The 286,556-nt window shown below is 45.3% G+C and overlaps 9 protein-coding genes across 11 annotated transcripts; 4 read left to right on the plus strand and 5 right to left on the minus strand.

Moving 5' to 3' along the window:
• Nucleotides 1-1,647: 1,647 nt before the first annotated feature.
• On the minus strand, nt 1,648-10,529 carry SELPLG (selectin P ligand). The gene is made up of 2 exons (XM_065417825.1): nt 10,349-10,529; nt 1,648-3,406 (listed from the first exon to the last, which is right to left on the minus strand). Exons 1-2 carry the CDS (start codon nt 10,389-10,391, stop codon nt 2,283-2,285), a joined length of 1,167 nt encoding a protein of 388 aa, XP_065273897.1. The 5' UTR covers nt 10,392-10,529; the 3' UTR covers nt 1,648-2,282.
• An 11,887-nt stretch (nt 10,530-22,416) lies between these two features.
• CORO1C (coronin 1C) lies at nt 22,417-88,696 on the minus strand. Its single transcript, XM_065417534.1, has 11 exons — nt 88,672-88,696; nt 65,475-65,674; nt 45,649-45,771; nt 34,899-35,028; nt 27,543-27,724; nt 26,841-26,960; nt 26,005-26,109; nt 25,157-25,302; nt 23,869-23,926; nt 23,542-23,787; nt 22,417-22,577 (listed from the first exon to the last, which is right to left on the minus strand). Exons 2-11 carry the CDS (start codon nt 65,667-65,669, stop codon nt 22,458-22,460), a joined length of 1,425 nt encoding a protein of 474 aa, XP_065273606.1. The 5' UTR covers nt 65,670-65,674; nt 88,672-88,696; the 3' UTR covers nt 22,417-22,457.
• Nucleotides 31,185-31,838, plus strand: LOC135890208 (zinc finger BED domain-containing protein 2-like). Its single transcript, XM_065417535.1, has one exon. It carries the CDS (start codon nt 31,185-31,187, stop codon nt 31,836-31,838), a length of 654 nt encoding a protein of 217 aa, XP_065273607.1.
• A 27,682-nt stretch (nt 88,697-116,378) lies between the features above and the next one.
• SSH1 (slingshot protein phosphatase 1) lies at nt 116,379-170,588 on the minus strand. The gene is made up of 15 exons (XM_065417874.1): nt 170,523-170,588; nt 163,018-163,058; nt 138,659-138,762; nt 135,078-135,142; nt 134,279-134,400; nt 131,668-131,736; nt 131,034-131,099; nt 129,446-129,640; nt 129,090-129,183; nt 128,001-128,129; nt 123,421-123,467; nt 121,905-122,051; nt 119,808-120,008; nt 118,170-118,791; nt 116,379-117,656 (listed from the first exon to the last, which is right to left on the minus strand). Exons 1-15 carry the CDS (start codon nt 170,586-170,588, stop codon nt 116,379-116,381), a joined length of 3,246 nt encoding a protein of 1,081 aa, XP_065273946.1.
• A 9,684-nt stretch (nt 170,589-180,272) lies between these two features.
• DAO (D-amino acid oxidase) lies at nt 180,273-194,142 on the plus strand. Its single transcript, XM_065417889.1, has 10 exons — nt 180,273-180,466; nt 181,926-182,040; nt 182,772-182,848; nt 183,538-183,603; nt 186,713-186,767; nt 187,488-187,592; nt 188,219-188,301; nt 190,384-190,501; nt 191,821-191,919; nt 194,011-194,142. Exons 1-10 carry the CDS (start codon nt 180,273-180,275, stop codon nt 194,140-194,142), a joined length of 1,044 nt encoding a protein of 347 aa, XP_065273961.1.
• Nucleotides 194,143-200,789: 6,647 nt separating this feature from the next.
• SVOP (SV2 related protein) lies at nt 200,790-230,462 on the minus strand. The gene is made up of 16 exons (XM_065417888.1): nt 230,428-230,462; nt 223,040-223,200; nt 220,193-220,278; nt 218,672-218,770; nt 216,472-216,543; nt 215,761-215,885; nt 212,769-212,832; nt 210,963-211,088; nt 209,712-209,840; nt 208,492-208,565; nt 208,103-208,179; nt 206,874-206,981; nt 205,719-205,830; nt 204,198-204,279; nt 203,869-203,958; nt 200,790-200,996 (listed from the first exon to the last, which is right to left on the minus strand). Exons 1-16 carry the CDS (start codon nt 230,460-230,462, stop codon nt 200,790-200,792), a joined length of 1,647 nt encoding a protein of 548 aa, XP_065273960.1.
• Nucleotides 230,463-237,387: 6,925 nt separating this feature from the next.
• On the plus strand, nt 237,388-252,158 carry USP30 (ubiquitin specific peptidase 30). The gene is made up of 12 exons (XM_065417906.1): nt 237,388-237,497; nt 238,716-238,898; nt 239,928-240,031; nt 242,262-242,360; nt 243,142-243,184; nt 243,504-243,598; nt 244,430-244,489; nt 246,372-246,458; nt 247,282-247,362; nt 248,850-249,069; nt 250,173-250,281; nt 251,894-252,158. Exons 1-12 carry the CDS (start codon nt 237,398-237,400, stop codon nt 252,156-252,158), a joined length of 1,446 nt encoding a protein of 481 aa, XP_065273978.1. The 5' UTR covers nt 237,388-237,397.
• Nucleotides 252,159-258,527: 6,369 nt separating this feature from the next.
• On the minus strand, nt 258,528-260,921 carry ALKBH2 (alkB homolog 2, alpha-ketoglutarate dependent dioxygenase). Its single transcript, XM_065418036.1, has 3 exons — nt 260,651-260,921; nt 259,672-259,870; nt 258,528-258,837 (listed from the first exon to the last, which is right to left on the minus strand). Exons 1-3 carry the CDS (start codon nt 260,919-260,921, stop codon nt 258,528-258,530), a joined length of 780 nt encoding a protein of 259 aa, XP_065274108.1.
• A 3,055-nt stretch (nt 260,922-263,976) lies between these two features.
• UNG (uracil DNA glycosylase) lies at nt 263,977-271,414 on the plus strand. 3 transcript variants are annotated; one of them, XM_065417776.1, is made up of 7 exons: nt 263,977-264,085; nt 264,780-265,003; nt 265,128-265,223; nt 265,701-265,798; nt 266,889-266,977; nt 268,720-268,898; nt 269,457-271,414. In XM_065417776.1, exons 1-7 carry the CDS (start codon nt 263,977-263,979, stop codon nt 269,595-269,597), a joined length of 936 nt encoding a protein of 311 aa, XP_065273848.1. In that variant the 3' UTR covers nt 269,598-271,414. The 3 variants fall into 3 exon arrangements, with proteins under 3 accessions (XP_065273848.1, XP_065273849.1, XP_065273850.1); XM_065417777.1 differs by having other exon boundaries at nt 263,977-264,084; nt 264,791-265,003; XM_065417778.1 differs by having other exon boundaries at nt 263,977-264,069; nt 264,791-265,003.
• The last annotated feature ends 15,142 nt before the right edge of the window (nt 271,415-286,556 follow it).

Genomic DNA, 286,556 nt, shown 5'->3' on the forward strand with positions numbered 1-286,556 from the left:
AAAGCCATTTGCAGTTGCACAACCACCATGAGTTGTATTTGTCCTGCAAAACCCCAACCTATTCTTGAGCACCAGCTCCCAGCACCTTCTCTATTAGCTATTTACCCGTGCAGTACAAAGCACTCCTGTAACAGGAAGTGCCGTTATCTCAGTTTTACAGATGGAGGAAACTGAGGCAGAGAGAGATGACCTGCCTTGCTCAGTGTCACACACAGCCAGGAATTGAACCCAGATTGTCTGATTCCTAGTCCAGCATCTTAACCACCAGCCCATCTTTTGTCTGGAATCAAGGCCTACAGCAGGCGGACCAGCTTGGTCGGAAGAGGCAGCAGCCCAGCTCTTAAGCCAAGCAGCAGCAGCAGTTTGGCGGCTGCCCAAAGCATTCGCCCACAGCTGAGTTAGCACATGCTTGTTCCCAGCCTTGCTCCTGCCTTGTCTCACTCCAGGTAACCTGGCCTCTGACTCCATCTCTGACCCCGGGCTCCAATCCCACTCTACCGACTCCTGCTCCACCCAAGAGGCCGCCCGCCCGGACCATTTGCGAGTTGCCGCAGAGAGGCCAGATGGAGTTCACCGCTCGGCACAGACATCTGCTGCTCTGTTGGAGAATCCACCCTCCCTCCCATTTTCTCCCTAGCCGCTGCAAGTGCCGGTGAGCTAGTGATGAAGGCAGAAATGTAATGGGTAGGCTTACAAGCTTCCTGAAGCTAAAGCAGGCCTGCTCCTGCTGATGGTGAAACAGAGAGGATGCCACACCGAGTGGGTCAAAAAAGAGCCACATGCAGCTCAGCACAGATGAGGCAGGGAGGGGCTCAGCAGTTTGCCGAGTTGGGCCCTAACAAACCACAAACTCCTGGGACTTTCCTGTGCAAAGAACCATTTCCTTCCCTGGGTCTGATCAGATAGGGCTCAGTGAGTCACTGCTCGACGGAGCTAGGAGGCCCCCCGGAATATTTATTTCAACAGCGGCGAACTCGGTACATGGGGCATAAAAATAATCGCAGTGCATTTACCACAAGCCTGCAATTTCATTGTGAATAGCACAGTACAGCCCCCAGGGCAAAGGGCTCATCACAAGAGAAGATGCAGCAAACAGTAACTGTCCTCTGGCCTGTGCCTTCCTGTAAGAAACGCACACCCAGTGTCACCATGAAGCTAGCTGTTTGGAGACCACGCGGCTGAGACACATTACAAAGACTGGAACCAAAAGCCCCATGACTTGGACAGTCAAGAGAGGAATGGGGTCAGAGAACCACCACCCAACATTTCCCTCCCAGTGCGGGGTGCTGGGAACAGTACGTGCCTGTGTTTGAGACCTACACTTACCGCCAGCGGTAGTTCAGCGGTGGGGTGCCCACAGCCCGTCACGCAGCACTGGGGAGGGAACGGGCTCTGAAGAGTGGGCCGGGGGGGTGACATCACCCAGGGCTGTCTCTAAGCAGCCTGCCCTGCCAGTCCCCTCCGGGTGGTGGCATGTGAGCCCAGGGCCATGACCCCTGAAGAGGTGTCAGGGGTGTGACCACCCAGACTTTCCCAGATTGCTGAATGGGAGGTGGGTCCCTGTACAGAAGGGTTGAGAGCCACTGTCTTAAAGGGCTCAGGCCATGCCAGAAGGTGTTCACAGAAGAGACTTGACCACAGACAGGTACACAGAGATTTTTATGTTATTCATTTGAACAAGGAACATTAAATTGAGATTCCTTCACCCATTTAAGTGCAAAATAGTAACATGCCCCTTGTACATTAGTATAAATTAAAGCAGAGTTCCCAGTTGTAACACTGTCTGGACCAGTTCCTCAGCTGGGGTAACTCCATCGGCTTCCCAGGAGCTGTCTGATTCACGCCAGGTAAGGATCTGGCCCTTGCGTATAGCATCAAAAGCAGCAGGCAGGTGAAGGTCAAGAGGGCAGAACAGCAGTTTCAAAATCCCCAAGCCAGGTGGAAAAACCAACCAGGGTCACCCGGACCCCCATTCCATATGCTCAGCAGTGTCTGCTCCTGGCAAATGCTCTTCGCTGAAGGCTCTCTCTTGCCAGATGCCAAGTGCCTTTTGGGGTTGAGGTTGCTCAGCGGCTCTCAGGGCTGGGCCCTGTCGTGGCTAAATACAGTACGTCCCATACTCACGCAACACAGACGGAGGCAACCTTAAGCCTAGTTAGATGGCCACCTAGGACACTGCACCCAAGAGATGTCGGGATGGATAGGGTCACTCCAGTGCCAGGAGGGGGCTGGATGGCCCAGGAAATGAGAATCGGAGAACCCCTGGGCAGGTGGCAAGGTGTCTAATGGTCCGGCAGGAAGCTGCTCACAGTCAGGTTGTCTCCTTCGGTCTCCGAGCTGTTGTCCGTGGGCATCTTCATCCTCTTTACCTTGCTGGGCTTCTCCCCATTGGCCACCGGCTCGCTGTCGGGCAGCAGGGCTGAGATACACACCATCTCAGTGTTGTTGTGCCGGCGCACCCGGCAGACACGCTTCTGGCGCCACAGTAAGGTGGCGAGGACGGCGGTGCAGATGATGAAGGTGGCAGCCACAAGAGCTAGGATGAAGATGGCCAGCAAACACTTCCCCACCAGGGTATTTGTGTGAATGGGCAGCTCCTGCAAGGGGACTTTCGCTGCGACAGAGCCACCCGCTGTGGGCCTCGTGTGAGGAGAATGGGTCTTTCCCACCTTGGAGAGGCCAGGCCTCCAACTGGCCAACTCCTTCACAAGCAGGACTCCGTCAGGGGACTCCGTCTGAGATTCAGGTGGCGAAGTAGCTGAGCTCTCCCCCAGCCCCTTCACTCCCATTGGCCTGACAGAGGAGACATGTTCCATACTCTCTGTGCTGCTCACGAGGATTTCTTCTATCCTAGCGACTGCCGCTTCTGAGGAGACATTGCTGCTGCCCTGAGTTGGGGCTGCCTTGGCTGAGGTATCAAGATGGTTGCCCGCTGTAACTTTGGCCACTTCTGTGGAGACGTTGTCAGAGCTGTTAGCAGACAATGGCTCTGCTGTAGCGGTAGGATCATCATGTTGGTTTTCTTGGGACGTACTGTCGTCTAGCAGTCCAGGAGTTGGAAAGGACTCGGCTTCTTCCATGGGATACTCCGAAGAAGTCATGGAGGATGCGTTGTGGTGGCTGGTGGTGGTAGTGGTCTCTTCAGCAGAATGATTGGAAGACTTCACCTCAGCTTCCCTCTTCTCACGGATAGACATGGGGAAGTCAGCGCTCCCAGCCCCTGCTGTGTCCCACACCCACTGGCCCCGCTGAGAGCCCTCAGCCGCAGGAAGCCCGCCTGCTGCCGAGCTTTCTCGAACTGTATCATCTTGGCCACTGAGCTGGATGGCTGGCAGCTTGTAAGCAGAGGCCTGGAGCAGGCTCGAAAACAGCAGCAGCAGAGAGGCCCGGATTGGAGCCATTTGACCTAGGAGGAGAAAACAAAGAGATTAAATTAATGGTAAAAAAGAAAAAGCTGAGGAAGTAACTGCAGGCGTCAGAGAAGTTGATAAAACATCCGAGTAGAGATGAGCTCAAAATGCAAAATTAGGTCCCAACATTGGTGAGGATTCAGCTGTGCATTTCCATTCTCTGTCTCACCAACGCTAACTGGGTGTGTCCAGTGGCAACACTGCAGGCTGAAAGTGTCACTACATCAGAAGGCACTCGCTGCCTCTTCTCCCCACCTCACGCCTTCGCAGCCCAATAACCCCTTTGTTGCTTCCAGCATGTGCAAGTTGTTAGGAGGAGGAGGAGAATTACAGTGGCACTTAGGAACCACAACCCTGGACGAAGACCCCCCTGCGCTAGGTGCTGTCCAGAAAGACACCCGTCTCCGCCCCAGGGAGCATACACTCTCAGGGCGGGGGAGACAACAAACAGTGTTTGGCTGCAGAATGGAGTCTCAGCCCATGGGCTCCAGAAAGCCGTCCGTGTCACTCCTGGGGTACCAGGTGGCACGGAGAACTGCTCCAGGCAGCTCCGCAGCAGGCGTGTTTGCTACCAATGACTATTTCACATGACAGAGCGGGATTGAGACCTCTCCCTAAGCTAGAGCTACCAGAGAGCGGTTAGCAAACAGTTAAGTCTGCCTGACTGCCGCCCCAGCATGCCACCTGGAGACCGCCGCCTTCAGCCTCCTAACAAGCGTGGGCCTTCAGTTTGCAGGTATATGCAGAAGGTAGCCAGGGTATGTTAACCATGTGCCAGTCTCTGTAGAGCTCCTCCCTCCCTCCAACTATACTATGGAGCAGTGGTTCTCAAACTTATTTGATTGTGCCCCCTTTCTTTGTGTCTGTGGTAGTTTAGGCCTCCGCCTCGAGTGCCCGGCCAGCAGCCACCACTCTCCAGCCACAGAGCGGAGAAGCAGCCCCTGCCAGCTGGGCACCCAGCTCTGAAGGCATCGCCGCCGCCAGCAGTAGTAAGGGTGGCATGGTATGGCATTGCCATCCTTACTTCTGCGCTGCTGCTGGCGGCGGCACTGCCTTCAGAGCTGGGCGCCCGGCCAGCAGCTGCCGCTCTTCAGCCACCCAGCTTTCATGGGTGTAAGAGCATGAATGTGCGCAGTCAGTCTTTTCCCCCCCAAGGCTTCTCATGCCCTGCCAGAATACATTCTGCGCCCCCCAGTTGGAGTACCTCTGCTATAGAGAATGGGCTTCTCCATCGGGGAGCCATGCCAGAGAGAACACTGCCTAGTTGTCTGATTGGTAGCAAATGAAACTGACCAAAACCCCAAAGACTCTGGCTACTGATGGAAACACGTTACACTTGCATTTTAAATGAATGGATTGTATCATCCGCCACTCCATGAGGGGCCCCCTCCTTGGTGAGGTTTTGCCTCATTAGCAGCTGGGAAATAAAAACCTTAATGCTCCCCCCTACCCCGCCGATGGCTTTCAAAAATCTGGGATATTTTACCCTCAGGGAAAACCGATGAGCCTTAAGCAGGACTCGTACACCAGCGACCTGTGCCCAGTCATGGGTCACTTGCATGACTTCTGCTGCTGCTCAGAGCCGGAGGCGGGGAGGCAAAGCTTCTCCATTTGATAGGCCCTAGGAGCCCAGTCAAGGATCGGGGCCCCCATGGTACTAGGTGTTCTATGCATTACGAAGAGATGGGTCTTGCCTCACAGAGCTTCCTGGCTGCCACGTGACCCACAAAAACCAGGGGAGAGGAGTGGGGCGCCCAAGGGCACAGTGCTGCAGCCACAATCAGCTTCCCTTCACCCTTCTGCACAGCCATTGCCAAGTGCCCTGGGGATTTGGTGGAGGACAGTGGAATGACCCCATGGGGTCCTATGGGGAGCTCGTGTCCTGCCAACTTCTTCAGAACTCCTCCCGATTTCAATTCCATGCCCCCCCACTGGTGCGTTGTCCCCTCCCCGCAGCACTGACCCATGGCGTTGCCTCTTTGCTCTTACACCCATGCAAGAGTCTCTTGGATTCGTGCAATGTATAGTGTTGTGGAGGGCGGCTCTCAGGCATGGAGGGATTTGCTCCCATGTCAGCTACCCGTGCACCTGCACTGCTCCAAGCCGCTAGCAGAGGAAACCACTACACTATCAGCTACAATTGGCTCCAGTGCCACAAACCCTGTTTCAAAACAGGAATCAGCTCCACCCGTGGAAACTGCAGATAAAAGCAATGCACTGGCCTGGGTTTGCATGCGTCCTGTTTGGCAGCATCCCTCTTCCTCTCCCCTCCGCCCCATAGGAGTTTTATGACATGTGGAGGGGTGCACAGATTTCATTGCAGACATTCTATGGAGTGGATCTTCCCCACACACACACCCCTCCTCTCGCTGCTGCAGGGTTGCTTTCAGGACCCAATTATGAGCGTTCTGGTACCAGTGCAACTAACTGGGGAGCAGTCATTAGGCCAAACCCCCTGTACAGACAAAGCTTAATTCAAGTGCTGTGGAAAGAGAGTTAATGGAAAACCGGGGGAGGGGGAGGGGGAAGGGTTCTCTAGCATGGCTAGTGAGATCACTGCCTTTGGAGGCTAAATAATTGGATTATTTTGAGTCCAAATGGCTGTTATTCCTGAGTGGTTTTAAATGTCCCTTTCAGATGTCATTTAATTTAATTTACAGGCTAATTACCTTACAAGGATTTCCTTCCCAGAGAGAGAAGGTAGCTATGACGGAGAGCAGATAACATCTCTGCTGGGGAGCCGGAGAAAGTTTGCAAGTAAGAAAATGCACTTTAAGGAAGTAGAATCTCAAACCAGCTCAAAAAATAACTATGTAAAAGCTCTGGAGTCCTGTTAACTCACGAGTAGCAGTGTTAAAAGGGCTAGATGTAACACAATAGCCTGCACTGCTGTAGCACTGGCATTCCAGGTAGCTCCCGAAGCACTCAAACTGCATTATATATATATGAAGCAGTTTTTTATATATATATATATATATAAACCTCACGTCACCTCTGAAATGCAGCCTCCTCTGGGGCAGAACACAGTGATTTTGTAAAAGATGCACTGCAGCATTTTGCGGGAAATGACGACGCTCGCATCCAAGTGAAGTTATAGGGGGATTGAGGTTAACAGGCTGTAATTACCCAAGGAGGAATTTGGTCTGGACAGCAGGTTACTACTGTAGTCTTATGAAAAGTGCCCTTTTGAAGCACCCCAATTGTCAGGTCACTTTACACCTCAACAGAAAGATGGCTCTTTCAGCAGCCCCTGCCACCATGCACAGTTCACTGTCATCTCAGGGAGAAAACCCTCTCCCACCTACTGATCCTCCAGCCAGGGCCGGCGCAACCCATTAGGCGACCTAGGCGGTCACCTAGGGCACTGCGATTTGGGGGGCGACGACCGCGGCAGTATTTCCACGGCGGGACCTTCCGCCGCCTCTGTGGGGGGGGTGGCAGAAAAGCTGGTGTCGGAAGCTCCTGCCTCCAGCACCCTAAATCCTCCTGCAGATGACACCCGTCTCGTGTTCCTCGTTTAGGTGCAGTTTGTTTGCTCCTGATCCTCAGCAGCAAGTTGACTTGCAATATTCAAGCAAAGCCCCAACTGCAGAGTTCACACACTGTCCATCGCCCTGGAAGGCTGTGGGCAGAGAGGGAAGCCATGCGCCACTGCCTTCCAAATGACTGCGCGATTTGGGGGACATTTCTAGAGGGACTGAGCAAGACAGCGGCCCAGCAAGGAGCCTGGGTGTGTGTTTGGGTCTCTAGAGCAGTTCCACTCAGAGGTAGAGAGAAAATGTTTTCAGGATGGGCAGGAAGATGAGCAAACCACAAGACGATGTTTATACAACAGCAAACACACCCAGAGCCAGGTTTCAGATGTAAACAGCAGCTAGGCTAGGGTGAAGGAGGAAACCATCAGCTCTGCCTTGGAACCAAGGGTCAGCACTCCACCCGCTTTGGGTCGGGGCGTCCCCGCTTGACACAAACCTGACCCCGGTTTTGAGCGCTCCACCGTGGGTTTGGTGCTCCGGAGCAGATCTCAGCAGCAAGGAGCCCACCAGAGCCTGGTCTGTTTGTGCTGCTGGGAGCTACCACTGGGAACTTCTGCTGGAGATTCTCTAGGGCAAACAAGAGTCCAGGACCAAGACGGGGTGCATTGCACTATGGTTCCACATATTGTGACAGGACAGAGGTCTTGAGGCTGATCTCTCTCTCCTTCACACCAGGGGCAATCAGGAGTAACTCCTGGGGTTACCCAGCATGACCCAGGCCTGTTGTCAGAGAGGTTATTCTCACACCAGGACAGGCAGCCAAATGCCGGGAGGTGAAAGGTTTGCAACACGATGGATAAAATCCATGCTTTTTAAAATAAAATAATCAGAGAAGCTTTTTATTCATTTAAAATGTCCTTTTATTAAATATTTTTTTCCTTTTTAAAACTAAACCCATGTAAATTAAATTTGAAATTATGAAAACCTGTATTAGGGCCGAAATGGACTATAATCTATTAAAATAATGTAAATTAAATAATTAATAATCAAGCAGTACATGTTTGCTGCCAAAGTTTTAAAGAAAGTCAAACTCCTGAACTGGTGGATGTCACCAACTAAGCACCTGGAACCAGAGTTCGTTGAAGTGCTAAAGCAGCTTTTGACAGCAGTAATCTCTTCTGCAGGTTCAGAGAGAAACTTCCTTCATTTCAGTTTACTCAGTTCAATGACCAGTTCATTTGAAGTTGAGAAACTGATTGGGAGTTGAAAGAGCAGAAAAGCTTGTTTTCTGCTTCCAATCTATGAATAAAAATGAAGCATGAGAGGATAAGATCTACTAGTTCTAAAATCTTGAAGGGAGTGGTGACCAGAAATAATTAGTTCAATTTATTAACTACAGATAATCATTCCTTTGTTTAATAAATCATTTAGTTTTAAGTGCAAAAGATGTTTGAGAAATGTACTTTTCTTCTTATGTATCAAGCACATTTAATGTAGTTTTATTTAAAAACAATTTTTAAAATGCTGGTTTTGTGCATTTTTAATTTAATTACAACTTCTCTACAAATGCAGCTTGACACAAACCACAAGTAAAAAAATTAATCACCTCGTAAATAAGAAATGCATCATTCACCATTTTCTTATCAAAAATGTAAAAATTAAGAATCTGAATAAATGTACAGTAAGCTACCTAATTGCTTAAGTGATATAGAGATAGTGTCTCCTCCTGCTTAGCAAAAAGTAGTAACAAATTATACCAATCAGTGAGAATCAGAAAAAGGTTACTACAGCACAAATTCAAAACCAGACTAAGGCCGTGGCTACACTCTAAACTTCAAAGCGCTGCCGCGGGAGCGCTCCCGCAGCAGCGCTTTGAAGTGCGAGTGTGGTCGCGCGCCAGCGCTGGGAGAGAGCTCTCCCAGCGCTGCAGGTACTCCACCGCCACGAGGGGATTAGCTTACAGCACTGGGAGCTGTTGGGGCACTGTCTACACTGGCACTTTACAGCGCTGTAACTTGCTGCGCTCAGGGGGGTGTTTTTTCACACCCCTGAGCGAAAAAGTTGCAGCGCTGTAAAGCGCCAGTGTAGCCGTGGCCTAAAATTGATCACTTAAATCAAGCTTTCCTACTTGCTGCTTTAAACTGTGATTAGCACAGGTGAGTTAAATCACTAATTTAATTCCCCCCTCGTTTGCAAGCTGTTTTGGGGGCACAGTGAAGAGCTGAGGAACAATTACTTCCCTATAATTTAAGGCCAGGGGGTTTCTTTGGCAGAGGCGGTTCAACTAAAAATGAAAGGCCTTGACTTCCCAGCTAATGGGAAGTGTGGGCCCTGGATTAGCAAGGGAAGGACTCACATGTCCTCCCGTCTTGGGGGGGGGGGGGGAGGGGGAGGGGGACAGTGTGAATGCAGCATGAGCAGCTAAGAGATTGACTTCTCTGGGCGTGGCCTCCCCTCTCTGTTCCTTGTTCAGTCTCCCTTACCGGAACGCTGCACAGCAACCTTCCAGAGAACTTCCACATTCACAGTGGGTCTGAATTTAGGCCAAACATATCCACAGACCCTTACAGAGCTGTACCTTCCGGGGGTCTTCCAACAGCGCTCTTACAAAGGGCGAAGACGCTCTTACAAAGCCAGCAAGAATTCAATCCCCAGGATGTCCCCCACGGCTCAGGCCAAAAGATAATAAATCTCTGCCTGTGACGCTGCCTTTCTGGTCCCTTGTCACAGCAGAATGGCTCCACCACCACAGCTGGACTCAGGCAGCCACGGAGCCCTGGTAACATGGGCACTGCTTTGAAATCCATTACCGGTCACGTCTGCACAGAGGCTAACGTACAAGGGAAACAGCTCCAGAGCCTTCCAGGTAGCATTCTATTAAGCATCAAGATCCCTGTCTAGAAAGGCAGTGCTCTCCAATGGTCAAGGTGCCCGACTGGGGTCTAAGAGACCAGGGTCCTACCTCAGCTCTGCCCCGATTTGCTTTGTGACCTTATCCAGGTTAATCCATATACTTAACACCGGGAAGCCTTTGCACCCCATGTCCCTCAGTTTCCCCATCTCTAAAGGCGGGGAGAACCGCACTTACCTAGCTCAGGAAAGCACACACAGATCCACAGCTGAGCCCTACCCAGATGCTAGCTACTCAATGGCATCAGGTCAGAAAGAGGTTTTTGCCTTCCTCTACAGCCATGAAACCCCATTGCATGGAAATCAGCCTAGGTCTAGGGTAAGTCTTAGGTTTGGCATTTGAAATAAACCTGAGCCCATCGTCATACTAGAGCCACAGATCTGCCTTGTGCCTCGCTGAATGCATCTCCCTCAAGGAGCTGCTGGCTGAGTGGCTCCAGGCGCCGCAGCTGTTAAGGAAGATCACTCGGTGGGCTCTTAACATGCCCCCGGCTGACTGAGCTCCAAGCCCACCCACCCAGCGCCACCTTCCCCACCCCGATAGCTGCTTACCCTGGCTTGAAGAGGGCTGCCAGCGAAGGATGGGCGCAGGCATCACTCGCAGAGACCCAGTGCAGCATGTGCCGGGGGGAAATGCTTAACGCTGCCTCATCTCTGCAAAAAACACAGAAAGAAGAAGTGGCCCTTTCCAAGCCCGACTGGTTCTCTGCGCTACCTGCGATAATTCAGGAAGCCTCCCTGCCAGCGTACGAGCAAGAGACGAAGGCGGAAGAGAAGTTGTGGTTTGGAGAGAACGCGTGACGCTGCTCCCAGAAAGAGCGCGTCATAGCCGAAAAGGAGAATCGCCACCAGGCCCGCAGACCGGCTTTTAAGGGACGCGTCACTAGCTGGGGAGCCAGCAAGTCAGAGGGCATTTCCGACGAACGCTGGGCTTAGCAGCCTGATAAACCTTACCAAGAGCAATGGCAGAGGCAGGAGAAGATGGAAACCCCGCAGCTGAGCCCTGATTCAATGGCCCAGGAGAGTCAGAATTCAAGGGGGTAAACGTGTTACAAAGTCAGCTGCGAGGCCGCTCCAACTGGGCAACACCTTGGCCTCTCCTTGCCCATGGCAGACGGAGGCAGCGTCTCACTCCTCCTAGTCTGCACAGTACGTACGTTGCTGGCACCAGACCATCCCTACACGCTACGTACAGCCCGGCCTGCGGGTGCTCTTAGTTTCTTGCCATTTACTGGTACTTGCAGCATTCCCTGGGCTTCGAATGGGGAATGGGGGCCAGTTTCCAGTGGCCGTTGAAATGCGGCAGGTAAATCTTTGCTGTTAAGGGATCTCTGAGTCGGCGTGGTTGGATTCATGGCAGCGAAGGGAACCCGGCTTTGAAAAGCAGAAGGGGAAAACAATGAACCCAATTCTGTGTTTTCCAACTCCCGCTCAGGGCCCGCAGCAGAGTCAGTCTCCGGGCTCCCAACAAGAACAGCTGGCCAGCAGCAGGCTACCTGATTGACTGCACCACCTGACTGGTCAGGCAGGCTGGCTCTTAGCCCAGCAGCTCCTCTCTGGCTGCTCGGTATGCCTGCAGCAGCACTTGGCTTCTGGCTGCTCCGGTCCCTGCTCCTCGGTGCTGATCCTCGGCTCCACCTGGGACCTATGACTGCGGTCACCCTCTAGCTGTAGCATTTGGCTTCTGTCCCTCTGGCACTGACCCTCGTTCCTGGACTCCGCTCACCCAGAGGCCGAACTCCCGCTTTAACCACTAGGCCAGACCACCCATGGCCCAGTCGGTAACACTCCCAAACGGAGATTGTGTGTAACACCCGACAGACACAGCATGTGTGGTGCTGTGGGGCTGGGGAGGGCTCGTCAACCCTCCTGTGGGATGGTCGACAGGTGTGGAGTGCAATCACTGCGCAGCTTATGCTGACAAAGCCTTTATATCCCCACCTCCCCTCCATGTCGTACCTGCACTCACCTGCACAAGGTCCGTGAGACTAGAGAATAATTTGAAGGGCTAGAGCTTGAGCCAACGCATGTGTGCTGGCCGCAGAGAGAGGGCTGTGAAATGCGGACATGTCCGTGCTCAGAGTTAGGGGGTCAGTTGACGCCTTCCTCGAACGTGAAGCCAGCGTCTCTCTGCAGCACTCCACTGGGGGCAGGGAATTTGCCCATTGTCAAGAGGAGGAAAATGACTTGTTTTGGTCTCCCCGTTGCTGTAGCGGGATCTCGGCAGCTGTCTGGAACAGCAGGAGCTGGTAAGGACACAGGAGGTGCCATCCCTTCCCCACTCCACACCCACCTTCCTCATTTGGCCCTGACTTCACACGTCTGAGGCTGGACCAGCAGCGCCATCCCCAAGCTGAATGAGGAACTGAAACCAGGGCGTGTTTGGAAAGTGCTTCAGCATCAGTGAATACAACAATGCAGCACCAGGCTCCCTCTGTACACGCCCCGCTCAGTTACTGCAGCACAAAGCCGAGGATTTCCCAGGGCTTGGGGGAAGGCTGAGGCCAGGGACGAGCTAGCGTTAAAGCCTGTTGCTGAGATCGGACAAGAGTGCGGCTGAGGCTGGAACTGGGAGGGGATCTGCCACAGACACAGTGTGTGACCTTTGGCAAGTCCCTTTCCCTCTTTCTTCACCATCTGTAACCTGAGACTATTATTGTATTTCCCGACACAGGGACCGTGTGTACGCTGCACCTAGCACAATGGGGCCCTTCAGGTGTTACTCAGTAGAAAAAAGGGAAAAGGAGACAGTCCTGGAGAGCAGCTAGAAAAACGCTGCATTTACCTGGTGGGTGGAACCTAGACTGCGCAATTGGTAACATTCACCCTCAGCAGCTGGAACTTGCAGGAAACGAGGAAGCTGGGGAATTGGGAATCTTAATAGGTTTGAAAGTGAGGCCAAAAATGGTGTCAGTAGCTGGGTGCATGGAATTCCCTCCATGGGGCAGGGCAGCAGATAGCACTGCATTTAGAAGGATGGGCCTGTTTGGAGGGGGTGTCTCTTTTTAGAATATCTAAAAAAATGGTTTCCATACTGATCACACATCCGGCATGTACCACCCCACTGCCGTTGGAAGGGGCAGATCTATACACATCAGAAAAAGGAGATCTTCTGAAGCTCACTTCCTGTACTGAGCATCCCACATTACCCTTAGGTGACCAGATGTCCCGATTTTATAGGGACAGTCCTGATTTTCAGGGCTGTCTTTTACAGAGGCGCCTATTACCCCCTACCCCAATTTTTCACACTTGCTGTCTAATCACCCTAGTTACCCTCTTGGGAAAACTGGAGGGTTGGATTGGTGTTATTGGTATTTTGAGGTTGTTGGGGTTTTATTTTATTTTTGGGGGGGAGGGGGAGAATATGCACCATAAAAAACTGACATGGCTAACGCAGCTACTTTAATGAGGGGGAAGATCAGATCTGCTTGGGTGTTGCCTTTCTCACATCCGAGGCAAACCTAGTGGAGAGATAAGCAGCAGTTTATTAGTTGGGAGAGGCTCTCTAGTTTTGACTGTTCTAAACAGTCTATTTAACCACATCACAACAGCAGAAGCAAACAGCAAGTTGGCAAGAAAAAGATGAGGGAAGGTCACAGCTGGTTGCCATGCCAATCCAGAAACAAATCCATCTTTGGGTACATTTCCAATACAATACACTAAGCAGGCAAGGAGAATTTAGCTCCTGCTGGAACTTTAAGAAGTGCCCATACATCACTTCCCAAAATTATGTTTGGGTCAAATCAAGAAGTTTCACATTTAATCAAAGCTTTGCATGTCGGACAAAACCCGAAAGGCTAAGGCACAAAATGAGTTACAGCTAGCAGGGAACATAAAAGGCAATTAGTAGAGGTTCTTTAAATACATTAGGAGCAAGAGAAAGACCATGGAGAAGGTAGGTCTTCTACTTCCAAGGGAAGGAGAGCTAATAACTGATGACATCAAGAAGGCTGAGGTACTTAATGCATATTTTGCTTCAGTCTTCTCTCTAAAGGTTAATGGTGACCAGATACTCAACAGTGGGATCGCACAGGGTCTGAGTCTGGCACTATTCAATAGTTTCATTAATGACTTGGCTAATGGAATGAAGCACATGCTCATAAAATTTGCAGATGACACCAAGCTGGGAAGGGTTGCAAGCACTTTGAAGGGCAGAATTAGAATTCAAAAATGACCTTGACAAATCAGAGAATTGGTCTGAAATCAATAAGATGAAATTTAATGAAGACAAGTGCAAAGTACTTTACTTAGGAAAGAAAAATCAAATGCACAACTACAAAATAGGGACTACCTGGGTAGGTGGTGGTACTGCTGAAAAGGATCTGGGGGTTATAGCAGATCACAAACCAAATGAGAGGCAGCACTGTGATGCAGTTGTGAAAAAGGCTAACGTCATTCTGGGGTGCATTAACAGGAGTGTTGTATGTAAGACATGCAACTGTCCTGCTCTGCCCTCACCTCACCTGGAGCACCGTGTCCAATTCTGGGCACCACACTTTGGGAAAGATGTGGACAAACTGGAGAGAGTCCAGAGGAGAGCAACAACAATGATCAAAGGTTTAGAAAACCTGCCCTATGAGGAAAGGTTAAAAAACTGGGCATGTTTAAGTCTTAAGAAAAGTAGACTGAGGGGGGACCTGAGAATAATCTTCAATTAGGTGATGGGCTCGGACGATAGGACAAGAAGTGATGGACTTAATCTGCAACAAGGGAGATTTAGGTTAGATATTAGGAAACACTTTCTAACTATAAGGCTAGCTAAGCTCTGGAACAGGCATCTAGGGGAGGTTGTGGAATCGCCGTCACTGGAGGTGTTTAAGAACAGGCTGGACAAACACCTGTCAGGACTGGTCTAGGTTTCCGTGGTCTTGCCTCAGCACGAGGTCTGGACATGACTTCTCGAGGTCACGTCCAGCCCGACATTTCAATGGCAGCAGTTCTTCCCGAGTGGCCTTTGCATGCACCGACTTCCTTACGACGACACTTGCCCCCCCCCCTCCCCCGACTAGCTCAACACCCTTTGCCGGCATTCTCACTCAGCGCTTCAGCGATGGAGGCATCACCCCCATCTTACAAAGGCTGGCACTAACACACAGACACCAAGTGCCCCATGGCTGTAGCACAGCCTGAAACAGAACCCAGGAGTCCAGCCCCCTAGCTTCACCCAGCAGACCACAGCAGGACACAGCTGTGAACGGATTTCCCATTAGTTTCTGAATTCCTTCTACCCACCCAGGATTTACTTAGCGTGAAACATAAGCCCTCCAGATACGGCGCAGCTGTGCAGAGACCAAGCTCCTGGGGAACAGCTGCCACAGTGAAAGAGGACATGCATCTGCTTTAGAGAATTTGGGGTTCGGCACAAACGAGGAGGAAGTGTCCAGAGTTAACAAGGCTCCATACTGTCCCTGGTGCATCGTTCTCCAACCCGGGAGGGACACAGGCCTTTACGAGTCAGCAGCGCTGACAGTTGCAACACAAGGCTGGCTCAGGGTATCCGAGGGGAGGAAGTGTGCAGTTGTGAAATGCTTTGCTGCAACTTACTGTAAATTCTAGTCCTTGGAGAACAAAGCCAGCAGTGAGTGCCAGTGTGTTTGCTAAATGGCAGCTCCTATCCTGAAAATGTACAATTGGCTCCCTGTTGTAGACTTTTCCTTTGAGATTTTCATAGCCGACACTGGGACCTAGCCCCACAACTTCCAACCCCAGCCTTGAACTTTGACAGTGCCAGGTTTCTCTTCTCCCTGTGGTAAATTTCAAACAGATTTAAATTGGGAAATAGGTAGTAGACAGCACATCACGTCCTAGCTCTAAGCAACAAAAACCAGCGTGGGCTGATTCTGTTCTCCTTTCCCCTCACACTCACTGTTCTGCCGACCTTGGGGCCTCCACCTTTGGAAGGCCTCACCAACCCAGCTCAGCCAGCAGTAGGACAGTGGAAATGGAAAAACACCGTGCAGCTCACTTCAATTAAAGGGACGTTGTTGGGCCATTCACATCCAAAATGAGCTTGGCTTTCCCTCCCAGCCTCTTCTCTCAGGAGACTCCTGGACAAGAAGGGGAGGAAACGGGGGGGGGGGGGGTCAAATCCCACTGGGCTGGATCCTCCCACTCTCATCCCTGGAATGTTTTATGTTTACAACTGTATCGATAGGAGTAATACTGATCATGTAATTTACCAGGCCAGTCGCACCTGTGAGGTTCAGGGTCCATCTTCCCATCACAGCAGCCATCTATCTAGGTCCCTGTACCGTGCCCATCACCACCGAATTTGAGCAGCTCCCTTGTGGTAAGTGCTCCACCATGACATGCAAACCCACACATGAAACATAAGACAGATCCACAGGAATGCTTCTGGTATCTATGGAAACAGTTTCCCAGAGATACATACTTCCAAAATAGGTTTTTGCCACAAGTGGATTTTGCTCAGTGGCGATGAATATTCGGAGGGGAACAACTGAGGCATGGCACCTTGGCAGGGCCAATGGGTGGGAAGAGCTACGCCCATTGGCATAGATTCTGGTCCTGTTAAAGGGGAGCAGTTTCCTCCATCTCTTGGCACAGTAAGTCTAAGAATTAGGGCTGTCAAGCGATTAAAAAAATTAATTGTGATTAACAGTGCGATTAATCGCGTGATTAATCGTGATTTTTTTAAATCACATGATTAAACAATAATATAGAATACCATTTATTTAAATATTTTTGGGTGTTTTCTACATTTTCAAATATATTGATTTTAATTACAACACAGAATATGAAGTGCACAGTGCTCACTTTATATTTGATTACAAGTATTTGCACTGTAAAAAAAGAAATAGTATTTTTCAATACACTTAATACAAGTACTGTAGTGAAATCTCTATCATGAAAGTTGAACTTACAAATGTAGAATTATGTACAAAAAATAACTGCATTCAAAAATAAAACAATGTAAAATTTTAGAACCTGCATGTCCACTCAGTCTTACTTTCTGTTCAGCCAATCACTCAAACAAGTTGGTTTACGTTTGCAGGAGATAATGCTGCCCACTTCTTGTTTACAATGTCACCTGAAAGTGAGAACAGGTGTTGCAAGATAGTTATGTGCCAGATGCGCTAAAGATTCACATGTCCCTTCATGCTTCAACCACCATTCCAGGGGACATGTGTCCATGCTCATGACGGGTTCTGTTCGATAACAATCCAAAGCAGTGCGGACCGACGCACGTTCATTTTCATCATCTGAGTCAGATGCCACCAGCAGAAGGTTGATTTTCTTTTTTGGTGGCTTGGGTTCTGTAGTTTCCGCATCGGAGTGTTGCTCTTTTAAGACTTCTGAAAGCATGCTCCACATCTCGCATCTCTGATTTTGGAAGGCATTTCAGATTCTTAAACTTTAGGTTGAGTGTTGTAGCTACCTTTAGAAATCTCACATTGGTACCTTCTTTGTGTTTTGTCAAATCTGCAGTGAAAGTGTTCTTAAAATGAACATGTGCTGGGTCATCATCCAAGACTGCTATAACATGAAAGATGTGGCAGAATGCAGGTAAAACAGAGGAGGGGACATACAATTTTCCCCCAAGGAGTTCAGTCACAAATTTAATTAACACATTTTTTTTTAACAAGCGTCATTAGCATGGAAGTATGTCCTCTGGAATGGTGGCTGAAGCATGGGCATACAAATGTTTAGCATATCTGGCATATAAATACCTTGCAATGCTAGCTACAAAAGTCCCATGCGAACTTCTTTTCTCACTTTCTGGTGACATTGTAAATAAGAAGAGGGTAGCATTATCTCCCATAAATATAAACTAACTTGTTTGTCTTAGCGATTGGCTGAACAAGAAGTAGGACTGAATGGATGTGTAGGCTCTGAAGTTTTACATTGTTTTGTTCTTGAGTGCAGTTCTGTAACAAAAAAAATCTACATTTGTAAGTTGCACTTTCAAAACAAAGATTGCACTACAGTACTTGTATGAGGTGAATTTAAAAACTTTCTTTTATCATTTTTAAGTGCAGATATTTGTAATAAAAAATATACACTGATTTCAATTACAACACAGAATACAATATATATGAAAATGAAGAAAAACATCCAAAACATTTAATAAATTTCAGTTGATAATGGTGCAATTAAAACTGATTAATCCCAATTAATGTTTTTAATCACGATTACTTTTTTTGAGTTAATCGTGTGAGTTAACGGTGATTAATTGACAGCCCTACTAAGAATCACGCTCTCAGGCATCTGTTGAGCTCTGCAGAGTGGTGTGGAGAAAGACATGACAGCAGCGTGCAGAGTCAGGTTGGATTCCACCCCCTTGCTCAACCCGGCTTCTCAGCTCAGTAAGGAAACTGCCACACGGGAAAGTTGAAATTTGCAGCTGAACTTTGGGGAAGCCACCAGCTTGGCTGGAATGAAATTGGCTGGTGAGCGTGGGGAGAAGCTGGGCCCACTGGCACACATGGAGAAACTTTGCCTTGGATCAAACTTAGACTAGACACCAAAGTCTCAGCTGGCACAGGCAAACCCTGGAGCAAAGAGGCTGGCTGAATGCTTCTCACACCCAGCTGCAGCAGCCTGTGTGGGACGTTGTGGTACCTCACTGGGGGAGGGCAAAAGGAGCTGAGGGTCACCTGACAATATATGACTCTGCCATGTGGCTGGATAACCCAAATCCATATATTTGTAAAGCTTGTAAAACCCAGTCTTAACCTGTAGAATTACAGAATCTACCACCTTTGATTTGTCTCCATCCGGTCCAGGTTTGTAAGGGACTATTAAGACGTTAGAACACTGTTTGTTCTAAACAGCCTCTTGCCCCAAATCCTCCAGGCCGGGCAGCTTCTCAACAGCCTCAGATTGTAAAGATGGCCCCTCCAGCAAATCACACACCGGAGTGGCCAGGCTCTGCAAATGGTCTGCCCTAGCCATCACACTGCAGTCTCCAGGCAGACAGGTGTGAAGCCAAGTCAGGCACAAAGAAATTGAAGGAAGACAGACTCCATGGGGAAGACATTACATGTCTCTTCTCATCCCCCGAGTAACTACCAGCAAGGAGCGCCACATCTATTTTAAACTTTCCTTTGATAAAATATCTGAAAGGTGCTGGGGTAGTGGCAGCCCTAGAGAACATGACGCTCTGCCTACACAACGTGCACAGTATAAGAATCCCTATGTGGCTCTACCATTGTGTGTACTCTGCATTCCGGAGAGCCACCATTACAAGGGCTGTATGCCATCATGGGGTGGCAGGATGTGTGGTGTACACACTTATTTTCTGCTAGGAACTGGATTGAGAAACAAGCCATTTCACAAAAGCCTCTAAGCAGCTGTGGGACGGATACAATGTTCAGTCACTGCTGATGTGGCTTGGATTCAAATTAGCAAGCTGGAGGTGAACAGCTCCAGGCTCCATTACCCACTCTTCAGCCACCTACCCACAGAAAGATACTGGAGGGCAAAGCTCCTTTCGAGAAGTGTCAATTCTGCAAAGCTGGAAGTTGACTAGAAATGAAAGGCCTTAGCGGCCTACTTGAAGAAAGGGAATGTTTGAAATAAGTGAAAATACAAAAAAAGTTTGAGTTCTGGGCTTGTTTCCAAGAATGTCAAACTAAAGAAAGGACATGATTCTCTGATAAATGGCTGCAGGTAATATTTTCAAATGTGCTAAGCCTCATTGCAAGTCAATAGGACTTAGATTAAGTGCTTATGTCACTTTTGAAGATGAGACTCAGGCACATTTTTGAAAGTTTCGCCCTGTCTATTTTGTGTCTAGACGGTTGTATCCTATGCTAATCTACAAAAATCTTAACCCCCGGCAAGAAATTAAACATTGGCTGCTACCTACCTGCTCAGGCCGCGGACACTCGGTCTAATGTAATTGAGCAGCACAGAACGCCACAGGAACAAGGTGTCAAAGAAAAACAACAGACAATGGAACTTTGTAATCAATGATTTTATCTTTGAAAATGGAAGCAAATATTTGGACAGGATACTATGGCCGCTCTATAAGAGCGCATCTCTCAAATACTTTGCTGGTTCTCTTCTGGGATATCACGGCTAAAAAAAGCTTCAGGCACTGACTCCGTTTGAGCCTGGCTAGGCATCATCAGTTCATTTAAATAAAATACAAGCTATAAACTAAAAAACCAAGGAGGACTTTCCCCCACCCCCTTCTCTTTAAACCATCACTCTACCTTACAACAGTGTTGGTTGGGCAGTTAAATCTGGCATTTCAGAAACTTCATTCCCTCTGATTAGAAAAACAAAGACCCCCAGCACACAGACTTGACGCCACACATACAAATTAACAAGGAGATCACTACCCAGGGGAGAACTGGGTTTTGTTTGCCAAAATCCACCCCACCCCATCAGCCATTGATCGCAGTACAAACAACACCAAACGTTCAATGAATTGTCTAGGCTGCAAACTCAATTTTCAACGCACAACGCCAAGAACATTGGCTCACTGCCTTAAATAACCCAGAGCTGGTTTTATGAAGCTTTCATCCTGTGACACTGTACACGTTTTCTGTCCTCTCTCATCAACTCTTACGCTTCACCTGCTAAAAGTTCATTTAACTGTCCCAATGGTACGACTTCACCTTAGGTCAGAAACACTCACACCTTCCAGAACAAGAGACTCCTTCATCATAAGTTTTGAACATGCAAATACAAGAAAATGGAGAACTTGAGAAATTCTAGCTAACCTACTGGAAGAGAAATTCAGCGCTCACTCCTTTGCCCAGATGAAGGAATGTGAACCTGCCCCATGCAAAGGCAGCCTCTCATCTGGCACTTCCTCAGTTAATTGGGAAAGCAGTCCCCGTGTGTGTGTCTGACAGGCATATGCACATGCACATATATATTAAGCTGTAGTGAGGCCATTCAAGGATCAAACCTCAGGTGGAAAAGGGTATTTTAGGCTTATCAGCTGGTTCACTGCTCTGGCCCACAGACAGGTTTTAACTGCACTTGTGGTTGATCAGCCTCTTCCCCGGTGCCAAGGCAAGTTGTCCTGGCCTGGGTGGGGCTCAACACGTATCACAGCAAACTGTGCCGACTACCAGAGGTCTAGCACCCTCTGCCCCAACAGGTGCTGAAGCGCTCACCCCTGCAGGTAAATCCTTTGCAAGCCCGATCAGGGCCCACCAAACGCCACTCCCTCTCATGACGCAGACCCTCACGGTAAGCAGACATTCACTGGGCTGAAGCAGTCACTGGACACTCGGAGCCCCACACCCAAGTCAGGATGTTGGCTTTGATTAACATGCACTTACACCGAGTCTTTCACCTGAGGATCTCAAAGGTTTCTGAGACCAGGGCAGAAAAGCTAGGACTGCAATGGGACTGGAGATAAAGGTCACTTATATTTCAGGAAATCTTGTGTTCCCTGGGATGGGATTTTACTATAGCCGGTGGGGTTACCAGGAGAGAGTGACAGAGGGAGAACGGGTATTGGAAGGGTTTTGTTTTTGGAGACCTGTCATTGTAATGTTACCCAACTACTTCTAATGCTGCTCTGAAAGCCATATTGGGGCTGGAACTTCTCATCATCAAAAACGGGGGCAGAAATAGTTTAAGCTCACAAATTTAAGAGCTTCTTTATGAGCAAAGGTGCCTGGTCTTGCAGCATTTAATGCAGACACACAAATTTACAGCTTGGCAAAGGATTGGAATAGACATAATGGAAAACTTGGCTACGTGCTCACGTCCCGCTGGCTTGCAAATCAGAATTCTGGGCATTCGTCTTAGCTATTTCGCTGCGCACCCTTACACCTTATGTTAGCTGATAAACAGAATGAATGTCTGCAGTGTAAAAAATATTTGGCCTTTAAAAATCAAAATGCCCATTCTGACAACGTTAGGATAATCCAAGCACAGAGTGTTGGAAGAGGACAGCATGGCTCCAGGACAAGGGTTCAGTCTCTCGAATGTAGAAAGGGAAAAAAGAGTTATGGGTGACATGAGTCACTTCACTCACAACCAAGTTTTTTAAGCTAGGTGCTGATGGTGAGTGGGACACTGTTAAAAAGGCAGTAAAGTCAACTCACATGGGTTTATGGGAGGGGCTCTAGAACTGCCTTGTCCACACTGCAAATGGAACTGATCAGATTGTTCAAAGATGAAGATTTATACAAAACAGCTTCATTTTGTTCTCTACACAGTATAAACACACACATGCACAGCCACACCCCAATCTCTACACACTCACACACACAGTGGTGTCCCTTTAGATTTAAAAAACAAATACTGCAAAGTGCCAAATAGGAAAAATAAAAGGCTACTTTTTTTGTGTGGCAACTTTAAAAAAAATGGTTAAGAACAATGTGGCGTTGGTCCCTAATTCTATAAAAGGATAATTGGGCACAACACTGAAAGTCAGAATAGTTTGTTTTCAAAAATTCATAACATCTGGAAACAAATTGTAAAAGTAGCACTTATTCTTTTGACTTAATTTTGACCAAGTCACGTAACACATTAAAACATCAGAAAAATTGTTCACTAAAAAGCTTGGCTTTTAATCATCGGCTTTCGCTGAAGTTAATTTAGGAGAATAATAAAGTTCTTATTGGAATGCTGCACGCTGCTGCTTGACGAACTTCTGAAATGGAATGTCTTCTTGAACGGCAGTGCCTCCCCAGCCCTGCTCCAGCTTAAAGTTCTGCTCCCTTTGCTCTCAAACCGTCATCTTCGCCATCTGCTGTTCTAACTTGGAAATGCGCTCATCTTGATTGGAGATTGTGTCTTTTATAGATTTAAGCTCTTTCAAAATCTCATCCAATTTGGCTTCGTTTTGCTGGAACCAAGCAAAAAACAAAACCAGAATTCATTAAAAATTGGCCGGAAGGAGCAATTCTGCATATTGACATTTGAGGTTTCCAAAGCAAACATGCTCCAGCCCAAAGGGATTTCAAAGGGAGATTGTTACCGATAAACCGGCTGGGAATCATGTGCTCTTGAGTGCTAACATGAAGCTTCTGACACAGGGTAACATGCTAATGGCACAGCAACCAGCAGCATTTCTAATGGAGTTAGTGCAAATGTAAAGGGTACACTGAGCCAGGGTTTGCTTTTTAATGGAGTTTATAATCCCCTTTATTCAATGGCCTGATACACTGAATCTGCTCTTATAACCAACACTATTGGGGCACCTGTCAGCCAGTATAGCCAGACCACAGGGCGTTTCACACCCGCCTTCTCAGCAGTCCACTCTGTCAGGGTTATTCTGTCTGATTTGCTGTGTTTGGTTTTAGACACATGATGGGCTCATGAATTAGGATCCAAAGTTCCTCCATTAACCAGCTGCTTTCTTTGAATTACAAACGAAAGTCAGATTCCTGTGGGAATGAGTTCCCAGGGTGGGAGCAGGACTTTCAGGGTCACAAGCCATTTCAAACTCTGCCACTGCCTAGCAGCACAAAACCATTCCTCCCAGTGCAGCTCTGTGGGGGAACTGGGCTGAGGGAATGTAAATCCCCCACGTACATGTGTGGCCAGATCACCAGGCCTAACACACATTTGTGCAAAAGGTTCACAGGGCACTTCAATAGCTACAAGTGATCTTAGACTTACCTCTTGTCCAGAAAACCACCTACCCTAGTAGCCCCTGGGCCCTAAGTCCATGCTAGCTAGCTAGGCGGTTACTGCAGGGATGGGCCCAGTGTAACGAGGGCATTTGGTTTTTTACTGATTCAGAGGGTAGAGCACCCCTGCCTGAGACTCCAGTGCCACTCCCTGATGGCCTGTGAGACGTTACTCACAATATTTGAGGTGTCTGCTGCTTTCTTTGGGGTGTTAATGAGATCGCTTTTCTTGTTTGCTGCAGGCTTGTTGTCCAATATGTTCTTTTTGACCACCTTGAGATCCCGGTTTTTGCCTGGAATGTACCCATGTTTCAAAGAAATGAGAATGGGATCAGCGTTCTTCCCCTCAAACCACTCTTCAGCTTCCAGAGCTGCTTCAGGACCAGCCGTATCAGGATACAGGTCATCTTGGAAAAGGTCAGACTAGAAGTCAGAAGGAATTAATTAGTAACATGCTTTGGGCTGGAAGGTGCTATATAACTTCCACTGCAGGCAGCACCTCACCTTTCGGGGGACAGTCATGATAATGGGCTCGCACTTCCGCTCGTGAAGTTTGAAGAATCTTTCAAAAAGAAAAAGCACAACTTAGTGGGAGCAAATGCCAGTCGGCACATGGAAGCTGGGCTTGATTCCTGTTCACCCAAATGGATACTAGTGGTCAAGGGGCGGGGGAAGAGATGGTAAATGAGAATGATTAAGAGGTTTCAGCTGGGTAATTTCCCCTCCCCCCCATCACACCCAGCAGTTGAAGGGGCTTTTCTAAGGGCAGGTGAAAACTACCCAGCTTTGTGCGCCAGTGCTTCTATACCTCTAATGACTGGGTGGACTGACGGCACCCTGTGCGAAGAGAACAGCGTATGGAAACAAGATTCTTTAGGCAGTCTCTTCAGTTTGGCCTGACGATGCTCTCAGTACGTCACAGGTTGCTGCTGAGACTCTGGTGATGAGCACTATACAAATATAGGCTACACGCACTGTATCTCTGGCCACCAGGCTGCTGCATTACACACGGCCTATCTCCACACCAGTCTTCCACCTCTACTCGTATTCTGAGCTAGAAGACAATCACCAATTAAACGGTTATGGTGGGTGCCTCTTCCTTGCCGTGGGATGTTTACCTGGCATGGCTTTCGCTGGCAGTTTTCAGCCACGTCAGCAATCTTTGGTTAAGCCAATGCTGCTGTACTGTTCTCCAAGAGTCCGAAATTGTTTCTAATCTAAGTTTATAAAGCAGCATTGGAAGGAGATTAATGCTAGACTATCAAAGAGATATCCCTTTAATATTAAACCCTGTAGTAAACCAGGCTTACGTCTGACCCAATATAGATCAGGACTGCCTCGATGGAACACACTGGGTTTTAGCAAGGCCGATTCCAGCAGCTTGCTGTGTTAGATACTGTCCATCAGTCTGTTACAGTCTCAGCCCAAACACTGACCCACTTTCAGTTCAGATCATATTATCCCTAGCAGAAATATTAGCACTTGTCACAGGGAGCAAAGGGTACTGCAGAAATCCTGACGGAACTCGAGAGCGAGCGAGAGGTCTCTAAATCAGTCGTTATTTGCGTCACTGTCTCAGACCACACATCTAATTGAGCTTTTAAGTGCTCCCACCTCCTTCAGTTCTTGTACCAAATGCATCTCTTGCTTGTGTGAGGTTGTTTTGCTTTGTACTACATGAACCTGGCCGGCGCGGCCCAGGACGTGTACCGAAAGCAGAAATATAAATGGGCTAGCCCGATTAGCCATGTTGCTCACATCCACGGGCCAGCCGCTCAGCACTCCTAGTTACCTGGCGATTTCACACTTGTTCACATCCAGGCCCCTCTTTGGCATGAACCCCATCCCCCTCTGCGGTTCTTTGCTGCTGAAGGTGTTGAGGTAGTGGACATATGGGGATTCATCGGTGATCTCAAAGTAGCGAATGCTGCTGTCACCCTGCAGGGAACAAAGAAGGAGGAGAATGAAAGGGGCGGTGACTCTTCCATGGCCCTGGGATACTGTGCTTAGAATGTGGGGGGGGCTCCCATCCCAGCGAGGCCCGTGTCCACAAAAAGCAGGCTGACGTCTGCTGTTGAGCCTCCTCCCTGAAGAGAGAAGGAATGCATCGTGCTAATGCACGAGCCCACTGGCTGCCTCTACGCAGCCGTCAAACACAATGGCAATGCTACAAACACGGTGTTGCACTGGAACGTCCGCAGGCCACAGCGGACGTGAATGAGGCAGTGCTGGAGATGCAGGCAGCCGCAATGTACCAGGTAGGTGAGGCAACAAAGGAGGGGTTAAATGCAGGGACCAGTGGCGTTTCCATTACATGGGAGGCGAAGGGAATCTCTCATAACAATCTGACCTTCAAAAAAGCATCACATAAAAGGAGAGAAGCATCAGAAACAATTGCCCCATGAGTAATGTACATTTTATAGTTCATTTCCTCCAGCTGAAATTTTCACTGCTCATCAGGCTAATGGCCTCATCTCAGCCTGCTTAGTCACTATCAGTCTACTGCTGCATTCAGACAGACCTATTAGCATGGCTATCATAAAACAGATGTCCAGTGTAATCAAGATTCATTATCTCAACAGGCTCTCACAAGCAAACTGCTGCACAGCCACTTCGCTCCTCTCGGAAGCTGCTCCTTACCTTGCCACACAAGTAAATGATATTGGTGTCCGGGTCGTAGAATGGAAGCAGCACCCCATTGCTAGTGTCCATTTCGTGCAGGGCTATTGGCTCTTCCATATTTTTCTGTAAATGAGATTTGTATCAGATCATCAGAGAATAGAAATCCCCAGTAAATTCATTAGCTAAATCCTTTGTGATTCCTACTGTTTAGGGGAATGACCAACAGCAATTTCACTTCTCTGAAGGGCCTTACGTTGTAGCACGCATGGTCATTGTTTGAGAGTAAGCTGTTTTTAACAGGTCCCCCCAAACACATGCCAAGTTAAGGAAGAGATTAGAGACACAACCATGGTACTAAGTCTATTGCACAGTCTAAGAAACAGACCACGTCACAGCTAGGTACCACACTGTGATGGCACATGAAAGATTTCAGATGGACGTGGCCCTCTCGGAAGGCCTACAGGATCTGCTTTTTGCTTTGGTCAGATTTACATTTGGCTCGGCTGGCTTGTTCTAGGACATCACTCCTTTGCATATATTTTCTAAATTGTTCAATGATAAATGCAGCGTTGAATATTTAGCTGCTGTTATGTCTTCACTGTTCTTGGGAAGACACAGAAGACTTCCTCCTAGGAGGTTATACAAGAGTCAATTTCCTTTACAGATACAAATTTGGGGCCTAAACAGGTTGGCGCTGTCCTCAGCTGTGACATGTAGGGGCAGGATTAGAGAGCTGAGGAAAAGGGGAATATAATCTCACTAATAAAATGTAAGCGTTGCGGTAACTAGCAGGCTGTCTTGACCAGTAACTTATGACAGCATTATAACTGAGGACCAGCTGGATGGGCACATACAGGATTCCACAGGGCGAGCTGCCGTTCACTCATGCGGCTGAAGCCGGTGGTAAAGACGTTGCCATCGGAGAGGAAGATGGCTCTCATGGGCCGCGCTCCCTCATGGGCCCTCTCCTTCTCCTGAAATGGATTTGCAGAGAAAAAACATGCAGCACTCAACAGAAATCCTGATTCATGATGAATTAACCCAAATTCTATTCGTCGAGTTGCACAGAACCACTGCCCCAAGGAGCTGACCAGATGGGATACAGCCCCCAGGTCCTTGCTCAAAGCTCCAGGTGAAAAAATAATTACTAACGTACAAGGAAAGCAGCATCCGTTCAGTTGGTTTCTTTCAGCGCTGCCTAGCACGCAGAATTACACATTCTAAAAGCAAGATTACAACGAACTGATGGCACATGCAAATGGACAGCTATGCCACTAACTCTCCCTCTGCATCTACCAGGTACCCAACTTTGCCTGAAAATTACACGTGAAATTACCCTTGTGCGGATTTAAAAATCGGGCCCAAAATGTTGATGATTCAAGCACAAATGCCAATAAAATTAGGTGGAGTGCCTCAGCACTGCTACCCTTCCTGTAACATTTCACCGGCTTTGCAAACGTCTCACCACATTAAACAAAACACAAACATTGAGTTTGTCTACATGCTTTTGCTAAGCATCTCCTGCACTGACACTCCACTGCTTTTAGCATACTCACAGCAACGATTGCTTGTTTCCTAGGGTCAATCACTCGGACTTTTTTGTCTTTAGAAGCTGTACAGATGAGGCTGCCGTTGCGATTCCAGCTCACATTGTAAATCATGTCCAGATGCATGTCATCCAGGTTTATAAGGGCTTCACCTGTTCCCACATTCCAGATGATGACTATATTATCACAACCTAAAGGAGAACAGTAACCAGACCTTAGAGCCAACCCACATCCAGAGCACACAGGCAGTTTTCAGAGGGGTTTAAAACAAAGGATAGTTCTAAGGAAAGCCAGTTCTATTCTCAGGAAGAGGAAAAAACTTGATCTATGTTCGGCTTCCATCATTAATTGTGTTACTGCAGGACGAGGAGCCCTGGTAACAGACCAAGACCCCACTGTGCTAGCAACAAAAGCAGATTCTCCAGAATAAAGAGACCTCCCCCACGCTTCATATGGTTTGCAGATGCACAGTCAGTATCAATCTGTGTAGCCATGCCATGGGTAGAACATGCGGAAGGCCTGCTTCCATTTTAAGAGGGTATTTAAGTCAGAAAGCTGTAAAGCAGGATAGAGCCACCTGTACCCTCCAGGATTCACCACCTGGGCACGTTTAAAGTTGCTCGTAAGCTGTGTGTTTGGGATGAAGAACATTTCTCAAGGTCAGTGGCATTAAGAATGTCCTGCAGAGGCCCAGAACAGAAGGTACAATGTCTAGGTGCCTGATAAGGAGCATTGTACAATCTGCTCCCAGCGCTTGCAATGCAAGAATAAAATAGGAAGGACTCACAGTTGTAAGCAGCTTCAGGAGAGTTCACACAGAACCCTTCCTGTAGATTATTAGTGGACTGGGGACGAACATTTGATACAAATTAATGAGCAGAATTTGAAGACCACCTGGGTAACCCGGTGGCAGAAGGCGGCTATTGAGAAGTTGGTGTCAGGCTGGAGGACACTTCCGTTTGCTGCAGCGACACTATCCAGGCCAACTGGGCGAAAGGCCGGCAGGGTTTGCTTTCTGCTGTGGTCAGATTTATGCTTAGCTCAGCTGGCTTATAATAATAAATAATAAATAATAATAATATTATTATTATTATTAATTATTATTATTATTATGGCTTGTTGCATGGTTCCAGCAGGGTCAAGGCTGCCTCTAGCAACCAGGAATAGAAACTTTCTCCTTCTTAGACGCAGGAAGTAAAAAGCCACTTCTTGGTATTTTAGCTGCCACTTAGATTAGACTACACTGTTCTTCCCTTCCTGTGCCAGACCTTCAGCCACCACACTCTGATAAAGAGAACAGCCCCAAAGGCTCTCCAAGATCCCTCCCCCGCCTCTGCTGGGCGCTCATCAGCCTGACAGCTCTTTATCTTGACCCCGCCCCAATCCCAGTTTCCATATGGCCCAGGTCAGCAGTAAGGGGCTAGCAAGAATGGAGACTTTTGCACAGCAGCGCCGTTCCACACAGGCAATAATACTCCGCACAAACACAGCACTTGTCATCTTCAAAGCACTTCATAAGCCTCCCACTAGGGGACAAATTTGTCTGCCATCCAGTGGCCAGATCCCAGGTTTAGTGGGGGTGGACATAGTGTTCTGAAACCTAGATTCCCTCCTGGTTCTAATTAATCTGTGCCCTACCAGCCTGTCTGCCCTGTGCTCATCCTGCTTTCCCCACCTCCTCCTGGCCTGGCATTCTGCCTCTTCCCCCAGCACCCTCCTCTACTATAAACACTGCACTGCTAGAACAGCGGAGCCCTTTCCAGGCCCAGCTGGCCACCCCCTTTTCAAGCACTACGGATCCCAGGAACTCCCAGTGGGGCAGTGCACGAAGAATCGGTACATGGGCAGCAAAATCGAGCCCAGAATGTCCTGAACACCCCTAATATGGCACCCGGGCAAAGCTCAGCAAAGGGCGACGTTAAGACAGGCACCTTCAGAAACCATCATCCACCCAGCTCCCACCCTCGTATGCTGGAGCCATCCAAAAGATGTCCCAGGTTTGTTTCGACACCAAATACATGGCCACACTAATATCCTCCCTGCTAGCTGGTCTCCCAGTGCAGCCGGAACAGCTGGAAGTGCCGGTTATACTGCTCCGCATGCCAGACTGAAAGGCGTAACACTGGGCCTAGAGCTGCCATCCAGTGAATTAAGAATCCGGTTCCCGGGACTCGCAGCTGCTTCCAGCAATGCCCCAGACCTCCTGGGATCCTGTCTCTTTAAAATTTCACTAGTGCAGAGAATGATTGACACAGGAGTCGGCCAGCACTTCCTGGTCTGATCACACACTAAGTAGTAACTGGGGTAGGAAGCAGCAGAGGAGAGGGAAAAGAGTGGCTGAAGCCAGCCTGGGGGCCAGCAAATCTTCAGGGATCTGGGCATCAAGGCTCCCCACGCCCCACCTGCAGAAAGCCGAGTTTCGCCAAGGCAGAGAGCGTGCCAGGAGAGGAACCCCCGGCTCCACCTCCTCTTCCCCCAGCCTGCAGAGAGGGCAGGCTCCGGCAGCTGTGCAGAGGGGGGGGCGTCTGTGCCTCCATGACTGCACAGCCTGCCTGGAGTTTGTGTCTCAGCTGATGAGAAGCTGGAGCAGCAGGAAGGGAAGCGAAGCAGCCTGGCCCAGCCCAGGCTTGGTAGGGCAGAGAAAGGCACCGTGGGAAGATAATGAGAGACCCCCACGGCTGGTACTGCCTACCAGGGAAAGTTACGGACTGACTCAGAGCACCCGTTGCTGACTGAGACCTCCTGGGGCTCCGGATTACAGCAACCCAAGGGACTAGGGAGGGGGCCCCCAGCTGGGCAGAGTCAGACACAGCCATGGCTATATCATGAACTGTTACACGTGGGCTTTGGTTGCTGTTATTAAAAGGAAAGAGGAATCACCCTGCCCACTTTGTGACTACACCGCTGCAGACTACGCCTTGCCAGAAGCCAGCGCACAAAGAGCCTGGGCTCCGGAATACGAGACTGGTGCAAGTAACCAACGTGCGGAGGATTTTGCACAGTGGTTTGGAATACGCTGTGTGGCCTGGCAAGCAAAGGACTGGGAGCCAGCAATTTCTAACCCGTAACCCCAGCTGTGTCACCAAAGCACTCCGAGGCCTTGCACACTGGCTACGTATGGACATGTGACCTACCTCACAGGGTTGTCATGAGGACTAGCTCACATTTGTGAAGGGTGCCGATGAAAAGCACTAGGTAAGTGCTGAGAATCTTTAGAGGAGGAAGAAAAGCTTTAAAAAGACTGCCATTCCAGCCTGCATAGGTTTGGTTATTGCAGCAACTTCAGTTCACACAGTTTTGGACCCTCCAAGTTTTGGTTTCATTCAAATCCAAAACTCGAGACACAACTAAGTGACTTTTGCTCAGCTTTGCTGCATCACCTATGGGCGAGAGGGGACAAGTGGATGGCACTGAACAGGGACTCGGCTACTAAGGAGACAACGGTCACATAAGAGAAAGACTGAATCGCTCCCTCTCTCTATTGGAGGAATAAGGGGAGAAGAGAAGGTCCCGGAGTGAACTGGATGAATTTGATGGATGTGTTTCTTTGAGGCATTCTGAGGATTAAGAGGTTTCACACTTGGGGTGCAGGGGTTTTAGAGCATTGGTCGCACTTTGCACTTCTTTGTGTACTGAACTTCTCGAGAGGGGATGAAGCAGGAAGAGGAGGAGGTGGTCGTGAGGATAGAGGAGGAAGAGGTTGGTAACACAGGAGCGCGGAGAGGTGCAGTGCCTGCCCACACACACCATGGCAGGGGAGTGAGATTTTCTGAGGTGTGGGAGTACTTCCACATTGCCCCGCCCCGGACTGGTCACCACCCCAGCCAATATGCTGCCTGCAGGCTCTGTGGCCGACAGGTCAGCCGTGGTCCAGGGCTGAACGTTGGGACCACCGCTCTGTGGAAACACCTGAGGAGCATGCACAGAGAGGAGCTGGAGAAGAGTGGGCACAGGCAGGTCAACCAATGCCCAGTGGCGCACTTGCCTGTGGTACAGCACCAGCCAGTCGCAGAGGGGGAATGGGCTCACCTCATGGAGCAGATGGGGGCGCTGGCTCTGCGTGCCAGCCAGCGGGAGAGGGAAGTGGAGAAGAGGGAGAAGGCCGTGGAACGCAGGGCAAGGGCCGTGGAGCGGCGCGAGAGGGCCGTGGAGCGGCGCGAGAGGGCCGTGGAAGAGGGGGAGAGGTCTCTGACAGAGAGGATGCTGAAGATGAAGGCTGAGGAGGTTCAGGTGCGGCTGAAAGGCACATGCGAGAGGGAAAGTGCCCTGGCCTCAGTTGCTGCTCTCCCCTTGCATTTTGTGTAGGAATACTTGGGCTTTAGGCCCATGTTGTGAGACTCAGAGCAACACCCAGGCAGGTGACCGAAGCAACATTTTAAGACCTGGTGTGAACTGTCTGGACTGTGTTCTAGGCCTCTGACCTGCGAAACAGAACCACCAATCTCCCTGCTTCCCTTCAGCCTCTGATGGCCTCCTTCTGAAACAAAAGGCACGGATCTTGCATATTCAAAGCTGGGACAAACGATTATATGGCTCCTGGTTTCTGACACTGGGGAATACAGAGCTCCACCAGGCACAAGCAGTCTCAACAAGACCCCCGCACAAGCAATGCTGTGGGTAGACTCAGCCAGTCATGGCCCTAGCAGGCCGACGATGTGGTCAGTCAAACCTTTGGTTAGGAGACCAGTTCGAAACCAAACCGAAGTCTCCAAAGACATCTGCCTATGCAGAGGGCACAGAGGATCTAATGACCCAGAAAAGATTCCAGTGAAACTCTGCTAGTTTCCATTACTAGGCTCAAAACTAACCTAGCCAAGTTTCGCACAGTTTCAGGCTACGCAATAAAGTCCTCAGGCCACTTTTACGGATACTGACTTGGACCACAAAAATATGTCTTCATCTTGTTTTCTTCGGCACGCCTATCAAAGGATGCAGTTGTAACAGAGGTTAAGGGAATCCCATTGGATGGACTGTGCAAATAAAGGGGACAGTAAGTACTGAAAATGAGAGTTTGTGAAAATACATGCAGGTACCATTCAGATGGACATGCAAGACTGTTTGGCTAGTCTCAAACAGGGACTTTGGCTTTGTCTACATGGGAAAGTTATAGCAATTCAGCTAAATTGATACGGCATCCTTACACCAAAATAAGCATCTTCCCAAGGGGCTGCACAGATTTCACTAAACCAGTACAGTTCTCGTGCAGACAAGGCCTTTGGCCAGGGGTAGTCAATAGGTGGACCGTGGGCCAAATCCCGACCACCAGACGCTTTTCAGCAGACTACACAGGCTGAACCTGAGCCGGTGCTGGAGCCATGTGGAGCCGCGTCCACTCCCCAGCGCAGGGTCCCCAAGCTGGTGGGCAGTGTGTTCCCCTGGGCGGTTGCTTGTGCAGCCTCAGCCCCACAGGCAGCAGTGTAGGGATGGGGCAGGGGGGTGAGTGGCAACATTTAGGAGGGGATGTCTGCACACACACACACACACCGCCCCCACAGGCAGTCCAATGTGTCTCCACTATGCCCTGCCGCTCCAATCAGGAAGCGATGGGAGTGCAACGTGCTCATTCTGCAGCCCAGAGGGCAGCACTGTCAATTCAAATTCAAATTCTTCTCTGCGTTTCCTGGAGACGGTGGGGTTGGCTGGGCCATGGAGTTGCAACTTGTGGGCCTCGGGCCCTACCTGGAAACCCAGCTGGTAAGTGCCTGAAGGGATCCTGCAGCATCCGCTTGTGCCAGGGCACCAAGCGCAACACCCACCCCCACCCCCAGGTGTTCCCCAGAGCCCCCCACCCTGGCTTTGTCTCCTCCCCACCCCATGCTTCAGGGCCAGTCGCCAGAGCCCTCGCCAGCCCTCCCCCCCCCCCCACCCCAACCAGCCCCTTTCCCTTCCCAGTCTGCCTCCAGTCACCCACTACTGCCACATCCTGGCCTCCCCAGGGCTGCTCTCTGGCGTCTCCTTGGTCCCTCCCACTATCTGGAACCTCCTTTCTCCCCCCCCCCCCGACCCCGTTATCCCAGCCTCCAAAGGGGCATTTCACCACTAGCTGGATCATAGTCCAATAGCTTCATCTCCTGGCTCCAAGCTCAAAAGTACTCACAAACATTCACACCTTGCTTCGCTACCCAGATACCCATTCCTCTTCCACCTGCCCCCATCTCTGCAACTTGGCTCAACTGGGGACACGGAGGAACATGGGGGGGGGGGGGGGGGAAGAGCAGCAACACCAGGTGGCTCAGGCCAGCCCCCTGAATCCTGTTTTCAGTTTAGGGAAATAAGGTCACTCTACTCTCCAGGCAGGGAGCTGGTGGGCAATCAGGGGTTAGGGGAGGGGACCTGGGTGGGGGTCTGGACCTTGACTATACCTTGACCAAGAAATTGGGACCTTGACAAAAAATAATTGGATTACCCCTGCCTTAGGTGCTGTCCACATGGGAACAAAACCATAGCAGCTACACATTTGAAGCAGGGTCCTCCCAGAACCTTACATGATCACACTGTAGCTAGCTACAGCTGATTTTCGATACTGTTCTCACCAGCATGCAGAGGTACTTGCTTTCCTGGGTATCCCTGCTAGCAGACACCCAAGTTGCAGACTCAGTCCCCTACCAGGTTTCCATCATAGGTTATTCACATAGTTACACACTGCACTGAGTGTGAAAACAAACCATGTCAAGACTAACAGTATTTGAAAATTGTTGCCAACACACTTGTAAACTTCTGCTAACGTGGACAGGACCAAAGATGGAACTGGACGGATGGAGGAGGCCTGCAATATGTATGCTTATAATCTTTGACACCTTTGCTTTGATACCTTGGATTATCAGTAAGAGAACACCACCCCCATTTGTTATTTTTTGTTAGTATATGAGAAACTGACCTGGAAAAGAGAAACATTTACACTTTTGTTAAAAGTGGGGGGGAGGGGGGGGGAAGAGAGAGAGAGAGGGTGAATTGTTGAATAGCTGAACCTGAAATGGTTGTTATACTTGCTTATCAATAAAGTCTGGAATGGTTTAAATACAACTGTTTCCTGCAGACAATTTCCTAGGTCTCATATCTGCAAATCAGAGAGGGCAAGCACTCAGCACAGGATGGGAGAAGATGGTAACTCTCTGCATTACCAGGGAAAAAAAAAAAAAAAAAAGCAGTATTGTTCTGTTGATACTGCATCTAGCATAATGGGGTCCGTGACTGGTAATACGGTAAAACAAGAACAGTCTCGTGATTGACCCAGCCCTACAGACCAAAGGAACTCAGGCAAATGGTAACAGGGAAAGGTCAGCAATTCCCCTCCAAATTATCTGGTGTACGAACGAAACGTAGGTGAGAGTCATTCATTCCCCCCGCAATGCTTACACATCATACCTGCACTGAGCAGCACATTGCGTGCAGTTGGATGCCAAGCAACGATGCCAACTCTTTTTGAATGGCCTTCTAAAACTACCACAGGCTCCGTCAAGGAGAGAGTGAGTCCGTTCTCTGGGATCTGCCATACCTGCAAAGGGGTAGGTAAAAATGATTACTGAAGGGCCATCAACTTTAAAGGACACACCAGTCATTCCACGTGTGCTGTACCATTAAAAGAAGTCCAAATTCACCCCTCTTGATCTGGGCTGGAAGGCAAGAAAGCGAGGGACTCATTCATGGTCCCAAATAAGTCTGTGCCATGACTGGGCTGCTTGGAACATACCTCTGTAGATCAGTGTCTTGAGGGCACACAATTTGGCCAGCGATATTTTTAAACCACATCTTCCCCATTTCTACGTCCAAAGAGACACCTCATTTAAGACACGCTTCTAAATAAACGGATTCAAATAAATTCTCTTGCATCTCAAACTGCATCTGAATAAACTGATCCGTTTCCTAACTGCATTTGTTCTTGTTGGGAAGAACAGGCAGCCATCTTAGGGCTGGGGTTCCCTAGTTTTAATAGAGGTGGCTGTACTTGGATTAAGAATGTTCACAGTGGCTTCTATGTTAAAATTCAAGGTCTGATTTCTGTTGTTGGTTATATGGGGAGTGCAGTTAGGTGCTGGTGGAGGTTAGAGAGGTGCAGGTCGGGACTGTGTAAGCTTCTACACAAAGAGCTGCCAATTCACTCCACTTCCAATCCGCAGCACCACATTTGTGTGCTAGAGGTGTAGCAAGATGTCTCCAGGCAGCTGGAGAACTCAGTCTGAAGGAGGAAACACCAGAGATCATGAAATCCCAAACACTAACGATGTCTCTTTGGAATTTTAAGTGAAGAGGCGGGACGGGACATTTAATAAAGGTGGTTTCTGTGATTCATGGTGTTTTTCATTTCTCAACAAAACAAACTATAACTGCCCACCAACAGATGGCAGCATAACCGCAAATTGCTTCAACCTTCTATTGTTTGCTTTTTTGGAAGGATTGACTAAGAATTGTCAGATTCTGCCCACAATCCTCAAGCAAGCTGTCAAAGTCAAGTCCACAGTCAGCCAGAATGAGATGGGATTCAAACGGATTTTGGAAATAAAATGGGGGTGGTAGATGCACACAGCGGGGCCAGTGTAGATTTTAGCACTAATCCCAATTTCTCCACTCCAACAGAGCATGGACACGAAAAAAAAAAAAAAAAAAAAAAAAACCAAACAAACCAACACCCACAACTTTGAGACACACAAATGCTCAAAGCAAATCAGCTTACCTCAAAATAACCCCAAATTGATTTTCACTGTTCACTGATGCAGCTTCCTGAATGCTGTATCTGCCCTGTAAAGATCACTGAACATCCTTGCTTTGCCATCAGTCACTGCTAGCTAGGTATAACTGTTTGCCAGGTTAAACATTCAAGCCTTGATAGTAACTTGAATTACTCATGGAGTGTTTAAATCTTGTTTTCTCCTTTATCTGGTTCATTCCAACACTGAAACTGTTCTAGCAGCAACAATGGTATTTAAACATGGCTTTTGTTAGTAACCACCGTGTTTGACCAGGTTACAAAACTGCATTCATACCCGTTCACTCTGCAAAGACTGGCTCCCATCCTATTCATTTTGAAGTCAACAGGAGTTTTGCCACTGATTTCAACAAGAGCAGCAGCTAGACCACTGTGTTAGAGGATCATGTTATCTATATAATAGGATTCCCAGAACATCACTGTGTGTCACTCTGAAGCCTAAAATGTCCGTTGTGTCCGTGTGACACAATGGAAACAGCTACAAGCATGGCAGAGAGCTCTTTTTGTTCAGAATATCATCGGGTTCAATCACAGGATTTCACAGTCTGTTACCATCCAATTTTTAAGTTCTTGGCCATTTCTACTTTACAAATTACACCCACGCACGTACAGCCGCAGCAAGGCGTGTACCTATGCCGTTCCAAGAGTCCCAGACCACTGTGATATCAGAATTAATTCAACCCTCACTAACCCTTCTCTGCAGCTAATTTGCATGCAACGCATCCATTGGTTGTATGAGGGAGAATGCACAGATGGTGGATTATTTGGCCCAATTGCACCCATCACCAAGTTCTTGCCTGGAGTTCCAGCAGCAACATGAGCATTAGAAACCCCACCACACCTCTAGTTTGGTTTGCATTTTTATGGGCGAACAAATTCCTTGGTGAATTTAAAAAAATCATTTGCTACTGGTCTGGAGAGCTCAAGTATCGGGTGTAAACAGGGGTTACCCCCAGAAAATACCAGTGAAACAAATTAAAAAGCTACAGAAAACAAATGCTGAAACTGGGAGAACTATTGGGGGGGGGGGGGGGGGGGCGGAAGCCACATGCATTTCACAGCAGTTGTAGAGCACTGTAATCCTTTGCGAATTGCAAAATCTACTGGTCTAATAATCCTGCTTGGTATTGCAAAACACAGGGAAAGCAAAAGGTCAGACAGAGTGAACTGGCCAACTCATTCCAGTGCAGGGCGGGGCGTCTCTTCTGTGTGGGATGAAATCAGATGTGGGGCAAGTTAAGACGCTTCCAGTTTGGTCACAGGATTTAGCCTGCTAAAGGGCCAGACATGATACACATTGAGACATGGGACAATCGCCCAGAATGAGGCGCACAAAGGAAAGCTTAAAATGTTGCGAGAGTCATTGCTTTGACATCAGTTGAATTTTCTATCAGCAGTTGCATTTCCTAAATTGGCATTTCTGCATCAGCTTTCAATACAGAAAGTGAAGCAGCACCAGGAAGTTGGCTTTTCAGAAGAACAGTAGGAGAGAGGTTTCTTGCACTAAAAGCACACGTGAGAATAAGGATAGTTCCACCATCTTTCAGTGGTTGCTTTCCTTTATACCCTTAAAGAGTATCAATAACTGGCTATTTTCTCATGTCCCCAACAGAAACTCAGTGAGTCAGTTTCTAGAAGTGACAGATTTATTACCACAAACATTTCAGGGGTGATAGATTGGGAGAAATTGTTATATATGGTGGTTGAAGTAAAGGAGCGAATCAGGAGGCCTGGGTTCTAAGCCCCAGCTCTGCCAATGATTGCATCACCTTGGGGAGATCACTATGTCTTTCTGTGCCTCAATTTCCCCGTGACATGAGGAGACTATTTCCCTACTTCATGGGGGGGGGGGGGGGGTTACTGTCCTATTTAGATTCTTGTGCTATGCCCATCACCACAGGATCTGAGTGATTAATTCATTGTTTGAGGTGCTTGGATACTATGGTAATTAATTAAAGGTCACAAAAACACTAACAGAACTATACTTGCGGGTCATTGGCATTATTTCTAGCGTGGTGCTTCCAGCTAAGCTACCTGGTGCCTCTAGTTACAGCAAGAGCTCTGGTTTAATTTTTAACACATTCAATGGTCAATAATTTAATAAAATTATTTACCAAATCAACTTCTATGGGCCAGTGCATGAAAACAAACTACCAGTTCACCTTATTTAAAAGGCTGCTCGCTTATGCCAGAATTAATTCCTCCCATCTGAGAAGAGCCATTTGATATCTTCTATAAGCCCTTCCATAATAAACATTTTCCAGCTGAATACAAAACCTGCAGTACATTACAGTCATTCACAAGGTTCCTAAGCATGAATATTTAAGTAGTTCCTCATTTGCTGGCACAAGAGAATCATTCTTCAAAGGAAACATCCAACATATCTGCATAGCACAGCACTTTAAAGGAAGTCTCTCTGAAAGCAATTCAGAGAGGAAAGGATGGGAACTGCTCATCTCATTCTTCTGTCAGAGAGCAGGAAAATGAAGGTAACTTACTAGAAAACAGTAGATCCGCATTGCAGGATAGCATTTCCTCAGATCTCAGTTCGATTGAGGTTCATTGTAATCAGCACTATACAAACACAGAATAAAGGATGGGCCCTGCTCTGCAGAGTTTACAGTCTCAGTATTAAAAAGGAGATATGTCATTCCATGTGATTATTCACATGCCAATATGATCTAGATGGGCTTCATTTGCCACATGGCTGACTTGCAGGGAGTCTTTTACAGGGCCGGCTCTAACTTTTTTTTACCGCCTCAGGCAAAAAAGAAGAGCGCCGCCCCGCAGTACCCCCCTCCCCCGTGAGCGATGCACAGCTGAACCCGCCCCCACCAGCGCCACCGAAATCCCCGCCCCCCCAGCACCACGCCGCCCGAAGCCCCGCAAGCCCCCACCCCCCCCAGCGCCGCACCACCCGAAGCCCTGCCCCCTCCAAACATCGCGCCGCACCCCCGCCCCCTCCGAGCGCTGCGCCAAGCCCCCGTCCCCCCTCCGAGCGCCGCGCCGCCCAAAGCCCCGCCCCCTCCAAGCATCGCGCCGCCCCCCCGCCCCCTCCGAGCGCCGCCCAAAGCCCCCGCCCCCCTCCGAGCGCCGCCCAAAGCCCCCGCCCCCCTCCGAGCGCCGCCAAAGCCCCCGCCCCCCTCCGAGCGCCCCGCCGCCGAACCAAAATAAATAAATAAATAAATAAATAAAATAAATAAAATAAAAATCCTAGCGCCGCCCCGCTCCACGGTGCCGCCCCAAGCACGTGCTTGGTCAGCTGGTGCCTGGAGCCGGCCCTGGTCTTTTAGCACCACATCCTAATAAATATCAGTGATCAGAGGAGGGACTTAGGCTGGTCTTTGCCACTGATGTTCTTTTTCCAACACAGAATCTTCGAAATGAAGGGCTGGAAGGGACCTCGAGAAGTCATCAAGTAAACCTAGACCATCCCTGACAGGGGTTTGTCCAACCTGTTCTTAAAAACCTCCAATGATGGAGATTCCACAACCTCCCTTGGAAGCTTTTTCCCAAGCTTAACTAGCCTGAATGTAAACCTCCTTGGCTGCAGATTAAGCCCATTACTTCTTTGTCCTGCTTCCACTGGACATGGAGAACAACTGATCACTATCCTCTAAATACCAGTTAACAGGTCCCTGCTCTGCCTTCTTTTCTCAAGACTAAACATGTCCAATTTTTTTATCCTTTCCTCACAGGTCTAGTTTTCTAAACCTTTTATCATTTTTGTTGCTCTCCTCTGGAATCTCTCCAATTTGTCCACATCTTTCCTAGAGTGTGGCACCCAGAATTGGACACAGAACTCCTGCTGAGGCCTCACCAGGGCCAAGTAGAGTGGGACAGTTACCTCCTGTGTTTTACATACAACACTCCCGTTAATACACCTCAGAATATTAGCCCTTTTTCACAACTGCATCACACTGTTGACTCATTCAATTTGTGATCCACTATAACCCCAGATCCTTTTCAGCAGTACCACCACTGAGCTAGTTATTCCCCATTTTGTAGTTGGGCCTTTGGTTTTTCCTTCCTAAGTGAAGTACTTTGCATCTCTATTTACTGAATTTCATCTTCTTGATTTCAAACCAGTTCTCCAATTTGTCACGGTCATTTTGAATTTTAATCCTGTCCTCCAAAGCGCTTGCAACCCCTCCCAGCATGGTGTCATCTACAAATTTTATAAGCATACTCCCCACTCCATTGGCCAAGTTATTAATGAAAATATTGACTAGACCCGGACCTAGGACTGACCCCTGCAGGACCCCACTAGATAAGCCCTCCTAGTCTGACCCCATTTCCTAGTTTACTAATGAGAATGTCATGTGGGACTGTGTCAAAACTCTTATTAAAATTAAGCTGTATCACGTCTATTGTTTCCCCCTATCCACTAGGCCAGTAACTATCAAAGAAGGAACTTAGGTTGGTTCGGCATGATTTGTTTTTGTGTCATGGGGCCACAAAGAAGAACGTTCTTCCAATATATTAAGGACCTATTTCTATAGATTAGAGACAGGCATGTGAATTTTTCCTGTTCTCATTTCTTTGCACCCAAAGCAAAGACACTAATGGTGTGTTTACACACAGGCTAGTGCATCCATGTTAATAAAGAAGGTCTTGCAGGGATGAGCTGGCCTAAAGCGTTATCATTTTCATACAAATTTTTGGTAGAAAATTTACACCTGGGGTAGTACTTCAAGTATTTCACTTCGATCAGATGTAGAGCACCTTTGAGCTGCAGCTCTCGAAGCACCCGGCAAACCATTATACCGCAGCATAGCTTGACTAAGGCTAAAAAGCAGATCAGTGGCAAAGATGGAAATAGAACGCAGGAGCTCCTAACTCCTAGTCCCCTGCTCTATCCACTTGGACTAGAGATTCTCAAATACCAGGCCTGCCTGAGGCATATATAGGGCCCACATGGAACCTTCAGGCTGCAGAATCAGCTTTCTGAAGTACCATCCCAAACTGATGTGTCGATAGAAGAGGTTTTATATTTAAATAAATAAATAAATAAAACAAGTATAAACTAAACAGTTATAAGTCACCGGGACCAAATGGTATTCACCCAAGAGTTCTGAAGGAACCCAAATATGAAATTGAATAACTGTAATGTGTAACCTATCCCTGAAATCAGCCTCTGTACCTGATGGACCGGAATGCCAAATTTTTTTAAAGGAGCTCCAGAGGAGATCTTGGCAACTGTAGGCCAGTGAGCCAGAATTAAGTACCGGACAAATTGGTAGAAACGATAGTAAAGATCGGAATGATCAGACACACAGATAAACACAATATGTTGGGGAAGAGTCAACATGGCTTTTGTAAAGGGAAGACGTGCCTCACCTATTTATTAGAATTATTTGAGGGGAATCAAGAAGCCTGTAGATAAGGGTGATCCAGTTGATACAGCATATGTGGATTTTCAGAAAGTCTTTGACAAGGTCCCTCACTAAAGGCTCTTAAAGAAATTAAGCAGCCATGGGATAAGAGAGATGGTCCTCTCATGAATCAGTTACTGGTTAAAAGGCAGGAAACAAAGGGTAGGAATAAATCATCATTTTTCACAATGAAGAGAGGTGAACAGAAGGGTCCCCCAAGGATCTGTACTGGGACCTCTGCTGTTCAACAGATTCATTAACGATCTGGAAAAGGGGGTGCGAACAGTGAAGTGGCAAAGTTTGCAGAAGAAACAAAATTATTCAAAACAGTTGAATCCAAAGCAGACTACAAGGCGTTAGAGGAATCTCACAAAACTGGGTGTCTGGGGAACAAAATGGCAGATGAAATTCAACATTGATAAATGCAAAGTAAAGCACATTGGAAAATATAATCCCAACTATACCTATACAATGGTGAGTTCTAAATTAGCTGTTACCACCCAAGAACAAGATCTTGGAGTGACTTTGGATAGTTCTCGGAAAACTTCCACTCAATGTGCAGCAGCGGTCGAAAAGGGCTAAGCATTTCACAGAAAGAATACAGTGGAACTGGAAACAGTTCAGAGAAATGCCATGAAGATGATCAAGGGTATGGAATCCTAGGAAAGAGGTGACTAATGGGGGATCTGATAGAGGTCTCTGATATCATGAATGGTATAGAAACAAGTTATGAGAGAAGTGTTATTTACCTTTTCCCCACAACACAAAAGCCAGGGATCACCCACTGAGGTAGCAGGGTTAATGCATACAAGAAGAAGTACTTTTTTAAAAGAACATACAACTAACCTGTGGAACTCATTGCCATAGCGTGTTGTGATGGCCAAAGTGTAACTGGGTTCAAAAAAGAACTGCATAAGTTCAAGGAGGATAGGTCCATCAATGACTATTAGTCAAGATACCCAGGGATGCAACCCCATACCTCTGACTACCAGAAGCCAGGAGTGGGTGGATCACTCCATAACTGCTCTGTTCTGTACACTCCTCCTGAAGATCTGGTACAGGTCACTGTTGAAGACAAGATACTGGGCAAGATGGACCATGGTCTGACCCAGTATGGCAGCTCTTACGTTCTTATTGCATCTTCAGTCTGCAGAATCTGAGCTTTCATGTCAATAAAAAAAGTTTCTAGCCCTCATGCGAAGTTAACCATTGCAATGGAACACAAGTGTCACTGACGCAGTGGTGTCTTCCTGAGTCTGTAGAGAGCCTGAAACAACGGCTCTGGGAGGCACAAACTCCCCTACCCCCTTTATCTTAACAGGATGTTAACTAAAGCCTACTGACACCTTACATGTCATTAACTATTTCATTGCTGATCATTTTATCAGACGGAACAGACATCAGACTGGGAGTGAAACCTATGGTTGAGAACTGCAGGAGGAAAGGAAATGCAGAGGCAAAAATGGAGGGGAGACAGAAAAAAATGAAAGGAGGATGGAGAAGAGAGGAACATTAGGCGTCCTGCCATTTCTGCCTTTAGGTAAGAATGTGTTTTCCACCAAAAGACAATGTGACTTTTTTCATTATTAGGTTATTTACTACCTTTAGGCCATGTTCTATTCTGCATCTCCCTGCAAACATCCCATTGATGTCAGTGGGAAACTTGTTGTGGACTGAAGGTAGGACAGATTCCTGAACTGTGTGCCCCAAATTCACAGTCAATAGTTAAAAATGGAATTTTCCAAAAGTGAACTGCACAAGCCTGTGTGGTTTTCACTATCAGGGCACCAGCATGTTTCTCTTGCTTCATTTTAGCCATTAATGAAGAGTTCAGAACCAACTGACAACTTACATTTTTTATTTTAAAATAGATACTTTGGCAGTTATTCAAACCAATAAGACAGACAGTTTAAGAAGCAGGAATTTGAAACCTATACCAAAGAAGTGGAGAAACCAGAATGCTAAATTACCAGTGCCAAGATATAATAGCAATTAGAGATGGAAAGAGACCCATTAGATGAGTGGTGGGCAACCTGCGGCCTGTCAGGGTAATCCGCTGGTGGGCTGCAAGACAGTTTGTTTACATTGACCGTCCGCAGGCACGGCCGGCCCCAGCTTCCAGTGGCCGCGGTTCGCCGTTCCCCCATCCTACCCAGGGATTTGTAGACAGTTTGTCCCTACATTAGCTGTCACTTAGACAAGCTATAATTGCACTTTGCTGATCTTTCCACAAGTCAATACCTCTGGATGTTCCAACGTGCTTCTCATTGCAACTTGGACTACGGGCTTATTTCTCCTGCTACAAAGAAGTTCTGGATTTAAGGTTTGCCAGTTCTGATGATGTTTATATTTCAGACAGTATTCGTTCCATTTCACATGCCTTCTGAATTGTGGTTTCTTACAGAACATTCTGACACCATTTCAAACAATTCTAGATCAGTCGTGAACTTTACAAATCACAAGTTTGATGTTTTTTTGTTTTTTGGTGTGTGAATACCTTTTATTTATTTAACATGCTTCAGTTTCTAAGACACAGATGATGGGCAATGTTGTCCTGAGATAAGACCCTATAGGAGGAATCTCACCCCCCACCCCAAACATCTGAACGTTGAACAGGAGCAAAGCACAGGAAATTATTAATATGACTAATATGAAAAAGTTTCAATGTAGTTTTCAGAGTAAAGAGTTTCTACATATGGCCAAACTAAGATCTTGATAAAACGAATTTTTCCTAGTAATTTAATCTTTTAAGGATTTTCTTTTATTTGTTATGGAGTCAATGCCTATCACTGATCGAGGCCATCTATTGTTCAATGCGCTCTGACCCAAGTTAAAAAGGAACACATGCTCAAGGTTGGCACGTGCAAAATTTAGAACCCTGTTAAAGTTTTGACATATCTACACATCCTGTCGATGTGGAGAAAAGTAAAGTGTTCACCCTTAATTCAAAGGCTGCAACAGTCCTAAGAGCAACTGTGTTTGTCCTCCTTTGCCCCATTCCCACCCTCCTTACTCTTCTTCAATCCCACCCCTCTCCAGTTGGGAGCTCTGGGGGTCGGAGCCATATCTGCCTTCTTCAAAGCACTATAAAACGATACATGTCAATGACTGGCTCCATCATGATCACTTCTTTCGTCCTCCTCCTCACCCCTAAAAGACCCCATCCGCGAGACCATGAAAGAGACCTGCATTTACTGATAGGTTTTGTTTTTGGAACAGTTAGGAAGGATGGAGAAAGGCCAAGCCAATTATGCCAAGGTTGACCCCATAGCTGGATACTCAGAAGAGAAGGTTCCTCTAGGATTTTTGTGCTTTGATTTTCTTGAACAATGCCATGTCAAATGGACAACTGTGGAAGTTCAAAATTCTGTAATCTGTGTTTTCACATTGGGATTAGATTTACAGGTTTCTTCCCAACTAATAATTGGGTGACCATCATATGTAAAAAAACATACAGTATTGTTATGAACGCTGATAAGTTACCTGACCTGCTGTCTCATACTTCCATTTATAACCTTCAGTGTCTCACTTAACTACAATAGAGCAGTGATATCCCCAAAGGGGGACTCAGTTCCTTGGTGACTTCATCCATCCTGTCGTGCAGTACCGACGGGGCTGTTAAACACCCTCCTATTCATTCCAATTTGTTTAATTGGCTCCTCCAGATACACTAGTGTCATTGCTTAGCCAGGGCCAGATCCCACAAGTACAGAGTGACCACTACTATCACCGAAGTCAATGGGAGAGGAGGCCTTCAGCAGATTGCAGGATGAGGCTTTCAGGGGTGCTGAGAGCGGAGTGCTGTTACAGGAGACACTTACCTGTCTTTGGAAGCAGAGTGTCACCTGCATGGTCAACTCTTAAGCTGGAATAGCCTCTCTAGTGGAATTATTTCTGAAGTCAATGAAGCATCAGTACCATAAAAGCTCACCCAATACTTTTCCAAACTAATTTTATTTGAAGATCAAACAGAAGTGAAAATTTCTAAATAGAAACCAGGTCTCAGGCTTTTAAATATACTTTTCATTAAACTTACCATGACAGTGCAGTCCTCAGAACCACTGGCAATGACCTGATCATTATGGGGACTCCAGTCTATGTCAAGCACCGGTCCTGTGTGACCACATACTGTTGGGTACGACTTGTCAATTCTGCCTGTCTAAAGGGAGAAAGAGGGAGAGCTGTAATGTGCAGACCAAACCAGGCAACACACATGGCATTTCACAGGGTAAAAGAACATTTCCCACACTCTACTCCACTATCTCCTCCAAACACAACCATTTCATAAGCCTTCATTGTGTGTGTGTGTCTATGACTCTCATGCAGCACTGCCCCAGACACATCAATATCCTGACAATTTCTGACGTTGAGACATGTACATACACAGACCTGCTGCAAACATGGAGGCTTTCTTCTCTCAGCAGCATGACTGCTTTGCCAGCTCAGCTCCAACGGGTGTTACTGGGAGATGCTTCTGGCAAAGTTCTCCTGAATGTGCGGGATTATGGAGTGGTGGCGCCTGCTTAGTTGGGTCCCCCACATAGCAAGGAGAGTATAAAGGTTCTTATTTTGCCACCCTAAATTTTTGTGTGGAGACTGGCAACAGTTACAGATACCCGAGAAAAGAGCGATATCAAAGGGGTGTTCTGGACATTGGAACTTCATCACAGCTTGACTGTTGTCACCTTTCGTGACTTTCGTTTTTGTGGAAAACACGTGACAGCTGTGCAGAGTGTACCCCTCTATTCCGAGAAAAGAAAAAAGTCAGCCATGCAGACTTCCCATAGATACACCAACCTACCCTCCAGGAGACACCTTTGCCTTCTACTGGAAGGAGTTTATCTACGGTGAGAGTTCTGTCTGCATAGCCCATTCAATCCTTGCCCAAACTGCTGACTGACAAGACCATCAGTTAGTGCCATTTGTGATGCGGATCCCTCTGCACTAGGAACTGGACTGGGACCAAGATTCACTATAAAAACGATTTCCACACTTATCTGCAACAAAAATTATTCACATTTCTATCAAGAGGTTAGCAAGTCTCTAGAGCACTTGCCTAAATCAAGCCAATTGTAAGGATAAATCTTACAAGAAAATTAGCTACTGCCTGGTGTTCATCTGAATTTGAGAAGACAGAATTCTAGTAATTTATGGTTCTTTCAATTACTCAAATTGTTCACTGGTACTACAACAAAAGGACCCTGGCAGCTTTGACATCGCTCTATTGTCTGATAATCTTATTACCTACTATTGGTGCAAACAACACTTGAGCTTGCTGTAAGTGAAAATTAAAAAAGGAACATTTTATATTAAGTCATTCTCACCATTTCTTCTGTTCTTTTGGGTCTTTCACACAAAAACAAAGTAAATCAATATTTTTTAAGATAGGGAAATGTGACTAAAAACTGTAAAGATTGGAAGGAGGCTTTGGACAGGTGCGGTACCTGAAACGGTCTTCAACTCACTCTTTAAAACTGACTAGATTTCAAGCAGACCATGTCCTTTCTTTTTGCAAGGTTACAACCTATTAGAAGGGGGTCAGCGAAGCGCCTGATCAGATTCTAGTTTCTTTACATATAAAAAGCTGCAATTTGAGTCTCAATTCTACTGTTTGGTGGTTTCCTGACCCTGGGGCGTGAGCGGCCTTCACATGACTGTTACTAATTCCCATGGAGCTGATTATTCAATTCAAAGTTCTCTACATATAAGGATTTACAAAGGGGCTGGACATTAGCTTTCGGGGACTACTGACATTAAGATGTATTTGTCAAGAATAAAACAAGATGTAGATCCTAAGGGCAGGGCTGGCTCTGACTTTGGCTTTTTTGCCGCCCCAAGCAAAAAATAAATAAATAAAAATAAAAAAACCTGCAGGGCAGCCGGAGCAGCGAAGCAAAAAACACCGTGCAGGGCGGCCGGAGCCAGGGTGCAGGGGGACTCCCTGCACTGCAGACGTACCCCGGCTAGCAGAGTGTGTGCCCCAGCTAGCGGGGGAGAGGCGGAGGGAGGAGGGGAGAGAGAGAAGGGGGGCGGCCAGGGCTTCCTTCAGCAGGGCGCTCGCCACGTGGCCCCTCCCGCCGCGCCTCAGGCAGGGAAGGATGTGGGCTGCCCTGCCAGGCTTGCTGCAGACCTGGCACCGGCTGGGGCAGATGGAGCGCGCAGCCCGCTCCCAGCAGGGCGCTCCCCTCCTCCGTGCCGCTGCCCCCTACAGGGCGGCTGGAGCAGCGAACCAAAAAGAAAAAAACCTGCGGGGCAGCCGGAGCGGCGAAGCAAAAAAAGGATTGGAGGGAAGCTGCCCCTTAGAATCTGCCGCCCCAAGCACAAGCTTGCTCGGCTGGTGCCTGGAGCCGGCCCTGCCTAAGGGAGTACAAGTCAAGGTAGTTATAAAAACAAGGCACAAGCATTTCCTAAAAAAGTTAAATTCAGGCTCAAACAATGGTGTCCGGTCTCAATGCCAGTTGCTTCTGAAGCCTTTTAAAATTAAAATGTTGTAGACTCAAACCAATACAAATAATAAACCAGAAACTCTAAAATTAAGAGCTAGAATCTATTTATGCCTTTTTGCATGCAACAAGGTAAAACGTATAAGTAGGTTAAAACAATGAACTGATGTATGAAGTCAACACATTTTAAAATAAATCAACTTTAAAAAAATCAGTCTAATATTTCAAAACTGAGAAGACACGCCACAAATTAAATCCAACTAAAGAGCTAAATCAAAAGGAATAGATGGTCATGTAAGGTACCGTCTGCAACATGTAAATGAATAAATGGCCATTCCTAGGAAAGGCTTATAATTAATTTTCTTAGCAAAAGAGAGCGCTACAATGATTAGTTACAGACTGAGAAAAGTGAGCACTTGCCAGTCTAGATTTGGGTTTTTAACAAACATCATCAAGATTCTTATTGGGAGAAAAATATCAGTTTGAACAAATTAATTCAACTATAAAACTTTTCCTGTCTGTATGATCAAGAAAGAGCCTGAACACCAAGTCTGCAAGCAAACAGGGGAGTGTGTTACAACCTTACCCTACTAAATGGCTGTACTGCATGCTTCTCATTATCTAAAATGCAGCTCATTTTTGAAACGAGCTATCTTGTAGTACCATTAGCTCAATAAGCTGTTGTCATTTCAGAGTACATTAAAAATGACATGATGGGTCTCCATATTTATCAATGACTTGTGAATTAAATGTGCTCCATTTACAAATACAGATTTTTTTTTATTCCCAGCCTTGCAAACAAACAGCCTGAGCTCTGAGAATCAAAATGGATTCTCTCTTTTTTGGCTACTCATAGCCACAACAGAACTGGAAGCCAAAATAGGCCACTGATTCCTGCCAAACTCCGCGGTCTTCAGATCATCATCTCAGCAACACCTGTGCAAACCCATGGTCTTCAGTGAGGATTAAGAGATGGAACTGACTGGTTCTGTAACTGGAACCCAGGAAACAAGGAGGAAAAAAAATCCATCTTAACCATGCTGCAGCTAAGAGAAAGTAACAAATAAATTGTAGCAAAACTCATTCTTATCACTTAAATGACTAGATATAACCCAGAATACAGGGGAGTAGCTGTTCTTGGTAAGTGTGACGCCACACATGGTGACAAAGTGATTAAGGAGCTACTGTGAGCCAGGCTGACTCCGCCCCTCCAGCCCTGTCAATCATGCAAGGGGCACAATAGGGGTTTAAAAGCAGGAAGATCAATTCAAGTCAGTTGGCTCTGGAAGAGCATGGACAGCAGCTCTACAGCTCCCAAGAGGAACCCCTGAAGAGCTTCAGGGAAACTGCCCTCAAGAAGGGCACTCACCAATGCCATGCCCCTACAAGGAGGCAGCAGACTCCAGTCTACCAGCCACACAGATTAGCCCCAGCAAGCCCCACTGCAAGCTGTTTTGCATTTTTATTTGGGCATAAGCTTTCGTGGGTAAAAAAACCCCACTTCTTCAGGCGCATCTGGATAGTCTGGATCCAGACTAACACGTGGATCCAGACTAACACGGCTACCCATTGATGTTTTGCATTTGGTACTCCAGCCCTCCCCAGTGAATCTGGGGCTCCTCTGAAAGGATATGGGGAGTGGGAGCCAGCAGTCCCTGCCCCCTTAAAATGCAGACAGACTCTCTGGTATAGTTTAGTATTGAGAAGAAAGACCACTGTTCATGCGCACTGTGGGACCCCATTGACTTTGCCAGCCAGAGGCACCCGTCAGCAACCCAAGGATCAGGACAGTAAGAAAGGGATATTTTTATAGTCACTTTTCAGAGTAGAGCTGCACTTTAAGTGTTCGAACTGAGAGGAGAAAATAACTGAGTTATACAGCAAAGAGTTCAGTCAAAAGTCTGCAGAAATGTTTACTTTGTTACAGTGAACAGTAATGTCTCTCTACGATTTATAATCCATACCCCTTTCCTTTATGGAAGCCGTCAGGGTGATTACTACTACAGCAGAAACACTTATCACTTCAAGCAGGAGAATAAAGATGGAAAAAGCGGAAACTAGGAAGTAACAAATAAGGGCCGTTCGCCACAAACTGGAGGGGAGAAATGATTACGTATTATTAACAAATGTGGAGGGAGATGCTGGGAGAGCTACATGGCAAGTGATGTGCAGTGTTTTTATTTGCAGAAGTGCAGGTGACCAGCATTCCCACAATACAAGCAAGTGACTGTGTACCATGCCACCCACGTATATAACACAGGGCCACAGGCTTCACACTACACAGTTACATTAGATGTTCTAGCAGACACAAAAGGAAACTTATCTCAGCAGCACAAATGGCCACAGATCACTGATTTTTACATTTAAGGAGAAGACCCTGCTGCTGCCATGAATAACTGAGCCATCACTAGACTGAAAGGATAATACAGTCACTGACTCCGGCCCACACAGAACGCTCTCCCAAAAGCACAAATAAAAATAACTAAGCAAGACAACGTAAATGGACATAATGGTTGACTGAACGAAATACTGCCCTGGTGTCCAACAGTACGGTTAAGATGAAAGAAGAGGTCTGATCACCGGTGGAGGAGTTATTGAATTGTGGTCAGGAACAAGAACAGCACCTAGGAAACCAGGAGATTCTCCTAAAACCCTAGTCAAAGAGGAAGAGCAGTGCTCACCAATGCTTACAGATACGTTCACTTTAGTGTGACATTTTAAAAATTATTTTAGATTTGAAAGGATTACCCTCCAGAATGGAATCAGCAGTGCTATCGAAAGGCCAAAATCCTTCAGAGCTAGATCCACAACATCTCCTTTATAGCTAGAACACACTGGACAGAGGCAGGCAGGTCACAAAAGCTAAGCAGGAACAAACACGGTTACTGCTCGACCGGAGCCGTCTAAAGAAAACTCAGGAACTGCCATATTAGTATTGGCAACACTTTCATTGGTACCTCTGACTCAGCACTGAGCCAGTGCCCCAGCATGGTTCAGGGTGGGTGGGAACGAGGCACCTTCAGATGAGAGCTTCACTGTTTGAGATTTGGGACCACTGGGCACTATTCACAAGGATAGGGGCTTTAGAACGAATCCAGGCTACCAAGGTTAACCTTGTTAGGAGTCAGTACTTTCCCTCTACTTTCAACTGGATATTGAGCCTTCGCTGCCTCTCTAAACCAGTTTTGTAAGGTTGCTGGTGCAAAATGCTCTTGGCTGCCTCTTCCCTTGGGGGCCCCATTCCAGCAATAGGAGAAGCCTAGCTTTGTATGAGTCTAAAGCACTCTGGGATCACTTGGGTGGAAAGGTGCATTGAAAGAGTTTGGGGGTTGGGTCCAGTTTAGTGATGCGGGAGTCACCGCTTTAAGAATCCCCTTTCTGCTGAACTGCTCTTCTGGAGTGTTCCAAAAATAAAAGGGGGAGACAGCAGGATATTGCATCTAGCGGAGTAAAGTGCAGCCTGGAAGTCAGGAGCTCCCTAGTTCTAATCCCAGCTCTGTTGCTGTATGGGCTTGGAAAATGTCAATTATTGTTCCTCGTCTCCCCAGCTAGACAACAGGATACTTCCTTTGTGGGGTGAGGGTGAATATTTGTACAAGCTTTGAAAACGTAAAGCACTATAGAAAAGCGTTACAAACAGGTGAATTAAATACAGGACACTACATTATGAAACATTCACAAAAATAAAAGACCCAAGACAAAGAAACTAGGGACAGTCATTTTGGACTTTGATACTAGAAATGCCATTACAGTTTAGGGATGCCACATTCAAAGTTTTTTAAAACGACTCTTCAAATAAATGCAAGACCACCACTATAGTTAAGTGTGGTACAGTAACTCCTCACTTAAAGGCATCTCAGTTAACGTTGTTTCGTTGCTGATCAATTAGAGAACATGCTCGTTTAAAGTCGCACAATGCTCCCTTATAACGTTGTTTGGCAGCCACCTGCTTTGTCCACTGCTTGCAGAAAGAGCAGCCCGTTGCAGCTAGCTGGTGGGGGCTGGGAACTAGGGTGGACTGGCAGCCCCCCTATCAGCTCCCCGCTCCCCTAAGTTCCCTGTGCAACAGCCGCCCAGCAGGCTATTAATTGCCAGCAGTTCAGCTGTCCCTCCTCCCACTGCCATGTGCTGCTCCTGCCCTCTGCCTTGGAGCTGCTCCTGGGAGCCTCCTGCCTGCTGGGGGGGGGGGAAGGGGAGAAAGAGGGGGGCTAATATCAGGGTGCTCCCCTCCCCTCTGCCCCCCGCTTACCCCCATCTCCATTGAGCGGGGGGGGGGGAAGAAGACACGACAGGGCTCAGGACAGAGGGAGCTTGCTAGCAGCAGCTGCAGTCTCAACTTGCTGATCTACTTAAAAAGGCAATGTACTTAGAGTGGGTTCAGCGTACTTAAAGGGGCAATGCGCATCTCCGTCTGCCATGCTGTCTCCTCTTCCTCCATTTGTGCTGCCTTGTAGAGTGTGAGGCTACTTTAAGAACAATGTATTAACCCTTGAGGGCTCAGCTGAGTGCTTGATCATCATTTAACAGTAAGGCATTCCCGGGGAAATATCCCACCCTCTGACTTCACCATCTCAACCAAGCTTCACAATCATCATTGCTGTGTACAGTATTAAATTGTTTGTTTAAAACTCTGTGTGGGGGGGGGGGCGGGGGGGGGGAGAAATTGGATTCGCTTAACATCGTTTCGCTTAAAGTCGCATTTTTCAGGAACATAACTACAACGTTAAGCGAGGAGTTACTGTACAAAGTTTGCATCTTCTATGCCAAACTGGTGGGTTTTCAACCTGCCATAATCCTAGCAGGTTTTTTTAAATGTAATCTTTTAATTAGTTAAGGATTTACAGTAAGTCTCAAGTGTTGATACACAGCTTAATATTAACTCAGTACAACTACGAGAAATTAAATCCTTTTCATAATCCATTACCATTTAGGATGAGCAATACATCACGGTAACAATTTATGATAGTTCAATAGATGTGGTTTTAAATTTAGTACATAATGAAGCCAATCCAGAAAGGCGAATTAAAAGATTAAGATTTTAGCAGGCTGGATGGTTTAGGCTAAGAGATGCATGCTCAATAGTCAAGTCCTTTAGCAGGCAGTAGGTTAACTTTACCAAATAAAGTCATCTAGCTGTTTCATGCCTTCCAAAACAAAGTTTCTGAAAGAGATGGGCAAGAAACTTCTGTGATTAAGTCCAGAAGAAATGGATAAGCAGCAAGGAAAAATAGTTGCTAAAAGTGACAGTGTTATTAAATCATTTGAATGTCTTTTACAACTGATTCTCTGCCAGGAAAGGGCAGTTGGTCAGAGGAAACAGTTCATGGATTACAGTAAAAATATGTGCAGAGAACAGCTGCTTCCTCTGATTTTGTGTTGTGCTTAGTAAGATCACAACTGAAAACAGGGAAGCAGCATCAGATTGCACAAGTGAAAGCGATTCCACTATCTGCATGCTGAGGAAGGGGTTTGGAGAAGGAAATCAGATCACAAAGGCTGGGTTTGAAATGCTAATTGACCACGAATTTTTTTACTTCAGAGATGCACTGCTCAGAGTGGGACAGGACTTTATTTCTACTCTCCCTACAATAAACTCAGTCTCACAAACCTAGAACTTATCGCTGAAACTTAATGTGAACTGCTGTGGCCACCGAACACCCATCCATAGCCATGCCAGATGGTCACATAAGAGGCTGTTAGAATGAAAAAAATATGGCAGGATGTAATGAAAGTGTATTGCTCATTCCTGACCATGACAAATGGCTATTAGTCATCCAGCCAACCAACCAAGGCATCCATGGCTAATCCTCATAATGAGGACTGTGACTCCCGAAAGGCCCACTGTGCTGTGTGTCACAGCGACAACCAAGCTAGTGAAACCTTTAAAGCATTCACAGCTAAACACGGCAGTTGGATTTTCCTTACATCTTCCAGAAATCACATACAATGCTCTGCTGCAGCTCGGCTGATCATTAGTTATTTCTACAGCTCCATAGGTGTGCATGGTACTTTAGAGATCTAGGTATGTGCTCTGAAGTGTCTAAATCTAAGTCGATATACAGACAAAGAGGAAGGGAAGAAGGGCTGCAGCAATGGACAGGAATGTTTCTCGCAAAACAAATCCACTCTGAACAATCAATCTGAATGAGATGCAGAGCTTTAAAGCCATGTTATTCTTGTGCCCCAGCAGATTTGGTATTAGTGCTCAAGGTACTCTGGAGAGTTTCAGGAGTGTCATCAGCCTAGTGTAGTTTGCAGCAGTAACAAGGTTTATTTCATGCCCGCAGGGAGACTAGAAATGAAGCAGTGGGATGACTTCATTGTTTGTGCCATGTGCTTATAGCTGACCAGAAAAGGAGAGAGAGATAAGGGCTGGTTACAATGGACTCTACAACTAAAATAGTTCCAAGGGACGCTTTGCACTGGAAAATCTATGCTAATCCCCAGAATCCTCCACAAAATTAGCGGTAGCAATCAGCTGCTCTCACACACGCTGACTTTTTAAACAAAACAAAGGGCTAACTCCCGTTGCAATGAACGGTGTTCAGCATGGCTGCTCCAGTTCAGGTACCGAACATCTGATTGCTACTCCTGCATTCTGGAGAAAAACCCTGCACAACTTTCCAGAATTAAACCTCTCAGCTGTTTAAATTTGCACCCTCCCCTATCCCACCAAAAGGGTTTCAATGGAGTTTAGAAACAAACTCACGCAAGAGGAAGAAGTGTTGTCCTGTGATGACAGCAGGGGTCAGGAGACTTGGGTTCTAGAGCCCATTCTGCTGCTACAAGGAGACCTCGAAAATACTTCAAAGTGATCACTGAATTTATCATCTAGAGTTTGGGCAGAAAAACATTCTCGGAGTCAACAGACCACTAGGCTTTGGGCAACATGGTATTGCCATGTGAGGGAATCAGTCTGAGCTCTTAACTTGGCTGGAAGCACTATAGGAGAAAGCCATTCGAGCAACCCCACGCAGGTGACCATTAAGTGGTGTTCACATGCTCCAGTGGGAGCCATATCCAACCCTACTTGTCTACTAGCCAGGTTGGACCAATATAGGGCTGTTAAAAAAGCAGACAAGGAAGGAGAGGGCTAGGGGGAGAGATAGCTTAGTGGTTTGAGCATTGGCCTGCTAAACCCAAGGTTGTGAGTTCAATCCTTGAGGGAGCCATTTAGGGATCTGGGTCAAAAAATCTGTCTGGGGATTGGTCCTGCTTTGAGCAGGGGTTGGACTAGATGACCTCCTGAGGTCCCTTCCAACCCTGATATTCTATGATTTCTATGAAAGAACAGGATACATTTGGACAGATCACAAAAAAGTATCAAATTCTAACCAGTTCTGTAAAACTAGTTTTGCATCTGGATTTGCAGTTTGCTTATACCAGAAATTTTAAATGGCTGAAGTGCTGGACCAGGATTTTCAAGATTTCACTGTCAATTTTCCCAGCATTGCTATAAATACATATGAGAGGGCAGGGCAGAGACTGAGGAATCTGATCTGCAGGTGATAATTCCACGTTGGGCAAGTATCCATGTACTGACTCTCAGCAGTGCCAGTTAACCATGCCAGTCCCCCTTCATGCCAGCGTGCCCATAAACTGCCAGGAGCAGCTCCTTCAGTGTATTTCCATTTGTTCCTCAGACTTTAAGACTCTGAAATAATCTAGCATCGGTAGTTGCTTTCAACCTGACTGGTGCCTGAATGCAAGTGAGACAGTCTTGCCAAGTATTTTAAAGTCCCCTGAGTTTCTCCAATAAGTGGATAAAAAAAACCATCTTTAATTCTGGTCTCTTCCCACTAAAACACAAAGGCACATAGCTAGACAGAGGTTTATCAAAAATGAGGGAAGAGCCCTCCTCCCGGGCTTCAATCTCGCATGCCAAATTTTAACCTAAAAAACCGAGACATTTTCATGGATAAGATTAAGTGTTGACAGCCCCTCAATGGCAGCATAACTTAAATAAGTCATAGCCCATTTTAATTCATGTCCTTCCATCACCACTTCATCTAAACAGCTGGAAGGGTTCACTGAATCTCGGCCAGAGCAGAAACACTTGATTCATTCTCACACTCACACTCTCTCTCTCTCTCTCTCACACACACACACCCCCCATGGCTGAATCATGAGACACAGTAACATGACAGATTATCAGCATTTCTTGGGTGTGCAAGCACCTTATACATGTTATTTGTAATAGTAGGTTCAGGATTTCGATGGAAATGCTGCCAGTTTAGAAACACAAACACACAAAGGACAAATCTAACAAAAGGTTTAGACAAATGGGACCGAGTAAGGCCTCAGTCACATGCACAAGTAACAGGCATCATCCCCCTCTCTCAAAGACCTTACTCTACATGATTTCAGCTGTAGGCAGCCGCCTTAGGAAAGATCAGTTTAAGTAAAGAAGAGGAACCTTTTGCCACAGCTTTTTTTTAAAAAGGCAAGCTGCAAAGATTTTGTAAAGAGAGAGAAAAAAATGTCTCAAATTACTCTGGGGATGTGTGGACTTAACCGTTAGAGTACACGGATGTGTTAAACCCAGATATTTTCAAGTCACTTCCCCCAGTCTATCAGGAAACATAGGAGTTTTCCCCCTTTTTCTAGAGCAGAGATCATCTGCCAAGATTAGGCGGGCATAGCCCACACAGCCCAGTGCCTTCAACCATGGATGCAGGTGGATCTCTGTGCTGTTCAGCTTCAATCCTCTGCCCAAAGCTAAATAAGTACATTGCGCTGTACAGAACAGGAGGCGGCATGGCCTCTGCCCTAATGTGGTTAAGAGACGAGACCAAGTCCTGTGTTCAAAGTGCAATGTTTCATCCACAGCAGCTGATCATCACACAACTGCTTAAAATATCCACTACAGATGGTGGTACCTATGAAAGACTGCCAAAAAAACCCACAGCAGCAAGGCTCAGAGCCCGGGTCAACTGATTTGGGCTCGCAGGGCTCAAAACAGCGGTGTAGATATTCCCACTCAGGCTGGAGCCCAGGCTCTGAGACCCATCCCCCAAGCCAGGTTTCAGAGTGCAGGCAGGAACATCTACACTGCTATTTTTAGCCCCGGAGCCTGAGTCATTGATCTGGGGTCTGAGACTCACTCCCGCAGGGTTGCATGTGTTTTTTGGTTTGGGGATTGTTTTTTTGCAGTATAGATGTACCCTTAATGAGTTAGGGTCTTTGGTACAGTAATGACTCTGTGGTCTTATGCAATGAGCTGTGAAAGCACTCCTAACGAACACCCAGCAAATGGAACAGCAAGTTAACGGGACAAAATCCCAGCACACCTCAGTTCCATTCCCATCAAAGATCTCAATCGGGTGTGAACAGGAGTGTTTCTTCCCCACTTTTCTGCCTTACTGGTTCTTAATTCCATGAATGAAGACAAACGGTCCTGCCTTGCTACGCTGGAGAAGTAGCTGTAAATCTGGCCCAACAGTTCATGCCTAGGAGCAAGCGGGAGCTGAAGTTACTGTGGCTGCAGCATGCTCAGTTCAGCACAAGGCTTGATGAAGCTCAATAGCGACCCCTGACAGTAGATTAAGGCTAAAATGTGGATTAGCTCAAAAAATCCGATCCCATGGTGCTCGGGCCACACACGGACTTTGGACAGAGATTTCTGGACAATGACGTCTGGCTAGATTTCATGGAAGAAAGATTAAAAATTAGAGATTAACTCATGGGGATCTTTAGTGATGTTTATCTGAGGTGTCCTCTCCTACACACCCCAAGTGATGGGTTGGGAAGAGAGGCAAAGGAAATGAAGGCCTAACTCTTAAAAGCAAGGAAGTTGCAAGGTTAAAGACATGGTAGCTACAACATGCTGTGCTTTGTTCATGCAGTCTGCCTGGTGGGTAAAACCTACAGCACCACATCTCACTGCTGTGCGTAGGCAACACAGCATCTATGCAACGCAGTGGGAAACGAAGGTGTTTGGTTCCATAATTTCCTGGCTATGGCCAGTATAAAATCGGAGTCTTAGTATTATAAGCATGTAGCTGTATGTGGTTAATTCCATTTGATGCTTCTCTTTTGAAAGACCAAACCATGGTCTAAAATGGGCTCTCTCGCTCTCTCTAGCACTGGAAAGGGTGAATTCTCTACATATGCATGCACAAAAAATTACAAGAAACTCAGACAAAGCATTTCAACGGCAAGCCAGAAAGGAAAGAATCAGCTGCACAAGTCCTACTACTAAACCAGCATCGGGATTTGTTTTGCTGGTAAAACAGCATGAATGAAGACAATCTGTAGACCTCCACCCACTCACCCAGTAGCTGCCAGAGGGGGCCTCATGACAATCTCCCCCTTCCCCCCAAAACTGGCTGCAAGCACAGGGCTGCGTGGCTCAGAGACTAAAGCACTAGCCACTTCACATCCAGCCAGCTGTTCTAAATAAAAATGGAAAGCATGGTTTAAAATCTCTTTGCATCGGTTAGACTGTCACTCCGAACTGTGCTGGTAAAGCAACCCAGGCGGGGCAGACGCCACAGAGGGGTTACACCACCAGCCCAGCTCCCACTCGAGCCAGCACCACCATTCACCCCAAAAAGGCATCTGAGGAACAAACGTGGGGTTTGAAAACAGCTCAGTGTAATTAGACTGCTAAGTGATGCAGTGCACACTATAAATCCAAGCAGAGCTTGCTGCAATTCCAGGCATCAGCCACATCCCTCCCTTCCTCAAAAGGGTAGGGAGAGCCAAGGATCCAGCAGGGATGTTTTAACAGTATTGATTTCCACTCCTTTTTTCCAATCCCTGTCCATATTACATTTCAAGAGGCGCTGCCAAGAGCTCGTCACATGTGAAGACTCGCCTACGAACAGCAGAAACTCACAAAAAAACAAAACGGGGCTGTCAGTAACCCCTTCGGCACGTGATCACATCCAGGAATCTAAGAGTTAACTAGCCCGTACACTTGTCTCAGAGAGGCTTTGCTCTGTACAGTACGGCCCCTATCCCACCATCCTCCAGTCCTAGCCCAAAGTGGCCAATCAAAGCAAAGGGTGGGAATTATTCGGGATGTCTGACAGCCCAAAGAGCTGTAATGACCATATATGGTAAAAACCACTGTCAGGAGCCCTGCAGTGCCTGCTGCTGTTAGACATATCAGTGAAATGCAGCAGCAGAGGCAGGGCCAAGGAGAAGCACAAAGAAGAATAAGCCGCTCATCACTGGGGTGGGGTGGGGGGAGGGAAGAGCCATTCATCTGCCAGGGCAGTGTCAAAATCACTCAGTATAATCAAATATCGCCCCCGGGGGACATTGTGTGGGGCTCTGTGCCTGGACTTCGGGCTCATTGTGACCATTTTTATTTAAAAATACGGCAAACATTCCTTGGGAGCAAATATAAAAGCCATTTGCTTGCACTTCATATGGTAATGAGACTATAGAGCGCTGGGACTGAGCCAGTCCGGGTCCTAATTATTCAGCACCTGGTGCCTCCTCCATCCCCTCGGCTCACCCCCACCACCATCCATTTCACATTTCCAGGTGCCACCCCGGAGCAGACAGATTTACAAGAGCCACGAGCCAGAATCAAAGGGCAGGCGGGCGCTGAACACGCTTCACTAACAGTAGCGTTTTATTTCACTGCAGCGCCTGCCTTTCATCCCGAAGTGCTTCGCGATCCACATGCACGCAGCCCCACTGAAAGGAAGCTGCCTCGGGAGCGGAGGACAGCACGCAAAGCCTGCTGCACAACTGTGCGGGAGAAGGAATTTTGGGGCAACCCCTTCTCTTGCAAGTTCCATGGTACCTTCATGCAGAGGGGCACTGCTTTTAAAGTCTGTGTGCGGTACTCAGTTGTTCCTCCTCGGAAGGATGAAGGGCTGACCCTGTTGGGATTTGAATAGGTGATTTCAGGAAGGCTAGAGGTATTTAAAATCATTAAGTCATCCCCCCGTGCTGCTAAAAACATGCATCCCCCTGAACTCTCTCCCACCTATGGCACAAGACATGCAATTGGATTGCCTGACCAGCTTGGACCTTAATACTAGTGGGAGAATACGATGTAGCCTCCACAGCCACACAAGGAAGGTTGGGAGGCAGCTCCAATCTCTGCCTGTGCATCCCCAGTGCGACGTTTTCACTTCGAACCCAAGAGGAACCATGAAACGGGTTTCGTTGGAAAGCTCCTAAGACTTCTTTAGAGATGTGTGCTGTATGAAGAGGATTCAAGTGCTGGGTGTGGACTGGCCACCAGTAGCATTAGGGCTCAGCTCCTGTGAGTGTCTCCACAGGAAGCTCCCACAGAAGGGGCCAAAAACAACTTCTGAGGTTCTACAGAAGCAGGTGGGGAATCCATCCTGGCCATCACAGAGGACCGTAGACAGGGGATGAGAGTGTGGGGGAGTCATGCAGGGATGGGGATGAATACTTGCTCAGGGAGCCCCTCATATGGCAGCATGTGGATGGTCTAGAGGGTCTGGTTCACTGATCCTCCCATTCCCCCCCAGTGAAGGGCACGTCACCATCCCATGTAGGCTACTTCAACCGCTGACTCCTCTTCATGCTCCCACTCGTGGTCTGGCTAGGTGCTGGGATCTGGTTTTGGCCCTGAATGCATTAAAATGTGCTCCACGCAAATAAAACTGCTGCAATTCAAGCATTTTATAGGATACTCTGCTTACAGAACATCAATGATAAGGTTTTAAACTCATAAGCAATTTAAGATTTGTTTACCAAAGTGCTTTAACCAGGGCTGCCCAGAGGATTCAGGGGGCCTGGGGCAAAGCAATTTTGGGGGCCCCTTCCATAAAAAAAAAGTTGCAGTACTATAGAATACTATATTCTCATGTGGGCCCCTGTGGGGCCCGGGACAAATTGCCCCACTTGCCCCCGCCCCTCCCCCCCGGCAGCCCTGGCTTTAACCAAAAATTTGAGTGTAGTGTATTTAGGTAATTAATCTGTATATATTCCACACATAGCTTTGCACATCCCTTTCACATGCAAAGAACTGCCGAAAAATCTGTGAAGAACTTGCCAAACTAGTGACACGATTCTAAAGAGCTGCAGGGCAGGTGTTTGGTTTAGCTGTGCTGGTGGAGATCTTCAATTAATAGTTCTGATGCTGGTAACGAAGCAAACAGACATACAAGCTACCCCAGAAAACCTTCTCCCATGGTGACAAAGTAACTCAGAGTATCAGAACTGAACTGGGAGTTTGAACATCTCGATTTCGGCAGTACAGACCCATTCTCAATCCCCGACTGGGCAAGGACACATCAAAGCCAGGTAGAAAGACCACCATACTGGCTGCAGCCATCACGGTCCAGGGTTTAGAGAGGCTGGTGTAAGCAGAAAGGTCTGTGCACCCCTTTGAATGTAAGCAGGCTGCAAATATGCTGGATCTGAGCCTCTGGGTGCTTTCCGCATTGTGTTGGCGTAGCTACGCTCTCCCAGCATGGCCTAGATGAGTCAGCTTGGCGTCAGCAATGTGGGCCTTCCATACACGAGAAGGTGGGGGAGGCATGTTTGCTCCAAGCTAGTAAGATGTTCCACGGGTGCTGGGACTCAAACCTGTTTGCTCCTGAACCAGTCAGACTTCTGCAGAATCAGAGAAAAATAATGCTCCATGGCAGAAGCCACAAATCAAAGATTTGTTATTTTACACAAGCTTTGCTTATCAACTGACAGCAACAAGTAGAGATGCTGTGGAGAAGAAATAAATGTTTCATTTCCTTTTAAAAAGGAGGGATATTCTAGGGCATGACAGATGCCTTGATAAATAAGGTCCCTGATAATGTTTATCCAATTGATAAGTCAGCCATCTCACCTCAACATTTAACATTCTTTAGCCTTTGCACTGTATATTATGTCAAATGTCCATGTAAGACTGTGGATAGCCACTTGAAAAGAACCAAAAACCTGTTACCACAAAATAAATAAATAAATAAAAAATAAAATTTATTGAAAATTTAGAAAACGTAAAGGAAAACACAAATTTGAGGGGGAAAAAGCTCTGTTTACTTTCAAGATTATACAGACTTTTTATAACATGGGTTTGGTCTAACCCTGCATAATAGGTCAAACCACATTACAAGTACTTTGCAGAGACCCACACACTAAGTGAGGAATTTAATAGTTACGTTGCAATTAAGCTGAGAAGGAGGTTCTCTCTCTACTGGCTCTGGCACCTCCCAGGTCTCTCAGGATTGCACAGAGTGTAGTTTTATGGAAATCATCAAAACACAAAAAATTTAAATCAGCCCTTTTGAAAGTGAACACAACGGCAAGGATGTTAGTTGAAGTCATTTGCGGACAGCTCAGTGAACGGCGGCAATCAAAAAATAAAATGTTCTGATGTTTAAGGAATGGAAGAGAATAGTGAAAATATTATAATGTGAATATGTAAATCAATGGTATGATACACACTTCACGTGAACGCTGTGCTTAATTCTGGTCACCCTATCTCAAAAGATATAGCTGAAGTAGGAGTGATCCAGAGATGGGCAAGACTTTGATAGGAAGAGACTGAAGACATTGGAAGTGTTTAGCTGAGACAGGAGAAGTGCAAGAGTGGTCATGATGAAAGGAATATAAAAGAATGAGTTACAAACAAGTAAAAAACGGCACCCCTAAAACAAGAACAAGGGAACATTCCATGAAACTGAAAGAAATTTTGAAGAGTAAGGAAATATGCAACACAATTAACTTATGGAACGCATTGCCTCAAGATATCACTGAGCCTAGTGCAGACGTCCTCAAACTGTGGGGCACGCCCGCCTAGGGGGACATGGAGGAACATTTGGAGGGGCGTGGCTGGGTCCAAGCCAGCTCCTATGGGGGGTAGGGAGGAAGTGCCACCCAGCTCTGTCCCACGCCCGGGGTCCTGCCCGCCAGCCCCACCCCCAACTATGGCCCCAGCCTAAGCCCGCTTACTCCTGTCCCTGTCCCCACCCCACCACCCAGCTGCAGCCCTGCTCACGGCCCCAGCTCCAGGAGGGAGGGGGACACAGATAGGAGTAAGGGGGGGGGCATGACCCTGAAAAGTTTGGGGACCACTGGCCTAGTGGGGAGATATATATATGAGAAAGGCTATAAACCCTCCTGCTTCATGGATTATGCCAACCGTTAACTGCTTGGGTTAGGAAGATACTTCTCGCCTGGTAGGTCATTCCCCAATCAAGCAGAGGAATACATCAGGTTCAGTTAAGTGTCAGATGTGATACTTGACTAGATGGACCACTGGTCTGAGCTGATAAGGCCATGCCTATGCTCCTAACTAATGTTTCCATGAAGCCAGAGTTACAGTTTTGGAGAGAGATCCCACATACGCACTTTTGCAGACTGGGCTATTCTTTTTTCTGTTTCCCCCCAATCATCCTGGACAAATATATGCTCTTGTTATGTCAGAATCTTAGCCCTCTTCCAAAATGAGGGTCCTCTTTTGAAGAGAAACTAGTGCTCTGAAACAAGAGTCAATGGCGCTGTATTCAGGGGTTTAGGTGGTGTTGTTTTTTTAAACAGAGAGCACATGAAGTGATCAAGCTGATAAGCTCATTTAAAGGATTTGTAACTGAAATTATGAAAGACTTACCAACTGACTGATAAAAGTCCATCATCAAAAGGGGAGCTTTGAATACTTCTTTCCAGCACAGAAAACCAAGGTATTTTGTGACCCACTGCAGAGATACCTTGGGGTGATGGTGTGTAAGGACTAAGGCTATGTCTACACTACAGCCTACGTCAGCAAAACTTGTCGCTCACGGATGTGAATATTCCACCCCCTGAGCGGCATAAGTGACATGAAGAAGTGCTCGTGTGCACAGTGCTATGTTGGCAGGAGAGCTGCTTCTGCCGCTCGCAGAGGTGCTTTTTATGCCAACAGGAGAGCTCTCTCCTGTCGGCATAGACTGTCTTCACCAGCAGCCACTGCAGCGCTTTACGTATAGACATACCCTTATTTTCATTTGCTATATCTATGAGACACCACCCTACTGCTTTATGTTTTATGCCATAGTTGCAAAGACTGTCATGAAGCCTTCCAGCACTGATCTCTTCCAACAGTCTCTCCCCATGTCCTTCCATCTAAGCAGTTATCCTGCATTCTGTATTTGCCTTTGGGACAATAGGTTTTGTACAGTGAGTGCGTATATTTATGAGGTTACAGAAATACCAGAGGTGGCCATCTAATACAGCTTCCCTGTAAGGTTATTTATCAGTTTTAGCTGCCTCTTGCTTGTACAGAATCTTAAAATATCTACCTGTCAGAGATTTGTGGCATGTCTCCCTGCTATCATACTCCAGCTGCTGACGATAACAGGGCTCTGGCTGAAGTGCAGTAGCAGTCTGCTCAGGGAATCATTCATGTGATCTCAGAGAATGGTTGAAGATGTGGCAGGAGCTGTTATCTCACTTGGGTTATTCTGGTATTATACCAGCATTGAACAGGTAGAGCCTAAAGTGAAAGACTATCCTAAAGAGCCAAACAGCAGATTGAACAGGAGGAGGTCATCTGATTCTTAGGGTACATCTATACATGGATTTAAAAACAGAAACAGTGACTGGCCTGGGTCAACTCGTTTGGGCTCGCAGTGCTCGGGCTCTGGACTGAACAAGTGTTGTGTAGACGTTCAGGCTCGGGCTGGAACCTGGGCTGTGGAACCCTACAAGGGTGAAAGGTCCCAGAGCTTGGGCTCCAGCCCAAATCTGATTGTCTACACAGCAATTTTTAGCCCCGCAGCCCAACTCACCTCACCCGGGCCAGCCGTGGCCATGCCACACACATGCTCAAAGACCTCTAGGCAACAGGGTCTTTAAGAATCAGCAACCTCTTTTTTCAGTTTTCATTCTTTATTTTGCCACCTAGCTGTTACTAGTCAAATGCAGAAAGTAATTAATGCACTGAGACCTATGAGATACCTGGGTATCAACTCCCACCTTTTCATGCTCTCTGTATGTGTATATATATCTCCTCAATATATGTTCCATTCTATGCATCCGAAGAAGTGGGCTGTAGCCCACGAAAGCTTATGCTCAAATAAATTTGTTAGTCTCTAAGGTGCCACAAGTACTCCTGTTCTTTTTGCGGATACAGACTAACATGGCTGCTACTCTGAAACCTGGGTATCTTGGAAAGCTAAAATCCTGATGGTAAAAGGATGAACCATCACTATAGCAAACAATTTCTTTGTGGTAGCACATCATTCTAATCATGCACTTTTTTCATACAGAGCTGGTCCAAATTAGTCAAGCAAACCATTTTTATTTACTGTGTTTCATTTAAAGGAAGCATTGGAATGATTACTGAGGCATGCAAGATTCCATCTAATGGCATCAGAAACTGGCATTTGTCATTCCAAAAAACAGCTCGGAAGTAAGACTTCCCAGGCTCAGTCTGGTTCATAAATAATGTTGAGATGATAGCTTCACTCTATGGAGGCAATAACGAGAAACTTTCAAAAGCACCTACCTTGTGCAAGGGCAGCACCAGGAACGCTCCACCACCACTAGCTTCTATGATTATTGCAACAAATTTGGGGTTTACTACACAAAAGGAACTATCCCAGGTAACACGGGAAACCCGGATGTCGTCATAACACTGGTCATTTTTCACTGCTTGCCCAAACACATGCCGAAATTTGCTCTGTCGTACCACTCGCCTCATTGTGTCTGCGGAGAAAGAGAACAGGAGTTTCAGAAAAACTTGGCCAGTTAAGTGCACGTTGTCTGGTCGGTTTTTCTAGAACCCACCTGCCTATGTATACTAGTGAACTCAAAGAGACAGCCAAGTACCCGGTATTGCAAGAGACACAGCAGCTTTCATTCATTACTCCTACTCATACAGATGCCCAGTTTCAGATCCTGGCCACTCTACAGTTCAAACAGTGCTAGTAACAACTGGTTTTAAAAGGGAAGTTCTATTTTTTAATAAGAAGTCAGAATTACATGGACTTGTACCAAGCATAACAGAATTGGATTTTTTTAACCAACATTGTATTTTACAACAAAAATGGTAAGACTAATTTTCCACAAAGAATGGCATTTTCCCTATTGTGTTTATATTCCTTTTATTCCAGTAAAAAAGCACCCAACTCAATGGGTTTTTCAGGTAAGTTTCTACAAATTTAAAAATTGTCTAGGGGCACGGGATAAGAAATGTATTTTGTTTTTGATTAATTTATTTACTTTCTAGGAAATGTAGATAAAACACAAACTCTCAGAAACAGAAATGGTTTCACAAGTTAGTATAAAGTAAGCTAGCTAACTCAAAAATTTTACTGAAAATAACTTTGTTTCCTAAGCAGGAAGAAGGGAAGCAAGCTAATGACTTGAATTAACTTTGTTAGCTTGTTTGCTTTGCTCCTCCTCTGCCTAAGGGTACGTCTACACTTACCTCTGGGTCCGACGGCAGGCAATCGATGTTCTGGGATCGATCCCGGAAGTGCTCGCCGTCAACGCCGGTACTCCAGCTCGGCGAGAGGAGTACGCGGCATTGACGGGGGAGCCTGCCTGCAGCGTCTGGACCCGCGGTAAGTTCGGACTAAGGTACTTCGAATTCAGCTACGTTATTAACGTAGCTGAATTTGCGTACCTTAGTCCGAAGTGGGGGGGTAGTGTGGACCAGGCCTAAGAAACTAATTGTCTTGAGTTAGAATAGAGGGAAGTTGACTGGCATGGAAAATTCCAGCCCCCTGCCTCTGCATAGACCACACCGGGGTAACACTTCATAGGAACACTGGGTCTCAAGGGGAGTGAGTGGCAGTATATTTTCCATTAGCATTTCCAACTTCCAGATTGATGTTTTTCGGTAAGTTTCAGAAGGGATCAAAGGAGTCCTCCCATTGTAGGAGAAATTGTGGAGGAGAAAATATCAGTTCACAGGTAAGTGAGGAACCTCCAGGTACCTTCTTGCCTTTAGAGATGTGAAAATGACTTCTGCAATGCCCAATCTCTGAGCAACAGAAATCAGAGTCCTGCTCTAAGTTTGCCTCTCCATAGGTCCATGGTTACACACCAGGACTGGGGAAATGCTGCTCCAGTTCACAAAGCTACTTGTTAAGAAAATATTGGTTCTGATTATTCCTGCAGTGAAGTGATAAACTGATTAAATGCTTTTGCACACCACAGTGGGTGTGCTTATGTGTGCATAGTCTGCCTGAAAGCAAAAATTATGAAAGGTTACTCAAAACACATATCCCATTTTAACTTCCAGAACTCTGCACGCAAGTACACTGCAAGACAGGCTTAAGAACTGCTTATTTGTAAAAAGTCTGGGAGCTAAAAAGTTAATGATCTGTACATCTGGAGTAAAGCTCTCACTAGAATTGGCCAAGTCATCGCACAATTAAAAGAAAATTTATATCACTCTTAATAGAAAAACTCAATTACTCAGTGAAGTACCTCAAGTTTCCACATAAATATGAGAAATTCTCTGCAATTTGTCTCTTTCCTGCAAAATCCCCATGCCTGTGGTGACAACGTCAAACACTGAGCACCAGGACTCTGGAGCAGGACATCTGCACAGCAGACTTGCCCCAAATCTAAAAATCTACAGATTATGCAGACCATCAATGTAAAGTGAAATGGCAGCACTGGTTAAATCTGCTGGACTGACAGCACTGGAGAAGGAAGCCACTAGTTCAGAGACACACCCCACACGGCAAAGCCAAAGCAGTGAGCAGAAGCTTCTACTAAAGTGCCACACATTGCCGGAATAAGGCAGGAGCTCAGCCTCCACGCCCAGGCACTCATGGGTTTCCTTTCAGAGACCAATAATACTTGTCCCAATTACTGTGGCGATTTCTGCAATGTGGATCTCTGTCTATCTAGGAATAGGACAGAGGCCACCAACTGCTTTCACACAGGCCAAACAGCTGTCGGATGGTAATGACTTGCAGCCACTGATGACCTTAACTGAGTTCAAACCAGCGACCTAGAGGCAAAAAGCTCTATATATTATTCCAAGTCTCTTGAGCTGTCCAGTCCAGACTTTTTTTTTTATTTTTAAAGTATTTCTCACTAGCATTATTTTTGTTGTACTAGCATCAAGCAGCTATTCAGTATATAGCAGTCTATCAAGAACATAATGAAATTGCCCAAATAGTTAGCCTTTCGCAGGCATATTTACAGCTCAGCTTCCTAGAGTCTCTTCTCCATCAGATAACATAACCCAAACCACTAGATCATGGATAGAGTCACCTATTTTCAAGTCTCTCCAATTCAGCCAGGAAACCTAAATGATTGTTTAAGACAGCACACACGGTCTCACCTACGCATGTACAGGAGGGGGTAAGGCTGTTTTCATCAGGGGTTCATTAAATTTCCCAAAATAAATTAGCTGGTTTTTAAACTACAGAAGTGCCACAGTTAGCACTTTATTACAAACGCCTGTAGCTTAAAAGAAAAGCAGCTGTCATTTTAAAAATAAAACTTCGTGGACAACTGGTGAATTTGAGATCTAGAGAAAAGAAGCACTACACAAAAAGTAAGGATTGATATTATTAGATGGGATTATGCCTCCTCAATATTTACAAATAAATAACCAAAAATTAATCAACGAATATCCAAACATTTGTTAAAATATGCAGTATGCGTAGCAAAAAAAAAAAAAGAAAGGCCTTATCTCACGCTCCACACACTTCTGACATAGAAGTTGAACAATCAGAATGAAAAATCCAAGTAACCCACAAACATGAATAACTTTTCACATACATAAGCCATAGCAGCACCATGACAGATAATGTTACGATCTGTGCAGCAGCTTCAATAGAACAGTTGAAGCCTAGCATATAGAATAGTTTTCATCCAGCAGGAGTCCAGAGCACATTAGAAACAAACGAATATACAAACTAGGCAGATATTCCATCACCTATCACTGAAATACACTCATCTGTGGGATGAAATACCACAGCTACTCTGCCAACAATGCTGCAGTTTTTTCAGAGAGGAAGGGAAGAGCAAGCTGTCCCAAGTTGAACCGGCAGGGGGGGATACTCTAAATAGACCTGTATGTAATAATTCAAGGTGGGATTCTGCCAAGACAACAGGAAGGCAAGCCTACTGCCTGAGAAGTGTCATGGGAATTTTAAATGGCCCCAAACAGGAAGGAGTGTACAGAGCAGGTGACTGAGTCAGGAGACCCTGGTTCCAGTCCCAGTTTTGCCACTGACTCACTGTGTGATCTCAAGCAAGTTACTTAGCCTGTCTGTGCCAGACAACGTGAGGACAAAACCACAAGCGTCATAAGCATTTACAGCTGCTGGAATGAATGCCCCCAAGAAGGACCAAGGATTGTATGAGTAAGTTGTCTGGGTCTCAGTTAAGATACTGAATTTTTTACATGAAGCATCTCACCCAACTAGTAATTCACATGATCAGATCTAAAAGATTTAATCAATAGCACTTCTAAAAAGACCCTTACCTGGTACTGTGGTAGAGCCTTAGTCATGGCCCAGAACTCCACTGTGCTAGGAGCTGTACAAACAAAGGGCGTTTCAGTACAAAAAGTTACCTTTAGGAGGCCATGTGGTCAACCAGATCAGCAGTTATTTGCACAATCCCAGCGACTTGGAGAGATACACAATTAAGACACCTGCTTTTACCCTGGCTTATTTATGTTGCACCTTAAAAATGGACAATAACTCACAATAGGTAAAATGTTCAACAAGAATATTCCTGCCCCCAAAAGCTTCTTCTCCAAACACGAGCGCTCAGGATCTTCATTTCTTTTTTCCCTTTGCTATTATTCAACACTTAAACTGACAATGACTTGCTGTAAAACATTCTGGTATACAATTTATATGAAAGATACGATATAAGTATTGCGAATTCTCACAATTTTATTGCAAGTCTCTCAATGTGTATTTTTAAGCCTCAGCTCCTGGAGTGCTGTGATTACCTGAGGATTTCAGCTTTCCAATTGCTCCCGCCCCCAGTCTTTCTAACCCTCATGATTGCACAGAAAAGCCTTAAAACATGAAGTCTAGGGACTCAGAAAGCAGAAGGTAACTATAAAACTCCCCTGATTTATTTTTATAAGTATCATTTTTAAGCCAATCTCATGATTTTGAAATGCTTGGGGTGAGCAATACTGCAGTGTGCAGCTGTGCTTCCCAGATTTTTACAACCGTCTGCTTTAATTTTGATGAACCTTCCTTCTCTCTACAGACAGTCACTTCACATCTTGCCAGGACATACAAGTATTGCACTTAGGAATTACCCAAACCCGTTGATGGGGAGAAGATAGAGGGTTACTCTCAAAAAACACTGTCTGTTGCAATAACTAGACACAACCGGAAGTGTGCACGCCCAGCTCAACTATTTCTCACCTGATAACACACCTCACAGGTACAATGCTCTGCAGCAACGTTCTACTTGCTCATTTACCTGGGGTGAGTAATTTTTTCTGACGAGCAAGTAAAACATTCGTCATCCAGGTAAGACAGGAGAGCAGGGCAGGCTTTGTATAAGTTTTCAGGAAGACTTTGCAACACTGTTCATTGTTTAGCATTCTTCCCACTCCATGGTGGGTCAACACATTAAAAATCTTATGTTTTAGAAAAGGTAAAGCCAATACTTAAATCTGTGTTCCTGCAAGTAACCCCAAATTACCCAATCTCAGCACACCATAGGCAGGAATTTTGCAATTTGTCATCTTTAATACTGAAAACAGGGACATGATAGTAAAATGTAAGGTTTACTGTGTACAGCTTGTACAAAAATTTCACCTGGTCCACAACGAGACCCCACCAAAAAAAGAGTCAAGTTCTCCAGCTCACAAATCTGATGCCTTTAATTCTACTATTCCTCCCCGACCAACTGCTGAAAAATTCCCTTCTCCCCAGTCCCCAGGGTGAATTTCCCTCATTTTAGTCATTTGAGGAAGGGTTTTAGGAGTTAGCCTAATTTTTAGCAATGCATAAAAGCACACTCCTCACTCGTTTAAGATCTTTTTGCTCAAGAAGCACACCTTTGCCACCCTTTCCCTCAACCCCAAATGCCCTGTTCTCAACGGGAACCTCTCTGATCAGGCTCACTAAGCCCTCATTTCCATAGCAAAGGGAGTGATTCTCAGCTTTGGATCACAGCCATTTTGATCTGGTTCTTTTCTGGGAGAAAGGGGGGGGGGAAGAGAGAAACGTGTAGGCTCTAGTTATAAAGAGCAGTGACTATGGATCCTTCAATGCACCAAGGAAAGCGATCAGGTAAAAAAATATAAGTAGGGTTAGCTTGGTCCTGGAAAGCCAACGAAGAGCTCTCTTTCCCTGCAGTTCCAGCCTGAAGAGGGTTTAGTATCCTAATTAATTTCCCAATAGTCAAGTGCAGCAAAGGATCCCCTCCCCCACCGTCTAAAAAATGACAGCTGAAGTCTGACTGCCACTGGTTCTCTTCACAGGGTTAGTTCAGAGTCAAACGAGGCAGACTGCAGGAACAGAAGGCAACCCTTAGGGAAAAAAGTTACTGTCTAGCAAAGTGGATAGGTTTTTCACCTCTGCGATTATTAGATAAACCCTGATGTGCACCTGAAGCCATTCGCCATTTTAAAAGATGGATTCAGCCCTTTATCAAATAAGCAAAATATAGTAGGACTTGGCTAATTCAGGCTAATGACCGGGGAGCCTGGGTGAATTACTTAGGCAGGGTAGCACATCATGAAATGTCCTTTGTTCACTCGCTTCGCTAATTGCAGTTTTACCTACCAATGCTATTTCTGTAAGGATACTGTAGCGTCTCCTAAGAGCAAGAACGTCAGAGACGACTCATTACAGTACTGTTCATTTTAAAACTTTGCTGAGGAGTGGGGAGAGGATATCAGGGCATGTGTGCTAAATATGGGATATTTGTCTCAGCAAAGTACAAATTAGGAGGGTTAAAGACACCACGCCTACTTGGAAGGGTTTTAATATTGCTAGAGTTACAACCCTCAGCAAAATTAAAATGGAAGCTTCATATACCCTTCCAAGAGGGTACCAATGGAAGTGCTCACAGACCTCTAGCTATACATGGAGCTCCCATGCAATGCTTTATAATGCAGAGGGTCTTACAACTCACGCTGTACGGGGTGCATCTGGATAAACACCCTTCAGCTTTCTAATGCTAAGAGACTTGTGGCCAAACTCTACCTTTGGTTACATCCATCCAAACCTGACTGATGGCAGAAGCCATTGTACAGGCCCAGAGTACTAGGCATAGAATCTGGCCCCTCGCAACAGTGTCCAAGTGGACCTTAGAAATCAACTGAATGTTTAAGACCAGGTTAGACGAACACCTGCCAGGGATGGTCTAGGAATACTTGGTCCTGCCTCAGCATGGCAGGGCTGAATTAAGGGATCTTTCAAGGTCCCTTCCAGCCTCAGACCTACATTTCTAAGATTCTAAGAGTTGACCCTGCACATGTCTGCACAGTACCATTCATTCAATTTCCTTCTGATCTTCCATCATGAAGAGTCACAAAAATTACCCTGGATTTGCCCATCTTCCTGTTTATCAAGGACTTATCTTCTAAAAAGTCCAACAGATATAGTTTGTGGCTTGGAGGGTTTTCAGCCTGCTTATGTGAGAGGAAACACATCCTGCTAGGGAAGAGCTTACAGGAAAACCCCCTGCGAATGGCAAGATCCTGTTCAACCCACGTGGATGTGATCCTTTGGGAGGGCCAGACACTCAAAAGGAATGGCTGATTTAAAACATTAATTCAGCCAGAGGCCATTTTCAGTAAAAACAATTTACACGCCAACCTTGCGGGAAGAGCTTCTTCGCAGAATCTCCTTATAAAAAGTTGGTACCTTTGATGTGAAAGGAGGGTGTTTTCCCTTCCAGGCAAGATTCCCAGCAAGATAAGGAAACTAACATTTTATGGTAGCCCCCCACAGAGGCTTAATTCAGGACTGGAACTCTGTTGTGCTGGAAACTGCACAGAGAGCTAGACACGGTCTTTGACCCAAACAGCTTACAATCTAGCAATGAGCAACATATGAACAGTGGAGGTGGTGAGACAATCAAATCTGGTAGCACTGTTTACTACTCAGGTTGCCTGATACTGCCCCTTATAAGGCCCTGTTTTCAGTTGTTTACAACTTTGCCAAATTTTAACCATTAGGCCTGAAGTTTTTCCAGCCTAGGTGTCTGCCTCAGGCTGAATTTGTTTGGACAACTTCAGCCCAAGAATGAGGCTAGGGAAAGATATGTCTTATCCATGTTAAACCCTCCCCACCCCCCATGCTTTAGAGCAGGGACATGAAACCTGGCAAGGGGGTGGGGCGGTCTTTGTGTCATGGATATGTCTTTTGTTATTCCCATGAAAATCCACCCAAATTTGGCCAAGTTATAAGTCTTTGGACAATTGTAGTTTGCACATGCTCAGTAGAGACTCACTAGACCGCAGATAAAAATCTCTGAAGATTCCATCTGTACTAAGCATGCTTCAGCCCGGGGCTACAATGGGCTGAGCCGGACTTCCCTGCAATGGCAGGCCCAGGCCCAGAGTGCCTCTTTCTCCTGGACTCTCAATGGAAGATGCTGCAGAATTGATATGCCGAGACAAAATATGGGTTGTTGTTGTTTTTTCGGGGGGGGAGGGGGCAGGCTGAGAGGTGATGTGGAGGGAAAATGGGACTGGGAACCAGTGGGATGAGGGAGAAGATCTGATGAGGAGCCAGAGTGCAAGGGGCAAGAGACTGGGACCAGGAGCCAGGGAAGGTGTGTGGAAGGCTGGGACTGGATGAAGAAGCCTGGGAAGGGAGACTGGGAGTCAGTGGAGATGGGGAACATGGGCGGTGGGCTGACCAGAGGCCATTTGGGGGGGAGGGGGGGAAAAAAAGCAGACAAGGAGCCGTGGGGGGGTTAGACGAGAACTGGAACAAGCTAGGAAAAGAGGCTGGGGCCAAGAGGGGGAGCTAGTAATGGCTGGGCAAGGAGATTGGGACTGGGAAGAGACACCCAAGGAGTGAAGACAGACTGGCTAGATACGAATGGAACTGGGATGAGGAGCCAGGGTGGGGAACAAACAGAACCGGGATGAGGACAGATTGGCGGGAAGAGAGCAGAAGGAGTAAAGTTAGGTGGAGAAGAGCGGGGACAGGCAAAAAAGGCTGTGCCCACTCGAGTACAGAGCCTGGAATGGAACCCAAGATTCCCGAGTCTTTTAACATTGTGTGCACATAAGTGTGCAATACCTTGTGTGTGTGCATGTTTGCATGCGTGCGCACACACACACCCCACTTTTTATATTTTGAATTACAAAGAATTATTGATTTTCTACAACTGCTTCCCAATCACCTGCCCCAACCACCTATCTGCCTAGCCATGTAGTCCTGGGTGATTTCTTGGGGATATTCCAGCAGAAGAGGGCTTTGAGAAGGCATTTGGAGATGGTAACAGCCTCACAAGATCAGTTCTGGGAGGGCATCTGATGCCTAACAGGCAGCATGGGAGAAAGTGCACAAATGTTCATGTGAGGGGTAGACAAGCAGGTCTATGGTTGACAAGCAGTCATGAGGTTGGCATAACTGATGGAACCCTAACGAAAAGAGGGGACACTGGAGAGAGTGAAATCCCTTGTTACTGAATGAACCCAGTAAAATAAATCCAGGGAGCTCACTGCCACAGGATATTAAAGCAAGCAGCTTACTCTAGAAAAAGTTAACTGCAACTGCAGTTAGACTAGGAATGCTAGAAGTTACAAGAGATTGCAATCCTCATGCTTCAAGGCCTGAGCTGAGCACCATCTAGGTCAGAAGACTTTCACCCACATGGTGTCATCGTGCACAATTAAGTTTATCAAAAAGGGGCTGATGGATTCGCCACTTTCCACGGCAACATCTCACAAAGGCCACTCAAGCAGTGGTGCCAAGTCTCAATTTTATCAAGCCTTGTGATTCCCTAAAGCCACAGCTCCTGCGGTCATGGGAATATGTGAGAAGCTCAGATTTCATTTTAAAAGGCAGAATGCTTTTAGCCCACGGGACTTGTGGAGGAAAGCTTGAAAACAAACACTGAAGCCAATAAGAAGAGCCCAAAATGTTTTTTTTAATTACACAATTTCTTGGGGCTTGACTCATGATTTTTGAATGCTGAGGGTTGGCAAAACGGCCACTATCAGAGACTGAGAATATAGACTATTGGAATGTTTTGATATAGGAACTCCTAGGCTGTCATTTTTTAACATCTGTACATCATGCAATACACTTGTATAGCACTATGCCAAGATTCATGCTTTGAGATCCTCTGATAGACTGGATTGACGTAGTACAAAGTGTCTTACAACATTAATGACTTACGGCTCACTTCACCCTATTAGTTTCTTTTTACAGATGAGGCAATGGAGGCTCAGGGAGGTTAAATGACTTGTCCAGGATCACACAGGATGGATGCCAATAGCAGAGGCAGGACTAAAAGCCAAATATCCCGAGTCCCAGGTCTTGTGCTTGTAAACACAAGGCCATTCTTCCTGTTGCATCTCATCATTTTGTGTTAAGAAGGCTTGTCCATATCAAGGGACTATTCACACCAACTGCAGCAGTGACAAAACCTTTATTTTCAGGCATTCAGAAAAATTTAACCCAGGCTTCACATTGTCACACATCACAGCCTTAGGATGTATCTTATTTGTGTACTGAAAAATAATCTGCCTGGTAAAGTGAAGTCTAGGCTGAACAAGATGATCCCACCCCTGACTTCAGTTCATTTTAAAGACAAAAAGCCGGACTATAAACTCAGTGAAATTTCCAGCTGTCCAAAAACCCACCACCCACTGGCAAGATTCGGTTATGTGAGGAGAACCTAAGCCGCATAAATTAGCAGGACATTTGATTTTATCCCAACTAGGAAGTGTAACAAATTCAGAAATGTAAAATTTTCCAGTTTGACAAAGAAATGAATAAAAAGACTGCTAATGATGAAAAATATAATAAATAGAAGATAAATGAAGAGGGGAGTGAGATGCATTATAAATAAAGCAATAAACCCCACAAAGATCCAGGCAACGAGGGCAAAACAACTCATGAAACCCCAAACACTTGCACGCACAATGAAATCTAACAGAGACATTCAGTTACACTGCATCTATGCTCACAAACATTGGGTTAGACAAATGTAAAAGCACCCAAGCCCAGTCTATGCTACCGCTTCCACTTCTGCTTCCACCAGTGGAGCTGCACCACTGATGATGAACTATGGCTATAAAGCTTGCTCATTTAGACAAAACCTAACAGGATAAGGAAACTATATCCCTCCATTGGGGTACTGTCTTCAACCACCTCTTTAGGACCTCCAGATTAATGACTCTGAACAAAAAAAGAACTACCTGAAAGAAAAAAGGAGTCCTGCAGCAAATGTCCAATACCCACAAAAGAACACGAAAGCCCTTACCCAGATTTCCCATCTGTTCCAACGTGGGAGACTTGTTAGCTCTACTACAGTCTTGTTTTTGTTTCTTTAAATGGTGTAGGAAAGAAACCTTGGGGGGGAATCCCTCCTCACATCCATATCTTCGTCCACCCACCAGAAACACACCAATATCCTTCCCAACCCAGCCAATGGTCTTCTGTGCTTCTGCCAGAGGCATTGTTCAAGAGTAAAGGAAGGTGCTACCTACACTCCGTGGGACTGAATGCATCACCTTTGCAGCAACAGAGCTCAGGACTAGAACTCTGAGCCCATTGTAAAACACTAGGCAGCCAGAGTGCACAATCCTCTCTGCAAAACTACCACTCAGCAATCCTACTAGAAGAATCAAGCCCAGGACTCCAGTCAAGAGAGGTATGTAGATAATAAAATGCCTTCCTCTATGTAGCTGACCTAGTTTTCTTATCAGGGTAACAAAGTTAACAAGGCAGTATCAATCTGCTTGATTCTGCTACTCTACTTGCTGGCTTTTCTCTTTTGAAGGTTACGCATATGGGTCTCTTCCAGATTTATTTTTAATGAGCATGTCAGAGAATTTTTCTACCTGGGAAGCAAATTGTTAGGCACATACTGCCAAATGTGGGCTTTGGTCTCCTCACAACATGCACTTACTAGGGTTGAAAAAACTCCTGCCCAGTGGCCCAAATGATGGAAGGTGGTTTCCTACCAGGGCACTGGCCTTGGACTTTATTTGGAGTCTCAAACCCTACCTTTTCCAGCTACCTCTGGCCAATCATCTAAGGCCTGAACACTTCGTTTGCAACATTACTGGGAGTCATGATAGGGAAAGAGGGTTTAAAATCCTTTTCTCCTATAGCTCCTCCCAGGAAACATACATGCCCACATCAATTTTGTGTATCATTTTATAAAAAGCCTGAATTGCTTATTAATCAAAAAGGTGCACTAGTCACCACATCTGAAACTGAAGCTGCTGATCAAAATCTAATCTAGCTGCCATTTCCATGGTAAATTAAGTCTGAAGCCAAATTACAACCGATACACTCAGGTGCTCAGACACCAGAGATGAGCCTAGTTATTCTCTTGAGGTATTTATACAAGCATAGGATTTCTCACTCTACAAACACTTAGTGAAGAAACAGATGTGAGTAGTTTGATTAAGCTTAACAAGAGTAATGGCCACATAGAGAGAAGAATATAAACCCTATTGGCTTTAAGGTATTGTTGAAAATGCTTCTTGAGTTATACAATCAACTAAATCATTCCAGCTACCAATTGAGAACTGACAGGAAAATGCATGAGAGGGAGAAAGCAGCTGAGGGCTTAAAAACAAACTGCTCTATCTCCCCACATTGCAACATGCCTTAACATCTACAAGAAGAATTTGCAACACTGCAGATTTCTAAAAAAAAGAACCTGCCTGATTGTGAAGGTGTTACAGGTGTCAATTCTCTCGATGCACTAAAATTTTACTATCCGAGAACCTCCACTACAAATATAAGTGGGACTTATGCTCAAATAAATTTGTTAGTCTCTAAGGTGCCACAAGTACTTCTCGTTCTTTTTGCTGATACAGACTAACACGGCTACCACTCTGAAACCGAAGCAATCTAGCACAGCTAGAGCATGCAAACGTACAAGACAACACTGAGTCAGACTCACCAAGTAAAGACACTTCCCCAGACAGCCCTGCCTGATAGCAAGCACTCCACTGGCTCTGCCTGATATAGATATGTATCAGGCAGAACAACAAGTGAGGCACCCAGTGCTACAGGTAGAGGAATAAAATAGGAGAGGAAGAATGAAGGTTATCTAACCCACCTGTAGGGGAGGTAGGGAGAAGAGGGCAGCCAGGGGCACAAGAATAGAGTGCTCCCCTTCCAGCACACTGCCTCTGAAATCCACTGAGATGTCTTTGCTACTAGCCTCAACTTGTTGGGCTAGTCCTACAGCTATGCAGAGTTGTCAGTTTGTTTGCAATCCAAAAATGTCCAACATAAGCCAATGTACCCAAAATGTGCTATTTGGCCAGACTGGAGTTACATTGGGCCAAATTAACCCCTGCTGTAACAGTGAACAGGGTAAATTAACAATAAGACATCTTCCCACTCTAAGAAATGGTAAGAGTCTTGAACTACTGCATTCTGAGTAATTTCTTAATCCAAATACTCAGTGTATTAGAACCTTGTTTAGGGAACTAAACTGATCAGATTCCCTCCCATCTAGGGTGACCAGATGTCCCGATTTTATAGGGACAGTCCCGATTTTTGGGTCTTTTTCTTATATAGGCTCCTATTACCCCCCAACCCCGTCCCGATTTTTCATATTTGCTGTCTGGTCACTCTACTCCCATCCTGACTGCTAAGGCCATCTATAGATGAAGCACCATCACTTGCAATTGTTCAGTATATTTTGAAGGCAGCGAAAGCAATCAATAATTGCCAGATACAAGATAGTAATTTCAGTATGAAAGACAGTAGGTGACCTAAAGAACTGCTCGAGTCTGACAATGCAAGTATTGCGTCAGTGAAGGAGTGTTTTCAAACTTTAATATGTACAAATAAGCTGCAAAATGAATTTCTCAGCTGTCCCATCTGGGATTGGCACACATTTCTCCAGATCCACTTGAGATCCTGCCAGCTCCTCCGGCCAAGTAGCCAATAAGCCAAAGAGTAAAACTGCCATTCTGTCCTGGTACCAAAACATGCAGTTTGCAGTAAAGGGGAGGTGGGGGGGGGAGAAGGGGAATAAAACTAACATCCAGATATTTCAATGCATTAACTTGATTTTAAATCCTTATCCTGTGGTACCAATTACAGTTCCTTCAGCATCTGTTTTAACAAAGGCTTTCACGTTAAAACATGCTTCCTTTGCCTTACAGATGTTCTGTATCTTCAAACCTTTTCCCATTTCAGGCCAAAGTTGTCATCCTGAACGACTGAAGTACAGAACCCACCCATACACACGACAGATATCGTTCAGTTTAGCTCAGAGCATGTCTACACAGCAAAGAAAAACCCGCGGCTGGCACATGCCAGCCGACTCAGGCTACAGAGCTGTCTTACTGCTGTGTAGACTTCTGGGCTCAGGCTGGAGCCCAAGATCTGGGACCCTCCCACCCTGCAGGGTCCCAGAGCCCAGGCTCCTGACCAAGCCTGGAAGTCTACACAGCAATGAGACAGCCCCGCAGCATGAGCCTAAGTCAGCTGGTACAGTGGGCAACCCGTGAGTTTTCCTTTGCTGTGTAAATATACCCTAAGGTCTGGGCTACACTAGCGGGGGGTGGGGGGGGGTCGAACTAAGATACGCAACTTCAGCTACGCAAATAGTCGAAGTATCTTAATTCGACTTACCTGGCCGTCCTCACGGCGGTGAGTCGACCGCCGCGGCTCCCCTGTCGACTCCGCTTACTCCTGCTGCCGAGGTGGAGGACGGGCGTCGATTTGGGGATCGATTTATCGTGTCTAGACGAGACACGATAAATCTATCCGATACATCGAACACTACGCGCCGATCCGGCGGGTAGTATAGACGTACCCTAAGAGTTCAGCTACCTAAGCAGGCAAGTACCAAAGCATTTGTGTAAGAGCAAGCACATTTGTCACCTCATTCAGAGGGCAGAAAAGAAACATTTTGTGCATCCATAAGCCATTTAGTTACCTCAGCCTTTAACAACATGCTTACATGGTGACACAACTACAAGATATTCCACAAAGCAACGCTAACTTGGACAGCAGCCTGGATGGTGCATTACAAACAAGAGGAAAGTATATCTGAGGTGCAGGAGACAAAGGAATTTTCCTGCACCCACAAGCCCATTTATGGCAATCCAACACAGAGCATACTGGATGGTCCCCGATTGCCTGCCACCATCCCAACTGCAGAATGCAAAGTCTCAGTCAGCAAGCACACGGAGTTGTGCTCTGATCTGCAGTAGGCACAGACTGATCTTGGGCGGCAAGGTGTTCTCAAAGAGGGACCCTCAGCTTTGGAAACTGCTTCTCTCCTTGGTGGGTCACAGCCTGGATTTGATAATCTTCAAGGCATGCTTTCAACTGGAAACCACTTATCTAGATGGATACACCACTGAGCCTGCACCTTAAACTCAGACAGTTCTCTACAGTACCACGAGGGTTGCTGGGCCAGACCATCGGAGGTGAGCAGCACCATTTACACTGAGACAAGTACACGGTTTCAGCATTTGCTATTTATTTTTGCACTGCCATAGCACCTTGGACTCCTAGTCACGGACCAGGACCCCATGGTGCTAAGTACTGTACAAACACAGAACAAAGACAGTCCCTGTCCCAAAGCAATGCCACAGGGCAAGGTGTACAGTACAGAGGTACACACATGCAGCTGATATCTAGGGAAATAGGAGGCCAAATGAAGCTGTGCACCCCTTTTTGAGCAGAGCATTTTAAGATACAACACAAAGCATTACAACAGATTGTTACTGTACCTTTATGTACAGTACAGAGATGGCCCCTGGAAAGCACCATATACCTCAGGGTAGGAAAGCGTAGTGCTGCTGGAACAGCGCCTGTGGTTCACGCTTTGCGAAGGCAGTAGAACTTTTCTTAACTATCTCTTACAACTAAAGCTAGCATGAACTGGCTCCAGTTTCTCCCCAACTTGCAAAGCAAATACAGCATGTCTGAAACTGTAAATACTTTAACCATAAACCATTATGGCATCTAGCTTACACAGCAATTCTCTCCACTCTATAAGCCAATCCTCTTGGGGGAGACAGTTTATATAATCGCATTGTTACATATCATGGGAAGATAAACGACCATTTCTCGTGTTTTAATTTCCTGAATACGAAGTTAGTTGCTCTTAATCAATACAGTATAGTAAAGAGGCACTCAGATACCATGGTGATTGGGATGGTACAGAGAAAATTACCTGCAAATTAGGGCATGTGGCCTATAGTTTAGAGCAGCAGCCAGGACTCCGATGTTCTAGTCCCAACTCTGTCACTGAATGACCCTAAGCAAGTCACTTAACCGTTCTATGCCTCAGTTTCCCAATCTGTAAACTGAGATTATTTATCTATTTCACTGGGATACTGCAAGATCTAATTGTAAGATTAACTGGAGATAATTTGATGAAAAGTGTTCCATAAATGCAAAGTACAATTGTAAACGTATCATAAGTGCACACTGTGCAGACTGCACCAGTCAAGGAGTTAAAGTGTCTAGGATGAACTGAAACACACTGGTTTTGATGGTATTTAAAACAAAGAAAAACTCTGAACAGTTTCTAAAGAAAATATCAGTTATTCTACTATAGGCTCCAGGACTGATTTTTTGTTGATGACAAGCTTCTACACTAAGAGCTGGTCTAGACTACTCTTAAGTTGATGTAACTTACATCCCTCAGGGGTGTGAAAAAGACATCCTCCAAGTGACACATGTTACAGTGAAACACGCGCTGCCCCCACCCCAAGCACTGGCTCTGCAGTTCCCAGCCAATGGGAGCTGGGGGGGGGGCGGTGCCTGCAGGCGAGAGCTGTGCAGAGCTGCTTGCGCGCCTCCGCCTAGGAGCCGGACTTGCTGCTGGCTGCTTCCGGGGAGCAGCGCGGTCCACACGCCAGGACAGTCAGGAAGCCTGCCTCTGCACCCTGGCTGCATCGCTGACCGGGAGCCGCCGGCGGTAAGCCTGCGCCCTCCCTTGTGCTCCCCCAAACCCAGAGCCCCCTCCTGCATCCCAAACCCCTCACCCCCAGCCCAGTGCCCTGACCCCCCCCATACCCCAACCCTCTGCCCCAGCCCTGAGCCCCCTCCCACACCCTTCCTCCTCAGCTCCGTTGCATCACGGGCATCAACAATTTTCTTCAACTGGGTCACCAGAAAAAAAGTTTGAAAACCACTGGTGTAGACTTGCTCTAAGCCATCAGCTGTATATTCTGCCAGTCTGTCTTGTCTCTCTAGAGAGAGAGATCAGGCTCTGCTTTGAACCAATTACCTCCTGCTAACTTCTACTGATATTAATTACACCCATTACAAACTGTGTGATTTATCAGCACTGGGTTGTGTCTGCCCCATGTTCAATTTCCAAGTTCGGAATATTTTAGGATGTCAATGTTTTGCTAGTTTTGTATGGTAAAGAAATCTCAAAATGCAGCATTGCGGGGTATCACCTTTGTATATTCAAATGAGACATAATGGGTTTCCAAAGACTCAAGAACACAGTAACTATGGCAACAATACAGAGGACAGGATGTGCGGGGGGTGTTCCACAATTTTAAATATTTTGATCAAGAGTGACTTGAAGTCTCATTTCTACAGACAACTTGTCCCAGGGACTGTGTGCGCCGTGTGTTTCTTAGGTGAAGAAGGATGTAAAGAGCTTTCAAAAGAATCTTGAGCAAGAGCCTTTGAAAGCAGTGGTTGCGGGGAGGAGAATGGGGGAATGGTTCTCTTTAAGGCAGACTACTGAACATCCACAAAATGCTAGGTAATAGCCATGGCATCGTTTGGAGGCAAGTCACATCAATTCCAAACTGGCACTAGACCTACAGGATGTGTATAGAAACCACACATTATACCGTAGAGCCTATGAGCCCCAGTCATGGACCAGGATGCCATTGTTCAGGATGCTATACAAAGAGAACAAAAAGATGGTCCCTGCCCCAGACAGCTTACAATCGAAGTCTAAGAAATGAGAGAACAGATGGATACAAATAGACAGGGGAGTACAAGGAAACAGTGAGATCACAGTGATTATAATTCAGGTTAAATTGAAAGGTAACTGGAATCACAAATCCATTCTTAGAGACAAGGTTAAACTTTAGAATCAGATGTGAACCAACAAAAGCCAGAGAATTCCAGGCAAACGCTGCTAACTCCATCCTCAACACAATCATATCAGACTCCCTTGTTTTTAATCAGTTTGAATCACAATTGTTTTAATTTCATTTCCATTGCTTTTTTTAAAGTGATGACTGAAGGAGAAAAGAAGGAAAAACTAATTATAATGGATTAAGAGAGACCCAGCTCACTGACAAAAATCATTCTGATTCTTCCAAACACAGGATACCATGCACCATCACAGGGACTTCCAGTTATGTTCAGACCAGATGGAGCCTTTCACCACACACCAGAATGCCTCCTACAGAACCATTACATCAATCCATTGCAAAGATAGTGTGCATAGTTTTAAAAAGATATTATAATCTGGATGAGAAACAGAATTTGTAGTTCTTGAACTGCAGACCAATTATTCCAACTGTAGAATTAAGATAGTCCAAAAAAGTGCAATTAAAAGGATTCTTCCTTCCTTCCAGATACCCCGCCACCCCAAACTAAACTCAGGCAACTCAACCTTGGGATATGATGCCTTGAAATTCTCATTCCTTTCCTTGTTGGCCCTTCCTTTAAACTGCAGATTTAACCTTACCTTATTTAATTCAAGCTTGTGCTGTCTCTTGCCTTTTATTTTTTTGGATGCATTAACAGCAGTCAAAATGGGGGGCGGAGGGAGCGATTCACAGCTCATTTTTAAAGTTTTTTTCTGCTTATTTTTAATATTAGAAATTAAGGCCTTGTCTATCTTGGAAGACTGAGGACTAGTGACACCCCAGAAGTCAAGAAGGGCTTTTTAGTCATTGTTTACATTTTTGTTTTGTTAACACCTTCACCCTTTAACTTCAATGACTAATTAACATTTTGGATAAAGGACATCTATGTCAAATATTCAGCAAACACCATTGTACATCACATCACTATTGCATGCAGAGATCCTGCATTACTTACAAAATGTATATATAAGTAACAAACTACATCTACTAACAACTGCTGATGCTCTAAAAGGTAAACAGAGCTTTACAGAGCCTCTCACATCTGGGTCACTGGTCAATAGTGACCAGGAGAGACTACTATCTGCCATCTGTTCAGTGGCCAATATGAAAGGAGTTGGATGGTCTCAATATATTTCCTACTGGATCGTTATGAACTTCTCATAAACCAGAACTAGCCCCCTTTTAGCAATCTCCAAGACTAAAGATACAGCTGCCCAGGTAAGCCCTCTAGAACAGAGTTCTGAGACAATGGTGAGGCACCTTGGACCTGTCACTGCTGTACCTGTGAGGCAGACACCTTTCATGAGCATCACTGTCACTTTTTAAAGCAGATCAAAAGTTAAGGACTAAAATTAAAACATTTTTAACAAAATTTAAATTGTTTTATTTAAGTTTGTCAATGTGAGCATGGGATGAATTAAACTCATCCTAAAGAGGATTCAGATTGGTCAGAGAACAGACAGGAACTACCTAATGGCATGCTAAATGCGCCTAGAATAACCAACTTTCAAAAAGCAGCCAGCCCGAGTCACTTCAGTTAACCTAAGTCTGTACTATCTTAGTTCTGCTATCAAGAGCTAATCCTAATAACTTCAGCATCACTTGCCCTTTATCAATTATAGCACTACAAAGAAATATCAGTTCACATTTCACCAGCCCGGAGCAGTTGACATTCTGATTCTTGAAATAGTTGATGTGATTGTGGATTTTAAACAAGCAGTTCCTAACCAGCCTGACTCAATAGTCAGTCACCACAAGGCAAGTGGGTTCAAGCTTTTTTTTTTTTTTTTTTTTTTTGGAGGGCGGGAGGGGAGAGGGAGTTCAGGAGAAACAGTACATTAAAATTTTGTTCATATACACTTAAAGATTTTAAACTAGGGCACTTCAATCCCTCAGTGACTTACTGTTCCACTACATCCTTAAGGAGGCACTGAAATATTCATAACAAATGTTAAGCCTAAATATACAAAAATATATATTTAAAAATCAGAAGAATGTGCTTGTGAGGTTGCATGAAACGACATTCTTAACCCTGGGAGTGGTGCATTGATGACCTCACCAAGCAGAAAACTCAGGCCAGGAAGTGTTTTGCTCATGTCCTCAAAATAGGAAGCCAGCACCCAAACTCATTTTATTCTACCAAGGCAACAGTGAAATTGAAAACAGTCACTTACAGGCTCTTGCAACTAAAATGCAATGTTGTGCTTAAATGGGACATTTATGAAGTCGCCATTAAAATCTTTAAGTTAACTGATCGTTAAGTGTATATATCCTTCATACTTCTCTGTGCTAGATCACTAAGGAAAGCAAGATCACTAAGGAAAGCAGATATTTTATTCTTTCGAGCATTCCATTTCATTGCTATTACACTGAATCTCTGCCTCGTGCTTGGAGTGAATCCCAGAAGTGACAGATGCAATAAGCATGAAGATTTAACTTGAAAAACCCAATGATGTTTGAAAAGGCAGCTCACTAGAAGACCGAGTAATCCCAACACAGTACATAAAAAAGAGACACAAATGCTGATTAAAGCAATCTGTGTGCAAGGCTACAAATGACCATTAAAAATTTACCATTATGAAGAGTGATATCAAAAACAAACACAAGGCACATACTCCCATATGCATATTACGGGTTGCTGGGTCTTACTATAGCTATTGCAAATCCACAAAAAATAAACGTGCTTTGGCTTTGTCACAACAGTACTTGATCTTTTACCTCTGTGATGTGCACACAACCTTTAGCAAACATGAATATTAGCTGTAACAAGATGTGTCAGCGAGCGTATAGCAACCTGATTTTCTCTTCAGTGCATGAAAGCATTTCAAAGCTTGCTGTTAAAATCCACTTTCATACACCCCCTAAGGTATTTGCCATTTTCTCTAGCCACATATCCCTATTACATATGAGCATATTTAATTTCTATGGCATGCACTGTGTCATTCACACAGCTTTCCCCAACCTCCAATGTGCACACATGGCTTCTACCATCATGCTCTTCTCTACATGTGTATGTAAATAGAGGTTAACTTCAAATAGTTTATCTATAACCCATCCAAAGGCTAAGCAAGGACTGGCATTAGTAAATGGGCTGCATCAGTTAATAGTTTTCAAAAAACAAATTATCTTATATGTTGCTAATATCTTAGGCCTGATTATGCAAACCTGCATGCATAGTTCCAGTAACTTTACTCGTGTATGCATTTCCAGGATTGAGACTTTAGATTAATAATACAAAATATCCAACCACTAATGTACATCAATTGTTTTGAACAATAAGTGCACCAATCATTTTTACTTTTGTTTCCAGCCAGCTTCTAGTCAATTTTGTTATGAGTTTCTCATGCACTGTCACAATACTGCATTGTCTGCAGTTGAAACACTACAATGGAATGTTTATTTGTTTAAAAATGGTAGCTATTGTATTTTGATTTATTGGAAATATTTCTATTGAGCTTTAATTTTGTAGAAGCTTTTTTTTAATAAAGCAGAAATTGGGGCCAACAATTGACACCCCTTTAATTCCAATCTTTCACTTGGCAGCATTCACAGAAAGTACCTTTTAGTAAGGGAATCACACCCAAGGGACACTCTTCACATAGTTTTGGGCTTTCCTTGGCTTTCAAGAGGATTTAGAATAGGCATCAATATGGCATTGACATCTACTACACCAACACAATACAACATAAGCTTAAGGAAAATGTCCTACACTTGATCATCTCTCTCCCTCTATGACATTACACAGCAGCAACAAAAGAGCCTTCCACAGGGTGACATACACATTATGTGGAGTTGACTAATACCTCCGCTTGTACACAGTCAACAATTTGAAGAACAAAAGAATCAGATTTCTTCTCACATACTAATATATATTATGTCACCCCTTAAGCCTAATGTATGTATGGCTCAGAATGCATCATCATGAGCAAACTGCAATGCCAAAGTCATGTGTGAAAGATGTACAGGGGGGAAAAAAGGCTGGACTTTCTACCAAGAGGGGCCAGGGTTGTGTGTCCAATTTTTAAAATCAAGATTGGATGTTTTTTCTAAAAGATATGCTTAGGAATTATTTTGGGCAAGTTCTACAGCCAGCCTTATACAACCTCAACTAGATCACAATAGTCCCTTCTGGCCTTGGACTCTAGGAGTTTATGAATTTGCACCTCATAGTCCTTTCTTTCTTAAAGAGACACTCATTCTCCTTCTCTCCTCCATGAGGAAAGTCAGAAATCAACCTGCCAAGTCTCACTTATCTATACGAAGCCTTCATTGTGAATTAATTTTAAGTAATATTTTATTGCATCTCTCCTGGGGAGAAGGATTCTGCTATGGGTTCAATGAGATGTTTAAAAGCTCACTGACACTTTTCAGAAATCTCCCCTATTCAGAATCTCCGCAGGGCCACTTAGCTGTGACAGCATCCCACCTTTAAATATGGAAAGATCTTCAATAATCACAGCGAGACCAGCCTGGCCTGCAGTGAGGATGCACACAGAAAGATCTCATTCAATTTCAGCAGCAAATATAAGCATCTCATTTATCAGAGTTCAGTCTCCAAAAACCTCTCTTTGTTTCCCTTGGTCAGCAGAGAACCTACATCCCCTTGTTTGTCCCTGCTATTAGCCATTCCCAGCTTTGTCCTTATAATACATACAAGCTAACCCTGGTGGAAGACATGCTTTGCCTCAGCACATACAGTATCAGTCTCCTCACCCATCACAGTAGAGTGAATGCTCCGAAAGCCCCCAATCCACATACACACAGACAGCTCCATCCCCAGGCCGCCCACATTTGCAACCTGTTTAAACACCAAACCCTTACATGCCTCTGGCTCCTAGCCCACCCCATCAAACCCATCCAGCTTCCCCAGCCCCTGCAGCCAGCGATCACCCCACCAGCCCCTATGCAGCCCTAACGTTCCCCCAAGCCTTCGCCTTCTCACTCAGCCCACTCTTCCCCACCCGGCACCCTGCACCCAGCTCCCTTTTCCCCACCCAGCCCTCTTCCCCACCCGGCACCCAACACCCGCCTCCAGCCCCCTCTTCCCCACCCGGCTCCCGCCCCCAGATCTCTCTTCCCCAGCCACCTCCCACACCCGGCACCCAGCTCCCTTTTCCCCACCCAGCCCCCTCTTCCCCACCCGGCACCCAACACCCGCCCCCAGCCCTCTCTTCCCCACCCGGCTCCCGCCCCCAGATCTCTCTTCCCCAGCCACCTCCCACACCCGGCACCCAGCTCCCTTTTCCCCACCCAGCACCCTCTTTCCCACCCGGAACCCAGCTCCCACACCCGGCTCCCTCTTCCCCAGCCAGCTCCCGCCCCCAGATCTCTCTGCCCCAACCAGCTCCCTCTTCCCCACCCGGCCGGCACCCAGCTCCCTCTGTCCCACCCCGCTCCCTCCTCCCCACCCAGCTACACGTAGCGCCCACCCCACCCTGCTCTCCCCGCACCCAGCTCCCTCTTCCCCATCTAGCTACATGCAGCAACGCGCCCCACTCACCGCACAGTGCCCGCCCGCCGCGCACCAGGATCCCGCGCTACGTCCGCTCCTCAGCCCAGCGGAGCCGCCTCCTGCCGCCGCCCGATTCCGACTGACCACGGCGTGGAGGGCAGCGCCGACACTGGCCCCGCCCCCGAACACGCCCCTTTCCCGCACACACTAGGCCCCGCCCCCAGGCCCGGAGAGACACAGAGTGGCAGCCCGGACGGCCAATCGCAGCGCGGGGCGGCCACACTGCGGGAGCAGGGAACGCTGCTGCCCCACCCCCACCAGGCTGGCGCGCCAGCGGGGCGGAGCCAGGCAGCAACCCCTCCCCCCTCAGGGCCTCCCATCGCCTCAGGGACCCGGCAGCCGCCACCTTCCGACCGCCCCGGCCCAACCGGCCCACTCTGCTCTGCCAGAAGGGGCCGGGGCCCTCACCCGGCGCGGGGGTAGCCGGATCTGCTGACAGGCCACCCCCTCACAGACTCCGCCCCCGCTGCCCCACCCCCGGCCCCGCCTCGCTGTGCCCAACCGCCGCCCTCCCGCCCCCGGCGTGCTGGGCCCTGCCCGCCATGCCCCAGTGCCAGTGCCTGCCTGCCTGCCTGCGGGGTTCTGGCCCTGAAGGCCGGGCCCGTCACTACAGCAACAGAAATAGTAACTGGCAGGTGCACCACAGCAACAGACACAAAGCCTGGGGGGGTGGACGCGCACCCCAGGGCGATGGACGCGCACCCCATGGCAATGGACATGCACCCCAGAGGAGCAACGGACACGCACCTGGGGCCGATGGTCATACACCCCATGGCAATGGATGTGCACCTGGGAGCAATGGCCATGGACATGCACCCCAGAGGAGCAACGGACACGCACCTGGGGCCGATGGTCATACACCCCATGGCAATGGATGCACACCTGGGACCGATGGTCATACACCCCATGGCAATGGATGCGCGCACACAGAAGCGATGGATATGTGCCTATAAGAGCAATGACTGCACACCAAGGAGGGACACACACACACGCATGGGATCACCATTAAAGGGAAACCTGGGCCCCAGTCCTGCTGGCATCTTCTGACTTTTAGGTGCATCACTGACATCCATGCCACTCTCTGGCTGCTGCCATGTTTGCATGCAATAACCCACATAACTGGACCCATGCTTGTAACTATCCAAACCTGACAGACCAGTGCATAGAATCCAGCACACACACCCAGCAAAGTGAAAGTTGAAAATAATTGACTGATTCTACATTAAAAGAAAATTTAACTCCATTAGTAATTCTACTTGGTTTTGCCCTATACAACGTTGCAAGCATCTTAAATTCTTCATATGGTGGCTGAGGAAGTAGCTTTCTATCAAATCGAGTCAAAATAAACTGATCTGAGAGATGCTCACAGATCCCAAATGACTATTGGATAACACTTTGCAGTGAGAAACAAGGAAGCCAGCTGTCTTAAAACCCAAAGATTTCCTCCTCCTGGCCTTAAAATAAATCCACATTTTTTGAATGTTGGCATCACTTAGGTACAGAACTTTTATCTCTGTTGTTCAATGAAATAACCTAGAATAGAGATTTACTAGATCAACACTACTGACTTCAGTGCAGACAAACAACAAATGTCAGGGCTCCCAACATAATGTAACTTCCAAGGTTTTATTTTTCTGTTACTGCAAGGCACACTATGCGTAGACAAATTATGGTGTTTACATTGCTCAGAATACTTCCAAAACAAAAGACCAATTTGGGCTCCTTATATCATTGGAAAATATTGACCAAATTTGGCTGCTTACAATTAGACACTTAAATAAGTGATTTGATTTTCAGAAGGGCTGACCACCCAGTTCTCTTTAACGTCACTCAAGTTTGAAAAATGTCCTAATTCACTGATGCATTGGGATAAGAACACTGTAAAATAAAGTGGTCCATTTTATGCCACATATTACAGACCCCAGGAGTTTTATTTGTAAATTATATACATGGTACATGACAGATAAAGGTGTAAGACACGCAAAGAGAGTCTCAGCAGAGATGAATTTATCACAACTCCTGCTGGCTTGGCTGGGTCACAGTTGGCAGAAACCCCAGGGGATACAGTAGCTCCAAATCAAAACAAACAAACATATAAAACCTGACAAAAGTTTAACCACAGCTTCAGTAAGTGGAAAGGTCTCCCTCATTGTAAACACCACCACATTGCTAATACAGTAGCTACTCCACTGAAAAATTAGGTTTAAAATTGGGTACATCCCTGCTGTGAGCTGCCTTCAGTGTCTTAACAGTTTGGGAGCAAAATCTTGCTTCTGAAATCCAGCCTAGCACATTTCCCCTCCACCCTCATCCACAAAAATCCCTTTATCATCAAAAATAAGAAACACTAAAAAAGCAATTTAGCACTACCTAAGTAATATTGCAGCTAATTTTTTCATCTTAGCAGACTTGAATTGTGATTCATATTTTCCACATACACGTGACTTGGTGAAGGACAAACACAGTGAGTCAGCGGTAGAGATGGGTCTAGAACCTGGGCATCTTGGCTGCCAGTCCCCTTGCTATAAATCTGCTAGGAAACATACACCTGAGTTGCTTTGCCAATCACAGCTACTTTTATAGCACACTACACTACACAACAGGGTAGGTAGCACAGGAAGTGAATAAGAATTTTGCATCCCTGTAGTTTTCAGTTGGACATTTCAGATAAGGAGGATGTAATGAACCCAGCTGAACTTTTGGTCACCTTGTCTCTTCAAAAACTGCCATGGTATTTTCAATGACCACAACTAACAGGGCCTGTTTTACATTTCAACCAAAAGACACTGTAACACAGTTTCCCCCTGAAACCATGCTGGAACATTCACTCAGTACTGGCTTAGAAGGAAGGAAGACACCTATCAATCCTCAGCACCATTTCCTCCAGCATCTAGATGGGAAAGGGCCAAATATCACCCAAATTCTGACCTAGGACAATGAGCTGGTTAGGTCTTGGTATGGCTGCAGACATGCCGAGACATCATAAACCTTTATAGAGTGTCTTCATCAAAGTATAGAAAAATAAGTATAAGATTATATAAATTCTTCAATTCCCTTCAGGGCAGTCATCTTCACTATTTGTAGGCTAACACTATTCTAACTAGCATGTTGCTTACAATTACAAAGCATATCAATATTAGCCTGACAATATATCTATCAAAATATTTTTAAACATCACATTAAAGGCTGATTTTCCCCCAATGAAGTTTATGTTTTATTAGTAAGTTAATGTAGATAAAAAGATTACACAACAGAGTTTATATTCCTAAATCATCTCACCACTACCAGGATGACTAGAAATTTAACTTTACACGCTGGCATGTGACAAAAGGGATGTATAGAATTCCTTCAAGTTGAGCTGTTCACAGTTTTATCTCCCCCCCTTGCCTCCCACACATGCTCCAAATGATAAATCCTGTAATTTCTTTGCGGAAAGGGAGCAGAGCGAATCATCAATCCTCACACTAACCCCTGACTCTGAAAGCCCTGTCAGTTGCTAAATTTAGCTAACTTGCAAATACATATCTATTCTACCAGCACAATAATCATGCTATTTTGTTCATGCGAATATCTCAAAGTGCTTTACAAGTAATTCATTTGCTATGCCTCACAGCTTTACAGGTGGAGAAACTGAAGCATGGAAAGGTATATGGTCCACACTTCACTAATGGCTATGGTGCTCAACACTTCTGAAAAAAATCAAACCATAAGTGACCTGGCCCAAGGTTAATGGCAGAACTAGGAACAGATCCCAGGAGTCTTGACTGCTCTAACCATTCTATCTACTCCATTCTAATAAGGATATGTATGTGTTGGTGTTTTAAGGGGGGAAATGGGGAAAACCTACATTTATAGGAAAACTATATAGTACAGATTATTTGCTTGAGGGACATAACTAGCTCCCATCTTTCTCAGGTGTATACTGCATGTACAGCGTTCCAAGGGGGCAGGTAGTGGCAGAACAGCTGCAACGCCCTACTGCATCTCCAGCTGAGGAGAACTTTTCTTTGGCCTTTTGACCTTGCTGAGGGTAACTGTATACTTGGGCTTGCCCATTGCTAGGAAAGATGGATTGGTGTCTGCATGTACTCTTGAACAGATGACCAACATATCAACCCAGTAGTTCAGAACTGGTAGCGTTATACATCAAGGATGAATTTGGCACAAACACTTTAATATGCTTAGACCTCATGGGCTGAATTTTCTCACTGCTAAGTATGTTCTAAATGAAGAAAACTGCTTTACAGTGGGTTTAGGGGGCTCAGCAATTTAAAGTCCTGTTATTTTGCAGCTTAACTTCTGAGTCACACAAAATATGCCAAACATGATAGTTTAGCGTGAGCACTTCCTGATTACAGATGTCCCAGGTTATACATCTTTCCAAGACATTTGCAATGGTTTATTTATTTACTTTTTAAAGCAGTGGTTCTCAACCTTTCCAGAATACTGTACCCCTTTCAGGAGTCTGAAGCCCGAGCCCCCTGTCCGGGGCTGAAGCAGGTAATTGAGCTACACAGGACCCCCTGTGGCGTAAAGCCCAAGGCAATAGCCCTGCTTGCCACTCCCAATGCCAACTCTGCACTTAAGACCGCCCTGCCCAAACCTGTCCTGCGACCCCTGTGAAATTCAGAATTTCCCAGGTTGAGAAACACTGATCTAGATGGGTTAGCATACCCCCTACAAGACCTCTGTGTACCCCGGGTTGAGAATTACTGTTTTAAAGCATGTTAATTCAGTATAAACAAAATGACATTTCAACAACATGAAGGCTCAGATTGCAGTATACATCAGGCCATTCCACCTTTAACTCATGCTATTATACCTGTTCCTTCCTCAAAACAGCATGATTTACATACACGGACAAATTCAGTACTGGTGCAATTGAGTGCCACTCTCATTGAAATAAATGATACAACTTCATATTTGCCTATATTTTAGGGGCTTATGTTACCCTTTAGAGTTATTTAAATGCAGGGGTCATTTTTTGTCTTTAATACAGAGAAACCTGAAATGGTTGTAATTTAGGAAACAAGATAATTCTCATTCTGTGTAGCAGCATTAGATTTCTCTTCATACGCTGTGCTCTTTAGTATACAGTAGATATGTTATATCAAATGGTGAGGATAGCTTCATTAAAGTGATTAAACAGCCTTATTTTGAGGGGGCATTTCAGTTCTTGTCTTATGTTCAGGAGAAGCCAAGATAAAACAGTATATAACAGCTCTTGAATGTGGTAGAACAGCTATGCATCTCAATGAAACACTGTCCTGTGGTGATCTCTTCCCCAGACCTAGCTGAGCATTTGTTCAGTGAGAGAGAAACCTCTTTTGTTTGGCCTTATGATTCATTCAGTTCTTGGCCAGAAAGGGGAGCTATAGAATTATGCAATGCCGATAATAATAACTAGCGCAATGTAAGAGTCTGATCTGATAAAAAAAGGGATTCAGGAGCATGCACAATAGTGTGTGTCCTTCAGGACAGGGAAGGAGGATGAATGTGTGGATTAAAGCACAGGACTGGGAGTCATGAGTGCTGGGTTTTATTCCCAGCTCTGCTACTGACCTGCTGCATGGCCTTGGGCATGTCCCTTCACCTCTCTGTGACTTAGTTTTCCAGGTGTAAAGTGGGGATAATAATACTGACCTGCTTTACAAGGGTGTTATGACAGTCTGTTGCAGTGAATGGAGTAATATAATTAATGCATTGCTTGTAAGGGAAAGTACTGCAGAGTGCAAAGTACCAATAAACAGAGTATTAGTAATTGTGTTCAGGGTAGTTATTAATGAAAGACTATTGTTCCAAATCACTTACAAGTACATTATATAAAAAGGCTTTATGTTATGTACACACACAATTGTGTAATATATTACACACAATATTTATCTACAGATATATAGAGAGAGATATATAGATATATTCAGTATATTTTTGTTTCACCTTCTCCATTGTAGTGGTTTGTTCAAGATTTCTTTTTCCTTTTTATAATGTTTCAGTCCTAATTCCTAATTAAAATGTTAGGACACTAAATAAAAAAGCTGCAATTAATTGCAACAGATGGGGTTTTCTTTGTTGCCTGTCTCAGACATAGCAGATGATTAACTATAAAGAGGCAGGCCAGAAAGAAGAACCAAAAAAAAAAAAAGAGAGAGAGAGAGAGAGAGAGAAAGAGGAGAAAAAGCAGAATTCTATCTATGAAATGAATAACTTGGGACCAAAATTTCCTCTTGTGTTGAATAGTAAAAAGAATTCAGCCAGGCTCTGCATTGTAAACCCAGGCTTTTGGAAATGAGCAGTAATGTGTGGATTTAACAGCGTTATTCCTGTAGCATTTCTTGTTACATTTGTCACATTTGAAATCTACATCCTGATTATTCAACCTATTTTGAATTCTTTTGTCATCTCCTCCCTTTTCACTCACTTCTGTTAAAGGTCCCATTACAAAAGCTGCAAGAGAGTCAGAAAAAGGAGACGAATGCAGCCAAAATCCTTGCCATCAGCCAGGGCCTGCCTGGGTCAGGTGGGTGCATTTCTTTTAAACATTAATTCCTCCGTGTGTTTGTTTATTTTTGGTTTTGGAACAGTTAGATCATGAATATGGCACAATGGAGGGCCACTATTCCATATCCATAGCTAAAACTAGTGTTCCTGTAAGACAACTTATTGCATCTACCAGCAGTTTCTGTTCCCCAAAATGCTGCGTGCCTCTTTGCTGATGTAAACATTATTTCGGAATGAATTTAAAAGCCAGATGCTCCATACTCCTTAGTCAGATAAAACTCCCATGGAGTGGTGGATTGGGTCTTTAAACCCAAGTGCCCTGAGAGGGATCAGTATCAGGGATGCTTGGTGTACTTAACCCAAGTCTTTCTAGTTGTTGATAATTAGCAGTTGCATACACATTTCATTTTGCAACTGTTTGTTTGATATTTTCCCTGGAACCTGGCATGATGTGGCTATAAACACTAACCCATTACTTCCCAAGAGTATGAGCTTGTTCTCCCCAGCTTTGCACCTCGTTCCCATTCTGATTCAGGTTTCCACCCTTTAAGTGACAACATAATGTGCAAGGCGAGGGAGATCCAGACCTATTTTAAAATTAAACATTTATTAATTGAAAAATATTCAAGGTTAACATAGATTTCCAGTGTCTTAAAATGTGACTTTTCCCCATAGGAAAATGTACAATAACCTACCAGATCATCAGTAGTCTGGTTACATGAACTATGCAGCATAGGTCTACAACACACCTACAAACATACGTCTTTACTTTTAGTTTGATTTCTGTCTGACCCAGGTCTGTTTTTACAGTTTTACTGGTTTCATTTTAACAATGTAAGCTTGCCCACAGCTTGGCACAGCTTCAGGCTAGTATAGTCTTACTCCTCAAGAGAGTAATACAGCCAAGTCACACCACAAGAGTAAAAGAACCTAAGGGGAAAAACTGCATCTTATATCAACAGGAGTAAATTAATCAAAATATTGGTCCAGAGAGACAGTAGCAAGTGTGAACATGGGGAAGTGAGTGAAAGAACAGCAGCAAAGAGCATGTAGTTGATGAAAAGCACTATATAAGAGCTAGGTATTATTATTCAGTGAAACCTTTGTATAGTAAAGCCCCCTTTTCACAAAACAACTTAACTGTAAGTGGCAGTTTTACTAAACTCTGCATTGAAACAATTTGGGATTTTCACTCTACCTTACTATAGAGGTTTGCTAGATCCCAGTTTGCTATGTGTTGCTCAATATTAATCAGATAGCTATTTCTTGAAGGGAGTCACCAACACATTTCATCAGACTCATCTCAGCCTGGAACCACCACCTGTGGTTTATTTTAAACTGAGCACTGCAATCCAAAGCTATAAACACAGAGAAGTATTCTGAAATCCTGCCCCCCAGCAGAGTTGCCACGGCTCACCTTTTCTGGCTGTACTGTGCGGAGGTGCTGACGCTTTGCCTTCTGCAGACTTCTGCCTTTCGAAAGTTTTCTTCACATCTGCAACTTTAAGCACTTTTTCATCCTCTTGATTTTCCTCCCCCTTTGGCTCCTGCTGAGCTGGGCCCCCTCCTGGGATCCTTTCTCCAGTGATTTTAGTTGCACTATCTGGAAATGTAGCTTCTGGCTGGTTTTTGCTAGAAGTAGTCCTATCATGTGGTTTCTGTAGCACCTCTGACAGTGTTACAGTCTCACTGAAACTCACTGCCAGACCTTCAGTTTGTAACCTGGTTGAAGGGGCTTTTGAGGAGTTTTGCTGGCTGTTTGAATCAGATACCACTGAATCTGCCTCACTTCTGAGGTCTTCTCCACTCTCAGGGTGAAGGACGTGGCTGTCATTCTCTCTCGAATCTCCAGCAATCAGAGCACAATTTGAAATTGCTGAGACCATTATCTCAAGGCTCTTCACTACCTGCTTATCTTTATCAAGCTTTCCTGCTGGATCCTTTTCACCAGTCTGACCATTGGGGCAATGGTCTGCAGAGCTTTCAGTAGGAGAGGAAAAATTAACTGTCTGCCTAAAGTTTCCACCTGGATTGCTGCTTTCCCAAAAGGTATGTGAAGCAGATTGCACTGTTCTGGCCTCTTTGCTTTGCAATGTACAATCCATCACCATGGCTTTTCGCTCCCTGCTATCTGACCTGCTCTGGACGCTGGGTTTATTTTCCTCCGAGGGAGAGTTCAGTGTCAGCTTGTTAACTTGTCTGCTCTCTATGCTACTTTCTGAGTCCGACCGGCTTATCTGCTTCTTCAGTGTTCCTTGAAAAGCGTTGATCATATTTACACTTCCAGCTGCAGCCTGCTCTGTCCCTTGATAACTTTCCTGGTGGCTGGCATTTCTCCGGATCAGAGGCAACTTGTACTCTGTCGTTTCCTTTCTCCCTTCAGGTTCCATGTGGACAAATGGATGAATTTCTCCCTCTTGGCTGGAGATATTGATTTCAGCTTTCTCCAGCCTATAAACAACAGCGTTCACCTTCCTGCTTTCAGCCTCATCTCCCAAACACCGCTGTCCAAACTGCATTTCAAACACCTCTGAAGAGACTTCACCTTCCATACCTTTCCCACCTGCTTTGGTCACGGTTCGCTTTTTAGAGCATGACTCTTTTGCCATCAGTCCCTGGGTCCCTCTCTCACACACTCCTCTGCTTATTTGTAACTTCTTGGTGGAAACATGCACATCATAATCAGTACCCTTGGGCTCATCTCTCTCCGTCTGGAGTCCCAGGCCCTCATAGCCAACTTGCTTCTTACTCAGCAAAAGATAATCTTCGCACTTCATCTTGGAGGTTTTGCTGGAGAGAGGAGAGTCTCTCCTTCTCATCTTACCTTTGTCATCAAGTAAATATCCAGAGCGGCGCCAGGTAGAGGCTTCCATCACTAGCAGCTCAATGCTTTTAATCACTTATCCAAATGCTTTGAAACTGACAGACTGAGCTCTCTCCCCACTTTGAGTCTCCACAGAGTTTTCACCACCACCTCCTCAGTGAGACTGGACACAGCTTGGAAACCTCCGTTACTAGGTTATGGGAACCAGCATTATTCAGAATCACAGACGCTAGAGGTGGAAAACACATTTTGGGACGATGGAGTCCATTCTCTGTGGCAGGGCAGGATGTCGTCTCCTGACGATGGAGGGGGTCAGGATTGATATTACACTTGACGTTCGCCAGACTTATCCTACCTGAGCAGGCACAACTACATCCAAAGTCCACTGGCTTCTAATTTGTTGGTGCATAACACTTGACATGCAGGATTTGCTATATATCTGTGTTCTCCTCCAGTTAATCTCCCTCTTTTCCCCAACTGGGATAGTAATTTCTGGCGATTCCCTATGGTTTCCCTTTGGTGGCTGATCTTGCTGCAATCCCCACAGCTGTTTTCATGGTTATTTACAGTCACATAATTTGTTGTAGTTCATCTGTGCTGGATCATCTTCTGTCAACTGTTCTGTGGCTTTTATAGAGATTTTGGAAATATATGTCCACACCCCTGGTTCATTTTCTAGTGCTTTAACATGAGCCTCTGTCACAACCCCCTTCTACCCAAACGCTTCTTCCTTGGAAGCTGTGTGCAGTGCACACTGATGCTGGGACCTTGGTCTGGATCGCAGCGTACTTGGGAAAGATACTGTATACACAAAGTATTTAGGGCAGAGACAGATTGGCTGGAATTATCTGCAGGAATATGTTATTGTTAAGTGAATTACTGTGTCATCAAAGTATTCCAGAGATAAACAGAGAAGCCCAACACCAGCCTCAGAAATAAGATTCCATTAAGAGACTAAAAAACACACAACTTATCAAAAAACCCTTACTAAAGTTTTGGGCATTGCTAAACAAACCTTCATGCAGAAAGTTCCTCTCTCCAGATTACAGTTCTGCCAAACAAGTGCCTGTAAGCTCTCTTGAGAATGAGGCAGGAGGGAGGGGAAGGAGAGATTTTTAAAGAGTCCTAATCCATTTATATACAGTCCCAAATGCCTGACATTTTCACTAATGGTGAACATGGCATGCCACCAATGACCTATTTCCATCCCATAGGCTCTCCCCAGCTCTTTGCCTTTTAGGGTGTGCTAAGTGTCGAGCTTCTCTATTTGTATCTCACTCAGAATCGCAAGTGGGAATATTAAAAAAAGCACTAGAAATACATCAGTTCCGTAGCTGTGTGAGCAACTGTGCATTATGCAAACAGAACTCTCTCCATATCCCTCAACAGTTACTTGCCGATGTGGTATATTCAGTCTATGGCTGGGCAAGGCTGAGACTTATATGTTCTGTCCTCCTTGTCTGTGCCTATTTACTGTTGGAGGCTAAGCCGAAGAGCAGGGTAGAGGTACCTCTGAAAGTCGGCCAAATGCAAAGCACGAGTGGTCTGGAAATAGGGCCCCAAGATATGTTTATTTAACAGTGGAAGTTCAGGGGAATTTTTAAAAATTATTTGATTGCTGGCAAAAGGTGCCAGATTGACAGGTCTGGAGGCTGAAATCCTGAGCTTATCCCCAGATCAGGCACCGGTCAGGGAAAGCTTCCCCCACATGGCCACCTGCCTTGCGCTTCACCTGCAGGGATCAGTTCTAGAAGCGGGAGCACAGCTAGTTCTCTATGTCCCTTTTAATCTTTGGCCTCTGAGCTGAAACTGCCAATGAGAGGGCCAGTTAGTGCCAGTGACGTCTGCAAGATGGCCACTTGTCCACTAGGACCTGCAACAGAGATGTCCCACCCCCTTTACACAAGCCACCCGGCAGCCATCAAAAGTAATAACTTCCCGTCGCCGCCATCCCAAGCCAGATCCGAACCAATGACCTAGAAGTGAAAGGCTCCACATCATCATCATCAGCCCCTTGCGCCAGCTAGCCCCACTGTGGGGAACAGCATCCGCACACAGCGAGACAAAACACAGCATCCTACATCCACAGCAAGGCTGCCCAAAACAAACAACTACCCTACTTCGGGCTCACACGCAGAGTGCTGCAAAAAAGTCTGCAGCCGTGTTTTCCATCTACACCCTTTGAACAACACTGTGTCCCCATCCCTTCAGGTGCAGGAGCTGCTGCCAGCAGGTCTCCCTCTCCCCCATTCCCACCCCATCTTCACTTTTGGAGCAATATTTGGAGAAAGTAGGTGGTGGGGTGACAAGCCTTAAGGCCAGGCTGCTTCCTGTCAACGTAATGACATCAGATTCATATGCATTTGCCTTTGTCATGACAGTTAACTCCATCCGAAGGGCCATGCCTATGGTGCTGTTTTCCACCTAGCCATGCATGCTCCATCCCTAAAACATTTGCAAGCCCTATCCTTTTCCTGTCCCCAATTTCTCAAAAGTACTAAAGCCATAGAGCTCCCAGTAGAATAATAGATGCTGCTTGGGAAGTGGGGCTTTATATCTCTTCCTACTATAAACAGGAGATAACATATCCATGTATTGGCTAGATCTACACAGTTGTTTTATTATCCCTAGAACTGATTTCAGATCTGCACAATAAGGTGAATACAGCTTGATGCTTTAAAATCAGGGAAGAAGGACTAGTGTTATCTGCAGCTTCCTAGGGATGACGGGAAGTTTACACAAAACAAACATTTCCAGCTGAATTTGCAAAAGCAACTCCCTGCAAGACGAACCCCATTGCCCTAAAGCCTTATGGTCAATGTGTCACAAGCCAAGTGACATTATGACATAACATCGAGCATCCCCAGTCGAGGGCCTTTCACATCAAGTGTTTTATTTCAAAGAGTTCTTTATCAAGCACCTGGCAGACTCCTGTGATGTGAGCCGGTGGCTGCCCCTTTAAATCTATGCATAAAAGGACATTGTTATTGCAGTGACTTTGCCTCCACATGGTTGGAAAATTCACTGTAGCGCACAGGGCAGCAGTGAAATACTTTTAGGGACTATGCTACACGCCAGGCGAGGGCTGAGGCTGGCACAGATTGGCCAGGCTACTCATCGGCTGTCAGACCACTTGCTTACCCAACTAGCTTCCCAAAGCTGGAGCAATAAGCAGAGGTGTTAGCAATTTGAGATCTGTATACACATGCTGGCTGGGGCTCTTCCACCCCCATTCTGCCCGCAGTGTAATCAGCAACACACATTGGGCAGCCAGAGACTGCAAGTGACAGGCTCATAAAAGGCTCCATAAAGAACAAGATCAGCTGGCTGATCACCATAAACAGGGCCCAGTGTATCCTGGGATTTCATGACCTTGCAATTTGCTGCAGAAACCCACCCCTTGCCTCAGAACTCTGACGCCAAATCTAAGCTGCCATTTAGAAGAACATTTACATGTCTAGCCCTTATGGCTGCCAAGGAAGCTGTCTAAATGTGACCGGAGTGTAAATCGATACAGAGTTGTCTTCATGAGTCTGCAGACAGCTTGAAACTAGTAATCGGCAAAGAGGAGGAGGCTGCCCTGTTCATCGCAATGGGTTGTTAACCCAGAAACTTAATTCTGGTCATTGCCATATCGATATAGTTAGCTATTTCCCTACTATATATTCTGCCTCATCTTTATCCCACAATCCCATACCACCCTCCCATTTTTCTACAGGTTCCAAAAGCTCCAAGTGTCCCTCTATGCAGCTGCCAGAGCCTCCAGCTTCTCCCTGACAACTTCTACAAAACTGCTGCGCATTGAGGAAGTGGTTAGGGCACTAGCTTAGGACTTCAGCGATCCAGGTTCAATTCCCTGCTCTGCCACAAACTTCCTATGTGACCTTGGGCAGATCACTTAAGGTCTCCGTGCCTCAGTTCCCCCATCTATAAAAAGGGGATAAAAGCAAGTCCCTATCTAAGTGGGGGTGTTTGAGGACAAATACAGTAAAGGTTGTGAGGTGCTCAGATACTGTGGTGATTGGCACCATAAATACCTTACAAAAATACAATAACCTGACTCGTGGCAAAAATGGAAAATCTACAGGCCCCGTGAAATAAAGTGAATTTAAGTAACACCACATAGCGTGAGGGATACTCAGCAGATGGGCCAAGGATGGAACAGCCCGTGGGAACTGAACCTGCCTCTTGCCAGCTGTGATCTTTACAAATCAGGACTAAGGCATGTTGGCAGGGGTCAGCATGCGAGGGAAGCTTTCCCTGCTGCTACCCATGCTTTACTCATTAATGGATAGAGGACTTCCAAGCTGGCACCACCCCAGCAATCTGCCATGGCCTCTGCCACACACGGTCCAAGGGTGTAGCATGCACTCCCCTTCCCCCGATGTCAGCTGCAGTCTGTTCCCCAGGGGCAGGGCTGGCTCCAGGCACCAGCCGACCAAGCATGTGCTTGGGGCGGCACCTTGTAAGGGGCGGCCAATCTTAGGGTGGCAGGGGGGCTCGGTTTTTTGTTTTTTTTTTTGGTTCGGCGGGGCGGTGCTCAAGGTTTTGTTGTTGTTGTTGGTTTTTTTGGTTCGGCGGCGCTCAGGGGGGTGTTTAAGCGGCGCGGCACTCGGGGGGGGGTGTTTCAGCGGCGCGGCACTCGGGGGGGTGTTTCGGCGGCGCGGCACTTGGGGGGGGGTGTTTCGGTGGGGCGGTGCTCTTTTTTTTTTTTTTTTTTTGCTTGGGGCGGCAAAAAAGTTAAGAGCCGGCCCTGCCCAGGGGGACGATGTGGAACCTCGCCCCCACCCATCCATGCCCGGTTTGGCTCAGGGAGCACAAGGGCTGGGAATGTGGCTACATCTCCCCTCCCATTACTCACCCAGCAGAACTAGTCACATCCCAGAGCGTTTATTTACTTGTTCCGTTTACTGCTTCCAGGAGCAGGGGCAATGAAAACCAAGACAAATCTTAACACCCCATGAGAGCTAAATCAACACCATCAGCTTGTTTCTCCTTATGTGCAGTGCCCTCCTTAGAACGGTAACAAAATCATGCCAAACAGCCCCAGACATCACCACGTGGTCTTCTAGGCACCTCAGTTGAGGAGAGGAAGGTCTAACATGGTTTGATGGCTGGAAGTTGAAGCTAGACAAATTCAGACTGGAAATAAGGTGTAAATTTTTACCGGTGAGAGTAATTATGTATTGGAACAATTTACCAAGGGGGGTGGTGGATTCCCCATCGCTGACAATTTTGCTCTAGGAATTATTATGGGGCAATTCTCTGGCCTGCGCTATACAGGAGGTCTGACGAGATGAGGCCAGTGGTCCTTTCTGGCCTTGGACTAGTCATCCCCCTGCGCTTGCCTGGTCCTAATATACCAGTGTGTTCACTACATTCAAGTTTATTAAAACAGTTACTAGCTTTGCTTTCATAGCTACACATGTCAACATATCCAGGGTGACACACAAAGGTTTATAACTAGGAGTAATGGGATTGAAATAAACAAGGAAAAGATAGGCTGAACATCAGGAAAAAATGTGCTAACTCCTCAGATCCATTCCCACTGTGCAATAGCCTCCCGAGGGAAGTGATGGAAAGCCCCAGTCAGCTGAATCATTTAAAACTAAACTGGACAGATTCCTAGAAAACATGCCACAAGGAACAAACAATCCTGCGGTGCCTGGGATCAGGGTGGTGGGGAATGGGCTATGTGACCCAATCAGAGATTTCCCATCTCTAATTTCAATTATAGCATTTGGTCGATGAAGACTAATGGACCACCAGGGACACATGGTAAGTGGAGGAGACTTCACTTTATGTTATTCTGTCCTAATGTTGTTTCACATTCTTCCAGGTATCACAGCGAGAGGGAAGTTAAGGGAATGTTCCATTCAGGCCACCTTACATATTGACCCCCAGTCACACACTGGGTATTGGACTCCTTAGGTGTTTTATGTTCAAGCAGCACAATTTGGGAACAAGCCTAGAAATAAATTCCATGCCAGTCATCAAAAACAGACGGAATTTGTGTTGCTCCAGATGTTGTCTGGTTTTGCCATGGCAACATCATAACAGGATATAACTTTCAATCATAACAAGAAAAAAATATTAACTTACCGGCAGTAGTAGCAAGGACTTTCATCAGGTTTCTAGTCCTGTCTCACAATGGCTGCTTAGAAATTATTTTTCTATTATTTAGGCAAAAGCCTAAAGAGGCAAACCTTCAAGCAGCTTCTGAATCAAGGCATTCAGCACATCTTTGGAGACCAGAGAGGAGCAAGGGAAGTTTTTTTCCAGGATTAATGTAATGAGAACGTTTGGGTTAATCAGTAAATAACCAACAACTCAGAGCTCCTTCACGTACAGACACCTGCTTCCACATGGTTTTGCTGAGAGATGGAGGTCAGGGCTGGGGACCCAGAAGCACATATACAGGGAAAGCTGTTGTTTTTCAGAACTGCAGGGCTGATTTTCAGAAGACTCAACACGCCCAACTCAAAGTGAATTCAGTGGTTGTCAGGCCCTCGTGTGTAAAAACTGAACACAAGTGCATGTTCCCTGGAGCATTAGTTTTCCTATGAGCGTCAGCATGTGAGTATGTTTGGGCAAATCATAAAAGGCTTGACAGAAAGCCAAGAACTCCCCACCGAGCACATACTGTACAGTGTCTGTCTTCTTCCCTAAAACTGGACATCTACCGTGTCATTGGAGGATTCTTGCTTACAGTAAGGGGACAGTTTACAGACAGATGTAGGTCTCATTAGATATACTCACACATGCACTGCTCTGCGAGGGCCGGAAGCTGACTTGACAGCTGCCCCACAAAGCGCTATGGTACAAGCCAGGCTCACGGGGTAGACAGAGGACAGGGGGATTAGGATGGAGGATTGTACTTCCACAGGATGAAATATTTTATTCTGATCTAAAGAGAAATGCAAGAATATCAGGAAGGTCAGGAACTGTGGCAGGGCTGTAAAAACCTGATTTACAGATAACCTCGTTCTCAGGACTTCAGTTCAGAGAATTCTGCTTCCTTTATTATCAATCACGTGTATTATGGTAGTGGCTAAGGGCTAACCCAGAGCCAGCCATGGTGTCAGGCGCTGCACAAACACAGAGTAGCCTGCAATCTAAACAGACCTAGCAGACCCTGGGCGGGGGACGGGGTAGAACACACCAGCAGAGTGAATTATGGAACGGTGGCAAATGTCATGTTAGTGCCACCATTTTTCTTGGGTAGGAGAGGGTTTGGTTAGGAGGGGATCAGCTAGAGGCAAGGGAGAGGGACCCAGAAGGGAAGGGGCTGAAGGGAGACAGGGCAGGGGAGAAGAGGGGCAGGATGGAGTACACAGCCAGTCAGCACAGGGCAGTTTCGGGAGTGCAGAGCAGCGCAGCAGGCAGACTGTTGTACTGAGCTGTGTCTCTTCCTTGGGATCAGCTTTCTGCTGCTCTCCCCTTCCCAGCACTCAGGCAAGGTCTTACACCCGTGTAGCACACCCGCCCTCCACCCCCTTGCAGGGCTCTGCCTTTCCCTCCTAGTCCCTCCAACAGGTCTACCCCTTCTTTCAGGAGGCTTTGTCACGTTGTGCTCAAAAACAACAGGGTCTGCTGCCCCTCCTGGGCTACCTTTCAGCCTTGCTCACTGGTGGAGGGACTTTCTCCCTGGAGGCCCAGCTCTGATCCGAGCCACTGAGCCTGAGGGCTTCCTCCCTGGACTCCTTCCCCCAGTCTGCCACCAAGCCATCTGCCTGGGGAGTGGGGGGAGGTGGACTTTTCCCAGGCCTGCCCTAGCAGCCTCCTCCTCCCCTGCCACTCTCTCTATTCATGGCCAGGCCCAGGAGACAACCACCCTCCTGCAGCTCCCCTCCCCAGCCCTTTCTGGAAACCGAGCCACCTGATCCCTGGGCCATAAGGATCAGTTCAGGGGGCAGGGTGATAGCTGCTCATCCCAGGCCTGGCTAAGCCCTACTCTCCTTAAAGGGCCAGCCAGCCTGTGACACTTGCCTTCTCAGATTTTCATTACGAGGGGTTCCCTGCTCGGCATTAAACACTCGTTTTTCATCTAGCTATTCCATGGCTCTCTCTTTCTGTGGGCTGAATGTTTATGAGAAAACAGTTTGCCTCTGAAGGCCCTGTTTTCATGGCTGCAGAGATTTCCACTCAGGTCTTCCTGGCAGGGCTCTAGCTCTAATTCTGTTTGTACTGCAATTTCGTTTAGTCCGTCAAATCAGCAGCAAATGCTGACACAGCTAGGTCGCCCGCTCTGCTCTGCTGCAGTGTGGACCAACGAAGCAGTCTCACCACCACACCCCTGCACTGTACAGATTGTGATAGTAGTTCTTGTGATGCAGACATGGCCACTAGAAACTGACCTGAGACGACCAATTCCTTTCACATAAGCTGCTGAGCAGCTGTCATGTGGCAATGACTTTCAGCCCCCATTGACCTAGACAGGACAGACTCCATGTTTTGTTACTAGTCCTGAGCCATTCAACCACCCACAAAGACAGAAAGTTTATCTAATTGAATTCAAACATCTAAAATAAATACAAGGCTTGGATCATTAGAGAATTGAAAATCAAGATGTTTTCCTGGGTGGTACATTTCCCCCATTGCTAAATATGAAAGCGGTCAATTTCTGCTCTGTTTAACTCTACAGCAATCACACTGCCTCACCTTTTCCTTGTGTTTCCCCAATAATCTGGAGTGAGCACAATTCAGACAAATACCAGGCAGCAACCATGGGGGCCTGTGCAAAGGGTTTCAAAAGCAACAAATAGGAAAAGGAACCGGTCATAAAAGGAACACAAGTTTCACAAGGGTGGGCGTGGATGTCAACAGTTCAGAATAAAAAATTAATCAAAGATCCTCAGTCTGGCCTAGGCAGTCATTTCCCATCAGCTCTAAGACATTTGATCTTAAACTGGCACATTCAGACAAGAATGGGAATTTACCTCAGAGGCTGCTCTCCAAGCATGCCAGATGGCTTTCTCCAACACTGGATATTTTCCTCTCCTTTCATAACACTGACTAACGATGAGGCACCAAGAGACTAAATTAATGTCCTCATTACCTGCATATGCATAGAATGGCTATGGGTAACCAACAGCCGGCTGGTTACATATGTGGCAGCAGAGCTAATGCAGGTCCAAGAAAAGATGTGTTCAGTGCATACCTTGATCTTATGTCACTACCTAACTAGGAACAATTGACTGGTAGGAAAACGTTATACAAAGGGCAGCTGAAGATAAGGATCCACATATGGTATAATTCTCAAAAGGTAGCCCAGTTTTATGGGCCATTAGTCTTGACAGCATCCTGAAATGTGTCCTATCCCTGTTTAAATACAGCCTGTATCAGACCCCAATGGATCTCGGAGTTATTTGTGGGGTACACATTGCCTTGGAGTCCACCTTTGCACAACCCTTCAGCAATGTCTTGGGTAAGTTCAGTGGCCCACTTCGGAGCCATCTTCATTTGCTGGCTGAGAGCAGAATTTAGCTCATAATGACACCAGTGCTGGGGCTCATTCACTTAGTGGAGAGCTGCCTTTAGTCCTGTTTAATTGACAGAGAGCTCCCACCTCTTGTCAAAACATCCATGGGAAGGGCTCAGCTTTTGAGGCATTGTTTTCTTCACTGCCCAGTTATCACCAAAATGGACTTTCTTCCTCCTCCATTTAAACTGAAACTATACTAGGCTGTAGGGGCCTGGGACTGGTGTCAAATGATCCAAGGCCAAATTCCCTTTTCATTTACATCAGTGTAAATCTGAAGTAATGCCACCAAAGTCAATGGAGCCACTCTAGATTGATGCTGGCGTTAGTGAGAACAGAATGTGGTACTAGGGTTGTAATCAGCATGAAACCTACAAGGACTGACCATTCTGACAGGCAGGTGGTGAAAGAGAGAAGAGGGAAGAAGAGGGGCACAATTCTTAAGCAAAATCAACACACAGTCTCACCCCTAGAAGTGTAATAAAAATCCATAGCACTCTCTCTTTCTTACTCACTCACATACAACTTGTAAACTCTCTCTCTCTCTCCTCCAGGCTCCCAAGAACTGGCCACAGGGCTTGGCTCTGCTACCTTTCCCTACAGGCACTGCTCCCCCAGGTGATGAATTCCTCTCCAACAGACTCATCTTTCCCCCACAGATGACTTTTTATAAGGTCACTAGCATAGTTCAAAAGCGTGCCATTTGGCTAAACAAAGAAGCCAAATCCATGTGACTGTACGAAGAGCTGTGGTTCCAGGATGATACTTTATAAACCCATAAAGTGAGAACAAGTTTGAAATATTTCCTGCATCCTCTCCTGTCCCTAATCTCTCTGCAGAGAATAGCTGTGTGTGTTAATATTTGAACCAAACCATCACTCACATGACACCAAGCTCCAGAGAGGCTTAAAGGTGTTGGATGCCTGATTCATTTCAATGACTTCCCGGCCTACACTTTTCACACTTAGTATTTTGAGAAGTTGGCAAATTAATGTTGGCATGAGTTTAAACTACGTGTGGACGTGTCAATTATTTCCCAGCATCCTCACAGCATCTTAGCACTAACTGAGGCTTGCGTGGGCAGCCTCTGCTGAAGGACCCAATGGGTTATGGAGACGAGCTCCTCTTTGAAGCTCTCCCGGAGGTCAGTGAAACCAACTGGCAGTGCAGTGTGGGGTTCAGGCCTGGGTTGGCACTGCCCATGCTCCTCCTGACCAATGGCTAAATGACAGATGCCAATCTCCTGTCAAATCGGAGCTGAATCAATTTTTAAAATGTAATTTTAAAACAATACTTCTTGGGGTTAACGACTTTCTCCCAGACAATTAGCAAGTATGCCAAAGCTGAAGAACATCCTCAGCCTGTGCTTTGTTACTCTGCCAAGGTAAACACTGACATTTTCTTCCCCGAAGCAGCTTAGAGAGCAAGAACAATTCCAGGCAGTAACAAGACTCCTTAAAGGCACAAGAGACAGAGGCTCACTGTTTGCCTTTAAAGGCAAAATTTGGTGAATACACTGGAAGGGCTGATCCTACGTACTATGAAACTTTGGTCTGGAGCAGAGTTGACTCATCACGAAAAAGTCTTTATTTTCCCAGTTACATCTTGTAACTTACAATTAATCTGCTTTAATGCTAGTTATTTGTTCTTTGAAGGAGACATTAAAACCCAGGTTTTGACTCACTACGTCTGCTGGGAGTTAAAGAGCCCATGGCACTGTCAGATAATGCCATGTATCCTCTCAAATAAAAAAAAATTCTCCCGTGCTGTGGACAAAATATTGCTTAGCATGTAATAGCTGCTGCATTTGCCTGCACAGACACCATGCTATTGGCATTCAACTCATTACTGGGTAAGATGCTTTGAGATGCTCAGAGTCTGAAAGAGTTTCCTTAAATCCAAACTCCAGTCTCTTAAAAAAATCTATTGCCATTGTATATTTAATTCCTGTTCCTCTTCCATTAAACAGATTTCTATTTTTATTTCAAATAACTCCCTCCCTGCAAAAAGAAACTAAAAAAGACTTGCAGCTCACGTTCAGACTTTATTTCCAAAAATTAAATAAATGGGATTAAATAAACCCAGCAAACAAAGGGGTAAACATTCTCCAGGTTAAAAGACAGCAAAGTCACTGGGAGATGAGAGTCAAATGCTGATGCTAAAACCTCTTCACAGTGAAGAATATTGGCAAAACTGCACCATGAGCTTGGCGAAGCTGCACCGTAAACCAGTTACCTCAGCATTGCTAGGTCATCTCAAGGACCAATTTCTTTTGGACCTCTGGGGTCTGCTGCCTCTCTAACCCAGTCCCCATTTTTGTATCTCCTTCCTCATTACCCCTGGGCTCTGCACTCCCTGGGTCAGGTGATTCAGGAAGAAAGCAAGTCACTGGTGTAACAAGATCTTACTAAGGACAAATTCAGACTGTATGTAAATAGGCACAGTTCCCCCTTGGCTAAACTCAGCAGTGGTAATGTAAGAGGCACAACAGCTGAAGGTGGCACGGGGTGTAAGCATGCTCCAATCTGATTTCGGTGATTGTAGAACACAAGCCTGGCTTATGCAGTGAGGGGAGAAAAAGGGCATGTAACAAAAAGGAGGCGTGGAGGAGATAAAACTTGTAGGGGGAGAGAGGAAGGCTGCTTGATATCACCCCCACCTGCTGGCTCCTTTTTCTCTTTCCTGCTTCCCACACCATTCCTATCACTTGACACAAAACATTACATGCATTTGCGCCCCCACCGAATACCAGAGAGATTGGTGCTAGTTACCCTCCCTGACTGTTCATGCCCACTTACTCCTGGGGTCAGATTCTGATCTCAGCTATGCCAACACCACTCCACTGGCTTTGGTGGGCTGGCAATGCAATGGTGGCCACTTAGATGAGAATCTGGCTCGTGACATGTGACATACATTCCCACATTCATCATCACTGAGTTTGGCCCTGTAGGTCAGCCGCACAGGTAGTACCCCATTCTCAGCGACAGCTGTTTATTGACATTGACTCACCTGTAATATACCGTACACAACGTTTCGGAGGCTCGCACTGGCCAATCATCTGCTTTGAAATGCTGACCACAAGCTGACTATGTATGGACGTTACTCAAGAGATGGTGCAAACCTCTCTTGTAAACAAAAAAATGTTTATTTTCCTCACAAGAAGCACATGTAATATACAGTACACTTTTACCAACAAAAGTAAAAAAAAAGTGCATTATGCATCCCCTACTGCAAATGTACAGTACAAAAGATACTGCATATTTAAATATAAAAACCAGAATTAAGAAATACAATGAAATAAAAAGAACACTGTTATCATAAGAGTACAGCAATGCACTGAAACAGCTACTGGTTATTCATGTCCGCAGTTTATCTAACAAGGGTGGTAACTATCCACGAGCCTTGGGTCAACTCTGAGGCGAGGAGAGCAGACCAATGTCTGCGACATGAAGGGGGATATTATTTCGTTAAAGAACACATTGAGAAATGATGATCGAAACGGTGCTATTTCTAAAACATGGAACAAAAAAAGCATACGCTGGAAATAAGGTGCCAGTTTGTGCATTTCGGATTTGATGTTGGAGTGTTCCTTGGCTTAGATCATGCCTGTAACTCTTCCAAGCGTAACGATGGCCTTCCATCTTTGGAATGTCTTGTCAAGCCCTCCCTTGCCTGCACTGTCTGCTGCAATGCAGAGATAAATCATAAGCGGTGGGGTCAGGACAACGGAAGCTGGAATTTATGTGGGATCCATTTACAAAGCCCATTGTTTTACCCATACACACAGCAAAGGAAAACTGGTTAGCAGTTCTGAGATCAGGGACCATGAGAGTTATACAGGACTCATACATGCAAATAGTAATGGTCTTACTTACACTGAAACATCAAAGCACCAAGACAAAACAGCAAAACAGCAGCGTTTACCAGCTCAGCATAAATACACAGTATTTGTAAACTATTATTAAGGCACTCAATTGTAAAAGAACAATTACAATACATAGGAGAGAAAGAAAACAACTATCTTTTCATGCATCGAAACTAACAACCCTGCAAGCACTGCATCTTTTGGCTACAAAAACTTTGAATTGGCATGCTAGAGCCTCTACGCATACATTGACTTAAAAAAAATTAAAAATAAACTACATATATCGACAGTATTGTGTTGCACTAAGCAGCAATGGATCTTCAAGTTTGATAAGCTACATTGTGTGTGTGGTGACACAGTTATGTTCCACAGAATAACGGAGTCTGTGTGATTTTTCCCCCAATCATGATATGGGCATTGTAGTCAACTGAAAACTAAACTACCAAAGCAGTAGTCTGTATGTAGCAGAGTTTGGCAGGTCATAGAAGAAGAAAACAGGAAGGAAATAGGTTTGTTCACTTGTATTGTTAAAACAACTTGGAAATTTTCGGAAGTTCTTCAAGTCTAAGCACCTGTTAAGCTTCTATCTTAGTACAAGGTACAACGGGTTGGCCAACAAATGTCAAATTGGGCGTACATGGCAATGACCTTGTGAACAAAGGCAATGTGTATTAATATACTGCAGTGTCTTACTGCCTGGGGTTGGTTCCCTACTGGCAGTTAGTGCTATGAGGAGTACATGTCCCCATGCCAAGCAAATAGATGGAATCACAGCTCATTGGCAGTGGGGATGGGAACAACAGGTGTTAAGGCATCTTCAAAAGGCAGCAGCCCACTCACAGGTGCAAAACAACCTGCAGAAACAAAATTAAATGGCCACATCTGTGGGTGTCACTCCTTCCATTCTTGGAAACAGGCAATTACATGGGATTTTCAGAAGCACTCATCATTGGCCTGCCTCTACGCCCATTGAAATCAACAGTTAAGACTCCCATTGACTTCAGTGGGAGCAGTTAGACCAGAGATCAGCACTTTTAACAATCTTCATCTAACCTAGCCCATGTGTTGTACGCACACATGCGTGGTCTGCACACACAACTGGGAGAATTACAAATATTACCATTCTCTCTTCTTTTTGCATGCAAAATTTGGACCTAAGTGACCATCTCTCCACAGGAGAAGCACAAGATCTTACTTAATAACACTGTACAGTCCTAGCCATGAGGGGTTAACTATCTGCTTTATCCTACAGTAACACTATTAGGGATCCTTTAGGGTTGTCTGGATAAAGAGGGCTAGCAAAAATCCATGGGAAAATAGAAATTAAATAAAATAACTAGGTCAAATTCTGCCTTGCAGCTCCAGCTTCAATGGAATAGTATGGGTGTAAATAAGGGCAGCCTTTGTCCAACTGTGTCAGATGGGAAAGGGCCTCTCCCTGTCAGTGTGAACAGGTGCACAGATCTGCAGACAGGGAGAATCTGAACAACTGTGCAACTGGCTATGACCACTTTGACTTTATACTAGCTGTTGTGCTGCACTCAAGCCTTGAGCACAATGTTGTGGTTTGGATGGAGCTGGTGAACAGATTAACAGCTTTCAAAAAATATCTTCGCTGATAATTTCAGCATGGGCTAATAGGCTCTGAAGAAACCCTATCCTGCCACGCAGTAATCAAACACGCAGTGCAATGGCTTTACCCATGCTCACTACCACCCCTCCTCCCCAATCCATCTTTTACAAATAAAACCTAAGTAAGAACAACTAAAAGACAAGTAATAAAAATATTTGGAATACACTACAGTAGATATGGACCTGGAAACACACCCATGATGCTTTGACATTAGCCACATCATAACAACATTAATATTTTAGATATACCACCACACCCCAGATACAGCTAAACTGAAATGTCACAACTGGGGAGGGAAGGGGGGCATGTGTCAGTGAATTCACAGTGTATTGAAGTGATCTAGTCAGTATTGATTTCCAAGACGCACCAAAGGGTGGGTTCAGTGAAAAGAACCACACCAAGAACCAACGACAATCACAGCATCAAAAGAAGTGTCCATGCTAAATCCACTTCTGAAGGTTTATAGCCAGACAATAACACAAACATTGCAGCTAAGGGAAGGTCCAACTCTAGCAATGACATCGGTTTCCCGACACTAGAAAACGTGGATTACAAAATGTTTCACGTCCTCCGAGATATTGCCATTGTCTGCCTTGCTTGAGAAGCTTTTGCTTCTTTCACACATGAAATGGCAAATTTGCCATATGCTCAAGATATATATACATTTTTGACCCCTCTATCTAAGGAAGAATATTTATCTACTGCTTCCCAGCCCATATTTCTCCTGCTTTTAGTACAAAATTGGGGGAGTTACTTTAAAAAAAACAAGGAATCCCGGGTATTCTAAACGGTGGAAACCAAGGGACACTTCCCAAATGGGTAGGCAAACATTTTAAATGGCAGGTTGTAGGATTTGCTGTTCAAAGTTGCACTCTTCACTTTCCATCCCCATCTGAAAGGCTTTATCCAACAACGGCTCTGCAAACGCAGATGTTTAAAAAACAGGTCAGACTCACATGGACCTGGTTGTTAAAACCACGAGCGCAACAAATCCATCGTTTGTCGTCACTAAGCTTTAAATTTCACCGTGACACCAAAGTTAGTCTAACACATGGAATTCAGGCATTTTTGAAAATTTAGGAGCCTAAGTTCCATTTTCAAAAGTGCTTAAGTCACTTAAGTCTAAATCCAACTGATACGCAATGGAACTCAGACTCCTCAGTGACTGAGGCACTTTTGAAAATTATATCCTTCATTTGGCAAAAAGGTATCTCCCAGAGTTTTGGAGGTTTTTTTAAACGTGCTTCTTCTAGCAGGCTGGCAATGCATTCTACCACAATGTGTTACACACCCCAGAGGCGAAGGGCCTCCTTTGACGCATGTTGCATCTGGCAGGGGCGGGAGGGCAATGGTACTACAATATTTATCTGAAATTGTTCTGTACTAAACAGTCACTGGGTGTGAAGACAGTGACCCACAAATGAATACGGGGCTGGTTACCCATGATGCTGTGAATGCCATGTCACTGCCCCTTTGTTGAGGGACAGCATTTTAGGGCTAAACTGGGTTATCTGTGTGTCCAACCGGCCTGTCTCGGGAAGTGGCTCAAGCAGATTTCTTATCATCTCATTCACTCATTTTGATCAACCCCATTTTTACTTGAATTCTGTTTTATCATCAAGGGCTGAATCCTGAGGTCTGTGCCCAAGGTTTTCCGCAACAGACTCCCACTTGCCTGAATGAGAACTAAGTGGAAACGGAGTGTTTCTGAATTGGCCATAAACCTCCGACAGAAACTAGTACCAAGCAGCTGATGAAAAAAAGAACGGACTACAGCCAATGGCTCTGCTCTAGGAGGTAATCCTGCACAACTGAAGCCACTGACTTCAGAGGCTATAGGACTGAGCCCTAAATGCCTTACTGTATCAGAAATCTAGCTAGCAGTACCATGTAGAAGAATTAATGGTTGTTTAACACTATGGAAACTAATCTAGCTCTCCACTTTTCCTTCCTTTCTGAGATAGTGCAATATTCCATTTAGGCTAGGCTAGTAAAACTACTGCCTCCTCCTTGCACTGGCCTCAAACTCTGCCCTTGGATGGGTGTGTAAGATCAGTGAAGCCCAGAGGAGCACCACATGTTCATCCGAGAGCAGAATTTGCACTTCTATTGTCATCAGGAGGAGACCATCACTGAAATTAACCTGTGCATCCCAGACAATATGTACTATAAACAAACAAGAGCAGGAATACTCATCCTCCCCCACTGCTTCCGGATGATGAAATAATAAACCCTTTGGATGTTACTCAATGTGGGGATTTGTAAACAGCTTCAGAGCTCAGGGACAACCAGACACCTTCCTGAGATAACCTGCTGCTGCTTTGCATTTCTGCTGCAAACTCCAGGATGCGAGAAATGTTCTACCAAAAATAAACTAACTTATCATCTCCCCAGGTTTCAAATGTACAGAATGACAATAAAGCCAACCGTCTGCCCTCTGTAGCAGGAGACAGGTCAGTCGTCTTCTCATCTGCAATGCATGCCATCAACAGTCTGATAAAGCAGGGCTTCCAAAACACAAGTGCTACACCACTGATTCCAGCATCACACACATTTCACAATGGTTCATGGTCACCTACTGGCCAGGCTTGTCATTATTACTGGGATAACTATAAAACCACAACAAGAGCAACAATACCTGAAGAACAAGACATTTCTCCACTTTTACAGAAACCTTCAAAACACACAGCCTAGATGTCATTTTGTTATTAACACAAGACACTATGACAGCTAACCGTGATTATACAGTAAAGAGGAACTATCGGGTCAGCAGATCACGTAGTCAATAAAAAAACAGCTCTACACTTTTTCACTTGACTTCATAGTTAGAGTTACTCAGTACAGTAAAGCCTACACCTCAACACTCTTTCGGGTCTTTACAGTTGATGTTGTAGGAATGCTTTTCAAAAACTTTAAATATCCTGGAATAAGCCTTAAAAAAAATCAACACAGAAATCATCAAGAACAGAGGTAGAGTTTATGTTGCCATCTACAGGTTTTTCCACAAGTGGATGTTTAAACTAGAGACTTGTGCTATGTTCGTTTTGCGAAATAAAAAACTTAAAAAATGCCATGACTTTTGTTGAGACTTTGAAACAATATTTTCAGCATTTTTTTACATTATATGTATTTTAACATTACTATACTTGGCAAACAGTACTGGGAATATTGTCCTATAGGAACAGTAGGCAGTTCACACACTACGTCCTCTTCCAAGCCATGCAATGTTTTTTTTCATTGTGCCATTCACCCATGTCAGTTATGTCCCTCTTTCTCCCCACTTACTGCACAAGGAAGGGGGTAAAGACGTTGTATCAGATGAACTATTGGGTTCAGGCAATAAATGCTGATTTAAAACAAACAAACAAACAAAAAAAACATACACCAGAACGTGTCAACTTTTGCCCTTCCAAAGTGTGCTCTTCAAGTTTCCTGTGGCTGAATTTGCTAGCAGTTTGGAGCTTACGTCCATGCTCCTCAGAGAGGATTGTGACTCACAAAGCATGGAAGACTCACTCGATTTGGCCTCTTTTGAGTTCATTAGCGTTGACACATCCATGTCACTCGATAAGTCCTCGGAGGACAAGTTAAGACACCCTAGCTTGGCAAGAGAATTGGATCTCTTCAGAGGGGAAGAAACAGTCAAACCAGCAAGTCGTAGCCTGGTTTCGATTTCCTGAGTTCGTTGTTTCACCAGGCCAGGTTTCCCATGCACACTGTGTATGCTGTCGCTACTAGAACTGCGCGTCAAGTTGGAACTCCTGGAAGATGACGGCGTATAACATATGGTCTTCAGAAAGTCCTTTGTGTAACTGCTCATGTGTTCCAGCCTGCACAGGACAGGCGTGGAGGTTTTCTGAGACAGTCCCTGTAAGGGGTTTTTGGCCTCTAACTTCTCCACATCATTCTCTGTGTCTTCAGATATTAAAGGTGCTGGACCCAGAAGAGATACTGGGTCTTGGTGCAAAGCCAAATCTTGGTTTTCCTCTGGTATACTAGCATCAATTCTGCTCACGGAGCTCTCTCTTACCAGTGACGAGGATTCTGACGGCACACTCTTCAGACGCTCCAGTTCTTTGGTATGCTTCCTAACTAAGCCAGCTTTTTGAAGCTGAATAAGAGATTCTTGATGCTGCATCAAATAACTGTTTGTGGTTGGCTTTTCCAAATCCTTACTAAACAGCAAGTACTTCAGGTCCTTCGTGGGTTTGACATCTTTTCTGGATGGAGGCTCTTCCTTCATCACTTCTGTATTCAGAGGGCTTTTCTCACAGTGGGAATTTCTCCTGACAAGCAGTGCTTTGACAGGTGTTTTTGGTGCATCTTTTGGCTTTTCAGAAATATTGCAATGCTGATCCGCCACAGATTTGCAGGTGCCACCTTCCAAAACACTAGTTCCCTGCAGCAATGGAGGCAAAACATCATTTTTAGCCCTGATTATTTCCTCAGCCTGCGACTTGCTAGGCATTTGGTCCGACAAGTTAGAAGTCACATGGGAGAGGAGCGAAGGCTGAGTACAGATTGTAGAACTGCAGCATGCGGCAGCTGGATTCAGCGTCTCACACTGCTCCCCAGAGGCTTCAGCGGATGCACTGGCTGAGGAATACATGCAGTCAGTGCATGACTGGTAGGAAGGCTTGACTTTACTGAGGATTCCAAATATGGCATCACGCTATAAAAGGAAAGAATAGGCAATAAGAAGTCAGACAAACAATTCAATGTGGATGCAGAATAGCAGAGTCAGGCTAGTTTAAAACAAGACACAGAACAATAGGAAACATTTTATCTATAAGGACTCCAAGGCTTAAAGGAAGCCTCTCTCCATTACTGCTGAAGTCTGGGCTCTGCAGTGGGAGTCAAGCCATGAGGATTCCCAGCTGACAGTGTCTGGAGTTGGAGGAAACCAACCATTTCAAGTGATGGTCATGGAAGGCGGCTCCCCTGAGAGGTTTATAGCATGTTCACGTAGCTGCATGCTCTCTTTGGTGGCTGGCTCCACAACTTCTGCAAGCAAAGCGATGGTCAGAAGCACTTCTACAAGGAAAAGGCTCAGCATGGAGACAGGCACTACTACAGGAGCCTTCACTTCCAAACCAAATTACATCATAATCTTAGGATGCGGAGAGTTGTCTCATGCACACGGTGTCGGGTGTTACTAATCATCTACGTTTAAGCCCATACGCACCTCGAACTCCTCTGGGCAGCTCCTCTTGCTGTTGTTGTTATTCAAGTTCTCTCTGTTCAGTAAGTTCTCTTCCTTGTGTACAGACAAGCGCCGCTTCCACCTTTCCACGGGATTTTCCTCCCTGATGCTTTCCTTTCCCGGATCCACCTGACTGGGCACACTCCTCCCCTTTGGCATGCTGGACTCCAACTTCTTCACTTCCTTCTCGCAGAAACTTCTCAGCTCTGCCAGTGGTTCTACTTTCTCCTTGGCCTTCATTGTGTCTGCCGCAGCCTCAGGAGGGATTTGGGGAGGCTGATCCACCAGCAAATTGGCCTGCTCCGAAAGCACGTCTCGCTCTAGATCCTCCACCTGGAAAAATATTTCCCTGTCACCAGGCAGCTTGTTCTCCAGCAGCGAGTCGGACAGGCGCCGGAAGCAGTAGTGAAACCCCCCGGCCTCCATATTGGCTCTGTTGTCCAAGTACGTGGACTGTGAAGGCGCGTCCAGATCAGATAGGCGGTTTTCTAGATCGATGTCTAAGCTATCGAGCAGGAAGTCATTGGGCCCCGTAGAATCATCTGCATTCTGGGATAGGTTGCTCTCTGCTTGCTGCTTCCACAGCTTGTTATGACGCTGTTTGCTGGGGAGAAAAATAAAAGGCACAACTTACTACAATAAAACACTCAGCAGCTGTCGAATGTAAATACATCACAGTGCCCCGCCCCAAACAAGTCACGCCCCTCAGAAACCTTTGGAGGAAACATGCAATCCAAGCAGATCACCCACTACAGAGGACAGTGGCAACGCAGGGCAGAGGAGCAGGCTGTACGAAGCAATCAGGCTCTGGTCTAAACACAGGGAACAAATGGCTGGGTCATTACGTAAGATTCAAGGGAAGAAAAACAACAGCAACCAAAGTCCTCAAGAATCAGGTAACTGTGACTTAAAAGGCATTGACCACCACTGTAGTTAGCTGTGATGGCTGCTGTGGAAATGAAGGCGATACGCACATAATGAAGAAACAGAAACAAAGTCCCCCAGCTGAAAGCATCTGGATCAAGCGCACACAAAACATGTATCAGAGACACGCGAGTATAACTTTAAAAAGATGCTCAGCAACAACCAACTAAGGGCTGAATCCGGCTGTCCTCACTCAGGCAGACTTCCCCAACGTCAGGACTTTGTCCTATGCACGTCTATGCAGCGTCAGGAACTCAGCCGGCTCCAGGCATGGGAGCCCAGCCACGCAATGAGCCCGCTGGGCCCAATACCCCTTACTCAGGGATTGTGCTCCCTAAGTGGGCAGAAGAGCCAACAGATCCCCATTTAAGCCTTGTAGCAACAGCAGCACAGTGGCAGCTCGACGCGTTCTGGGCCAGCAGCTGTGCCAGACCTGCTTCCTGTACCTGCTCTAGCTCCGACCCGCGCCTGAAACAGCTACTGAAACATTGACCCAAAACTGCTTTCTCTTCCCATTTGTCACAGAATTGTGTTCCCCCTTTCCAAGCAACTCTCTGAGCATTTTTAACTTATTTTTCCTTTGCCCAGCTTAGGCCCACATATGTGTACACACAACTGCAAATTGCTAATTCTAGTCTGCAACAGGCTCTTTTTGTTTCCTTGCAAGTCACCTTCTCATTCCACCCATCACCTTACCTTGCATCTAAAATCCCTTCATATTCCAGCAGCTGTTTCATGAAGCCTGCATTTGGTCTTGCAATGCTGCGTTTTTGCTTCACGTAATTATAGGCTTCTTCCAAGGACCAGCCAAATTCCTTCATTGCATAAGCTATAACCGTAGAGGCAGACCGGCTAACACCCATTTTGCAGTGTACCAGACACTTAGAGTGATTTTTCCTAGAGAGGAAGGCAAAAAATAAGAAAAACTGTATCTCAAATCCTTTTGTTTATTAAGTTTTACTATATCAGTTTTATATGGTGCATGGATGGTCATTTGTTCTCCAGACCGAGCCAACGTCACAGCTCAGAGGGAGTTAATTGGTTTGGGTTAAAGGGTCCAAGAAAATAAACTCTCTAGGAAAGTTAGGATTTGGAGAAGTGTGATACCCCCTAACCACTCTCCTCTCACCCCAACCGCATTGCTATTTCAGATACTACCCAAAGCTCTCTTTGTCTGCATGTCCCTGTCTTTGGAGATGTGGACCCAGCAGGCATGATGGGTTCCCTACCAGGCCCCCCTGCACTGTTCACTGCACATGAGGGCTTCTCTATCACCTGTGCCCTGGAGGGTGAAGTGACTGGATGAAAATCACAGAGCAAGAAGTCTCACAAATAAAGAGGCTTCCTCGGAGAGGTTGGTGCAATCTGAAGAGCAAGTAACAGGGTTGGAGGCCCAGCAAGAAGGCCCTTATGCCAGGCCCCCATCTTCAAAGGTGGAGGCAAGGCAACTGAATGAAGGATCACACATGGGAATAAGCGTCTCCTGCTACGTATTTAGGAACCTCAACGCCCATGACGTCACCTGGCAGAATTGTGCCACAATCTGTCAGGGATGGGACCTCCACAACTTCAGATGCAGCCCCTTACTTTTTGAGCCCATTATTAATTCTAGCATTGTGGCTGATGGACAAAGTCAAATTCAACCGCTAGTTACACCCCTGCAATCCTAATGATTTGGTCCTAATTTAGGGCGGGATTTGGCCGACTAATGAAAGAGGCCAAATTAACCAGGTGTCACTGTCCAGCTACCCCATGCAGATCCAAATGAAGAAAAGCCCATCAAGTGACAAGCCACATGCTGAAACCCCAGCAGAATGTGAGTGGTTCATGTCACTAACTGTTGCCGGGAGCCATTGTTCTGCTTATTCTATCACGGACAAAATTCAAGGATTTCAAAATGTTTTACTTCATCAGAAGGACCCTTAGGGGCTCTTGCCATCTTTTAGGGTGTTAGGGGCAAACACGAACAGAATGTAGCATCGCTACTGGAAACAAACATTTCGTTTAACAAAAAGGGAAACCAAAAGCAAGTTGAACAAGGCACTGAAAATAAAATCTCAGCACAGTTGTGACTGGTTGTGAAGGGGTTAATGATTAACCACTGACGGGAACAGACGGAGTATTTGGGCATTCCAGGGGCCCAACTGAACTCCCTTTTCAAAGGCCTTTGCGAGAGCAGGGGTCCCAGAAACCTCTTCATCCCCTCACAAAGAGCTCAGCAATTAAGCAGCAAAGGGACAGCTACTTAATTAGCCTGGTAGAGCTACTTAACTGACATGGCAGTAAAGACACTGAATGAGTTATTGTGCCAAACCTGGGGACAGCGAGCTGGGAGCATGAAGGAGTCCAGGGGAATTGGATGCTGGGGTTAGAGTCAAAGTCAGAACAGACGCACGGACACTTCTCAGGACTTGTCCAAAAGCAGTGAGTTTCCAGTAATAGACAGCGGGGATGGTTACTTCCCTATTGAATACAATTCTCATTGCCCCTGCCCTGAAGTGGGAACCACAGCTCTCTGACTAACAGGACATTCAGAGGGAGGCAGGTTTCAAAATGAGCTTCTGTAAATGGTTCCATATCCTCTGCTGAAATGCTATTCGGCAGCATGCTGAGGGCACAACACTATCCTTACAATAGCCACGGTACTGGTGAGGGAGCTCCCTCGCCCCCTGCTGGAGGAAGTGCCTCAGTGTCATGCAAGGACTTGACCTCACTCCACAGATTCCGATGACGGGTTCTTATCCCGACCTCGGATGCCCCCAAGCACTGATTCGCTCATCTCCGTCCACTTACTTGGCTTTATTTATGAAATGATATGCCTCATTCCAGTGAGCCAGGAGGTCTGTCGTCTCCTCGTCGTACACCCGGATATTATGATACGCAAATAGACCAGGGAAAAAATTATCAATCTCCCTGGTGACATTTAAAATGTAGTAGACGCTGCAGGATGCAAAGGGAAACAAAGGAGGAGAGTTTAATTATCACAGCCCTGGAAGGGGACCTGGAATTCATGTGATAAACCACACACAACCCAGTGTAACATGGGTGCTCTTACTGCATGGGACGATCAGCAGCCCCAAACCTGTAAGCCCTCCGCTTCCGATTAAATCAGCTGGAGTTCTACATGTGGAGGACTGGCTGAATCGAGCTCCCTAACTCATCTCTCTCTACTATCACTGTCCCATGTAAAGATGGAGAACAGAGGGAAAGTGACTTGCCCACTCTACCAATGGGGAAGCTGAGGGAGAGAGAGGTGCCGAAACTTGATCCAAGTCTCACAATGAATCAACGGCAGTGCTAGGAATAGAACCCGGGAGTCCTGAATCTCAGCCTTGTGCTTTCGCAACAAGATCATCCTTTCTTCCTTCTTCCAACCAGAAATATGAAATGAAAGTTGCATCATTTTACTCTACTTCTGCAGGATATAGCAGCCGGATTTTTATAATAAAATAGGCGTATACCAGGAGGAATGAATGCCCATTTTAAGTTATTATTTCATATAATTCAGACAAATCAATAGCACATGATGTTTATTCAAGGATTTGTCCAGCTTTGACTTTTAAAAATGGCATTTCAAGGATACCAACACTACAGATCAAAGGATTAATGTGCTGGTTGTTTTACTTATTCAAAAGTGTTCAGACATCTGTTCCCAAGGACTACAGTTTAAACATCTTTATTCCTGCTGTTGAGCAGTAACTTTTCAGAGCTTCATTATAGGGGCCAACATGTGTCCTGGGCAAGCAGCAAGTATTTATTCCCAAAATTCCCATTGGCCTAAAACACTTAAAGCCAAGAAGTGCTGTAGTGATGAGAGTTCACTGAGAGACAAGACTGCAGCCACCTGTCTGCACTAGTGGAATGGAGAACAATTCACACAACTCTGCTCATCTTCAGGCAGTTTTGCACCATTTGGATAAGAGCTTTACCCCAAATACTGTAATGCATAATCTTCTGAAGTATCTGGGAATTCACACCTCAGACAACAATAAGCTTGCTCAGTATAAACTAGACTCCTACATAGGATTGGTCTTCCCTAGATCTCAAAGCACTTTACAAACGAGGACAAATATTATCTCCATTGTGCAGGTGGGAAAACTGAGATAGAAAGAGAGGAACCATCTGGTCCAAGGTCACTACTGAGAATAGAATTCTGGTCCTGTGCCCTATCCACTGAAGTATGGCCTGAAAGTATTATATTTCATTTCACAAGACACCCAAACACGCAATTGAAAACAAGTGATTTGAAGATTTTAAGAGTCTAACGTGTAATAGCCGACATTAAGTTGTGGAAAGGGCCAGTACTCACCCCGAGCCTTGAAGCTCTTCCAGGTTGGAGGCATTCCACTCAGACCCCTAGGATACAAGTCACACACACACACAGAGAGTAAGCCTTTGTTCTGCTGGGCACTGTACAGTCACTGTGCTCTTTGCTATCTGGACAATATTTTCTCAGGAGCGCTAAACTAAAACATAGGCAATGGTTTCTGAAAAGAGTACAATAGGGCATGAGGTTCTAGGGCCCTGCATAACAATGCAGAGGTATTCTGCTGACTCAGCCTAGCAACTAGGCCAGACTGGTCCTAATAGCTACAACCCAAGCGTATAAAAGGTTGAGAGTCTCTCTGAGGCAAGAGGGAGGTAGGGGGAGAGATAGAGGGGTCAATCTGCTGGTAGAAACCCTAGGAAGCTCAGGCTGAGGTTTATTATTTATATCACAGAGCACATACAGGCCCCAAACAAAATGGAAGCACCACTGTACATACACACACAGAAAAAGTCCCTGCCCTGAACAGCTTACAATCACAGAATCATAGAAATGAGGCCTGGAAGGGACCTCAAGAAGTCATCCAGTCCAGCCCCCTGCGCTGAGACAGGACCAATTAAACTTAGAGCATCCCTGACAGATGTTTGTTGTTAACCTATGGCTCTTGACCTGATTTATGACATAGGAAGCTTTTAGGCTAATATATATTAGTACGTGCTTTTAACAGGAAAGAGCAAAAATCAACATTGCTGAAAGGCACATGGAGGAACACAGAGTATAATGAGCAATATGCATGTTAGGACAAACAAAGGTAACTGCAAAGAAGCAAAAACAAGTTAAAATTGTAGCTTTGGGAAGATTTGGGGGGTACTTGTGTCCAGGGAACTAACCACACTGACTTACTGAAAGTACTGGGAACGGGGCTGATGCAAATAGCGTCGGCCAGCCTTGGAAGGTTAATTATGGATAGCTGGGATATCATAAGAACATAAGAATGGCCCTACTGGGTCAGACCAAGGGTCCATCTAGCCCAGTATCCTGTCTTCCGACAGTGGCCTGGTCCAGAGGGAATGAACAGAACATGTAATCATCAAATGATCCATCCCCTGTCGCTCATTCCCCGCTTCTGGCAAACAGAGGCTAGGGACACCATCCCTGCCCATCCTGGCTAATAGCCAAACAACATTTCCCAGAAGACGACATATGAGAAGGGGCTGGAATAGCTTCAGATCTGGTCTTGGACCTAGGCGGGTGTAAGAGAGGAGATGAGTATAAACAAGGTGTGTGCCCGACCCTTGGTGGGCACTTTGGGATGAGAGGCTGGACTGGACCATCACCTCCCACTTACAGTGTACTTCACGGACTACCTTCTTCTAGCGGTATTTTCCATGGGTCCCAAGAGTTTGAGAGTATGACAGCACTACGGACTTTCTTATTATATGTATCTGTTTCTTGTTCAGTAGCATTAATGCTTAGGTTAATCTGGATGATAAATAAAACTTTTATGTTCATATTCCTGTGATTCATCAATCCCACCTGTTAAATAATTTACGTAACCACTAAGGGAAAGAACCTGTCAGCTGTGACTGGTGCACTTTGCACCTCAGATAATTTCAGGCGGCACTGTCCAACCTGATCTTAGCAACCTCCAGTGGTGGAGATTCTACAACCTCCCATGGAAGCCAGTTCCAGAGCTTAACTACCATTATAGGCAGAATTTTTTTCCCTAATATCTAACCTAAATCTCCTTTGCTGCAGATTAAGTCCATTGCTACTAGCCTGGAGAACAATTGATCACACTCGTCTTTATAACAGCCCTTCACATATTTGAAGACTGGTTTCAGGCCCCCATCCCCGCCAGTTGTTTTTTCTCAAGGCTAACCAGGCCCAGTTTGTTTAACCTTTCCTCGCAGGTCAGGGTTTCTAAACCTTTGATCATTTTTGTTGTTCTTCTCTGGACTCTCTCCAGTTTGTCCACATTTTTCCTAGAGTGCAGCACCCAGAATTGGACACTGCTCCAGCTGAGGCCTCACCAGTGCCGAGTAGAGTGGGACAATGACCTCCCAGGTCTTACATACGACACTCCAGTTAATATACCCCAGAACGATATTAGCCTTTTTTGCAACTGCATCATATTGTTGGCTGAACAGGCCTAAACAGGCAAGACAGACAAAGGGCGAGAGACAGAGAATATTATTATCCCTATTCTACAGATCCCTAAAACTGAAGCACAAGGAGATTAAGTAACTTGCCCAAGGTCACAGAGTGGAGCTTTCACAGATCCAGGGAAAGAACCCAGATCTCCTGAGTCCCAAAGCTGTGCCTTAGCCACAAAACCATCCCTCCTCTGAACTGAGGGAGCGTTAGCCCTATTACTTAAAGAAAACCACAAAGAGATGGCACATTTGGACAACATATGTGCAGTGTGTTAGGAGCACAGTGGGAACGTTCCCAGATTACAAAGTAATATTAAGCAGGATTTCAATCAGAAAAGCTCACAAAAAATGATCCTAGGAAGGGGTCCGAAAGGAAAAGACGATGGGCTATGGGACACTGAGGATGCATCTCTAGATTGCCTGTTCAGATCCAATCTGAGCTGGTGGTGAGCAGCACTGGATCTGATCGCTTGCTTGCATGAAGTGAGTTAGACAGTCTCAGGGTAGTTCCTAGCACATCACAAAACCCACCAGAAATGAACATTCCCTGTTTTCAATAACAAATATAAATTGCATAGGAAAACCATTCAGACATTCTGCAAAATAAAGTGGTCGTTATCAGTGTTCCCTTTAATTTTTTAAGTCCACGTGCGGAATGAATTTTGTTATGTGCACCAATATGGAGGCGATGTGTGACACACAACAAAATTCATGTGGTGGGGGTGGGGCTGAGGGGTTCCGAGTGTGGGAGGGGGCTCAGGCCTGGAGCAGACGGTTGGAGTGGGGGGGGGGATGAGGGCTCTGGCTGGGGGTGTGGGCTCTGGGGTGGGGTGCAGGCTGCCCCGGGGCTGTGGTGGGGAGACAGGACTCCCCCCAGCCCTCTCTCGCCACAGCAGCTGGGGCCAGCGGGAAGGGGCACCTCTCCCCGCCGCCGCAGGTCCGTGATTTGGCCGGTGGGGAGAGGCGTCTCTCCCCGCTGCAGCCCTGAGTCCCTGCGTGGGGCTTAATAGGCAGCTGCCCGGCCACGCGGCTTAGAGGGAACTTAGGTTGTTATGCTAGTACCACCAAGTCTCCGGCTATTTGAGTGCGTGAGATGGCCCCTAGAAGCCAGGGGAGAGGTTACTGTAGAGGTACATGCACAACACATTGCAAGGAGAACTAAGAGGATTTTAAAATATGATTCGCTCTCAGAGGCCTATTTCCTCAGAGTCTATCATGGAAAAGATGACATTGCAGCAAAGTGCAGAACTGCTCCCATCTCAATTAAATCTTTGCTCTGGATGGCAACTTCCAGTTTTGCTTGGAGTACCATCTAGTGGCAAGAGATTACAAGAGACTCATCCCCGCTCTGAGCCTGTTCACAGGCTGAAAGAGCGAATCACCTTTCAAACTGATTATTTATATAAAGCCAGCCACGTGGTAGGCACTTTGACTCTCTTAGTGTATTATCGTTACCTTTGATTTAGCAAGGCAAAAATAGAGGGCACATAACTGGTACACTTGGACAGTGTCCTGATCTAGGTCCTTACCCCATCTTAAAGAAAAACGACTCCTATTTGTAGAAATATTAAATAAATCCAGAAAGGGCAGCCTTTCCTGTGCACAATGCACCCAACAAACAGGAGCACTAACATCAGGGCCAGGACACCATTTTATTAAATCTACTTAGCTTCCAAAGCAGGGCAACAGGTTATTGTGCACCCGGGGAAAGTCACAGCAGCAGGAATAAATGGGGAAAAGGGAAAGACGAAGCACTTCCTCAGAGCAGTTCTCAAGACATGGGGGAAGGCTGTTTTCCCGCGTACTGTATCAACCCCTGGCAACCTCTTATTTATTTTCTTTCCATTAGAATAAAAGCTCCCATACTAAGACTCTAGCCCCTGCCAATTATCTACAATTACAAAAGCAAAATGCCATTCACCCAAGTCATCCTCCTGCCTAGAAGCAGGTCCTAATCAAACACTACCACCCCTGTACATCAGTCTGCTCCTCAGCTCCTTTACTTCTCTTCAAAGGCCAGGTGAAACAAACGTCCCCCCACAGCATGCCACCACGTACAGAACCCTCCACCACGCCATGCCCACCAGGTGTTCTGCTCCTGAGCTAAGCTGGCCAGGAGAGGACCACTGATGGAGCACATTCACTCACAGGGAGAGAAAGGATCAGGAAGGCCCCCGGCCCCTCTTGCCAGCCCATCAGCGCAGCTGTGTGTGTTCAGAATGAAGGCTCAGCTAGCAGAAAGGGCTGCTGGGCTGTGGGCCTTTGGAAGCGACATGGGGAGAGGACGGAAAGGAGGCCTACAGTCTCCTTGTATAAAAGGTTCAACATCAGGCTATATCACCTGCTGGTTTTTCTCCCCATTGCAGGCTTTACACCCAGTGCAGCTTGCCTCAAGCCCAGTGGCTGTTCGTGTTTGACTGATGCCCCCTTCTCATGCTCAGCATAGCTTCTGACTCTGTGGCTTACCAGATACAGATGATCAAAAATCAGAGATGGTTTGTCCATCTGCCCCAGGATAAGCAGCATTTCATTGTCTATAAATTCCTTGAATTCTTTCAAGTTGCAATTCATCTGCTTCTCCAGCTCATTTCGTATCTGTGGGGCAGAAAATGACAAAGTATGCCACTTAGGAAATGACAGCATACCACCTAGATGGTGGGCTGTGCAGAATGAAAGGAGAGTGCCAATAAATTATACATCCATCCATTAGAGAGCGAGAGAGACTACAGTCCGCAGAGAAGTACATAAATGCTTTCAGAGACAAATAACCTCAGTAAAAGATCATGTGAGGCCCCAAATTCAGGCTTTGTAAATAAAGCTTCATGCAAAACCCAATAGGAACACAAAAACTGTTATGGTATTTTTCACCCTGAAGCATTCCCCTGAAGTGCTGAACACCCAGCACTGTGTTAGCACCGGAGAAACCAAAGCAAAACCCACTAGAAACAAGAAGTAAAAAACAGCAGCATCATTGTGAAAAGGGAATTAGATCTTTTAAAGTCTCTCACTTGTAAGGTGGCAGGTAGGAAACATTTGTAAGGTATATAGATTTTCTTCTTTATCCCCTCCCTTTAAAAGCCAAACCTACCCCAGATTTCTGCATTACAACACTGCATGGGAGTAACTCTACTAAAACAGAAGAATCTGAGCATTTTCGGGGCAGCCGAAGAAGAAATTTGTAGGGCTTTTACCATGGCACAAAGCTCCAGGCAAATCCACACTCAGGGTACATTGTGGGTCAATTTCCAGGTATCCTTATACCTTGGACCCCTATAGGAGCTCCCATCGAAGTATTTCAATCACTTGTTGTAAGGACTCTAAAAGCCCACTGTGAGGTCGATGTTATCCTATTTTACAGATGGGAAAACTGAGGGGCAGAGAACAGAAGACTTATCCAAGGACATGGAGTAAATCTTGTAAGTACAGGTGGAAATATATATCCTGAGGGTCCTGACTCCCAGTCTTCTCTGACCCTTACCCAGTGCTACCTCTCATACTCTGGACAACGACAGGAACCGAGTGGTCACAGGCCAGCAAATGGTAGGTTTTGCTTACTTCTTTGGAGGTCACGTTTTCCAGATCTTTGCTCATCATGATACTTCGGAGTTTGGCTTTAATGAACCGCTCTGTTCTTTCCCCCTCAGTTGGCCTGCAAAGGAAAATTAAAGGAACTATCCAGACAGGCATTTCACTGGGGCAGAAGGCCTCAGCGATGCTCTCTCGGTATAATGATACTCTTACATGGAGAAGGGATGGGAAGGATTCAAGTTAATTAAACTGACTGATGACAGAGGAAAACTTTACAAAATTATGTATGAACTGAAAGGAGATCAAACTATTGGAGAAATGAAAGGGAAAACGTGGGATTTCTGAAGTGAACAAAGACATTCAAAATAAAACTCAGAACTGACTTGTCAACAAACAACGCTGGGGAATCGGGGCGTGTCGACTCCAGGTCCTGCATCGTGTTCCACTCATTGATGCAACTCTGGTCCGAACTGATGCAGCTTTCATAGTACGTGGCCCAGACCAGAGCCATTCCACCTGGGAAGTAATTGTACCTCCGTGCGACCTCACAAGCTTTGTGGAGGATCTGCAGGGCAGACCTACATGTTTCAAAAGCAAAGAAGGGGAGAATCTGAGCATCATGGGGAGTAAAAGCACACAGAAGCCCAGGGCCCTTGAGATTTTCAGCTGAGACTTATTTTCAACTTAGTTTGTTATGGTTTGGGTTTGTTTTTTTTGACAGCAGAAGGTTTGCTTTTTCTGATTTCAGATAGAGGTGTCACAAACACTAAACAGTATGGTTTGGATGCCATCTCAAGATCTGGTTACCACTCAACACAGGACGAAATTCACCCCATGCAAGAGACCAGCACAAGGCCTATGCACCACTTGTGTCCCGCTGGGACTTAATCATTAGCTAACTTAAAAACTCAGACAAAAACCGTAAGCATGTGGACACTTCAAACCACTCTATCAAGGAGTCGAAAGGCACATTTAACAGCATTCCTAGCCCCTGGCACACACCAAGAACAGAGCCCAGATTGGGTAATTTGTTTTTGCAAATTATAGCATTTAACTTTAAAAAAAATCCTTCAGTTCTGTAGATGTTATTACACTGAACACATTGACCACATCAGAAGCTGCTAACCGGAGGGGCAGAGTTTTAAAATGGCAGTAACAAGGGGTTTGTTTGTTTGTGTACCAAATAATCCCTAAAATTACATCTTCTTCCATATCCACATTGTTTCCCTATTAAATGTTACAAGAGCTCAGATTTCATAAACTCCAGCGCAGCCAGCATAATGTATGTGCTAAAATCTATGCAATTTGTTATATATCGGAACAAGTCCCTTAAAAATCACCACCATTAAAGGCAATCTGTGGTCAGAGCAATCAGGGATTTCGTGATATTCAAATATCCCCATTTTGCTGTTTTGGGATGTGTGTATGTGGGTGAGTGGGATTATAAGAGCTCAGCCAACATAATCAAAGCTGTGAAGTGAAACCCTGGGCTTCATGGAAAGTTATCAGACAGCAGGAACTCCAGGGCAACACTGCAGCAACAAAGAGCCCTGGAAATTCCATGAGATTGGCAAGGGATCCTGAGATGCCCTCTTCAGCTAGTTACAAAAATACAGAGAGAGCCAGCATGGGGTTTGCAGCCTGATCAATTTCATGTTCAACTCGGTTCTCATATTGAATAATCTTATTCATGTAATTTCCCTCAGTGCGTATACTAGAGAGTGTATAGTTGCTCTGAACAGAAGCATGTCATTTACCATCAGGAAAATGGCACAGCATGCTCCTTACTCCTTTCAGCATACTTACCTGCCGAGACAACCAGCTTTCTAGACATGGAATTTTTTTCTTAAGGTACTAAATAACAGCTATGTAAAATGCTAAATGCAGGTTTGTTTGTTTGTTTAAAAAAAAAAGCTAATATAAATGATCATTTTTTTTTTTTTAGTAAAACTAAATCACCAATATACATACCACATAGCTTGCACAGAAACTGGTTTGAAGATATGCATCTTCCCTGCAGTGCTCACACTAAATCCACTAACAGAGAGAGAAGAAAAAGTCATACAATGCCCCCTTTTGCATTAGATCCTCCATTGAGCAAACCACCACTGTTTTCCTGCTAAGACAGTAATGCCCATGCTGCAAGGCAAAACAAGTCATAGCCATTGCAGTACGTGTGGGCTGGCATTGACAGTTCACCAAAATCAGAAATGGGAATTTATGCAACCTGATTATCTAACACAGCTCTTAATGTCCTTGCAAACAAGAATGTGAAGGGAAAAGTTTATCTGCAATTACCGGTAATTAAAATATTGCGTATTTGTTTACTTAGAGAAATCACTAATAAGATCTAACACATTCTATCACATAGCACAAAGGTAGCAATAAGCAAAAATAAATGATCAATTAAATGGACTGAAGTGAAAGAACCTAAATTTGAATTTTCTTTAACTTTAAAAATGAGGACACTCTTAAAACAGCCCTCTAACTGGGCAAAATAAATCAACTCTAATATCCTCTGAGCTCTAACCTGAGCTATTATGATCTTGCTCTCTCTGACACTCAAATTCGTCCTTCTAGACATTAAAATGTTTTTGTTTCGTACCCATCTCCATCAAGATGTATCTTGGTATCACTCCACAGGCGCAGGACCATCCCGATAGTGCAGCTTTTACTACCATGGAAAAGGAAAGAAGTGACAGCATTCAATGCTATTGTTATAAGGAGTTCAAATGCAGGACACAATAAGGTTACTTTCTACTGTTAATTCCCAGTAGATTCTGAATACGATGTATCTTTATTTAAAAACCTCACCTTCCTCTCTAGCAACTCTCACTGCAACATCTATGCTTATACATACAGCGTCTAAACACACACTGTACAGCCATGCATGAAAATCTTCAGGGCTGCTGTGACAGCAGTGTGCTGTTTTTCAGTGATGGAGTAGCAACTTTTTAGAAGCAACGGTTACAAATTCCAGCTCTTTCCCTCTCCCGACAGGAGCCATGTATCCTATCATAGGCCACTGCTGACCTTTACTTCATCTTCCCCATTAAAAGCCCCAAAGAGGGACAATTCCCTAAATGAGTGGCACATACACAGCAGGCACTCCAGCCCATCAGGCACCCGTGTGTCCAGTTGTCTGGACGCACAGACCTCCGCCCACCAGTGCTAGGTAGAAAATCAGGCAGGAAGGATCCTTAATGGGCAGTTTGTGGGGTTTTCACTGAATCACTTTGACTGGAAGAAGCGTTTAAGGGGGTCTTATGAGTTTATCTAATCCAAAAAAGTACTTCATATGAAAGAAGAAATCTGTCAAGAAAACTAGACCATGATGTGGACCAGACGCTTTTAACTGGTAAATAATTAAGCTGCCAAGATATTAAACTTTTAAAGGACATGAGCATGCATGCAGCAGCCAGTTTGTAAAGAATTCAGAATGATTTGTTTTTTTTTAAATCATACCCATTGATACAACAGACCAAAGCAGCCAACCGGCTAATTTCAATGCACATGTGGGCAGTGCGCACTTCAGAGCCTTCCAAGAAAACGGGTGTATCAGTACAAAGGCCCCATGCTAGTAACTCAGAATGGTGATAGCCAAGGACTCTCATTCCAGCCTCAACACAGGATCCAGGGCGGCTTAGGTAAAACTGCCATTACTGACTGACGCTGGTTTGTACTGAAAGGTTTTCTTTAATCTAATCTACAAAGACATAAGGTCCTTAGTCCCTCCTGTGCCATTGACACATGGGGCACACCAGTTCCTCCACTGATGATGGTCACTCATTAGCTGTGGTACTTCTTCCCAGGTGATGCCAACACATTCAATACCCTCCTGTCACTGTCTTCTGCCAGTTCTCCTTTGGCCTTCCTCGCTTTCTCTTCCCCCCCTTGGGTACCCAATTCAATGCTTGCTGAGCATGGCTCCCGGCTCCCATCTCCCATATGATGGACATGTCCCTGCCACCTGAGGCTTCTTTCTTTGATGATCTTTTCTACATGTGCTGCTCTGTCAGCTCCCTGACTCTCGCAGGGATCATTGTAAATGAAGACAATGCCCTACCCAGAATTCAGGGCTGCTCTGGGATATCTGCCAGAGCTATTTCCCAGGTTACCCCCTCATTTTGCACCAGTAGAAATTATTTCAAAACCAGTCCATCTTAGTTTCGGACAAGACGCAGCAAATATTCCTGGACTTTCTATAAGGCAGACTAACGTTCCATTCTGTAGTGCTGGGTTAGGAGCTCCTCTACCCCTCTGACAGCACTTAACAACAGTGGGAAGTGTAGCACCTGGTTCATAACCAGGCACGGCCAGTGGGTTTACTGTCAATGAAAACATTGTCTTACTGTATATTATATTAGTATATATACTCCCTCCTAACACACATCTACCCTCTTCACTTATACTCCCTCCTAACACACATCTACCCTCTTCACTTATAGTACAGAAAAATCCACTCTGATTTATTAGAGGACAAGAGAAAACATTTTAAAAACCCTACATTTTGGCTACTCCTTAGGCATAGTCAAGTGTAACATGATAGAGGGCTAGTGGTCTGAATACAGAACTAGGAGCCTAGAAGTCCTGACTCTCTACCACACACTCTGCCTGTGTCCTTGGGCAAGTAATGACCTCTCTGCCTCTGTTTCTTCATCTATAAAATAGGGAGAGCACGAGGATTCTGAGGGTTACTTAATATTTTATGGGGCTTTGGAAGCATTAAGCACTCTTATCAGGAGATGGGTTTGTATCCCAGACAGAACAGAGAACTCAAATTTGGGAAAAGCTAGACATAAATCCCTAATCTCTCATCAGTTTGGATTTGTTTGTCCTTTGCAGGAGCTTTATGCTATCTTCATGCAGATCCATCACTGTCCAGCTCCAGGACATTAACAACATTTTGGGCCTGATTTGAAAAAGCGGCCTCCAGTTTTGCAGCTCTAAGTAGCTGCAGACACGTTTTGGGGCCATTAGACATCTAGCTACCTTAACTGGCTGCAGATCAGTCAGATGCCACAGTGCTATAAAAGGACTGTGCATACAGTACTTTGCCCTGAGCTGTTTGCAGTGCTGCAATGCAGCCAAAGACTTGAAGGCCTTTGCAACATCAGGTCCTTCACCTTTATGGGAATCAGGTGACTTTACAGTATGGCAGAGAGAGTGTCCTGTTCAAGCAACACCGTGGCACATGAGAAGTCTCCCAGACATACCTTTCTTTGCTAGAAAAGTCCACTCCCAGTAAAATGTTTTCTTCTGTGTCTTGCCGCCCACTGCTATACACGACCACCATGTATCTGACTCGATCTGTCCACATGCTTTCCAAGCGCACAGCCTAAAACAGGGCAACACAGCTCTGCAAACCTGCTGTCAATGACCATTATTGCCATTACTGTTAGAGTTCATTATTTGTATTGCAGTTGGGCCCAAAGGCCCCAGTCAGCATAGGGCTCCATGGCGTTAGCTGCTGCAGAAACACATAGGAAGACACAGTCCATCCTCTCCTTGCACACATTTAGCGCTAGTTTAACCAAAAGCCTATAGGAGGGGAGGCAAGGGGCACAGTGAGAGTGCAGTTTCTTTGCCTAGATTACCAGTCCCCATTCTGAAACTTGTTACAAGATGAAGTCTGAGGGGAAAATAAACTGGGATTTTTTAAAAATGTAGGTTAAGTAGGGAAGTTGATAAAAGTATCAATCTTGCACTGGATTGGGGTATAGGAAGGTACTAAGAGGGCTCTTCCATCTTTTTCTTTTATGATTCTTACACTGCAGTGTCGCAGTGACCCTACCTGGGGTAATTCAGGAGGCCTTTCCCTTCTGATGTGACATTTCATATCCTCTACAGATGTGTGGCTGTCTGCATTACTCAAACAGGCAGGGTTTTAATAAAACCCTTCTTTAAAAGGGAAGCATGGCCCTGTTAGAAATACCAGTGATCATGGTGCTATTTTACAGAGCTATTTCATACTCCTCCAGCTGAAAGAAGGGCAGAAACTGCAGACCCTCTTACCAATTTGATTCTGTCCTCACAGCGCAGAAGGTTGATCATCACTTGAAGGTGCTGGGGCAAGTCACCTGCAGAGATGATTGGGAAATAATCAACAGATGTTGCTATGGTCCCTTCTTAGTGCACTAAGCTGTGCATGTCCTGATGTATAGAGAAACTTAAATTCCTGTAAGTAGAGAATATTTGGGAAGCCATTCAAGCCTCATACTCTCAGAGAATTCTTAAGATGATAATGACAGAATTGAATTTCCCTGGATACAAGACTAATTGGTCTGTCATGAGACCTGGACATTTTGGCATTTGGCAGGCATTAGATACATAAGGAATGCCTCTGCCACTGGTTCAAATTATAACCAATAAGATTTGTCTCATAGCTACCACATCCTGCACTGAACAGTAAGATTTGTGGGCAAGGGATTGGGAAGGAGGGGAGAATGGGGAAACTAAAGATTCCTGAAAGATTAAGGCTATAATAAATAAATACATTTGTGAATTTCATACAAGACAATGGGCCTGAGACTGTGGGCCTAACTCAGGGCATCTTCCTTTTGAACACAATAGGAATGTTTCATGTGTGAAGGCTGTAGGACTAGACCCGGCAGAGGTTACAGTAACATTTTACCCATCCGCAGTTAGTACCATTCATGCAATAGCATACTTGGAATCTACAGAAGCAGACACATTCCTGTTTGGTAAAAATGGGTTATAGGATGAAGTCATACATGTGAAAATAAAACAAGACCTGTCTAATAATGTGATAATGCAAGCATAACTTTCTATACAAGATACAGTTCCTCCCATAGGATACTTGCTGGGCATATGAAATTGCTGACAGTCTGAGAAACCAAAAGCCAGGCTTGGCATTCAAACATGCTCTTTGTTATTCTGGTGTGTTTACTAAGCAGACATACAGTACCACACTGTGCCTTTCCCACATGCTTCTTCACGCAACGTGCCCTGATGGCGATTTTTTTTAAGCTAACCACTTATTCCAAAGCTGTCAAAGACAGAAGGCATAAAAATACAGCGCAAGTGGGGCTCAGTCTCTTTAACCCTATGTATACTTACCAGTCTTAGTGTACTTTTAATTTAAATTCTCTACTGTCTCTTCTCTCCCTTTTAGCACACTGGAAACAACCAGAATCTATATATGTTCTTAAAATGTTATACATGTTTATGAGCTAGGTCTAGATGTAGCATTTAAATTAGAATTTCCTGCCTAAAGCCAAGAAATGAAATATATGGAGCTAAGAGGCAAGGGCTTTGGGTCATGGACATCCTAGGCCCCAATCCCATAAGGAGCTCCTCACCTCTGCACTCACTTGGAGATCTTTGCAAGAGTAGGGCCTGAACTGTGTTCTTAAGATTGTGCTTGTGTTTGTCTTGATTAAGCTGGACATCACAGGAAAATGGGGTTTATTCAAGTTTATGTAAGGCTACAATAACCAAAATATTAAGTGAGGGCTTTAAAAGAACTCTGAGGTGTGGAGATTTTTGGTAACTATTCCTGGTCTATTTCTCGATTTCAACAATTATTCCTTAGCCGAAAGCACTACAGACTGCTTCACACTAAAGCAGCTTGAAGCGGGCTAGTCACCTGTCTTTTGTGGTGTGAACCTCACTAAGCAGTATCCTTGCATTAGTCTCCATTGAATAAATATGATGGAAATATGGCCAGAAGTCATTCTTCCCCTTCCCTCCAAAACTAGCCAGCTGAATTAACAGGGTAAACGGGCTGCCATCCCCTGAAACATCAGGCATTGGCCACTGGAATGGCTAGTCGGAGTCGCTGGTAAATGCTATGCTCCTTTTAGATTGAATCCTAAGGATGCACATGCCAAAGGCGGCATGCTGATCTGCAAATAAGGCTTCACAGTTCCATTCAGGACTGTGTTACGCCCATGGTTCATTTGGGGACTTTATGCGCTGTGCACAAGCTTTCGTTCTGCCTACTCAAACCCTTATGTGAGTTGGCCCCTGCGCATGGCTCAGATTGGTTACACATCAAAGACAGTAAAAGAGAGTGTAAAATGCAGTTCTGGTAACCCTTGCCCATGACCCGTTTTCACTGGGTGACATAATTTTGCCATTAGCTTTTTTCCATTTTCCATCTACAACAACAGAGTCAATTATTTTTATTTCAAAGGGTAATTGTTAAAACTGGCTTTTTTCAACAGCCCAGTGACAAAAACTAGAGTGGACAAATCTGCAGAAGGGAGTGGGGTTGTTTTGTTGTTGTTGCTTTTTATTATTTGTATTATACATCTATCATGCGTTCCCTCTAGCACTCCGGTTATCTTTCTTATTAAAAGTCAAGATTATAACATAGCATCAAAATATACAAACCATTACTAATGAGCTATTTTTTCAAGGTAGGGACAACAAAATTTATTGATTTAACTAAAAATTACTTCTTTAAACATAATAACTATGTATTTATTTGGCTTAGGATGTTTAGATGGGATAAAATCTTACCTGGTATACAAAAATTCAGTAATGAATTCAACGTGATTTCCATCTCAGGCCCTGATTCAGCAAGGCTTATGTCTAATTTTAAGCACTATATTCGACTTCAAAAGGATTACTCGTGCACTTAAAGTTAGGCCCATGCTTACGGACCTGCCAGGAATCAGGGCCTGCAGCAGAGCATGCAACCTGCATGACTGCCGAGGCCAGCAGGCTGGCTCTTAAGCCAGCAACAGCAGCAGCTCCCTGGCTTCTCAACGCTCATGCCCGCCGCTGTGCCTGCTCCTGCTGCTCCTGCCTTGCACCCAGCCCTGCCTCTGTCCTGTCCCTGCCTTGAGCCCCTCCTTGCCTAATACCCTGCTCGCTCCAGTTCCTGATCTCTGGTTTTAACCCTTGGCTCTGGCTCCTCACTACGGACTCTGACTCAACCACCTGGCTCTGGTATCCAGTTCCTGATCTCCAGTTTTGATCCTGACTCTGGCAACTGACTACGGCTCTGACTCCAGCCACTAGGCCTGCTGCCCACGCCGGACACTAGGCTACAGCACCCTCGTCCTGGTCAGCTGACAAGTACCTTACGGAACCAGGGCTTCAGTGCCCACAAAACAGATGATAAAACCACTGCTCAAGAAAAGGGAACAGCCCAGTGTAATGGGTTCATCTTTTTGCTATACAAAGAGAGGGGAACGCAAAGCAGGTTTAGTCAAATTAGTAAAGTGGAAAGAATAGACATTTCTTCTCACAAGAAGGCTGAAAACATGGATGGCATTTCAAAAGAACCTCATACGGCTCAGCAGATTTTCCTCAAAGGCCCTAGACTAAAGGACACTGTGCTGAATATTATGATGTTCATAGCTGACTATTTTCTAGTTCAGTGAGTGACAATTACAAGAGAATTACAGACATTTAAATGGGGACATGGCACTCATATGTTCCAGTTCAACTTCTTCCATCATAAGTGGGGTGGAAATCTGGTTTTACTCAGTGGTTTACACAATGGCCCACACTCTAATGCCGAGGGGGAGTCCCCCACTTCCCCGCTTGCACTATTAGTCTGTCACCGTGCACAACACAAGCAAATGCAAGAAAGTATTTCGATAAGTGATTTAATCAATAACCTGCATTCTTGTGAGGATGCTGCAGACTCCGCTGGCCTTGTGGACTGTTTCCCTGTTGTAAGAAAAGCGCTGCTCCTTTCACCATGAAAAAGCTCTCACTTAAGCTGGAAAACAAAAGACACAGGAAATCAACCCAAAGAAAACATCAGCAAAACACTCTCAGGGTCAGGATACATTTAGATGGAAAGTCCCAAGCTTCAGACATTACAGGGTATAACGTCTGACATTACAACCCAGCAACTGCACTGCTTAAAAACTTGGGAGTTACATCTGGAGGGTATGTCATTTTTCAACCGGATTACAATGCTTGGTCACTACAAGAGTTATTTGCATGAGCTCTTACAGAGCTGGAAGTAAATTTCCATGTAATTATACAACATCATTTGATTATGAAACTCTACAAATTAAAAACAGCAATTGTAAGAACTCTGCCACTAAGATGGTATGGTACTATGTAAAGTGCTGAGCCAATCATTATTTCCACGGCACACATTTCTTAGGAATGAAAAAGAAAAAAAAACAAACAAGAAACTGAAATTATACACCATTTTTTTAAGTTACAAGAGGGCTAAAAAAAAAATCCTTTCTAAATGAAAACTGTACAAGTCAAACAAAACTGCTTGGAAACATCACCAATAAAGAATGGCTTTTTTGCTTCCTGTGAACCTGACCCTGCAGTCCTCGTGCGTGTAAAGCTTCCGCTGACAGCAGGCCAGGCCCCAATATGTGCAAAGATGCGAGTGTATTTCCCCAAGATTGAGAGGAACGTGGATCTGAGAACATAACTAACAAAATCAGTAGTTACAGTAAGAGTCAGCTCAAGTCTAATTACACGTTATCAGGATGTACTGGTGAGCATTTGCCATTTGTGTCAGTGTCCATTTCTAAAGTTAGCATTTCCCACAACACTGAAAATCAGTATCTACCAAGCTTTTTTTTGGTTACCGCAGTTACCGCTTACATTGCATTTCTTCTAAAGAGCGAGACATCTAGTAATGATCTTTACAAGGCAGGTCCTTCATTTTAGACCCAAATTTGCCTCCATCTCATACCATAGAACCTGAGGTTCTCATCTTTCTTTATTATTGTCCATTGTCTACTAAGCTAAAACACTGCATTATGAGACTGGGACTGGAGGAAATTATTTATGCTACAGAAATCAACCCCACTCAGGTCAAAGCTCCCTGCACTATCTGCCCTATTTTTTTCCTTGGCCTCATTTTGGGTCTTTGTCCCTGGGGAGGAGCTCACACTCTACTGCTCAATTCTAAGCGAGGACTTCCAAGTGAAAGACATGGAATTATGGCATTCCGCTTCTTCCCTCTCTGGGAACCCCTTCTTTCCAGGTGCATGGGGGCTGCCCAGACTAGTTCAATCAGGTTTAAATCTTCATTTTTGATTGGTTTGAAAGTTGGCGAAAATTCTGTCACTTAAGGTTTCCAAGGTTATGTTTCTCAGAGCAGTAAGTGAGATCCTTACGGCATGGTTATACTCTGAAAAGTGACCGAAGTCAGCATTTCTACATTTACTCTCTCACAGTGACTCCGTATCACACTCGTTCAGTTTACTAGTAAAACAAAGTTTTTCCTAACTGCTAGCCATACAAATTGTGCCTGGGATCTGAAACTCAAGCTGTGATCTTTCTGACTTGTACACCACCAGGAAGAGATTCTGCAATCGGAATTTAGTTAATTCCATTCATCATGTGTGCATCACAGAAGAATCCAGCTCTCTCTCCCATAACTGCACTGGTTCTGCTGCACTAATGGGAGAGTAAAGCAGTAAAAAGGGTAGAGAGTTATAGAAGAATAGCATCACTAACATGAACAGCTCTGACTTTGAATACGTTCTGGGAGCAGATCTGCTGAGTAACGTACCACCTTTATAGTCATGCTTCTGACTGTAACTCATCCTCCTCCAGTTGTACATAAGAGGAAAGAACAGTTAAAATAACCTACAGCTAAATACTTAGCAGTGGCCCTGTCTCGAGAAACTTGGGAAATAGTCTCCGAATCAAATTCCTTTACATTTCCCTTTGGAAAATGGGAAATGTACACAGTACAATATAATTTACCCCTAATCAAACAATGACTGTGAAATCTCTATTTGAGACAAACATAAACTGATGAAGACAGGACTCTATCCCCACATTAGTAACTATAGCTCTGGGTGGGTCATCTTTGTCTGATATTTCCCTCTGCTGTAGTGATGGCAGTCAATCCATCTCTTACAATAAAGAGGAGAATTTCCAGTTGCAGGGAAATGAGAATGTTGCATTATCTAATGTTTGTGAGATCATCCTGCATTTCGGGACCAGCGTGAAGTCATAGTAAAAGGGCAATGATTTTTGTGGCCATGTATTCATCTACATGAAAATGAAGGTGGAGAAGTCAAACAACTCATTGAACGCAAGAAATTAAAAAAAAAAAAATCATGCACCTTTCTCGGACAGTGGCCCCAACCTCACAAAAGACAGCTCTCTGAAAAGCAGACAGTACATATTTCCCTACCACTAACTGCTCTCATGTCCCCACATCATCCTTTTCTATAGTGGCTTTCAAATATCCAGCGATCCAATACATCAGCACGTCAAAGCTCCCCTTTGTGAAAGCTCTTATTTTAGGAGTTTTATTAAAATGCGAATGCTGCCCAACGCTATCCCAAAGATACACTCTAAGAACATGGGCTTCCTGCAAAAGAGATTTTTCTGTACTTTCTAACATTTCATGCAACTGTTCCGGAATACAGCTAACAAATGAAAACAAAAGAAAGAAAAAAAAAGAATATTCCAACTCATTTCTACATTGGTTCTTAAAAAGCAGCACATTTTTCAATCATGTTATTTTGATAAAAGCAACAAAACTCGTTTCCGGACCTCAGTTACCATTATCTCTGCAAGACAAAGAGGATTTTTTAGACGTTTCAGTAAAATATATCTTTAAAAAAAACCCACAAAACAAAAAACAATACCCCCCCCCCACTACACAACAAACACTAACCCGCTGAGCCTGAGCAGCCCTGGCAATGCTCTAGTGAGCGACATTTGGTAGCAGAATAAAAACCAGTGGCATGTACATACTAATTTGGACTGGATTTCTTTGAACAGCAGAAGCACTGTGCTGGCCCAAGAGACAGGCAGAAGTCAGTAAAACCAAAAAGATTCATAACCAACTGTTAAACTCACATCCTTTTGCTTCTAAACCCTTTAAAAAAAAAAAAAAAAAAAAAGATAGACCGCACAGTCTGTGAGGAGCAGAGAAATCTCTTGTCCGTTGATGCTACCCAGGAACTGGATGACTTTTAGAGAACACTGTGTCTTCCACTGATAGCCTGGCTTGAAAAAGCACTTGTCCTAACATATCCTGATGAAAGAGGGCCATTCAAAGGGGGGGAAAACAGCTGAAGCTTGTTTAATCACTTCCCTCCTACAGACTTTTTTTTCCCCTTGCACACTCTGGAAGCAACACAGCACATATCAGAAAATGCAAAGCAAAACAGCTGGGCTCCAAATAAACTCCAAATTCATTTGGACATCACTAGATAAAAAGTGCCACATTGACTGATGACTATTTGTTTTTAATAACAATACACTGCATACCAATACAGCAATGTAGCTATAAGTAAAGCATCAATTTAAGTCTTTTCTTGCTTACAGTATGACTACCAAAGTTTGCTTCATTCTTTTACAGGGTGAAGCATGAGTAACTGAGATACTAGTAAAATGAAGCCTTTCAGACAGTTTAGTATTGTTGTTTGTTCGCAGCTGGTCACAACCAAAGTCGCTGAAGAAGGCGTCTTACAAATCCTTGACTAATTGTCCAGGGTTTTTCTACAGGCATGAACCATAATCACATGCTTACATTTAGCAAGTACCACTGAGTTAACCAAAGGAAGAAGATGCTTCTGTACATTTTTTGCCCTGCCTGCCTCGCTCAACTAGGAAACACACCAGGCAGAAAACAACCCCCTTACACACACACACACACACACACACACACACACACACACACACACACACACACACACACACACACACACACACACACACACACACACACACACACACACTCTCTCTCTCTCTCTCTCTCTCTCTCTCACCAATTCTGTCCCTTTCCAAGAGGAGTCACTTCAGACTCCGGACTAAATGCAATGCTCAGAGCCCAAGTGACATTTGAGGGGCAGGGAGGGTTTTGAGGGTGTCAGGAAATTTGGGTTCTATAACCCAGCTCTGTCACTGACCTCCGGCATTTGACCTCAGGAAATTCACTCATCTCTCTGTGCCCCAGCTTCCCGGTCTGTTATTGGGGGATAAGAATATGACCCTATTCACAGAGGTGTGAGGTGACATTCACTAGTGTCTGTAAAATGCATTGAGAGCCCCACCGTGAAGATGCTGCCATGTCATGTATTACAATTGGTAACCTTCTCCGTCAGGAAAGCAGGGGTTCTCCAGCCCTCATGGCAAAGAACCTTGTGACATGGTGGCCCGTATCCTACTCTAAAGTCACAAGAGGTCAAATCCAGGGTAATTCCAGTGAGTTCAAGTCAGCAGAGCTATTCCAGATCTACACCAGAGGGGGAGCCGTATGTGTCCCATTGTTTACAAGCGTGAGGACTTGCAGGTCCAAGTTCTGTAGTTTCTCTGATATTTATGCTACGTTGCCCTCCTTGTACAGGGCCTTTATCCATACATCTCAAAGCATTTTACAAACCTGGTAAAGTAGGATCATCCCCATGTTGCAGGTGGGGAAACTGAGGCACAGAGGGCCAGTTGCTTAAACTACAGAAACAAAGTAACTCGGTACTTTTGCCCCAGTTTCTCCCGACTTACAGTCCTCAGCTCTAATAACTGACCCACACTGCCAGTCACATTTTAAAGAAAAATATTTACTGCTGTTTGAAAAAGTTACTCACAAGGACATGGCTGCAGACACACTGCAATTACATTCCAGTTGTTTAAAGAGACAATTTGTGGTGCTTCTGATCATTTCAAAACCTGTCTCCTATGGCCCCAAATATAAAAAAAGCAGTTTAAATCTTTTAAAAATACCTTGTCTTTGACGTCACGACAAAACGCATGTTACTGAATGGGCGCTCCCAGCTGGAAGCATAGCCCAATTGCATAACGTTCCCTGACATGCTCATTTTGACATCATGCCTCAGGCAGTGGTGCACAGTGGGCACAAAACGTGCATGCTTAGGGTATTTTAGTTCTCTGTTTTCTAATGGGAAAGCTCGCATACTGGTAATGGCTGTGCATTACAGGATACAGCACAACACCGTATCTTCAACTCCCTTCATCTCGGAGTAAATGTCCGCACTCACTAGAGAGGTCATTTCATTCAGGAAGGAGAGGCACCTCCAGGGTAGAAAGCAGCAGCTCCTTAACAGTTTAGGACAGGAAGTAGAAAAACGTATCTAACTGAAACTGCAGGAGGAATTTAAGACGGCAGAACGTAATCACCAGAGTTTACGATTGCCCAGGATATTCTGACTCTTGCTAAAAGTGCCATGGGATCTTTAATGAATGTAATGGTCAGGGACTTCATTTTGAAGACTCACTGCAATAAAGCATATTAGCATCACAGAGCCTCCTGGGGCATGATGAACTGATTATCACTGCATTTGCGGCTGATCACATCTAATGAGTACATTGAGGGCAGCTGGAGTTCAGATTCAGTTACTCAGAATTGTGGTCCAACTAGTCTCTAGAAGAATACTAGAAATTCTGAGTCTCAAACTTTATTTTCCCAATTTCTGAACTATCGCGGCAGACTTCCTTCCACACCTTCTGGCTAAGCATTACCATCCTCCTCCCCACAGAGACTGAATGCTCTGGCCACAGGAAATGGAGAGAGAGGAGCTTTGTTCCACTGGATAGGAAACTGCAGGGGAGAAATCACACATAACTAACCTTCCAGCTCCTTGCTCACCCGGTCAGCAATTCTCTCCCATTGTTCTGGGTCCTGGCTGCAGCACCACTGAAGGAAAGGCGCTCACTGAGCCTCCCTCAAGTTAAGGTCTGTAAATGACGGCTAATTGGCTCTCTTATTTAGGGTGTCAGCTTCCGTGAAGGAGCCTGTATTCTGGATGTCCCTAACAGTTTCAGGGCCTCCTCCCAAATTTGAGCCCAGAGAAACTCCCTGGATGGTCTTTTTCTATTTCAGTAAAACTTTTAATCATGGGCAATGGCTCCTCTATAGCCTCTGGCATGTACCTGTAGCTTGGATAGCCTTTTGCTCCACACAAACTCTGTAACCAGGCCTTCCACGGGCACAAAGCCACGCCTTATTTCCAATGGACTATCTCTTTGTCAAAATCAAGATTCTTAACTGCCTCCTGGTCAATTTTAAGATGTGTACGTGTGCACGTGTGGGATGGGGGTGAAGGACATCAATCCTTTAGTGCTAGCCCACAGCCCAGCAGAGAGGCACACAGCCTTGATCCACTGAACAGACAATTCCCCTAACCACAGCCATTTGAACAAGCATGTGCCCTCCACACGGTCAAAAGCATTTTCAGCAACCATTGATGCTGCAATCACTAGGCTGCTCCTAACCAGCATGGAGAATAATGAGCACTTTCTCCATGTTCTCCAACCGGCTCTGCCCCCCATTGCTCCCCCCCTCCCAGTTACCTGTGGATCAGCCTATCTCATCTAGCAGCGACCATCACGCAGGACCGCCCAGAGGGGGAGCAAATGGGGCAATTTGCCCCGGGCCCCAGAGGGGCCCCCACAAGAGTTTTCAGGGGCCCCCACAAGAGTTTTCGGCAGGTCTTCGGCTGCAGGTCCTTCAGTGCCGCCGGAGCGAAGACCCGGAGCTTCTTCCGCTCCCGGTCTTCGGCGGCAGTTCGGCAGCGGGTCCTTCACTCGCTCCGAGACCCACCGCCGAAGTGCCCCGAAGACCCGGAGCGGAAGGACCCCCGCCACCGAAGACCCCAGGCCCCCTGAATCCTCTGGGCAGCCCTGCCATCACGAGCCTAGAGCTGACGAACACCCCAGAGGACGTCTGCCTCCTCATTCCAAAATACAAATCTCCTTCAGATTTATCTAAAGGAGAGTCTGGCTCCAGGAGAATTAAAAGGTTTCCAACAACAGGAGGACTTTACATGGTGTATTTGACAATATCTGGCCAAACCCAACCTTAGCATTCACCGGTGCAGCTCCTGTTCCCGGCATGGTAGTTGTGCCCCCGTGCGCCAGGGCAGAATTCGCCCCATCATCTTTAGATGAAACAAATACACATTTCTACCAATCCCACCCCCCACTCTGTTACACTTGAGAACACCCCGCAGAATATCAGCGCCCTATCTTCACATGCTCTTCTAGTCACCATTCCCAAGCTGATTAGTTCAAGGGAAATCGGTTTCCAGGCTCCGCTTGCTTTGTAACTATGCCTTTGGCAAAGGAGGCTCCAGCTATCTTTCCTTTTTTGTTCAGTCCAGTCATTGGCTCAGAAAAGCCAAAATATCTCAAGGCAATTCTGCAGCAAAATGTAACGTAGCCCTTTGCTTAGTTTCCCCAGTTGCACTCCTAGAAATGTGAGATACCACCCAGGCCCCCTTCACAGCACATTCACGGGGCTGTTTCCGAATGGCTGAACCATCTCACAAGTTAGTCTCTTACTGAAGTGGCCCATTAGCGAAGCCAGATAAGGAGCAAACTTGCAGCCTTCTTGAAATATTGAAATACAAACAAAATATAAGGGGTGATTCCGGGAAGCAAGCATCAGGAAGATAAACGTGTAGCAATACAGTTCCTGCTTCTTCAGCCAAGAGGACAATTAAAGTGCACTGACTGCTTGCTTTGGCTTGATATGAGATACATCAGCTAACACTTCCTGACCAAGATAGGGGCCTTTGGAAGGGGTTTTATGTGACACAATAGAGCTGGTGGAAAATTAACTTTATAGCTATTCGTTTATGTTCCTGTAAAATCTGTGAAATAGACATTAGAACCCTTTAAAGCAACAGCAGCTTATTTCTCCACTTTTCCTACTTTAACGAAGTGCATCATACATTTAAAGTGTTTATTCGCTCTGCGTAACACATACCATCATCTCAGTCGTACAGAAAGCCTGGCATGCCTCAGCAAATAAAATAAAATAAAATAAAATAAAATGGAGTCTCCTTTATAAAGCTAGTTGATAGCACTGTAGTTCCCACTTCCTGCTTAAACACAATGTGTTATGGACTGACCCAGTACCTAATGATCTGCATTGCCATGCAAAAGACCTGGTTAAATTTCCTGGACCAAAAGAAAAGGGAATGCTCAAGGGACCGATCTCAATCTGTGTTTTATCCTTCACAAGTGAGATTCTACTATAGAAATATGGACACTGCAAGATGTGCTAAAAATCCACCATGGTTTGTTTTCACTCTCCAAATACGGGCACACCTGACCTCCTGTTGTGAACAGTGCACTACAAAGGGCTATTTCCTGCACACAGAAGCACTCTCGATAGAGCTCCCTCCAGAGGACATTCAGAACACTCAGACCTACACTTTGAAGAGTGGACCATAACTTGGATGCCCATCTTGACACATCTAAGGCCTGATTTTCAGAGCCACTGAGCACCCACACTCCCTCTGCAGTCAGTGGGAGCTGCCGGTGCTCAGCACCTCTAAAAACCCCCAGAACCTACATGTCTCAAATCGGGCATCCAGAAACCCAGGCACTTGAAATTCGGGAATATTTTGAAAATATTTTGTCTTTGTGCATTTCATTACCTGCTCCTGCGATGGTAAAGCTCTTCCCATCTCTTTGGCTGAACTAGAGATTGCTAAAGCAAGTCCTACCCACACCGCCTAAGCTGAAGACAAGTTGCTACAATGAAGGGGCCTACGGTGTGAGGGGTGCTCCAAACCAAAGGAAGCCCTGCTCCAGAGAGAACCCCCTCACTTTACTGGAGATACACTCCTACATGCACCAACCTGGCCACAATAGCAAAGGTTCTCTTTCCAAGGGACGGACAATCCTGTACCCCAAGATCCAATGTGTGCGGGGAACAGCAGGGCTTCCCCAGCACCCCCATCAGCAACTCACATCAGAGAATGCAAGAAAATTCCAGCCCTCTGGTGCATTTCAAGTCAAAAAGGGGGCTAGTGAGCAAGAAATCCTGGCAATCTTCACTCTAAATGTTTTTAACACTCCAGCAACAAAAGGAGTTTCTGAGCCTGTATTGTTTGGCTGAAAGGCGTAGGCTGCATTCACAGCACAAGAATGCTAAGAAGCATTTCAGACACTGTAGGCCATTCACAGCGCCAGATACAAACTCTCTTTCAGCACAAAGAGGAAAAAGAAAAATGAAACCAATCATTAAACCCACCAAAGCTTATTCCCCAGCATAAATGGACCTACAGTGACGTGCCTCGAGTCAGTCCAGTGTACCTCGAGATTGCTACATCACGCTTCACATATTCACCCCAAATTGAACCACGGACGCCAGAGCCACTGGAGGGGGAAGTGCAAGGAAACACATGTTTACCACAGTGCTAAAGCGCCCCCATTTGGAGCAAATGAGTGTGTCTCACGCAGTCAGTCTGTCCGTCCATTATAGACACGAAGGAATAGGGGTTACCTTTTCAAAAGCACCTACATCCCATTTTCAAAAATGACTTGGGCACTTAGGAGCCTGACTTCCACTGAGACTTAGGGTACGTCTGCACTTCAATTAGACACCGGCGGCTGGCCCGTGCCAGCCATTCCCGGCTTCAGCGCTGGGGCTCCCTGTGCCGGGTTTCAGCCACGGGGCTCTGTGGCCCCCCTGAAAGGGCTCCGCGGCCCCCAGTTGAGAACCGCTGATCTAGACAATCCCTGACAGGTGTTTGTCTAACCTGCTCTTTAAAATCTCCAATGATGGGGCTGGGGCTAAGGGGCTATTTAACTGTACTGTAGACGTTCAGACTCAGGCAAGAGCGCAGGCTCTAGGACCCTGTGAGGTTGGAGGGTCCCAGAGCTTGACCGTCTACACCACAATTAAACAGCCCCGTGAGCCCCAGTCAGGGTGTCTAACTGCAGTGTAGACATACCCTATCTCCAAGTCAGGGTGTCTAGATGCACTGTAAACACACCCTATGGCCAAGTCAGGGTGTCTAGCTGCACTGTAAACACACCCTATGGCACCTCAATCTCTTCTGAAAATTGGACTTAGGCACTTTTGAAAATTTTACTCTGTGTTTTTAAAATGGCCGGCAAGAAGCTTATGACCCAGCTGAGCACTGTATTATTTCAGGAACATCCTCCTGGCTCCTCCCCACACCCCCAAACCACCACCACCAAATTCTGCCTAGACTGGCTTCCCTAGACCTCCCTGGCAACATACTCCCCTAGCTGCTCCTTCTGTCCCGCCTGTCTCCGGTGTTACCCTCCCAACTCTCCTCTGGACTCTATAGCTGGAGGATGCTCTTCCATGTGTGCTGACACGCTGACCTGGAGCTCTCTGGAAGTTCTTCATCACCTTCTTCTTTGAGGCAGCCTCCCTCCGCTCCTTCGTAAACAAGTGACTCTTGGCAGAGCTCATCCTAACCCAGTGCGTTCAGATACCTTGCAGCTACATGGCACCCTTCACCTGCAGATGGCAACAGGATTCACCCATGTTAATTAGGCCCCATAATCCTGCCAGGAGATGGGGTCACAGCCATTCCACAGAGGAGTCAAGCAAGGCACACTGGCAATTTAGTAAATTTGCCAGCATCATTCAGTGAGTCAGTTACAGAGCAGGGAACTGAACCCAGGAGACACCAGGTCCCTATATTAGTATGCAACACCTTGGCTTGTCTAAGGCCATACATCCGGCACTGCTCCACCAAGCACATTCGGCCCCTCGGGATATCCCCTTGCTGGCCTCCCATTGCCTTCTGCGCCATATTCAGGCTCATCACTCTTGCCTCCAAGACCCTCCACAACTTAGAGTCATAGAATATTAGGGTTGGAAGAGACTTCAGGAGGTCATCTAGTCCAATCCCCCACTCAAAGCAGGACCAACACCAACTAAATCATCACAGCCAGGGCTTTGTCAAGCTGGGCCTTAAAAACCTCTAAGGATGGAGATTCCACCACCTCCCTAGGTAACCCATTCCAGTGCTTCACCACCCTCCTAGTGAAATAGCGTTTCCCAATATCCAGTCTAGACACCCTCCCCCGCTTCTTGAGACCATTGCTTCTTGTTCTGTCATCTGCCACCACTGAGAACAGCCTAGCTCCATCCTCTTTGGAACCCCCCTTCAGGTAGTTGAAGGCTGCTATCAAATCCCCTCTCACTCTTCTCTTCTGCAGACTAAATAACCCCAGTTCCCTCAGCCTCTCCTCGTAAGTCATGTGCCCCAGCCCCCTAATCATTTTCGTTGCCCTCCACTGGACTCTCTCCAATTTGTCCACATCCCTTCTGTAGTGGGGGGACCAAAACTGGACGCAATACTCCAGATGTGGCCTCACCAGTGCTGAATAGAGGGGAATAATCATTTCCCTCGATCTGCTGGCAATGCTCCTACTAATACAGCCCAATATGCCATTGGCCTTCTTGGCAACAAGGACAAACTGTTGACTCATATCCAGCTTCTTGTCCACTGTAATCCCCAGGTCCTTTTATGCAGAACGGCTACTTAGCCAGTCAGTCCCCAGCCTGTAGCGGTGCATGGGATTCTTCCTTCCTAAGTGCAGAACTCTGCACTTGTCCTTGTTGAACCTCATCAGATTTCTTTTGGCCCAATCCCTCAATTTGTCTAGGTCACTCTGGACCCTATCCCTACCGTCCATCATATCTACCTCTCCCCCCAGCTTAGTGTCATCTGCGAACTTGCAGAAGGTGCAATTAATCCCATCATCCAGATCATTAAATAAAAATGTTGAACAAAACCGGCCCCAGGACCAACCCCTGGAGTACTCCACTTGATACCAGCTGCCAACTAGACATTGAGCCGCTGATCACTATCCATCGAGCCTGACAATCTAGCCAGCTTTCTATCCACCTTATAGTCCATTCATCCAGCCCACACTTCTTTAACTTGCTGGCAAGAATACTGTGGGAGACAGCATCAAAAGCTTTGCTAAAGTCAAGATATATCACATCCACTGCTTTCCTCATATCCACAGAGCCAGTTATCTCATCATAGAAGGCAATCAGGTTGGTCAGGCATGACTTGCCCTTGGTGAATCCATGTTGACTGTTCCTGATCACCTTCCTCTCCTCCAACTTCCCTCCTTCCACTTCCTCCACATTCCCAGCACCTCAACAAACTGCACCCCACTTGTGTCCTCCCCCCATACTTGCCTTTATGCTGCACTCTGCCAGGCTTCCACCCCTCAAAACACATTTCTTCCAGGAGGCCAATAGGTAGCGGCATAGTCTTACTGGCCTCACTCTCAGCCTTCCTCCAGACCTCTCCCTGGGTTTGTCATCCCTTCGCACTGTTCTTGTCTTAACTCGCTGGCTGTAAGCTCTCTGGGGCAGGGTCTCTGCCCCCATCTGCACTGTATAGAATGTACATCTATAGCGCTATGTAAGGAAAAAACAATAACCATCCTGCAGGCAGACCTGACTAGGCTCCCTGTCAGCCTCAATGGCACACATTACTCTCCTGCTGCTTTCCAGGAGAACCTCACCCTGAATCGTTCACAGGGAGAAGCGTTGCTGGCCAGGTGCAATGCCAGAATGCTCAGAGGGATTAGAGAAGTGACTCCAAAAATCCAGCTCCCAGCCCCATCAGTGAGCCACGGCTCTGTGCTCCAGCTCTGTCCCTTTTACTCCCAGAGGAGTGGCGAGCGCAGCAAAGTTGGCACAATCAGCTCCTAGCAGGAAGGGGCAGCCTGGGTTGCTCCCCCAGGCAATGAAGAAGCAGCTTTGGTAGGCCCCTCAAGCTAGAATTGTATCTGAATGCAGGGAAGGGAAGGTGGAAAAACCTTTGGGATCCCAAGACAGACACAAAAATAAGCTAGCAGAGCGACTACAAATGGCTAGAGAAGAGAAAATTCTAAGAATCCCCAGTACTTTGGAGGGTGAAAAGCCAAACAAAATTATAGACTGTTTTATAAGAAAAGAAAAACTATGCATTGTGCCCATCCCATTAATAACACAGTTCAAAAAGGCAAGAGGCCCATCACAGCATCAGGCAAGTATGCAACAGACTAGGAACGAATGTTTTTAATTGCAATTACCATTTCTTAGCTTCCCGCTGAAAAATGACATCATTTGTGACACCAGCTGTCTCAGAGTCCAGTGTCAGATATTTTAAAAGTGTCTCTGCTTGCATTAGTGCTCATTAAACAATAATAAACAAGCAGTGCTTTCCTTTTTTTATACATTAACCCTTAAGATGACATTTCACCCTATGGCCACAAGCACCAAAGCATTCATTTGTCTGGCCGTCTGCAAAGCGCCAGCATTCTGGCATGGGTGTGAACACAGAATGGGGAAAGGGGACTCCAGAGTCCCGTGTCCAATGTTTCAGCCACAAGATCATCCTTTCCTAACCATCCAACAATTCAGAATAGACCCGTATGGTTTTGCTTCTTGCAGCTGCCTTAACTGCTACCCACCTGCTTATATTGCTAAGTACATAGGGGCAAAACACCCCCCCCCCCCGGTGCTGTCCCTTGCATGGTATCACAGTCCAGACTGATCTGAAGAGATCCTGGATACAACGTGGCAGCACAGCTATTGGAAGGGGACTATCAGTGAGTTAAACAAAACAAGATGCTGTGGGGCAGCTTTGTAGCCTAGTGCAGACTTTGCTCCCCAATGCACTGGTGGTCTGTAGCGAGCCAGCTAGTCACATGGTGCTGGCTTGCCTCCTCATTTCCAGCTCCAGACTGCATTAAAAGAACTGAAAAAACATTCAATGCTTTCCTAGTGTTTTGCCATGTAAGCAATTGCTATAGATGCTGCGGGGCTGTGTGAGGGGAGGAAGACCACCCAACCAGGAATGGCAGGGGAGGCGTCCATAAGAAAAACTCTGTTACACTGCTCCCTGCTAGAGAACAGTTTGGAACGCTTGGCCTAGCAGATAGTGCTGCGCGCTAGTGCCTCAGAGAGTGAATCTCAGGAATGCAGGAGCGACGTCTGCTCCTCTCTCAGCCAAGCTGCCAGCTTACTGACCAATCTGCCTCCATTCTGTTCCCAAACTCATTATTTTAAACCTTTAAACTATTTTATTCGTCGCCCCAGCTCACCTGCCCTTTGCCGGTGGCTCCTAACATCACACCCCCATAACCACTGGGAAGGGGAAGGTGAGGCTGGGTGGCCGAGCACAGGAAGGTGAATAATAGTTTCCAGGATTAAGAAACAAGCCCACAAATGGAATGAGCAGTGGTCAGCCACCACACAGACAGACAACAGTGCAGAGAGTGACTGAAAACCCCAGCAACACCGGCAGTGCATCTGCCCAGAAAATGCAGAGCTGATGGGTTTTAGAACGATTCCAAAAAAGGCAGCAGAGGCCAGGGCGTATTTAACACATCAGTGATGTGTACAAAATAAACCCAGCAAAACCAGGCAGAGTAACTAAGCAAAAGCCAAAAAGCCTCTCGTCTAGATCATCCCAGGCCAGCACACTCCCTAGTGCAGGGGTTCTCAAACTTTTGTCCTGGTGACCCCTTTCACACAGCAAGCCTCTGAGTGCGACCCCCCTTATAAATTAAAAACACTTTTTAATACATTTAACACCATTATAAATGCTGGAGGAAAAGTGGGGTTTGGGGTGGAGGCTGACAGCTCGTGACCCCCCCCAAGTAATAACCTCATGACCCCCTGAGGAGTCACGACCCCCAGTTTGAGAACCCCAGCCCTAGTGGCTATTTTCTGTCACTCACACAGACTCCTAATCCCACAGCAGGTGCCTTTGCTAGGGATCTTTACAACATGGATTTCTACAGGAAAAAAGCAAAAATGAGCTGCTGTGATTGTAGCAGTTCTGTCAACGTAGGACGGACAGTAAACAGCAACCGTAACAGGGTGTTCTTCTTCCGACTGTATGTGGATGCTCACAACCCTACAAACCAACACTGCTGGAGCGTCTCAAGCTGCCCAACAGCTCTCCTAAAGGGGTACAACCAGGTTTACGGTATCAACTACTCAAAAGGAAAGTTCTTTCCTACCACCACCACCTGAGATCTGCACTATCTATCATTAAAACACTCTAACTTTATCCATCCCCACTCTAATTTCATTCACCACTCAGTCACTCCCTGTGTACCACTGCGCTTATCAGCATACTCGCTTGGACTGGTGCCCCGCACCGTGGCCTCAATCCCGCAAAGGGCTCGAGCACTCCGCATCCCATTGAACAGTACATACAGCGTCTTCAGGATCAAGCCCTATAGGAGAGAATCAGCTACAGGCAGGGCATTGTCTATGAGGTCTCTTTGCCTCTGGAACCAGCCGGCCAATACAAACTGCCCAAATCTGTTCACCTCCTGGGCTTGCTGCAAACACTATTTGTTAAAACTCTGGGGGAAGCCATAGGGTTTGAGTGTCAGGGGTCAGGGCGTACTTTATGCTCCAAATTATAGGTAGTTTACACTGATTTACTTTTGTTGAATGGAAGCACAGTAATGGATTTCTGTGTGGATTGTGATTCTAATGAACTGGGGGGCGGGGGGGCGAGCGCAGCAGAGAGGTGTCTTTTTTTGTATTTACGTGTGAATAACTAAATGGATGCAGTTTGCTTCCTTTTAGCATTTCATTCCTATTAAAGGCAGGGCCTGACTGGCCTGTTTCACTATCTGATCCCATGCACTAGCATGGTGCTGTTGCTTTGCTGTTTCAGAGGCAGCAGAGGGATTTTTTAAATCTTGTCTAAAGAAAAAAAACCCAACAACGCCCTTTTCATTTAAACAAAATCCATGAAGACTCTCTGTCTGCATTAGGTTTTCTACAACTGTTTTTTTAAACACTATTTGTTAGACAAATGTGCCAACCAAGCCTAGAAAAAAGTTCTAGCTCAGAGCATTTTTTAAAAAATGGTGACCATATTTTTTGTTGCCGGGACGGGCTTCATGAAAGAAGTGAGCTTGTAGGAGGAGTCTGAAGCCACGCATCACCTTCCCTACACACGCCACACCTGACGTCTGAATACCAGGTCTCTGGACTGGCAATGGAGTGGCAGCCTGGAGCCTCCTGCTGAGACTCTGCCCGCATCTATATAACCACACAGCGTTGCTCAGCTGCGAGCAGGCGACCGATGGAGACGCCACCTTCCCTGCTGTTGTTTAAGCCGGGGCTTTTTCCTACTCCACATTTTTCAAATGTTCCTGCACCAGACAGTGCGGAATGTAAAGCCCTAATTAGAACTTTGCCAGTTTCCAAGGCCACACCCACAGGGCAGACAGTTACAAATGGTCAGGGGCCTGAGAACTCATTTCCCCATTGTACGGTGCACGCTAAGGCAGGCGGCTGCAGCCATGTCAGGATATGATTCAGCATCCTGTTTTGAACATTTAATACACTCTTCAACTTCTGCCTCTGGATCTCCCACCGACTCACTTTAAGGCAATAAATAGTGTAGCGAAGTAGCTAGACAAGAACACAGTGAGGCTACTGTCTTCCCAAATAAATGCTCAAGACAGCCACCCTGACTTCCCCGAGCCCCAACATCCTCCCCAGCCCAAAGGCTCAGAGTCACTCAGGTCTGTTGTTAAAATACAACTAGTCTATTCTCCCCTCACTGCATGCACACACTTAAAGGGACATTTGTCAGGCAGTTTGGACAAAACAATTACATTTAAAAAGGTGTGTGCGTGGGGGGGTGGGGGTTATATATTTAAAGATACACGGGTATGCTTGGAAGTCAGTTTGTATATAAACATCCCTGTGCTATGCTGGGATCGTAAACACAGCACAAGACTAGCAGGGGAGAACAACAAGCTGAAACTAAGCAGTTTTTTTTCACTACCAGAGATAAGTGAAGTGCAAAAAGTAAACAAGTAGCAGAATGGAGAACAGTAAATTGGATTTTTAAAGTTCTTTGAGTTTCAATTACTTAAGGTACTATTGGTATCACGAGGAAGAATTTTTTAAATATTATTTTAATTTAATCACCTCCCTGTTTATGCATGAGAGTTTATACCCATGCAAGCTGGGAGAACATGCTTGGAAGGAACTTACTTGCAGCAATTTTTTCTGCTGTTGATTACAGAGTAGTTTGGTGACTTCTGTAAATCAAAAGATTCCATCAGACACACAAAGCCAAAGTACAGAAGGAGCCAAATTCACCCCGGTGTAACTCCACTGCCTTCAATGGTTTCCAAACCACAATCAGAAAGTAACTTTTATTAAACAACAACAAAAGCGAGTGTTCAGCTAGTTATTAACCAATATGGTCTCTTAAAGCAGAGCATGTTCATTTCTGACCAGGTAACCCACTGGGATAGTGAGTGCTCAGCCATGTAAATCACTGAAAGGCGAAGACAAGGGAAACAATACTACTTCCTCATTACATTTTGAAAGACAGATCAACTTATGCTAGCTTCAGAGGTGATAAAAAGTCCTATAAATGAGACAGCTGACAGGTAATGAATGAAAGCAATAATTCTTCACACGTACACATCACTTTGCATCTCAGAGTGTTTTACAAAGATGAGAAAGTATTATCTCCCATTTTACAGATGGGTAAATGAGGCTCAGATAGGTTAAGTGACTTGGCCAAGGTCACGGAGTGAGTCAGTAGCAGAGCTGGAATAGGGAAGGGAAGAACTCAGGTCTTTCTAGTCCCTGTCCTGTTCTCTATCAACTGGACCACACTGCCAGCAAATGTGTAGCATTTCACTGGTATAGATACTGTATTGCACACTCAACTAAAGTCATCCTGAACAGTACAGTTTGTACTGTAGATACAATACAGGTCAACAGGAGTTCTTCAAAGGCTCCATGGGTAGATAAGGGCCCAATCCTGCAAACTTTTATTTACACATCAAATCCCATTTGCAGAATCTGCCCCTTAACTGTTATTTTAAAAAGCTCTAAGAACCCAGTCCTGCAGGCTCGAAAATGCAGGATTGGGTCATAAATGTTTAATATAATGTTCTTTTAAAAAAAATAGTAGCATATTTCCCTGCCTGCCCTGCTCCCAGAAGCACCAGTTTCTCAGTGTTTACAACTTCAGAGCTATCTTCCCCCAAAGGCACATTGTTCCAGTCAGAATCCTCTGCCATGCTGTGGACAAATTTAATTTGCATTTTGATTGCTTTAGCTTTCTAATCTTCTGCCTCTAGCAAAGTAGAGCAGCTAGCCTCAGAGCTCCATCAGCAACACAGCTGACAAAGAGAACAGAGACCCATGCAGCTTTACCCCTTCTCCCAAGGACACTCCATAAAAGCACCGCGTCCGGTTTACTATTTGGTACAGATGTGGGAGGTGCCCATGTGTGCTCAGGATAACTGGAACGGGAGGAGGGCAGAGGATCCAAGCCCATTTACAGGATGGTTTCAGAGTTGCCCACTGGGAGACCTGTCTTTGGTCTACTTTTACTCCCCATGCCCAGTGCCACCCCAACACAATTCCTGTATGTAGCCATCAGGCTCGGTGGAGTCTCGAACAGCCACATGGCTCTTAAAAGGAGTTATGGGGCTGCAGAAGCATCGCATAACCATTTCAGACATGGCTCCTACCCCTCAGTCTGTGAAGAAGCCAAGACACAATGCAGAGACTGCTTTGAGACTAGACGCTGCAGGAACACAGGGACTTAGGACTGGAAGGGACCTCCTGGGTCATAAAGTCCAGTCCCTATTACAGCAGGGACACAATGCCATCCAAGACCTTATCAAGCACCCTCTGAAAACTACTTAGGTTGTTTGCACCCAACTCCTCCTATTGGGAGGCTGATCCAAAACCTCCCTCCTCTGAACTTTCTGCTTATTTCCGGCCTAAATTCATTCATGGCCAGTTTATACTCCTGTATCACCACAGTCCTTCAGCTTAAATAGATCGTCTCCGTCCCTGGTGTTTACCACCTGATGTATTAATAGAGCGCAACAAGGTCCCCTCTCAGCCTTTGTTTTGCTGCACACTAAGCATGGGGTGAGTTAAACTGTGGCAGTCTAACCCACATGAGCATGACCATGTTACTGTGCTAGTGGGTAGTGGGGTTTCCTTCTGGCCCCTCCAAGGCTGAGGTGCCCCACAATGACCCTAGCTCGCTCAGTGCAGAGTGGAGCTACCTCCTACAGCTGTCTTTAATGTTATCAAACAAAACCAATTCTTTCAAGAGAGACCTTCAGACCAGATCAGAGGTCTGGATAGGTATCCCCTAGACCTCAACACATCATGGCTCTAATGTCATCGTCTGTGCAGGCAATCAGCGTCTGAAGGCACCCACGCATTGTCTCTCTTCAACCACATTCAGAATGTGACTGAAAACCCTGTAATTGTGAGCATTATGGAATGACTGGATAAACAAACTTACTGTATATTTGTAATTAAGACAGTGATTATCTGGATGTATTGGCCGAGTGTATTTGAGCAATAGCCAATATTCATAATGGAACTGGCTAGGTATGAAACATTCTCCTTGACTTAGGACAAGACAACCTATCATCATGGATGATAAAAAGGAACAGGTGAAGTGTAATTAGATTAATTATCTACATTACAGGATTCGCTTTATGACTCTCCAAGTGACAAACTCTCCCAGTTGCCACATCACAACAGGGTAAATTCTAGTTTTGAAGTTAGGTGAGTTGTACCAAGAAAAAACTAACCGTGTCCTCCAGAGCAGCTGAACACTTGCCTTTACTGAGGGTGCCTGCCTCAGGGTAACAGAGCAGAATCTGGCTCTAAAGCCACCTGACTTTCAGAGATGTTGAGCACCCATTACTTGGCCGTTGAAGTCAACTGGCCTGGTCCTGAAAAATCTTATGCAAAAACTCTAAGCATCTCAGTAGTCCCATTAACTAATGAACTCACTTGTGGTTAAAGGTGAGCACACAAGTCTTTTCAGGATCCTGTGGGTGTATAGCATCTCTGAAAAAAATCAAATCACAAATGCCCTGTGACCAGGATAGATACAAGAAACAAGCATTCAACAACTATGGCAACCCTAAAGACAGAATTACACACAGCAATTTGAGACCTTACCAAGGTATCATAGGCATTGAATCAAATTCATACAAGGGTCGGCAACTCCCTCTGCCTGCACTGGGGCTTGTCTTTACATATCTGATGGCAAAAAATGGCTTACAGGAATATACCCATGAGTATCCTAGCATATCTCCATTGCTACAATGATCAAATCTTCAATCCCAGACACCTTCCAAGATCCATGGGTCCTAGACATGCTTATTACAACATGTGGTGTACCTCATCCAGTGCACTAAATGCCCCAATAACAACTAAGTGGGTGAAACCAGCCAATCACTACACTCTCAAATGAACGCACACAGGAAAATGAGAAAAGACAAAAACAACCTATCGCCTGTGAGTGAGCGAACACTTTTCACAAAGCGATCACTCTACAGCTGACCTCTCAGTCCTCATCCTCAAAGGAAACCTGCACAACACTTTCAAAAGATGAGCCGGGAACTTAAATTCATAACTCTGCTAGGCACTAAAAATCATGGACTGAACAGAGACACTGGATTTATGCATTATTACAGCAATCTGTAACCCACTAACCTCCCCATTTTTTGTCCTATGACTGCCGAGGTGTTAATGGGCCACTCCACCTTGAATGGTCCCTTACAATATGTGCTAACTATCTATGCTAAACAATCTGTTCCATCTTGTATTTAGCTGTGACAGAAGTTGGTTCAATAAAATATATTACCTCACCCACCTTGTCTCTCTAATATTCTGGGCCCAAGACAGCTACAACAACACTGCATACATGGAGCTGTCGTGTAATTCCAAAGGGGAGTCAGAGGTGCAGCAGCTAGCCCTCTGTGACAGGGGCCGTCGGGGGAAGAAGAGAACCTTCAGCAATTATAGAAAGAGCCTGATGGTATGAACACACTGAGCCAACTGTCCTATCACAAACGAAAATTCTGGGACTTTCTGCAGCAAGTTTATGAAAAGTTTCTGAAAAAGCCATAAATGTGTAATATCTGATAAATCCTGTATCAGGGAAATTCACCCAGCACTGGCAGACAGATGGACTTTATGTTCCAACAGCTCTTCCTTTTTCTGACTTCTAGGATCCTATGAGGTCTTTTAAGTCACGCACTACCAAACCCTATGCCCACCACATGTGACAGAGCACGGCTGTCATGTCTGTCTCTCAGTCCAGAATCTCAAAGTTAAGACAAAAATATCTCACTGCCATACCAATCAATGCCTGCTTTTCCTGCAGCGAACAACCCGGGCTTTTGACTGCTTTTGCAGCAAAAGAACAATGAAGTTGAACAACTCTGCCACCCTATGGGCACAAGGTAGAGTCTCAGTAAATCACTCCACAGAAGGCACCTTATGAAGACAATCTTCTGTGCAGAGGGTTACAATCCATTTTTAAATTTGATTTCATAGGCCATGGGTGCCACATAAACTCCCCTCAATCCTCAGCACAGCTCCCACTCATCACAGCAAGAGGGTTGGACAAAGATCAAGGGTAGTAACTAATTATTAGGCCTCAGTCCTGCAAATATACATACAAGTAGCCCCATTATGCTCTGAGAGGTCGGGGAATCAGACCTTAGTTCGTAAAGTCACTGCTGTTCGCAGCATCACTCAGTGAAAAAAAATTACACAACCCCCTTTTAAGACTGGTATTAATCTTCCCTTTTGTTTATTTGGTTGCTGGTGAGTCCAAATGCCTAACTTGTGCATACATATCCAGAGGCCCCGAGTTGAATGAGACCATGCACACTTCTCAGAGCTGCCTTAGGGTTTGGTGACACTGGAGCTGGAAGGTGTCAATTCCAACTCAAGGAGACATACCCACACTAGCTCTAATCAGACTAGCATACTAAAAACAGAAGTGTAGCCATGGTGGTGCGAGCGGTGGGAGGAGCTAGCCGACTCCAGTACGATCCTGTCCAATACCCTAGGTACGTACTCAGGACGGTTAGCCTCTCCTGCTGCTTGCCCACCACAGCTACATTTCTATTTTGGTGCAATCGCTCGATCAGAGCTAGCATGGGTGTGACTCCTTGAGCTGGAATTTACGCCTTCGAACTCCACCAATCCTAAGCCTGAAACGGCTCTGGGAAGGGTGCACCATCTCATTCAGTTCAGTGTGATGTTAGCTCTGAAACTTAATGAAGAGGCTTTATGGCTTTATTTTTAAGTAATGCAGGTGATCAGTTGAACACATAATTTAAACCTTCCAGATCCAGCACAGACATACCCTGAGGCAGCATTACATCAGGCTCCATTCAGAAGGTTCTTTGTGACCATATTGGTTAGATACTTGATACTTCTTTGCAAATGAAATTTTGTATTCTGCAGAATCGTTATCTGTCATGACGACCAGATAATCTACCAAGCAGGCTGAAACCAGTCGTTTGACACACCTTCCTTAGAACTCTGCTGCCTTGCGTCTACGCCGACCAACTACTTATGGGCCTATGATTGCATCGTCACTTTGCCCCTTTATAAAGAACAACAACAATAATCCGCACTTCTGCAGCAGCTTTCAGCAAAGGAACATTTTATAGACACGAATTAGTTCTCATGACCCTCCTGGTAGGTTACGTATTATTTGTTTTACAAACGGGTAAACAAAAGCACAGCAAGATCAAGGCATGGGCCCAGGGCCATGGTAAATCAATGACAATCTTTCCATTGCCTTCAGTGGGTGCTAAATGTGGCCCCAAGTCACACAGTGCAGGGGCTCTCAACCTTTTTCTTTCTGAGCCCCTCCCCCCCCAACATGCTATAAAAACTCCATGCCCACCTGTGCCACAACAACTGTTTTTCAGCATATGCAGTAGATTAAAAGCCAGGGCCGGCGTTAGTGGGTAGCAAGCAGGGCAATTGCCCAGGGCCCCATGCCACCGGGGGCCCCACGAAGCTAAGTTGCTCAGGCTTCGGCTTTCAGCCCCGGGCCGCAGGGCTTCGGCTTTCTGCCCTGGGCCCCAGCGAGTCTAATGCCAGCCCTGCTCTCGGTCTATTTTGGCGGAACCCTGAAACCTGCTCACGGCCCCCCTAAGGGGCCCCGGACCCCTGATTGCGAACCACTGACATAGTGAATAAGTGGCAGAGCTGGGAGTAGAACCAGGAGTCCTGAATTCTCCTTGAACCTCTAGACACCACTGCCACTACAGAATAAGGATTGAGAAATAAAAATAAAAAATTGTAATCAGAACTTACGAACCAGAGAGTCCTGCTTAGCAAAATCAAATGCACAGCGCCTCTGATGTATAGTCAGTCTTGTGAGGGAGATTTGTAACTCAAGTCAAATCACTTTTGAGCCAAACAACAAAGGCTGTAATACAGCTGCTTGCAGCTTACCTCACCTGTTTATAGAGAAGACTCGGCTTTCTAACTTCACTTTATGCAGAATGAAACGAGTCCATTCCTCAAAACCCCATCCACTGCCAAAATCAGAAAATTATACAGGTTCCAAATTAAAACAGGTTCTATCCCAGCCCCAAAACATATCTATGCATCTGCTGGAATCCGCTGGTGTATCAGGTTGTAAAGGGAAATCAAACTTCCAATAGCGTATAACACAGACACCCGAAGTTATAAAAAAAGCAATGACAAATGGTAAACAGAAAACAAACCAACCAACTGCCTAAATGGACATTAAAACTGGGCCAAGGAGAAGAGAAAATGAAAAGAACAAGCCTGCTAAGATACTGCAGAGTTTCTAAGCTTTCCCTTCAGACAGCTACGTTTGGAGATTGTGGGGCATCAACGGATTCTGCACATGAAAGCCCTCTCCCATCTCCTCTGGGTTACTTACCTCAGCCCTCTCTTCACTTATTTCTTTTGTTCCTTTCCTTTTCCCCTCCTCACTTGATAACAGCAACTGCTTATTTCCAACATGAAATGAATTCAATCCTTGACCGTTAAACAGTCAAAAGCGAACAGAGGATGGCTCCATTTCCACCATTTCTCCACACCCCTCAAAAAAGGGCATAACCTCCCCCCCAAAGAAGCCCAAACCATTAGAGACAAGACACATTAAGATAATTAATAAGCGTTGTGGATGAATTTTATAAACAATTTTCCACTTTTTTCCTGACAAGAAAATTAAACCTCATTTTAGTTTTTAAATGTTAAATGCCAAGATCAAAAATAAAATAACTAAAGAGAGAGCTTAGTGATCGGGCCTCAGCTCACTAGAGGCCCTGGGGTCTATATGGGAGCAAGAATCTGCCTGCCCAAAGCTCACTGTGGGATCAGGGCCTAGGAAATCACATGGCAGAAGTTCAACAGTGCTGGAAACAATGTTTAGAACAGCATGAATTAAATGGTTCTGCTCACCTAAGGTTTAATTTGCGATCTTCATCACTGCCAACCTCCAGCTAAAGAGGGAAAAGAGGGATAGAGAACGTGTTATGCACTGGCTGTTTCCACCTTATCATCAAAAATTCCTCACACTTTTTAAAACAATGATTTTTTTTTCAATGTCCACAGAAACATAGTGCTATCCAGCCACATAAAATATTTCACCCGGTGCAGGATGTCAAAGGGGCTCACAGGGAGTTTAAAACCATTAAGCACCAACCCTGCAAGCTAGAGGGCAGATCAGCTTGCGGATGGAGTGCCTAGACATCACAAGGGATGTGCACACAGCCCTCCCATTGAAGTCAGAATGTTAGCAAAGAGCGGGGCAGACGTAAATCCTTCAATGAATGGGGCAGAGTGTCACTATGATGGATGTAATCAAAACTGTCCAACTCTGTTTCATAAACCTTATGCTGCTGATCTCTGGCAGGTGCCTATGCGTTTAGGCCAGGAAGATCTGAGCTCTCTCCCCAGTTCAACGCGTGCAGCCTACTGATAAATATCATCTTCCTAAACGGCCATGGATTTGTTTTTCTGAATTTGTTGCAAGTATTTTCACCGACCAAGAGAAGGTCACCTGGCCATTAGAAGCAAGAGTAAAACCTAACACAGCTGGTGAGCCTCAGCACAAATGTGGTTTTTACACAAATCAGCAGAAGTTAATTTGGCCTTTAAACTTAAAAAAGCATAAGTGTCCTACTGGTTTTTATTAACATTTCTATTGCAGTAGTGCCAAAGGCCACAACCAGTTGGAGCGCCCTTCTGCTGTACAATGTACAATGCTCTTAAATGTTTTTTGTGGACCTCAACTAAAAAAAAAGGGTTTTAACAAAATTTTCAAGGTTAGAGGGTTTTTTTAAATGTTAAGACTTCAAAAGGTCAGAGTTAATGATGCCAAAGAATTTGCTGCTCATAGCTAGTAGTTATGGGCCTTAATTTGTTATTGGACATTGAAATGATGATGCACTAGCTCTATTACAGCTTTGCATAATCTGTATATTAGACGTATATCTATTCAGTGGAAAGGAGATATTAAAAAGCAGTGCAAGATTACTGTGACTGATGGAGCTTTGAAGAAAAATATATTTCCTCTATTTTTATAGTTTGTTTACTTAGTACGCTAAGTGGTGGTAAATGCACAATCAGTTGGGTCCTTATCCTGAAGTCAGACTCCTGCAGAAAACCCCCTGGACCCATGTGGAGTCTCAGTGATTTCAAGAAATCCATTGAAATCACTGGACACAGGGTCCAACTGCCTGGATTCAGTTGCAGTGTTGGGGACTTGGTGAGCTCCCCCACTTGTCTGTGTCTGTTACACAGCAATGGGGGAACATACAAACATTTTTTTAAAATTGTGATTGTAAAAATATGTGTGAAACCACAAATATCATCAGGGAGATTCAGAACCTGAAGCTACTTGACACTCATTTTTTTCAAATGGACTAGGTTTCAAGTTGACCTTTTTTAAAAATAAACAAAAATAGGCACAATAGGAAGAATTAAGGGCTCGACATTACAGAGGACAGAAACCTTCTTAACTGGCTTTAGCTCTTTGGACAGAACATTTATCCGAACTGACAAGGCTGGCAACTCGACTGGGTATTTGCTGGGTTATATAAAAATATCATTGTCTTGCATTGGACCCAACACTGGCAATGCCATTTCAAGCATCCACTCATCCCCCAGTATGTCCCAGGCACTCTGAGTGATGTCAAGCCATGGCTCTTCACGGGAGAGCATGCTGAAGTCTGCATCCCGGAAAGATAGATTGCTCTTTAGGCCCTGATTCTGCACCGTGACCTGCCCAAGCAGACGGCTGAGCCTGTACAGCTTGCAATGCAGGATTGGGGCTTTGCTTACAGCAGAAAAGTTGCTGGAGATCTGATAGGTCAAGGGAGCTATTTGAATTTATAAAAAATTAGCGACTGTGCAAACTGATTTTCTTCTCCGAAAAAAATTCATAAGGGTTTCTGACATGCCATATTGACACTATGACAACTCCCCTGAAGACAACATTAGCATCCATTTTATAAATCCATACTGGTTTATGTGTTATTAAGAAGCAGGCTGTAAGAGCTCTTTCATAGTCAGTAAGAACTTTTGGGTCAATAATTCCCTTTTTAAAAAGTCTCTAAATACATACTTGCTACAGACTCAGCCTTTGTAGAGCCTGTAAATCCATATTTACAAGAAAGAGTCTAACAGATCAGGGAAAACAAAGACACAGTTTGGCTAGAAATTATTTGTTTTTAATTAACATTATACAAACCAAAAATCAATGTTTAAATTTCCAGGGGTGATTCATAGATTCATGGACTTTTAGATCAGAAGGGACCATTAGGATGGAGAGTAGTGGGAGATATCCTACCTCAGCCTTTCTCTATGTGCCACTTAAAGCATCTCTGTTCCTGGCTCATAAAGATGCTTTTGAAAAGGAATTGCCCTGCCTTTGGAATACACTCTATTGCATCAAATGGCACAGGTGAGCCAATACTGTGTACCACAGAAGGAGACCCCTACTTCCTTGAAAAAAAGCTTTATACCTTTACATAATATGATGTTGAATAGACATAATGCAGAAACACTCCAAAGACAAGACAGACACACCAAAAGCCTGATTCATCTCTCACATACACTAGATTAAAACCCATGTAACCCCACTGACTTCAGTGGGATTACTCCTGATTTATAACTGTGTAAATGAGATGAGAATCAGGTCTCTCTATTTCACAGGTTCACAGGGCAATCAATAATTTATGTACAAAATTTAGGTTTTATACCTTTTTTTTTTTTAAGTAAAGATTTTAAAAACCCTTATGGAAACAGAAATATTTTCATGATTTTATAACATTTTCAGTGAAACAAGACGGGCGAGGTAATATCTTTTATTGGACCATCTTCTGTTGGTGAGAGAGAAGTTTTTGAGCTTACACAGAGCTTTTGTTCAGGTCTCAAGTTGCAGTGGGGGAGGTTTAGGTTGGATATTAGGAAAAACTTTTTTCACTAGGAGGGTGGTGAAGTACTGGAATGGGTTACCTAGGGAGGTGGTGGAATCTCCTTCCTTAGAGATTTTTAAGGTCAGGCTTGACAAAGCCCTGGCTGGGATGATTTAGTTGGGAATTGATCCTGCTTTGAGCAGGGGGTTGGACTAGATGACCTCCTGAGGTCCCGTCCAACCCTGATATTCTATGATTCTATGATTTCTTCTTCTGATAGGAAGAAGAGCTCTGTGCAGCTTGAAAGGTTGTTTCTCTCACCAACAGAAGTTGGTCCAATAAAAGGTATTACCTCACCCACCTCGTCTCTCTAACATCCTGGGACCCACACAGCTACAACACTGCATTCAGCATTTTTCAGTGAACACAGTTAGAAAATAAACCTTGTCTCTGTGGCTTGGTAAACCCAAACTCACAACCTGGAGCGAGGGCAGTGCCACCAGGGAATTAAAGGCTGAGTCCCAGGTCCACAGTTTGGAATGAACAAAGTAAACAAAGAGCATCCCTGAGCTGGGGACAGTCAATGAGATTTTTACCAGCCATTCCCCACCACCTCCCATACGGGTTAGTGACAGGGATTTGACAGGTGACAAATAGGACTGTTAACCTGATAGGAGAACGGACACAGGGAGAAGTATATGGGAGTGAGGCCCAGGAAAGTGGGATGCTGCGTAAAGGGAGGGCGTGGGGGTGTAGGGAAGGACACAGGAGAGCAAGGAGTTAGGGTAGGGGAACACAGGGCCTGTCTTTGGGGTTTATAAGGCAGGGGAAGGATACAGGAGTGTATAGGGCAGAAGAAGAGGAACAGGGCAGAGGAGACAACAGAAGTGGGGGCATATGGTGGTGGTAATAAGGCAGAGGAGTATAGTAAGGTGTGGGGCCTGATGCAGAGAGAGGAGGTATAGTGGAGTGATTGGGGCAGAGAGGGTACAGCAGGTGTGGGCTGTATAGAGGCAGGAGACAGAGTGGGCCAGAGGGATATAGCAGAGTATGGGCTCTGTAGAGGCAAGGCTATATAGCAGGCGTCGGCAACCTTTGGCACACGGCTCACCAGGGTAAGCACCCTGGCGGGCCGGGCCAGTTTGTTTACCTGCCGCGTCAGCAGGTTCGGCTGATCCCGGCTCCCACTGGACCTGGTTCGCCTCCAGGCCAATGGGGGCGGAGGGAAGCGGTGGCCAGCACATCCCTCCTCTCGCGCCGCTTCCCGCCGCCCCCATTGGCCCGGAGCGGCGGGGTGTGGGGGGCAGGGGGTGTACAGCGGGGGGGCAGGGCGCACAGTGGGAGTATTGAAGGGGGTGGGGGGTGGAGGTGTGCAGCGGGGGAGCACGGGGGTATTGCAGGGGGCAGGGGGTGTACAGCGGGGGGGCAGGGGGCATATTGTGGGGAGCGGGGGGGCAGGGGTGTACAGCGGGGGGCAGGGGGCACAGGGGGTATATTGTGGGGAGCAGGGGGTGTACAGCGGGGGGGTAGGGGGCACAGTGGGTATATTGCGGGGAGCAGGGGGTATTGTGGGGGCAGGGGGTGTGCAGCGGGGGGGCAGGGGGCACGGGGGGTATATTGCGGGGTGTGTGGGGCAGGGGGTGTACAGCAGGAGGGCAGGGCACACGGTGGGAGTATTGCGGGGAGCAGGGGGTATTGCGGGGTGTGGGGGCAGGGGGTGTACAGTGGGGGGGTAGGGGGCACAGGGGGTGTACTGTGGGGTGTGGGGGGGCAGGGGGTGTGCAGTAGGGGGCAGGGGCATGGGGGTATATTGTGGGGGTGGGGGGTGTACAGCGGGGGGCACAGGGGCTGTACAGCGGGAGGCAGGGTGCACGGTGGGGGTATTGCGGGGAGCAGGGGGTATTGAGGGGTGGGGGGGCAAGGGTTGTATGGCGGGGTGCGGGAGTGTACAGCGGGGGGGTGGGGTGCACGGTGGGGGTATTGTGGGGAGCAAGGGGTGGTGTGGGGGCGGGGGCAGGGGGTGTACAGCAGGGGGGCAGGGGGAGTATTGTGGGGTGTGAGGGGCGGGGGTGTGCAGCAGGGTGTGGAGGGCAGGGGGTGTACAGTTGTGAGGGCAGGGAGCACGGTGGGCATATAGCTGGGGATGTGGGGCAGGGGACATGACAGGGGTATTGCGGGGTTTGGAGGGCAGGGGGTGTACAGCGGGGATGGGGGCAGGGGGCATGGGGGTATAGCGGTGTGTGGTGGGCACAGTGGGAGTACAGAAGGGAGCACGGTGGGTATATTGTGGGAAGCAGCGGGGGCAGGGGGCATGGTGGGTATATTGCAGGGGTGGGTGTATTGCAGGGTGTGTGGGGCAGGGGACAGGGGGTATATTGCAGGGAGCGGGGTAGCAGGGGGTGTACAGCGGGGGAGCAGGGAGCACAGGGGGTATATTGTGGGGAGCAGAGGGCGTACAGCGGGGGGCAGGGGATATTGCGGGGAGCAGGGGATATTGTAGGGTGTGGGGGCGGGGGGCAGGGGGTGTACAGTGGGGGGGGGTAGGGGGTATATTGCGGGGAGCGGGGGGGCAAGGGGTGTACAGTGGAGGGGCAGGGAGCATAGGGGGTATATTGCGGGAAGCAGGGGGTGTACAGCGGGGGGCAGGGGGTATATTGCAGGGAGCGGGGGGGCAGGGGGTGTACAGTGGGGGAGCAGGGAGCACGGGGTATATTGTGGGGAGCAGGGGGTGTACAGCGGGGGGGCAGGGAGCACAGGGGGTATATTGTGGGGAGCAGAGGGTGTACAGCGGGGGGCAGGGGATATTGCGGGAAGCAGGGGGTATTGCAGGGTGTGGGGGCGGGGGGCAGGGGGTGTACAGTGGGGGGGTAGAGGGTATATTGCGGGGAGCGGGGGGCAGGGGGTGTACAGCGGAGGGGCAGGGAGCATAGGGGGTATATTGCGGGAAGCAGGGGGTGTACAGCGGGGGGGCAGGGGGTATATTGCAGGGAGCGGGGGGGGCAGGGGGTGTACAGTGGGGGAGCAGGGAGCACAGGGGGTATATTGTGGGGAGCAGGGGGTGTATAGCGGGGGGCAGGGGGTATTGCGGGGTGTGGGGACGGGGCAGGGGGTGTACAGTGGGGAGGTAGGGGGTATATTGCGGGGAGCGGGGGGGCAGGGGGTGTACAGCAGAGGGGCAGGGAGCACCGGGGGTATATTGCGGGGAGCAGGGGGTGTACAGCGGAGGGGCAGGGAGCACAGGGGTTATATTGCGGGGAGCAGGGGGTGTACAGCGGGGGGGCAGGGGGTATATTGCAGGGAGCGGGGGGCAGGGGGTGTACAGCGGGGGAGCAGGGAGCACAGGGGGTATATTGTGGGGAGCAGAGGGTGTACAGCGGGGGGCAGGGGATATTGCGGGGAGCAGGGGGTATTGCAGGGTGTGGGGGCGGGGGGCAGGGGGTGTACAGCGGGGGGGCAGGGGGCACGGTGGGAGTATTGCGGGGAGCAAGGGGTATTGCGGGGTGTGGGGGCAGGGGGCAGGGGGGTGTACTGTGGGGGTGTGGGGGGCAAGGGGTGTGCAGAGGGGGCAGGGGAATGAGGGTATGTTGTGGGGGGTGGGGGCTGTACAGCGGGGGGCACAGGGGCTGTACAGCAGGGGGCAGGGCGCACGGTGGGGGTATTGCCGGAAGCAGGGGGGCAGGTGCAGGGGGTATTGCGGGGTGGGGGGGCGGAGGGCACGGGGGGTATTGCGGGGGAGCAGGGGCCACGGGGGGTATTGCCGGTAGCAGGGGGGCAGGTGCAGGGGGTATTGTGGGGTGGGGGCGGCGGAGGGCACGGGGGTATTGCGGGGGGGCACGGGGGGTATTCGGTAGCAGGGGGCAGGGGGTATTGCGGGGGGGCAGGGGGGCAGGTGCAGGGGGTATTGCGGGGTGGGGGCGGCGGAGGGCACGGGGGGTATTGCGGGGGGGCACGGGGGGTATTCGGTAGCAGGGGGGCAGGTGCGGGGGGGCAGGGGGTATTGCGGGGGAGCAGGGGGGCAGGTGCAGGGGGTATTGCGGGGTGGGGGCGGCGGAGGGCACGGGGGGTATTGCGGGGGGGGCACGGGGGGTATTCGGTAGCAGGGGGGCAGGTGCGGGGGTCAGGTGCGGGGGGGCAGGGGTTATTGCGGGGGGGCAGGGGGGCAGGTGCAGGGGGTATTGCGGGGTGGGGGCGGCGGAGGGCACGGGGGGTATTGCGGGGGGGCACGGGGGGTATTCGGTAGCAGGGGGGCAGGTGCGGGGGGGCAGGGGTTATTGCGGGGGGGCAGGGGGGCAGGTGCAGGGGGTATTGCGGGGTGGGGGCGGCGGAGGGCACGGGGGGGCACGGGGGGTATTCGGTAGCAGGGGGGCAGGTGCGGGGGGGGCAGGGGGTATTGCGGGGGGGCAGGGTCACGGTGGGGGTATTGCCGGTAGCAGGGGGTATTGCGGGTCCATCCCCCTTTGCCCGCAGCCCGGGGCCTGGCGCGGCCTCCCCCTGGGTCCGGCCCGGGGCCTCTCCGCCCGCTCCGCCCGGCCCGGCCCGGCTCACCTCGCTGGCGCTGGCCGAGGAGGCGGCGCTGGGGGTCGGCGAGCGCTGCAGGGTGACCAGGGCCATGGCTGGGGCGCGGGGCTGCCGGCTCCGGGCCGGGGCGGAGCGCGGGGCCCGGCTACAGCGACTGCGGCTCCCGGCCTCCGGCCGCCTCCATCCGCTGCTGCTGCGCAGCCTCCGGCCCGGGGAGGGGCGAGCGGGCGGCGGCGCCGGGAGAGCGGGAGAGCGGCCCGGGGCAGGCGGGGGAGGGGACGGCAGAGGGAGCGGGGGCTGGTGGTGGTGGGGGCAGCAGGGGAGGTGGGGCGCAGGGCGGGGAGGGGGCAGCAGGGCGGGGTGGGGGCAGCAGGGGAGGTGGGCGCAGGCCGAGGGCGGGGAGGGGGCAGCAGGGGAGGTGGGGCGCAGGCCGAGGGCGGGGAGGGGGCAGCAGGGGAGGTGGGGCGCAGGCCGAGGGCGGGGAGGGGGCAGCAGGGCAGGTGGGGCGCAGGCCGAGGGCGGGGAGGGGGCAGCAGGGGAGGTGGGCGCAGGCCGAGGGCGGGGAGGGGGCAGCAGGGGAGGTGGGGCGCAGGCCGAGGGCGGGGAGGGGGCAGCAGGGGAGGTGGGGCGCAGGCCGAGGGCGGGGAGGGGGCAGCAGGGGAGGTGGGGCGCAGGCCGAGGGCGGGGAGGGGGCAGCAGGGGAGGTGGGCGCAGGCCGAGGGCGGGGAGGGGGCAGCAGGGGAGGTGGGCGCAGGCCGAGGGCGGGGAGGGGGCAGCAGGGCAGGTGGGGCGCAGGCCGAGGGCGGGGAGGGGGCAGCAGGGGAGGTGGGGCGCAGGCCGAGGGCGGGGAGGGGGCAGCAGGGCAGGTGGGGCGCAGGCCGAGGGCGGGGAGGGGGCAGCAGGGCAGGTGGGGCGCAGGCCGAGGGCGGGGAGGGGGCAGCAGGGCAGGTGGGGCGCAGGCCGAGGGCGGGGAGGGGGCAGCAGGGGAGGTGGGGCACAGGCCGAGGGCGGGAGGGGGCAGCAGGGGAGGTGGGGCGCAGGCCGAGGAGGGGGCAGCAGGGGAGGTGGGGCGCAGGCCGAGGGCAGGGAGGGGGCAGCAGGGGAGGTGGGCGCAGGCCGAGGGCGGGGAGGGGGCAGCAGGGGAGGTGGGCGCAGGCCGAGGGCGGGGAGGGGGCAGCAGGGCAGGTGGGGTGCAGGCTGGGGATGGAGGGGCAGCAGCAGTCTAGCAGTGCATTCTGGCAAGGGTGCATGTATGGGAGGGGGAAGCTGTAAAGGAAGCTTGGCACAGCTGAGGGGATATCTGCACTGGAGGGGGCCTGTTACAGCAGAGTTGGGTCTGGTTTGGTCACTGGGGTAACTGCCTGGACTGCACTGGCGTTAATCCCCACTGAGAGTGACTGGCGCACAGGAGAGGAGCGTCAGGTGCACTGTTCTCAGTGCAAATCAAAACCGTTTTCTCATGTTCTGTTGACTTGTGTGACACCTGGTGAGGGAGGAGCCGGCTCAGCTGACTGGCACTTGGCAACCTTCTGTCTGTCCCTTGGAGGCTGTGCTAGAAAACAGGTACTGCATAGAATCCTTGTCAGTGACAAGTGCAATACTGATTTCTTTAATGGTGTTACTTGCAAAATAAATTACAAGGGATTTCTTCAATGAATGAAATGTGGGTCATTTTACATCTCTGCTCCTTGTCAGGAATGTCAAAAAGCCCCAGTGGGAGGTTGGTAACTATGATTGTGAAAACAGGGAATTATTAGAATCTCCCAAGTAATGGAGCAAATCCTACCCATTCTATTGACCAACTTCAGTGCCATTGCACAGGTGCAAACGAGGGGTACACTCTTGTGGTTTATTGTAGAAGCAAATGGGGCAGAAAGGGAGGAGGAGAATACTTGTGATTCCATTTGTATCGAACAAAGGCACTGAAGGCTTGTTAGTTCACAAATGAAAGAGCCAAGGAATTGTAAGGAGACAAAAGTCAATTACAATTTTATGGGCCTAATCTGTCTCATCTTATAAAGATGCTCCGTGTCAGTGAGGAGAATAATGATATTCGGGGAATAGGGGAGCGTAGCTTATTAGATCTCTCCTTCTACATTATTGCTAATGTGAATACTCAGGACTGTCATCTGGAGTAATTATGGCCAGGGGCATTTATTAAAATCAGACTAGACCAAAGAGTGTATTGCAGTCCCTCTGGGAGCCTAGTACATCTGTCTGTCTTGGAGACATGTACCTCACTGATGTGTTCTCTCTAATAGTGTTTGAACATTGATACTTCACCTTAACTGTGTGGAAGCACTGAATAAAGGAGGGCTGGCTCCCCTCAACTCTCAGCAAAGACAAGGCAAAGGGGCTCCTCTCTGTGTGTGCCCCAGGCCTCCAGGGAGTGTCCTGCAGGTCTCCTGCAGAGACCTTCCTTCTAGAATAAAGGGACTGGCAAACAAGCCCTCGCCCTCAGAATCCACTAAGCTGGACCAAATTGCTGTCCAGATGGAAGGATATTAGCTATGCTCTCTGGAGAGTAGCCCTTGCCACCCCTGACAATCCGTGCTGCATACTGTAAACATCAGAGATGCTCCCTTTGTTTTTCTGCCTTTACATTGGCTTTAGTTCCAGACTCTCACTCTGTTCCTGGCAGTAATTCGTTACGGTTTCTGTCCTGCACCAGGACCGGGTCAGTTCTACAGGCCTGGGGGACCAATATGCTTTTTATTTATTTTTAAGAGTGAATCAATTTCTAGAATAAGCATAAAGGGTGAGGCTGGGGCTCCATCTTTGTCAGGAAAGGACAGGGCAAACGTGGAGTGGCACAACTTGAGGTCTACACCTGGGACTTATTCAGGCAATACTCCCACACACTGACCTCAGTAGGAGCTTGGCCTGAGTAAGAACTGCAGGATTGAGCCCATAGACACAGGACCAGATGCAACTCCCTATGATTTAGGGGATTTTGTTAAACCAGGATTGAATTTGAGCCACTAATTCCAAATGAGGGCCCTTTTCAGGAAGAAAACCTTCCTGGTCCTAGCTAGAGCTGGGTAAATACTGTGCCAAAGCACCCACAAGCATTCATTCAAGTAAGCCCTGTGAATATATCTGGACAGTATTCACGGCTCCTTTTACTCACTTTCTGTGAATATCTGCATGAGCAATTTGTTTGTGAACTGAGAAAGCGTCACAGATGCTCGTGGGAACGTGCCTTTGCGAAAACACCTGACCGCCATCTTGAAACATTTTATGGAGTCATCCAATAATGGAGCACAAACCATACCATGTGATTCAGGCGACCAGACACATAGCACGGATAGTGAATTATAACACTCCTGGCAAATGGAGCCCATAAACTGAAGTACGTCCACATCAACCACTCACTGAACAGTGTTGACTAATGGGGAAGTAGTGTGTCCTAATGGATAAAGCGCTGGTCTGGGACTTAGGAGACCTGCGTTTAGTTCCCAACTCTGTCTCTGCTGAGCTGAGTGACCTTGGGTAAAGTCACGTCCATGCTTTGTGCCTCAGTTTCCCTATCTGTAAAATGGGGATAATGATACAGACCTCCTTTGTAGAGCGCTTTGAGAGCTATGGATGAAAAGCACTGTACAAGTGCTAGGTGTTTTTATTTTTTGTTAGTATTTATATTATTAATGGATGAATTCATAAGAGATCAGTCTGCCTACAGCTAATTTGTCAACAGAAGGAGGCTCTAAAGTCAACGAATAACCAGTTTGCTGTGAATAGTCATAGTTATGCAGATCTGTAGTAATAATCACAGATGCTTTTAAATATGAAACAGGCAGAGCCTGAACTGACCTGCCCTGTAGGAGATGGACTCAGTGTGCAAATTGTACACCCTGCAATCTATACCTACCGAATGTACAAAAGGTATTTTAGAGCATCTGACCATGTTAGACAGGCATGAAAATTATTCCCTGTCACGTGTGTCACTATTAGCTTTTCCCTAATGAGACCTGAGTCACAGCTGCCTCTGGAGCGCTAGGTGGGCGGTCAGCGGGAACTGATCCAACAGAGAATTGCTACAAAAATGCTGCACAAAATATTTAAACAGCTGCATAATCGGGTCAAGAAGAAGCTTCCCATGTGCTCAGAGCAGAAGTGGCAGCAGCAGGAGCTGCCATGAGCCAAGTACTGTCATATGCTGGTTTCTTTTACACAGTGCAGTCTTTCCTGGCTGAAGACTCAACCTGGCAAGAGGACGGTGCAGTCTAGCAGTTTGGAGGGGGTGTCTCTCTTCCCAGCTCTGCTGTTGACTCACCGTGTGACCTGGGGCAGATCATTCCATCTCCCTGAGCCTCCACCTCCCCATCTGTGAAATGGGGGTAATAATTCTGACCCCCCCACCCCAAAGGTTGCTGCTGCTGTTTGAGTTAGATCATGTCTGTAAAGCATTTTGACAGCATCAAAGGCATGGCACCATGCAAGGGAAAAGTATAATTCCCAGACAAGAGAAAGTGTGAGGGGTCAGCAGTGCCAAAAGCAAGAGGCAGACAAGTAATAGGGTAATTAGTATAATAGGCTTTACTGATTGTATAGAAAGCCCTTAATAATTTAGGCCCTTGAGCAACTGCCTCTCCCCCTATATCTCTCCAAGGCATCTGAAGCTTAAGGGTTCATACGAATCAGGCCTTCTTGGTGCAGGGCCCCGATCAGTCTGTCTGATGTCATATCTAAGATACCTGTCCCTGTGGTATCCAAGGGCTGGGCAATGAGCAAAGGCAGCATCTAGGTGCTTCCCTGCCTTTGGGCCAGCTGCAGCTGGTGGAAAACACCCCTCGCCACTGGTGCAGGCTATGCGTCCAGGAGCAGTGAGGACCCTAAGCATGGCCTCAAGGCTCTGCCCTCCCTGGATGACTGTGGGCTGGAGAGTGTCCTCAGTTCCTCCCAGTGTTTCCCTCTTTCCATCATCAGTTCTGTCTTACCTGGATCAAACCTGTACCAAATGTTTGTCATCCATCCATACACCAACTGGTGCTCCTGGGTGATGGCACAGAGGAGGTGCACAGAGCTGTGTTGTCAGCATGCTCTTGATCTTGGAGTACCCACTAGCTGTCTCATATGGATGCTGGAGAGAAGGGCAGACAGCAGGGACCCCGTGTCACTCCACGTGGAGGCTCTTGGTGGACATTTGTCCATCACAACTGGCCCCATCAGTACTGCGCCAGGGCCCATGAGGAGCAACAGCACCTGATCGTCAACAGCATCAATGGCTGCAGGGGGATCAAGACATAGAAGCTTGGAGGTTTGACTCTCTCTCTGCCATTCCCTCTGACTGAGCATATACACATGGCTGCATGCCTCCTTCCTCGCCAAGTGCAAGGCCTTTCTGTTCCTGCCAGCTGCCTCTGACCCCCTTGCACCTTTTCTTTTAATCACCTCTGTCCTTCCTTGGATCCTTTCCTCTGTTCACATTGTTGGGAGGTGGATTCCTCCAGGTCCCAAACCCATCTTGGTTTCATTTTAGTTTGTGTACAGCATCCCAGATACTTTTGCAAGATGGCTCCTTCATACATTAACCAATAAATAAATGATCAGCCCCTTGTGTTGAGAAAAAAAAATTCATCCACCCGCTCAGAGTGAAATCCTGGGCCCAGAAGTCCATATACGTATGTTAAGTTTCAGTACTTAGGAGAACTGTCCACATTTCTGTTTCCTCTGTACTTATTTTTAAAAAGCTACTGACAACTCATGGAATACTCACCAAAAATTGTGTCTGTAACAATCCTGCCCATGCACTGTATGCTTCCAATGCTGCCCTCATTCTTCAACATTATGGGTATCTACATAGAGACACAATCTCAAAGAAACCTGTCTTTGAGGCAGAGGATGAAATTATGGGTTTCTCCAGCTAGAGGAGGATTGAGAAAGAGTGTGTCTGTCACTTAGAGCAGTGGGCCGGGAGTCAGAGCTCCTGGGGTTTATTCCCAATCTGCCACTGACTCACTGTCTGACCTCAGGTGCAAATCTCTGTGCCTCAGGGTTTCCCCATTTATAAAATGGGGGTGCTAATGCTAACCTATCTCACAAGGGTTAGCTAATTAACTGACATTTTTAAAGCGCGGAGATCCTTAGATGAAACACGCTCTAGAAGTCAAAGAGGCACTTTTCCGCACCTTTTCAAATCTGCTTGGCGAGCTGGTGACCCTTTCTCACCGGGTTCTAGAAGGAGACGTGGAGGCCCTTTTGGGGTATCATTACACTGGGGAATGAGCCTCATTGCAACAGAACCTCCCTTCTTTAAAGTATTACATGTAAACTGAGAACCCTGGACAGCAGTACAGCCACTCTAAGGTAAGACTGTCCCGTCTGCTGTAATCCAGAGTTCACCCCAGGACTGCTAGAAACCGGCTACACAAGGGATTCGTTTGTAAACACAATATGCTTCTGCTGTTTGCCCATGTTTGGAGGGAACATGCCACTCCAGCTCACATTACTACTGGTGGCTGTTCAGATGACCTTTTGGATAGGATAAACCCACAGAAATATACAAATGCCATAAATATGTGTCACCAGCCCTAAGGACTGATCCCTTTCCGACAGGCAACTTCCTGTTGTTAGAAGCCACTTGGAAATCTCCCCAAAATTTCCAGGACAATTTTCTTTGACTGTTCGGTAAGGACTCACTCTTACTAGGCAGTTGTTTTGTGTGGTTACTTAGGGCAGATTTTACTGTATGTATGTAGGTGTCAAGAGGTTAAACAGGATGGATTTGAATATGCAGATGTGTGTAGCTTTCCAGGCTGCACAAACTCTAGAATAGTGGTTCTCAGGCAGCGGGCTGCTTGCAGCCAAATCAGTACACAGCTGCGGCCCATGTGACATCATCAGGGCCATACAGCGTGGATGCGGCCCACATAACACATAGAGAGCCACATATATGCAGCCCACAATGGTAAAGAGGTTGAGAACTACTGCCCTAGAAGCTGAGAGGTCCTGGCTCTTTCATGGGAAGCTGATGTGTTAGGAGGAGGGGGTCTGTCCACACAGTGGAGGTCCATGGCTAAGTAAATACTCCCAGCAGCTTCCCTGAGGTAAAGAAGTCACCTCATTCTGCTCTCCTCCCTCAGCGCCTGATCCTGGCTGCTTCCCAGCCCTCCCAGCAGCACCTGCACTGTTGCATGGGAGAGTTACTCCAGCTCCAGGCACAGCTACAAATAGGAGGGATGGAGATACAGTAAACCATCTGCAGGGCTCCCAGCCTATTGTCAGGGGACAGCCAGGCACAAAGACCCCAGCGGTGTGAGAGCTCCTTCAGCTACTAACGCTTGGGATGCTGGTACAGGGCATTCCCTGCAGCACCTTCCAGCTAGGATCCCAGAATGCTTTGTAAACGCAGCCCCCGTGTGAGGCAGGGAAGAGTTATTCCCATTTACAGAAGGAGAAACTGAGGCGTGGAAGGTAAATGATGCACCCAGGGTCCTGCAGGAAGCCTGAGGCTGAACCAGGAAGAGCACGCAGGAGTCCTGACTCCCATTCCCCTGCTTCTACCCACTAGGCCCCACTCCCTCTCTCTGGGGTCAGAGGAACGAAAAATGTCCATGGTGACCAGTGGCAGTGACCACCCTTTCAGGAGTCCCGGGAGGCCCTGTCACTCCATTTCCTTCCCTAATTTCAGGCAAGGCAGCTCATTGGCAGTAATGGGGGTGGAGCTCTGCCCTGCTCTGGGGAAGATCCAAGTCATGCTCTCTGGGCAGAGCGAGTCTGCCAGGACCGTGAAACGCCATCTCCCCGCCCACTGTCACCTTGGCTGGGAGACTTTGACCTACTTCCCAGTCGATAGGAAGAGCGAGTTGCTGATGCTGCTCTTTCTGTCCCTGGTGAATGACCTTCAGACTGTATGTTTCGCGCTTAGCGATAAACAGCTTGTGTGCAGAAGGCTCTGTGCGGAGCTCCCTGCAGCTCGAGGAACCTTCTTGGGGACCTGTCACTCTGCAGGTTAGTCTGGGGAATGTGTTTGTCTCTGTGGTTTATTGACCAGCTGGAGAACTGGTGAGAAAACCATCAGGGGCAGTCTCTCCTCCCGCTGGGGACGGGCCTGGAAGGGGCACATAGGCCCTTCTGACTCTAATTTCTGTTATCTGATCAGATCGTCAGTCACAGAAATGGAAGCAGCAGGACTCTATGCAAGGGTTTAATTCTCCATGCATGCTACGGGGGTTAGTAACAGAGTAAATTAACATTTATTTTAAAAATATGAGGCCGATCTTCAAAAGGTTGAAGCGGCGCTCTCAGGTGTGTGTGCAGGCAAAGATCCGCACAAGCACACCTGAGCACTCACCTGCTCACACACCTGTGCTGGAATGCTCACTAGTACCAGGTTGGGGAGCAGCAGCTGCTAATGGAGCTGGCCAGACAGGACCCCGGAGAGGGGTTTGTTGGCCAGGATGCATTTAGCAGCAACAGCTGCTCTGGTAAGCCCATGGGAAGAGCTGCAGCTGCATGTTGGCCATGAGAAGCAGAGGAACATTGTGCCAGTCAATAGTGAATGGACAGACGTGCACTTTAACCCTTTGATCCCTGAGCTGTCATCGATGCAGCATTTTAAGGGGAGGGTGAGGCTTAAGGCTTATACAGGGGAAGAGGCACAAATTTTAGGAATGACTGGTTTGATCCTGCCTTTCTGAGGCTGTAGTTCTGAGCTGCAGGGTATCAGTGTAGCTGTGGGGGCTTCCCCAGGGCTGGATATGCCGGTCAGACTGCAGGTACATTAGCAGAGCTAAGTGGGGAAGTTTGCAAAGTCAGTACAATAAAACCTTTCTTCCATTTGTTGTTTCTGGCATTGGTTTTGCTGGGTAAATGTCGAACGTTTCCAGGGTTTTTTTGGTTGTCTTTCTACAAAAGAATCTGCTGTGCTAGGACAAGGATTCAGAGCCCAGCGTCGGGGTGCCAAGAGCGCTGGCATGTGGGAGCAGAGTTTAGAGAGCACGGGCGGGGAGTTGGGTTGAGCCATTCCGGAGCACAGAGAGCTCTCTTGTTAGATGCTAGCTTGAGTGGCTGGAGGATTTGCTGGGTTTGTAAAGCAGGCTGAAGCCTTCAAGTGGGACGTGGTGAGTGTGACACACTGGCCCAGAAAGCACCAGCCCCCGGTTCTTCCCCTCTGAGGAAAGAGATGCCTGTGTGCCCAAGTCTTTGCCTACTGCCAGAGGTCCGAGCCAGCAGTGCTATGGGAGCTGGAAGAGAGAGCATCCTGGGTATTGAGATGCAAAGGAGCTCGCCAAATGCCCATTCTGCTTCAGAATTGCAATGGCCAGGGCGGTCGCAAATAGCTTTTAAAAGAGAAGCAAAGTGTATTGACCCCGGGCAGTGTCTCAGGGAATAACGTGCTAGGGCTCATCAGCCCGGTGGGGATAGCTGGGGATGCGATCCACTCTACACAAGACCTGCAGGCTAATAGTGGGGAAAGCCTCCACAACGCTCCCTTACCAAGTCTGGTGCATTCCTCCTCCCTTGGGCCGGAGAGGTGAGTCAGCAGCTGCTTTTACTGTTGGAGAAATGAGGTTAAATATAAACACTGAGATGTGGCTTAGTCCCTTTGCTGCTGGGCCTGCTGCCCTTGCAGACTGGCTCTGTCCCATTATCTTCAGAGGACTTTCAGGACAGCCTAGCCCACTCAGCATCCCTGTAGGTGCAAACCTTCTCTAGGATGCACCAGGCCCATTCAAGCAGCTCCCCTGGCACTCTGACTTCATTTCCTTCCTGGGCACAGTCTTGGGGGTTTGATTTAATTTGTCTTGCCCCTGCAGGAGGGACCTGACTGCCATGCGCGTAGCGGTGATCGGAGCAGGGGTGATCGGGCTGTCCACAGCCTTGTGCATCTATGATCAGTATCACTCGGTCGTCCAGCCCCTGGAAATTGAGGTCTATGCTGACCAGTATACGCCGCTCACCACCAGCGATGGAGCAGCCGGGCTCTGGCAGCCCTACCTGGACGATAAGAGAAATACTCAAGAAACGTAAGAGAGGCGGCTTTGGCTCTCATGCTGTTGTCATGTTGTTCTGTCAGTGCCCGGCACACAAGGAAGTGGGTGATACTGACCAGTGTTCAGGTGCCCCAGTGACGGCAATTAAATGATTATTACATCCCAAATCAATTCCCCTCATCCTCTGCAAACCACTGTCTGCTCAGGCTGAAATGCTTTTAAAGGCAAATATGTTCTGGGTCGCTTCCAGTTCTCTTAATCAGTTGGGTCCAGTCTGCCTGGAGGGTCATTCATTTCATCTCCCTGCTAGTCAGCTTGATGGCTGTTGAGCGGCCCTGACGAAACCACCGCTGTGTAATCAAGACCATCAGCTCTGCCTTCTGCAGGTGTGCTCTCTTGGCACGGTGCTGTTGAGAATCTGATATGCCCCCACACAATGTGAGACACACTTGTTACAAGACTGATCAACTGTTGGAAGGAAACCTAGCTCCTCGACATTCTGCCAGCTCTTTACTGATTGGGAGGGGCTGGCAAGCTAAGTGTGAAACCAGTCTCTGGAAAGTCTCTAAGGCCTTGGTGCGCTGGAGTTTCAGCCCCCAGCTTAGCTGCATCAGTGCAGATCCCTAGTGTAGACAAGGCCATGTGCCTCGTCATTGCCACTGCACTGATGGCAGCCCCCTGCAAGAAATGAGCTTGGAGGAGCTGAAAATAGAAATCCCGCCTCCCGCCAGCGCTCCGCCTCGTGAATATAAGTGCTCCAGAGCTCAGACATGAGCTCTGAAAGGGACACAGTGCAGATAGACAGACAATCCCACAGCAGTTAGTTACTCAACTTGAGGTCAGGGCATCGATGGAGCAGAACTTCCTTTGTCTGGAGTGCCAATAGCCTCCTCTAGCCCCAGGTCGCCAGACTCCAGCCCATGCAGGATGCTGCTGCCCCATATACGGGAGGCATTCCTTCCCCCCCTCCCCCCCCAGTCTGACTCACTGCTCCTAAACTCCACCAGGAGCTGGGGGCAGGTTGCCAGTTGTTCTAATAAAGCCTTTTGTGGACTTGCGTCTCCCACCTCCAGGGACCTTGCCTGCCTCCTGCCTGTCTCCCTGCATGGCTAGCACCAGACTCTTCCCTGCCTTTACCTAACCTCACCAGCCTTAGGGCGAGAGCTTGCCGCTCTGCAGCTCCCACCACCTGCCTCCTCACTCATTTACAATCCCAGAGGAGTTCATCTCTTGCCCCCTCCCATCCCCCTGACTGGGCCTCTTCATTTCTCTCTCCCTCTGCTGTGATTTAATGACGACTCTGGAACTGTAAATCCATATTAAAGGCGTGATGATAAATAGCATGGTCTAGCCCTGCAAACCCTTACTCAGGTGAGTTGACTGCCATCAGTTGAAGAGACCTGGGAGGAAGGGTGTGCCGGTACAAGCACTGAAGCTGGGATGTTATTAGGATGCTTTCTGAAAGATAAATCCGTGTGATATTATATTTTAGGCTCTGGAACAAAGAGACATTTGATTACCTGTGTGGACACCTGAACTCACCGGAAGTAGAGGAAATGGGACTCTTCCCAATTTCTGGCTACAATCTCTTTACACAGCCAGTTCCGGTAAGCAGATACGGATGAAAGGGACCAAGGGTCAATGGCTCAAGTCTTGCTGGGCAAACTTGTGTTTTTTATTTACCGATGTATAAAGCTTTTCCAGATCAGCTGACAGTTCATTTTGTCACCGGTTTGTCTGCACTGTGCACTTGCTGGTTCTCCAGTGATATGTAAACGTAAATGCTGGGCTAGCCATCATCTGGTGTAAACCGAAGTAGCTCTGTTGATTTCAGTGGAGCAATGACAATTTCCACCAGCAGAGGGTCTGGCCCTCCATTCCTCTGGACTGAGCCAGTGTAGCAAAGAGACCCATGCGCTGGTGTCCCATGTCATCCTTCCCATGTTCAGCTACACCAGGGGTAGGCAACCTATGGCACGCGTGCCGAAGGCGGCACGCGAGCTGATTTTCAGTGGCACTCACACTGCCCGGGTCCTGGCCACCGGTCCGGGGGGCTCTGCATTTTAATTTAATTTTAAATGAAGCTTCTTAAACATTTTAAAAACCTTATTTACTTTACATACAATAGTTTAGTTATATATTACAGACTTATAGAAAGAGACCTTCTAAAAATGTTAACATGTATGACTGGCACACGAATCCTTAAATCAGAGTAAATAAATGAAGACTCGGCACACCACTTCTGAAAGGTTGCCGACCCCTGAGCTACACGGACTCTGGGAATGTGTTATAGTGATTAAATAACGTTAACGAGCCTGGAACATTTTCCCCTCTGCAGGACCCACCTTGGAAGGACATTGTCCTGGGATTTAGGAATCTGACAGCAAAAGAGCTTGAACTCTTCCCTGGTTACAGGTATTATACAATGCATATTACCTTAGAGGAACTAGTGACATGCATAGCATTATTCATGGATAAATATACGTACACCTCCAGGAGTCCCATGCACTGCACCATACAATAGGTATAGTATACGAGACATAAAGACAGTGAGAAGCAGCATGATCTAGAGCAAAAAGCAGGTTACCAAGACTCAGGACTCCTGGGTTCCATTCCTGTCTTTACTACTGTCCTACTATGTGACTTAATTTTTCCATGCATCACTTCCCACCCTGAGGACAGTCATACTACCTATCTCCCAGGGATGTCATGCGGATTAATGTGACAAAGCCCTGACTGGGATGATTTAGTTGGGGCTGGTCCTGCTTTGAGCAGGGGGTTGCACTAGATGACCTCCTGAGGTCTCTTCCAGCCCTAATCTTCTGTGATTCTATGAACAGGTTCAGTGGATGTTGCTAGGTAAGTGCTAAGCATTATTGCCTTATTATAGAGCTGTCACTGGACATAGCTCTTTTCCATAAATAAGAAGTTGGAATCAGCTCAGATAAGACAGAAGAGAGGGACACATGGAGTTTTTCAGCTCCTTCCTCTGCTAAAAATATTTCAGCAGATGCCCTAAAAAGAGTAGACGTGAAAGCAATTCTGTCCCAGTAAGACTAGATCAAATGATACTGCACGTCCATTTTTCTCTTCCTCTGTTTCAGCTATGGTTGGTTTAACACAGCACTAATCTTAGAGGGCAAGAGCTATTTGCCTTGGCTTACCAAGAGGTGAGTGCCAGCCTATTCTCTTTCTTCTGTTCTGCTACAGTTGGGTTGTGCCCCCATTTTTAGACTTGTGCAGTAATCTGTAGATTTAAGGGTGAATAAAAAGCAGCTTTTTTTACTCAGTTCACCCATCAGCCTACTTATAAATAATTATGAAAATTCCATTTTCATTCAGACAAAAGGGGGAAAACACCAAATATTATTCAAGATTCTTCTTTAACACAAAGTTGCTTGATGTATTTTAGATGGTAGTACTGCCTATGGTTAATGTTGACTGACAATTTTCATTATAAGACCTTGTTTTCAGTTACTCATAACTTTGCCAGACTATAGCTGTTTGGGCTGATATTTTCCATGATGGCTGTCTGCCTCAGGCTGAATATTTTGGGAAAGTTTTAGCAAAAACAGTTCAGCCATTTCCAAGGATGAAATTCGGGGAAAACATGTTGCTGTGCCTATGTTTAAAAAATCCATATGTATTAGGGATCCATGGGGTCCAAATGATCAATTTCTTTTTCTTTTCTTTTTCCAGTTTGTTCCTTAAAAAAACATGAGAAAATAGTATGTGATCATGTAATTAAAGACTATATCATAATGCAGCTTCTGAGGGGCTGAATTGAGGTTGCACAGGCAACCTTAATTCTGGCATTTCCTAACTTTGAAGTGCTTAACTTTGCAACTTTCACAATGTTCTTTTAATGGAGCTTTCTTAAAGGTCATAAGAACATAAGAGCAGCCATACTGGGTGAGACCAAAGGTCCATCTAGCCCAGTATTCTGTCTTCCAAAAGTGGCCAATGCCAGGTGCCCCAGAGGGAATGAACAGAACACATAACCATCAAGTGATCCATCCCCTGTCGCCCATTCCCAGGTTCTGGCAAACAGAGGCTAGGGACACCATCCCTGCCCATCCTGGCTAATAGCCATTGATGGACCTATCCTCTATGAATTTATCTAGTTCTTTTTTGAACCCTGTTAAAGTCTTGGTCTTCACAGCATTGTCTGGCAAGGAGTTCTACAGGTTGACGGTGCATTGTGTGAAAAAATACTTCCTTTTGTTTGTTTTAAACCTGCTGCCTATTAATTTCATTCGGTGGCCCCTAGTTCTTGTGTTATGAAAAGGAGTAAATAACACTTCCTTATTTACTTTCTCCACACCAGTCATGATTTTATAGACCTCTATCATATCCCCACTTAGTCGTCTCTTTTCCAAGCTGAAAAGTTCCAGTCTTATTAATCTCTCCTCATATGGCAGTTGTTCCATACCTCTAATCATTTTTGTTCCTCTTTTTGGAACCTTTTCCAATTCCAATATATCTTTTTTGAGATGGGGCGACACATCTGCATACAGTATTCGAAATGTGGGCGTACCATGGATTTATATAGAGGCAATCTGATATTTTCTGTCTTATTATCTATCCCTTTCTTAATGATTCTCAACATTCTGTTCGCCTTTTTGACTGCCGCTGCACATCGAGTGGATGTTTTCAGAGAACTGTCCACAATGACTCCAAGGTCTCTTTCTTGAGTGGTAACAGCTAATTTAGACCTCATCATTTTATATGCATAGTTGGGATTATGTTTCCCAATGTGCATTTCTTTGCATTTATCAACATTTAATTTCATCTGCCATTTTGTTGCCCAGTCACCCAGTTTTGAGAGCTCCTTTTGTAGCTCTTCACAGTCTGCCTGGGACTTAACTATCTTGAGTAGTTTTGTATCATCTTCAGATTTTGCCACCTCACTGTTTACCCTTTTCCAGATCATTTATGAATATATTAAACAGGACTGGTCCCAGTACAGACCCCTGGCGGACACCACTATTTACCTCTCTCCATTCTGAAAATTGACCATTTACTCCTACCCTTTGTTTCCTATCTTTTAACTCCTTCCCTCTTATCCCATGACAGCTTACTTTGCTTAAGAGCTTTTGGCGAGGGACCTTGTCAAAGGCTTTCTGAAAATCTAAATACACTGTATCCACTGGATCCCCCTTGTCCACATGCTTGTTGACGCCCCTCAAAGAATTCTAGTAGATTGGTGAGGCATGATTTCCCTTTACAAAAACCATGTTGACTATTCCCCAACAAATTATGTTCATCTATGTGTCTGACAATTTTGTTCTTTACTATAGTTTCAACCAGGCTTGCCGGCCTGTAATTGCTGGGGTCACCTCTGGAGCCCTTTTTAAAAATTGGGGTCACATTAGCTATCCTCCAGTCATTTGGTACAGAAGCTGATTTAAATGACAGGTTACAGACTGCAGTTAGTAGTTCTGCAATTTCACATTTGAGTTCCTTCAGAACTCTTGGGTGAATCCCATCTGGTCCTGGTGACTATTACTGTTTAGTTTATCAGTTTGTTCCAAAACCTCCTCGAATGACACCTCAATCTGGGACAGTTCCTCAGATTCATCACCTAAAAAGAATGGCTCAGGTTTGGGAATCTCCCTCACATCCTTAACTGTGAAGACCGATGCAAAGAATTCATTTAGTTTCTCCGCAATGGCCTTATCGTCCTTGAGTGCTCCTTTAGCATCTCGATTGTCCAGTGGCCCCACTGGTTATTTAGCAGGCTTTCTGCTTCTGATGTACTTAAAAAAAATTTTGCTATTACTTTTTGAGTCTTTGGCTAGCTGGTCTTCAAATTCTTTTTTGGCCTTCCTAATTATATTTTTACACTTCATTTGCCAGAGTTTATGCTCCTTTCTATTTTCCTCACTAGGATTTAACTTCGTATTTTGTATATGAAAAGAAATAAAATGGAGTAAGTTAGCAAGGCAAGATGCAAATGGGGCGTCATTGCAGCCCCTCTGGCTTTCCGCTACAGAAAAGGATTTTGTTTGTTTTAAAATGTGTAATTGATGAGCCATTTACAATATATGTGAAAGTCTGGAATATGCTGTATGGTTTAGCATGATCAGTATGATTGTCAATTAGTGGTGTCCCCAGTGCATTAAAGAAATGAGGTAATGACTGGAGACCATTTAAGAGCCATTGAGAAAGACTTGGGTATATGGTAGTCCATGAAGAGTAATAACCCTTCCCTGGTGGCTGGTTTGAATTGGTCAGTTGCTGTTAGTTGTCATTAACAAATGAACTTTGTTCTTACAGGTTAAAGCAGAGAGGAGTCAAGTTTTTTCATAAGAAGGTTGAATCCTTCCATGAGGTTGGCGGGGAATTTAATTGGAGAAAATCTGCCGGGGAAGGGCTGGCTGGACATTTAGAAAGACAAGTCTGAGACTCCTAGTGTGGGGAGGGGGAGAGGGAGAGCATTTGCCTTGTGCAGAGGCAGGGCAGGGGAGACGCCACACAGCGTGATTGCCTTAGTAATAGCAACGAGATGCTGTGGGGAACTCCTTGCTTTCACTAGAATGCAGCAGTCAGGGCAGAGAAGCAGCTTTAACTATCCCTGGGCAGGAGCCTCTTTCAGGCAGACCCTACGCCTTTCAGTCATTGGACTGTGCTATGTGCATTGCAAGGAGGGGCTGGCACAGTACTCAGGAGAATATCAAATGAGCCGAGTGCTCTGGCTGTGCTGGGATCTCATTATCCCTTTACCTGCGGACAGGAATTCAGGCAGCGAGCATAGCCATCCTGGTGTCCCCTTCAGAGGAGGTGGTGGCAGATCCCGACCTCAGGTGCACAGGTGGGATTTCAGTGGGAGTTGTGCCCGAGGATCTGAGTGCCGGATTTGTCCCTCTCTGCTTTATGGACTAGCACATTAATTACTGACTGAGGGTGGCAGTTCAGGTGCTCAGCTTGGCTTTGACACCTGGAAGAGAACTGCAGAACCAATGGTGGGTGCTCCCCAAGTGGGTCTACCACAGTTCTTCTGCCTCCCCAGATTGCATGTCCTGCTCATGGCTGTGCATCTCTCCCTTGTTAGATGGTTGCCAAGGGCGTGGATGTTATAATAAACTGTACCGGGGTCCGTGCAGGGGAACTGCAACCAGACCCAGGGTTAATGCCAGGCCGAGGACAAATCATAAAGGTGAGGATGGCACTGGGGGGCGGAGGAGGGGCAGGTGCCAGATTTTGTTTCTTTTGCTGGATGATTGGACTCACTAGGCCCAGCTCATGGGATGTATGAATGTGTGTGGTCTGGTGGCCGAAGCACAGGATTAAGAGACCTGGTTCTGCTGTGGACTCACGATGCCCCCGTGGGCTGGTCCCTAAACCTCTCTTTCCCCAACTGTAACATGTGGGTGGTGGGTTTGAGGCTCAGTTGTTCATATATGTAACATGCTGTGAAATCCTTGGCCAAAGTATTGAAGGGTTATTATTATTATTCTGAAAAAAAACCAGTAATATGAGGTGGGAAGCCCTTGTACTCATCTTCCCACCTACCTACCATCCATCCGCACCTGTCTTGACGCTGCATTATAAGAAATGCTGATGATGCGGTGTAAACATAATATAAATGTAACAAAAGAAATTGCCTGGCAGGACCCCCTGCTCCTGGTGTTTACTGATGAGTGGACATTTCTTCCTTTGTGTGTCTGGGCCAGGGCTTGACTTTCTTTGGCCAGTTCAATTTTCCACTTGGGCAAAGAAATCCCTAGATGTTCAATTCTGATATCTGTGGATCTATATTGCTCTGTTTTCTTCATCTCTTAGGTCCTAGCCCCTTGGGTGAAGCATTTTGTCCTGACTCATGATCTTGAATCTGGAATCTATAACTCACCATACATTATACCTGGGTAAGTAACAGTTAACAGACTGTCCTGGGCAGGGCCGGCTCCAGGAACCAGCGTAGCAAACAGGTGCCTGGGGCGGCCAATGAAGAGGGGGGCGGCACGTCCGACCATTCAGCGGCAATTCAGCGGCGGGGCCGTCACTCCCTCTCGGAGCGAAGGACCTGCCGCCGAATTGCCGCCGTAGAAGATGCGCCGGTAGAGCTGCCGCCGGATTGCCACCGATCGCAATTGCGATCGCGGCTTTTTTTTTTTTTTTTTTTTTTTTTTTTTCTGCTTGGGGCAGCAAAAACGCTAAAGCCAGCCCTGGTCCTGGGATCCATCAGGTGTCAGTAATGTTTCTACCAATGATACTTATAGAACAAAGACTCTAAAATGGCTCCCCACTGACATCTATAATGCAGAAACCTTCTCAGAGGCTTGCTCTTGCAGGAGCACTTTAACTATTAAACCAGGGCTAGGATTTGTACCCTGCCTGATGTTCCTTCTATTCGGTGTGTGGGAGGAGAGCAGTGGGCACGCCTGGAAAAAAGCAAGACAATTCTCAGTGTCTGCACTGACTCAGAGGGCTGCTTGCACAAGTTCACAGTTTACTCCCCTGGGTCTAGCAAGGTTCAGGTTTGGCTTTGGAGCTTCCTGGGCTGGTAGGAGCTGGGGACACCCAGAAGCGTTCATTGCGCCTTCACTGCTGTTTGCCAACAGGCAAACCCTGCCGTCCATAGTCCTTACTTCAGCAGACCTCGGCCAGATCCTGAGACGGGCTGAGCACCCCCAGCTTCCATCGAAGCCAGGCACATTTGTGTGGAGCCTGTTCTTTTTCTACACTCCATTCAGCACTTGTGCTCGGGGTCCTCGTTTTCTGTACAGCACTTCACATACCCATTGACATCACTGGCAGGATTGGCAGCATTCCCGCTGACTTCAGTGGGAGCAGGTTTGGGCCTTTAATTGGTTAATAAATTGACTTCCCTAGAATTTTGCATTCCAACTGCAATGGAGAAATGTCATCCATTCCACACCAGTCGACTTTGCAAGGTGTGAATTGCAGCTTTGGCCATTTGTTTTATCCCCGAGGGTTTCCACCACTGGCAGCCATTTGCTTAGCCTACGTCTGGCTTCCCTGTTAACTACCAGCAGGACCAGAAATGAGCCCTTGGGACAAACCCTGCTCGTATCATCGTCTCCACATGAGTGTGAAGTTCTGAAATCTTCGCCTGATCCTGCAGTCACCACTCAGCCAAGCTGCTGAATTCAGTGACTGGCAGGCCTTGGCCGCATTACACATCTAAAATCTTAGTTTCCTGCATGTAACCTGCACTTCCTACGTGGCTCCTGAAGCGGAGTGTTCATGTGATTTGGAAGCTAATGTCTTGAGTTTGGAAGCTACACACAGAGAGAGAACTAAGCCTCAGGATAAACAAACACATGCTTGCTGCATGGTCTCCACTTCTGCTGGAGAACAGAGACCTGGCCCAGCTTTGGGAGAGGAGAGTTTTCTTAGCTATAACCTGAATGCTATGTTTCTGGGCACTTTCTTTTGCTCTAATATTTCAAGATTACCCATAAAACCTCTATGTAAATATGAACTTTGAACAATTGTAGCTCCCGAGTAAAGTTTTCCAAGTGGTGTCTTATCACCAGCTGCAGATGTAATTCCTTCTAGTGGGTTTATTTCAGCTCTCAGCCATGATAGCTGGGGGACAAGGCAGACTTCCAAGGGAAACAGCACAGGTTTAAAAACTAAGAATAACTGCACACTGTGGAGCTCTGAACGGCAGGTGCGGGTTCCAGGGAGGGGACACAGTTTACACCGTCGCGAAAGAACTGGGACTAAGTGCTGTCACACTGGCAAAGGGACAGAGCAGCTGGTAGGGAAGGGAGTCTGGAGGAGAACCTGGTCTGACTAACCAACATTTGAGTTAAACAGTCCTCAGTATCTGGTCCTGGTGTGGACAGTCTGGTGTCCCTTGCACCAGCTGTAGAAGCTGAGAGGGGCAGTTGCTAGTAATATGGATGGCATCCTTGTCTGTGGTACCAGAGCACTGCTGAGCCCTTGCTGTAAACCCTTTCCCTCTGCCCTTGTTCCAGGAGCAAGCTAGTGACCTTGGGAGGGATATTTCAGCTGGGAAACTGGAACAAAGAGAACAGCCCCCAGGATCACAAAACAATTTGGGAAAATTGCTGCAAGCTGCTCCCTAGTCTCCAGGTACGTTATATCGTCCGACACTGATAGAATAGCTGTGGCCAGAGAACGCTGATTTATGTGTTGTGACTTATGGGGATGATGTAAGTATTAGACAATGGGCCAAAGAGAACTTCCCCCCGTAGCTGAGCAGAATCCTCTGGGAATGTGTTCTGAAGATGAACCTCTCAGTATAATTGTTATCTCAGTAATGCAAGTTATCAGAGATCCAGCTTCAGCAAACTGGATGGACTGGATGGATTTGTTCAGGTGATCTCCCCTTATAAAGTAATGGCCGTCTTACTTTCAAACTCATCAGTACAGTGTCGTCGTACCGTGGAGACCCCTGGTCAGTGTCTGATATTGCATGAGGGCATATCATAATATTATACTTGTATATGGGATTGTACAGGATCTGAGAAGCAGGAGGCCAAAACCAAGCTAACAAAAAAAAACAAACATGTCCCCTTTAAGAAGGCTTCCAAACCAACCCCAGCAGGTGGAGATCTTGGTTCTCTTAGTGCTCTAGGAGGCATGCAGACTTTCTCCCTTTCCCTTAAGCATCAGCTCTGGGGAGCAGCTTAACCCTGTTCTTAAGGCCCTTTCCACAGAGCCTTGAGTCAGAGCAAGCAAACATATGGTCAAAACTCAAAGTCTTTAAGGCCCAGGTCAGCCCAGTGATCTGGGGCCTGCCACCCATAGCAGCCTGCAGGGCTTCTGCTCTCTCATTGCTCAGCTTCCTTTTCCTGTTTATTGAGCCCAGCCCCAGAGGCAGGACAGGTTGCTCCTTGATTGCACCCAGGCTGTCTTGGCTATCAGCTCCCGTCTGGCCCTTAAAGGGGTAATATACCCCGCTACAGGCCCCTTTCATCACAGAGCTCTGAAGCACTTCGCAGACTTAAACTGATATGCGAGGCCCATCTCTGATATTACACAATGATAGCTGTGTTACAATCCCCCATGCCCCTTTGCGGTGCTGCGTTAAGGAAAGTCTGAAGTTTAGATGTGGCAGTTTGCATCGACTGACAATAATGCTGCCAAATTACCTAGGGACAGCATGAAAAACAGCTCAGGGCACTGGCTGGCTCACACAATTGGTAACAGGACCCAGAGCCTTTTGCCTCTGTGAAACTGGCTCTCACGTAGCCTAGGCTGGTCCTGATCAAATGTTATTCCTGTCGGATGGCCTTTGGCTGGACTATGTGAACTGAGTTAGCGGGTAAGATTCAGTTCTGTGCCCAGCGGCCAAGAGTCCACAAAATTCCTCATCCCAATTGGTTGTTTAATGCAGTTGTGTTATTGACATTTAACTGCTAAAACCAGTGACATGTTGTTGTCTCCAGAAGGCAAAGATTGTGGATGAATGGAGTGGCTTCCGCCCTGTGCGCTACACAGTTCGGTTGGAGAGAGAGGCAGTTCGTCATGGACCTTTACAATCAGAGGTACACCGCGTTCTGTACGTAGAAATCCGCTGGAGTCCTAAGTAATGGCACTTGAAGCAATACGTTTTGTCAGATCAATCACGCGGCTCCTCTACCATAGAATAACCAGTTAGTGCAAAACTAATTTAGCAGCTTTCGTTTGGATGATGGTAACGAAGCATCAACATTCCACTCACATTGCTTTGTTTTCATGCAGACTATAGAGGTCAGCTCCGCTTAAAATATGCAGGGTTGTTCATATTTTTGTGTTGAATCTACTCCCTTCATGCTGAAAGTGGGTGTGTATACTAAGGGGCTGATTTTACAAAATTGGAGCTCAAAGCCTGTGGCATTTTTGCAAGTGAGCCTTTGTCTCCCGTCAGAAACATCTGACCCTAAACCAGCTTCTCAGGGTCTCAAAGATCATTATCCATGTTACCAACTTAAACACCATGAAACGTCAGTCGTAAGAATTATCGGCCACCCTCAGATTTATTCCAATGATTCCCAGTTTAAAACACCTCTAGTGGCTGAGTGGACAGGGACCCAGTTTAGTAACTTGAAATCTGGCACAGAATTGTAAAAATAAATGAATGAGAGTTGTAGTTACTTAGCACCTCTGAAATCACACCACTTTAAGTGCCTAAATGTGGAATTAGGTGTCTAATTTTGGGCACTCTAGTTTCTAAAATTTGTCCTGTGTGTTAAAAGTTCATCAGGATAACATCCCTTGAAATGTACCTGCTTATCTGCATCTTGTGATGAAGGAGCTCTAGGAATCCAAGTTTATATGTGCCATCCGTTCTCAGGGCCCTCTGTGCAGCCCCATTTTGTTTATGCCCCAATCACTCCTCAGGGATTTCATTTTAATTTCCGTTGGCAGGCCTGTATTGGGACTCTGTGATTTGATTGGGTGTGTATGTGTGCAAAGCTCTGCAGAAGAGATTAAAGCTCTAATAGAGACGGCGACTGTGAAATGTAATTAAATTTGATTAAAATATATTCAATTTAGCTGGAGATTATTCCAAGTTAGGATTCTTGGAAAGAAACCAGCATATTAATTGAGACCCTTAGCATGGCGCAAAGCAGTGCAGTATTCAAATTAATTTATAGATCACTCTGTTCTTTTATCATCACATCCTCTCTACATCATCTTGGTAGAAGACATACGTTTGGTTATTGATCCTGATCCTGAGTCATTCTCCTGCTGAAACAAAGTAATTTACCGTGGCAGGCACAAATAAGAAGTTGGGTATCACAGTTTGTACTTGCAGGAACACGACTGTAAGCGCCGTGGCTGCTGCTGTGATTCTAAATGGTGAAGAGCTGCACTGAAGGTAGCTCTTAAGGACCTGATCCAGAGCCCTCAACAGGACTCTCTCTTGTCTTCAGTAGGCTTTGGATCAGGCTCTAATTGTCTGTGGCCAAGGCTATCGTGACTTCAATCAGGAGATTGCTGAATAAAACTGAAAACAGAGCTACATGTTGTGAACCACTCAAAGATCAGTTGTTTCCCTGCCCAAAGCCAGATGCTGGCCCAGTACATGGGGAGGGAGGGAACTTGCAATGAGTGAATTCACTATGCATCCCAAAGCTTCCAGATTTAAAGAGCAGTTGTGGTCAGGAAGGTGATTCTGACATGAGGGCTCTGTGGTAGATGCAGGCTCTGGCCTGTGGAGGATCTCTCTCCAGATTAAAGACAAGGGCAGCTGCAAGCTGCTCCATTTCATGTAAATCAGGTACAGGCCCCAGGTTCCTGGCAAACTGCCACAGTAGCTCTCAGCTGCACAAAGACACCTCTGCGCTAGGCCATAGGGCTAGCTTGCAGCATTGGGGGCTTAATCGCTTTCAGGTGATGACAGGAGAAAGAGAAAAACAACTAACTGGGATGTGTTTTTACCTAGTATCCAATTCTAGTACATTCTGATGTAGTCCAGACCCTGTCGTGTGCTGTCGTCCTCCAGCTGTGAAGCTGTCCTGGCCTCAGAACTGTAGCTGCTGATTGGAATCCTCTTGAACAGTTTACTATTTTGCAGGGTTACATTGTGGCATTTGAACCCCAGCGTTTAAGTTGCCGTGGCTTTTCCACATCCACATTTCCATCTCTTTTAGGTGATACACAACTATGGCCACGGTGGTTTCGGACTCACCATCCACTGGGGTTGTGCCATGGAAGCCGCCAGGATCTTCGGAAGGATTCTAGAAGAAAAGAAGCTGGCCCGACCACCACAGTCCCACCTTTGATTTAACAGAAATACTCTAATGATCATTCACATTTTTTCCATGGCAAATCTGCGATAGGCCCACAGCAATAGTAGAGGATGGATGGGAAGAAACTGTTGGTTGTGTGCAGCAGTCACATGTCCAACAATAACACCAGTAGCTAGGAAGTCGCAGGGCAAAGGCAGAAAGAAATAACTCAGTGATGCATGTTCTCTGTTTGATGCCCCCAGCAGCTCCAAGACTGGTCTCTAGGGTACAGTTTTTGGATTGTTACCAATTAACTCCCTGTTGCTACTGTTTGCCAGGCGGCTGGCTCATCCTTGCTCTGTTCTCCTATAAACTACACCATGGAAACATAAATAAAACCTGTGTTATTGTAGATGGTCCCTGTAGTGAAGCACCCAGACACTGCTAGGTCAGTCTCCAAAGGGCAGACGGAGTTCAGCTAACTCTTCGCTGGCATCTGAGATGTGTTAGCGTTGCTGGACAGGACCTGAAGCTGATCCAATGTCAGCTGAGGTCTTAGCTTGCTGTTCAGCCAGCCAGCACATAGTTAGATTTGTAAGCCTTGCCCAAGAGATAAAAGCTCCTTAATGGAAAGAGGCTCTCGAACTCCTGCGGAAGTAGCAGCGGGCCTAAGATACATGCTGAAGGCAGAGTAGTTTTTCTTACATTGAAGTTGGGACTAAAGCATTTGGCTATTGTACACGTTCTACTGCTAGACACGTTGTTCCCAAAGACAGGGTTTTCAGCTAATTTATATAGCAGCAAAGGGAACATCCTAAGGGAACTCAGGCTCTGTTTGCGCCAAATTCTACCTATAGCAGAGATGATAGGCAGAGTAGCTGCACCTGCACCTAAAATAGACGTTGGCACTTCAGTCTCTCATTTCTTTTCACCTTGGTACATCACTGGAAACATTAGCTTGTGAAAAGGTCTGACTCTTGTTCAATTGCACCTGCTGTACAGATTGCACACGGGGCTGCCAGGAGGTTACAAGGCCTTGGGGTGGGGTATATCCTGTGCAGAACTAGGGCTGTCATCAGCGAGGTGTTGTGCAGTGAGTTGGCTTGCTCCGGCCTGGTCTCTCCTCCCTCAGTTTGGTCTGGTCAGGGTCCAGATCAGGAGGCATAAGATGCAAGAAAGGTACCTTTTGGCCACCCAGTGGTCAAGAGAAAATGCCCCCAACTCAAAAGACCAGAGAGTGCTCAAAGGAGAGCACTCTCCAAGAAGGCTGTGTCCAGCATTCAGCATCACAGTGCGAAGTCCCCTCAGAACCCAGTTCTGCTGCCTTGTCTACAAATATGGGGCCCTTCCCATCTTCAAGACTATTCCCAGTGGTTGCCATGGTAATGTGTAACCCCATTAGGAGTGTGGGGCTCTTCTCACTGTAACGCTGTCAGGCTGCAGACTGCCAAGCCTAGCCCATTGGGTTTCATTCTTCATGTACATCTTCACAGTGTGGGCCAGGGTCTCCTGAGTCACCATTTACCTCCTTTCACTTAACAGTAGAAAATCTCAGAGCCACCAGCTCCCATCCCACCCAACACAGCTCCTGCCCACTCCCAGACACTACTGTCACAACCCAGTCCCATTCTGTAGCTATTGCTTACTCCTACACCAACAGATAGATGTCTCCTTCCAGATGGATTGTGGCTTCACTGTAGCTGCACATTAAGTATGTACAACCTCAGGTTACAGAGTGCTTGAAGCCCATTGGTCATTTTGACCCAGACATGAAGGAAATTCCATCTGTGAATTACCGGACATCAGAAGGAGAATAAATCATTTTAGGGTTAAAGGGACAGTGTCAGGTCAAATATGGCCTGAAATTTTATAAAAATAATCATTTGCAAAAGCTAAAGCCAGTACATTTCCATCAAATACAATCTGAATGGGAAGGTTTAACAAATAAACATTCCTTTGCAGTGTATGCGGCACTGAGGACATGACAGTGGAACCTGCTAGAAAGTTACTACAGAGAGACAGTCTATTCTCATTGTGCAAGCTACGTGCATTTCAAAAAGTAAACAAAGATCTTAAATAATGAAAAGTAAATCAAGTCTTTAAAGCCCTTTCAGTTTTAATAAGCTATGGGTTATTTATAAAGGAGTTAAGAAAACGTGTAATTTTTCACCTGGCAGTATCCCTTCAAGTGTGAAACAAATACACAATTAAGGGTCTAATTTTTAGAACCCACAGATCCAACTGAAATCAGTGGGAGTTTCAGATGTCTAGGATATCTAAAAATCAGGACACAAATATCCTGTGAAACTACTGACCCTTCATAACAGCTGCAGTTATCAAGGTCCCATAATGGATTACACATCTAGGGCAGCCAAAGCATCATTACTGTAAAAACTATTAATTTATTCAACATAAAATATCAAGTGTGGAATCAAACTATCCAATGTTGCATTATTAACATAGGAACAAAAAGAATATTGTACAACAAGCTCAATATACACAAAGTTTTTTAAACATTAAAATGTATCCAGCTTAGAAACTGTACATTCAAACACAAGATAACATTCAATGTTCTTTCAGCAAGCATTTAGGAATACTAAATCACTCGTCAAAGCATGCTTGGAGAATTACATTCCCCACAACAGCTCTGCACATTAATTAATTGGACAGTTAACATATCTGTGAGCCCCAGAATTCTGTTTGCTCCTAAGTTTAATTCAAAATGATCTCATTTTATTTTTTAAAATGAACTAGCTATATTAATTCCTTCCCCAGTGAAAAATACACAACAGTGTTTAAAAGAGAATCTTTGGAAGCTTAATTATATACATTAATAATGTTGCCATATTAACAAAATATGACGTGATTATTTATAGGCTATAGTGCATTAACCCAAATGTTATTCAGCTTTTCTCAATGGACATGCTGGAACGTCCTTCTCCATTATTAACAACATCATTCAGGGACACTCACTCACTTCAGCTGCTTAAGGGCCAGATCCTGCTCCCACTCAAGTCAGTAGCAAAACTCCTATTGACTTCAGTGACACAGATTCAGCTCTTAAGGGCCTGATCCTGTCCCCTTTTACCTGGAGTCTGATTCAAAGCACATGGGAGTCAGTGGAAAGCCTCCTACTGACTTTAATGGGCTTTCCATCAGGCCTCAGGTAGGGACCACTGTTCTTGACTGAAGGCCTATGAATTATAGTTACCTCAGCAGGGCCGATCCTGGTATTTTTATAACAAGGTACATTTTTCAATGCAGCATTTATATAAAACAAAAAGCAAAAATGCCTCTAAATGGATTTTTATAATATTGTAAATGGCATATGTTAAACAGGTACCAGCTTCTCAACAGGATTAAAAGCCTTTGCATAGCCTATAAATATCTATTAAAATGAAATATTTTATTGGAAGTGTGTGTATATAAATACACACACAGACACATACACTTCACATAAAACTCTCTGAATGCACATTTTGAAGGCCATTGCAATGTCACATCTTCAAACTGTTGAATGCTGACTCAAAAATCAAAGCAGTGTGTGCATATGATCATTTGAAAGGCAGAAGTAGATTTTTAAGTAGAGGAGGAGCTCAATAGCAAGCTAAAAGGCTCATTAGCTAGCCTGTTAACACAGCAATCCTGTGAGGCTGTAGGTTTCATGCATATGTTCTCTCCTCTAACACATACTTACAATGAATCGAGTTTTCAAAAGAGTCTCCAATTCTGGGCATCCAACTAACTGCCAGTGCAACTAACTGCAAGCACAAATGATAGAAGTTGGATGTCTAACCATACTTCCCATCAGGTAGGGATCTAAATTCTATCATTTGTGCTTGCAACTGGTTACAGGTACCAAATTACAGACCAGGCTCAGGCCCTATCTAGTGTTTTCATTGCAAGGTTCAGGGACCACCTTACACAGCTGTGCTCATGAATCCAAAAGCTAATACGAGTTGCACTCTGGCTATCTGAATGTTACAATATGCAATCTAAAACCATTCAGGGCTTGTTTCTCCCCTCAGAAACATGCTGTATATCTTGTGTGCATTACCCCAGGTGAGAGCAGCAGGTAAACAAGCAGGTGTGCCACATGAGTTTGAGGGCAGCACTGAGCCACTCCAGTTGCATAATACACAAGGGAGGGATATCCAGTTAGAATCTGAATGGCGAGGAGATGAGAAGGAACTATTTCCATGGTCTGCTAGTTAAGAGTACTTTCTGTTCACTTTTAGCGGTTCTCAAACTGTGGGTCGGGACCACAAAGTGGGTTGCGACCCCATTTTAATGGGGTGGCCAGGGCTGACAGACTTGCTGGGGCCTGGGGCTGAAGCCCGAGCCCCACTACCCAGGGCCAAAGCCCGAGCCCCACCGCCCAGGGCCAAAGCCGAAGCCCAAGGGCTTCAGCCCTTGGCGGCAGGGCTCAAGTTACAGGCCCCCTGCCTGGGGATGTAGCCCTTGGGCTTCAGCTTGGCCCCCCCACCCGGAGCGGTGGGGCATGGTCGAACTCAGGCATCGGTCCCCCCTCCTGGGGTCTTGTAGTAATTTTTGTTGTCAGAAGGGGGTCATGGTGCAAGGAAGTTTGAGAACCCCTGCTTTAGATTGATTGGAACTCTTAGCATATTGGAGAGTCAACACTGAATACAGAACTAATAGACAGGCAGAGATACTCATACCAATGTAAAGTGTTAGTACTAGAAATGGACAACATTCTCCTATGCCATCAAACACATGTAAAGCTGGATATCTCTGAACTGAATTACATTTTAAATGAAAATGTAACATTCACCTGTTCAGACCAGCCCGCTATTTCTGGAGTGCTTCATTGTAACCACCATCTTTTAATGCTAGGTGACTATATAGACTTTGGGTCCCTTGTCAGTCTTACACCTCCTGCACCATAAGATGCCTCCATGCACAATGCCACCAGTTGATTTGGCCATTCCTGGTAGTTTGGAGATCTTCAAATTCCTTTAAGGAATTTCCCATATATAATTTCATATAATGGTATAAGTTAAACAGCCTAGTACATCTTGGAGAGTTATACTGTGCAATAGCTCTGCTTTCTGTAAGTGAAAGTTGAATGTAGATTGTGTTCTCTTATTTTGCACCCATTGGCAGACTCAGTGAACTATTCCAGCCCCAGAGAAAAGGACTTTATAGGGAACGGCTTGGTCCACCATGTAGTTAAAATATGGTCTTGTGCAAATCCATAGCATGCACAACACTATATTTCTGTGAAATGATTGACCACACATATTATTGAAAATGTATTGCTTCCCATGGCCTAGTGACTAGAATTAAGTACCTTCAGTTACATCTGATAGTGTATTCCATAGGCTGGATTTCTGGAAAAATACCAAGACCCATGGATGATAACTGTCTGATTTTGTTACACATTTCTTTGCTTTACATCCATCAAGTTTTGAAATCTGAATCCCCATTTACGGACAGATTCCTTACAAACCAAAAGGCTATATAGATAGTACATATGAATTGAGTTGTCCTCACCTGAACTATACCACTCCCTGTGGTGAGGGAAAGAACTGCATCGACTACATCAAAATTACTGGGGGAGAGTCAATCTTCTGCTGATGACACTGGTATAGCTCTTCCCAGGACGACTTCTCTTTTAAGATGTGATGCCAATTACATTCCTTCATAACTTGCCATTACATTCCATGTACAACTGGCAGCTACCCTAGAGTTCTGCCCAGCTGACAGAGAACCTGCTCCTGTTGGGAGACCCATGAAGGCAGTTCCATCGAAAGTGCTACAAGCAGCTGTTCAGATTAAGACATGTGTGTCATAGGCATTGGCTACATCACTATGGGAACGTACTTATGCAAATTGAACAGAAACATATCTGGACCCATGCAGTAAACCACAGCGTGCATCTCCACACACACAGACACATCAGGACAGCTGAAGCAGTCTTCACCAATGCAACAGACAGAGGGCTCAATGCTTCTGGCAATGTTAGAAAAGTTAAATTCTGTTCCAAACTGCTAGAATTTACATTTCTCATATAGTGTCCCATCTCTGCATCCAACAGCACTCTTCACAGACTCAAACTACTCTGCCTTGAGGAAAGCAAACACTCAAGATAAGTGCCAAACAACCTTCTCAGTGCCTGGTAATTTCCAAGGAACAGAACTTATAGGCAAGGGAACTGGAAAGCATTGGTTGGTTTGCTGTTACAACATGTTGTTGTTGATGACTAAAAAGTGCAAGGCAGGCATCTCATTTAAAAACCCTATTCTGTAGTGTATGGAACCCACCGTGTGTTATGCCAGGTACAAAGTAAATATTAATCTTTTGCTTTTAGGCATCAAAAGTACTGTTTTTTTTTAATTTTACAGCTGATACTGAATTGCATTCAGTTAGCTATTTGCTTGACACAGGACATTTTAAGCTCAGTATCTGACCATGCAAGCACAACAGACTATTAAAAAAGCCCTTCTCTCTGAACTTCAAATGACATCCTGATCAAATGTCTCTTGTTACACACGTAAATTTTTATGAGTGTGAGCAAAGAGTAGTAAAGACACAATTTGCTTAGGTCCAAATCAAAAGTTCCTGCATTTTGACACCTGACATTGGCAGTGACTGCACGGTCGGCTTTATACGCTTGGTTTTTAAAACAATTCTTGCTTGTTTCATCCTTCCTTGCAAGGGGCCGGGGGGCTCATGTCCTATCATTCCTGTGATCCAGAATTTGACCTGGTGACTCCCATGTTGTGGGATCCTCTCCCAACCATCTCTTGTCCCCATTCTCTGTGGCTGGACTCCTGCAGACCACGCCCTTTTGTTTCAATGGGCAAAAAACAGGAAGCCACGGCTGCCAACAGGCAGCATCCACTGTAAACCACCAGAGTTAAATAGACTGAAGATTCCAGCATCACCTAGGGGAAAGTAAGTGAAAAGGTAAGAAAAGATTAACTGAATCCACTGCAAAAGAAAACAAAAATTTTGAGACTGGAGTAGAAATGTTAACTCCTTTAGGGGAAAACATCACTTTTTAAAAGCCACTATATTACATACTTTTCTTTCTTTTTAGATAATACTTATCCCTTAAATACACACAAAATACCTTGGATTAAGATTCACATCACCCATCTGAGGTAGGCTAATGTTATCCTTACTTCATAGATAGGGAAACCATGGCAGAGAAATTAAGTGACTTGCCCAAGTCCAGTGTCAGAGCTAGGACTTCCTGGCTCCCAGTCCTGTAGTTGGACCACTAGGCTATCCTCTCTCTAAGGAGTCTCATGAAAGTGATTTGCAATCACACAAATAAAATGAGGAACAGAAAATAGCTTCTCAGACTTCATGTACTGACCCATTTGTCAGTTCTCTCACTTTTACTGTCTCCCTCCCTTTTCAATGGTTCCTTCAGTCTCTTCCTTCTCCAGCAAGTTCTGATGCACTGGAATGAAAACCCTATCGCTGAACAATCCCTGCTTTGGGAAGGTTCAGCTCTGAACTTCGTGGCTCAGATCCATTGCTAACAGAAATATATGTCAGTGTCTGGAACTCATCAATAGTCTCTACTTCAATCACCCTCTGTGGCTGCTTATTCCATTTATTTTTGTTATTGCCCTTTGAATGAAGAAATCTTGCCTGAGCTCCCTGCTTATTCTGATCCTCTGGCTAGTGTGAAAAATGCCTCTTTATGGACTTTAATATTACATCACTTTAAAGTCTCCGATATTCCACTTCAGCTTAGAAAAGAGACAACTAAGGGGGAAATGATAGCGGTCTATAAAATCATGAATAGTGTGGAGAAAGTGAATAGGGAAGTGCTGTTTACCCCTTCCCATAACATAAGAACGCGGGGTCTCCTAATGAAATCAATAGGCTGCAGGTTTAAAACAACAAAAGGAAGTACTTCTTCACACAATGCACAGTCAAGCTGTGGAACTCATTGCCAGGGTATATTGTGAAGGCCAAAAGTATAATTGGGTTCAAAAAAAGAATTAAATAAGTTCATGGAAGATAGGTCCATCAATGGCTATTAGCCAAGAAAATCAAGGATGCAACCCCATGCCCTCAGTGTCCCTAAACTTCCAACTGACAGACGCTGAGACTGGATGATGGGATGGATCACTCGAAATTGCCCTGTTCTGTTCATTCCCTCTGAAGCATCTGGCACCGGCCACTGTCAGAAGACAGGATACTGGGCTAGATGGGCCGTTGGTCTGACCCAGTATGGCTGTTCCTATGTTCTTATGAGAAATGGATCATCTCTCTTAAGGTTCAAAGATCAGAAAAAAGTTGAGGCCTGTTACCATCTTGGTTGCCCTGCACACACCCTCTCCAATGCAACAATCCCCTTTCAGTGGTATGGTAACTACTACTACAGATGGAATCCACTTCAGGCTCTGTGACACTCTGAGAATCTGCATCCCTTGGGATAGCATGGGAAGAGGTCGGCCACCCAAGTGTGGGTTTTTGAGTGCATTATGCCTGTGGAGACTCAAGAAGGTGCAGTGCTCCTGGCATGCAGTGGGGAGAGCAGACATCTAGCACAGATCTCCAGTCAATTCCCAATGTGTAGAGATAATGGGGCAATGGCCAGGCCCTACCCTTGTAGCCTACATCCTCCTGAGTTACTGATCACTATGAGCAGTGTTAATGGCACCCTACACTGTCATGTATGGTCTCTACTGTGTGGGAGCAATGGTGGGAAAAGGGCACTACATTAGGGGCTAACCTGGTTTGGCTTCAGGTGCCCCCACTGCCTCAGTTTCCCTTCCTCCCCAGTTAGTCAGACCTCTCCCTGTGGATATTTTCACAATAACCCTCCCCTTCAGCAGTCTGATTCATTAATATAAAGTTCAAAGCACCACAAGTCTTCCACGCAGCCTTCTGTGAGGGCACGGCCCTTGGTGCAGGGTTCTTAGTCCTGTCCCTGCTGAGGCTTGTTCCCCCCACCTTTCTTAGCCAGCTCCTGCTCCCTGCAGGTTTGCATTCCCCAAGCCACCTGCATGGAACCACTAACACAGCCCCTTTACCCTTTGAGACTCTCCCACAACTGACCTCAGACTGTCCTTCCATCCCCCAGCAGGCCTGATTCCTACTCACATGCTCCCATCATGTGACCCCTGGATTGAAAGGTAAATCAGTCACAGGAGAGGTTGAGTCCAGCTCTCCCTTAAAGGGCTAGCTCACCCTCTGACAGGCACCAACATACTTCCTCCACTCCAACATACTTGGGTGAGGACAGGGCCGGTGCAAGGAAGTTTCGCGCCCTAGGCGAAACTTCCACCTTGCGCCCCCCCCGAGCCCTGCGGCAGCTCCCCACCCCCCCTCCGCCCTGAGGCGCCCCCCCCCCCCCGCGCCAGCTCCCCCCCCGCCCTGAGGCACCCCCCCCCCATGCCAGCTCCTCCCCCCAGGGAGCCATGCGGCAGCTCCACACCCCAGCTCACCTCTGCTCCGCCTCCTCCCCGAGCACGCCGCCCCCGCTCTAATTCTCCTCCCCTCCCAGGCTTGCTGCGCCAAACAGCTGATTGGCGCTGCAAGCCTGGGAGGCGGAAGAAGTGGAGTGGCGACGGCGCGCTCGGGGAGGGGGCGTAGGAACGCTGTAAAAAACAATTGGGGGCACTGCTTTTTGGCGCCCCCAAATCTTGGCGCCCTAGGCAACCGCCTAGTTTGCCTTAATGGTAGCACCGGCCCTGGGTGAGGACTGCCATCAACTGGCTCTTAATACAGAAAGGCTGTTTTCTCCATCGCATTCCTGTGCTACTAAAATGTTTGGAAGAGAGGGAGTTTTACCTGTGCAATAAATGGAGTTATTAAAGCTCCCACTCTGGCCATTCCACTGCATGTTCCTAGGCCCAGAGCACGAGTAGCTGTTGGGTAAACCTGTAGACAAAGCATGACCACGTTAACCCTAGGATACAGCTCTCTTCCTACCTTACATCTCTTTATCAAAGAGCGATACTACATGTAAGTTCTGTCAGGTCTATAACACTCAGACAACATAATGGCTCAAGAAATTGTAGCCTGTATAAGGCCTATTATGAGAAGATCATAAAATTCAGTTGTCCCACCAGGGCCTCATTCCCATTAAAGCTTCTTGTTACAAAAATGATCTTACTCACCTCAGGAGTGTAAACATAAGCTGCCTGAAATCCTCCTGAAATGAAAGCTCTTGCGATGAAGAGCAGCACAGTAAGAACATTTCTGTGAGAATAAGGAGAGCAGGGGTTGGATTGTTCAGTACAGTTTTTATTTGAATTTAGAGACAAGTAGCAATTAAAAAAAGATGCTAAATTTTATTAGCTAGATCCATTTTGTTTTTATTGACCCTCCTCCATTTTTCTGGCCTTTAATACAAGGACAGTTCAAAAAAATCTGTGATCACTACAGACACCTGGGCTTTTCTAAGAGTCTGCATTTCGACGGAACACTATTAACAGCCAGTGACCAGTGAAGTAAATTACATGTACTAGTCCCAGCCTAAAGATATTTGGATGAGGAAAATATGCACTAAATAATTGACCTTACACTAGTCTGACACTGAGATAACTCAATTGGAGTACAATTGGAGTAAATGAGATCAGAATCAGGCTGTGGGTTTCCTGTGTAAAGGTGTGAAATTGGACACACTTGGTTATTTATTCATATTCTTAGGATTTATTATTATTATTTATACAGTGCCCGAAAATGTTCTAGGAGCTCTCTCTACACAAGACAGTCCAGCAACAACTAAGATGCCATTTCTGTGCCCCCTCCCACCCCAGCCCCAGAGTGACAGGAAGGCCAAAATATTCCAAAAGGCTTAACACTCATAATCAGAGGCAGATTTTCCAAAGAGCTCAGCACACTGAGTCAATGGTGGGCACTCAGCTCTTGTGAAAATCTGGCCATAAGTGTCACAATGGAAGATGCTGGGTACTGTGCACTTTGGAAAATCTGGCCTCTGGGTCAAAAATTTAGCCCTGAGCTCTTTGGAAAATTGGGCCCTAACTGGCTGCAATGCCAAAATACAGGTTCCTTCCATCAGTGCAGTAATTTCCAGATTCGTAGGTCAAATGTACCAATTTTCCAGGCCAAGACCTCAACTTCACTAGTCAGTGCCCATCGCCTGCCCTGTAATTGCACATTCTAATCCATAACACAGCTTAGACTGCTCTGAACCCCAGTCTCACAATTAAAGGCCAAGCTCTGCTGCGAATTGGCACGAGTAACTGAATGGGAGGCAGGTACACAGCAGTGGAGCCCAGCCCAGAGGTTCATCATTCATTTGGCAAGTGGATAACTAGATAACTAATTGCAAAACTAGAGGTACCAGCATTACTACATGTACTGGTAGTTGAGACCCACTGCACAAGACTTGATTTAGAACTTTTTTCAGAGAGCTATTTCCTACTTTGATGTCAACTATTATCCCCTTTGGTGTATTCTGAACACAGGACTTTGGAGAAGACAGGCTTTCTCCCCTCCCGCTTCTCTTATTTTTCTTCTAAACACTCTGTAGAGAAAAGCCTAACTTTCCTTTTGAAATCTTTTCACAAATTAACTTGGTCAATTCTTGGCTCTTAAAACCATCACTTTCAACCTATTGTCCCATATGGAAGAGTAAAGGGATCAGGGTTTAGTTTTCACTTTGTGCTGCGTACCTTCCAACACAGAGAAATAACAGAAGACTACAAAACGAGAAGACAAAAAAGGACAGCGCCATGGTTTTTTTACGGCCTATCCGATCAATAATCCAGAGGGTCACCAGAACACCTGTATGGGAAGAGAAATTGATTGGCCCACATCTGTAGAATGAGTTCAGATCGAGCTGCAGCATCCAGCAATTACCACACAATGTTATTTGGCTTTGTAATTTATTTCCTTTTTGCGTGAATCTGTTGCAAGTGAAAGGAGCCAGATTGGCAATCCAAGGAAAGGGGTTTTCCTATGGACAAAACATGTACAACACAGGCACTGGAGCTGCACTCACACCAGAGCTGGATTTGTCACTGAGATTTTAATCCAGAGCAGTGATAATATCCTGAATCACTGCCTTGTGATAGGCCATCTCAAGCCGATTAGTACCGAGGGATGTAGTCATAAGTCTAATGGAACAATATTCATATTGCTACCATATGTCACCTATCTTTCTTGCTCTATTGTCACACTGCTCATTTAAATAATTGTGACTTTAAAAGTCATGGCTCTGATGGTGTACAAGGCTGGGAAGGTCCAACACTGAGTAACCATACCCAGGATCCTTTACAAATAATTCTGGAAAGCCAACGCCTGGATGAAAGTTTATATGACTCTGCTGCTTCAACAGAAATTCATTGGATGATAAAATCCTACTGAACTGTTACTCTTCCTCAGAATACATGGCCTGCGGTTTGGACTGGAGCCATAACCAGATTGGCCACTGTGGCTTCTCAAGACACTTCCCAGAGACTGCTTCTGCAGTAAGCCTCTGTGAGAGGTTAGATCACAGAACCCCCCCTTGGGAGCTGCCACCTGCTGTGCCAAGACTACCTCTGCGCCTGCTTTCCCTGACAGCTCAGGACCCCAGCACCCTGTCTTGCTGAGCCAGACACGCCCGTCTGCTCCAACACAGACCCAGGGTCTGCATTACTTGCCCCAAAGCTGCAGATGGGCGTGTCTGGCTCAGCAAGACAGGGTGCTGGGGTCCCGAGCTGGCAGAGAAAGCAGGGGCAGAAGTAGGCCTGGCACATCAGTTGGCAGTTTCCAAGGGGGGTTCTGTGATCTAACCCGTCACAGCCTCCATGCAGTGATGCACTGGCACTTATACGGTCACTTACCTGGGAACTCCGATAAAGTGGTCCAGAGCAGATCAGTGTAGTCTTCCTCTGTCAGATACTCACAGGCCAGGCTGCATTTTGCTTTAACTGCTTTCCTTCTACTGGAAACTGGGGGAGGAGAAAGAAGAAGCATTTGTGATATTTTAAGTAATCTCTTCTCTGCTGATTCTCCCATACACCTGCTGTGCTTTTGTGATTCTGTAAACTTGCTGCTGAAACCAGTGGAGTGGATGTGGCTGGAATTCAGCAGCACAGCAGGTGCACTTTACCTGAATGTATTGTACCCAGAACACCTAGCCAAAGCCAAACAGTTCCTAAGCAGTCTTGCTTCTAGTAGGATGCAACCCTGACCTGAAGACTGATGATTTACACTATTTTTTAAAATCAGAACAGGCTTCTGTGATCTCAGGCTAGTGATGTCGCCTTCTGTGTCTCAGTAGCCCCACCTGTAAAATGGGGATAATAATACCTTACCTACACCACAGACTTACATTTTAACCACTAGACCACACTATCTCCCAATAACTACCCACATTTTTCTAGTATCCAAAGTTGGATTTCTCATTCTACTCCCAGGCTGCTAGACAAGCCCTGAATTGATACCTTCTCATAGCAATACCCATCCCCTTTGTATAATTTCCCAACCGGCAGGGTGTGTTCCATAATTGAATGTGTTCAGAATACAGTAACAATCTCCCTAGGGGAATCTAATTTTCAAGGAGTTTTAAAGATCTTCTTTATACAGTTAAAACACTGACAATAACACAACAAACTGCAACAGAAAAGATGCTGAATTTCTATGCAATATCTTTCCCCCAGCAGTTCTTTACGTTTCAAGCACCCAGAAGCCCTATGGCAGCTGGCAATTTTCTATTTCAGACCTAATTAGGCCTGGCAGTGGCAAATCTGGAAAGTCACATTTATGGAATCACTCTTTATTCAAGAAGAATAAATACTTGCCTCTAATAAGCCTCCTTTGCAGGCTCCACTGCTATTTCACAACTTGGATCTGGCCACCACAGAACCCCTATGCCTCAAGCAGCAAGCGGGGTACAGTAGCTGACTTATGTTCAAAATTAACAAACTCTTAACAAGGTTTCCTAAAGTGTGTGCTAGAAATTGTGACCCTTTCCAAGTCTTCAGCAGAAGCTGGTCCAATAAAAGGAATCCCACCTTTTTTCTCTCATCTACAGGGCATATTTAGAAAGAAGAGAAGGGCTAATACTCACTGCTGCAGACATCCCCTGCTTGAAAGAGCTCTGTAGTTAATAAAACTAACCCATAGTAAGAAAAGGCATTGGAAAACCTGCGAGGAAGGAAATGAGAGAGGAAGTCTGAGATGGTCAGACATATAAAATAAGCAATGTGAATCAAAATGGAACCGAACGGAAGTGAGGACTTCCATTAAATACTCTCTGAAAGTATGGTTCCTACTTCCATCCAGAAAATGAATAGGCCACTGGATCTTGAGTGAATGTTATTTGGTGGTTTAAGAAATTACAGTGTAATGCAGGTTTGAGGGGGGTGGGATTTGCTCCATTTTAGTGATATTGTAAATGCATCCATTGAAAAACATACATAAGCATGCTGGCATTGAACAGTTTATATCTCCTCTTACCATATAAACCAAAGCAACAATGTTGTCCGTCTAAACTGGGGTGTGAAAAGGTCCCTCATTTTTCCCCGGTCTTCCTGTTTTGAAACAAACAAAAATACAGCTATTTGATTTGGTTTCTATTTAAAATTGATTTCAGGCCATAAAGAGTCAGAGGAAACTTGATTGCATAGAATTACATGCTTCCACTCTTATGTCAGGCCATCTGATATATATTACACAGCTTAGGGCCAGATATTCAGTCGCTGTTCAGGCCTCTTCATGCACATGAGCAGGGTAAAGGAGCCACAATCTGGTCGCAGCTGCCAAGTTAGGAGTTCCCCTGCCAGAGGGAATTCTCAGCTGGTGTAAAGTCATCAGAGCTGGCTCATACCACCCCAGCACGTGGGGGGGAGAGAGAGTGTCAGCATGGAGAGCATGTAGGACACAGCTCTGTTATGCCAATTCACAGGTGGTGTCTGATCTCTTAGGGATGACAGCGAGTAGCTGCTGTAAATTAGAACAGCCTCTAGGTAGCTCTAATTTAGGTTGGGGCTGAAGCCAAGGCAGCTTGAGAGTCAAGAGGCTGTAAGCAGCTCCTTGGTGACTCTCCTCCCCATCTCCTGGGCAGGATGGATCTTGGCGCAGGAGAGCATCTGACCCATAGTCTTGTGGTTTAGAAAAAACATTTTGCAATCCTACCCTAAAAACCAAACCTCCAAAGCAAGCAAAGCATTTCTGCACTTCTCAGCAGGAGAATGTTGGCTGGCCCAAGAATTTCTGAAGGACAAAGAAGCAAGCCAGCCTATGCAGAACTACCCCAAAGTTTGGGGATGCTCTGGGATTTGGGGTTGTCCGACACAGAGATGGGGGCTAGCTGCAAAATTCAGATTCAACTTGGGATCCAAAATTCCAAATATAGTTCTGAGGTGTTCAGATCTGGGGTTCTGATTTGGGCCCTTCAGTATTCTCATGGTCTGAGTCTCAGTATAAAGAGGCCTAAAAGTGAGTATAAATGTAATTTATGCCCATTTTACAGCCCCTTTACACTGCCACCATTTTTAGCATAAATCAGAATGAGGCCCTTAGTGTAATTCCCCATTAATTTAGCACATGTGATCACTTCTCATTAGTGTTTATTACTGGTTGAGATGCCAAAATTAAACTTAACACTGATTACTTGTGAAAGTAGCACAGTTTCTATTATATCCAGTATTGTTAATATGTCTGTTTCCTGTACTCACCTGTCTGGAAATGATTAATTTTCCCAAAGGCATTGGAGCTCCATTTTCTGCTGCTATCCGCTTCAAAGTGGCAATAGCCTTTTCTTGGTTTCCAGATAATACATCATATCTTGCACTTTCTGGCAGCCACTATGAAAGCAAAGCAGAGCAGAGCAGAGCAGACACAATATTGTCAACGACAGGACAATAAACTGACTGGGGCAGATGTGAGTAGTCTCATTAACTGCAATGAGATGAGAAGGCTTATACAATCAGCCCTTGATGAATTACAGATTTGTCTTTCTGCCTATGAAGTGTCAATTTCTCCAACAGACTTTAAGAAATTCCAGATATCACTTTCATCTTATCATCAGCCATCCATCCCTAAACCTATCCCGCAAGAGGTCTCCTTCCATTACTTGCTTTTTATTCTTGAAAGATTTGACTATATCTTTGGAATTTTTTGGTATTACATTCACAGCAGGAATGGCAAAATGGTCAATTAGTTAGCAGGAGTCTGAAGATATTCAAAAATGTCCATTTTTAAAGTTTTTTTTTCAATACATAAGATTTTAAACACCTGTGTAATTATCTGGAGAGATTCCTGAAAAAAAGACAATGGCTAAAAAATAGCAGCCGAATAGTCAAATTATTACTCAGACAGAGCGTATATATAGCTTGTAAGGGAATGGGTTGCTATCACATATACTTTCATCGAACAGGGTACACAAGTTCAAGTGTCCCAAATATGTGAATCTGTTTAAGAATCTGACCCGTAATAAATAGATAGCATATTATGCTGAGGTTGCCATGAGCTCTGAGAGATTTTAATTAACCACAGATTAGATGGAAGCTGTGACTTGCAGTAAAATTATTTAAGAGTCCCAAGATGAATCAGAAAATAACTGATTTTAATAAGAGTGAGAGGTTGAGCCCACTGAATTTGACTGAAACTGCATGAGTAAATTAGTGAGAGAATCCCAGTTCTGATTGGTTTCACAGTACTCCAAACTACCAGCATTCTACAATATCAGATTACAAGCATTACATCATCAGAACAACTCTCATTGAGAAGCCTACTATTACGAGCTGTTATAACAGCATCATTTGAAGCAGTATCATTTACATCATAATTTCAGTTTTATTAACAGGGTACCATCAGGAAACTCATTGCTGTCATGATTCCACTCAATCAAGATCCATATTAACTATACTTTTATAGTGAAATGTTAGATTTGCTGCACAAACATCTCTCTTGTAAAGAATACCTACAAAACATAAGATGGCAAACAACAAGAGTGGAACAGCAGAAAGAATGAGCAGCCAACGCCAGCCAAGAGTGGGCATCACAAACACTGCAAGGAGGACTTCAAATACAGTCCCAATGGCCCAAAAGACCTGCAAAAGCGAAAAGGAAATGATCACAAAGGGGGATAAAATCATTCTGAGATGCATGGCTGATAACAGCACAGAAACTAAAAAGGAGAAGGACCATCTCTATTAATGCACTCTTCAACCTGAAGTTCTACAATCATAGAATCATAGGGTTAGAAGGGATTGCAAGAGTCATCCAGTCTAACCCCCTGCCAAAATACAGCATTTGTTGTTGTAAACTCTGTACTGTAGAGACTGGTGGTGAATCAGGGATGAGACATGTAAAATGTGCACAGATGTAAGCCAAGAGAAATCCAGCCATTTGTGAATGAAATTTTTTCTCATGCTCCACGAGCTCAGCTCTGAAAACTTATTATCAATGTTCTCTGGAAAGCCATGTTTAAATGTAGATGAATAAACTGGTATTAGAGGCAGCTTCTTATCTAAAATAGCCTCATATTTCATATATGGGAGGGCTTTTCTATATTGTATACATTTTGTCTTCAGACTTTGTCCATAACTCTCCCTATGTTCCAAGCATTTCATAAGTTCATATTCCATTCTAAAACTTTGGTTAAGGAGGAAAAAAAAAGGTTTCATATGATGGGACATTTTCTGCTATTCATGTTGGTGGTTTCAAACAGTTAAATTTCACCTTCAGCAAGATCAATGTGCCGTATACATTTGTTACAGCAGAACTGCAGACAGGTAAATAATGAGTCAGATTTAATTTGTGGTTGATGGGCCAAATTCTGCTCCGATTTACAGGTGCTGCCTCAATGATGTCACTTGACAGTAGATTTTGGCCACATATATTTCACATCGCCTACAGTTTCCTCAAAACAGCTGCAAACTCCTTATGGTGTGAATGATTAAGATGATTCTAGATCCCCTTCAGTAGATACCCAGACATGATAAACTAGCTTAGGATAATAATAATCTATCTCTAAATATAATTCTTATAAACTGCTGTGAGATCTAGAGTCCTGTTCTCCTTATATAGGAAAAACTATCAAAACCAACAGGAGTTTTGCCTGCAAATGAAGGAAGGAATTGAGACTCTTATTAGTAAGGCCAGAGCTGGGACACTGTCATGAAACCCACCCAGGTCCATCTGATATTTTCTTCCCTTTGATTTTTAGTTCCCTCAAGGACTAATTTCCTTTTTCTGTTAACTAACTAGTCAATGCTTAGGATAAATTTCTGATTCCACTGGGTGATTACATGGATCTAGAATGCTCAGAACTAGCCAGGCCAAGAAAAGGGTAAAAGACTACCAGCACCATGAAAGAGAGTTGCTCATCTACTGAACTCTACTTAGTGAAGGTCAGGCAGTGAAAGCTAATTCTAGGCAGCAATTATATTGGAAGATTAATTTTGTTTAAAGGCTATTTGAATTCAGGGAGGACAAGATTTCACAGCCCTTTCAAAGCCACTGAATGAAGATCAAATAACAGCTCTCTCAACAGTAACACCTGGCTGCCTTCAATCATCAATGAAACAGTCATGCTTTTTTTCCATTTTAACACTTTATGGGTTACATTCAGCTCTCTCTGACACTGGTATAGAGAGCTGAATTCAGCCATCTATTTGTTGTAGCCGCTTTTGAATTTTCTAAGGTCAGTGGGATTAAATGGACACAACTGAAAGCAGAATTTGGCCCTCTAAGTCTAAGGACCAAGTACAGTTGGCTACACTGCTTACCTCTATTAATAAAATGCATTTTGCTCTAGCTTTCATTGGAAGGAATTCAGCATATAAGGTTACTCTGTAAAGACAAACATTGAGAAAAATGTCATGTTAGCACACTGAGCTATATTCAGGCATTTGATTTGTTTCCTATTAAAACTGCCAAACCACAGTGACAACATAAAAACCCTTCCCAGCCCACACAGCCAGCAGTATTACAGACACTGGATCAGAGTCTTCTCTCATTTACACCAGAACAATCTCATTTACTTTAATATGGATTGCAGCAGTGTAATGGAGGAGAGAATTTGATCCTCTCTGTGGCTTTGCAACCTTGGACTCAAACCTGCTAGATCTAGCAGACCTTGATGTGTATTTGCTCAGAGCTCTGGTCTGCACAGGCATTCACACAGTGGGATTCAATGCATAACTCCTACAGTTGCTGGGCAGGGTACTTCCCCAGGGCTTAACAATTGGCTAGGAGAATTTCACTGCTGATCACTCATCTCTGCTAGGTTTCAGTCCTCCAGGAGATGAAAACCCCAAGGCTGTGATTGTTATTGCTCGTATAAAATCATTTGCATTCTTTTACTAAGCAGGAATTTTAAAACATTGACTTGATTCTCTGCAATGCCTTTGTACCCCATTGTGCCAAAGGGCAATATATTTGAATTGCACAGTTGTTGTCTGAGTGTTTCCTGAGGATTAATGCAAGGGACAGAAGCCAAAGGTTTGTCCTGTCTGTTTCAAACAGTCTGTTAGGAAGGACTTGTATTTCTCTGCTCCTACCATATTTGCATTCCATTGAGTTGCCAGGCCCTGTTTCTGCTTCTGAAACACCTTTAGGGTCCAATCCTGCTACCTTTGAAGTCAATGGCAAAACTCCTACTGATTTCAGAGGTGCAGGTCTGAGCTCTCAGTGACTTCACAGAGCTCAGTTAATCAGTGGATAATGCTGCAAATATCAAATATTAAATCAGTGATTAAAAAACAGGAGGAAATAGAGTCATGTGTAATGAAATGCAGAGTATTCCCCATATAATGTACTAGAGTACATTGATGACAGTTGTGTGGGGAATGCGCTGCATCTCCTACTTTTGTATCTATCGGATGATGTGAATGCTAATAATTATGTCCTACTCAGTGTCACATAGTATCTCATAGTAAGATTCCCTGGGAGGCCACTGATTCCTATATACAGCTCCTGCATATGCTGATAAATGTGCTCCTACATGTAATATGTTAATTTATAATTGTACAAAGCATTATTTTAAACAGCATCTTTCATAAAAACTCTGTCCCAAAATACATTACAGAATGCAATAATACAATCACATGACTCTACAGACTAAATCACTCTACAGAAATTCTGCCTCTCATATGCAATATTGTAGCTTGCCCAAAACTATTAAAAAAACCCCATCTCTTTCTGCCACCTTGAGTACATTTCTCCTTTTGCCAATCAGACCACTCAGAATTAGAGCCAGGGACAGGGGCTCAGGAGATCTGAGTTCTATTCGGACCTCTGTAACTGGCTCACTTTGTGACCCTGGGCAAGTCATGTGCCTTACTTTCTTCTTCGGTAAAATGGCATTAATTTAGACTTATCTATTAATAAATGTTTGCAGTGCAAAGCATTAACTCTGATGCTTTGCTTCTTTTGCTCTTCTGCCCCATTCTAGTAATGCATATTGGGAGTTGTGTGGCAGAATCTGGCTCACACTTCATAAACATGGCACATTAATGACTTTCCTAGTTTACACACATTCTGCTCTTATTAGCAGTCTTACTGGAGGGAGGCTAAAGAGCAATGGAAATATACGAATAGTATTACAGAAGCCTCTCAGAGCTGTGGTTCCTTTATCTGGATTTGTGGGAATGGCACTAGAAAAGCTGCAGTCATCGCAGGATATTGACTCATCTCATAAACAAATCCATGAGCCATCAATCTAAGTCCGGCTCCTCTGGCACTGAAATAGCACCTCTCGTGGTGCAACACATCAATTATTAATGAGAATACAGTAAATGGGAAGGGGAGAGTAAACAGCTACACTCATTCCCTTCCATTTACCAGTAAAAGCCTACAGCAGGGATCAGCAGGGGTATTCCCCCTGAAAATCTGGAGAGCCCCTTCCTAAGTGAGGGGAGCCTCAAAGTCATGGAGTTATGTTCTGATTCTCTGTTCTGACCAGAGATGGGCCCCATCCATGAAGCTATTCAAACTGTTCCAAGTTGGACGCTGTTTGGATTTGGAATTCCAGTTTGGATCCATTACACAGATGGGCCTGAGGCTCAAAGTTTAGGCTCAGATTTGGATAGGAATCCAGAGTTTCACAAAGTTCAAGGGGGCTCCAGGTTGGCCCTACCTCTAATTCGTAGTATTTATGTCATGACCTGGTATTGTCACAATTCAGCATCATCACTTATTGACTCAATTTTATCATACAAACATGGAAATGCAATGTCAAGCCATTGCTATGAGGTTATTTTGCATCTCTTTGAGAGTTTCACACTATCTGTTCTCTCTTCTCTGCTGCTGCAAGAGTGGGATACTAGTGCCTTTTATCTTCACCCCACTTCCTGGACACTTGAAGGGACAGAGAAGGATCCTGTCTGTTCTGCTCTGTCTGCTTGTAGGAGGCAGAACTCCAGTGATTATCACTCCACTTGCTCTGTGTAAAAGCACCAAAATAAGCAGCTGATCTAGCTCACTGACTGCTTTAAAGTCTCATGCTCTAGATCCACAGACTGAACATCAATGGCTAATTGCCTTAGTTTAGTACAAGAAAATCCAATAGAATTTATAAGTATGTAACGCCTCTGATCAGAAATACTGTGCATTTCAAAAGCCTGGCTAGAGTTTAATACATCCGTGCTAACATCTTTAGAGGAACTTAGGTTCAGAAGGCCCCTACACAGAGTGACATACACAATTCCACAGGAGCATTGATTTCAGTGTTAAGAAAAATGGAAAAGGGAATATTTTGAAATGTGAATATTTACTTACGACTGAGGTACCCCTCCAATCCCAAAGCCCACCAGTCCCCTGAGCACAAGGATCCAACTGTATACTGGTGCAAAACCACTGAGGATCCCATAGTACAGGGTCCAGAACACACTGATCTTTAGCCCCTGCATTTAACAAACAACAGAAAAAGGATGATGCTGTAACACAAATTAGAAAATTATAGACTAATGCCCAGATCTCCTAAATCAGGAAGCACAGAAAGTACTCTAGAAGAATAGTTTTGTGAAGCTGGGAGCCAAGGGTTTCATAAAGCTAGGCTCAAAATAGTTAAAGGAGACTTCAGAACTGTATGTGCAAATGTTGCGTGCCTGTGGCCCTCATTAGGCAAAAATCCCTGTAGTTTGCACAAGCAAATAAGTATACTGTGTGTGCAACATGGACAATTACCATTTGCTTTAATGCATTGCTGAACCTGAGCCCAGAATTTCATAAAGACTCTCTTTAAAGAAAACATGCTTCATTTTATAACACAGTCAGACAGCTATTTACTTTACTCTTTATTTTTCTCACCTCTCATTTACTGTTATAACCCTGTTGCCCTCACTGGGAGCAGAAACTGGGCTAGCTTGGGACTGCTTGATTCTTGTGCAAGTATGTGGATTATGCAATTCAGCAATGTTATGCACTGAAGTAGAGTGCACTGTAACAGTGTTATAATGGCACCTATTCCAGTAAAAGTTGGAGGCTTACAGTTTTTCTGCCATACTGGTCTGAAATGTTTCCCCAGAGTGTAGAGCTGCACATCATTCCCACAAACACCACCTGTGGAAAATTAGAAATAGTCTTCCTCTTAACAGCACGTATAAATTTCCAGAGAAGAGCTCAGAAGAGAAAGCTGCACAACTTTACCATCAAACCAGAAAATTCAAACATTCATTGTCGCTACTGTATTATGTTAAGGTGCTGTGGGTCCAGTTTCTATTAAAGGAGATTTACATATGCACCTCTACCCCGATATAACGCGACCCGATATAACACGAATTCGAATATAACGCGGTAAAAGCAGCGCTCCGGGGGGGCAGGGCTGCGCGCTCCGGCGGATCAAAGCAAGTTCGATATAACGCGGTTTCACATATAACGCGGTAAGATTTTTTGGCTCCCGAGGACAGCGTTATATCGAGGTAGAGGTGTACAAAGTAGGATTTTCAAAACTACTCAACAATGGACTAACTCTATGCCCACTGATGGCAATGGAAGTTTTACTATTGATTTCAATGGGACCAGTTAGACTGATGCTGAGTATTTTTGAAAACCCAACGCATATATTTTTGATAAATGGAGTGATAATCAATTATGAGACAGTGACTAGTTAGTGAAAGTTGCTAATAAATGAAAGGTCATTAAGGCCCTGATAATCTGCGACTGACGTTACAGTGTGCATGCTGGTATCCTACTCATCTGAGGCTCGATTCTGCAAGATGCTAAGCATTCTGGCTCAGATCCTGTAAAGCATCGAAACATATGTGCATGAGCAGTCCTATTGACTTCAATGGGGCTACTCGTGTTTAAAAGTAAACATGGTCTTAAGTTTTTTTCAGGATCAGGCTAGAGTGCTCAACATCTTGCAGCTTTGAGCTCCTCCGGATGCCTGGTGATACTAGGTATGTCTCATTCAGCTCCTCTCTAGCCTCTGACAGTTTCACCAGCAATTTGTGTGAGGTTTGGTCTCACAGGTTATGTAACCATCCTTGAATGGAGACATAATTAGATTTTACAACTTCAGAGAAGTCAATAAAAATATTATAATGTTAAAGAAAAAACTGTACCTTTAATAATAGTGATACTACAGGAAATATAGCATACTCCGCAAATAAACATATGGGTAAAATCCTGTCCCATTGAAGTTAATGACAAAAATTGCCAGGTTTAACCCATGGGTGAGATCTTGCAGTCTTTACATGGCCAAAAATCCCATTGAAGTCAATGGGAGTTTTATCTAAGAAAGAACTGCAGCCTCAAGTAATATGTGGCGCAAGAAAGGGTCCACTTCTAAAAGTTATACATTTACCAGCTTTCATGTCACATTTAATGATACTCCATCCTTTAGACCTTTTACACACTGAGATCAAAACTGTGCTACGCTGAAACACTGGCTAAAGTCCTCCTTTAGATGGGCTGGTTTGAGTTCAGTTAGGTGAATGGCATGATGTTTACACTGGCTATTTGGTTTAAACGTATTTAGCATATTTACAAATTTGTGCAATATCAGTATAATTCAAAAATGCCATCAAAGGCCATGGCAGAGAAAAATGTTATCGGAATTTGACAATTAAGCTGTAGGACACAAAGAAGCAACAATTGTAAGTAGAAGGTATCACACCCATCCATGTCCTACACTCTGGTTTTCTCATCCCTAAAGCCCATCTGCATTTCCAGCACTGTTGCACCATTCTCTGAGGCCTCCTACTTTCAGGGATTATTAGAGAGCCCAGCTCAAACAGCAAAATCCCACTCTACCCCCGGGCTCCTACTCCTTCCGTGTACAAAGGAGCTTAGGCTTTCCCAACAGGGTCAAAAAAAGGTTCTTTGAAAAGATAACCAAAATTTACAAACCTTTTCTGTGAGCCAAGGTGGGGGGGCGGTCCTAAGTTTTTTTGGGCTGAGCCTGGGTGAATTTCTAAGTTTGGCTGGAAATTACATTTAATGAGAAACCCACACAAGGCAAAATCTGCAGTTCTGGCTGAGTTTCATATTTTCAAATTCTGTCTTTTAAAGAAAGGCTCCTACAACACCAGTGAGCCAAAGTCAGAGAGATCTATACTAGTCTAGTCTCCTCCACTCTACACAGGCCATGAACAGATTTTATCATTGTGATATAAACTATAATGTCTGAACAGCAATGAGTAGAAAAACCTTACAGAATATAGGAGCTGTCAGCTATTTTTCCTACCGATGTAAGCAATGCAACCTGCCAGCTTGGTAATCGCCACTCACAATGAAGCTGAGGAGCTAGGATACTTAGAATCATCATTTCCATTGCATCTGCCATCTAGAAGGGCAATAAAGAAACAATAATGACTGCCTGAATATTATCGTTATCACAGACGATTATATTCCTCTTTTAAGTTAACCCCTCCCTGCTGAAGCCATTCCTGCTGCGGAGGTAAAACATGGCAGTGCAGTTTGAAAGACAGATACAGGTCTGTTGCATCTTACGCACATTTAACATGCGTGATTTCAGCTTTATGCGGTCGGCAAAAACAAAAAAAAACAAAAAAAGAGAGAAAAATAACAATTTTAATACTGTACCTGTAGTGCGGGCGATTTTGCCCGCCATTCAACTCAATGTAATTTTGTCTATACGCGGTTTTCGCTTTACGCACTAACCGCAGAACGGAACCCCCACGTAAGATGAGACTCGCCTGTATTGTACTGCAGATTTGCAAGTGCAGTGCAATAAGCAATATATTTTCGGAGCATTAACTTTGCATTGGGATATGAGCACTTCAAAACTCATTTCTCTTTGCCCCCATAGACTTGGGATGGTCTGCTATGTTAAAGTAGTTAAGCCTACAAGATATCAGAATTTTTAGTAGGTAGGATTCAAAGAGCCAAATTCAGAAGTGGTGCATAAGGTGGTGTGAGTCTCAGGGAGTCTAAATTGTTTAAACTCCTTTTTCTGGTTACTTAGCAAGAGTTGTGTTAGCTTTAGACTCCCTTAAAAGCAGACTGAGTTAGACCTACTTATTACCATGTAACTTATACCCTTGTATACATCACCTCTAGATTTGGTCCAAATACTTTGAGAAAACATCTATGGGCCAAAATTTACCTCAGTTACCCACTGGGTAATAAATCAGGGCAGACTGTAATCCTATATATAGACAATAACTAGAAAATGAACGATCTAGACATGTTTAGCCTAAAAATATTAGAGGGGAGGGGCATTATAGCTCTTTATAAGTAAAAAATTGACAATTAAAGAATAGAAAACAGAATCATTTGCCCTGGATACTAACCCCTAGAAGCACTGGGCTGATGTGCAACAGGGATATATTCAGCTATCAGGAAAACCATGTTGATGATGAATTCACAGAGAATATAGAACACTTTGCCTAATGTGATAAATATGGTAAAATCTCTAGCTTGTCTTTAAAGAAAAGTGAGATCAATTTACTGTAGGTGTAATTTGGGACCCTTCCTACCTGAAGCAAAGTTTTGGAGTATAGGATCCAAATGGTTCCTTCCAGCCCTGTCTTATAAGACATACAGAAAAAGGCTAACCAGCTTTCTCATCACCTGCTAGGTCTGATTCTGGTAGTAGTTAACATTTCAAGCACTAGTCTTTGTTCATTACATTTTTGTTTGTTTGTGTTTGTCCCCAAGCATGAATACATCCTGTGGATATTAGTGTATTACATAGATTCCTTGAGGGGCTGATATGCCATTGCCCTTGACAACAATTACTTGCCCATGCTAATCCGGTAAGAACAGAGAGCTTCCACTGGAATTTCCCAAACCCGATGGCTTCCACCGCATCTTCCACCATAAAAGTATCTAGAAAAGAATCAACAATTCTGGTTCAGCACTGCATTCCTTTCCCTCCTATAAGAGCCATACTCTAAGATAGAGCTTTCTAATAATACATCTACTTAATAATAGTAATTTAATAACGGGCTAAATCCCTAGGGCTTTATTTAGCTTTTATTCAATTCTTACTCAGGCCAACTTCCATTTTCTTCAAGGATTTTCCCAAATACAATAATTCTAAATATTAATATAATGTCTTACATTTATACAGCACTTTTATATAAATCAGTGTAGTCCCATTGACTTTGGAGTTGCTCCAATTATTTGTACCAGCTGAAGATCTGACGCTAAGTTTAAGGGGGACACTTCACCCACCACTGAAATGCAGCATTCTTTGGAGTGAAGCACAGCAGTTGTTTAACAGCACACAGCAATACTGTACAAGAGGACAGGAAGTGAAGGATATTTTATCCAATTAAAATTACAGAGGGAATCTAGGAAGGCAGAATGTAATGGTCTGAGTTGAGAATTTGGCCAGGACACGTGGAAGATCACTGATACTGTTTCTAAAAATGCCCCTAGGGTTTTGAATCTTGCAAATGGTCATGCATTGGACCACAGTTTTATGTCTCATCTGAAGACTATCAAACATCTCCAGTTTACTATCTTGGACATTACAAACCACATCTGTCTAAAATTTAGAATAAAAAGATGTCAATATAAATGCATTTTTATTTTTGTAGTGGTTGAAATCAGTTTAAGTCTCAAAGTTTTACCAATACCAACTATCAGTAAATATAAAGTCAACTTCTCCATTAAAACGCCATCATTAAAGAAAAAGTAAAACTTCAGCTAGTCTTGTAATACATTGCTGGAAGTCAGGTCCCAAATAAGCCAGTGCTGAGATTTTTCAGAAAGTCAGTATGTGGTTTCACATCCGTGTGTTTGAGATACACGGTGTTGCAGTATGTTGTATGTCTCTTCAATGCTTTTGAGCTTCCCTTTAGGGCTGATCACTAGCAGAAATTCTCTCCATATTAATGCATGTCCCAGACCTTCCCCGGTATGCTGAGCTCTTTGGAGAGATTCACCCAAGTCTGAATATTATTTTGGGGAAGTTAGAATAAAATAAATGAATAGCAAGGCACAACTGGGCAACAGAGAAAATGCACAGGGAGCCAGAAAACCCCAAATAAAGTACTCTAAAGAGGGAGGACATATCACATTATAATTCCATCCCACTTCTTCCACCATAACTGAATGAGAAGAAACAGAAAAGGGAAAAGAAACACAGCCCATACTATGCAATCAGTCTACAGCTCACTCCAAGTGGTATACTGCATTCAAATTACATTAACCTCTTAAGTAAATAAGCCCCCTTGGCTGGTAATTGTCCCAGCAGACAAAAGCTGGAATGCTCAGCTCAGTTTCTCCCTCTGGGCCAGTGGGAGCCAGCAACACTGCACAGGCTTCATCCTCAGGCTATGTGTTACTGCTCAAGATGATTTAGGAGCAGCAGTGATCAGTTATAAAGGGAAGTTATCCAGCCCTCTCAAACAGAGGAAAGATGTGGTGACCCAAGACCCAGTTCCAAGGAGGATGGAGGGCTACAAAGGCAGTAAAAGTGCTTTTTTGGTAGCAAACAGGTAATTCTCCAGTCTTTCCCCTCCTGAGGCCATGGTGTTCCTGACTGGCGATATGTTCTTCCCATTATGGATATGGAGAGAGATGTGGGGGGAAAGGGCAAGGAAAAATACTGAACAGAAGTGGATGAGCAAAAAATATCCAGCTACACTGTGATTGTTAACACTAGGTCAACAGAACATTTTGAATTAAATTAGCCACATTTATATTGTGTTATCCAAAGGTAATAATCACGTACCTAAAGAAAAATGTGCACATTTAGTATTCATTGCTGAAATGCCCCGAACAAAGAGGCTAAGGAACAATTCCACTAAGTACTCAACTATATGCATCAACTCATGTCATGCAGGCTACCAAACCACTGTCAGATGCCATCAGCTTTAAGCCATCACGTAATTGAACATATACTACAAAATTAACATACCAAGTTAACTATCCTCCATCCTCCTGAAACAGCACTAGGGTGACCAGATGTCCCGATTTTATAAGGACAGTCCCGATTTTTGGGTCTTTTTCTTATATAGGCTCCTATTACCCCCAACCCGCTGTCCTGATTTTTCACACTTGCTGTCTGGTCACCCTAAACAGCACTGCGAGGGCTCAGTCCAAACCCACTGATCAGGATCAAGCAATAAATCCTAAATATGCTTTTATTTGACCTTTTGACTCATCTGAGCTTATTAGTATGTCAGTTGTATTGCCATATAACCTACAATATCTAGATATGGGTTTAAGATCCCAAATTCAGATCCAGATCTTGAACAGTCCATAATTTTGGAGTGTTTGGATCCAGAGTTTTGGTTTGGCGAGCTATGAAGACAGGAAGGATTTGGAAAATTTGGATCCAGCTCTGGGTTCATACTTTGACCATCCCCTAAATTCAGGTGTGTGTTTTGATCTGAGATTTGCTTTGGCTCCAGTTCTGATAACATCAAAACAAGCAAACAATCCAACCCCCTCAGAAGACAGTTTAGTTAATTGGTGACCTATCAGCTGTATCATAATGAATCCATATTGTTATTTATCACTTTGACCTGCAGGTTTTCTAGTTCTCTAAACCCAGTAGGCTCAGGCTTGGCTGCAGTCTGAATGAAATGTAGAAGCCACATCTCTTTTCTAAGAGGAGAACAAGAGTCCTGCTTACCATCAGTTGGATTGGCAAATTCCTTTGGCACTGCAGCTCCATCCTCTAGCTCTATAGCCTCTAGCTCTGTCCGAACACCTTCAATCTGAATTTCATGCTCTCCTGAAATGGCATCTTCGTCTGACCTGGAACTTTCCCCTGTGCGGCGAAACTTGACCACCCTAAGAATATAGAAATGAGAGTAAATGCTCTTGTGGGTCTTTTCTCTGATAGTAATATGATTTGCTGAAGCTTCATTTAGTTATGCTTTATTATTAACTATTATTTTACTAACTTCTATAGTGCCTGTTGCTGTGGTAGCAGGACCCTTTGAGATTAAAACACAAACCAAAACCAATTAATCAAATACTAAGCAAAACAAATGTGTCTTGTATCATGCTTTGAGGTGTGAGCCCAGCCACTAGACATGGAAGACCTTAATTTTAAAACTACGCTCCTGTTGTCTCCCTACCTTTGGCATCTACAATGGATGAGCATTTGGATATCTAACCACCTGATTGAAATCACATAGTTGGCCATTGAAATGTTAAGCATTCATATTTAGGTTCTGAAAGTGGATGTTTCCCAGCTGATCTTAAAACAAGAGGTGAGCTATCAGATATCCAGGTCACATATCATTCAAGGCTTTAAAGACCATTAGTGATGCCTTGAATTCAATGTTTGTATTAACCATTTACAAGTTTTAATCTTATAGACAGCAAAGTAAAAGTTTTCTTAATGCCAATTGACTCAAAGTATAGGGCTGCTGCATATACAGTTAACACTGCATAAAGTCACTTTTTGACAAAACAAAAACGAGTGTATGAACCTAGTGCAGGCAAAAAAGTGCCAGTTTGACAGCACTGGAGATTGAAGTCATCTGTTCACAGAGTAGGTGTAACATGCGTCGCATAAGGGAAAGTATCCCCACAATCTCCTACAAATTGATCTCAACCCTGAACTGGAAGGACCACCTTCTGAAAGTGAGAAGGAAGTTCAATTTTCAGGACTCATTCAATCCTCAGCCTTGTTGCTGAGATTGCCAGCAAGGCACGACCCATCTAGAACTGATTATGGTGGCAAATACAGACACTTGACTACTGGGAACCAAAATGAGAATCACCAAGTTATTTCACATAGGGTACCTTACAGCCATCAGAGAGTAACAATATCCATTCACTTTCACAACTGACTTGGGATGAATGTGAGGTAGTGACCAAATGTAAAAGGCTGTCACATTACCAATCTCGCTAGCCATTTAGCATCCCTCGGTTCATTTTTAAAAATTATCATTCATCACTTCACCTACTATATTGAGGTTCCAGAAACACACAAATAACACAACTACTTTAATTCAAATTATTTATTTGAATAAAAATCTTTAATCAATTTCATAATGCTAAAGACACAAACTCAGTTTAAAACAGTAGCATGTAAAAGCAATCAGATTTGTAGTCACAGATCTATCATAGTGATCATCTAGAAAAAAGAAAGTAATCAATTTTGTGCAGATTAGCCAGTTGTTTTCTAATATTGAATTATTTTATGAATCCTGCTTCATTATGTAATGTTTAGCTACCTGCCAAATTTCAAGATTTCTTCTTGTCCCCTGGGACACAAATCAATCTTCTGAAAACAATACAGAAAATTAAATTAAATGCAGCCCTTTTCTACAACAAGGACAACGCATTTGAAACTAAATGACACAACTTTATTTAATCCATGTGCCTGTACGCATGTAGACAGACAGACAGGTAGCCAGAAAGAAAATCCCTAGCAGAAAATAACTATCAATTCTGTGCTGTTAACGTGAACAACTATATGTAAAGCAAAATACTTATTCATTTGGTTGCTCTTCAGATCCATCTTCTGATATTGTGACAGGGAGCAAACTATTTTAATACACTTGTAATTTTATTAAGTTAGACCACATATATGGAATGGAGGTCCAATCTTGTGACTGGTTACCTCCTTCAAGGTGTGGGGAATCTTCAACTCCCATTGAAGTGTACGAGATCTCAGCACCTCGAGGATTCAAGGCACACTTATGTTGGCCAGTCATTTTGTTAATCTTAACTTATGTGGATAGTATGGTTATAATCAATGTAAACAGTTAGGCTGAAAACATCAAACATTACTTACCAAATCCAGATGTCCTTACTTGGTTTTCACTCTGTCTTTATTCACTCCTTATTTTGGCATACTTCCAGGGACTCGCCTGAGTAAGGAATGAGTAAAAACCAAGTAAGGACTTGAGTATTTGGCCCTGCGCTGAGTTGATGGGACAAAATCTTCCCTGTGTTGTGCAGGTATTACTTGTGGGGGGAAGAGAGCCTAGTAGCCTCTTCTACTTGATGCAGCAGCAGAACAAGATTGTTCTAGGGATTAAGACTGCTTGTACAGGTTGCTACAACACTGCCGTAAAGGTTTACTGGGCATTTTGATCACACCAACAACCAGCAAAGAAACTGGTCCAGAAAGTTTTTCATGCAGTTGGCCCTCTGTTTCCTCTCATCCTGGCTCCCTAAAAAGTAACCCCATTTGTGAGACTAGTCAGCAGAGCAAAGAACCACTGTGAAAGTCTCTGCATGTTAACAGATATCAAGCAGTATTTTACTTTTCTTGCATACAATCAAATACTTCATTGCTAGAAAGTTTGACATTGTAAATATATGGTAGCTTCTTTTGCTGCAGGGTTGTGAGTTCAATCCTTGAGGGGGCCACTTAGGGGTCTAGGGCGAACATCAGTACTTGGTCCTGCTAGTGAAGGCAGGGGGCTGGACTTGATGACCTTTCAAGGTCCTTTCCAGTTCTAGGAGATAGGATATCTCCATTGTAAAAAAAAAAAATTAAAAAAAAAAATATGCATAGAAAAAATTTTGAACCCTTGATCCATAATTTTAGATGATTCCTATAGACTGCCCCAGAAAAGATAAATTCACAACTGAGAAATATAGCAGTGAGAAACTACTATAATTGCCTGCCATTTTGAACTTTAGCCTCTTCAGGTTTTCCCCAAAGAAAAGCAGTCAAGATTTTGGCATTTTTATTCATGTACGATTATTTTAGAAATAGATCCCATTGGGATAAAGCTGCTTTCAGAAAGGAGACTTGCTCAGGACTATAAATGTTCACAACACACAACAAAATGGAGATACATGTAACTGTAGTAAAACAAATGAAGAATAAATGTGCTATCTCCGGATTTATAGACTTGTGATTTACACACTGTTTACAAAAAACAGAAGGAAATGTTTAGTAAAGTTCCTTATTTACATAATCATGTAGGCAAAAGCCATTGGAAATCAAAAAGACTTTTTTTGCACTCTTCTTGGAAATTATTTTGGACTTATCCTGGGGAATAGATTTTAGTTGGGTCTTTTTAAAGAAAACATAATGCCACAGCACTTATTTCTGATTTCAGTGTACAAGGTTATTATCTAACGTGCAATAATCACTTCCCAGCCCTAGTCATTAAGTGTTTGGCCCTGCACAGCACAACTGCAGAATAAGCACAAGGTATCAAGTGATGAGTAGGGAGCAGAGGGGAACCCAATCCTGCATTAATGAGAGTGCTGTTGCCCAACTGCCAAATTACTCCTGCCTAGTAGGAGAGAGGCTGAAGGAGCAGTGAGCACTTAGTTTAAAAAACCTGCACATCTTGCTGTGCACTGTTAAAGAACTTGCAGAATCAAGCTCAAGTATTTTCAGAAGATATGGTCCCTGATGAGAGGGATCATTTAGCAAATATATATTGTTTTATGGCCCTGGTCTCAGATTCGTGCATTTTTCTTTCATTGGCCTGCTGGACAACCAAATACTTATTAAGGAATCAAAATTCTCTCTCTTATCACCAGATGTGCCTCCTACTCTTTGGATGCACACTGTATGCTACTATGGAAGTGGAAGGTTATCCTACCTTTCCTCCTATATACAAGGTGGCGCCAAAAATAATTGAGAATAGAAAGTTAAAACTGTGGTGTCTACCTATGTAAAAGTCCATCACACTGGGATTTGCAATATATGTCAGAACACTGCTCACAAGCATTTCCATATTCGTTTTCATAATGGCACTCTCTGTAGTCACAATTGTATCCCAGGCCTCTCTATGGCTTAGAGTCAAGCGCTATCCATCTTCCATCTTTTTACCTTCACGTGTGTGCCAAACAATCAGGATACAGCTAAAGGCTAAATATTTTGTAATAGTTCTATTCAAAATGCACAACTAAGGTCACAGAGTCCTCAAACCCCTTTTCACTCTATCCCCACCCTTTGTAACACCTGTGTAACCTATACAGCTTAGTCTCTCACACCCTCTTGTATTTCAGTGCAATATGGGTTTTTTGTTTTGTTTTTTGGGTTTTTTTGAGAAATTATCTTAGCCTTGATTGTGTCTCTTCTGGTCTTCAGTAACTTAATATTTTCAGCCTAGAAAAAAGATTAGCTGTGATGGTCTTTATCTTATTTAATTTCATTTTCCTTATCTTTAAGGGACAACAACATCAAATACCTACCAAGTATCCTTGCATCCTGCAGCTGCTGCAGTCAGACATGCACATATGACAGTTTTAAAAGGTGAAGTGAAAGACTTTATATTTGGCAAGACCCGAGTTCTGTATTTCTCCTGCAAGAGCTGATGACACCACTATACCTAAAATAGGGCAAAGTGCTGGAGAAGCAGCAACGCTCACGTAAAAGGACTTTGATCCATGAAAAAAACGTCAGGGGCTGAGCCTCAACCCCATCCCACCAGACTGTCTGTGCAACTGGGCCACAGCCACTAATACAGGCCATGGAGAGGAGTAGTGAACATGGCCTGCTGTTTCCCTATAGCACAGGGTTTGGGTTTAGTGGAATCATGCAGTACTTAGACCATACCATGTTGCTGACCCATCCTGGCACATGCATTATTTCTCCCACTACACCTGTAGTCATTCATCACTAAGATCTTTGCTGCATATGGGTGGTGGAAAGGTCCAGCATCCACCTGTGTGGGAATATCACTGCTATTGCTCCCTTGGTCAATTGACTTGCAAAACATTTTTAGACATTTTGGGGTCTTCTTTGGGTACTCAGGGTATCCCAGGATTTGATCCACTGCATAGATAATGCATCCCTTGCATTAATTCCTTGCATTCTTTACACTTCTTTAGTAATGCTAACAGCTGCAACAGGAGAAACAGAGCATCTGGTCTCAGGGATTCAGGTCTTGGCAGGTAAGCAAAGGAAGAACAGATGTTCATCCATTTTTGTTTTAAAATACATGCATTTGTAAATTTGAAATCTAATTATATAAGACCAAATCCTGGTCCTGTTGAAGTTAATGACAAAACTCCCATTGACTTCAGTTGAACTAGGAGTTAGCACATGTTCAGTTAATGATGTGGGATATGTAAAGGATTTTTGCAGTCAGTAGAAATAAAAAAAGGTTCTCAGTTCAGATTTATGCTCAACTCCATTTGCAAATTTAATTCTAAATTCTCCCAAATGGATTTTTACCTCAGTAAAACCAGAATTGCTTTGAATTTCCATTTGCTGGCCCTAAAAGATGAATGAAATAATTTACAACTTCCTTACATTCTCTTGAGAATTGTCATTATAACAATGTCAGCTTGTCAACAGAATGCGTATGTAGTTATCATATGATCTACAAAGCATGTATGCTCGCAAACACATACTGAAAGTTGTACTTCAGTAAGATTTTTATTATCAAAAGGCAATTAATATGAATGTTCATTCATATTTTATGTACAAAAGCTTTATGAACATCAGACTTAATTATGTGGGAAGTGAATTGACTTGTTTTCTGTTGTATTTTTGCTATTTTTAGCAGCACCATTATCTGTATAGTAAATCCACATGCTAGAATTTCAGCACTCCCAGGGCGTGACCCCAACTCCTCTGAAGTCAATGGACATACTTCTATTGACTTCAGGGGGCTTTGGATCTGGCCTGTCAGACCCAATTTCTTTTTGGGGTTATAAATGAAAATTGTTCATACAACATATATCACTATTTTACAGTGTATTATTTAAGGTTGCATACAAAAATATATGCTAACAAATACCTGTCTCTTAATAAAGGGCCTGATCTTGAACCCCACATATTAACAATTATTTATTATTATTTAACAAGTATATTGAGGTAGTACCTAAAGAGTGACCAGTTTGGGGCATCATGGTGCTAGATGCTGTACAAACATATTGTAAATGATCTACAAATCCCATTGACTTCAATGGGAGTTTTGCCTGAGTAAAGACTGAAGAACCTGGCCCCAAACCTCACTGTAAGGAATAAAACACAGCTTTTGAACAAAGAACCTGTGAAACTATTTGAAACAGAAGGAAAACACAGTGATGAGTTTACTGATGCAGACCTCGGAAATTCTTCACTACTGAAGCACCTTATAGAGCTGCATTTTTGTGCAAGACCCCACAATACTGAATAAATCCAATTATTCCTACACTGTAAGGCACTGTAGATAATTATTAAGTACATTAAAATACCAGAATAGAAAAAAGATGGCCTAATGAAAACATGCATCTTTTCTCTGTAATGAAAAGCAGAATGCACCATAACAAATGGTTTTCAACACAGCCTAAAGTTCATGTCATTGCATATGCCTAACTGATTAAACATTTAACTAAATTATTTAATTTACTTCATCTCAATAATATTTTTAATTCCATTCAATCCTTTACTCTCTGCCTTCGTGAGTCAATGTTTTATAAATATGGATGTGTTTTAAGCAGCCAGGCAACAAAGCATGGAGAAAATGTAATTATTAAAGGACACCTCTCACATTCAGAAGAAGGGAAAGCATTTCAAAATGACAAAGCCAGCAATCGGGTTATCAGCTCTTCACACAGATCTAGCATTTAGGTACAAACAGCAAGGAGTTTGTCATGCACAAGCATTCCTTGTGCAGCCATGTCTGCTTCTTCAAACCACACAGTTTACAAACACCAGTGGCCCTCGCTGCAAACCTACCCTTTGAAGAAATGTTGTGATCTGCAATCAGTTGGCTGCATGAAGTAGAAGGCTAGGAAAGATGCCTACCTTGGCACGATGTTATTTACAGATGCAATCCACATTGCAAATGTTTCCTCTCACTAGAATGCGTTGCACCCTCCGAGATTATATAACCACCTCCCACATGCACACCCACCCACCCGAAGTTCAAGTAAAAATAAAAATTGGGTGAGTTAATAAAGCAAACAGCTCCCTACAGCAGCTCCAGGGAGTCAAGGATGCTGAACCTGGGCAGACGGACTAGGAAAATGGCCTGCTTCCTGTGGCCTGAGCCATTTCCCAGGAATAGTTTCAATTTAAAAAATCACTAGGATTCGCACCCTGCAGTTTGTTAAAAAAAAAATCCCTGTGTGTCTCTGTCTCCCCCTGCTACTTACGGCAGCTGTCTTAGCTGGAATAAATCATCCTCCATTGCCAGGCTGGGTTTGGTAGAGCTGTTCTCATTGCTCTTACATTGTGGTTAATGGAGAGATGCTGGGATTTCAGGAGCGCTGGCTGCTGGACAGCTCCCTCCGCTACAGCAGCAGCAGCTCCAGCAGCAGCCACCGAAACAAAGCGGCAGCCAAGAGGGAGCGGGGGAAGGGAGGGGGAAGAAAAGACCTGGGGAAGAGAGAGAGAAGAAACTGCTGATGGAGGTCCAGAGTAGGAGGTTGCTCTGGCCACAGAAACTCACAGGTTCCTTACTATTATTTTAGGAGGGTGGCTGCTGTATTTTTGCTCTAGTATTTTATCAGATTCTTATCCTATACAGTTGCAGTCCCTGTGATCAATATTTAATGCAAAAACATCTGCTTATTAGGAAGATGTCATCTCAGGGAATATTAAACACTATAGGAAAATGCAGTTAACATTCTAATGAGGAGTCACAAATAGAAGGAGGTTTAAAGTTATCTGGGGTGAATCTACTCACAAAAGGGGCAGCAGAGGGTCCTTAAAATGACTAGCTATTTACTGGCCGAGCTATAGAGCTGCTTGCTTTAATGGGGGTTTCTCAGAAAATGAAATTAATTTAGATAAATGACAGACAACACCTACACACATAATTATGAGGATAGATAGATTAGAGTAAAACCTATTTTGTGTGACCCTGGGAGTTGGGTGCTTGACCTTCATTGGAAATGAATGGGAGTTAGGTGCAAAACTCACTTAGGCACTTTTGAAAATTACACCCTAAGGCCTTGAGCCTGCAAACATTTATGTGTGTGAACTCACTGCATGCTGTTCACATGAATGAAGCTTGCAGGCTCAGGCCCTTAGTTTGGAGATACGTTGGAGCAGTCTCTTAAGGCAAGAGATTGCCTAGTAAAGGTGAGGTCTTATAGTGGAGGTCTTATAGTGTTTACACGTGTGTGCACCTGTACTTGAGTGAACTTGTGCAAAATATGTAACTTCATTATCTGAGAGAATGCACCATCAACCTAGCACACTTTTTCCTGTTGATATTCTCCTTCTACAGGATTTTCCTATAGATGGAAAGGGTAATTTAGCTGTGTGTGACTGTATATATCAATTATTCCTTTCCACAGAAAGACCCAACAGAGAAAATTACAGGAAAAAAGTGCTAGGAGGATGGTGAAGAAACAGTATTGCCTTCTCCCCTTGATAGGGTTTGTGTAGGCAGAAGAAGCAAGGGCATGATCACTGAACAATGTTGACTCGGAGGATCTATGGAGAATCCCAGTCCCAACCCTGCATATGTAGGAACATCCAGGTTGAATGCCTGCCTTCTGTGTACTGACCAGCCTCCCACCCCTTGGATGGCTGACTCAGTGGCCATGTTGCTCCTGACTCCCCTTCCATGCCTGTTTGGCACTTCATCTTTCAAGTGTGGTGAAAGCCATGGACAGGGAGTTTATACTGCAAGGAACAGCACTAACCTATGCAGCAATTTGCTACTCAGGTTGTATGTGGCTGTGGTGGGAGAATCCTATGGGAAGCAGCTGCTCCCTAGCACTGCTGCTTTTTGGCCAGCCAGTCCCTCCAACCATGCACATACTTTAACATGTGCATTGCTGGTACAGAAGGGCTGCCAGGAGTTATATAGCAGGAGAACATACCATGTGATACATTTCCCATCTTCTTTAGGGATGACACAGTTGCTCCCTAATTCACAGAGGGACTCTTTTATTGTGAAGTCACTCATCCCTACAAAATAACTTCAGAGGTTTCACTATAACCAGAATTGGCAAATTTGCACACTGTGCACTGAAACAATTTGGGACTTCCCCTCTCCTCCATGGGAAACAATGGGCTAGATTCTAGCCTGCATGTCTGACAAGATGCAGCACAGGAGTCAGAGCCTAGGTGGAAAAGGTGTGACGGTGACTTTAAGCCCATCTCCATAATTCTGGGCAGCTCCAAGGTCTGATGCCACCCCCAGCATTAGGTAAAGCAAGCCCAGGAGCCAGCATCCCTCCACACATCCCTGTCATGTCACTTGAATACTGGAAACATTCAGAGGCAGATTTTGCCCCCTTACTCACTGAGCAAACTACTACTCAGAGTGAATAAGGGTGGCACAATGTTACGGGGTTAAGCACAGAGAGATGAAAGAGGTCCATAACCCGGGAATAGAAAGATTCTCAATGTTTTTTCAAGGCATACATTTATTTTAATGAAAGATAATAGTTCAAGGCAGAACACACAGAGTTAAAGAGTCTTCAGCAGATAGGATTGACCTTGACAACCCAACAAAATTTAATCATAAATTTCAAGAAGATTTGTGTCTTCTCTTCAGAAAATCCAGGTTAAGGCAAACAGTTTGATTCATTAAATGATCCAAGAAGGCTGCTATGTTCCACAGAGTAAAATTCTGCAGATAAATCCACTACAATGAGGGGAGTTATTGAACTGAAACTGCTAAGGGAAAGCAGTCATTACAGCCCTTAACCAGAATGGGCTCAGCAGGGCAGACTGACCTAATCCCAGAGTGAAATTTATCCACAAAATTGTCTCTGACAAGATGAGATCACAGCAACTGTATGTAGCTACAGCTTCTTCCAAGATCTTGGTAGCAAATGGCATTTTAAACTAATGACATATTTGAAAAAGGTCATTCTGTAGCAGAGAACTTTTTTTTTTTAACAATACAGTGACCACACTACTTCTTTACTAAGCCAGATGCCTTTTGATAAGACAATTTATGCAATAAATTAAAGGTCTAAAATAGCAATATAAGGTTCCCTACACTGTCCCTCTCCTCCTGCACTAAGCATTTAATAGGCATTAGACATTTATGAGAATGATACATTCAGTATGTATCCTACAGCTGCCAGGCCTAGGTTTGTTTCTTTTTTTAAATTTCTTTCCATCTTCTCTCTAATGCTCCCCTGGTTCTATCAAACCCCTGCTGTCTAGTCCCCCTACCCTTCCAGTTGCTCTCCTTCTCTCTAACAGCTGTTCCTCTGTCATTCTGCCATGCACTGAATGATCTCAGGCAAATAGGGGCTCAACCAGAAAGACACCTAATATGCCAGACATTTGGCTAACAAAAGCCCTTAGAATCAATTTAGTAATTAGTTGAAAACGAAAAGGACTGTTAACTGCCAAGGCCCCTAATAATGAGTGGCAGCTGCCGTCTTGAGGTCCTCTCAAAAGTCACAGGTGCCATCCAGCTACCTTCTTTCATAGCAGTGAAGTGAATCATCTTCACTGAATAATCCTAAAGGTAAACCAAATATTTTAAAAATAAATTAATACAAAACTGAGTGAGATCCCAAATTATTATGGGCCTGATCCTAGCCCTTCTTCCAAAGATGTACAGGGACTTAGACTCAATAAAACCGGTAGGGTGCAGTTGCAAGGGAGGCAGGGATTTCTAGTTTTCTACCCTCTCCAGCATCCCCATACTTATGGGCTTGGAGGTGGAATGGTAGGCTACCAGTTGTTGTCCTTGGCAAAGCTGGGGAGCAGGAGATACTACAGTGGCACTTGGAACACTGTGCTGATGAGCACAGCATAAGTCCCTGACCCTGGGGAGATAAATTGGACAGGAATAGCCTCAAGACTGCAGTAGCATTTCCTGAACAGATCCACTGCCTTTCCACAGCTTGGGAGGATTCTTCCCCTATCTTCTCTCCTACGGCCGCTGTGCCAGGCATGCTTGTTTATTCTGGCTTTGCACAGAGGAGAGGATTTGGGCCTAACTGAATTATGGTTGCCAACCCTCCAGGATTGTCTGGGAGTCTCCAGGAATTAAAGATTAATCTTTAATTAATATCATGTGATGAAACCTCCAGGAATACATCCAACCAAAACTGGCAACCCTAAACTGAATACACGTGAAGATTTCAAAATCATCAATAAATATTTATTGGAAGAAAAGTGTTCTGTATCAGTTTCTCTCTGGCTGACTTGTTGAGCCCAGAGTTCTATTTGACCTTTGCTAGAGTGGATGATAAACATCATGTACCCCTAAAGCAGCCTAAGGAAAGTAACTCCTGCCCTGCTTTAGACATTTGTGACATCCCTGACTTGCAAGACAAACACTGAAGTCTGTGAACCAGTGAATGCACTTCTGTGATTTTTAACTGTTCAGAAATATTCTATTAATGTTTCAGTAACTCGTTTTTTCAAGATTTAGTTTAAAAAAACCATTTACTCATTAAATTGGCCTATACTTTGTCACATCCACTTACATTATCGATAAAACCAAAAGCCAAATCATGTTCACTTTACTCACATGAGTAACTCTGTTCAAGTTAACGGCACTCACTCTTAAAATCAGTGGAACTACTCATAGGAGGAAGGTGAGCGGATGTGACTTTTAATTTTTGCTCGTCAGCTCTTCGGAGCCAATCACATTACAGGACAATGAGCTGGAGCCTCTATTCTGGAGGCCATTAATCAACACGGACAGCTAATTTCCAACTGCAACATCTTTACTACTAGCAATGATGCATGAGATAGACAGAACCCAGCTTGTCTTCAGATTCCAGTTGAGTAGCTTCCAGCAATGGTAGCTAGAAAACTCACCTTTTAACTTGTAAATTAAGTCAGTTGGCTCTGAAATTTATTCAGAGTGAAATCCACCCATCAGCTTGGGGAACACAAACAGAGTCATGCCAGGGCCACCACAGTCTTGCTGCTGTATGAGAGGAAAGGTGGCCGCAGAGCAGGTGGCAATGCAGAGACATTTACAGTGCCACAGAGATATTTCGGGGCACCACAGTGACATTTCCTGGTGACACTTTGTGGCACCGCAGAGACATTTTCTGGCAACATTTCGCGATGCTGCAATGATGTTTTGAGTTGCTGCTGCAGTGTTGTTAGAAGTAACCCCAAGCATTCAAAAGCATGACTCAGGCCCCCTAAAATGGTGAGACTAGCTTAAAAATGGTAAATTTCCATTATAACAGCAGTAACTACTGGCTCTTTGTTGGCCTCCCAGTTGGAGCTGTCAGGGGTTGTGCTTTCCAGCTCTTCTCCACCCATCTAGAAGCTTGGCTCTTCGCTTAGTACCAGCTGGGATTCTCACACCAGGAGCAAACCTCCCACAGGCTCTATGCATACTTTCACTCTATGCATCCGAAGAAGTGAGGTTTTTACCCACGAAAGCTTATGCCCAAATAAATCTGTTAGTCTTTAAGGTGCCACCAGACTCCTTGTTGTTTTTGTAGATACAGACTAACACGGCTACCCCCTGATACTTCCCACAGGCTCAGTGACAATACGTTAAGGGCAGCTGACTCCACTACTGAGCTGCCCGGCCAGGCAGACCCGGCTCCGCTGAGCGCTGCTGGGGCGGGGGGAGGGGAGGAATCCTGTCGCCCGTCTCCAGGCCGTAGCAACCAGCCACTCCCCAGGAGCCCGTTGCTAGGGGGTCCATGCGCTAACCAGGTCCGACCCGGCCGCTTCCGGTCCGCTCCATCTCCCGCCCCCTGGACCCCGCGCTTCTCGGTGTCTTTGGTTCCGCCCGCCGGGCAGCAGGAAGGGCTCGGGGCATGCTGGCCGGGGAGACGGACAGGGCGGTCAGGCGGCTCCTGCGGGCCGGAGGCGCGGTCAGGTCAGGAACGGCGGGGACGGGGTGGGGGGCTACAGCCGCCGCCGCCCCGGGGGGGGGCGGGAAGGAAACATGGGGTTGGGTAGGACGAGAGATGGGGCGGGGCGGGTGCCAAGGGGAGAGGAGGCCCGGAGGGGAGGCCGGGGGGAGTCGGTCACAGGGGAGTGTGGGCCTGGGAGGGGGAGAGATGGAGCCCGTCCACGGAGGCAGGGGCGGTGGGGCAGAGGCCGCATCTCAGGCCAGGAGGCCGGTGCACACAGGCGACCTGTTGCGTCCTCTTCGCCCCTGACGTACGTGGCTGTTTTACTTCTGTTGAGGTGACCATCAGGCTCAGCCCGGGTCATTTCACGGCTCCAAGGGGGCGTTACACTTCCTGGTCGCCCCAGCAGGCAGCCAGCCTATGAACTGGGACTTGATATCTTGAAACCCTTCCCGGGTTATGAATGCCTTAAAGATCCTTGCCCCGGGTTAACTTTCCATTGTTACACATCCAGAAAATAATTTGCCTCAGAGCTGAGGAGGGGGCTGTGTGTACAGGTGGAATCCGATTGCCTGGCATTATTCTGAACTTTAATGTACTGACTTGTCATATGACGGGTTTCATTTCACCGTGCACCAGGATTTATTTCTTGTATGTTACCATGTATATAGAGAGATCCTCCCCCCCCCCGGGGGAACAGCGGGCATTGTGTCTATAATACTGCCAGCCCAAGAGCGACTGGACTGAGCTCAGCACCCCACTCAGAAGGACCATATGTTAGCACAGGGATCAGCAACCTTTCAGCAGTGGTGTGCCAAGTCTTCATTTATTCACTCTAATGTAAGGTTTCGTGTGCCAGTCATACATTTTAACGTTTTTAGGTCTCTCTCTAGAAGTCTATAATATATAACTAAACTATTGTTGTATGTAAAGTAAATAAGGTTTTTAAAATGTTTAAGAAGCTTCATTTAAAATTAAATTAAAATGCAGAGCCCCCCCGGAACGGTGGCCAGGACCCAGGCAGTGTGAGTGCCACTGAAAATCAGCTCGCGTGCCACCTTTGGCACGTCTGCCATAGGTTGCCTTACCCCTGTGTTAGCGGCTTGTGCTGAAGGCTAGTCCTATGATTTGCAAACTTTGGATCCTTTGTTTACATGAGAGATGTATTGATGGTGTAACAATTACCAAAGACATGATTGGGGATAAAAACACACAAAAATAGGATTGTACCGGACAGAAATATCAGTGTTCTGTGTATTACAGTGTCCTTGCCTATCATTCCTATATGATGTGTTAATGTTGTTACTGGTTTTCCAGTAGAAAACAGCAAGCAGACTTTTCCCCTTACTTTTTTAGGCATAAAGTAATGAAGAACTGGGGTGTTGTTGGTGGAATTGCTGCTGCTGTGGCAGCAGGCATCTATGTTCTCTGGGGTCCCATCACTGAAAGAAAGAAACGCAGGAAAGGTGGGGAAAGTTCTAAATTGACCAAAATTATCCATATCCAGTAGCAGAAAAATGTGTGCTAATGATGAATAAATTCTCATAATGTTCTCTAGAAAGGATGAGAGAATAGTAAAATTTCCATTTTATTGTGGGTTTGAATTTCTTTTGAGCTAAGACTTTGGATGTTAGAAATGTTTCCACTTTTCTTTTAATCATTAGATTTTGTAAAACCTTTTGTTATATAGCAAAATATAAATTTTGGTCAGTGAATCATGTTGCCTCCTATCTGAATTAGTCTGTATCAATAAAAGATTTTTATTTCCTATGTAGATTTGATCTTTATATATACTAGTTATGTTAGTTTAAAATTTTAAAAAGTATGATAATATATATTAGGCATGCTTTGTATGTGTTTTGTAATATGTTTGTATTACCTATGGAAATTCAATAAAACTTAAACAAATACACAAAATAAACACCTTCTGATTGAACATGAGCACAGGATAAGTGAATGTCTTCTGCTTTGGAAAGTAAATATTCATACTAAAAATAGCTAGAGTAAAGAAATATATTACACACATCTTTGAAAACTGGAGAGCATCCCTGATACAGTACTAATCTCAGGGAAGGAGATCTCACTAAATTGAGACCAGGTATGCAAAGGCACATACTTTAGGCCCCCATCCTGGAAACGCTTCTGAATGTGTTTAAATTCACACATCTGAATAGACTCATACAAGCTATTCGGATGTGTAAAAGTTAAGCACATATGTAAATGTTAGGATTATTATTATTATTACTACTTATTATATGTATTATTGTAGTACCTAGGAGTTGCAGTCATGAGGCAGGACCCCAGAATCAGGGCCTTCGACCTTGCAGATAGTATTACAAGTCACAAATTGAAAATTAAATACATTACAGTTGTTAATTCCAATTTATATGGTAACGTGCAGATAATCCTACAGTAATCCGTGCTTGATAGTGTTAAAGTATAGCTTTCTGAAATTCAGTCAAGAACATTTTTCAGAGGAAGTTTACATTTTTTTTTACAATGGCATGATTCTTAGAGACCATAACACTATTGCATGTTTGAGTGTCTTCTGATTTCTTAAATAACAGTTGTAAACACCAAATAAAAGATAGAAGCTCGAAATCCAAATCACATGCATCATATCACTTTCAGTAAAAAAAACTGTCCTAGGCTCTAGAATGTAAATTGTTAATGCATATTTCTAGGGCTTGTGCCTGGCCTTCTCAACTTAGGAAACACCTGTTTCATGAACTCTTTGCTGCAAGGCTTATCTGCTTGTCCGTCTTTCATCAAGTGGCTGGAGGAGTTTACAGCCCAATACAAGACAGCCCAGAATGAATCATCGGAGCACCAATATTTGTCCCTTACTTTGCTGTGCCTTCTGAAAGGTATCATGTTGTTAAACTTTTAAGGGGTTAGGCTACATTAACAAGAAAATAATTAATAAAACCTAATATGTTACTGTTTTTAAGGAATTAATTTGCACGGTGCTTAGTATAAATGAGAAAGTTAAGAAATCTTTTATTTTTAATATCACAAAGATGTCTCACAACTGTTGTCACACTCAGAATTCAATCAGAAATAAATTTCATTTACTATAATTTAATGTGGAAATTTCTCAAATAATGCATGAGAGAGCATATGTGATGTTAGTTAAAAAGAGCAGAAAACTAAATTTCTTATTACGTTAATGAAGATTGGGGGATCTAATAGGTAAACTTAATTAGCTGACTTGATGATGTTCTCTATGTACAAAGAAATGACTGTATCTTGGGTCCATTAACTCTGTTGAAAGCTGAGGTTTTTTTATTTGCCCAGGTTTTCATTACTGTTGAGTCAATGCAGCACCCTCAGGTTATTAGTGTCCTTCCTAAGCCCCACCAAGGAATCTCTCAAACCTCTACTGCTGAAGGAAGGATTAGCTCCACGATAAGTAATATTTAGTTTACATTCATTTTCCAAGTCCCCTCTACTCTCCTCTTTCCTTGAAAAAGGATTTTTCCATTCAAAGTTGTTGTAAAGTTGAATGAGGTGCCAGGGTCTTGCCCCTTTCCCTGCCCCCACCTGCATTGTTGTTATGGAAGCTGAAGGAGAGATCAGAGGGCGAGGTTTTAAAATAAATATAACTGCAGAACAAGGATTTACAAACATGTACAGTTGTTGAGGAAGGGGGAAAAAAGGCATTCTGCAAATCGTTCCTCTCAGACATAACTAAGAAATAACTGCACAGCTGTGGATCAGTGGGTTTAAAACGTCCCTGCGCCCAGACTGGCTGGGCCAGCTTCGTGTACGTAAGCATGTGTTAACAAGTCATTCCGCTGTTGTAAGCGAAAAGAAATTAGGCCCACTATATCCAGGTTTTGTGATCTAACCAATCTTAGTGGCTCCATTTATCATTTTGAATTTAATACCTCCAGCTTTATCCTGCCAAGAGGTCACAGAAGATGATGTCCTGGATGCAAGCTGTTTGTTAGAAGTGTTAAGGCTGTACAGGTGGCAGATCTCGTCATTTGAAGAGCAGGTGATTACAAAATTCGAACTAGATTATAGTATATGTTGGAGCTTGGATACTGTGACGATAGGTGCCTTATGTAATATAAGGTATTTATAGATCTGAGTATCAAATCTGAATCCTCTTCAGCATGGTGAAAAGTTATCTTTAGTAACTAAAAGAAAGCAGCAATGTGATTAATACATGACATCTTCAGTTTGTTTTAGAGACCCCTGATTCAGACTCTAATGCCTTTCAACTGTCAGCATTTGGTATGACGCTGCCAGGAGTGACAAGGTCCCAGGGGGTAAAATCCTAGTCCCATTAAAGTCATTGCAAGTTTTGCCATTGACTTTAACAGGACCATGATAAAATGCCCTGGTTTCTGTTTCTAAGGAAGTTCCCTGTGTTTTCGTAAGGCTCCCAGATTTAGTTACACATAACCGATGGGGCTTCTAGATCTTGTACACAGCACAAATGTGTACAAGCGCAAGCTGTGCAGACAAACCCAACACAGTAGATTCTGCTTAGTAGCAATATAGGTATTGACAACTTCCTGTTAATAGCAGCATTTCGCCAGGAACCAATCCCATCACATTGACTTTAATGTTAACGGGATGCAGATATTGGCAACGGCATGCTGCTTAGTAACACCATTGCTTTGATTCTTGGAAGAAAGGCCCCAGCTGTCGGCAGGTTTGTGAGGATGCAGCCAGGGAAGGAAGTGCTGGGGAGTGCCTACCCTGGCCGCAGCCCTACAAACATGCCTGCGGCTGGTGCTCAGCCCATCCCAGTGCTTCCTTCTGGGGTTGCAGGCTCACAAACCTGCTGCCGCACAGGGATGGCACAGGAGGTAAGAGGCTGTGGAGAGGGCAGTAGTGGGGAAGGGGGCTGCAGCCCACATGCCAGAGCTGCATGGCACTTCTCCCTGCACTCTCCAGGCTGTACCCTGCTGAGGGGCTGCACCCAGGGAAGGAAGTGCTGGCACATGCTAAGCTCTGACCCCCAGAGAGCACAGGGAGGCGTATGATGCAGTCCCATGAGCCCCCAGCTCCCAATAGAAACTCCATCATCCTGCTGGTTTGCAGGGGTGCAGCCAGGGAAGGCATATCCCAGCACTTCCTTTCCTCGCTGCAGCCTCACAAACATGCCTTCTCCTTGTTAGCAACTGCTGGATAAGGGCAATTTTTTCATGGCAACTGAGGAGAATAAGCAGAATCTATTGTATTTGAAAAATGTTTTCTGCTCCTAAGTGTGTGAAGTTTGGGGTCAGTAAATTGGTTCAGTTGTCTCTTCTATAAATATGGCTGTATATTTTATACTTCATATCCAAAACAAATGACGTAAGGGTTCAGTTCTGCTCTCATTGAAGTCAGTCAATTTCACCATTCACCTCAGTGGAAAGCAGGCTTTGGGGTCATTATTGTGAGTATATTTTGTGTGTGTGTGTACTCCTCAGTATTCTTTCAGTGTTATACGCCACAAATACATTTAAAAAAAATGTTGTACATTGTTGTGGGCTTAGCTTTGCAGAAAAGATTGTTGGCAAAATTGTAGCACAAGCATAGGGATATAGGACTGGAAGGGACCTCATGGAACATCAAGTCCAGTCCCCTGCAATTGCAGGGAACCCCATCTTATAATCCTATTTATAAATTTATCAAGCTCCATCTTAAAATGAGTAAGATAGTTTGCTCCCACTACTCGTATTGGGAGGCTGTTCCAGAACCTCACTCCTCTAATGGCACCTTAGAGACTAACAAATTTATTTGGGCATAAGCTTTCGTGGGCTAAACCCCACTTCATCGGATGCCCACGAAAGCTTATGCCCAAATAAATTTGTTAGTCTCTAAGGTGCCACAAGTACTCCTTAGTCTGTATCAGCAAAAAGAACAACACGGCTACCACTCTGAAACTACTCTAATGGTTAGAAAACCTTCTCATTTCCTGCCTGAATGTATTCACGGCCAATTTATACTCATTTGTTCTTGTGCCAACATTGTCCTTTTGCTTAAATATCTCTTCTTCCTCTCTTGTGTTTACTCTCAAATGTATTTAGAGAGAGCAATTATATCTCCTCTCAGCCTAAGTGGTTATTATTAAATTAACTGGGTCTTAAAAGTGTAATAATTTCTTTTTAATGGAAAAATGAACACCTTATTTTGCCATGACAGATTCCTATGTGCACACACACTCTTGGTATATTTGTTGATGCTGTCTTGTTTGATTCCCCTCTAAGTTGCATATCCCCGTTTAACAGGATGCTCATGAACTATTCCATGTCCTTACATCTTCGTTGGAAGATGAGCGAGATCGTCAGCCCCGGATCACACATTTGTTTGATGTGCATTCATTAGAGGTAAAACTGTATAAAAATGTTATTTCCCTTTCCTTTAAAGTGATAGAGCCTCTTTAGATACTAAATATGCAATGCTGTTCTTCCATCTTTGGATAAAAATGAATTAATAAAACTAGCAAATTGAAAAAGAAAACTTTTCAAAGCAATATAATATTTTAGGACTTTGCATTTATATTGACCCAGTCATTCAAGGAGCTGAGCGTCCTCAATGCCCATAAACATCAGTGGGAGTTGAGGGCACTCAGCATCCCATGGGATTGGGCCCACAGCACCATCCATTTGAGAATCTCAGTATACTGTATGGATGGACTATAGGAATTGCCATAATGGCCCAGACCATTGGTCCATCTAATCAGGTATCTAACAGTTGTCAATACACCAAGTGCTTCAGAGGGAGATACAAGAAACTATATAATGGACAATTATGGAATAAACTCCTAACCTGCCACAATTAGCAGTTGACTTATTCTCTGAAACATGAAAGTTTAAATCTCTTATACATTTTTATTCTATCTAATATAACTGGATGTTCTGTCTATTAAGCTTTTATCAATTGTTGTAAGCTCTCAGTATCTTGTTGCTACAAGTTCCAGCGTTCATGGTGCGTTATATAAAAAACACTGCTTTTATCTATTTTAAATTCATTGCTTTTTAGTTTCATTGGTTGTCCCTATATATTAATTTTTTTAAAGGTACAATTTTTAGACTAAAATGAGAGCATATTTAAGATTTTGTATTTTGTAAGGTGAGATTTAATACAATCTTTTTCCCTCCTGTGTAGCAGCCAGAAATAACCCAAAAGCAAATAAGCTGCAGGACAAGAGGTAACATTTTCTCCCTTGAAAAAATGTGAAATGTGCATATTTACTTATAGACATGGCAACAGTAGTTGTTTTACTTACTGAAGTAATATTACTATTATTTCATCTGTTTCTAGTGACCAGGAATGCATCTTTAAATGTCTCCAAAGACAATGTTAATTAAAGATTTGTAAACAGAAAGTGAAGTGTTCTTAAAAAACCTGGATTTTAACAGCTGTAAAAAAACAACAACCCCAAAGAAATAAAAAATCCAGGCATTATAATGATCATGATGAAAGTGGAAGTACTAAATATTAAAGACAGTTACAACTTCATATTTTAGGGTCACTTCACCCCATGTTGAGTCACTGGAAGTCTCAACATCCTTTTCATGGAAGGCTGACCAGTAACATGCTTTGCAAACACTGCAAACACCAGGTACAAGAATTTGTGTGTTTGAGATTAATTATAAACAAATAAAAAAGGAAAGCTTAATCAAAGGGGATTCTTTAATGACAAGAACCATCTTTTGTTTTATTTTGTGCAATCCTGAAAATTTGCAGTATTGGGGCCTTATATTGTAAGCAAACCAGGGCAAGAACTTTGTTTTCATATTTGTCTGTAAAGTGCCTAGGACAGCATTGGTGCTGTACAAATATGTAATAATAATAATTAATAATGAAAAATACAAAATTGTGACCATGCTTTGTTTTATAAGTGTGGTGATTGTAACTTAAATATTGCTTTTAGTATTTGACTTTCACTTGCAGACACATTCGTGTTATAAGAGAAATCCGGTAGCACAGGTAGCATTTTAAGACTTGGTCATTCAGTCTTCAAACAGCCAATGTTCCTGTTAATTCTTGTGCAGTAAATGTGGGATTGGGCCGGGAGTGTTGACTTCTGTGCTGGACAGAGGAAACAGTATCTAATGCTTACAGAGTATCTTCTGCTGCCATGGAAAAATTCTACTCAAATATTTACAGAACAATTTCCAAAACTCTTTCTTTGCAGAAAAAAATAAACCTGCCCTCCAGTAAACTAACCAGAAGATGTTTTTACCAGATCTTTGAATTGTTTGTAACTAATTTTGCTGTATTTAGAACTACAAATGCAGATCAGATTATATCTAGTTAGAGTCCAGTCCTGTTAGGTGTTAGTACCCTTAACTACCACGTAGGACCATAGGAGTAGAGAGTGCTCGGGCCTGTTTTCATTAGGCTGAAGGTGGACTGTAACCCTGTGGACATGTGAAATGTTTTCTTTCAGAGTCCTGTGAGGTGTGATACATTTGACAGTCTTTCGCTGAGTATTCCAGCAGCCATGTGGGTATGTGCTTTCTGCTGAAGCATGATCCATTCTGTACTACATGCTGCCTTATGGTCAAAGCTTTATTCTAGACTCGAGTCCTATGCCTGAATTTAAAATGATGGGGTAAAATTGTAAATCAGTCATTTAGAATTAATTTTATTACATTTTATTAATTTTTGTTGTTGTTTTAGTAGATTTTCCTGATTCAGTATCTTACTCTGAACATAGTGGGGCAAATTTCTAGCTTAGCTAACCAAGTGTAACTTCATTGATATCAATGGAGTTGTCTGCCTACACCAGTAATAAATTTGGCCCTATCTGCATATCTAGAGATACCAAAGTGCAACCCGAGGGCTGTGTGTTTCCTGCAAAGTCCTAGTATGTGCTTCTGCTTGCTTTCTCCCTATGATTAGAGTGAGGACAAAGGTGCCAAATTGTAGACTTTTAGAGCTGGTGATTTTAATAAAGAAGCCATTTCTGTTAATCTCTAAAGCCGTGTTTCTCAACCTTTTTGATACAAGGGACCAGCTTGCTGCCTTCCTAAACTGTGTCAGGTAGACCTCAGGGACCAGTGCCGGTCCACGTAGCGGTTGTCGAGAAACACTGCTCTAAAGGAGATACAAGTCCGGACAAATATTATGGTTGTTTGCAAAGTTATTATTAGATTACAAATAGTCCACCTGTATGCAAAATTTGTGTGGTCCTTAGTATTGCAAAGTTTGGGCCCCTCATATACTGTGTGCTGTTAGTTTGTGTCTCCAGACAAGGGGTCTAACTGTTATCCCCTTCGTGTGTTCATGGAACAGCCATTTGCATTCATAGTTTTGTGCCAATGCCTAGGGGAGAACAGAACCAGGCTTTTGACACTTTTTCTGTGCTAGTTTCCTATTTTTATACCCAAGTTGAAGATGACCCCAGCTCACCAGCAGTATAGATTTTGCCATCGAAAAGATGGCTAAAAATAGCAAGAAAGCAACTAATGCATGAGACGTAAAATACAGCCAGAAAGCCACATTCCTGCTGGGCAAGGGGTCAGGCTGCAGAAGGTGTTTCATAGGGCACTGTGTAATTGTGGAGGGAAGTATTGTAAGAGGGCCAGGGATCCATTGGTTCAAAACCTCACTAAGAAGGTGACACAGGAAGTGTAATGGAACAAATTACCGAGGGAGGTAATGGAATCTCTGTCACTTGAGGTTTTTAAGAACAGATTAGACAAACCTGTCAGGGATGGTCTAGATCAGTGTTTCCCAAACTTGGGACGCCGCTTGTGTAGGGAAAGCCCCTGTTTACTGCTGTTAGACTGTTTACCTGCCACGTCTGCAGGTCCGGCCGATCGCGGCTCCCACTGGCCGCGGTTCGCTGCTGCAGGCCAATGGGAGCTGCTGGAAGCGGTGCGGGCCGAGGGACGTACTGGCCGCTGCCTCCAGCAGCTCCCATTGGCCTGGAGCAGCGAATCGCGGCCAGTGGGAGCCACGATCGGCCGGACCTGTGGACGTGGCAAGTAAACAAACCGGCCAGGCCCACCAGGGGCTTTCCCTATACAAGCGGTGTCCCAGGTTTGGGAAAAACTGGTCTAGGTAATACTTAGTCCTGCCTTAGTGCAGGGGACTGGACTAAATGACCTCTTGAGGTCCCTTCCAGTGTTATGATCCTATGGCTACTACTCCTGCACATAGACTATAACAGCTCCCAAGGATGAACTGGGTGGAAGGAGGAGGCTTCCATTCCCCCACCAACCTTGTGTATGTTCTCTGCTCAAAGCCCTTCTACTCTCGCTTTGTGGAGGAGCCAGGATTTAGCTCAGAATGTATTAATTCCTATTAAATAACTAAAATCCTTTAACAGAATTTAATTGTGTGCATCATAAAATCAGAGCAAAGTTGTTTTTTCTCACACTCAGGGTCGTCCTATGACACTGGACCACTGCCTCCACCATTTCATCTCTTCTGAATCAGTAAAGGATGTTGTATGTGACAATTGCACTAAAGTATGTAATTTTAATTCATATACTCTTCCAGCTCAGTTTCTAGATCAAGTGACTCAGAGTCAGGACTCCTAGGTTCTACTCCTTGCACTGCTGCTGACTTGCTGAACCCTCGGTTTCCTCACCTCTGAAGTGAGGATACTACCTCACAGGGTGTTAGGAGTCTTAAATTATGAGTAGTTTGTAAAGCACTTTACAGATCCTGGAATACTCAGTGATTGCCAAGTATTAAATCTTATAATATCCTGGTGGGTTGTTTTTTTCTGATCTTTAAACACTGTTTTACAACTACACCTCTACCCCGATAGAACACTGTCCTCGGGAGCCAAAAAATCTTACCGTGTTATAGGTGAAACCGCGTTATATCGAACTTGCTTTGATCCACCGGAGTGCGCAGCCCTGCCCCCCCGGAGCACTACTTTCCCGCGTTATATCCGAATTCATGTTATATCGGGTCGCGTTATATCGGGGTAGAGGTGTACTTGTAACTTGACTGTAGCACAGGGAGCAAGAGTAACGTGACTAAGATTAGACAGAGAATGTCTAAAGGTTAGACTTGAATCCAGAACTTGTGTGTTCATGGTCACTTTCTAGAAATGTTTCTATTTAGTTTCACTTCTTAATTCTCATGCACTGGTATAGTTCTGCACTTCTGAGGTTACAAACAGCTGGGAAATGGTTAAATCTAAAGAAACTGTTTAAACCTGCGTATAGCCCTAGATAAGAAACTACTATTTTTTGGCATATGCACACCCCTAGTATTGGTTTGTGTAATTTAATATTATGGATAATTAAATGGCTATAATTATGTTTCCTTTGATTTCAGATTCAGGCAGAAGGAACACTGAATGGGCAAACCACAGAAAACCAGAGAACAACATTTGTTAAACAATTAAAGCTAGGGAAGGTGAGACAAATTGATTTGGCAAATTTATTTTTAAAGCCTCTACAGTAGTGTCTTCTAAAACAATCCAGTGACTTATCTCTTCAGTCTGTTATTTTGATACCCACTTCTTGGCATTGAGCTTGGAGACCATTCGTATTCTATTTTGTACTTAAATGTGAGCTCATTTGGCAGTTTTGTATGCCATAACACCTTGACTCAGCAAAGCATTTAAGCCTATGCTTAACGTTAAACACATGAATAATCTCACCTTAATTCTACAGTGTGTGTAAACATATGTATTGCTGAGTTGTGGCTTATATGTCCCTTGAGATTCAGCAATAAAAATATGTGATTCTGTATTTCAGTGGTGAATTAAGTAATTCCTATATATATTTTGTTAAACACTTTGCCATCCCTAAGCAATTGCATGTTCTTAAAATAAATAAATAAGCCCCATTCTGAATGCAGGTGATTGGGTGGGTGAACATGGTAATAAACGGCTGAAACAACTTAGATTGTTCTGTGTTTGTGCAGCACACAGCACAATTGGGTCGGGTCTGTGACTAGAGCTCCTTAAGGTGCCACCAGACTCCTTGTTGTTTTTCTAGGCACGATAGTTATACTAATACTAATAACTTAATTGAAAGAGACAGTAAAACCTTGTGCTGCATTTTGGGTGTAAAACAATGTAACTGTTGGACTCGGGTTTCCATGGTGCTTGCTGGATTCACTCTGACCAGCCACAAAAACATTGCACATGGAAACTTAGCTCTGGTTACAGTATAGTAGCACTAACTGCAAGGGACCCGGATCCTCTGTCCCCAAGGGATTATATTGATCAGAATCTTTGGTCTGCGCTGGACAAGTTTAAAAAGATTTCAGATGAGTCTTTTAGAAACATGCATGTGTTTTTATTGACTTTTCCCACCTGTGGCAAACCCTGTTAATTTTGTCCATCTACCTAATAAATTATGGTAGTGTTATTAGAAACCTCTCTTCTGACTGTCAGGCTTTATACTTTGTATTTTAGGCCTGGTCTACACTGGGGGGGGAGGGGGGAGTCGATGTAAGATACGCAACTTCAGCTACGGGAATAGCGTAGCTGAAGTCGACGTATCTTATTTCAACTTACCTCCTGTCCTCACGGCGCGGGATCGACGGCCGCGGCTCCCCCGTCGACTCTGCTACCGCCGCTCGCCCTGGTGGAGTTCCGGAGTCGACGGGAGCACGTTTGGGGATCGATATATCGCATCTAGACGAGACGCGATATATCGATCCCCGATAGATCCATCACTACCCGCCGATCCGGCGGGTAGTCTGGACGTACCCATAGGTATTACTTCTAATGTGGATATAGTAGCAGATGAGAAGCCAGTTTAGTAATCCACTTCCCCATTCACTCTCTTGGACTTTAATTCTAGTTCCAAGAATATACTTTTAAATCAAGCAGTCGTTTCTTCCTATTTTTAATATGTCTGTTGACGTATTTCTGTGGAATGTGCTTGAAGCTCCCTCAGTGTCTGTGTATCCATCTGCAAAGGCTGAGCTGGTCAGACCAAGGCATGCCTCTGAAACGTCATGAACATGTGCAGTTCAATGAGTTCCTGATCATGGACATCTACAAATACCACCTCCCTGTCCATAAATCAAGCCAGCATGATCTAAACCAGAAGGGCAATCCATGGATGTCGTCTGAAACAAAGGATGGGTCAGCAGTAAAAGCCTCAGGTATTTGATCTGAAAATAAAAAATATCAGGTAGTTTGTCAGTGTATAAGAAAAAATATATTTATTTTGAATTATACTAAAACCTAGAAAGATCCCGTTTCCCAGCAGGCTTTGGCCCCTTGACATCTATTTAAAATACAGTTCTTACAAATTTACTGTTCACTCCCATTCCAAAATACTTGGCGCATAGGTGGGCTGTGGAGAACTGGGCTGCTTTAGCCCCAAAGGATGGGTGAGTTCCGAAGTCGATAGGCCCCCACAGAGAATGTCTCGTTAGTAGACCACCACTTTTAAACCAAGGGAGCTCCAACTATGGCTGTATTGCAGGGGGAGTGCAGACCCTGGAGCGCTCATGTAATGTGGTCACAATCAGACCCTGTGTCAAAACTAATGTTGAAATTGCAGGGCAGTTCGAGGTGTAAATTATACAGTGTTTAACGAAAAGGGCCTGATCCTACAAACCCTTATTTATGCGAGGAATCCCATTGCGTTCAGGGGGCCTGTTCACATAGGAAAGAGTTTATAGGCTCATGTGTCAAAAACTGTGCATTAGGGAAAATGGCCCTGGATCCAGTCAGCCTTCAGTGTGCAGGGTGCCCATTAAAGTCAGAATTCAGCTCTAAAGAAGTCTTTTGTTGGCAGGAACAGCCATTGAGGAGGCGTTAGGCATGCAAACTGTGCCCTTGCTTGATAACGCCACAACTTTTTGCTTAAAGAAATAAACAAAATCTTCACAAACTTGAGCAAACTGTTTCCAGTCTATATGGCTATATTGTATCACATCATTAGAGCTTAATTCCTTTGTTGCTGCTGGTCCCAAGTCTTCAAATAATTACTTGAATTGACGGCTAACTACTACTTCAAATAACCCAAACTGAGCAGGGCTCTTGCAGCCACATTCTACTATGAGCTGTTAACGGTGTCCTTGGATATAATGCTCTCCTTCCTCATTAGGGGATTGTGAGGTTTAATTAATTAATGTTGGTAATGTGCTTTCAGATTCTCTAATGAAAGGTGCCATAGAGAGCACAGGACTATTATTTGTAATATGAATAGTTAAGCTGCAGATCAGTTAAATCACTGAATGTATAATTTCTCTGGCAGATCTGGAGCAGACATGTAGCACTAAATCATTCTTTATGAATGGCGCCTGCTCTCCTTCATTATTAACATCCCCGATAACTTTCCCACTTGCAGTGGTTTCAGACTGCAGGTAAGTCAGACTTTTGAAGTTATTTCATAATTTCTACCCGTGCTTAAAACTGATGTAGATTATAGTTTCCTTTATTCCATCTTTATTGTGATTCGGTAGCCACAGAATTTACCATTTATCCCAGCTACTGCAAGTGTCCTCCTCGTTAGCAAAGGATTTCTACCCCTTTCTGTTTGGGTGATTTGGCAGGTCTACTCTGCTCCCTGGGTCCACAGCTAGTAAAAGGAGTTGTGTGAATTATAAGTGAAGAGTTCAAAATCTCCTTTCTCTGGTTGTTTTTGCTCTGATGGCTCCTGCAGGAAAAAAATCAGGAGTGCAGCAAGCTTCTTAATGCAGAGCCATCAGCTTATAACTGCTGCCTCTTCGCTGATAGCTCCCTTTTCTTTCCTCTTGGCTTCTGAGAACAAACGAGTGTTTGTCATTTCTTGTAGACTTTTTAAAAAAAATCTTGTATTTAAGGAGCCTGTTTTTCAGAGGAGCTGTGTGCTCGCTGCTCCCTGCAACTTCAGTTGGAGCAGTGGACACTTCGCTCTTGTGATGATCAGGCCTAGTACTTGTCCTGTTAAATATTTTCCCCAGAGCACTCCTAGTTTGAGAATATTCACTTTTCCCATGTGGCTGATATATAGTTCCTATAATGTCTGTCTTATCTGTAATCATGTATCTTTTCCCTGGGGTATATACTGACTTATGATATTCCCTGCCTTTGCTCGCACCATGTGTCATGACCTGTTCCAGGAGGGGCAGCAATGGCTGTTTTATAGCCCACATGTTCGGTGAGATTCACAGCTTAGAAAAACAGGTGCATGGAGCAAGTACTTGAGAGGGCTTCCATTATTATATAGGGATGGTGTCGTGTAATTTTATGTTTTTTCTGTTAAAATCGTGTCCTGGGATAACTTTTACCATTAACACTGCTGTAGAACTTAGCATTCACATACTAAAGGAAACAGGTGGGGGGGCCTCACTGCAAAATTCAGAGCCAGTGTGTTGCACAGTATGCAGTGGCCCTCTCTAGAATACATTCCAGAAACTGTTTTCATTAATACTCAGAGCAGCAGTTCTGTTCTCCTGATTGGAGAAGAGTGAAGCATTTTGACCAGGGGTCCCCAACGCGGTGCCCGCGGGCGCCATGGCGTCTAAGTGCGCCCGCTTACTGGCCGGCGGACGAGCATCCACCAAAATGCCGCCGAGAAGCAGCGTCATCCAGAGGTGTCGCCGCCGGAAATCGGCGGCATTTCAGCGGCGACACCTCTGAATGACGCTGCTTCTCGGCGGCATTTCGGCTGCGACGCCTATTGACGTTGCCGCTTGTTGGCGGCATTTCGGCAGATGCTCGTCCGCCGCCATGGTCCTCCGTGGCTCGTCGCCTGGCGCCTGCCAGACAAAAAAGGTTGGGGACCACTGATTTTGACAATCGCAGTGAAGGTCTGGGGTGTTATGAGGGAATGTGCTGCTGTGAGAGTGCATCTCTTATGAAGGGGGTCCATGGAATGAAAAACATGCTTTAAAATGAACTAGCTACTGAAAATAAAGTGACTGGGGATTCTCCAGGTACGTGTTTGATACACAAGTGCTGCTGACCCCTTCCTTTCTCTCATTTGCCCTTCAGTTCCCCAGTGTACCTCTACCGTCTGATGGCTGTTGTAGTTCATCATGGGGACATGCATTCTGGACACTTTGTGACATATCGCCGCTCTCCGCCTTCTCCCAAGACCGCACTCTCGGTTAGTAACCAGTGGTTGTGGATTTCAGATGACACTGTGCGCAAAGCTAGTTTGCAAGAAGTGCTTTCATCTAGTGCTTACCTGCTCTTTTATGAGCGTGTTCACTCAAGAATGCAGCACCAAACTCAGGATTTCAGGGCTGAAGAATAACTTGGACCTCTGGAGAAGGATAAAACTTGAGAAAACTGCTCTTGTGAGATGTACATTGCACCTCCTGACTGTTATGCAAATAGCCCACTACATGCCCTTTGATATTCTATTCCTTCCTGGCAATGGTGCCTGGCTACTGCAGGGAGCTAGTGTTTCATACCAAAACCATGTTGCCCAAAGTTGGTCTGCTAGTGCTGGGCACTCCAGAGTGTGTCTGCATTAGAGAAGCATGTTTGCTGTTCAGATAATATTCTCTCTGCATCACAGATTTGAAACAGGGACTTCCTAGGGCCACATCTTTTTATTCTGACCTGTATGCATGTTTTCAGATGGAGCTGCTTAGTGTCACCTTAAGATATTTCTTAGCTGGGGAGCCCTAGAAGTGATTGATGAGAAATTACTGTTATCAAAGGCAATGATTTAAAAAAATGAAGTGCCTTGAGATTATTTAAATGGTTACATTACCATTGTCTACATCTACAATCTGTGAATTACATTCTGGTAAACATCTATATCAAAGTGATATGAAGAACTATTAAGTGAATCACATTTTTTGTCATAACCCCAGCTAAGCAACTAAAACAAGTTGTCTCTACCCAACATGCTTGATCCAAAAAAGCCCTTTCCTATTTGTATCTTTTTTCCCCTAATATTTCATTTCTTTGTACATCATAGAAGTACTTATGTCAATACAAACTGCAGTTTTCTGTTTCAGGGAAATACTCAAATAGTTGATCAATTAGAACTGAGACACTGATTTGTTGCTCCATATCATCATACTGTAAAAGATGTTAAGAGAGAGCAGTATCTGCTAGCAATCGCTATGGTAATGTCGTCTGTCTCTGTAAAACAATTCGATACTGTTGCTTTAGAGCATCAGGTAGACTGTGCCTCTCAGTGCTGATCTTAAAGGTGACTGATTGGTACTCTAAACTCACCTTTCCTACCTTAACGATGAACACTGCCATTCCCTATCATCCCTTCTAATGAATGCCTTCTGATCTGCAATGGTGCTTGAACCGGTTGGGATTGTGAGCCTGGGACTTGAAGCAACATGTGTCATGGCGGGTTAGAATACACACAGTTGCATGGGCAGTGATTGGGACTTTGTCCAGTAGCCTGAACAGGTTGGTATCACTGCACTAGATATTGCTATTTTTAAAGAGTTTGATATTAACCATATATTGCTGCTCTGTGCTCTTTGGTGTGTAAAAAAAGAGATGGGGAAAGAGGCAAGAAATCCTTTTGGCTGTTTTTAAATTAATGGGGATAAAATGGACAGACGTGGGAGTTCTTTTCTATTTATGTACGTCGGGGTGAGTGTGTGTGTGAGGGAGGAAGTCTGAATGTCAGACTAGGTCTTTTCAGTGTAAAACAGTGACTGCCTTTTCAGACAATATCTACTGCCTCTCTAAAGTAGCTTTTTTTCCAAAAAGTTTTTTTAATTGTAACTTTGTACATTTTGGATCCATATCATTCAACTGCCCAATGTTGTTCATATGCATTCGGAGCTTTTTAATAGGAGACTGAAAAAAACAGCCACAAGATCATAGGCTATGAATGTATATAACACTTAGCTGAAGTCATTCCAGAGTGTGGAATCATGATCCCTACTCAGAATAATGCTCATAACCCAGAGAAATCTGTATAAATCCATTGACCTATCCGGTCCAAAGAACCCTTGGCTTCTGTGTTAGAAGCACTTTTTTTACCTTACTAATTTTATTACTATTTAAAAACATATGTAATACCAATGAACTTTGTGACCATTGAAATAAGATCTAAACTCAGCATGTGACCCACAAAAGCAAAAAAAGAATACCTGAGGCTGGAGCTTCTCTATTGTAGATAGATAGAAGTGAGCAATATGGGCTTTGCAAAGCAGTGCTGGTTGTCAACAGGGGCAAGAAATGCATGCAAAGCATCTGTCTACAGAAATCCTGCCAGTTGTACCTCTGACCTTCAAAACATTTCCATCTGACATTAGTGTATATGCTGCCATAGCGAGGCTCAACAGGGTCTGCTTTGAAATTTTAACTCCTTTGATTTTGTGGGAGCGTCTGCTCTTTGATAGTATTTGAACAAGTCACTTTATTATGCAGTAATGTGTGGTGTGTCAGATACTACCCACTAGGAGGACTGTAGGCTTTAGGACTCATCAGCCTCTATATGATTGTGTGAAGCCACACGCTGTTGCAAGTTTTGTGTGTGTGTGTGTGTGTGTGTGTGTGTGTGTGATGTTTTCTGAACATTTCCTTTTGTATAAACCTGCTCTTCACTAGCGACATTTCTCTGTGCCAGTTTGGTGTGAGGGAAAGGCTGCTCACTGTCACACATCACTAAGCTACTTGTTTGCCATACTGCCACTGAACTGGAAGTTTCATTTGGAATCTTCAGCAAAGGGCAATAGGAATGAGTGTTGGGCAGAATCTCTTCCTAGCTTCATTGCAAGAAAGGAACAGGAGTTCTTTTCTTAGCACTGGTTGTGGAGAAGTGTCAGCATGTTGGTCGTGGTGCTGAGCACCCACAACTTACATTGGTTTCAGAGACTTGCAGATGGTTGGCACCCCTCACGATCAGACCCTGGACACAGTCTGGCCAGCTGAGCCTCACGTGCAGATACCTTCTGAAAGCAATATGTCTCTATTCAGGCGGAGGGGTACACCCAAATGGCTCAGCTTGTGGGATTGGGGGGCTAGTCTCTGTCAGCCAATATCAGCATTTTAATTTCTCAAAGGCTAGAGTTGTTGAAAAGGTGCTTATGAATGGAGTAAAGGAATGATATGAAACATTAACGATATAGAAAACTGACCTCTGCTTACTCTGGTAGAACTAAGATAACAGCTCTTTAATTGAATTATTCTTGTTTTAATGCACATGTTAATAAAAAGGTATGATGTTAGAGTCCAAACCACTGCACTTCATTTCCAACACTGCTGTCTTTGAACTGCCTATTTCCTTATGGGAATTTTTGTACCTGTCCTGTTCAGTAGCAATAAAAGAACCAACTTATTAGAAAAGGTATCTGGATGCATGTGGTGATGGATTGAAACAAAAGACAAGTGAGCGGCAGCAGTGATGTCTTTCCTTTTCTAATGCAATGGCCTGCAATACCGGCCATTGTGAGCTCCTGATTTTCTCTGTTCCATGGTTGAACACAAGACACTGACAAGGCTGTAGTACTCAAAGGATGAGTTTTTAGTTAGTGTAACAGATCCTCTATACACACAGTAAAATATCAAAGTGAGGGCTACACTAGCACACATGTAAAGACAACCAGTCCTTGAAGTGTTTGTGTGTGTAGACCCCCTAAGCATGAGTTTGGATTCTTTTGGCCAGCATTGTCTCTTGGGGACATGCCTGCAGCTACAACCTGAGGGCATATAGGGCCCAACCAGTTCCTTACTGCCCATGGCAGTGGGACAGAACCCCCATAGCATCCACATACTCTGCACACTGAGCACTGGTTGTGAGGTTAGTATAATTCATTAGTTAGTGTAGTTAATAGTTGTTTTTGTTACACCTTTTGGCAATACATCTATACGTATGCTTAGGAGCTACCACGGTACATAGCCACTGTGGCTGAGACTAAATCCTCAGGATTTAAAATTTGTCCCTCTTGTGAAGCTGTACAGCTCAATGATTGACACTCTTGAAGACTTCTGTCTCAGGTATATATCTCTGATAAAGGTTAATCTGCTGCTCTTTTTCCAAGAGTATAACAAAGCCAGGGAAGCCTCCTAGCTCTTCCTTTTAGAATGCTCAATGAGGGCCTCTTCAGAGCCTGGGCTTAAAAATCCTGTTAAGCCTCCTCTGTCTCTTTTGAGAAGTGCCCTGTTGAGCTCCCAGGCACATTCTTTGTCCAAGAGTCAGTACCCCTCTGCTAGGGGGTATGGCAGAACAGACAAGCACTCCTCCACCCAGCCGTTGTCTGAAACGGGTAGGAAGAAGCATTGCTCCAGGGACAAGCACAGGCAAGGGTCACCCACCCCCGTACGCAGTAAGAGACACAAAACCCACCATGGTTTTGAATCAGCTCATGCCTTCAGCCAAAAGGCAGTTCACAGCCCAGATTGGGTCCTTCTGACACCTACCTCAGCACTAGCTGATCATCAGGTACTAGAGATGGCACCTGAAATGCTGGTCTGCACTTTCCCAGCTACCAGCTCCTCAGTATGGATAACCTGGGTGCGCATGATTCTGACACCAGAGTCCATGGTGCAGATGTTTCCAGCACAGGTTTACTTGGCTCTGAAGACATTCTCAGTCCCGAGTGATCTTATGCTAACCATGCAACGAGACTCACCCCTACTATCCTCATTGGCCAGTAGAGGTGCTTCTGTCTTGGTACCTACTTCTAATGTGACACGATACCTATAAACTCACCCGTTAAGTCTGGGTTGCAGGAGGATTCTATGACACCTAACAGGGTAGCTCCCCTGCATGAGGAAGAGTATTCATTTTCTTTCTCTCCTTCACATAGTAAGGAAGATGGTCTCCCCCTGCACCTCAATTTTACACTTTTGAGCATCACTGGTCTGATAGAAAGTCATGGATCACCCTAATAAGCACAGGCCCCTGGGATCTCATAGAGAACATTCATTATGGTTTCCACCCATGTGGTGTCCAACCCTGTATCATAACAGCATGCAATCTTGGCCATTTTGGGCTCCCTAGCATATGTAACCTAGGATCACCTTCTACTACTCCCTCTAGAGTTAATCTCCCTCCCCTTCAAGACAAGAGATATCTACTCAACAGGGTTAGCTGGCGCAAACCCACAGCCTACAACAAGAACAGAGCAGTGAGGAAGAATAGTAGCAGGATAAGAAAGATCAGTTGTTCCCAACAGAAATTTCTTCCTCCTCACCAGATGAGGCAGTCACTCCTACTCCTCCTAGCCAGCCAGATAATTCAGGGCCTTCCAAGATGCATGGTAGATACTTCAGAGATTCTAGTGGAGGTGGTACAAGAAAAGTCACACATTACTAGGCCTCCTGCACTCCTCCGTGCCTGGTAGGTTTGTCATGTACATTACTTGTTAGAACCAGCTAAGGAGTTATGACAGATCCTAGCATCAGTGGCATCCACTTCCAAAAGGGCTGACAAGTGCTATCAGGTACCCTCTGAGATTAGAATATGTTTACAATACCCCCCTATCCCCCCCGATCACTAATGATGGCGGCAGCGATAGATGAAAGATCTAAGCAACAGGGGCAGCCAAAGACACAATGTAGGAAAAAGACTCCTACAAAGCTTGACTTATTCAGCAGGAAGGTCTAACTCCTCAGCTAGTCTCCAGATGCACATTTCCAGTTATCAGGCACTGCTCTCAAAGTGCCTCAATTCATAGCGAAGCTTCCACAGCACAGTCCCCTACTGTCTGAGGGGTAGTTAATGGGCCAAACATCTCTTCAGGCAGCTCTAGACCTATCTAATATGGCAGGATATTCAATGACTACTGCCACTGATGTGCAGGGCTTCATGATGATTAGTCCTATACTGCCTGGATTCTGTACTGGTGAAGGAACTGAGGAAGGCCTGCTTAGCCCCTTATGCCCTCAAGTGGTGGGTGGGTGAGGTTATCTATGGAGTAGGTGCAATCCCAGTGGACACTGCTGGCCAAAAGAATTCAATCTCAGGCACATACGCAACAACAGTGGAATCCATCTGGGCAATACATCTCCAAGAACCATAGTTACTGTAAGATAAGTAACAGTTCTTATTGCTTTGTTGGTATATATCTTCAGAAGCTCCAGAACTGTGTAGTCCTGTTTCCAAACCTGCACCAGTTACAATCACATTGTAAATGATGAAGGGGAAGTTTGTCATTTAAACAATTAGCATTCCCTTCTCGTAGAAGAATCTTGTTTTATTTAAAAAATATACATGACTCATTTGTAGAGCAGTCATGCGCTCCCATACATTTCAGACTTACTGAATTATTAGATTCTATGGTACGTTAGTATTTAGTAGAGACTTAAAAACAAAAAACAAGGCATACTCACTGATAGGACTACCACAGACTTAAAAATAAACCTCCCTTCTAAACCAAGGAGAATAGCAGTAGAAAAATATACCATCAGGCTACAATAGCGCTTGGCTGTAGGAAAATAATCTTGACATCCAAGATCAAATGGTTGCCGTATTTGTATCTAAACAACTGCATGTTATTCCCCGTTTGCTTTCCTAATTTAAATACACTCATGTGACAAAGCTTGCACCACAGCAAGGTTCCTATCTCTTGCTATATATGCAAAGGAAAAGGCAGTGTTTGAAAGAGAAATTGACTTATGACATGGAAAGAAAGTTCTCATTTTCAGAGGTAAAAGGAGCTGTTAAAGCTAGACGTTAGGTTGTTAAATAACTTCATTTTTTGGGTAAAGCCATCACTTTCCGAAATGTCAGGTTGATTCTTGGGGCTAGCACCTTCTTGCGGGTGGGCAGGCTGTGATACCAGTACACATTGGTGGGGTAGTTCATCATTAGTAAACTGCCATGGGCCAGCTGCAGCTTGACTGGCTCAATGTGGCATGAGGCGTTTTTCCCTCGGGAAGCACCGTGCCTGAAGAAAAAGTCCCTGCAGGCTCCAAAGGACACTGATGCGATGGGACTCCGTGGAACCAATTCTCTCTCATCATCTCGATGTTCACCTATGTGATCACAGCCATCTTTATATCTGTGAGGGGGAGGATTAAATTAGTTCTTCCATCAACTGTACAAGCATATGCCAAGACACTGCTTTACTGCAGCATATTTATTTTTTATACACATACAGAGACTATTACTGGAAATCAAATCTTAATTTAGTCACAAATGAGTCTAGCATTCTCACCCTTGTGGATGATTTTCTACCACACAAAACTGACACACACACTTGCGAGTTGGTTATCTGGATGAGAAAGACGGAGGGGCTCGCTTGAAATTTAACCGCCTTAGCCTCATAGACAAATCTGCATTTTATGCAGGGCTTGAATGGAAGAGAATTTCCTGTGACTTCGTTATACTTCTGCAGAACACATTGAAAATGTGCCACACAGTGTGTTCCAGACTAACACGCATCTTGGGGAGAGGTTCGTCCCTAACTTCTCTCTCTCTCCTCCTCAAAAATGACCCAGTTCAAACACCAATTCTGTGCTTGGTTTGCAATCACTGGGATGCCACTCAGCTGAGCCTACTCCTTGTCTCAACAGGTGTGCAAGGATCATAGGATTGGGTCCCTGGTGTTTAATCATTCAGCAGTAACAGAACTATCTTCATTTAGATAATGTTTTCACCCCTCAGCCAAAACTACAATGAGAGGCACTAAAGAAAGAGCTTAGCTTTTTGAATGCTTTCCAGTACTCTATTAGCTAGTTAACACTACATTGGAAGTTGCGTATCCACAAATCCCTTTTCAAGAGTAAAATGAAGTGGCGAATAACTGCTTAATGATACCTGACTAGTAAAATGTCCTACAATCAAACTGTTGTTTGAACAGAGATGCTTACTGCCATCAGAAATCAAATGTTACCTGTTAATAAGAACAAAATTAAAAGTGTGTCCAGTGGCCAGGGTGATGCGCTCTCTGATACGGTTGAGAACTGGAATCCATAGCTTAGGAGAAAAGGTAACACCTGAGTAAGTGTACGTTAACTCAGGATCTCCATATGTCACCTGCTTCCTTGGGATGTTGTGCCATTTGCCAAACACTTGCACTTTAGTAAGATCACCTGTTTGAATAAGAGTTTGGGAAAGTCAAGACCGATTTGCCCTCCTTTTAGACAGCTAAGTAGCAGTGTTGTTTTTTTTTAAAGTTTAGAGTTAGGTCAAGTGCAATTATCAATCATTCCCACTGCAGAGCAGAGTATAACATATTCCCTGCTATGCAGCCGCTCTGAGTGTGACTTAGAATGACAATGCCACTAAATGGTGCTGCACATCTTAGCTTAAAAACCTGTCCATTTGAAAAGGGTTGCTGTCCAAAAACAATGACAGGAAGCTGACTAACACTAGAGATCTACATGTATGAGACTCCTCATGAGGGATGGAAATAGCACCGTGCTCTGGGCTTCTCCCACGTCACTCCCTGTTGTTGAATGGGAGGGGATAACTGTAAAATAACAGAACTAAAACTTGAATCCTTTCATGTGTTTTGCATGTTTCACGCTGTGGCCTTGATCATGCATAAACTTAAGAATGTGAGTGAGCCCACTGAATTCATGTGCTTAATGTTACGCATATGCATATTTGAAGGATCAAAGCCTATGTTTGCCACTTACCCACTATGGGCCTGATCATGCAAACACATCTACCCATTGGGACCTTTAATCCCATTAAAGCCAATGGGAATCCACTTAGAAGTAAGAGTCTGAGTGTGCAGACTGTATGTAGGATTAGGCGTTCTGCGTAAAAACTTCCTCCCACCTATCCAATCCTGCACTGAAGTCATAAGGCAGAATGTGTCATGCCAATTAGAGATGGAGAGACATTAGGTCTGTTTGTCTGTTTACCTTCAAAATATTCCACTTCCTTTTCCAGCTCCTGGAAAATCTTGTCAGCCTCAGTTTTGCCGAACAGGATCTTGTAATCGCAGTTCAGACCCTCAGCCCGGATTTGCTTCCATGGAGAATGCACCAAAGACTCATCTGCACCTGGCATTTCTGACCGGGGCCTTTTCTTCTCTCCCCCATCTCTCATACAGTCCAGCCCTCCTCCCTTCATCTCTAAGGGTTCTTGTTTGTTCTTGCCTGGGGAAGGCCTTTTGACCAAGAACTTATCCATTCCTAGCTGCCCCTAAGAAACAGTCATCAGCCTGCAACTAAAAGGCCTGATGGGATTTCACTCTTGTTAGATTCTGGGCTGCGTGGAACTACAGTGACCTGGGAAATTTTAAATGCTTCGTTGAACACCTGTAAAATCCTTGCTCCCAAGCAACAGAGACTTAAAACTACCTTAATATGACTCCTAACAGATGGGGAATCGCTGCACCTCTGTGGAATGGAGTACCGGCTCCAACGCACTCAGTCATTCCAGGGTCATCCTCAGAGTCTGGGCAACGCTCCTAGCGCCAGACAGATCGTTACTTAGGACTCCACTGAAACTGGCCTGGCTGTCAGCTCACTAAAGACATCTAGGCCACAGAAACAGCTCCTGCAGGCCTCATTTCCAGCAGTAATAGCTACTTCCCTCCCACCACTTCCTGTCTGAGACACCGAGCCAAATGTTCCACCCTTGCTCAGCTCTCCCACCCAAGCGGATTGTTTTGCTCTGTAAGGCTTGTAGCAAGGTCCCCTGGCACCACCTACTGGATCTTCTTAGAAGCATTTATAAATGACTAGAAACCACTATCAGCCTGATTACTGAATCCACCACATTTATATGCATCATAAGTCCTGTTTAACAGGTGACTGTGCCAAACAATGTTATTTATTTTGTATGGCTTTGAAGGCTTCATATAAGGCAAGCAATCAGGCACTCAATTAGGGCACTTTTATCCTAATGTGCATAGCTTAGTAAACACTCATTACAGCATTTAGCTCCTAATGTTCTGGCCTAGCAAATTTAAGGCTGGATTTCATGCATGCATTCCAGGATCCATGTCACATGTGTATGTTCACCCCTTTACCAACAAAATGAACAAATGAGGGATTTATCTCACATCAGTTATATTATTAATCATTTTTATTAATGTTGTGCCTGAGGGCCAATCAAGAATGGGGCCCCATAGGCAGGTGCTGTACAAACACAGAATAGTAGACAGTCCCTGTGCCAGAAACCTTACAATCTAAACAGACCAGATAGATCCAGGGTGGGGAAGGGGTAGAACACACCAGCAGAGTGAATGATGGAATGATAGCAAATGCCATGTTAGTACCACATTTAAAAAAAAATTATATTTATTTATTTTTGGTGTAGATGTATTTAGGAGGGAATTGGCAAAATGCAAAGGGAAGGGGGACAGGGTAGAGGAGGGTAAGAGGGGCATGCATAGCGTGAAACGGGTGCAAGTGCTATTCACAGTTGTACTGACAGGGCCATGGTGTTCTGGGCCCCTAGTGTCTTGGGCACAACTTAAGAGGCAGCATGGTTACTGCATAAGGAGATAGACTGGGACTCAGAAGATGTAGGGCCTGTTCTTAGCTCTGCCACTGACTTGCTGGGTGATCTTGGGTAAGTCACTTTCCTCTATTTAGAGTGTAAACTCAGAGCTGGCAGGGTGGGGGCAGGGTCTGTATAATGATTAGCACAATGAGGCCCTAACGTGTTTAGGATACTAACTAGGTGCAGTCATATAAACAACAACGAGTAACTTTAATTGTAATGCACACAAGTCAGTTTGTCCAGGCAATCACACCTAAATAAGTATTCAAGTTCCTTTTCCAGCTGCAAGCACATGGCACCCCCATGCTCTACAATTTATTACCATTTAAGTGCTCTTATTCCCCCTCCCCCCATGAGTGGCTTTGCAATTAAAGCACTAGAGTGAGTGGCACGACTTTGGGGTCACACACCTGGTTCTGCCACTTTAACCTCTCCATGTAAGTTAGGGATAATAGCACCTCATGGGTGTTAAAGAATCACAGAGTTTTGTAATTCTTCAGGGAGCATCTCAACTTGGCCTCATCACTGCTACTTCCACTATAAACCTGCTTCCTCTTGTCATTTCCATTTAATTCTTCACTTGTTTTCTGTCTTCCCTGTTGATGTTTTCAGCTTCCTCAGACAGGGTTGATAGAATGAGTTACTTAGCATTTGTAAAGAGCTCTGAGGAACCTGTTATGCAAGAGTTAAGTTATTTTATTTTGCTTGCCAAATAGCCCTTGTTCTGATCCCTCAAAACCCACCTGTGTTGCAATGCGCTGAAGCTACAGAGAGATGTGATGGACAGCCTTAAAGTGCCAATTTTTGAGTTTGTAAACAAGATCAGGGCAGGCTGGGAATGGACAAAGGCTGAATGCAAGAATAGAGGGGAGAGGTGTGCACGTTCACTCTGCTTTCTTGGGACGACAAACCTCACGAGCACAGCCAAAGCTTTCAAAGGGCAGAACTAGCTGCGCCACTACTTGGGCAGTACATTTGGAGTTGAGGCTCATGTCCCTTCCTGGTGTCATCCCCTCGCTCTATTCAGGCCCAGCACATCCAAGGAAAGACTTATTAGTTACCAACCGTTTCTATTACAGCAGCACCCAAAGGGCTGTCGGGGTCAGGGCCTCCTGGGGCTGGGCACTCTACTGGCTGTGCAGCCCACCTCTCCCAGCGGCCCAGTAATTACCCCCCTCAGTGCTGCTTCCACCCCATCTGCCTGCAGACCACACATCACCCGCCCCCTGCTGGAAATGGGATTAGAATGAAACTGGGGTGAACCCATCAGAAGTGGGTGGAGACAGGGTGCATGGGGGTGCCACAGGGGAGTGGGGAGCAGGGAACCCGTGGGGGGGGGGGAGGACAGACCCAAAGGTGGGTGGGTCACTGAGCGGGGGGGGGGTAGATCCATAGGGCAACTGGGAATGAAAACCACGGTCTGTTACCCACGTGCGTGACCGCTAAGGGGCGGGGAGGAGACTGCCCCATTGCGCACGCGCTGACTGCCCCTAGGGACCCTCTCAAGCACGTGCTACCGCCAAGGTCCCCCTCCCCTTCTTACGCATGCGCACTCACTTGGCGCCAATTTCGGTCAGTCCTTCACCCAGGCGGCCGCCGGCCACTACCTCCGCCGGCTCCCGTGTGGGGAAGGGGCCGCCTGTCCCCGGCTAGCCGGACCGCCGCCGGGCCCCGTGTGTGGACGGGTCCGCCCCTCCCCAGCCGGCCGGACCCGCGGAGCCCACCCGCCGCCGGCATGATCGGCCAGAAGACGCTGCACTCGTTCTTCCGCGCGGCGCCGCCGCCGAGGAAGCGGGAGCGCTCCCCGGAGCAGGGCGGTGATGCTGAGGTACCGAGGGACCGGGCGGGACCCGGGGGCAATACGGACATGCTAGGCGGCCAGCCCTTAGCAGAGCTTATTTAAAAGACCCGCCGATCAACGCGGCGCCGCTTTGGGGGAATTGACCAATAGGAGGGCGCTCCTTGACCCACGGTCCAATGGGAGGGCAGAGCTGGGAGAGAGGTGGGGCCAGACAATTTGGCGGGACTTCGGTAGTCACTGGCCAGTAGGGAGCGGCTTTCCATTCTCAGTGTCCAATCGGAGGAGTGTGACTGGGCGGGGTTGATACCGCGGAGAGCACAGTCGGCGGCTCTTCATAGCGAGGGGCCAATAAGGGGAGCGGTGGCCTTGCCCATGGCCAATGAGGAACGAGGGCGAGGCTCGAGTGCCAAGCGCGCTTTCCGTGGCTGAACATCCAATAGGAAGGGCGCTCCCCTGGGGGAAACACGCGCTGTTTTCCCGCGAAGTAGCCACGTGTTTGCGCGGCGCAGGGAGCAGCTGTCACTTAGCCCCTCCCAGGCTGGGGCCCCAAGCGGCCTCCACTGCCACCTAGCCCGAGCGCTCCGGCCACAGCGGCTCGCCTGCGCTACCCCTGGGGTGGCTGGGAGCTGCCCTGCCCGGCTCGCCCCGCTCCACCATGGGGCTCGCCTGCACCTTGTTTCTCCGCGCGGGGCCGGGCCGCTGCATGCTGCCCCCTCCTAGTAGCCGTCTCTTGTGTCGCGACCTCCAGGCCAACGTCGCCAAAAAGCAGAAGCTGGTGGAAGATGACTCGGGGAAGGCCTCGCCCCGCTCCCCTCCGCTGAGCCCCGAGCAGCAGGAGCGGATCCGCAAGAACAAGGAGGCGGCTCTGCAGAGACTCGCTTCGCGAAGCGTCCCCGCGGGGTTCGGAGAGGGCTGGAGGCGGCAGCTGGCGGGGGAGTTCACTAAGCCCTACTTCTCCCAGGTGAGTGAGTGCAGGAGGCTTTGCGCGGGGGAGGAGCGTCCCGCTGCAGCAGCTCGTCTGTAGCTGCTCGGTGCCTGCCCCTCTCCCTCGCCTGTACTGACCACGCACCACCTGCTTCCTCTAGTTAATGGCATTTGTAGCAGACGAGCGAAAACGTCACACCATCTACCCACCCCCGCCGCAAGTCTTCACCTGGACGCAGATGTGCGACATCAGAGATGTAAGTGCCCCTGGGGCGACCCCTGCAGTGCCGGGGGGGAGAGTCGGGATTTGCTGCTTTCTGATGTTTTTGATAAAACGATGAAAGCTGTATTTGCAATCAGGCTCTAGGAAGCCATGCATGTGTTCGACTCTCATGGGTTTTCTGCCTGGAAACCCAGTGCTTTAGGATGTGAACCTTGCTTTGTCTCTTGTAGTGTTTGTGTACGTTACCCCTGTTTTCTCATCCAGATACTGAAATAGGGATTTCTGCATTGGTTGTTTCCATCCATAACTGCAACATAATGCTCTTAAAAACTTTAGCTGTCTTCTTGGCCTTTTTTCCCTGGCCCTCCCCATTTCTGCACTGCCTTCTTTCAGATGCAACTTGGCTCTGATCTACAAATTTTTACTTTGTAGCAATACATAAAATTCTAGATATTTTGAGATATTAAGAAATATTGTTGTGTTACCAGCACTAATTAGTGTCTGTGTTCAGGTAAAGGTTGTCATCTTGGGACAAGATCCTTATCATGGACCCAGTCAAGCTCATGGACTCTGCTTTAGTGTCCAGAGACCTGTTCCACCTCCACCTAGGTATGGTTATGCTTTATCTGTTTAAAAGTCTGCCACTATTTACTGGGTAGGTTATATATAGGCATACAGCTGTTTGTGAGTTTGCCTTTCTGACTGCCTTTGAGGTAATTGTTTTGTGATTTGCTGAAAAATTAATTTTATAACATATGATGGAGTATTTCTACTTGTTGGGGAGCAGAAAGATGTCAGAAGAATAACTCGTATTGAATTTTAAGGTGTATACTTTCTGGGAAAGATCACCTTGATCAGTGGGTCTATCAGTCCTCACAGAGAGCGCGCCGATCACAACACTTCATTCGTGTTGTTCTAGCCAGTCCTTCAGCCACCCGCTGACCAGGCTGTCAGTGGCACCGGACACTCAATTGGCATAGCGCACCGCAACCCAGGACTGCTGAGCGATCCACCAGCCTCAGCCGCCCAAGTAGCTGGGATTACAGGCGCACCCCAGCACACCCAGAGCCTTCTGGGAAAGAATTACTACAAAAATAAATTGGTGAATTCTACATAGACTTCTGGTTCCTCCAAGGTAGTGATGTATTCCCAAGTATTTAGGGTCCAAACCTACAAAATTGGGTTTCCATGCAGATCCAATTGTAGTATCAGGACCTTACACAGGAATGACCTGCAGCCTGATGGCACAGAAGAGCCATTCTTGTCTTGGTTTCACAAAGGTCTTTATTTTCTAAATTGGATTGGATTAAACTTGCTTGTCTTCCTGTATTGCATACAGACACCATTCTGTGGCCCTATTCACTCAGGCATCCATCCTGCAAATCCTTAAGCAGATGCTTAACTTCAAGGAGATGTGTGGTCCCATTGCCTTCAGTAAGCATTTGCATAAAAGGTAGCGGTATCAGGGACTTGGTATTAATTAAAAAGATAGGTAAAGAAAAGGACCTGTCATATACATCAGATAAATCAGATGACTATAATTTTCCTAAATGGGAGTTGGATGACGCATCTAGAATGCGAGATCAGATTTTTAGTTTTTGGTAAAAGTTCCAATTGTAATATACAAAATCATTAACTTGTCTATTTGATAATTTCACAGAAATATTCTAAAAATCTCTTCCATTATTTTTGTTTGCAGTTTAGAAAATATTTACAAAGAGCTGTCTGCAGACATAGAAGATTTCACCCATCCCGGTCATGGAGATCTAACTGGGTGGGCCAAGCAAGGTAATCAATCCGTTCATCCTTCCTGGGTTCTTCATTTAGACTGTGTCTGTACTAGCTCTTATGTTGGCAAAACTTTTGTCGCTCTGAGTGGCATAAGTATTGCCAGCATAAGCGCTCGTGTGCACAGCGTTATGTCGGTGGGAGATGCTCTCCTGCTGACATAGCTACTGTCGCTCATTGAGCTGGTTTTATTATTTCGAAGGGAGAGCTCTCTTCTATCAGTACAGCTGTGCCACTGTAAGTTTTTCAGTGTAGACATGGCCTAAGTGGGGATTTTCCTCCTCAGTGAGTGGGTTGTAGTAGCAATGTTAATCTAGCTATTGGTACTTTCCAAACCACGTGGCTGAGATTTATTAAAAAGAACCATTTAAAACCCCCCAGCCTTTTAATGTTCATAAAGTGGTTAAATAATACTGAGTCGAAGCATGTAAAAAGTGAGCCTGTGCTTATGCACAGCTTAACCACTTCAGCCTTGACCTTATACATACATAATTGTCTTCATGTTCTCCCAACAAAGCACATGTGCAGTGTGCTGGCCTTTTGAACAAAGAAGAGTTCACAATTTTTCTTGAGGTGTATTCTCTGTAATAATTCTTGCAAAAATCTACTCGCCTGGGGGAATAGCTTTTTGATGGGTGAGTGAAATAGCATCCTTTTTATTTATTTATTTTTATTTTGCTTTTTAAATACTGGTAAAATGTCTGAGAAAATATTATGCTTGGCTGCAGGTCGGAAAACCTTTGTGATAGCTGTGTAAAACTGATGACCACTCCCCAACAAGCATACAGCTTAATTGTAATGAATGATTATGCGATGTCATTACTGAAAATCTCATGAAGGTCTCAGAGTTCATCTCTAACTTCCGTGGAGTTGCCTAGGGAGGTTGTGGAATCTCCGTCATTGGAGATTTTTAAGAGCAGGTTGGACAAACACCTGTCAGGGATGGTCTAGATCAGGGGTCGGCAACGTTTGGCATGCGGCTCGCCAGGGTAAGCACCCTAGCGGGCCGGGCCAGTTTATTTACCTGCTGACGCGGCAGGTTCGGCCGATTGCGGCCCCCACTCGCCGCAGTTCGCCGTCCCGGGCCATTGGGGGCGGCAGGAAGCGGCGCAGGCGAGGGATGTGCTGGCCGCGGCTTCCCGCCGCCCCCATTGGCCCAGGACGGTGAACCGCGGCCAGTGGGGGCCGCGATCGGCCGAACCTGCCACATCAGCAGGTAAATAAACTGGCCTGGCCCGCTAGGGTGCTTACCCTGGCGAGCCGTGTGCCAAACGTTGCCGACCCCTGGTCTAGATAATACTTAGTCCTGCCATAAGTGCAGAGGACTGGACTAGATAACCTCTTGAGGTCCCTTCTAGTCTTATGATTCTAGTGTTAATGATATTGACTCAGCATTATAGTGGTAAATCTGTTTATGCGGGCATGCTGTAACTTTAAAGGAAAACTCCATTAAAGCCTATTAATTTACAGAAACTATACTTAGCCCCTATATTTATCCCCTAAATGGGTCTATTTCTTAGGTGGGTTTCTTAATGACTTATTTTCTCCCTACTTCGACAAATGGATTGTTTGAAAACTCTGTACTGGTATCTCTCATGGATAGTTTTCCCATGAACAAAAGATTAAATGATTTTTTTACCATTACAGATCCAGCAAAAGACTGGAAGAGAACTTACTACTTTGCAATCTAATTCATGTTTTCTCTGTCCACACTGATATGTACATGTCTTGTTTGTGATTAGGAGTACTTTTGCTCAATGCTGTCCTCACAGTCCGAGCACACCAACCTAATTCCCACAAGGAAAAAGGCTGGGAACAATTCACTGATGCAGTGGTGTCATGGCTAAACAATAATTTGGATGGACTTGTCTTCATATTGTGGGGAGCTTATGCACAGAAGAAAGGCATCTCTATTGACAGGGTATGGTTTAATTTTTCCATATTTCTAGAAGTCTCATTGCTTCTTGCTTCACTTGGGACATTTTTGGTAGGATGCCATCCAGAGGGGGCTTTTGGTCATAAGTGGAAACAATGGTTGCTGCTGCCTACTATTCAATAAAAAAAAGCTAGTAGACAGTTAAGGGACTCAAGGCAGGTTGTGCCTGTCCACTTCTGTCACCTCTTTTTGTTCCAAGAGTGCTTATCCTCTAGGAACAAGAACAATCAGTGTGGAAGAAATTAAGATACTGTTGTGTGAAGAGGCTCAACATTATGATGTGTAGTTTATCTCCTGCAGGAAACTTCCCAGAACAACTTAAACTCTTTGTTATTGCTGTTTATTGGAAATGCAGCCATTTATTGAGTGCAGAAATCCTGGGCTTCATGGCAAACCTATGTGCTCTTGTTTTTAACTGGAACGACGAAGAGATACTTGCAATTTCATTTCTGCATTTGATAATAGCACAGACGAGCAACTTCCATCTAGGATCTGAAAACCTGCCAAGTTTCTTATTCTTTTGTTATCTCCAACTTCTTACAGAAACGTCACCATATTCTACAGACTGTCCACCCCTCGCCTCTCTCTGTGCACAGAGGGTTTTTTGGTTGTCGGCATTTCTCTAAAACCAATGAACTGCTGAAGAAGTCTGGCAAGAAGCCCATTGACTGGAGAGCACTCTGAGCTACAAAGATGAATTTGGGAGTGTAATCTGAAGTAGCCCTTATATCAAGGATCATCCCATTCCTGAGAAATTGGGCTGGCATAAGAATTATTCTTTAGACTTGGTCTAGCTGAAAAACAAAATGGCCTACTTTGCAGAAGTGCTACCTTTAAGTATCTTTTTTACATACTGTATATGTTTAAGGGGAAAACCAGAGTTTGATATAAAGAATAATGAAACTTCTAGGTTGTCAAATTTTTTTAAGCTGAAATCTGTTGAGCCTGTTCTCAAACCAAAAACCACGTATGTTCTTTGCTCTAATGGGACTGTATAGGGAATTCTCATATTGAGCTAAACTCATAAAAAATTCAGTTCGTGAGCACCCTTTTACGGTTAGTGAAACACATCTTATTTGCTATTTCCCCCCCCGTATTTTCCCATGTGTAAACCTAGATTTTATGTTTGGGTAAAATGGAAGCACCTTTATACTCTTACAGCAAAAAAGCTAGTTACTGTTTGTTCTGCTAAAGATCTGTTTAACCCAGTTTCATTTTCCACATGTCGATGTATTTGTGCTTTAAAGATCGTTTTCTATCAGGCAGCTGGACTAGCTGTGTGGTGTTACTGAACACGCCTTTGAACTCCCTGAGGATTTCAGGGCTAATATCCCAGACAATTGGGGGAAGTTATGCTAATATTTGTGATGTTTCTCTTTTTTATATGCAAAGTACTTTATTGTGAGTTTAATACTATCAAAGTTCCATTGGGCATAACAGCTCCTTCTAACTACCACAACAGCCTGACTTTCAGAAGAAGTGTTCTCATGTTATTTAGTATGTGTCTTTTGTCACCTGCATATGTACCTGCTGATGACAGCTGAACTTCAAGGTGATCCTTCAGGATGGTATTAGAACCTTTCATGTCACTCTTCAACATGTTTGAATGTACAGTAAAATCAGGACGCCTCAGATATAGAATTGGTTCTGTGCATTTCATAGTTATGAATTAACATAATTGTCTTCATTTCACTTTTTTGAACCTCCTCTCCTCCAGTGTGTATCTTTCTCCCACCAGTAATTACAGTTTTACTTCCACTCAGAGCTAGTCTGAAGTTGGAGATGCCTAGCATCTCTAAAGTTACATCCCCTGAAGAGTTAAATCTGTTCTTTAGCATGTCACAGGGGGCAACAATCTTGTTCATAGTCACCATTTAGCATCTGGTTACATTGTGCAAACCTATTTCTCGTGCCATACTGATCCAGCAATATTTGCTCAGTTAAAACTCCCATTGAAAACAATAGAAGTTTTGCCTGAATAAGATCTACAGGAGTTGGGTCAACTAGTTCAAAGTGGATTATTGCCATTTCTTTTTTTATTTTTTATTTTCAGTATGTTGCAAACTGCAGTATGGAAGTGACAGATCCTTTTATCCATGAACATTTCGCTCACTGTTTGCCACCGTGGTGGCTGGCTCCAATAGAAATTGAAGACCTCATGCTGCTCCCATAAAGTTGGTGACAGAACTCCCCCTGATGTCAGTGGGAGCAAGGTGGGGCCTTGATGAAATTCTAGGATTTCAGATCTAGCTCTGAATTAGTTGATACTTTTCTATTAACTTTCACTGATAAGAGAAAAAGTTTAGTTTATCCCTTCTGTGAAATTGCATCCTTATTTTGTACTATACTAGTACATTTTACACTAGTATCTATGTATGGAGAAGCCATTTCTGAATCTTTGTCCGAGTAGGTAACACTAGTACAAAAGAAAAGGTTCTGTATGTTTTCTGTATATATTGTTTAACCATGGTGTTGGTTTTTAAATAAAAATTCTACTTTCTTTATGCTGTTGTGCTGGAATCATTTACTTAGCTCCCCGTGTTAAGTTCCTCTTATCATAAATGTTTTCTCTTAGAAGTGTGCTGTAGACTGTTTTCTAAAAAAAATATTGATATTAAACATAGTAATCTTTGAACTTGAACTCTTACTTCCAATTCTCCATCCTGCTTTGTTTTCACAGACCTATTTTTCCCCTCAAAACATTTTGGTACTTCTAAATTCTGCAATTCAAATGAAAATAAAACCTAGTGGATCACCTCATCCAAATCTTTCTATTGGAAGAGTCAAATAGAGCATATCACTTTCTGAGAGTGTTTTCTCAGTGGGCATACTATACTTTTTTTTTTTTTTTTTTTTTTTTTTTTAAACCCACCTGTATGAAATATACCCATTACCCATATTGGCAACCTTACACAGACAATTATCACTTGTTTCCTTCTGCAGAACGTTTTACATGTGCAAGTTTTCCACCTTCCACCAAACTGGGCCTCCATAGTATACTTCAGTAATTAGTCCATAGGCAACATTCCATACTGCCCCAATGGAGAATATTAGACCACACGACTTGGCTCCTGCCCTTAATGCTGGTGTAGGGAATTTTTATGGGCATTTGTAAAATTCCAGTGGAAATATTTCCAGTATTATTTATACTCTATTTTGGATGGAATTTCCAGCAGCTTCATGCTGGGTGGAGGGAGGGCTTAAAGGAGGCATATAGTTAGTTACTCTGCAAATGGGATATTGTGTCAAAAATAGACTTTGCCTTGCAATGCTGTAGGTTTGTATTTCCTTTTATGGAGTGCTTTGAGACGCCAGGATGAAAGCTGTGAGGGTATCTGAGTAACGTGGGCTCAAAACTAAATGCAGAAAGACTTTGATCCACGGGGTCTAGACTTGTTTTTACACCTCCGTGATAGCAGTTTGGTCTGAATTCCCTTGCACTGCCCTGGCATAACGGGGGAGCAGCAGGGAGCATGCGGCACAACGGTTGCCACCTCTCTCAGGTGTGGGAAGGGGACGTATTCACAAAACCAGCCCCGAGCATTTCCAGGTTGGACCTTTGCAAACATGAACTCCGCACAAGGCCGCTTTAACCTGACCGGGCCCTTTACAAACAAAACCGCTCCCACGGCGAGGCCAGAGCGGAGCTGGTTTGCCCCCCGGGTCGCTGCCCCCCGCCCCCTTGCGCTGCCCCCCCAAGGGCCCAAATGACGAGGACGACGGCGCCAGGGCTCACGCGACGTCAGGGGGCGGGCCCCGAGCCCAGGGGCGCGCGGGGGCGGGGGATTCCTTCACGCGCGCCGACCCCGGCCTCGGTTCCCATGGCAGCCGCCGCTCGTGAGGTGCGTTCTGGAGCCCGCGGCCCGGCCTTCTCTCTGGCGCGGGGCGGGGGCGGCGTGTCCTCCCCAGGCCCCGCAGGCAGGGTGGGGCCAGGGGCCTGCCAAGCTCCCTGCTCCTCAGCGCCGCTCCTCCGGAGGTGCTGGGAGTCGGGGTCTGGGGGGGCTGCTGCCCCCCTGGCCTGACGTGGTTCCTATCACATGCAGGGTTTACAGCTGGGGTCAGTGGCTCCCCGCACCCCCCTCGACTCACATTGTTCCAGCCCCCCCGTACTCACCCCTTCCTTTGACACTGGGACCGGCCCCATGGCCAGCGGGGGGTGAGCCCCAGGGAGAGCCAGGTCGGTTTGTGGCTGCTGCTGGGGGTGTCTGGTTTTTCAGTTTTATTTGTAAAGCCCCCTCTCCCCCCCCCCCCGCCCAAGGGACCCCAGCGCAGAGGGGAATGCACCGCACCGGTGGTAGGTATGAAACTAGAGGCCTAGTAGCTCCCTTCACCATGGGTTTTCTGGGACAAGGCTGGATTAATATACAAACCGCTTTAACCAGTGGGCTTGTGAACCAGCCTGTCCACAGTTAACCCCGAAGTGTCCAGAGCAACAAAAGGGGGGAGTTGAGAGAGCGGTGAGGCATTGATGTTGTGAGGGGAAAGCAAAGCAGCAGGAACCTCTCCGCTCTGGCCACGGGTCCTTCAACAAGATGACTTGAGGGTTTTCTTGCCTGTTACTTGCACTGTGATCTGTCACTCCTCGCTTAGGGGTTATGGAAGAGGGTTTATTGTTTAACTTTCCCATTGAAATACCAAGCTTGATATATATATATTTTGTAGAAGGGTGGGTGAACTGAGTGGTGAGAGTCCTAGGAGCAGTGGCGTGTATTCCCCTTCCAGCTCTGAAAATGTATCTCCGGCCTAGTTTGCATCACTTTCCTGCTGTTCTAATCCTGGGCCTCTCTTCAGCCACATGCTGTTTTGATAATGTGGGTTAAACAAGGATTAGGATGATACCTTCAGACTCTCTCTCCTCTGTGATCTAAAGCAAGATTTTATCCTCTGTACCTTGTTAAAAGCCTTTGATTAGCTATGGTTTCTTTTCCTTGCTTAGAAAGGCAATTAAGTTGTGAAGATTTATTTCTCCTTATCACATCCTGAGATAAACAGAGAAACTTCAATGGAAATTCAGCTCCCAAGAAGATTAGATCTCCCTGCTGCATGTTATAAACTTTTCTTTCCAGACAGCACAATATTTCTGTCCCAAAGGAAAGCAACAGCTGTCAGGTACCATAGTAAATTAACCACTAGAGGGAGAGGGGTAGCCATGGCTGAATCTGTAAAAAGCAACAGAGGGTCCTGTGGCACTAACAGAAGTATTGGGAGCATAAGCTTTCGTGGGTAAGAACCTCACTTCTTCAGATGCAAGTGAAGAAGTGAGGTTCTTACCCACGAAAGCTTATGCTCCCAATACTTCTGTTAGTCTTAAAGGTGCCACAGGACCCTCTGTTGCTTTTCACTAGAGGGAGAGTTTAGAATCCCAAAAGCGCAGTGACAAATTGCACAAGAAGCTGAAGTTGGCTCCTTATCCATGGTACCAGCTCCTTATTCAAAGGCCTAAATTATTTACAAATACATCAGTGTAAGATTAAATTTTTAGCAGTTTTCATCAAATTAATAAGATTGAATCTGATAAAAATTCAGTTTCTAATTACTTCATTATTTATTGATTAAAAATCCAGTAAGGAGCTGGCTTTTGACTGGCTGTAAATGACAAACTAAGTTTTGGGTCACCTGAAGTAATGTGTCCTTGTGACCGACAGACTCTTCTGAAGGAGCTAGGACATGGCGCTTGTTGACCTGAAGCTTCGTTCTTGAGCAGCACGCCTCCACCTCTCTTCTATATTTTACACAAGACTTGAATAAGGAGCTGGGTTTTGACTGATTGTATGTGCTGAAATGTGTCTCAGGTCACCCCAAGTGACGTGTCCCCATGTCTGTGAGATTGTTGTGAAGGAGCTGGGACATCACTTGCTGACCCAAAGCTTTGTTCTTGAGCAGTGTGGAGTGAGCTATGTTGTGCCCACCCCACTTTCATTTTGTACACAGGACTTGAATAAGGAATTGGGTTTTGACAGAATGTACGTGACAAAAAAGTTTCAGGTTACCCCAAGTGACACTCCCTACGACTGTTATTTTGTTATGAAGAGCTGGAGATATGCCACTCCCAGAGGAAAACTTTTATTTCTGGTCTAACAAATGTATTACCCCAATTTTTATTTTTTTCAGAGTAGCAGCCGTGTTAGTCTGTATCTGCAAAAAGAACAGGAGTACTTGTGGCACCTTAGAGACTAACAAATTTATTTGAGCATAAGCTTTCGTGGGCTACAGCCCACTTCAGTGTCTTAACTAACAATGAACATACAGTATGCATGTAAAAAAACAACAAAAGCAATATTTGGCAAATTTGCTGTAAATCCAGCTGTAATGTTTTCACAGAAATTGTATGATAGTTACAAATGAAGTCTATGGGAACTTTTGGTTTGTTGTTACATGAGTTAAGGACAGGAAAACTGGTTAAACTGATAGAACCGAGTTTAATTGTGGACCGATATAAACACATGGTTTATGGTCAGTGTTGTGTCTTGTGCTCATTACGTAACAAAAATAATAAGGGGAGACTGTTTGGGCACCATTGACTCCCAAATAATCATGTTTATTAACTCTATGCAAAAATACAAGGCCTAGTTGAATGCACACTGCTGCTCTGAGTGGTTTCTGATGGCTTCTAAAACCTAGAAAACTGTGAGTACCACTAGAGTGCTCACAAACTACTTAAATGAATACTACCCTATTCTTATATAGTACAATTACTGAACCCGCTAGTGTCTTTAGTATTGCTCTGAGATTTGTACAACACCAATGTGTCTTAGTGCACTTTAACAGAATTTGGAGAACTCTTTCGGTGGCTAGAATATTACCACCTTTCCTTTTTAATTCCATCATAGAAATACTAGCCCCCAATTTGATTAAGCATGTGGAAACATACAAAATGCTTCCTGCTGTTGCATGTTATCTCAACAACTTTGTACCTATAATGACAACACCTTTTGCTTTAATAAACTCTATTGTTTATGCAAATAATTTTGATTACTTCTGTTGAACTAAGCAATATTTGAAACATTATTTTAAATATTAACTATGTTCAAGTTGCATGAAAAAGAGCTACAGAGAGGACAGATGAAGGATTTTTCGGGGGTTGGGGGCATTTCATTTTTGTCTGAATAGTCAGTGAGTGGTGTTTGAAAAGAGGCAGGTCGCTGCTTTAAGGGGATTCCACCAAAACGTGTCTTGTTTTTTTTCAGCTTACTTGCTGTCATGCACAGAATCTCTGACAGCTGAAGGGCACATTTTTTAATCTTGTGCTGATCAGACTGAACTGTGAGTGTAATGAGAGAGATGCAGGGATCACCACTAATGAAATGACGTGTACTCAATTGATGCGATCCATTGCACTTGTTTACTTTGACTATGAAATTATAAAATAAGCAAAGAAGTTGTCATTTATTATAATAAAAAAAAATTAACTGAGCAGTTGTTGGTGCTGATCACCGGTGACACCTATATTTAAGCATTCTGAAGGATTTGCATGCTAAGGCCCTATTTTGCACAGAAGGGAAGTTTCTTCATAAATTTCTGCCGAATTGCTGCATAATGTGGTGCTGTCTGCCTCTCTATAAGGAGGTTTTTATGGTCTGTACACAACCAACTACTGCACAAACCTTCCACATGGAGAGGTAAACTTTGACAAAGTTGTGTGTGCAAAAGGGCCGGTAACAGGGTTTCATAGACTGAGAGATTTTCAGGCCAGAGGGGACCATCTAGTCTGACATCCTGTATGTCACCAGCAAATTTCATCCAGTTACCCTTGTTGCTTGGCTCAAAACAGCTTATGTTTGACTAAAATATATTTTCTAGAATGCCAAGTATCAGAGGTGTAGCCATGTTAGTCTGTATCCACAAAAACAACGAGGAGTTCAGTGGCACCTCAAAGACTAACCGATTTATATGGGCATAAGCTTTCGTGGGTAAAACCCCCCACAAAAGAAGAGAAGAAGTGGAGTTTTTTACCCATGAAAGTTTATGCCCAAATAAATCTGTTTGTCTTTAAGGTGCCACTGGACTCCTCATTGTTCTTCTAGAATGGCATTCACTCTTGATTTGGAGACATCAAGAGACAAAGAATCCATCACTCCTCTTGGTGGTCTGTTTCAATGGTTAATCACCCTCACTGTTAAAGATTTGTGCCTAATTTCTCACTTGACTTTGTCTGGCTTCAGCTTCCAGCCATTGGTTCTTGTTCTGCCTTTCTCTGGTAGATGAAAAGCCCTTTAGTGCCCACTCTTTTGTCCACATGAAGATACTTACACACTTTAATCAAATCTTCTTTTTGATAAGCTACACAGATTGACCTCTGTAAATCTGTCACTGTAAGGCATTTCCTCCAGCCCTCGAACCATTTGTGTGACTCTTTTCTGTGCCCTCTCCAATTTTTCAACATCCTTTTTTAAAATGTGAACACCAGAAGTGGATGCAGTAGTCCCTTCCATCCTGACATTTCTATGATTCTGTGATTCTTCCAGTCTCCTGGCTCTCTTTCCCCTCTTGGTCTCAAATCACCTGTCTACTTCTTTGGTTTGTACTCTCACCAATTCCCTTATAGCTGATCCCTTCCCAAGTGGTGTCTGTGAACATGATTTCCAAATCTGGTTGTCCAAGTCTTTGTTTTCTCGGCCGCTGCACAATGTTGCAACTCATGCTTCCAGACCACGTCGTCTTCTCCAGGAAGGTCCCCAGCTTGCATTTTCTATGCTAGAAATCTATTCTGTCTTCCAGCAGAAAGGAGAACATAGTACATCCAAGGCAGGTCACAGCAGTTGTTCCTTCATCATCCATATCTGCTACCTCTGGTATAGAGCCATACCTACAACAGGAACAGCCTGTCTGCCACTCCTGTTGACCTGGCAATTGATTTCTATACAAGTCTCACTGCTCAGCTCCCTTCCTTGGAAACAGGGAGGGAATAACCACTTAGAGACTTCAAACACTGGTTCTCTTCGAAGGGTCCCAGCCACAAGGTTCTCATTGAGACACAAACAAACCTGACTCCGCTGGCCAGTTCAGGGGCGCACAGCCAGCCACACAATGTTCTGTGGAGAACAAACAGATGGAACAATGTAACACTTGCTAAGTCCCGCTCTCTGCAAGCATAGGATGCACAGCTTCATCCTCTGAACCTCTCCTGTTCGCTGCTCCTTTTGCCCCGCTAAAGGGCGACTGTGCATCTGGAGGGGGAGAAGGACTTGTCACATGGGCTACAGTTTTTCACAAAGAAAATGTTTCAAGTCAGGGAGTTCCATGCCTCAGCTAGGTCAGAATGGTCCGACTGTCAAACTCTGGTTCCTTATTCAGAATGGAAGTGGGGTGGGGGTGTGCCATTTGGCAGATGATTGCACAGAAACACAGTTTTGGTTTGGGGAAGGACTTATTCAGCGGTTGTGGAGAGAGGTCACTTGGGATGACCTGAGACGCCTTTTGTCACAGTCAGTAGGTCAGTCAAAACACTCCTCCTTTGCCTGATTGGGATGGGGGTGTGACATGTGGCAGCATATTGCTCAAGAATGAAGGTTCGAGGGGGGGAGTTAACATGTCCCAACTCCTTCAGAACAGTCTGGTGGTCAAGGGGGAGTGTGGCTTTGGGTGGCCTGAGACCTGTTTAATCACCTCCAGTCTGTCTAAACCCAGCGCCTTATTCAAACTCTATGCCCAATATGGAAGTGGGATGGGGGTGTGACATGTTGCACAGGAACGAAGCTTCGGGTTGGCGAGTGGCATGTCCTGGCACCTTCAGAACAGTCTGTCAGTCACAGGGATGTGTCGCTTGGGGTGATCCAAAACTTATTTTTTCACAAGCAGCCAGTCAAAACCCATCTCCTTATTTGATTATTTAATAAATAAGTAATCTGTAATTAATTTTTTTTATCACATTCAGTCATTAATTTGGTGACATTTTCTAAAACTTTAATCCTACATTGATGTATTTTTAAATAATTTTGGCCTTTGGGTAAGGAACTGGGAACCACAAATAAGGGGCTGGTACCAAGAATAGGAAACCTACTTCAGCTTTATAAATTGTAGCATATATATTTGTGTAGAAGCCTTGCACAATTAGTAACCAACTAATTTCTCCCCCAGAACTATGGGCTTTGATAACAAATTTTTATTGTGAAATAAATTAATCTATAAAACAAAAATTGGATGGGAGCTCTTGGCTTGGACAGTGTTGGGGCTCTAAGTAAATGAAGGCAGAAAAATCTTGGGTTAATAGCCATGCAAAAGAAACTCCTTTTGTTTACTGGAAGTGGCCCTTCTACATGTATGGTTTTTTTTAACATGCTACACCTACCAATAACTCTAGGTGTCTAGATGCAGAATCCAAATTGAAATCAGTTCATGACATGATCTGACTTCTCCTGGAGCAATAGTAAATAGACCCATATACACACACAAAAATAAGACCAAAACATAGGTCTTGGTCTTATCATTTTGATTAAATGTTAATCATTAAAAGAATTAGGTATCTTCAGCTTTTAATTCTGCTGTACTCTGCCATAGAATAGCTACAAATGATTTTATACACAGTGCCTGTTTTGCTTATTTTCAGGACAATTGTGTGTGTGTTTTTAATTAAAACTTTCCACAATGGATCAATCTCCCCTTATTTCTTTATATAATTTTATAGCAGGCTGTCACAAAAAATGTTTGTTCTGAACAAACTCAGCATTAAACAGTTGTTCATTTTGCATCACTGAGTGACCTTTGTCCCACTAAATCTAATCCCATTTTGGTATGCAACAGAATAACTTGTAGCTGCTCTCCACATGCTTGATGTGGAGTCATTGTTGGCTTTTTTTTTTTTTTTTAAACTTGGCTTCGATAAAAGTTTCCCAAGCAGAACGACTGAAGGGATTTTATTTAATATCAATGTCATAAGTAAGATGAGAAATTTAATTTAGGGAAACTCCATGAAATGTGAAACCAAGCAAAGAATGCAGGTGACATTTGGTGTCTTTAACCCCTTAAGGCCTCTGATGATTGGAAATACCAGCAGCCATGGAAAGGTTACCGAAATAATCCTCTCTGTGCATATGGCTTTGGTTAGACGGGCTGTTCAGTGTGGGCCATGCATTACGAAAGCAATTTGGGTTTTCTGTTGCATGTTTTCAGATCATTCTAGTTCTGGAGATACTTATATATCTAGCATGGCTCTGAGTTTCAAACAAACCATGGAAAATTGGGACTCCATTAAGGTAAACTTGTGTTAGGAAGCATAAGCGAGTGCCTAAGTATATATATTGAAACATTGTCTGTCATTCTTACCAGAGGATTATTAACTCTCTTCAATTGGTTAAATGCTAATAAGCTTCTTTTGTACAGCAGGGATTGGTTATAATCTAAAATTTATGTTCATCGCAGTCACCACTGCCAAAGAGTCTCCGATGCTCAGCCTCTAGTCCACTAGCCTGACAAGGTACAATAAATATTTAGTCTTCAAGAGCTGTGTAATGCTGAAAGCAGAGTGTGGAGGTCATGAAACAAGGGGCATGTATGAAGATCCAGAGACCAGATAGGATGGTAAGTGGCTTAATTGTAATGGAACTAATATTGCTAATTAAAAATTAATATGGCTAATGTGGAAATAGAAGCAGATCTGTGCAGGGGGGTAATGCAATTGTTTGCCAGTGGGGGTTGTATCTGTCTCCTTGGAATCCTATGGCCATGAAGAAGAACTGATAATGGGGCTGGATGTTCCTTACTTCGATCTAAACTGAGCAGTATAAATTACGACCTTATTTAAATGGATTATGTTACTCTGAACTCCTACAAAAGCTGTTTAAAGATCAAATACTGGATGTTTTAAATGCTATTTAGAGTTTTGAAAGCTCAGGTCTGAATATAAAAACTGCTTACTTTTAAAGTGACACCCTAAATGTTGCATTTGTATGTTTTTCAGCTGTTGATTGTAATTCTCTTCTAGCCGTTACAATGGGTGCATTTGTTTCCTGCCCCTTAAGGCCCAGATCCTGCAAACGCTTGTGCACATGCTTACTGTTACTACTGAAATAATGAGACTACTCGTGGTATTTATTTAGCTTTAGATAAAAAGACCCCAAAGCTCTAAGTGCTGTAAGACATCATTAATAATCCAGTAATATCCCAGCACCATTAAAATAATGATTTCAGCAAGAACTCAGTTAGCCAACCATGTATAGAAATGCCTTTCCACCCCTTCATTGTTGTGGGGAGCAGCACGCCCTCTGCCCTCTCCAAAAAACAACCAACAGGTGGCTTTAGCCAGCATGCGCAGAAGCTCACCAAATTTGGGCTACATTGGACCAAGTAGGGGAGAAGTTCCAGATTCCTGGAGCCCTCATAGGGTAGCTGGCAACCTACTTCTCCTTCTCTTTTAGAATGAGAGAGATCCAGCTCAAGTGCCCCTGCTAACCAGAGCTGTGAGTGGTCCCTTATAACTACTTACGCAAAACAATTTGTTCCACCTTGTATTTAGCTTTGACGCTCTGAGTACCTTTCCCAGCCCTGAAGAAGAGTTCTGTGTAGCTCGAAAGCTTGTCTCTCTCACCAACAGAAGCTGGTCTAATAAAAGATATTACCTCGCCCACCTTGTCTCTTTAGTATCTCGGGACCAACATGGCTCCAGCAACACTGCAGACCATAGTTATGGCAACCTGGCCTGGGGAGAGGGGTGGTCGCTCAGGTAGGTTTGTCCATGCCATTTAGGGCTCTGTAGGTCATAACCAACACCTTAAACTCCATCTGGAGACAGACGGGCAGCCAGTGCTGATCCCGGAGCACGGGTGTCACATGCTCCCAGTAAGACACCTCTGTATTCTGTGCTGACTTCTTGTCCAAATGATTCTGATGCTGCATAGCCCCGTGTAGAGTGCATTGCAATAGTCTAATCCTGAGGTAACAAAGGCATGGGTGACAGTGGCAAGGTCAGTATCCAAAAGGAAAGGTCACAACCTCCTAGCCAGATGCAGGTGATAAAAAGCTGATTGGATTCCTGATGTGATATGGCCATCAAACAGCAGGTGGGGGTCTAAAATCACTCCAAAGTTGTGAACCCTAGTAACTCATGATGGACACTCTCCCTCAGTCCAAAGGACTGAGATTACCTCTGCCATCTCCTCTGGCTGCTTCCCCTAGCCCACCACCATCAACTCCATCTTGTCTGAGTTGAGCTTCAGCCAGCTTGCCCTTATCCATGCCCCAGTCTCAAGTAGATGCTTGCTGAGGTGCTGAACTGCATCATCCAAGTCAGACAAGCAGAGGTGCTGGGGGCGCGGCAGCACCTGTGGCTTAAAGTAATAATAGCAACTGAATGCGTGGCTCCCATCACATGTAGGGTTACAGTTTTGTTCAGTGGCTTTCACTATCTAAATTGTTCCAGTGCCCCTGCAGATGGGGTCAAGACAGACAGCTGGGAGTCATTAGCCTACTGACAACACTGCACCCCAGGCCTCCTACCCGCCCCATATGCACGTTGAACGGGAGGGTTGGCAGGATGGTGCCCTGAGGAATCCTACACTTCAGAGCTCTTGGAGTAGAGTTGAGCACGTGTCCATGTGTTGACAGGACCAGGGCCTGCGTTTCTCCCAGACCTCACTCCTGTTTGTTTCTGCTCAGTTTTGAAAAGTAAAACAACATGGGAATTGCTGCTTTTTCAGCAGCACCTCTGGTGGGCCTGGCACTTTGGAGATGATACCCCACCTCAAGACGGCTCCATCGTGGTAGGTGCTGAACTCCTGCCTCCCTTAGTGACGTCCGTGGGGTTTGAGGGTGCTTAGCACCTCATGGGATTGGGCCCTTAGTTGGGCATGGGAAAAGCAGGGGGCAGGGATCAAAAAGCAGGGGAAAGGGAAGGGGACATGAAGGATGAAGCTTACATAAAATAAGGGCATGAGGTTTTGTTTGTGCTACTTGTGTGCTATGTGTCTTGTTCTTATGTTTAATTCTTTTGGATTTAGTGTCAGCAGACAGAGAAGAGTGTGTTTGCATGGGAAGAGATGGGTATCAGTTCAGTACAGGCAGGAAACCAAGCCAGGCAGGTTTAGGAGGAGAATTGAAGAGACCGTGGGGGACCGTACCATGAGCTAGCTGGGTTCTGGTGTATTTTGTGGGGTATGGTCTTTTTCCTACCTAATGTGGATGAGGAAATGGACTTCTTAGTCTTGAGGTACAAATCCAGAGATTCCTTATTCTGTCGTCTGCATGCATTGTATGTGAAAGTGATCCCGGACCGGGGCAGCAACCTTCAGAGATTGGCAGGGCCCTTGTTTTGTGTCTGAATTTTTCCATTTTAATTTGATTACCCTTTACAGAAAACCTACTTGCCCAGATCAGAGCAGTATTTCATCTAGTCAGGAGTCTGGTCTCCTCCAGGGGCAACACCAAATGCTTTAGAGGATGTTACCAGAAACTCCATAACAGAATAACCTGACAATAAGCACTTTAACGTACAGATTTTAGTCCCTTCGTGTGGTGAGGTCTGTGTGGAGCCTTGCTGTTCTATTGAAATAAGCATTTCCAGGATTAACACTTGTCTGTTGCCTTCTCATCTGTGAATGCAAAATTGCGAGGATGAGCAACAGCAAGGTCCAGTGGATCGGGGCCGGGCCTGGCCTGCAACTTCTTTTCCCATAGCTGCCACTGACTTGCTGTATGACCCTGGGCAAGTCACTTCATCTCTCTGGGCCCCTGGTTTCTTTCCCACCCTTTGTCTGTCTTGTCTTTTTGGTTTGTGAACTTTTTGGGGCAGGGACCGTCTCTCTCCATGTGTTTGTACAGTGCTCAGCACAATGGGCTCTGATCTCACCTGGGGCATCCAGGTGCTACCACAGTACAGATAGTAACAGTAATAACAATGCTAACCTGCAGGTCAGATCTTGTTAATAGGTAATTACTATAAATCGTCCTGCTAGACTAGAGAGCTTTGAGCCCCCCTGTCATGTCCATGAGACACTGTGTTCCTTCCTAGTGTGCTAACTTGTCAGACAGCACGGTGGACCAGGCACCAGTCATTGGCTGTCACAGAATATTTTCACAGGATCGGTGTGTCCTGTTTTAAAAATAAACCACATCAGCTTTGCCCCAACACTCAGTGTAATAAAGTCTTTGACATTAGACAGCAGCGGGAGACCGTTGTCCCGTGACATCATTACAGGCGTGGCTAGCTGTACAAAAACATAGGAAGAGACAGTCTGCCCCAAAGAGTTTGCAGTCTAGCTGCAGGGCTGAATCATTTGCATAAAATAGGACACATTTCATCCTTTCCGATCACCCCAAGGGCCTGTGGAGCCTCTGCGTGGCTCGTGATAGAGAATCACAGGCTGGGAGTCAAGGCTGCCTCGTGGGGGCCCTTGAGGTAGGATTTGTAGATGTGAAGCAGATTATTCATACCAGGTCACGAGGGTCTTGCAAAAGATACTGATAAATTCTGCACATGGACCTGCTGGGACCTTTCCCTAAAGTCCTTAAATTGTGAAGGTCTTTCCCGGCCACTCCTGAGCCATGGGGATCATCCTATGCAGGGTGAACAGGCAGAAACACAGCACAAACATTGTAAACAAGGAAAAGGGAGCGGGGAAGGGGGAGGAAAGGGAAAAACTTCTAAAAAGAGAGGGGGAGATCTCCTTCCCACCACTCCCCCCGGTCTTTTAATTATTTGAATTACAGGAGAACCTGAGAGTTACGAACACCTTGGGAATGGAGATTGTTCCTAACTCTGAAATGTTTGCAACTCTGAACAAAATGTTATGGTTGTCCTTTCAAAAATTTACAACTGAACATTGACTTAGTAAAGTTTCAAAGCTATATTATGCAGAAGAAAAATGCTGCTTTTAACCATCTTAATTTAAATAAAACAAGCACAGAAATAGTTTCCTTATCTTGTCAAATCTTTTTTTTACCCCCCCCTTTTTTTTTTAGTAATTTATGTTTAACAGAGACTGTACTGTATTTGCTTCTTTTTTGGGGGGTGGGGGGGGAAGGGAGTCTCTGCTGCCTGATTGCATACTTCTGGTTCCTAATGAGGTGTGTGGTTGACCGGTCAGTTTGTAACTCTGAGGTTCTACTGTAACTGCTTTTCAGAAAAGTGGATATTCAGTTTACCTCCTCCCCTTCCATCCCAGCCTGAATCCTTGGTATGTGATATTTGTAGCAGGGGGAATTGTAATAAATAAATGCTGTTGGCATGAAACTCGCTTGTCCGTGTGTCTTGTGCACACAGTTGTCTGTGTCTGCATGCAGATGGGCTAGACCTATGATAAGGTTTTGTATCTTGGTGGGTGTTTCCAGGGCCGGCTCTAAGTTTTTTGCTGCCCCAAGCAACAACCAAAAAAAAAAAAAAGCCCTCCAGGAGCACAACTGCGGAAGCAAAAAAAAAAAAAAAAAAGGTGTCCGGAATGCCGCTTCTGAAATTGTGCCGCCCCAAGCATGTGCTTGGTTTGCTGGTGCCTAGAGCCGGTCCTGGGTGTTTCTCTTTGGAGACCACAATCCTATGGGAGTCTGGTGCTTGCATTCTGTGCCTGGGTAGAGCAATCAGGCTGAGGACTTTACAAATGAGATGGAAATTGACTGAAGCAGTGGTGCACTTATAAGGATGCCTGGGTCCTTGCCATTTTTTAAATTGACTTTAAAAAAAAAAATCTACTTCTGGTAGACACATACTCTTTATATAATATAACCTGGATTTTTCTTTTAAGTTACGATCTCTTCCCCTGATGTTTATACGGATCTTTTCAGCTAAGAGGAAACTGACATTGCAGGGAAAATTGACTTTGCACAACGTTCTGTCAAGTACACAAAATGAACAAGCTTAAAAAAACCTAGAGGGAAATAATTTTTCTGCTAACGTCTTTCAGTTCCAGTGTTCTTGGATGGTGCTAGTGACTGGAGGGCGCCCAGTTTTTAGGGAGAAATGTGATTTTATATTTTTCCCATCCAAGATGACGGTGTCCCTTTCTAAATGTGGCTACACCGAAGTCCTTGTAGATGGTCTTTCATAATAGCCCAAAACTGGGGGTGTTGGCTTCGGATTTAATGTCAAAGTGAATGCATGTCTGCTACTTCCATAAGTCACGTAAACGTATGAGACTGTCACGTTTCTGTGGGGAAAAGCCAGGGTGTTGACTTGTATTAGCCTATTAGGCATATCTAGGGGAAGCTCAGTGCATAGTACCAGTCAGCTCTTGCCAAAGTTCTGTTTTTAGGAAGTAAAAATAGCTTGTGCCGTAACAGTGTCTTCAGTTTAGCTATTGCCTGTAAGTACATTGCAGTGCTGAATGAAGGACCAAGCAAAGAGATTTGTCAGAAGGATTTTGTTGGGTAAAAGTTAAAGTAGCTGGCTGCTTTCGGTACTGAATGTTCTTTGGTGTTAGAAATATACCTGAAGATCTCTTAACCAGCATTATGCTTCTGTTGTTTATTTTTCACAGGATCTGTGTGGGCGGGAGTGGGGGGATAGGAGGGAGGTCTGTAAGATCTGGCTGCTGGCGGCTGCCTTTCGTTCTGTTAATCTAACATACACCACTAACAAACAGCTAATAGAGAGGTTTCAGAGTAGCAGCCGTGTTAGTCTGTATCCGCAAAAATAACAGGAGTACTTGTGGCACTCCTGTTATTTTTGCGGATACAGACTAACACGGCTGCTACTCTGAAACCTGTCATGATGCAAGGCAC

Source organism: Emys orbicularis, chromosome 16, assembly GCF_028017835.1.
Source record: "Emys orbicularis isolate rEmyOrb1 chromosome 16, rEmyOrb1.hap1, whole genome shotgun sequence".
NCBI lineage: Eukaryota > Metazoa > Chordata > Testudines > Emydidae > Emys > Emys orbicularis.

Coding starts and splice junctions, on each gene's coding strand:
- SELPLG (XM_065417825.1), bottom strand. CDS start 10,391: ATGCCTGCGCCCATCCTTCGCTGGCAGCCCTCTTCAAGCCAGG. Junction 3,407..10,348: donor GCAGCCCTCTTCAAGCCAGG/GTAAGCAGCTAT, acceptor TTCTCCTCCTAG/GTCAAATGGCTCCAATCCGG.
- LOC135890208 (XM_065417535.1), top strand. CDS start 31,185: ATGAAGCAGGAAGAGGAGGAGGTGGTCGTGAGGATAGAGGAGGAAGAG.
- CORO1C (XM_065417534.1), bottom strand. CDS start 65,669: ATGAGGCGAGTGGTACGACAGAGCAAATTTCGGCATGTGTTTGGGCAA. Junction 26,961..27,542: donor GGAAACAAGCAATCGTTGCT/GTGAGTATGCTA, acceptor AATCCATTTCAG/GAGAAGGAGAGGGCCCATGA. Junction 25,303..26,004: donor TCATTTACTTGTGTGGCAAG/GTAAGGAGCAGC, acceptor TGTTCCCTGCAG/GGTGACAGCAGCATTCGCTA.
- SSH1 (XM_065417874.1), bottom strand. CDS start 170,588: ATGGCCCTGGTCACCCTGCAGCGCTCGCCGACCCCCAGCGCCGCCTCC. Junction 134,401..135,077: donor GTGAGGACAGAATCAAATTG/GTAAGAGGGTCT, acceptor GCCCTGTTTTAG/GCTGTGCGCTTGGAAAGCAT. Junction 118,792..119,807: donor GAAGGGATTTTAGATGCAAG/GTAAGGTGATGG, acceptor TTTTCTCCCCAG/CAAACAGCGTCATAACAAGC.
- DAO (XM_065417889.1), top strand. CDS start 180,273: ATGCGCGTAGCGGTGATCGGAGCAGGGGTGATCGGGCTGTCCACAGCC. Junction 182,041..182,771: donor TCTTTACACAGCCAGTTCCG/GTAAGCAGATAC, acceptor TCCCCTCTGCAG/GACCCACCTTGGAAGGACAT. Junction 186,768..187,487: donor AGGTTGAATCCTTCCATGAG/GTTGGCGGGGAA, acceptor CTCCCTTGTTAG/ATGGTTGCCAAGGGCGTGGA.
- SVOP (XM_065417888.1), bottom strand. CDS start 230,462: ATGGAGGATGATTTATTCCAGCTAAGACAGCTGCC. Junction 209,841..210,962: donor TGTTTGCCATCTTATGTTTT/GTAGGTATTCTT, acceptor TTGCTTTCATAG/TGGCTGCCAGAAAGTGCAAG. Junction 204,280..205,718: donor TTATTTCTCTGTGTTGGAAG/GTACGCAGCACA, acceptor TTATTCTCACAG/AAATGTTCTTACTGTGCTGC.
- USP30 (XM_065417906.1), top strand. CDS start 237,398: ATGAAGAACTGGGGTGTTGTTGGTGGAATTGCTGCTGCTGTGGCAGCA. Junction 237,498..238,715: donor AAGAAAGAAACGCAGGAAAG/GTGGGGAAAGTT, acceptor GCATATTTCTAG/GGCTTGTGCCTGGCCTTCTC. Junction 240,032..242,261: donor TCTCGTCATTTGAAGAGCAG/GTGATTACAAAA, acceptor CCCGTTTAACAG/GATGCTCATGAACTATTCCA.
- ALKBH2 (XM_065418036.1), bottom strand. CDS start 260,921: ATGGATAAGTTCTTGGTCAAAAGGCCTTCCCCAGGCAAGAACAAACAA. Junction 259,871..260,650: donor GGAAGTGGAATATTTTGAAG/GTAAACAGACAA, acceptor TTATTCAAACAG/GTGATCTTACTAAAGTGCAA. Junction 258,838..259,671: donor AATTTTGTTCTTATTAACAG/GTAACATTTGAT, acceptor TCCCCCTCACAG/ATATAAAGATGGCTGTGATC.
- UNG (XM_065417776.1), top strand. CDS start 263,977: ATGATCGGCCAGAAGACGCTGCACTCGTTCTTCCGCGCGGCGCCGCCG. Junction 265,004..265,127: donor CTAAGCCCTACTTCTCCCAG/GTGAGTGAGTGC, acceptor TGCTTCCTCTAG/TTAATGGCATTTGTAGCAGA. Junction 265,224..265,700: donor AGATGTGCGACATCAGAGAT/GTAAGTGCCCCT, acceptor GTCTGTGTTCAG/GTAAAGGTTGTCATCTTGGG.